The sequence below is a fragment of the Macrosteles quadrilineatus genome, unplaced genomic scaffold (genome assembly GCF_028750875.1).
Source record: "Macrosteles quadrilineatus isolate MER2022 unplaced genomic scaffold, UCM_ALF_1.0 Scaffold_3__2_contigs__length_128488019, whole genome shotgun sequence".
Lineage (NCBI taxonomy): Eukaryota > Metazoa > Arthropoda > Insecta > Hemiptera > Cicadellidae > Macrosteles > Macrosteles quadrilineatus.
In genome coordinates this window covers 35,090,598-35,335,541 of record NW_026542596.1, presented here as the reverse complement: position 1 = coordinate 35,335,541, position 244,944 = coordinate 35,090,598, and the positions used below count along the sequence as shown (strand labels likewise).

The 244,944-nt window shown below is 34.2% G+C and overlaps 2 protein-coding genes across 5 annotated transcripts; both read left to right on the top strand.

Moving 5' to 3' along the window:
* The first annotated feature begins 1,667 nt into the window (after nucleotides 1-1,667).
* On the top strand, nucleotides 1,668-21,497 carry LOC128990017 (low-density lipoprotein receptor-related protein 5-like). The gene is made up of 8 exons (XM_054412229.1): nucleotides 1,668-1,748; nucleotides 3,619-3,778; nucleotides 5,398-5,540; nucleotides 6,449-6,623; nucleotides 12,546-12,773; nucleotides 16,072-16,444; nucleotides 17,175-17,337; nucleotides 20,871-21,497. Exons 1-8 carry the CDS (start codon nucleotides 1,673-1,675, stop codon nucleotides 21,308-21,310), a joined length of 1,758 nt encoding a protein of 585 aa, XP_054268204.1. The 5' UTR covers nucleotides 1,668-1,672; the 3' UTR covers nucleotides 21,311-21,497.
* Nucleotides 21,498-33,859: 12,362 nt separating this feature from the next.
* On the top strand, nucleotides 33,860-141,310 carry LOC128988518 (histone demethylase UTY-like). Of its 4 annotated transcripts, none has more exons than XM_054409883.1 (25): nucleotides 33,860-34,054; nucleotides 38,831-38,897; nucleotides 39,569-39,761; nucleotides 43,837-43,945; nucleotides 108,393-108,568; nucleotides 111,983-112,111; nucleotides 113,553-113,778; nucleotides 114,099-114,199; nucleotides 115,087-115,403; nucleotides 115,966-116,070; nucleotides 116,396-116,545; nucleotides 117,017-117,313; nucleotides 118,122-118,317; nucleotides 120,386-120,508; nucleotides 121,478-121,634; nucleotides 122,600-122,829; nucleotides 123,324-123,532; nucleotides 124,476-124,595; nucleotides 127,246-127,452; nucleotides 129,526-129,662; nucleotides 130,239-130,357; nucleotides 131,191-131,401; nucleotides 132,086-132,212; nucleotides 133,882-134,052; nucleotides 138,645-141,310. In XM_054409883.1, exons 1-25 carry the CDS (start codon nucleotides 33,987-33,989, stop codon nucleotides 138,666-138,668), a joined length of 3,969 nt encoding a protein of 1,322 aa, XP_054265858.1. In that variant the 5' UTR covers nucleotides 33,860-33,986; the 3' UTR covers nucleotides 138,669-141,310. The 4 variants fall into 4 exon arrangements, with proteins under 4 accessions (XP_054265858.1, XP_054265859.1, XP_054265857.1 ...); XM_054409884.1 differs by having other exon boundaries at nucleotides 115,963-116,070; nucleotides 118,125-118,317; XM_054409882.1 differs by having other exon boundaries at nucleotides 115,963-116,070.
* Nucleotides 141,311-244,944: the final 103,634 nt, after the last annotated feature.

The window sequence follows — 244,944 nt, the reverse complement described above, 5'->3', positions numbered from 1 at the left end:
AATTTTTTTCCGGGGGGGAACCGGACCCCCCTCCTTTGCTGGGGGGTATTCCAGGCCCCCCGGTGACCCCCCCCCCAAAATATATGTCTAGGACCGCCCTTGGTGGAAGGTAGTCTGCAAAACGTTTGATGGTGTTGAACGTGGACTTGCAGTGCCTGCCAGGCACTTCCCAACCACCGGCGCCCCTGGCCATATGCCCATCAGTCTGCCCGTTTATAAAAGCGGGCCTGGTGATGCGACAAAGACAGATGTGTTGTTTTTAATTGTTTCAAACATGAACAGCTGGTCCTACTAGAGAAGGTTATAAACACTTTGGAGAACCAGTTAGTTGTGAGTTCTGAATATGATGACCTGAAATTCCAGTTGATACTTCATACGTAATTTAGAAATCTACTTTGCTGATTCATAATTATGAATCATGACCAGCACCAGCACTTATTCCAAACAACAAGGTTTCTAAAGTACTTAAAACAGAGTTTTCAGGAAAAAAAGTTTAAAAAAACCTTTAACAAAGACCCTGTACATCAAAATTTGGACGGACACATATTATAAACAGGGTGTCCCACGAGAGGTGTCTCAAATTGATAACAAAAACGGCTTAACCTACAAGGATGAAATAAAATTATTTTCTATTAAATCGACCCCAACAAGGTATAACATAAAAATATTTTTAACATTTTTCCGATACATGGTGTGCCAAAAACTGAGCGTCACTAGTTCGAATCTTGGAATTTTCAAACGTAAACATAATATGTCATGTTATACACCATTGTAAAGGTATGTAATAGACAAACATTTTGGCGAAAACAGAAATTAATTATCTTTTTCCGTTTCAAATTAATGGCAGTTTTTTTTTGAAAAAATCAATATTTTTTTAATACTCTGTGTTTCCTATACGGTACCAATGCACTTAGCCCTTCTCCGGTTGAATTGTCTTACTCGTCATGAAATTAGCTTTACTGTGATATACTACAAGTAACGGTTTTTCAAAATAATAAAAATAAAAATAAATGATTTTTGAAAATGTTTAAATGCCCATTGTTCAAAATGTTCAAATGGCAACATATGTGAAGCGGCACATCATGTTATAGGTTTTTTTAATTCTTGACAACATTGTAATTTACACTTACTTGTATCTCTTTTGGTTTTTGGGTAAATAACAAAAAACCTAATTTTCCTATATCAAATGCGTGTTATTTGGGTTTAACCCTAAATTAAATGAGACCTTTAGTGTTAAACCTGGTTAAACTCAATTAACTGTAGCATGGGGATGGATTGTTTAGACAATCCATCCCCATAGAACAACTCATCTTTCTTATACTTTCTTTCTTATTAAATGGCGACCATACAAAGTAGGTATTTTAAGCCAAGTATGAATGGAGATAAGTGTAGGATGAGTGGTGCGATCTTGTAGTCTAGTTAGTGACTAAGGCCGACATTCCTTAGACACAGCTGTTAATTAATAGCCAATACAGCTAATTGCAACTAAGGGACCTACAGTTTATAGTGGAATCCAAACCACATTTTCCCTTGGTATATTCGAATTGGTCTAATTATCAGGATAGCAGCAGCAGCATCAAAGAGTATCACATTACAGTTTAGTCAGCTATTATTAATCTACCGGAAAGAGATAAGGATGGGAAAGGATGTACAGTGATAATCTATGAATCACATGAAGGGAAAGAAGGATTCAATAATGATGCTGTATCTTCTTGCAATATCTGTGCTAATTCTATTGCCAAAAGCAGGTATGTTCTCTCATGTATTAATTACAATTTAAGAGTTTATAATTAATTGAGACTTGCATATTTTTCTTTAGCCATTAGCCAAATTTTGTAGAGTAAATTAAATTATTTGAAAAAAATGCACCGTTCGTATAGTGCAATCACAAAATAATGTCCCACTTGCTTTTGAGACGCAATTAACAAGAATGTAAAGACATTTCATGAATGGTTTAACTGATACCGGTACAGAGTGGTTTTATGTTATTTTATTAACATTCCAAAAGTAAATAATAATATAAGTAAACAAAAATGTAAACAAACAACTAATGTCAATTGCATTGATCAGCTGTTGTTCACTAAATTAATCGAATATCGTTAACTTCTAAAACGTGTAATGCGTAGCCCTTTGGAAATCGGCCTCTGGGGCAGAGCCCTAAGAGAATTTGTTCATACCAATACTTTTCGGCAAATCTACACACTCTGAGCTTCGTTTTGATGTGCCTTATGCCTATAATTTTATTTCGTTAATGGCCTTAACCATTTACATAAAATTTTATTGTATCACTTTAATAATATAATAGATTTCACATCAACTATTACAGTAATTAAAACTAAATATAACTTAAGACGGTGGCACACAGTATAAGTAAATGGCCCATTCTATTTTGTTTTTCCTTTTATTAAGTTGGCTGTAGCTATGGTCCATGTAGATGGGATGTCCACTTTAGTATATGAACTTCAATGGCGTAACCATGGATAAAACATACTCCCTTAGTAGATTTGTCATCCTTATGGATCAGCTGATGACAATTTTTTGTTCCGTCCGGTGCCGCTAGGACCGAGTTTTTGTTGTTTCAGCTATTTAAAATCTCGTTAAACCAAATAAAAAAAATCTTCCACTAGTTATATAACCAAACAGTAAAGCACAAATCATGCAATATGAACCCTAAATTAATATAAATAAAATTTTGTTGACACAAGTGATCAGTGTCACCGACATGAACTAGACACACAAAAAACGAGCTTCAAATAGTACAGTGGGATGAGAAGTCTACTTATGTTGGTTAGTGAATGGCATAACTCAACAAAAACTGCTTATAAAGCTATATCCTACCTTATGTATGTTACAGCTTAAGTAAAATTTTAGAACTATACTTTGTTTGTTGTTAGGTATCTGGTGGACTAGTGTAATCTGTGAATCTAAGAACATTTTAGTAAAAAACACAGTTTATTACATCTTCTCATTTTTCTTTTAACTGAGTAAACTCATACTGTAACGCATATACAGATTTTATGTATGTATTTGTAATAACTGACTTTATTAGGCCAGTGCTCTCAATGTCCATGTGATAAAGGATGTTGTCTATCAAACCTGATGCTGTTTGAATAGGGAATAAATCAGACCTGTAAAAGGATATATTATAGTGAAAATTCAATCCGACAAATTTAAATTAGATTTCAAAGCTTAGTCTAGAGTTTTGCTGTGATGGAGGTATTTATTTTACATTTACAGTACGAGCAAAATTAAGGAAAGATCCCCTTTAAGGCCAACAGTGGAAACAATCTTTCATAAAATTTCTGTAATAACTGCAAAATATAAATTTTAAAATTTTAAATGACGTTTTGGTGAAAACCCCTTTCACAATATGGGTACTGTTTTGGAAGTAACTGGTGAAAGATTTCAATTTCAACAACTCACAATTGCTAAAAACTAAATTTTGTAGTATCAAATCTGACTGATTGACTTCTTATCGTAGGAGTAAGATTTACCAATATTTAAATATATGTGTGGAGTAAAATGTTTTGAAATATTATGGAAAACCAGGAAATGTTAATTTCTCAATACTGTATCACTGCTGAGACAGTTCATGGAAAATTATTGTATATTTTTCAGTTTCATGCGTAGGATCACAGAACTTCACTCACTCAGGATGTTTTTCCTCAACATTTTCCCTGCACAGTAAATACAACTCAGTCATAAAACCTGTGACTTGGGAGATTTGTATGCAGCTCTGCGCACACAAAGTGACAATTTACGCAGGAGTTCAGGCGAGGTAGTATATCTTTTACATGTGGAACTGTGGAGTATAGAAAATGTTTGTCATCTGCAATACATAACTACAATACTGTAATTTGTACACACTAATAGTAGTGTTATTTTCTTGAAAATACAGTATAAAAATTAAAATTCATTAAATATGCGGCTTTTGAACATGGATTATATGTTTGTATAAAAATCATTTTGCAAAATTGCGTTTTGCGAAACTTACATTTCACTTTGAAAGGGGCCTCAAATGCTCGTGCTTGGAAAATATCACCCAAAGCATGGTGTGGCCAGTACAGTACCTACAATAATAGTCAATGGATAGCCATTTATTCAGTCTTTAAACAATACAGTATTGTTATTGACATTGTCATTATTATTGTAAAAAGATATAAGATGCAATCAGCTGTTGCACTATTTATTGCTTACAACCTGGCTTGTCAATAATTGGACACTGTTTATGTTTATTGTTACTTTTTAACACATTCACCACACACAGTTCATTATACGCACACATTCATTGTACGGTACGGTTAAAACCGTATAATGTGAATAAAATACCGATACAGCATAAAGCAGTAAGGCTTTGCTTATAACTGGACGGGGAAAACTGTACTATAGTGTGAAAGGAGTGAAAGATATAATATATAACTCAAGTTATATATTATATCTTTCACTCATCTTTCACATGATCATGTGATTTTGTGTGTGTTTTAATCCAAATATGAGTGAAGGATGTGTGTAATGGAGTGAGATGTAGCCTTGTTACAGACTATGTACCTACCGTTTTTCTTAAAATGTCTTTTAAACCAGTACAAATTCGTAGGTGTTCTTGGTTAATTAATCAATAGTCTTTTAGTTTTAATTCCCATTTATTGAATTATTCCTCTCTGGTAGTTGAACCCTAAAAACAAAAGATATTTTTAATTGCCTGAAGGGCCAAAGTAAATTCTTACATGAAGCTGAAAATTATTAAATAAAAAGACCACTGCCTGCCTGCACCCTCCGTACTCACAACAATGAATAAAATAATATTGTAAAAATTAAAGCTGAAACTTACCCACAAAGGGGACTATGTGCACTAAGCAATTTCACATGATACAACATTACTACACTGACCAAATGAGACCGAGCCACGTGGTCCGACCCCTTTTATAAGCTCGGTTGTGACGTAGGCACTCTGACTATCTTTTCATAGGATTGAACCATGAACAGCCAATCAGAGAGCACACGGTGGTTGCAGGCTTACATCACGTTTTGACAAAACTAATAAGTTTACTGCTTTACTAAATGACAAAATTTTAAAATATAAATTTCATAAAATTGTTACAAGCTGTTTCACTAGCCAGGACCATTATTTATTGTTCTATCCTATGATAAAATAACTTTCAAATGTGGATAAAATATTCTTAGAAGTTCTTAGTTAGAAGAGCCTCGAAGGGTTATATTATCTGTGCTCGAACATAAAGAGTGCTACGAGTACTATAACATATTGTATTTTATCTTATTTCTCAATATTATAACAATTGTTTTTGCTGCAGTCTGCAGATTTGCTGCGACGGTAGTATTTTTTATGGTTATTTGTTAAAAATAAAATAATCTTAAACCTACCTTATTATTTTGTTCCAGAAAGAATACTTGTTTCTGTGGTAATGACATAAGGAAGCACTCGACTGTCGAGGACAATTCCTTCTGCTATCCTTGTACAGAGGACAACACTCGTTGGTGTGGAGGAAATGACACCTTGTCACTATATCAAATCCTACCTGAAGGTATGTGTAAATGAAGTCTGGGACGGGTGGCGTCGTCCTGTAATCCAGCTACTAGGAGGTCACGAATTGTGGATATTTATAGGTATGCACTTTGGATGCGATACTCCCTGGTGTGGATTAACGTCCGCACAGGTGAGTACTACGACTATCCGCAGTACTATCCTGATAATTAGACCAATTCGTATATACCAAGGAAAAAAAGTGGTTCGGATTCCACTATAAACTGTAGGTCCCTTAGTCGCCATTAGCTGTATGGGCTATTAATTAACAGCTGTATCTAAGGAATATGTCGGCCTTAGTCACTAACAAGACTACAAGATCGCGCCACTCATCATACACTCATCTCCATTCATACTTGGCTTAAAATACCTACTTTGTATGGTCGCCATTTCAAAGAAAAGTATTAAAAAAAGTCTCTTTTACAACAACACTCTTTATTTTGAATCAATTATTTCACTTCTGTACAAAACAAAGGAAGCTATATTATCCAAGCTTTTTATATACCTTTTTTATTTTTATATACCTTTGTTGTTGTTGCCTGTGTTCTTGAGGGGGTATGATGTTTGTCGCCCTAAGCATTTTGCCACCTTCAGGGGTCTTCTTAATTTATCTTTTTATTTATAAAATGTTTAAAACAAGGCGCTCACTAGCATCATGCTCACGTTGATCGGACACAGCAATGGACAAGTTAGTGGCGGACCGCAATACTAGTAACCACACCCTTCACCACATGGCCCAAAAATGTTTCTTCAAAACTTTCTTGTTTTAGTTGTTTTCTCAAAGCTTGAGCTGGTGTCAAAAGAGTCACTTTATTAGACCCTAGTATTGCATGAGATGTGGTTATATATTTTATATTTCACTTATTTTGCATGGAATTCAAATCATAGCTAACTGAAAAACATTTACAGAAACCGAACCACTAGTTTTGGTGGTTGCAGCTGAAAATGGGTTGAAGATGATTGTTCAAGAAGGTCCTGGGAAATCTAATACCGTTTGGCAGCTTACTAAAATGAATACTGGCCTTGTCGATTATGATTACAAAAAACAAGAGATATACTTTGTGTCTAAGAACAATATCTTAAAGTAAGTAGAAACGAAAGCCATTTATAAATTTAAAATCTATTAGTACACTACACAAAACTTTGTAAAAGTCCCTTTGGGCTAATGCCCCAGTGTCTTTTAAAGTTCCAATGTTATCCTTATGAAGAACATATTATTTGTTTACATTATGATCAGCTGTATAATTTAATTATATATTAGTTGCAATTTAAGGAAACGTGTGCTACAAACATTTACTGACTTGGTTGAAATGAAATATTTTGGCTACTATTTGAATTTGGGTTGGCGTAAATATTAATACCCCGCCGCAGCAAACCTGCCGACTAAGCGAATTTCCATTTTGTTTGAATTGATTTTCCATGAAATCTATTTAGGATAACATTAGGTTTAACTATTACCTAGGTTTGCTGCTACAAGGAAACTAATAAAGTTTTTTTTTGTAAATTATTAATAGCTTAGTATAAAACGAAGAAATTTGCCACGTTTGAACAAAATATCCATAAGCAAGCAAACTACAACATTTTACAATATTCTTCATAAGAACAACATGGGGATTTAACTTTTTTTTGGAATTTTCTCCGTTACCAATAACCGTAAAAATACTTTGATATACTAAATTAGTTGTTTTTTAAGCTCTTTAAAAAGATGTAGAGAAAAATTGGGAAATTTTGTGTTTTGTGGGTCAAAAATTAGAAAATCAAGTTTTCCCCATAAAACCCGCCATGGTCCAAACATGCTGGTTCGTGAACTCATTCAAGTTTATCCCACCTTACACCTTTAAAACAAATTTCATCAAAATCGAATAAAAATTACTCAATTTATCGTGTTCAACATACACATACACATATATACACATAACATAACTTATATATACATATAACAATTTATAGTTGTTAATTATAACCTCTGGGGACATCAAAATTAAAAAGTAAATCGGTCCCAGGCCTAGGACTTACCTTGCCACATACCATTGTAATAGCTACTTCCCTATAGGGAAATCTGCTAAAGATGTCTGGAGAAAAGTCAAAATTCTAGAAAAACTTACCAGTTTCCTATGATGACAAGGGTTTGTTCCACAACTCGGTTCATAAAGAGAGAATCATGTCTAGCTGGTAAACCAACAAGGAGGATTTGTGGACCAGACACACTTTTTAGGAAGGAATCTAGCTTTTGTTTCAAATCTGTTACAGCGCCCTTTAACGTGAAAATTGTTTGTGCCTGCTATAATAACAACTAGTGTACATGTTGCTCGAAATCGAGCAATTGCAAAGAAGTATAGTAGTGATTTAAAAAAGAATAAGTCATAATTTTCCATGAGTTTAAAAGACTCAACTCATAGATTACTTACCTAACAGTTCCATATAGTCAACATTTCTTGTAAATATTTTATCATTTTTCAAAAGCTGATCTGGTTTTTTAGTGTATTCATAAATCTTTCCCACTTATAGCCGCATTGGGTTGTCCATGTTGATCTTTGTCAATGATAATGTAGTCTGCATGGTACTACCATATAGTCAATAGTACTACCCGTTGTCGCCAGTACGTTTACGAATTTCAGTAATTTTTTATAGTGATAACCTTTTAGCGAATTTCCCTATAGGGAAGTAGCTATTACCGTAGGTGGCACGGTAAGACCTAGACCCGGGACCGATTTACTTTTTCATTTTGATGTCCCCAGAGGCCAAAAACACCATTCGTTCAAATTTTTATATATATATATATATAGACTTATATATATATATATATACGTCCGTGAACGCGATAACTTGAGTAATTTTTGTCCGATTTTGATGAAATTTGGTTTAAAGGTGTAAAGCGGGATAAACTTGAATGAGTTCGCGAACCAGCACGATCGGACCATGGGAACGGGGCTTTACGGGGGGTTTTATGGGGTAAAAATTGGGTTTTCTCACTTTTGACCCTCAAAACACAAAATTTCCCGATTTCTCTTTAGACCTTTTTAAAGAGCTTAAAAAATCAAATAATTTAGTATATAAAAGTATTTTTGTTCAATTATTAGTAACGGAGAAAATTAAAAAAATTGTAAATTTAAAATTCCCATGTTATTCTTATGGAGAATATTGTCAAATGTTGTAGTTTGCTTGTTTATGGATATATTTTGATCAAACTTGGCAAATTTATTTATTTTGTACTAGCTATCAATATTTTACTCAAAAACACACTTTATTAGTTTCCTTGTAGCAGCAAACCTAGGTACTCGTTAAACCTATAATGTTATTAAAATATATTTAACTGAAAATCAATTCAGACAAATGGAAATTTGCTTAGTCGGCAGGTTTGCTGCGGCGGGGGTATTGTTTACATTACTTAAGAACTGCCTGATTTTCTGCATTTAACCTCTCTGTTACAATTTTATTTGCTTCAATTGGCATTAATTTGGCTAGTTACTGTTATAACGTAATAAAGTTATATCTACCTGAAAAAATGCAGAATTGAAAGGCCTAATGTTGTTCAGATGGTTTTTTGTTTCCCTTAAATGTGAAATAATGCAAATCCTTCAGTGAAAGTTTTATTAAAGTTTCTTGGATGTAGTCATATTATTTTAAAATCACTTTACTTTTATGAAAACATATATTTAGTGTCCTTGCCGAGCCAGTTTAATTCAGCCTTAAAGTGTTTTCCTTTGCCAATCATCATAAAGTTAAGTTGTTTCCTACAAAATAGTAGCACTTGGGCTAACATCCTTGTTCATTATTTTGGGGAATCTTAGGTAGGTGTTCTTCATTATATAGGATGATAACGATAGTAAATGGTTTTTTAAAATCTCTATTTCTTTTAGTTGGTGGCTTTCTATAACTTTCCTATGTTTCCATGGTTAAAAAATCGGTTCTTTCAATGATTGCTCATGAAATACAGTACAATGTCAAATTCATTTTTCTCAATTTGGTAAAATATTACAAATTGCCTAGGCTTTCTCGATTTTTTACATTGTAATATGTACGAATGTAAATTAAAGTAGTAAATATTTCATTTCAACCAAATCATAATCAGTAGGTTGTGACGCATAGCGGCACGCTATATTTTTTTATAGTGTGTGCGGTTTGCGAAGCCGGGCTGCATGTTCATCTCGTTGCCTGCCGCGACTGCATCAATGCTCTATCCCCACCTTTCCTAGTCTTGTCCTCCTTCTTCGACAACCGGCTTCTACACAGGAAACCTCTCCGAAAAGTCCAGGACTTCTCTTCGATGTTTGGGATAAGTTATCATAGTTAGTTAATATGTAGAAATTAAGTAGGGAAAATGTCTGGCTAAGTCAGGTAACTAGCGGGGAGCCCTTCTGGCTCACCCGACTATGGAAATGTAGGAATTGACAACTTAGTTCGAAACATGAATACTAATCCACATGTTCCCAGAATGTAACTTAATAGTTTAAATCAATTCATACTTATTTCTCATTCAGTATTCAATTACATATCACTCATTTGCTCATCAATAATTAGTAAGTAATTACCCAAGTTCAGTTCATAGTGGAAGGATAGGTTTATATTTAAATAGTTAGTTCCATTAGTTCAAATCAAAGCTGGCTAGGCAAATGTTCTGATCTGGGTAAAAGGTCTCCGTCCCTCTGGTCCCCAGCAATCTTCCTAATTGTATTGGTAGCAGATTCAGCACGCTGAAATTAAGTTGGGTCCAGACACACCTTTCCCTAACCTATTAGCATTACCCTGTTTATTCCCTTCTGATTACCCGAATTTCCCTCCTCCATCCCATACCTTAACCCCGCACCCCCTCACCAAACAGCCCCCCGCTACAAGGGTCTGACTTAGGGGAGGTACGATTGAGGCATTAGTTCAAAATTCCTCCGCGAACAGCGCTGTATAGTAGAGAGCATTTTGGCAATAAAGGTTTACTAATTGCAAAAATAGTTCTGTTCATAAAATAAAACTATAAATGCCTCAAATTCAATTTTATAATTTTTTAGCGAATTTCCCATATAGGGATTAAGCTATTACCGTAGTACTCATGGTAAGACCTGGACGCGGGACCGATTTTTTTTTTCATTTTGAGGTCCCTAGAGGCCAAAAACACCATCCGTTCAAATTCATATATATATATATATATATGTGTCCGTCAGCACGATAACTCGAGCAAAAATGATCCGATTTTGATGAAATTTGGTACAAACGTGTAAACGTACGTTTATTCGAACGAGTTCGCGATCCAGCATGATCGGACCATGGGAACGGGGGTTTACGGGGGGTTTTATGGGGTAAAAATAGGTTTTTCCCATTTTTGACCCAAAAAACATAAAATTTAGCAATTTCTTTCCAAACCATTTTGTAGAGCTTAAAAAAACAAATTTAGTATATTGAAGCGTTATTATGCGCCTAATGGTTACGGAGAAAATTCCAAAAAATTGTAAATTTAAAATTCCCATGTTATTCTTATGGAGAATAAGTAATCTTTTGTAGTTTGCTTGTTTGTGAACATATTTTGATCAAATTTGGAAAATGTTTTTATTTCTTACTAACTATTCACATTTTACAAAAAATAACAGTTTTACCCTCCCTGATGCAGCAAACCTAAGTACTTGTTAAACTAATTCTATTTAAATCAAGAATAAATGTTATATTTTTAAGTAGACATTTCAGTGTAAATCCAATCAGTCAAATGGAAATTCGCTTAGTCTGCAGGTTTGCTGAGGCGGGGGTATTTTATTATAAAATATTACTATCATAACCTAACCGAACTAACCAAACTTGCTGATAATGAAATAATATAAAAAAGTTTATTAATAGAAAAAATAATTCTGTTCATTAAATAAAACTAGAAATTGCTCAATTAAAATTTTATAATGACTTAATAATAAAATTAAACTGTCATAACCGAACCAAACCAACCAAACTTGCTGATAATGAAAAAAGCTTAGTAAAACAGTTAGTGTAGTGTTACCAGCGGGATTCGAACCCGGGACTCTCAGCATATCAGCACGGCACGCTAACCACTAGACCACCGAGGCCGATGGCTGCAAACCTAATGGTGTTCCCTCAGCTAATGAGAATCCCACAGCTGTCATCGTAAGCTCATCTATACCTCCCCTGAGTAAATACCTAATCAGTGAATGCACCCATTTGTTGAATTGAGAAATAAATAACAGCAATTAAATTATACAGCTGATCAAAATGTAAACAATTATGTTCTTCTTAAGGATAACATGGAAACTTTCAAAGCCACTAGGGCAGAGCCCAAGGGACTTTTTCAAAAATGTAAGGCCAGCTTGCAAATCTACCCAACACGCTCTTTCCAATGAGACGTCAATGGATAAAATCGGTTAAGAAATGGCGGAGGAGTTCAACTGACAAAGTTTCATGTAGCGTATTAATTATATAGATAACATTTTCACTACCTATGCTTGTCACAGCTTGCTGTCTACCTAGAAAATAGATTTTAATACATAGATTACCAAAGTTGAATGGACTTCAAAGATTCTGTAGTAATGGACTGATACAACTCGTTTTCCATGTACAGGCTTTGCCTACGTGGGGACCATCCGTATGTAATTAAAATCTTTGTAACATTTTATTTTTTTTTTAATAAATTATTTTTGATCTTTGACTATATTTTTGATGTGGGTGTAAATTACTGATCATATTAATCTTAATAGTTATAACATTATATTTAGGATGGCCAGCAATCATTCAAACTTGAATGACTTGTGTCTTGGGGTTGTTTGCAAGGGGGTTTCTTTCATTTCCTTTATAAGGGAACATAAGTTCAGCGTTGTGATCAGCCTCCCTTTCTTAACCTCATTTACTAAAATAAATGAGAACACCCCTTTTTAATAAAAGAAATGAAAATTTTTGCTCCTATATCAAAGACATAAGAAGGAGCCTCTGAGCTAGGAGCAAGTTTAGACTCAATCCTTTATATGTCACTGAATTGTATGAATATATTTGGTGGATTAATCATAAGTTAAATTTGCAGGTCAACCTATATACCTTCATCAATGACATACATTCATGCAATCACAGTAGTTGAAACAGAATGTGATAGTGTCACTGATCTAACATTTAACTGGATGGGAAACACACTCAGATGGTCTTGTGAAAGTGAATCAAATGTTTCGGAATGTAATCTTGATGGGTCTAATAAGCAAACAAGACTCTATAATGCTCATCACATTACTCACTATTATTTTGAACCATTGTTAAGGTGAGTGGATTCATATTGGGTTTGATAAGTGTACGGGGTGTTTATAAAAAACATTACAAGTTAAACAACAATAAAACCTTTACTTTTCCACTTATAAAAATCAAAGTCATCATTTCAATTTTTGGTACATAATAAGGAGTTGACGTAACTTCGATGTGTTTTCCCTTATTTGGACGCCAAATAATCAAGTGTTGTATGGGTTGCTAGCCTAGGGGTTAGCGTTCCTGATTTCGGTGCTGGAGGGACAGGTTCGACTCCCGCGCATCCACAAATCTTAAATAGGTTTGGACAGCTTTCCCTTAAAAGCGTTTGGACTCACATATAACTAACTTAGACATCGATAAAAAATGCCAAACTGGTGTAGAAAAAAACAAAAAAGTCTAAATTTCAGTTTGGACCAAACACAACCTAAAATTAAAAAATATAATTCAGCAGACGCTCTCCTGATTCTTTCTTTGAGTTCTTCTTTGGTGTTTACTTTACTTGTATAGAGGTGAACCTCAACAAAGCTCCACACAAAAAACACGGTTAAGTCAGACAACATTTGGCTCGGTGCACCGAAATTTCCCCGCATACTACCTCGACCAAAAGGGTTCGCTAATCCCCTAACCGAAACTCCCCCGCGAGGATGGCAGGTACCTGAGCCCACCAGGTTCGTCATACCGCGTAATGACTCAGGAATGCCACCCTCCAAACCCCCCCTTCCTAGCACCAATGATGCAAGGTGTCTTGTCAATTGGTCAACTACATAACAAATAGTGTACTATGTACAAACTACTTTACCCCTAAATATGTATTTCAGCTTTGCTTAGGTTTTCTAACTGAGTAGTACTCCGTGATTATGTGCGTTCGTTTTATTGCTTAGTTAAGTACTGTAGTTCGTTCAGTAAAGTTAGCTAGGTTTTTTGTGAGCAAGAACAAGTAAATTTGGTGAAAGACAATTATGTTTTTTTTTATTCTTGAGGGGTTTTGAAGAGTGGAGAAGAAAAGTGCCGTTGTAGCCAAAAGAATTGTAAGGTAAAGCCCTTGGATTCTGGGAAACTCTTTTCCCGAGAAAAAGGACAACATTATGTTGCTAGAGGTAATCGTTTCTCATTTAATATGTTCAGAAATTATGAACTACCTAACAACTAAATATTAGTTGGTGCACCCAAACTCAAGAAAAACATTATACAATTTTTTTAAACAAGTTACAATGTTTTAAGAAGTTAAATAGCTTGTTGTAATGGGTATTACAGTCCAAATACCTTGTATTAGTTAAGAGGGATGTGTTGCTTAAAATCCGGTATTTCTGAATTTTTTTGGACTTGTTCGGGATATTGGCCCAATTAATAAGCCAGGTTTGTGACCGCGTGCGACGACCGCAACCTTATCTTAAGTCAAAACAATCGCAAAATTTATGACTTGCTGACTTCTGTAATTCTTTGATGATTTATTTTGAAGACGTTGTTTCATTCTAAGTAAAATTTTTCTTGTACAAAAATATTTTTAGTTTATATCGAATCTTGCCTATTGGGTCTGATGACGATTGGAGTGTCCAATTGAAATCGATCACCACTTACCATCTTTTTTGTATATTTACCGTATTGTGAGTAACAGTATTTATAAGCGTAAATATATGTTTTAAGTTTTATAAGTTAATAAATGTAAAGTCTTGAAAATTAAATTAAATTTATAAATAAAATCCTCTATTGAGTAACCTATAACAATCCTGATGGTTTCCAACCTTAATGTTATGATTGTCACTTTACAAGTTCTTTTGAGGTAATTTTAATTTGTGTTCCTTAAAGGACCACACAATGAAAAAAGGTGGTCGTGGTCTTAACTCTTATACCATGTTAATAAGTTCTTCCCTAATAACAGGGAACAGGAGTAATAACAGGGGAATCCGATTATAAATTGGAGTTAAAGAGTTAATATCTTTTCGCAAGCAGACGCATATTTTCTAGTTCCACTAGTTTACTTGTTCCATCGCAGATATAAAATGTCTTTACAAAAACCATACAGTAACAGATTTTTAAAATTTATAAATATGCTTTTAAAGGTAATTTTATGACGAATGCATCAGTAGTATTTTTGTTATAAAATGTTAATGTCTCCCGTTGTTAGAAAAGCGCCGAAACCCTGTATGTTTTCATTCAACCCGCTGAAAAGTTAAGTTGAAGCTGCATAAATAATTTTAAATCAACACACATAAACGGAGAAATAATTTTTTTTTAAAATGATGTACAGTAACTTGTATATTTCTAAGTCTACTGGTTACTTTGTAATAAAAGCTTAAACTCGAGTACAGTATCTATATCTTTCTTTTTGACTCGACAGTAGACACTCTCTCCTGAGAGATGTATGAAGGGTTTTGGGAGAATCTCCACGTTCTACAATGACAACAAAAACTCTCTCCCCGTCATTGCCTCCCCTTGTATTCCTGGAAGGACAGCGGGGGAATATCGGTGCGCCGCTGGGGTGGGATTACGGGTAGAGGCGGAGTTTCGGTGTCTACCTGGGTTTTGCGGGGGAGTTTCGGTGCAACCCATTTGGCTTGGTTTCAATGAATCACTCTAAACACTGCACTTCAATACGAGTTTCCATTGAGATTTTAACGAGATTCATAAATTCAAGCAACAACATAAGCCAATTAGCTGATAAAACTGCTACAGATTTAAACTTTTTAGCTCTCTTTCATAAGGTGTTTTTAGAAAACTGTTATTTCACGGGAAGAGGATGGTAAAGTTGTAAAGTTTTTTTATAAACACCCTGTATATCTAGCCTATATTGGGACAGAAAATATCTATTATATAATTAAAGTTATACAGTCAAATTTGTGGCCATCAAAGGCAGGGATCCTCCCCAGGACTTCTCATAGAGCCAATTAGTTTGTTATCCTCAGGGGGTTTATAAACTGAATCAATTTTTTTTAAGAAGAAGAAAAAGAACAAGGAAAATAAAATATAGTATTTGTGCGAAATCGCTCAGGTCCCCAAATTTCACACTAATCTAAAAAATTTGGAGTGAAAAATAATTTCATCAATATACTATAGGTACAGTTTTATGAATGTAGCAAGTTCTAGAAAACAAATGAGATCCGCAGCCTTATAAGGAAATTACACTTTTCTGTTGTATGATTACTCATGTACAAATTATGAAAAAGATTGATTTGATTTGATTTATAGTCTACATCTAGATTAATCAGTTTAATTATTTTAAAATAGGTACTAATAATTTGAAAACGTAGGTTCCACAAGTAGCTCGACTAAAAGCTATATAACATTAATCGGTAAACTTTCAATGTAATTTCCAGGTTTCAAATTTATTTAGTAGATGGAGGTAAACTTGGAAAATGCAAGGAAAAATGTACATCGGATGAGTTGTCTAAATACCACTTTAAAACTGTTGTGGAACTGAGTGTGGATGTTCAACAGGAAACTATTTATGTGATTGGTTCATTCACCCGAGATGACGTAAACAATTTCTTAGTTAGTTGTAATTACGATTTCTCGACCTTCAAAGTTCTATACAGTGGACCAGAACTTGCCAAGCCACGCGGATTAAGCACTGTCAATGGGTTGATTGTATGGAGCAACCAAGAAAATGAAAATTATACAATTTACAAAGGACACGTGTCACCCAAAGGTGGAATAGACAAATTGGCTGCAATCTTTACTGATACTCAGGTAATGTTTTCTGACATCTGTATTGGAATTGGAATAACCAAATCACACAAATCGTGGTTTATTATCAATTTCATTAATACTTTAATACTTTACTTTTAATACTTTTTGATGAAATGGCGACCATACAACATTGTTTTTGTGACAAATTTAATCTACATAAAAGTTCAGTTGAAAGTGAGTAAAAACCATAATTAATTATCCAAACAAAGTTGACCCCTGGTACAGATCAAATGTGTTGGTGTATGTATTGATACCAAGCTTCAGTACCTATTAACTTTGTTATCTCCAAGTATACTTCTCATCATATTGTAATACAGTATTTGAATACATATTTTAATGTCCGCTAACGATAGAATAAGTTGGTATGGTATCTTATTGTTTCTAAATCATCTGAATTATTCTGATACATCTAATGAGGAAATTTTATTGTTTTCTAACCCCCTAAGAAATGTACAGGTGGACAAGCATTCTTTTACAAATTTATTGCAGTAATTGCTATTTGGTTACAATGATATAAAAGATACATTGGAAATTGAAGTTTTTCCAGCATTGTGTCCACTTCACAGTTTGCCATTGCAACCTATATTGCAGTTGAAAATATTTTGATTTAATACTCATGGAATTTTATCAGGTCTCAGGTCAAAGAAGAGCCTTAAAATTTTGGAAGTAACTAGAAATAGAAAAAGTAAAATAACGATTCTATAAAGTAAAAGAATATTATTTTTTTCAGAAAATCAATGACTTGAAAATATTTTCACAAGAAGCTCACAGTGCAGGAACAGAATACTCTTGTCGGCAGCTGAACTGTTCTCACAGCTGCAGAGTTGTAACCAGTCTACTGGTAGAATGTCCGTCAAACATGACTCTAGCTGGGGATGGAACAACTTGTACAGGTAGGCTAGGGCCACACTTGGCGACTTTGACGCGCGTGACTTTGTCGCGACGACAAAGTCACTAGGGGTGGCCACAATAGGCGACAATTTCAACCTTTCAGTTTACTTTTTACCATACCAGTAAAAATAGAGTTTCGAGATGTTATATTGTACTTTTAAAATCGTGTCATTGATTATGGAAATAAATAAGGATCCATGACTGTTTATGTATGTTTTTGGATGATCTTAGAATAAATTGACGTTTTTTACTATTATTTGTAGTATCATACAATTCAAGCGAATCTTACAAATTGTATCATATAGTTAAAGTATTTTCGTACGTGCACCGGTGCCTCTTTATATTTCGTACTAGGTCACGAAATAGTTTTTAACCATTTACCTGCATCAAAGGTATACAATTTTTACTAAATAAAAGTGTTAAATTGTGTTTCTAAAACCAATGTGGACGTCTAAATCGTCAGATCACTGTTTAATGCTTGATGTTGCAATCTCTTGTATATCTAAATACCCCCGCCGCAAAAAACCTACAGACTAAGCGAATTTACATTTGTTTGGCTAGATTTCCACTAAAATATTCACCTAAACTTGTCGGATTTATTTCCAACTTATATAAGATGAATTTAAATGTATGCTTAGGTTTGTTGGTACAGATAAGGTAACCTAATAAGGTGTGCTTGTTAATTAAAATTTTGATAGCTTAGTACGAAATTAACAATATTAATATGTTATTAAGATATATCTATAAACAAGCAAACTACAACAGTTTATTCTCCATAAAAACGGGCATTATAAGTTTACAATTGTTTAAATTATCTCCGTAACCGCTAGGCTTACAACAACGCTTAAAAGGACAAAAGTATTTATTTTTTTTAGCTAACAAAACAGTTTGGAAGGGCATTGTAAATTTATGTTTTAGGGTCAAAAATAAGAAAGAACTAATGTTATACCCCACTAAAGCCCCGAAAACCCCCATTCTCATAGTCTGATCATTCTAATTTACGAGCCCGTTTGAATTAACGTTGGTTTAAAAATTTGTACCAAATACCATTAAAATCTTATAAATTTTGCTTAAGTTATCGCCCTAATGGTCACATAGACCTATATAAATATAAAATATATACACTGCATATATATATAGATACATATGTACTTATATATATGAATTTTAACGGTGGGAGTTTTTGCCTCTGAGGACCTCAAAACGAAAAATAAGTCGGTCCCGGGCTTAGGTCCTACCATGCAAACCGTAATAATTTATTCTCTATTTGGAAAATTCCCTAAAGGATGAGAAACCACAGGTATGGAGTGAATTACCTGAAACATCATTGTTTATGGATGGCGTTTTTGATATTGTAACTTTTTGTAGTATTTTTTATGTGCATAGCTTTGGCTGACATTGAACGCACGACATTTGAAAAATACACGAGGTTTTGGTTTCCTGTTATACCAGACGAGTAAAATCTCATATATGCTACAGGACACATGTAAATATGCCAACACCTATTTTGTCGATGAAAATATTTGTATTTTAAAAGCATATTTTCCATGCCAGTCCAAAACTAAATAATATAGATATGAAAATAGAGAAGCAAAGGGGGTGTGAGCGAGCGACTTGTCGCCTAGTATGGCCGGTGCCATAAGATAACATGGGGAGCGTATTTGTCGCCACGACCGAAAAACGCTCCCGGTCGCGTTTATTTTTCTGTCGCCGGTGGTCGCTGGTCGCGAGTTGCTTAGTGTGGCCGCCTCCATTTAATTTAATGCTACGCACTTTCATTCATTGACGCTGCGACTTTGTCGCCGCGTCAAAGTCGCCAAGTGTGGCCCTAGCCGTAGACGAAGAGTTGTAACGAGTCTGCTAGAATGTATAATGATCTGTTAAACACAGTACCAGATTTAAGGTACTTGCGGCCCTCCCTAGGCCAAATTACTTAAGTGGCCACCAACTCTGTGGTGGAAATGCCCTGCAGTAGCAGTAAAATCGGGAAAATCTCCTATGAACAAGGGTATATAATCATTGTCAGCCGCGATCACGGATGAAATCGTAGACATCTCCCGTAAATCAAGGCAATGCCATCATAGACACTCGCGACCGCAGTGGAATCGTGAACATTTCCTGTGGACCACAATCACATATCAATCATCATTGTCTACCACGACCAAGGAGAAATCGTGAACAATTACCCTAATCAAGGGAATACGGTCACCAACACCCGCGACTGTGGCTAAATCGTGTACATCTCCCACGGGCCGCAATCACGGGGACATCATTTTCGACACCTGCAGTAGTGGCAAACTGATAGAAAAAAAGATTTTAATTTGTTGTTCCAAAAAAAATGTTTTGTTCTTAAAAAAGTTTTTTTTAAATCCTCTGTGGTCCCCTCTTGCTTGTAGTGGTAAATCCAGAGTTGTAACCAGTCTGGGGGTAGAATGTAGTTATCCGTCAAACATGATCATAGCTGAGAACAGAACAACATGTACAGGTAGCTGCAGAGTTGTAACCAGTCTACTGGTAGAATGTAATAATTTTGTCTGTCAAACATGACTATAATTTAGCTGGTGAAGGAACAACTTGTACAGGTAGCTGCAGAGTTGTTACCAGTCTGCTGGTAGAATTGTAGTTGATCCGCTCTATGAAAACTGTACCATTACCAGGTACTGTTTTTAATCAATAATTTAAATAAATGATCAGAGGAAAGCTGACTTGGATTTCAAAGAAAAGTATAAGTATAAGTATAAGTATTGCCGTGTTCTGCTTCTGCACCTCACAAAACTCAGAGTGATAAATAGTAGGACCATAGACTAACCAACACAAGTAGACTTCTCATCCCATTGTAAATTTTGAAGCACGTTTTTCGTGTCTAGTTCATGTACGTGACACAAAGGCGCTAGTGTCGATGAAACTTTGTTTCCATTATTTTAGGGTTAATTTCTTGATTTGTGCTTTACTGTTTGGTTATATAACTAGGGGACAAGTTATTGTTTATGATTAGATCGTATTATTTGTTCAAACGAGGTTTTAAATGGCTGTAATAACGGGAAACAAATTGTAAACAAAACACAACCTCTACATAAACCGTACATGAACTAACAATAAAATTGTCTTCAGCTGTTCCATAAGGATGAAAAATCTACTAAGGGAGTATGTTTTATCTATGGTAGGACATTACAGCTATACACAGCTGTTTTTAGTCATCTTTCATTTTGCTAACTCATACCAAACAGTCATCTGAAGTTATTTTAGTAATAGAAGATTAACTGATGATTCCATTCTAAATGTTGTCAAACACAATACCAGTACGGTACCAAACTGAGAAAATATCAAATTAATCAAAAGCTGGAATCACACCATATTCTTAACCTAAAACACTAAACTCAGTTTGGAAAACCTTGGAATTTGCAAACTTACTCTATAGTTGACTACTATTTGCACACATATTTTTAACTGTTGTCATTTGCATACAATCAGTAGTAGTTTGTATTGCTTCAACCAAATTGTTTCTAGCAGTATAGTAATATTTTTTGTTTTCTAGCTATTGTAACCACTTCTGCGCCAACAACAGATTCGATGTCAGAAACGTCAACTTCTGAAATGATGTCTGTATTCAGCTCTACTGATGTTTCTGTGACAGATACTGAGGAAGGATTTTCCGATCATTCATTTTGGACAGGGATTTCTGATGTTTTATTTAACAAAACCACATCAAGAATCGTTCCAACTCCGACGGAAATTACACCCACAACCATTCCAACTTCAACAATAATCACATCCACAACCATTCCAATTCAAACCATTCATCTGCAGTCTAATCACCACCTTCTCATATTTATATTGACAGTCATACTCTTTATTCTGATCCTAATGGTAGCTTTACAAATTCTACTTACTGTCCGTACACAAAGAACAAACAATGCATTAAGGACTTATGTAATTCACAAAACTCACTCTGAGTCTATTGAGTTAGTGAGTTAGTGAGTTACCGGTATCTTTTTACTTCCTTTCATAAATAAGTATTATTTCTCTTATAATCTATTCCACACAGTTATAATATATTAATTAATTTGTATCTTATCACCAAGCCATTATAAAGACTACAAGAAATTATGGTGAATTTATGTTAAATCCACATTTGAAATACAAGTAATTTTTATATTAAGTAAAACAGGTAAAATAAATTTTGTTTCAGAACAACTGTGTTTAGTAATTTTCCCTCTGATCTGTTTATTCCCTTTGGATTGATAACTGATAATGATAATGTGATTGTGTCTAGTTGGTGCAAGCATAATCTTTCTGTTTATTCCATTGTCCCACATGTCCATTGTTGTGTTCTGTATTCTGTCCCACAAAGAGGTTTATATGTTTGATTTTATATTACTAATCCATAGGGATGGACGAGATTGGATTTTTAGTTTGAGACGGGATTTCCCTTCTCATGCATAACGGGAAATTCACGTTCCACATTTTAACCTGATTTTTTAAACAATTTTAAATATCTACTGATTTATGACAGACTGGTTAAATTCAAAAATTATAATAATTGACAGAAATATTTAAAATCTTTTAGTTCAAAACATTAATAAAAACATCATTATAAAAAAAAATATTAATGAGGCCTAACTTATTAAAAATAACTCTTCGTCATAGGAAACATGGAGATTTTAGTTAGTATAGTTCAACTTTGAAAAATACCAAATTTATAAGTCTAAAACAACAGTATTACTAGTTAAAGTATCAAATAACAATTTTTTGTCTTGTGTTATTTTTAGAATAATTTTGGAGTGACTTATTTTGGCTATGTTTACAGTAGTAAAACATGTCTCACACTGCTAACACTAACAAAACTTCTCATCATTTGCTATGTCAAAAAAATTATAAAACAATTGAAGCAATATTTCCATGTAAAGAATTAAATAAAAACACCTTCGCAAAGGAAACGCAACATCACGGCGCTCATGTAAATTGCGGGTATTGCATTGACTTTCTGCAGGGGTTTTATATTTCAATTATTTTTAAATAATTTTTTTTTATCTCGTCTTGAAAAAATCTCGACCAAAATAGAATCTCGTCTTCTAGAACGAGATTTAAAATTTCCCGGTTTTTGAGACCCGTCTATCCCTATACTAATCCATTTATGTAGGGTGAGAGTACCAGTAAATGGTCGTTTAAGTTTGGGTTTCCACATGTCTGACATTGTTAAAAACATGCTATTTAGCATACAGTATAGCGAATGGTTTAAAACTTTTGTCGGTATTCTTCTGTACTTATTTGACCTAATAAGGTACACATTTTTACCAAATTTGAAGTATCTTGAGTTATTAAATAATTTATATCAAACTTATACAGACTGTATGATAAATGTTCCAGAGAGTTCCGGGGCACCGTTATAGATTCCTGACATAAAAAAATGTATTTTAGCCAAAGAAAGATGGATACTCTGTATTAAGATAATACACCTAAAATGTTTGTGTACATTAGGAATACTTGTTAAAATCCCTTAAATATAATATTAAGGGGAACTTTAAGAATTTAAATTTAACATTTAGCAACTAAACCTGAGTGTGTTGCTAGCTAAGTTATGGATCGGACAATGTAGTTTAAATTCAGCACGATACAAATGGAAGGAAATCAATTCAGAGATCCAAATACTACCAGTACTGCCAGTATGCAGGGTTCTGTCCTGGGGTCATTTTCATTAATCCTATTCACAAATGATTTCTCCAGATTCATTGGAAACAAAGAAATAAAAATGATCACATATGCAGATGAAACGATCCTTTTACTATCAAATAAGTCACCACAATCACTACATGCGGATATACTATCATCAACTGAAAAGACACTCCATCATTAGTTCAAAATGATTTGGCTATAAATCCTTGTAAAACAACACAGATCAAATTTTAGCAGAAAACGGGATCAAATTCATAAAACTCATTCCTATTGCACCTTTTGTGATTTTCACTATAAAATATCATAGTTACTCCCTAATGGGAGAAATTATGTGTCAGATTGATGATATGGTTTATTATACAGTATTTGATATTGAAGTGAATTGTAATTTAAATCAAAGTAAAAAAGTTTAATTGTTTCAAAATTAGGTTAAAAGTTTAGTTTCTTCTATGAACTTAAATTGAGGGGAAAGAATGCTAATGATACAAAGACTGCAAATATACTCAGAAAAGGCCAAGATTTGTTGTAAATACTGTTTTTTGAACCCAAGAGTTCTTATTTTTAAGTTTTCAGATCTAAAAATCCTGTTTGAAGAGTTAAATGTAAACAGCTTATTTGTAGATATTGCTAGGCTAGACACAAGGCTTGGACGACTTAAAGTTGTATTTAAATTTTAAACTCAATGGAAATACCCGAAGTTAAAGAGTCATGCAATAAGTATGTAAAGGATGGTAAAAGAGATGTCAAGTAAGCTGGGTAATAGTGATTGATGTTAGCCTTAAAGAAAAGTTAATTAGAAGAATTAGTGAAACACATAGAGGTGAAAAACTTAGATGAAGTGTTTGATTTGAATGTTTTGACTACGAAAACCTGAAATACCAAACCCAGTTCAGTGAAACTAGGGAGAGTGTGGCTATAGTAGAATAGAAGTAGATAACTCTAAATTTTGTAAGTTGCCTAATCCTGTCGAGAGACACCTTGAGGAAACTTTATGATTATATCTAAAACTATTGAAAGTATTTTTAGAACACATATATTGATGTTTGGTGACCAAACTGAAAATCAAACTAAAGCATGATGATGAATAATGATTGAAGTAATTTATTTCCATCATAAATTCTATTGTTTTAATTAACTGTAATGAAACTATATAATCAAGAAAATTGAGATAGGATTACTAAAGTTTTGTAACATGTGAAATAGCCTATGTAGCTACTAGCATCATTGAATAGCATTGACTATAAATTCTTAAGGATTTATAGTCAATGCTACTAGCTAAACATGCTTTTCCAATGTGTCACTTTTGGTTTCTACTTACTTACATTTCGACAACGACTTTTCCTACTACTAGGAAGTAAAACTACAAACATCCAAACCCCCAGATTTGTGCGTTTTTTGTCACATTTCCTCCGAATGTTTGTTAGATATATATGTACCGATTATCGTTTAGAGATAACGTAATCTTTTAAATAAGAAACCTTTGTTTGGATAAAGGTGGTTTCTTCAAACTGTCATTAATATCTTAACATTAAAAGTTGCTTACAAATAATAATATTAATGGGAAATAACTTTGATTTTCGAAAACTTAATAAAAATTAAAACAAGGGAGATTAATAACTTTGGAACTGCACCACATCAAGTGAAAGTTTTTTTGAACAAACCATAGTGAGTTTTTTGTGGCATGTATATATTTATTTATTTTTATATTTGCCAACGGATTAACACCTATAATACAGTTTGATTAGAAGGACAGTTTGAATTTGTCGTAAGTACTATAGTTCTTTTCTTAAATGTAAACGTTGGTTTTTGGTACTGCTACTTTTCCTTAAAACCAGTGGTAGCAGTTAAGAACCATTTTTACGTACAAACACATGACTATTTACAACTATAGTTATCGTTAGTGCTGCACCTTATTTCTTATTAAATTTAATTGATGTCTTACTGTATATTTTTTTTGTGTTTTCTGTCTGGTATCCAAAATATTAGTTTATGCTATGAAAATGATAAAACATCAGTGAAAGATTTTTTTAGCAAACCATAATGAATTTTTAAAGCTTGGCGTTGTTAACGTATTAATGTTTTGTGGACTGTGTATTTATTTACTTATTTATAAATAAGACTGGGACGGGTGGCGTCGTCCTGTAATCCAGCTACTAGGAGGTCACAAATTGTGGTTATTTATAGGCATGCACTGTGGATGCGATACTCCCTGGCGTGGATTAACGTCCGCACAGGTGAGTACTACGACTATCCGCAGTACTATCCTGATAATTAGACCGATTCGTCAAGGAAAAAAAGTGGTTCGGATTCCACTATAAACTGTAGGTCCCTTAGTCGCCATAAGCTGTATGGGCTATTAATTAACAGCTGTGTCTAAGGAATGTCGGCCATAGTCACTAACAAGACTACAAGACGCCACTCATCCTACACTCATCTCCATTCATACTTGGCTTAAAATAAATACTTTGTATGGTCGCCATTTCAAAGGAAAGTATAAAGTAAAGTATAAAGTATATATTTGCCAACGGATTTACACCAATTTTACAGTTTGATTAGGCCTAAAACGATTATGATAAAATTTTATAACACTACTAGCTGACCCGGCGAACTTCGTATCGCCTAAGTTATAGGTTTCCCCTATGACAGACCGATGGAAAGAAAGTACCGTTACGTTTACTTTTCAAGATGATCTCGTTCGCATCGCTCAATCACGTCCTGGTTGAAGTTCGTTCGCTACGCTCACTCACCTTTGGGTTGGAGCTCGTTCGCTACGCTCACTCACCTTTTGGTTGCAAATTAGCTGTTGTCATAAATGTAAAAGAAATAATAGTGCTGCACCCTGTTGGTAATCCTTGTAACTTTAATGCTATTGAACATCATAGAACAGAACCAACTTGTTTAATTGAAACAGCTGTTAAGATTCATTAATTCCATTTCTCATAAGGTTAACATGGGAAACTCCAGAGCCACTGGGGCTAAGCCCTTTTAAGAATTTCGAAACGGGAAATAGTTTACTTCCGATTCGCATACCTACAGAATTTACACACCAAATTTCATAATGATCGGTGAAGTCGTTCCGGAGGAGTTTGCAGACAAACACTGTGACACGAGAATTTTATATATTAGATCAAAACTTTTAAATAATTATTTTGCTTGTAATTTGCTTTGGTTAAAGCGTAGCAAATCCCCCAATTCAATTCAGTATTTGTGTGTGTATGTCTGTTGGTAACGCATTAATGTCCTTATTCCTCAGTGTTTCGTGGAAAAGACAAGAGCACCTTTGTTAATGAAAATTTCAACACGAATAAAGTGTGCAGTAGTGAGGTTGAGGTAGTATTTTAATTACTTTTAACCCGTGTGAAAAAGTAACTTTCAATTACAGGCCTACCTGGCCTACCTTAGGCCGGACCCACACGAGGCGGATCCGCGTGGTCCGACAACACATTGAATCAAATCAGAGTGGCCACACAGGGCGATACTGATACTATGATCGCGCGATCATAAGCCGCACGACGATGTCCCGGCCACACGGAGCGGATGAACCGCTTCCGGTTGAGGTTTCCCATCCTACGTACTGTAAGATTAGAACATGGTTTAATTCACTCGTTCTCGTTGTAGGCATGGACGAAACACTTTATGTTAGTTTTTGCATTAGAAGCGTGTGTTGAGCTAGAGCCTAAGGATAACCGAAATCATTGGGTTCATAACTGATAAACCTTTTACGAGCACATGCGAAACCATAGTTTTTTTGGTTACTATCGCATGTAGCACTATAGCATCGTTTGACGAGCTACTTCAATTGCTTTTACTGCATAAAACTAAGGAAGATACACTCATAAGAAATTTACAACATGAAATACAACATGAGTAATCCCACAGACATGGTTTCTATTTCTAACAAGTTCTATTAATTTGTCTGTATCGAACATTTTACACCTATAATAGCCCAGGCACTTTAGGTAAAAAAATAGAACAAATTAATAACTAGCTGATTTTTGGTGTGGTGTTAGTATGTCATTAGGTAAGTATTTTCTGAAAATTCCCCTCACTTCCTCCGCTTGCTTCACCCAGTAAAGGGCTACAAAGGGCCTAAGTGACGTAAATATACAAAAATATTTATTGAGTGACACCAATGTCACCGATTTTAGTGGTTTTAGTCTTAAATCATTCAGAATGAAAGTGGTCATGCTAAAGAATTGCCACAACAATAATTCATAGCACTTTAAGGCGTTTTATTTGATATATTTTATTTTTTGTAAAAAAAATAAAACTTGCATCATTTGTAAGATATGTAATATTGGACTTTCTTTACCTTAGTTTTTTTAATCTTATATACAACTAAAACTCACATATCAACAAATAAAAAAATACCTAAGATAAGTTAATACTTTTTCCTGCACATTTCAGAAAAGTACGGATCAGTTTCTTGGTGTGCATTTCAACCCGTCCAAAATAAAGCATATTCTTTACCTACATATAATCTTTCTTGTAACTACAATCCCGCATCAACATCTTCATCATCCTACAGAGATGTGGGAGGTCCATTGGCGCAGCCTCCAAAGCAGCGGCTACACATGGCAGAACAAGTTGAGTTTAGATGCCTCTTCTCTTGATAAACAATCTGTCGATGGATGAACAGATGAGTCATATACTAATTTTCTAATGTCTTCCCTAATAATCTGGGCAGCCTCTTCAACTATTTTCTTGAGCTTGGTATCCAAATCCGTCATTCTATCAGCGTTCCATGACCCCCGTAATAGTTTGTGAGAAGTATCACTCAACGTTACAACTGTTACATTTCCCCTTCCCGCCTAAGTCGAAAATGTAATTTCTCCCCAAAATGCTCGGACAGCTTCCTAACTAAGTATTATGAACTGTAAATTTCCTTTCCTGGTAAAAATTCTTCAATTTTTTTCTAATAGCTCAGTGATGCTAAACTGGGATTCGTAACAACATAATGTAACAACATAATTTTAAAAATGCATCTCTTGTAGTGACGTCTTCCGGTCTACCTACACCTTTTTCTGGTGGTTTTCTAAAAAATGTTGAATAACAGTCACGGCAATACTTTGCTTGGGTGGCTACTAAGTCTCCAACACTGGCTATTCGGGATAAAATCAACTCACCCCATCCATCTTTACGTTCTATAGCAGGTTTCTTGACGGAGTTAAATATTGGTGGGGTACGCACTTCATGCACAACCTTTCTATATTTTTTTAGGAGTTTTGTACTGGCACAGTTCAAGGCATCTTTGCCACAAAACAAACAGTGAACTTTAATGTCAAACACCGAATCGATGCTTGGACGAGAGAGAGAGAGACGACTAGGGCCCTCCTCTGTGTCCGAACAGGACGAATCAGATGACTGACGCTGCGACGCAATTAGCTGCAGCAATGGACGATGGTCGTGTATACTACGTTTGACACTTTTCATGGACCTTTAAGGATGTTTTACCTTACTAAATATGTCGAACGTTGTTACCACGCTCTTCACTGGCATGTAAAAGAGCAGGAATACCTCTTGAAGTGAGGAATACCTCGGGTGACGACATTTTGTCAGGTTCCCTGCTTCGAGAAGGCTCTCTCCACACAAGATGCAGCTTCCATGACACCAAGCGAAAAATGTGTAGCTTCAAAACTGTATTTTAATTCAAGTCCATTTATTATGAAGTTTGTGTGAAAAATAGACTTAAGTGATGATCCACGCCCTTTTCCACTTGTCAACAATCACAACACCTAATATAAAGCAAAATTGTTCTATTACTTATTCACATCACATATTGTAAATGAACAATTGTACCACAAGTCTTCTAAAACAACTTCAAACATAATTATGTTTTTAGCGAATTTCCCCTATAGAGAATTAGCTATTACCGTAGTACTCATGGTAAGCAAAAAATGGGCAAAAATTGGTTTTTCCCATTTTTTACCTTAAAAACTTAAAATTTTGCATTTTCTTTCCAAAACATTTTGTAGAGCTTAAAATAACAAATAATTTAGTATATTGAAGCGTTATTATGCGCCTAATGGTTATGAAGAAAATTCCAAAAAACTGTAAATTTAAAATTTGTATGTTATTCTTATGGAGAATAAGTAAACTGTTGTAGTTTGCTTGTTTATGATCATATTTTGATCAAATTTAGAAAATGGATTCATTTCATACTAAACTATTAACATTTTACAAAAAAAAACACCTTTTTACCCTCCCTGATGCAGCAAACCTAAGTACCATGTTATTTAAATAAGGAATAATTGTGATATTTTTAAGGAGACATTTTAGTGTAAATCCAAATCAGGGAAATTGAAATTTGCTTAGTCTGCAGGTTTGCTTCGGCGGGGGTATTTTATGTATAAAGCTGTCTACGTACATAATAACATGTGTGAAAGCATTGTTGGGCAAACATTTTTTTTCAGAGCTGCCACCCCAAAATATCTAAACTTAAATTTCTCAACACCCTGTAGTTTTTATGATTAATTTTTTCGTATCCATGGATATGAGGGTTTTTAATATTATTATTTACCAGCATTCTTTATGTGAGTTTATATATTAATTAGAACATTTTAAGTTAATAAATGAGAAATTAAATAGTAAAAAATGCGCGAAGGATTCATACACTGCGGTTTGGTGCTCTTAACTTTACATCTATATTTTGGTCTAACTATGCCCATCCAAAAACACACTAATGATTTTTATAATTGTTTCCTTGATTTTAAAATTTTCTTGAATATATTTTAGGACAAATAACAAATAATAATAAGTTGGGGTAGTAGCTGTCAAAAACTGAAATTCTCAGCAAAAACGCGTTATATAACCTAAAATTGACTATAAAAATTAAAATATATAAAATAAAACACCCTAAAGTGCTATGAATTATTGTTGCGATGATTATTTAGCATGGCTACTTTCACTCTGAATGATTTAAGACTAAAACCACTAAAATTGGTGACATTGGTGTCACTCAATAAATATTTTTGTATATTTACGTCACTTAGACCCTTTGTAGCCCTTTACTGAGTGAAGCAAGCGGAGGAAGTGAGGGGAACTTTCAGAAAATACTTACCTAATGACATACTAACACCACACCAAAAATCAGCTAGTTATTAATTTGTTCTATTTTAGGGCATTATTTTTTCTAAAATTCCTGGGCTATAAACCGAAACGCACAAGTACAAACTAAAAAAAAAAAAAAAACAACCAGAAATGCTTGAAAATGAGCTCCAACCGCGCGGACAATCCGTATCGTGTGGCCACTTATTAAAAAATTTACAAATATTAACAAATTTCAAAACTTAACAATAAAGGTAACAAGAAAGACCATAAAATATTAATAAATATGAAAAAGTAATGCACAGAAGTGTGGGGTGTCGTGGGGGTAGTAAGTGGGGGGGACGTATATTATACAGGGTGAGTTTTAAATGAGTTCCCCCACTACTTTATTCTACATTTCTCAAGATATCAACTCCGGACCTTATCAGATTATTGTAGAGTACAGTAGTAAGTACTACATTTTGACTGGGTATACATTTGTGGCCGCCATCTTGGATCCGCCATATTGGATACAATTAACGTTTTTTTTCATAATTAAAGGTAGGGCTGTGACCCATTATTTTAAACAAAAATTTTACGCTGATTACAATGCCACAATTAGTTTAAAAAAAATCTTGATCCGTTCTAAAGTTATGAGGACTTTTTATAACTTTATTTTTAGTCCATTTTAACATTGTGCATCTACAAACTAAGACCATAATCTCAAAATAGTGCTAGATAACGATAAGTATACACCAAAATTCATTGTCGACCTATTTTCACTTGGTTATGACGAATGTAATGTTTTCGGCCGCCATTTTTAAATGTGATCATTTAATTTAAATATGAAGGCGGTGTTGTGACCTATGATTTTGAACTACTTTTTTTATACTGAACTCAATGCCGCAATCCGTTTATTTTATGGTTATAAAGCTTTCTTGATGAAATATTAATATTCTCTTATTTAAAATTTCAATATTTTAAAAATCAAAGATGCAAATGAAAAACGGATTGCGGCATTAAGTTCCGCATAAAAAAGTAGCTCGAAATTATGGGTCACAAAACCACCTTCATATTTAAATTAATTCATCTCATTTCAAAATGGCGGATCCAAGATGGCGGCCGAAAAAATTACATCCGTCATAATTAAGTGAAAATAGGTCGACAATGAATGGTGGTGTATACTTATCGTTATCTAGCACTATTTTGAGATTATGGTCTTAGTTTGTAAATGCACAATGTTAAAATGGGCTAAAAAAAGTTATAAAAAGTTCTCATAACTTTAGAACGGATCAAGATTTTTAAAAACTATTTGCGACATTGTAATCAGCGTAAAATTCTTGTTTAAAATAATGGGTCACAACCCTACCTTTACATTTGAAAAACAAACTTTGTATCCAATATGGCGGATCCAAGATGGCGGTAAAAAATGTATACCCAGTCAAAATGAAGTACTTACAAGTAAGTACTGACTTACAATGATCTGATGTAGTCCGAAATGATATCTTATGAAATGTAGAAAATAGTAGGGGGGGAACTCATTTAAAACTCAACCTGTATACAGGCGGGTGTTTCACGAGAGGTGTCTCAAATTGATTACGGCAAAACGGCTTAACGTACAAGGATGAAATAAAATTATTTCCCGCTAAATCGACCCAAGGAATAACGTAAAAATATTTTTAACTTTTTCCCAATATAGGGTGTGCCAAAAACTGAGGGTCACTAGTTCGAATTTCGGAATTTTCAAATGTAAACATATGTCATGTCATACATCGTTTTAAAGGTATTTGATAGACAAACATTTTGGCGAAAACAAAAATTAAATATCTTTTTCCGTTTCAAAATGGCGGCACTTTTTTTGAAAAAAATCTATAGTTTTTTAATACTTTGTGTTTCCTATACCAATGCATTTACCGCTTCTCTGGTTAGATTTTCTTACTCGTTATGAAATTAGCTTTACTTTGATATGCTACAAGCAACGGTTATTTAAAATAATAAAAATTCAAAAAAGATTTATTGTTGAAAATTTGCGAATGCTCATTGTTCAAAATTTTGAAATAGCAACATATGCCAAGTGGCACATCATTTTATAGGTTTTTAAATTCCTAACAAATTTGTAATTTACACTTGCCTTGTATCTCTTTTAGTTTTTGTTTAAATAACAAAAAACCTAATTTTCCTATATCAAATGCATGTTATTTTGGTTTGACGTGGTTTAACACTTAATGAAATGGAGCCTTTAGTGTTAAACCCAAATAACATGCATTTGATATAGGAAAATTAGGTTTTTTGTTATTTAAACAAAAACTAAAAGAGATACAAGGCAAGTGTAAATTACAAATTTGTTAGGAATTTAAAAACTTATAAAATGATGTGCCACTAGGCATATGTTGCTATTTCAAAATTTTGAACAATGAGCATTCGCAAATTTGCAAAAATAATTTTTTTTTTAAATTTTTATCATTTTAAATAACCGTTGCTTGTAGCATATCAAAGTAAAGCTAATTTCATAACGAGTAAGAAAATCTAACCGGAGAAGCAAGTGTTTTTAAAATGCATTGTTATAGGAAACACAAAGTATTAAAAAACTATAGATTTTTTTAAAAAAAACTACCGCCATTTTGAAACGGAAAAAGATATTTAATTTCTATTTTCGCCAAAATGTTTGTCTATCAAATACCTTTAAAACGATGTAAAACATGACATATGTTTACATTTGAAAATTCCAAAATTCGAACTAGCGACCCTCAGTTTTTGGCACACCCTGTATTGGGAAAAAGTTAAAAATATTTTTACGTTCCTTGGGGTCGATTTAGCGGGAAATAATTTTATTTCATCCTTTTTACGTTAAGCCTTTTTTCCGTAATCAATTTGAGACACCTCTCGTGAAACTTCCTGTATATAAGGAAGGATTGTAATTAATATAGGAATATTCCATTATTTATTAAGTGTGGTTTGTTTGTGAAGATTTAAACAAAATAAAATTTTGTGTTCATAAATGAAAAATAGTTATAGATTATGTTTTATGAAACAAATTAGAAGCATCCTTTTTTAATCATGGTCAATGGTTAGTTTTATGAATAAAAATTAAAGAAAAATATAAATTTAAGTTGTAATATGAAAAGTGCATTAAAAAAGGAAACAAAAGTTAATACTATTTCTACTAAGTATTATTGTTGATTTTCACTACCTACGTTAAATACATTAAATAGGAATTTAAACACGCCTGAGTTGCCTAGTTTTTTTGTTTTTTTTTAAATAATAGGAAATCATAGATTTTTATTATTTTTCTGGATATATTATATTTTTTTATATATTATATTCATGGAATTAATTCCATGATACAAATTTAAAAGGAAGTTACATAGAACATCAGAGAACAGAGGACACTGGAGAGCTAACTCAAGAAAGTTTTTGGAAAGTTTTTAACTTCCTTAAATTTTCTTGACATACTTCTTTCATCGTGTAAAAGCACTTTTAGGAAATTTGAAAAATATTAGAAATTTTCAAATATTGTGTGGGTGTTCTATCTTTTGTCCCGATAACTAATTAAAATGCTTTATGCTTGAACTCTAAAAGGTCATTCATACTCTTATTTGTGGAAGTATGGCTGGGTTTCTGGAAAGTACAAATGGCTTATTTGTAATATAAGACTATTATTAAATTACTTTTTATTGTTTTAAGGCTAGAAATTAGTTAGGAATTACGTAGTTAACTTAAAACTCTAAAAATAGCTTATTAAAACTTAATTTAACTAAGCAGCTACATAAATATTCTTTCCAGAATCCCAGAGAGAACGTGTCTAAACTGCTGATGATAGCTGATATGGCTGCTGTCTGTCGTCTAGCCATAGAAATGTCAGTTTGGATTTGTTGAAGTTTTTGTTGTGTTTACTATTGTGTTTTGTTGTGAGTGAATATTATTTGTGATGGTTTAGTGAATTGTGTATAAAATGGCTCAAGAAACTGACGAAATTAATTTAACGCCCCAAGAACTGCAAGTTTTATCGGAACTTGACAGGTACGGAGAAATGGCTACTTAAGTTAAGTTTACTTTTTTTTACTAAGGCACTTAAATTGTGATGTTATTACCTTACATAGTGATATTTTGATCTTTATTTTATGATATTGATGTATATAAAACACGGATTCCCTTCCCTCTATTTATTTAGTTTGTATCAAATTCGAGGGGGCGTAACCTCCACGGTGTTGTCTGCTTGTCCTAATAGGTTAGGTGTGAAAAGAAACTTTTAACTTAGGATTATTTTAAAAACCTCATCGCGAATGGGTGTAATTATTTCACCTTAAGTCATACCACTTTACTTACCGTGCTTATATTGCAAGTTCAACCCAGATGGGATCCTAAGAATAAAAATTAGGTCATCATCTCTCTGTAACCTACTTCTTATGGGTACCGTATCTTCATAAGACATAGGCCCTACTTAATCATGGGTTAGGTCAATTAATTAGTTAACAGTTAACTTATGACATCCACCCAATTTGGACATCGAAAATGTAATAATACAAATGCTTAAGCTTACAAGTGTTAAATTTGGAACCAAGATAGGCTAAGTTAAGTTAGGCAAAGTTATTAAACTTGAAACGGCCTGATTAAAAAAAACAAAGCAACTGTGCCTAAACAAACCAAACCTAAGTTGGCAAAATGTGTATCAAAATGAACCTTAGATTGGGTAGGTAAGTTAGTATAAAAAACTGTAGGGCCTAACTTAACTTAAACTTAGGCCTAATTAGTTTCAAGTTTAACATAGGCCTAAATAAATTGTAATAAGTTAGGTTACCTAAGTTAACATACCTTAACATGTTTAAATTAGTGGTAAGTGAAATGTTAGGTAACACTTGGTTCCTCTAGGCTATTTTATAACGGCAACTTAGGCCCTAACTTACAGTAGACCCCCTCTTAACCGACCTCGTATTAACCGATAATCGGGTTATCCGCCTTCGATCGTGAAATAATTCAGTTTGTTTTAACCGACCTTGCTTTGAGAGCAGTTCGGTTTAACCGCCGCTTTCTAGGAATCTCGGCATTTCCGCTCCCACGCTGGGCGATGAGAACTGAACCATACGCTTATCTCTACAGGATATGACTAAGAATAGGTTATTTTGTATTGATCACAAAAAATATAGGCTAGCATAGCCTATTGTCAGTTTGTCATCATCGTTCGTTATCGTAGCTCGAGCACATCTGATCTGATATGTTATCTGTGCGGCAAATTTATAACATCATAAAGTGCGTTATGATTTTGAGAACTGATTATCTTATCGCTAGAGTAAACAAACAACGCAACTTGTAGGGAGGGCAGGGTAGGGGGGTTAACAACTCCAAGGTCAAGATAGTTTTTGTGTCTCGCTCAAGCCTACAGTGAGGGTTTATAAATAAACATCCTGTTCCTTTGTAACAAAATGGTTGCTTGTATCTTTAATTTCGACAAGAGGTTCTGTAGGCTACTGTATTACGATGGATTTGGAAAGCATCAATTAATACATTACAGTACTAAACTTATTAAAATAGAAATTTTATTGACTGTTTCCTTGTTGCCTAGTACTATAATATATTCCACTGAAAGTAGGCCTATTAGACTTAACCGTGTTTTGTGTTTATTTGTGACTTTTTAGTTTATTTTATAAATAATGCAAGTATGACTTAAAAATATTGATTATATAATTCCAAATGAATAGCAATTCATTATGTTATGATTTTAGGGATTGCCCGTTTTAACCGACCTTTTGAGTTATCCGACGTAGGTCCGGTCCCATTAGGGTCGGTTAAGAGGGGATCTACTGTACCTACTGATTGACAAAATTTCAAAATTTAATCACTAGGCCTAGCCCTCATAATTAATTAGTTCTGTGAAATTGGGTTCGGATCATAGTACTTGCCACTACTTTATTATCGGTGTATTGTACCGGCTCAACCATTGCTTTGCTGGGTACGTTCCACGCACAGGCCCCTGTGGTGGATAGGCAGATGCTTGGTAAAAGAGGCCGCTAACCTCTTAAACACTCGAGGGGCGCTTGTGGAGTCCAGCTCCAACTAAATATTAATAATTTAGCCTTGAAGGGTCCACGATAATAATTAGGGTAAGTAAGAACCACGAATAGGCCTACTAGTGGTAAGACCATTGCACTTAAAAAACAAATAATTTAATATAGGTATCAGAGTGTTTTTGTGCGGTTTTTGGTTACAGAGAAAATTGAATAAATTCTAGCCTAAATTTAAATTTCCCATGTTATTCTTATGGAGAATGAGTAAACTGTTGTAGTTTGCTTGTTTGTATAGGTATATATTTATCAAACTTGGCAAATGTATTTATTTTATACTAAGCTTTTCATATTTGACTAAAACACACTTTATTAACCTCCCTGTAGCAGCAAACCTAGGCACCTCGTTAAACCTTATGTTTAAAATTTACCTAATTTAAAATCAAACACTGGTAAATGGAATTTCGCTTAGTCTGCAGGTTTGCTGTGGCAGGGGTATTTCTTCATTGAATCAGTTAACCAAATCACAATACTGACAAATTACTTAAGCAGTAGGCCTATAATAGCTTCATCAGAATGACTCATCTTCAAAAGTCATTCAAGTGCAATTATCTTTACAGTACATTTGCATTGACATTCTGCTTCAACTTTTAAATAATAACTACATATTTAATTTGATAACTCTTACTTAAATGTTAATATCGTTTGAGTACGGTAACTTAGTTCCATTTAACCAAACAAAACATTTTTGAACTCACAAAAGGATTATTTTGCTTAGGCCTACCGTAGTCTTTTAGCATCAAACTAACTTAGGTACAATTTTATATTTCTTGTGTTCACCACCAACACCACCAATAGAGTTTTCACTTTTTTTATTTTTATTGGCTATAGCCTACTTACTATTACTTGGCAAGTAGAAAAAACCTTTAAAGTAGCCTATGACATCATTTAAAATCTTTGTTCAAATTCAATTTTTGGTACTTCAGTATTAAACGGAGGCCACATTTTGTCAGCGCGCTGCGGCGGTTATGTTAGGTTGGGTTATCGTAAATATTATGTGTGTAGGACTTTCCTCGCTTCGTTATGAATCGAACGATACTTTCTATTATGATAACCCAACCTAACATAACCGCCGCAGCGCGCTGACAAAATGTGGCCTCCGTTTAATACTGAAGTACCCAATTTTTTTCTAGAAAACAAGTGTATCAGTAATAGGTACCTACTTAAAAGAAAAGTGAGCTGAGGGTCTCCAATGTATTTTTTTATGATGGAACCTGTCTCCCGACCCTCCATCTACTTGGGGACTAGCCAATGGTTTGAGGTCCAGGCCATTTCTAGGTAGAAAGAGGAACAAGAGGCAGATTTCTACCCAGACTGTATTTATCACGTTTGCTGCGGATTACTATAATAATTATTTTAAGCTCAGAACTCGGCGGGGAACGTTGCTATTGTCACCCTGCGTTTAGTGCCGGTTTCGTACATCATTTTGGTGCAGTTCATTTAAAGGTTTTTTTGTGTTTTTTTATGGTCTATCCGAGTACTAAACCCCTGCTTTTTCCCTCTGTTTGGCAATACTGAGGGTCTGTTAGGAATTTTGTTTAGTGCTGCTATCTTTTTGGTCCAAGTTGTAAAACTATGTCCACGACTGTAACTCGATACATGTTATAATATGCCTCTCCTATTCGATGAAACTAAATTTAATCATTTTTGCGCATTCATCCACGCAGCACATTCACTGTTCCTGCACCAGGCCAGGCGGCGGTTGGCCATCACGCAAACGCAGCGAACATGTTAACACGGCACAAACCTATTGTGAAATTTTCTGGAAAATTATGGTTGCGGATCAAATTTTGTTGATCAGCCACTGCAGGTTTTAAATTTCCTATTCTTTGCAACAAGCTGTAGTCAGTCAACATTTAGGGATTAATTATTAATTTATATTTTTGATAATTTTTCAACGAAACTTGATTGTCTGGGTAACCAAGTGGGGTTAAATAGTGTTTGCTTCCAACTGTGAAGGTCCCAAAGCAACATAACACAGTCACAGAGTGTTTCAGAATCCAGACACCATTTGTCATTGGGCTCAATAAATATTATATATTGGGTATCAATTAATAATGCCAATATCTAACAAAAGGTCGACGTAAGATAGTAACACGACCAGCGTTTGGACTGTTCCCTTTATAAAAAAATTTAAGTTTATGTCTTGTGAAGTTGGTGGTCCTCTTCTCTGTCACAGACATACGCAATGATTAAATCTACTCCAAATGACTCCCAAGAACCTTGAGTTGGATAACTATAATACAGTAGAACCTCTTTAATCCAAACTAATTGGGACCGGGGGTAGTTCGGACTATTGAATAGTTCGGATTACAGAACATATTGTTGTTTTTACATAACAATTGCTAGGGAAAAGTGAAAAATGCTTTATAAAGTAAAATACATTGTTTATTTAATACATTAGGAAACAGGGTATAAACAGTACTTTACATTACAATAGAAACAATTACAATATGTATAGGCCTACCAATAAATACAGTATCCAATAAAGAACTACTGTACTGTATATAGAGTACAGCAATGAGGCGTTCGGATTAGTGGACGTTCGGATTACGAGGGTTCGGATTAAAGAGGTTCCACTGTAATTAGGTTGGCCGTATTTTCTTTTTTCTTAATTTTTTTTTGTAAATTCTGTACTGTATATCTTTCCTGTATGCAAAAATAATTCATCCGGGTAAGTCAAATCATAAAGTCAAAGTAGATTTGTAATAATCCATATTGTTTTCTTTTGTTCCAGTCGGCAGTTTGGATTTCTCAAACTAAACTCGCCTGAACAGAGCAAGAAGAAAGAGCTGGTTGTAAAGGTAATATATAGTATATTTTTTTATTAATCAGCGTATCAACTACCTACTGTTTATAAATCTGGGAAAAATAACCTTTTCACTTGCAATTTTGAAACTATAAAGTAGTGGTTTATTTTATTAATGAAACATGTCTGGTTTGTCTGTGTTTAGTAAAGGCTACCTAGAACATGCTAAGTCAACATTTTTTTTAAAGGTAGCAACCTCACATTTAAATATAGGACTGGAGTATACAGTATGTAACAGAGGCTATGGACATTTTAGAGCTTGAATCAGTCCAAAGTATATAAAGTAATTTTAAACTCAGTGTGCTTTTACTGAATTCAAATCGCCTTTAGATACTTGGACAGATTCAAATTATGTGAGTGCAACCTTTTGTCTACGATTGTTAAAAGGGAATTTTTATTTATTTGTCGAAGGTTAACTGGTGTGGAGAACTATTCAAGCCAATTTATAATTTCATTTAAAAAATTGTGGTGTATTTTTTCTTTACACTAAGTTACATATTTTAAAACAAATATGCTTACACAATTTTTTGTAACGTAAGCTATGTGAATGGTAGAGTCTAATTCCTCCACATTTCTCATTTTCTTTGTTCACCTGTGATGCTATTCAACGCTAACCAGTGAAGTAAGCAAACTACTCTTTGGTCAGTAAAACTGTAATTTTTGTAGGCAGTGAAATATCTGGAACGGATGCTTGTACAAGCCCAGGAAGAGAAAGAGAGGAACAAAACGCAAAAGAAAGATGAATCGGCCAATAAAGCAACGGAGAGCTCTGAATCTGACATCAAAGAGATCAGCATCGATCCTAAAACGTACTGCAAGCTCGGTCACTTCCATCTTCTGCTTGAGGACTACTCTAAAGGTACTTAACCTAGCTAATTATTACAGGTTCACTACACTAGACAAGGAATTAGACGGAACAGACAGGAATAGTAAAGGTAACAAAAAGGACAAATTCTGGCATTAGGGCTACCCTAGATGACACATAGAAAGGAAACTGCAATTTCTTATAGGAGTATATATACAGCTTAAGTGCATATATACTTAAGTAAGCAAGCTTAAGTGCTTGAGTAATTCCAGACTGAGCTTATATTGTATTTGACCATACAGTTCCGGTCTGTGTCATTTCCGTTTCTTTCCTGCCAAGTGTAGTCCAAGCGCTTCAACCTCAGCGATAGGAGTCAAGACACGAAACGCCACATAAGAAAATGTTGGTTGGATGCTCTTTTGAGAATTTACAAGATTCGTAGTTTTGTAGCAAGGCATGTTGTTTTCCCACACCTTTTCCTGTGTAGTGTAGCAGTTTTTGTTTGATAACAAAATAAGCATCCATGAAACAATCAAACAAACACATTTTCAAACAGCTAGTTTATACTTTGGTGTAAATTAAACAAAAAGATGTTAATTGCATTGAAAAGCTGTTTATTATTGATTAAATATATAATGTTAACTTTGAAAACATGTAAGAGAAGCTCTTAGACAATCTGCCCGTGAGGCAGACCCCTTAGGGAATTTTTTCATACCAATAATTTTTGGCAAACCTGCACACTGTAAGCTTTAGTGTGATGTGATGTTACATATGCCTATATTATTATTTAGCTAGTAACCTGTAAGCCATGACTACAAATTTGGCTTTGTCATTTTAATAATGTAGTAGATTGTTCTCGAACTAAACAACTCATACTTGAGTATTTGTAAAAACTCTACTAATAACTCATACACCCCTAACACCCCTAATTCCTTGTAACGGATAAGTAGCAAAATGGTGAAATAAATCCAGAGCGCGCTAATCATAAAACCAACAACTGATCGTTTTTTGAGGTTTTAGATTGCATCGAATGAGCAGATATAACTGTCAGAACCAAAAGTAGTTTAATGTCTTCATAGTTTGTAAAAACTCTTTGCATTTTCATAAAAGCTAAAATTTCTGATAGTTGAATGAGCAATAATTGAAATAGTTAGTAAAAGATAAGATTACATGTGAGAAATGCTGTTAATCATTTCTGTTTTGTTTGAATCTATTGTTGTAAAATAAATTTGCTTCAACTATATACAAAATAGATATGACCAACTACGTAACTATGTTTATTATAACTCGCCTTCCATTTTGTCTTATGTTTATTTAACATTCCACTGAGAATTTTTAGGGAGTTCCTATTAAGTTCTTGTCTGAAAAAAAAATTAATTTCCGTCACAAATTTGTATCTTTTAGGGTACATATTTTATGTTATTGTTATTTTAGCCATCCATGTTTTATTTTTGTTTTTCAGAATGGGAATTTTTTGTCAAATAATTTCTTGGTGAAAGTATATTTTTTAAGGAATCAATTATTAAAAGTTTAGAGTTATTGGGATTTTCGACCATAAAAGTTAAACAGACAAGTTAGTGGTTTAGTTGTGCCTATAGTTTTGGACAGATGTGATGAACCCAGGAGGATTTGTGTACTAGCCTGGGTATTGTACATCGGCGCGGCCACCGCCGGTCCTTTATTGCTGCCGGTTGATTGAGTTCACCCTAAATGGGACTAGAGAGGCCATTAACAACAAATAATTGTCCTTGTTATTATACATAGAAATGAAACAAATATTGTTTTTAGCTAAAAATACCTCTTTAAATACCAAATCGATCAACTTTAACATATTTTATAAGCGTACTTGTTATGATATCACGTCACAATACAACTTAAATACTATTTACAAGAATAAAATCATGATAATGAGTAGGCCTGACAGCCGTTGTTTGATTTAATTTCCCCTTTAGTTGGTACATTTTTCAATATTGTTAGAATAATCACAGAGATATAAGGTACAAAGGAAACATTCAATGGCACACTTAAGTGGTGTCTAGCACTACTGGTGTCTTAAAGCAAAGACCAACACCGCCCCCTCGCCACTATGTACTACAACGCTCACGGTGGGGGGACCCTTGCCCTTTTCGATAGGTATTTCCACACAGTGCTTGCCACTCGGAACACTTCCTTGCTCATCATAAGTAAATTTCCGACACAACATACTAAGGCTGAAAGCACACGGTCGTCCCTTAAGCGAGTTTCCTCTGTACCTTACTTCTCTGTGGAATAATTGGGATGTAATTATTGTTTAAAATTGAAAATTGGAAAGTTCCCTATTGTAAATTAATGTTACAAGTAAACGAATAAAATATGGAAACGTCAAGTGATTGGCATGAAATTTAGTATCAAATTATCGAGAATTTTTGAACTACAATATCACACTTTTTTTATTAGTGTTTATAATATTAATATTAAAGACAATTGTTGTGATTGGGCTCTCTCATCCCTCTTGGTGTAAACTTAGTCGAGCAGCAGTAATAAAGTACTGGCTAGTGCATCGGTGAACAATTCACGGCTTAGGACACACACCCAACTATTTGTTCACCAAAGCCTGTTCACAAATGTAGTTTCGATCACCTCGGATAAGCAATATTGTTAGCAATTTGCGGTATCTAGGCTATAACAAACCCACATCACCACAAACCCCAAAATATGTAGGGTTCAAATGACAACAAGGGAATTACCATTAATTCTGTCATAAAACCTGTGCTGAACTTACTAACTCTTAAATCTAAAAGATGTTAAATACACGGTGAATCTTTTATTGCTCTTCAAAAACCACTATTCCACTTTCAAATGTGTATTCCAGCCAATATATAAGAGTGGCATTATACAGTAACATCAAAGAGGGAGTGTGACCCAATTAGCCATTATCAGTTGCTGATAAGCCTGATGCCCAGTATGCTCCTAGTATGGCCTGAATTGATACTGTTGCTTACCAGAATCCAACAGAACACTGCTACCACTGATACTAAACATTTAGCAAGTTTTTAAACTCTCAAGAGGAAAATCAGATTTTTATTTTAACCTATGATTGTTAGATAATTTTACCAACAGTGCAATAGGAATTTACACACAGTGCTGGCCGCTCGGGCACTTTCTTGCTCATCACAAGTAAATTTCCCGCTCAAATATTTTGTTAAAGAGGTTGGTGGCCTTATTTAACCTTGCATTCGCCCGTCCACATAGACTAACTGCCCGTGCGGGATTGTTTCTTAGCAAAGTAAGGGGTGAGCCGGTACAGTACAAAGGTAAACTGTACTGATAAAATATTTGTGGCAGTGACCTGGATCCGAACCCACAACATCGCTGCCTTGGGCCGGTGACACTACCGACTGAGGCACCGACTCACTAACATACCAGAGCCGAGTGTTTCTTTTAATCCAAATCAATATTTTTTGTTAATTCTATCGCATTTCACTCTAAGAGAAACAGCAAACAGATGGATGTAAAAAACTCTTTACTCAAAGAATTCCCAAATGAAAAGATTTGCAAAATCCCAAGAACTAACAATATGGACCAAGTAATGTTCCTTAAGTCAATGATCTGTTATCACAAAAATATCCTACTGAAGATCAGTTTTAATGTAACTTACATATTTTCACCTTGTCTTGGAAATATTTAGTCTTTTGCGGTTGATTATAGTCTATCAGTTATAATTTATTACGTTATCACATTAAAACTGTGTTGAACAGCATTGAAACAGCAGGCAAACAAAAAAAAGATTTGCGTAACTTAGGTAAGATGATTAGAGTTTCACCCTGCCCTCCCAACAGTGAAGGAAGACCCTTGTGCCCTGCGTGATAGGAATTTCCATACAGTGCTCGCTGTTCGGTCTCTTCCTGCTTGTCACGAGTACATTTCCACTCCAACATACCAGAGCTTCGTGCAGGCAACTGAAGGCTTGTGTATGGTGGTTTTAATTTTGGATTTTGGCTAGTTTTCCTACTGAAAGATTCTTAAACATTACTCTTTGTACCTTCCAAATATTTTTTAATGTTTTTGTCATGTAAAATACACATCAAACAGTTAAATGTGTAAGTGTCATGTAAAATACAATTAACAACAAGAAACTGGTCTGTTTCAGCGATGTCTGCGTATCAGAAGTTTTTCAACCTGAAGCCAGACTATTGGAAAGACGCAAACTTCCTTTATGGACAGGGACTGGTGTACTTTCACTTCAATGCATTCCAATGGTAAGTTTTCAAACATTTTATTTTTTAATATTTTTCCCTTGGATATGAATTTTGATTTAAGTGTTGAACTGATTTTACTTCAGTTTTTGACTACGTTGACAAGAGTGATTGTCAACATAGAGGTGGGAAATGAACTGGCTTGAGTAGTGGTGAATAAATCTCTTTACAATGAGTCCGGCTCAAGCTTGAGTTCACCTAACTAGAAAACTAAAAATGATCTCTTTTGCGAAGTGGGCTTTATCTCTACTCGAGAACTCCCTGCTCTAAACCCACCAGTGGGGGCTGGTCCATAAGGAGTCTGGTACCGATTCCTCCCATTTTCAAGTAAAAAATAAAAATAATAATAATAAAATAAATATTTCCTACATTTGAATGTGTCAAGTAAACGTCAGCAAGGTCAATATAGGATGGGTGATAATGGACGCAACATGCAACAGGTAGTAGTCCTATGCGGTTACTCAGTGGATATCAGTCCAAACTCCCATATAAACCACATGGAAAAATTTGACTAATCACTGCGCTGCATCAGGATCTAATGCCACATTTGGCGTTTGGGACTCCATCCAAATAGTAGTTCTAACTATTGCCACAATGAGCGCTGCGGTCTGTTGACTAACAACGTAAACACGACGCAATATTACTACTGTCATCAAATAAGTGAATACAGTATCTAGTGATTCGTAGAGGTTATGTTTATCGTGCTGCTGGTATTTGATGTGTCAATTAATTTACTATTGTTTCTCTAGAAAGTAGAAGTGTTGTTTAATGATGATAATGAACTATGAATTCTGTTAAAAATATCTCTGCAAAGTATGGGAGTGGTGTGGAGATTTATGAATAAAGAGACAATGATGGCAATTATGTACATTTAGTTTATATAAAAAAATAGGGACCTAAAGCAACGTTTAAATATCACTCAATATATAACTTTTAACCAAGACCCTCCCCTGGGATCAGTAATCTCCCAGTGGTTCAAGAATGGTCATTTTTATGCCCCTCCAAAAGGCTGGAGGTGCCCTGGGTGCCATGATGTCATTGCAATCTGCATGACAAGCTTCTGTTATGATGGGTTGAATTGATGTTGGCGTACCTTTTTTTCATAATCCAAAAATTCTTGTTTCTCAACCAGATAACAACTGAATTAACCTCAAACTGTTGTTTTGGTGTTGCTTAATGAATAGTGATAGTGATGTAGGTCTGGTGTGTGTGTAAATCATTAACTAATTGTAACTTTCATTGAATGGGTTTCACATCCAGTTCAGTTAAATGTATGCCATACATTTCCAGTTAGTTAATATTGTACAAATAGGCCACAATAGGTTCTCAGGATGCCGGTAAACTGTCTGGGTAGCTGAGTGGTTATAGTGCTCCCCTGGTAATCAAAAGGTCGCCGGTTCAATCCTGAGAAAAGTCAAGTAGCTTTTTGATGGTTCGAAACTGGACCCAGCTGTTCCTGATCATTGGGCGTTAAATAAACTAGCTGTTACCCACGGGCTTCACCCCAAGTATTAATAAAACTATTGATTGGTTAAGTTAACCTGAAATAAACAAAACACTGTAAAAGAAACAAATAATCACACCTGATTATAATAAGGCAATAAATTGAAAGAATAACAAAGAAATAAGTACAGCTGAGGTATTTTTAAAATTAGGTATATGAAAAGTTCCCTTTAGAAAGGAATTACGACCTTAAAGGGAATTACAACCTATAATGGATAGTTTTACGCAAGGTTTCTCGTCATGACGAACAATTTAAGTATATGGTTTATGGGGGTGTGACTTGTAGTTTTCTCAAAAGATCATGGGTACTTTTGGCTTTATATATAGACTAGCTGTGTGCCCGTTCTACGCACGGGGATCTTATCATAGTCAGTGAAATAAAACCTTCTTATATAAAGCACAGCAGTTGGTTTGCATACTTTCAGATATGCTGACAAAACTATTCCTTCGCAAATACAGTACCTATCTGACAGTTTCAAGCCAAAACTAATGCTTCGCAATTAAATGTCACCCGGATCTTGTTGATCCATATGTTATATCCAATGATTAAACTAAATAAATGGTATCAGCATTCTGACACATACTTTCTCCCATAAGTTTGTCAACAACCTTTATCATGTGTAAGCGGTGAGAGTAAATATACTGAAATGGGATTTGTACAATTTTGTTCAGAATTTAAAGGACTATAACATAATGGTTAAAAGTATTTAAGGTACTACCTCAACCTCTTAATTAAACACTTTATTCGGGTTGACATTTTCATTATCAAGGCGCTCTTGTCCTTTCCGTGAAACATTGAGAAACAAGGACATTAATGCGTTACCATCATACATACACACAAAAATACCGAACTTAATTAGGGAATCTGCTACGCTTTAAGCATAAAAAAGTACATATAAAATTAGTACTTGAAATCTTTGTTAATGCCATAAAATTTGATCATAACAATTTATATTTGCTTGGACCGGAGATGACTCGAAATTCTGTCAAAATGCTATCTGAATTGGTTTGCTACGGTATATGAAATGAAGAACAGTAGGCCTACTATAGACGATTTAGATTGGTAATTTGTAATAAAAATTACCAAAATAGGCCACGAACTATTGATACATAAACAACGTTCAAAGTGTTTGAACAATTCATGATGGTTTGCTGAATAAATGTTTTACTAAAATCTATATATATAATTCCGTAAGTCAAATTTTTGTAAAGAAATTGTGAGTGACTGGATGGCCGTAGAAGGATGGGAGGGGTCTTATTTTAAAGGTCTTGACGTGAATTTTGAGGGAAAACTATTCATTTTTCTTATTTTTTTATTCAAAATTAGATACAACGTAAAATATTCTCCATAAGAATAGCATTAGAAGTCATTTACTGCTGATTTCTGTTTACTTCAATACAGCTGATCGTGCTATATCTTGAAACCAGTGATCAATACACGCATTTGGTTTACTTTTAGCCAGTCAACTATGAAATGTATACTATAATAAAACTGAAATCTTGAAGATTAATCGGAAAAATGTCTGCATTCTTTGTTTATATTTAAATCATATACTCAAGTTTCATTTTTTCATGCTTTTACGTTATTTTCATGTTAAAGGAATAAACGACATAGAATAAATATTCTGTATAAATAATCAAAGAGTCAAAATTAAATCCAACTTCTGTTTTGTTTTTATTTTTAAATCATATGTTCAAGTTTATTTTAAATGATGTTGTTTTCTTTATATTTCTACACATTTTAAGGTTAAGGTTGTGTTAATATATAAAACTAAAATAACCTATAAATGTTATTGGTTCTAAAATGGTGTATTTGCATTCCTTCGTAAGTAAATATTTTTTTAGTGCAGTGAATATACAATGTAGAGTAATCATATTCGATCATACTTTTATAAAATCACCAGGGATTCAAGATGTTTTGGTATGTAGGCTGCTGGATATAGGTATATTCTTTTCATTTTTAATATAAACGCCAGGGGAATACCACAAAGGCGGGGAACTGTTCATAGGAATGACAGTGTGCGTAGAAGAGCAAGAGTAGATAATGACGAACTTAATCAAGATATGTTACCACCCCTTTTTAGGAGACCCATGGTAGACGAGAGAAATGTAAATATTCATGATGCAGGATTACTGGACCAAGAGTGCATTCAATGTAGTGCTCTTCATTTTAGAGAAGAACTAACGAATAATTATTTTATGACATGTTGCCATAACGGACTTATTAACCTTCCTCAGCCAAAAACTAATGTAGAACTTAAAAATTTGTTTGAAGAGAGCCCACAACTGTATAAATTCATTCGACAATACAACAGTGCGATGGCTTTTTTTTCTTTTTCAGCCAGTAAGAAATATATTCCAGGAAAAGGACCATACTGTTTCAAAATTCAAGGACAGATTTATCGTTCAATATCAGATTTGCTGCCTCCACATGATGAAGACCCCGTGTATGGCCAATTGTACATTATTGACACATCAACAGCAACAGAAATTCGTCAAAGGCGTCGAGAAAATAGTGACTTAAAACCTGAAATATTGTCAAAACTAGCTGAAATTCTATTAGAAAATCCATATGCACAAGTTTACAAAAGAGCTTCGGAAGAAATGGTTGTACAAGGTGACAGTGAATTAGAACTTAGGTTTGTAGACAGGATAAATATAGATCGTCGTAGGTATAATAAGCCTACTGCAGATGAAATTGCAGGCGTCTTCAATTCATCTGAAGGCGAACCTCCAATTAATTTCTAAAATTCCAAACAGGGAAGCTTTTATTTATCCTCATTAACCACAAGACCAAAGCTACCTTAGTAAACCAGTATTTATTCACAAACAATGATATGTTTGCTGCCTTTTATGTTAAACCACTGGAGTGATTCAAATTATTTATTGAAAATGACATCAACAAAAGCAAACAAAGAAGAACAACAAACTGGTTTTTACACAAAAGATATGGTGCACAGGGATGCCTATTCTGACACATAGATAATGTTATTCTGAGTTTGTTTAAATACCGGAATTGCAATATGTTGTTTTACATTTGAGCTTTTCAGGGACTTATGTCCCTACAAGCCACTAGTGCGTTATAGTTTTCTTAGCATAACATTTTGGAATCCAGACAGTAAAAGCAAAAATTATACAGTTAAGACATCAATTAAATTGAATAGGCCTACGCCTGTAATAAATAAGGTGCAACACCAACGATAACTAATTTGTAAATTACTGTGATGTGTTGGTACGTAAAAATGATTCTTGCTGCTACTAAAGGTTAAAAGGAAAAGAACCAGTACCGTACCAAAAACCAAAGTTTACAGTTAAGAACTGACAGCCGACCAATTATATGCGTTAATCAAGGTTATTGATCTCTTGGTTTTGGATTTTCTCGTAAAAAGTTATCGGCAATCAAAGTTAATTCCCATTAATTGCTTTATTTGTACACAACTCTTAATGTAAACTTATCGGTGTCAGTTTGAAAAAAAAAAAAACAACCTTAGACAATTAACATAACTTTCTGTTATTTAATAGATTACGTATTCTCTAAACAATGGTTGCTGGTATATATATTAACATTATAAGGAAATGTGACAAAAATCACACAACGTTGGGTTTTTGGACGTTTGTAATTTTATTTCTTAAGTACCTGGGTAGGCCGTGTATTCTATGGAAAAGTACCGGTATCATGGATCGTTGTCGAAAGGGTTGTTATAAATAATTGGGTAAGCATACGTACCACACGTACCCAAGAGAAGGGCTATGGGCCTATTGGCTGTATGGTCCAGCGATTGCATCACACGGTGAGTAGGAACTATTGACTTTATATAGTCAATGGTAGGAACAAAAAGTGACACATTGGAAAATCGAGTTCAGCATCATCCGTAAACCTCTGTTACAATCACCCACTGCAGTTGTAATTTTTTGCTTTACACTTTACACAACCGCCATTGAAGAGCCGTCAATGAGTGGAACATTGTTTCTAAGCTATTGGCGACGGTCATTAGTAAATTTAAGTTTCCCAGCCGTATACAACACTGATTCAATCTTGATTCAATGTCTTCTTTCTGGTTATCAAAACTCCAAAACAATTTTATACACATATTTCTGGTTCCTGACCTGGATGATGCCTAGTTATTTAATTTACGGTTACACTATATTATTCCACTTGCGATTAATTAAATCCTTTATGTAATAAAAACGTTTTTAATCTCACTTGGATGGGATTTGCCTTCAAAACGTGATCGGAAATGGTTGTGGTATTTGTAAACAACATTTGTAAACATTTCAGTGACAGCTAGAAAAAATAATCTTGATCCGAACAGCTGTTCGTTGTTTCATAGATGATTATGTGATACAAATTGGAAGAAAACTTGACAAAAATCGCACAAAACTGCATTTTTGAACGTCCGTAATTTTAATTACAAAGTAGTGAGACCATATTTTAATGGCTAAAGACACTCTCGCCAATCCAGTGAATACATTAAAATGACTTGGGTCTTGATAGGTACTCTCGTTTTCCTGGAGAAGATTGCGTAAAATGCCATCTTGAGTGTGTCAGACAGACAGACAGACAGAAATTTAGATGAGATCTGTTATGTACATCTTGAGTATTTCTACAATCTTTGAGTCGAATATTTTAAAGTCATCAGAAATTATGACTGTTATTAGTTTTAAAATAACGCCTGTAATACTTAAATAAATAAATATAGGATGGAGAGGACACAGCTAACTCACCTGATGAAAGGTTGCAGACGAGTCAAAGAACACATAAAATCACACACATAATATACTTAAATATTTCGCCTCTTTCAGAGGCTTGCAATTGCTCGAATTTGAACAACACTAGTAAATAATAATATATGTTTATAAATGCAATTTATATTAGCTGTTTTGGCTATTTGGCTTTCTAGTCGTTATTACCTTGGGCATTTTCCTTGAATATTAGAGTTCCAGAAATTCACCAAATTGTAATAAATAAGAACATTATGCTAATTTTATTTTTTTTAATAAACCTTTACAGTAATAATGCATGTTTGGCGAATCACAAGGGTACAAGGAACTAGCCTAGAGAATTGTAGAAATTAAAGCAATACAAACAAGTGATTCAGTCAGGAAAACAACTGCTACGACCACATGTGGTTTGTTTACAAGGCGTATGATTGTTTACTCTCTATTCACATACACTAGATGCTTGAAAATGTCTGCTCTTAGATAGCACTGTTAAAAGCTAGCTCTTACAGTTAATTTGTTATATTTGTAAACCACTACAAATACCGCAGTTAGTTTTTAATTTAGTTAACACTTTTTTTTTTGTTATCTTAAATCTTCAACTGTTAAAACTTATTCATTTACAAATGTCAGTTAATCCATGTCAATTCCGTAAGTTAAGCATATATGCCAGTAGTTTATCTTATGATCTCATTATTATGGGCAGCTGCCCCTGTGAATGATGCTATCTGACAAAATGTAGACGTTCACTAGTATCAAGAGCAGGCCTTGAATTGTTCCCTTACAAAACATGTGAACAATTCCATTAGCATTGGAAAGTCCTTATTTTGGGGGGATAAAATATCTTTTTAAGGATCACTACCCATCAAGGATACCCATGCACATTAAAGCCATGCTTTTCTGCGGCTTTTAGGTGCTACGCTGACACAATGAATGTAGCACGTCTCAGCTACAATGGCGTGGCCAAATAGTATAAAAGCTCTCATTCCAATACAGCTACTAATCCAAACATCGTATCGCCGAGCTACTGAGTATAAAAAGGGGTCTTAAGATTTTCTTTGACAATCTAAGGCTAAGCTCACACAGGCAATTTTTCAATCGACCAATTTTAATATCAGCCGATTTAAAATCACCTTTTGTTTATGTCTAGTTGCACGCTTGTGCAACATTTTAGTTGAGGAATGGATTTTGTTGACTGTTGTGTTGTGGTTTAAAAAACACATTTAATGTAAAATACAACAGACTTAATCGAATTAACTTGTGTTTGTACTTTTCTACTTGGAGAAAGGAACAAAAGATTAGTTAATCAAAATACCCCCGCCGCAGCAAGCCTGCAGACTAAGCAAATTTCCATTTACCTGATTGGATTTTCAATTAAATCTATATAAATAACATTTATGTTAAACAAGTACCTAGGTTTTCTGCTACAGGGAGGATAATCAAATGTGGTTTTTGGTCAAATATTAATAGTTTAGTATAAAATAAATAAATTTGCCAAGTTTGATAAAAAAATATGCATAAACAAGTTCTTAACAAGCCACCTAAGGTAATAGCTACTTCCCTATAGGGAAATTTGCTAAAAATGAAGAAATTCAAATAACACTTAGTTGTTATAAAAAAAAAGATTAGTAAGCACTAAGCAGACCTAATAAACACATATTATCTTATCTTACTAATATTGTAAATGTGAAAGTTACTGTGTGTTTGTTTGTTTGAACTACTGGTCGGATTGAGCTGAAATTTGGTATGATGATAGCTTACGTTCCCGATTAAACATATAAAACATGGAATTTAATAACATATAAACATACTCTTATCTCAAAGATCCTTTTGGGCTCCGCCCCAGTAGCTCTGGAGATTCCCATGTTAACCTTATCAGTATGCATATTTAAAAATGAATTAAAGAATTTTGCCAGCTGTTTCAAGCAGTTACTCAAGTTGGTTCTATGATATTCAATATCATTAAAAAGTTATAAGGTTTGCCAACAGGGTGCAGCACTATTGATTTTGTTCATTTATGACAACAGCTAAATAATTTGAACCAAGCAACAACAAAAAGCTGCGATACACAATAAGAACTGTCAAGTAGGATTTTTACAGTTAAGTTTATCTATTTGTTTTTATATTGTGCGAATATTCAATAATTTACTTTTTTTGTTTAGGTGTAGTGGTAGAACATTATGGCTATGGTAGATGTGTTATACTATAGCATACCTTAAATTAAAAGTCCGCCCCAGGCTCCACACCAACAGAGGCCCCGAAATCAGGGCCATATTCCCCTAACGGAGGACACAGCGATTGCCGAGGACCTCGGCCTGGGAAGGGGCCTCACTTGGGGTCTCAAAAGAATTTTTTTTTCTCCTGGGAAAAAAATGTTGCCGATAATCTGTTAGAATTAGGGGGTACAACTTTCTAAGTCTAACTTGCATTCCTACTATCGCTTGAAAGCTTCTGTAAAGATTGCGTGATTGAAAATTTCAACTTCCAGCAATCGCGGGTGACGGTAATCAGGTCTCGCAACCGCAAAAGATGTTCACGATTGCTCCAAGAGACCACAGAGACGTTCATGATTTCACTGGGATATTGGGAGACAAATATGATGTCCTTGCAAAAAAGTTGTTCAGGATTTTGCCTCAATTTTAATAGAGGGTAGGCCTAATGGTGGTGCAAGATGTTCTTTATTTCCCCGTGGACGTAGACTACGTTCACGATCCCTATACGATCGTGGAAGGTTGCCTACGATTTTACCTTCACCACGATTGAAGGGGACTCGACTACAAATTTGTCGTGCAATGACGATTTCTTTATTTTCTATTCAGTTTCGCATTCAAGATTTCGCCAGGAGGCGTAGAAAATACCCCCGTGACCGCAAAAGATGTTCACTATTCTACCGTTGATCTCGGAAGATAACCACTGACGACCGTGGGGGACGAAGATGATGACCAACACGGAAGACGCTCATGATTTCGTCGTTACCGAGGACAATGTCATTCAATTTTTCTGCGATTGCATTAGTGGTTTGGTTAAATCATAGTACAAAATATCTATAATATTAAAACGAGACAGTGTTTTTTTATTTCACGATTCTGAATCAACCACTCGACGGATTTTCATGATTTTTGTGTTGAAAGAAAGATCATTTTGAGAACTAGGGAATGTCGAAGCCATAATTTTAGTTTAGGGTCCCAGTTTTTTAGAAATTAAGTTTTAATTTTTAAAAAGTCAAGCAGCCGACGCTAAGATTCTAAACTAGCTTTTGGCATAAAATAATTTGCTTAACATAACAGCTGTAAACATTCAGCTTTTGTGTCACAAATTCAGCATTTGGATAAAAATGTAAAGACATACTTAGGGTTGACTAATTTATACTATGTGTAATGCTAATCATTGATACGTTCAATTCTTCTGTAAGAGGATGACAGAATAATTATATTTAATTAAATATACACATTAAAATACTAGGATGTTCAAATAATTTTTTAAAGCAGTCTTTGTAATCTTCGAATTGTTTTAGAGTAATATAATTTGTTTTAACTAACAGCTGGTTAAATATTAACTATGGAACTATGAGGTTATTTTATTTACTCTTATTTTGTCATTGGTTATAGGAAATAAGTAAGATTAGTAGAGATAGTTAGACCTCAGTTTAAAATACTTTCGACCAAAATTAATTAAACCACAGTACAAATCGAGGCTCTGTACACGAGTCTTAATAAAGAAGGATAAATGCAAATTATTTTACTGCTCCACTTTTCAAGGAAAGATTAGAAAAATAACAATGTGTACATGTTTTTATTCTTCATGGTAGCTTTTTGTTTACAATTAATGTTTGTCTGCTTTAACTTTGTTTGGATTAGGCCCGGAAATATTGATCTCATAAAAGGAAGATCAAGAATAATCGGGAATCACGATTTTAAATTACCACCACAACCTCAGCCGGGTTTTATACAAAGATAAACAGATGGATGACATAAATACAACACAACGTCAACTTGACCTAGAATACTGCAATTAGACAAACCATCCTTTTATGAAATCGTGCTCAGTTGTGGTTACGTTTTTGGGTGACTCAGCGCCCCCAAACGTGAAAATATCTATTTTATTTCAACTATGAATATATTGTAGTTTAAATTAACTAATATGGGAAATTACGATGTACATTTATTCAATGAGGATGGGTAATAATCAAGGATAAAACTGATAACGGTATGGATAATAAACATTGACAACTACGTCATTAGCGTTACTAGCGTGTTTACTTTTTATATTCCTGCTACATGTGACCAGTTTTTTTTTTAGAAATGAATGTTATTTGAACCAAACAGCTGTTTCAAAACAAACTGTTATTGTTTTTACTTTTCTTTGTTTACACTTATTTATTTAGCAATTAATGCAGTGAAATTGATATAAAGGATAGGTGTGACGATTAGTTTTGATGTTAGGACACCAAAGTTAAGTTATGTGTACTGTGTATTTTATTGGATATTATCGTTTTATTTTAGGTCGTTTCATTCAGACCTACTGGAAATTGTGTTTAGTAGTTGTATTGTGGTGATAATAATTATGGAAAAGGCAGGTATGCTATTGAAGGTGGTATCGTTGACAAGGTCTATACACTTCTCAATTGTTACTGTAGGCTACTTATAATCGGTGTGCGTCTGTGCGAATCGGCTGCAAATCTCACTTCAACGCTTTTCACATAGTAAAAATTGCAGAATTGCTGTTTTATTGTAAAATTATCGGATTTAAAATGCATATCGTATAGGTCTATGATGGAATAAAAACACATTTGGTCACACAACATTTGTTTACAAGATGACTTTTCACATTAAAACTGCAAGAAACTTTGTCTTTATATGTGTAAACTAGCTGATATGAATTGTACACGGTTTTAACTGACTACTGAATTCCCGTACGTAGGACGGGCTAACACCTCGTAATGTATAATATACAGATAATACAATAACAGGCCTACTGTATTTTATACAAAGATATTATATTCTAAATTTAAAAAATGATTTAAAGGAGTGACAATAAAAAACCTTTTTTGTGTTACTTCTTAGAGTGCTCGTGCGCCATATGAATCACCAACTCATAAAAACGTAAAAAAATTTACAGCTTAAAGGAAGATTTAATTTAGCATATTTTTCCTTAAATAAAAAAAAAATGTAAATAACTAATTTAATATAGGTAGTTGAAGTAGCCTACATGAACCTATAAGCTCATTTAATCAGTGATACAAAATACATTTTTTTAATATATATGTGAAATAATAAGTACCATAGTAGGCCTACCCTAAACATAAAATGATCTTAAACAGGGTACTATGGTATTTTCACGTGTGTATATATATATTTATATATATATATGTGTGTATGTATGTGTATATGTATGTAAAAGAGGCCCCCTCATCTACGCCGCCCCAAGCACCCAACTATGACAGTATGCCACTGTCTACAGTTGGTATTAAGTTGTCGTTTTCTCTATAGAAAGTACTTATTTCAATGAAATTGAAGAACCTCTAGCCGATTATTCAGTCGACTGTGTGCGGGGATAGGTAACCACCTGTATGTTACAGATGGCCGGCCGACTATTGTCTCGCCTTACAAATTTGGGACATGCCAAAGATATTTAAATCGACACGATCCTGGATCGACGGTGTGCGGGCTTCCATCCCCATCTATGATGCATAGATGAGCCGACGAAATAGTTGCTTTGAAATAATCGCCTGTGTGCGCTAGTTTACCTACCTTAACTAGTATATAGCTTGTAATTGTTTCATTGTTTACTGATAGGGATTCATAGAGTACTTATATTCTATCTTTTTCTTATTCTTTGATGATACTTTTTTCCAGATCCTGTTGTTTCCATCCTTCTCCTTGTTCCCTCCTGTTCCTGACAACTCTTCTGAATCGTTTGCCATCAAATCTGAAGGTCGCTGGTTTGATTCCAAGCAAGATCATTTCTGGACCCAGATGCCAATCGTCTTTGTGCTTTAAATTAGTAATACTATCTAACAAAAGGTCATTGTTCGATAGTAACATGACTAGGATTTTTATTGTGCCCTTACAAAAATGGTTTAAAAAATACTAATAGTTTAATTACGCAAATTTAAACTAATAAATTTGCTTGCAACTGAAATAATAAATGCATATTTTTAGCTAATGTGTAAATTCAATTCAATTCAATTTTTATTTATTCAGAAAAAGAAACATTACATATTATTTTTTACATCAAACACTCTGAAATTAGATCCCTGCGAAGCAAAGCTTGTGTGCAGGGACCGAGTCACAAACATCAAGTGTCAAAACTAACGTTCAGTGTCACCAACATGAACTATACATGAAAAAACTTTTGAATTAACAATGTGATAAGAAGTCAATTTGAGTTATATTTAATCTATGGTGATTCTGAATCTAGGTTATATTTCCAAAGAACATAGAGCAATATTGCGGCCAACTATACCGATCCTTAGGTCTGAGGAGAAAATTACAGCATTAATGGTGCTTTGGAGGGTATTGAACTTTTCTAAAACCTATTGTGAACTGAGATTAATATTTTTTTGTTAAATTTAAAGATCCATTAAAAATTAAAGATAGATGGATTCATAGTTTTTTTTTAATATTCTACGAAATGTATTATGTATTTTAACTTGATCCTGCAGATTGCTGTAAACTAATCAAAAGATTAGTTAGTAACTTTTGTTTTGTGAGGTGAGAGTGGTAACAGTGTCTAGCATGCATGCGCCCCTAATCACTCCGATCAGTAGCGCCGAGCCAGCATAGTGGCAGTGCAGTGGCAATACGATGCGTACCGCCATTGACTATATAGCCACAACGTCAATGGTACCGCTCGGGTGCTCGTCAACATCCCTACAGACTACCTGTATAACCAATGTTGTAACGAAATTGATGTGTAATTCTGGAAAATAGTTTACATTTTCTAACAATTATTTCTTCCTATGAACCCAGAGTTTTTTTTTATCTATTTACTTTTATTTTTAGATATTAAAAAACATTCCTCTCGGCCGTGCGCCCTTTGGGAGCTTGCGCCCTATTGGGAAATCCGGCCCTGCACCCAAATATTTGAAAGTTGTCACAAACTCGATCGGCTCACATGCTACACATGCTACAACCCCGTCCCTGTGCATTCTTAATTGTAGATTTTGAGGGTCACTATTTGCCCGTAAAGAAATAACCATATACCTACTTAGTTTTAGAGGAATTGGTTAGCATATTCTGATCAAATAAGTTTATTTCAAAGATTTATCTGAGTAAAAGTGTTGTCATGACAAAAACCTGTTTTAAATCTACACTCAGTTGAACCTTAGTACACCCACTAGATAAAAAGGAGTTTAAATCGCTCATAGCACCATGTTTAACTGGTTAACCTTGGACGAGAGGAGAGGTGCTCTGAGGGGTCAGTGACCGAATACACGTGCGTTGCCATGACAACGACGCCAGCGCTGGTAGTTCATATACTCACCGATAGAATGCGGACAAGTCGTAGTTCAATCAGCTGTTCTGCGCTAGCGTTGGTCGCGTTGGTAGTTGCCGCGCTCGCCGCCAGAATGCACTGTTTCTACACCGCAGTTGACAGACAATCCGATAGGTGTCGCGCGCTGCTCAACAATGTGTATTGTTTCGTTCGGATTGGTCACTCGGCTACAGACAGACAACGTTTATTGGGAATCCCGACCCGAGTAGGCAAAATTACGGGTCGAAAACCGGTCCACGACTGAGGATGGACAGGTCGGGGCTATTGTGAGGGAATTGTGAAGTTTCCGTTGCAGACCCCCATACTACGACTGGGCTAGTGGGCTATAAAATATAACGTCCTTACCTGCCTCTCATCGTAAATAGTTTGTTAGCAACGAATTTTAAATCTTACAACGTACTGTTTTTTAGGTTAGGTCACAACAGCAACGTGTATGTGTGTAAAATCAATTATAATACCTGTGAATTTGACCACTGAAACTACAATTAATTTTAGAGCAATTTGGGCTATTGAGCATGTCTGCCGTTTCACCTACCAAACGTTTGTTTTTGTTACCGTGTCAATATAGTTTTTGAGTAAACATACGGTATAACCTTAGTTCCTAAGAATTTCACTGTTTTTCGTTGTGTTAAAATAAAGTAGTAAATCGTAACCATTCATATGCAACGTTGTAAACTAAACGGTGAATATATCCTACTAATATTATAAACTAGCTGGCCCGACAGACGTCGTCCTGTCCTATTGTGGTTTTATGTCACATGCTCGTTCATTTTCAAGATGAGCTCGTTCGCATGGCTCAATCACGTCCTGGTTGAAGTTCGTTCGCTACGCTCACTCACCTTTAGGTTGGAGCTCGTTCGCTGCGCTCACTTGCCTTCAGGTTAGCTCATTCGCTACGCTAACTCGTCTCCATGTTGAAGTTCGTTCGCTACGCTCACTCACCTTTTGGTTGCAAATTAGCTGTTCTCATAAATTAAAAATAAATATAGTGCTGCACCCTGTTGGTAAACCTATTAACTTTTTAATGCTATTGAACATCACAGAATCAAATTGTTTAGTTGCACCAGCTGTTAAGATTCTTTAATTCCATTTAAATATGAGTACTCATAAGGTTAACATGGGAAACTCCAGAGCCACTGGGGCGGAGCCCTATTGACGGATCTGCACCAAACTTCACACAAACCATCCTTGAATAATACTTAATAATGCCTGGAAGTTTCATTACAATCTGTCAAGCGGTTTTGGAGTCCATAAAGGACAAACATACAAATATACAAACATACAAATATACAAACATACATTGGATTTTATATATATAGATGAGAAAGTTTGGATGTATGGATGTATGTTTGTGACAAGTGAACGCGAAAAATACTGGTCGGATCGGGCTGAAATTTGGCATGATGATAGCTCACATTCCCAATTAACATACAGTATAGGCATATTCTTATTTCACAAATCCTTTCGGGCTCCGCCCCAGTGGCTCTGGAGTTTCCCATGTTAACCTTATGAGAAATGGAATTATTGAATTAACAACTGTTTCAATTAAACAAGGTGGTTCTGTTCTATGATGTTCAATAGCATTAAAGTTACAAGGATTACCAACAGGGTGCAGCACTATTATTTCTTTTACATTTATGACAACAGCTAATTTGCAACCAAAAGGTGAGTGAGCGTAGCGAACGAGCTCAAACATAAAGGTGAGTGAGCGTAGCGAACAAACTTCAACCAGGACGTGATTGAACCATGCGAACGAGATAATCTTGAAAATTAAGAAGTTAAACGGGGCAAAGCCCGCGGTTTACAGCTAGTTTAGAGAATCATTATATTTCGTTTGTCTTTGTGTAGGCAACATAATTATTTTTAAATTATTTTCGAGGTGACTTCTATACAGGATATACCGCAATACAGTATGTAAAGGTAGCCCATTGATGTATATAGTCAAGCAAATTTGATATATGTACGTTATTCTATCTAGCCGGTAAAGGTATAAGTATAGCCTGTGAGGGTGGTTAGCAGTGTTATTGTGTTATTTTGACTATTTAAAAGTGAAGTACTCAGTATAAGTATAGCCTGTGAGGGTGGTTAGCAGTGTTATTGTGTTATTTTGAATATTTAAAAGTGAAGTACTCAGTATAAGTATACAGTAGCCTGTGAGGGTGGTTAGCAGTGTTATTGTGTTATTTTGACTATTTAAAAGTTAAGTACTCAGTATAAGTATACAGTAGCCTGTGAGGGTGGTTAGCAGTGTTATTGTGTAATTTTGACTATTTAAAAGTGAAGTATTCAGTATAAGTATAGCATATGAGGGTGGTTAGCAGTGTTATTGTGTTATTTGGTATTTTGCCCTTTGCGTGACTCGAGTTGGAGTACTACTTTGATGAAGTCTTCAGTGTGGCATATTACACCCCATCACATCGACATGAAACATTTTACATTATACAGCTTTGTACCACTCGCCATGTACTTCTACTATACTTACCCTCATCCTATTCAGCCTTTGTTACTGCAGCTATATGCTAAACTGGAAGAGAAACATTTTGTATAAGTTAACTCAAAGACCTCAAGTACAGTGTTAACGATTTGTGAGAGTTGAGAAGCTCATTTGTCAATTTTCGTTCAAATAAATTCCGACGCTAGATATCGGGATGTTTTAGTATCCAAAGCCAAAGATAAGTAATTAAAATAGGCAAATTATTTCTGCCATTTACATAGAATAACATACATAACATTATATAAAGTGTCATATATATTTCCCCCAAAACACTGAGACTGAGACTCCAAAAAAGGAAACGATAATAATTTGTTAAGTTGATCCAAATGACGATCAGCACCAAATAATTGTCACATCACACCAGCGCTCCCTGCGGTTTATGCTGAAACTACAGCTGTGGGTGTGTTACTCTATGGTAATTGGCTGTCAGAACTGATTAATTATTCCATGTTTCTCGCCTCTATGCGCTTTGTAGTGACGTTTGCAGCGTGGATTCACTAATTAATCAAACTTGGCTTTACGTTTCAACAGATTAGTTTGCGTTTAGTTTGAATCGTGCAACTTTCTCATGATTTATAAAAAACTATTAACATTTCTTTGGAGCAAAAGAAAGAATCAAGATTTGCTCATCTATTTTGCAAACGATTGAATTATGCCTGTTTGAGGTTCCCAACTCAAACGGCAAGGGCATTAAAATAGCTATTTACCTTACAAGTGTAGTAAGAGCGTTTTTACATCACGCATGTGAATGTTGTGCAACGAGCGGAAGCGAGTTGCATAATTTACCTAAGTGATGTAAACACGCTCTTGCGTATCGTGTAACGTACAAGATTTTACCTGACCCGACAATATACAGGAGGTTACGAACAATTTTTTTCATTATCCATTTCACTCATCTTCTAACAATAACGTTCATTTACATACAAAAGCTAGGTTAGGAAAATTCTTCAAAACATAACGATAAAATTGAAGCGCACAGCTGATTTCTAGCGTTGAACGTCGTTGGCTCCACAGAGTTATATTTTTTAAGTTAATCACTCAATGTTATTTAAATGGGTTTCATTACATCACCGAGTGAGTTTGTTTAAACTTTACATTACTCGAGAAGTAAAGAAGTTGTATACATCACGCTTGGGATAGGGAAATTTAACATGGCGGGTTAGGTAAAATAAATTAAGATTTTATAAAGAAGTTTTTATGAAAAGACATATTACTATGTTAGAAAGACACGCATAGCTAAAATAAAGGTCATTTTTGAAATCCTTGTGGTTTTGTATGAGATTCTACTTCTTTCATCGTAAAAGTTAATATTTTTAACGAAGACAAAAACTTAATAAATATTAAAATCCTTATTTCTATATTGCGGAGTTTGACGAAAGTGTAAAATATCACTAAAAACTTCCTCTTCAAATGAGCTTTAAAATTATGTATAATAACCTTTAATTGCCGTCACATTGCATAGTGAAATTCTATGCGCCATTGTGAAAATGTTCTAATGTTTGGGTACTCTCAAGCTTAAACGTTTCTACATCACTCTTCAACCAAAGTTGTAAAAGACATTCGACCATTTAATCACCAATCAATACCACACTGAACTACGACAGGTTGTAAACTCTTCAAAATCCGTTGTCACACCTGGCCGCGTTTTCATTCAAAAACAACAATGGTCCTAAACAACACCCTTGTAGAACCCCGTAGCTGCACAATTCTACCTGAAAGGCCGCAAAGATAGAGGGAATTTCGCCTAATGTATCCAGTGTTTGTATGAGGGGGTGGGAGGGGGATGGCCTACGTGCGGAACTGACTGAGGCCTTTATTGATTGTACGCAGCCTACCAGACCCAAAGGGAGTAGAGTACTTCTGATAAGGCTGGCCCAATTGTTTCATTTCATGCGAGTACTAATTTTCCGCATTCCCGCTCATTCATATTTCAACCTGTTAGTGACACTTTTCCCCACACGATACGATTAAAGGTATTTGCATAAGGGTAATTTTGTGCTAAGGGCGTGATTTGTATGTGGTTCAACGGTGTGATTCTAATGTTTCGGGAAGTATGAATTATTCCGAATTACTTTTAAAATTTTGGAAAATGTCCAGCAACCTTTTGAGGCCCTCTCATAACGTTTAATGGCAAATTATTACTGTTTATTTACAAGTTGTAAGTTCGTTGTGGCAAATTACACTGTTTTAGTTGAACAACAACTCAAACGGTTGTTCAGTTATTTTAGTTTCAAAAGAAGTAATAAAGGGTAAAAACAGTTGGAATGAGCTATGTGAATTAATAATATGTGTGTAACGTTGGGTCAGAAGAGTTTTTAATTACTTGTCAAATTAACAACGGAAATTTTCGAACAGAATTTGAATCTTTTAGACACTATTGTGATTTGCGTACTCGTTTAGTTACACACATTTTTCAACCTCTGCAATCGTTTGAAATACCAATTTTAACTTGATTATAAAATGTTTGTTTATTTAGCTTTGAGGAGCCGCAGTCCCAATAATTATGGTTTCTTAATTTTGTTGAAATTTGAAAAAAATTCCGAACCAGTAAATTAGTAATTTTTGTTGTGTATTCTGTCACTACACCACAAAGAAGTTATTACTTCTCTGTGACTACACGGGCTATTTCTGGGCACACAACACACAGACTTTTAAATGTTACTGTACATTTTCATTGTATTGGCGTAAGTTTAAATTTGAAAACTTGATGATTTCTCATTTCAAATAGGTAGTCGATTACTTGACGATGAGCTTGTGACAAGGTTATTGTGCATGTTCCGAGAAACCTTGAAAGCTTCAAGTATTGCAGTATTATCACTCACTGGATAGACAATACAATACAATGCCAGTAGGCGGTATTGCATGGCAGTCGCCCACCGTCGCCGCCTATACTGTATTTATATACTGCAGTATACTATAGCATATACTGTATATTGCAGTATGTTTTGTACACTCTAGCTATCCACTAATCAGAACTACGGAAAATAATGGCACAGATGGTTATTTACCTAGGTACAAAGTACAAACAACATACAGAAAAAGTGAACTAGTTTTGTTGTAAATGTTTAATGCAGTTCATACTTCTTTTCATTAAACTTTACGTGGACCTCCTAGTGGTGCAATTTTTACAATCACTACTGATCAATTAAGTACATAGAAAATTGACTCGACGAGGAATCACAAGAAAAATATCACTGGAAATGGAAATAAATCATCAATTCCGTTTGGGAATCTTTTTTGTGAAACCATAATCCTTTACTCTAATACAAGCAATGTTTGCTTGTATGTATGTATGTATGCTTGCTTGCTTGCTTGCTTGCTTGTACCAAGATCTCGAAAATGGCTCCGACGATTTTCTTCAAATGTTGTAATAAATAGTTTATTTTTGGCCTAAAAACGAGTTTACTGCAGTTAGAACTGCCAACAAAAATCTAATTACATAGAAAAATTGAACTGAAAGTCACATTTTTTTAACATTAGTCTTATGGGTTGCTAGGTAACCATGTTGGTTGAATTAAATAACAAGGAAAAAGTAAACAAAAGACTTGTAAGTTGTAACATATGTATTCATAAAGGCATCTACCCACAGTATACTAGAAATTACAAAATACAGTACAAAAGGAAAAACATCACTTGTTACTATTGAGCAATGATTATACTGAAGCTTACTCGATACATTGTAGTAAAGGCTAACTTAGCAGTGCGGAGTGTGAAATCTGTTATGACGATTAGATTAAGGTAGATTTCCCATCCTTATGGAACAGCTGAAGCCAATTTTATTGTTAGTTGTTTCTGTCCGGTTTTCTGTGGATGTCGTGCTTTGTTTACAATTTGTTTCTTGTTATTTCAGTAATTTAAAACCTCGTTTAACCAAATAATACTATTTAATCATAAACAATAACTCGTTCACTATATTACCGTACTATATTACTATCGTTGGCTATATAACCAAACAGTCAGACACAAATAATGAGAAACTAACCCTAAAATAATAGAAACAAATTGAAAACAAAACACGACATCTACAGAAAACTAGACAGAACTAACAATAAAAGTGGCTTCAGCTGTTCCATAAGGATAGTAAGGTATCTGCAATCCTAAAATGCTATGGAAAGGTAAGGAAACAGGTCCGCAACGTAGGAAGTGGTGAAGGAAGTAGTCAATGCGAGCTATCCTGAGTGCGGGAACTGTTTATGATGATTAGATTAAAATATCTGCAGTTCTAAAATGCTATGGGAAGGTAAGGAGACAGGTCCGTGACGTAGGAAGTGGTAAAGGTGAGCTGTCCGGAGTATGACGATTTATGACGATTAGATTAAGGTATATACAATCCTAAAATGTTATGGGAAGGGAGGGAAACAGAGGTCCGCAACGTAGGAAGTGGTGAGGGAAATAGTAAGGTGAGCGGTCCGGAGTGTGGCAACTGTTTACGACAATTAGATTAAGGTATATACAATCCTAAAATGCTATGGAAAGGGAGGGAAACAGAGGTCCACGACGTAGGAAGTGGTGAAGGAAGTAGTAAAGGTGAGTAGTCCGGAGTGTGGGAACTGTTTATGACGATTAGATTAAGGTATCTACAATCTTAAAATGCTATGGGAACGGGAAGGGAGGAAAACAGATCTGAGACGTAGGAAGTGGTGAAGGAAGTAAGTCAAGGCGAGCAGTCCGGTGTGTGGGAACTGTTTATGAGGATTAGATTAAGGTATCTGCAATCTTAAAATGCAATGGGAAGGGAGGGAAACAGGTCCGCGACGTAGGAAGAGGTGAATGAAGTAGTAAAGGCGAGCAGTGTTGAGTCTGGGAACTGGAAACCAATTGTAACAGTTAGATTTATGTATCTGAAATTGAAATACTGAAATGCTATGAGAGGGGATGGAAAAATGTCCAAGACATAGGAAATGGTGAAAGAAGTATTAAATACATTTTAGCAGTGCGGAAATGTGTGTGGCAATTAGATTAATGTATTTAAAATACTAAAATGCTACGGAAAGAGATGACAACAGGTCCACGACGTAGGAAGTAGTAAAGTTTAGAATCGCAGAGTGTGGGAACCGTTTGTGGCAGTTAGATTAATGTATCTGTAATACTTAAATGCTATGAGAAGGGAAGGAAATGGTGAAGGAAGTAGTAAAGGGGGAATCGCAGAGTGGGGGAATTATTTTCCCCGAGCAAAGCTCGGTCCCCAGGTACTTGATGTTTATTTGATATTTGAGTTAAAATGTGGATCACGCCGATTACGTCAATCAGCTGAGTAGCTTTAAAGTGCTCGCCTAGTAAAAAGTCGCCGGTTCGATCCTGATGAAATTAATAACCTTTTTGAAGATTCAAAACCAGACCCAGCTGTCCTTGATGTTTGTACTTTTGATTAACTGCCTTGCCTAAAGAAACCGCTGATCTTAGTCAGTTTACACAGATAATCTCACTCCATTCATCTTGAACATGTTCAGCTTTTAACCTGCTTATCTTTGGGACTTTGTTGTATCAATAATAATGACAATGATAATACGATGGTTTGGATATGGATTTGTAGAAAATCTAACTGGCTTTTGATATTCTGTCTTGACGAAAAAGCTGTAAGTTTACCAAACGAATTGATTTACACTGACACTCTTTCGTCTGACCTACACACTTATGATTAGAAGTGTGCAAAGCAAAGCTGACAAACCAGGGTACGTTGCGAAAATGTGAACGATGAACGACTAGGTTCAACTGTCTCTCAGCTGTCTATTAGCCGAGATTACTTAGAAGCCCAATAATCAAGCGCAATTGTAAACATTTCAGAAAGCTTCTGACATTTCTCAGGATCGAACCGTCAACCTTCTGAGCACATGGTTCGAAACCGGACCCAGCTGTTCCTGATCATTGGGATTTAGATAAATGGTTCTGGCCAATGAAACTGATCGTAGTCTGTTAACTAGCAACGCAGATCATCTCACAAAATTCTACACTCATCCTTCACTCATACCTTAGGTGGCGTCCCCATCTATGATAAGACTCGGCACCCAGATATAGTGTGTTCCAGTTGGTTCCACAACAGACAAGGCAACAATTAACAATAACTCATTCAATAGCCTGTGGTTCCACCGATCGTTGGTTCCACCATCGGCCTTCCTTCGACGTAAACGGTTTGGCAAGTTTGTCGCAAGTGCTGATAACAGAGTAGGCCACTCAGTGACCGGAAACGGATGTTGCAACGCCGGTGTCACCTCTCACTACTTCCGGTTACCTAGGGATAGTCTTTCCATGATACTAGGTGACGATTCGCCAGATCTGTCCTGGATAGTCAGAAAGAGTCACTTGGAGACACATTTAGGATAAATTATCACACAACGTTACGACTTTCAAATAAATATCTCTACAGCGTGTTCAAGGGAAATTTGATTTTAATTTAGACAATATAGGACTATAATAAAATTTGATGCAAATGAAATTAATATGTTTGTGATTGTCATTGCAGTAGTTTTAATTCTAAATTGATCGCAAACCTAACCAGTGCATAAGCACTACGTTCATTGCACTTTTTGGAGCCCACAACCATTGCATAAAAAGCATTCATTTTATTTGCACTTTTTGGGAACCAACAACCAGTGCATTCAAAGCATCACTACATGCACTTCACTTTTTAGGAGCCAACAACCAGTTTATTCAGAGCATCACTACATGAATTTAACTTGTTATGAGCCAACAACTAGTGCATTCAAAGCATCACTACATGCATTTCACTTTTTAGGAGCCAACGACCAGTGCATTCAAAGCATCACTACATGAATTTCACTTGTTATGAGCCAACGACCAGTGCATTCAAAGCATCACTACATGCATTTCACTTTTTAGGAGCCAACAACCAGTGCATTCAAAGCATCACTACATGCATTTCACTTTTTGGGAACCAACAACCAGTGCATTCAAAGCATCACTACATGCACTTCACTTTTTAGGAGCCAACAACCAGTTTATTCAGAGCATCACTACATGAATTTAACTTGTTATGAGCCAACAACTAGTGCATTCAAAGCATCACTACATGCATTTCACTTTTTAGGAGCCAACGACCAGTGCATTCAAAGCATCACTACATGCATTTCACTTTTTAGGAGCCAACGACCAGTGCATTCAAAGCATCACTACATGCATTTCACTTTTTAGGAGCCAACAACCAGTGCATTCAAAGCATCACTAGATGCATTTCACTTTTTAGGAGCCAACAACCAGTGCATTCAAAGCATCACTAGATGCATTTCACTTTTTAGGAGCCAACGACCAGTGCATTTAAAGCATCACTACATGCATTTCACTTTTTGGGAGCTAACAACCAGTGCATTCAAAGCATCACTAGATGCATTTCACTTTTTAGGAGCCAACGACCAGTGCATTCAAAGCATCACTAGATGCATTTCACTTTTTAGGAGCCAACAACCAGTGCATTTAAAGCATCACTACATGCATTTCACTTTTTGGGAGCTAACAACCAGTGCATTCAAAGCATCACTACATGCATTTCACTTTTTAGGAGCCAACAAGCAGTGCATTCAGAGCATTACTACACGCATTTCACTTTTTAGGAGCCAACAACCAGTGCATTCGAAAACTATTTCAAGGGATTGAAACGATTTTATCCATGCCAATTAAATAACTACCTCGAAGAACATTGGTTTTAGCTGACGTACCCCACAATTTCTTTAGTGTAATCGCTTTGTTCTCAGACTAAGTTCAGGATCATCCCTTGGAGCCAGTGGTAGTCTGTCTCCTCTCACTTCCGGCAGAGGGCGAACTGTTTCCGGTAGGCCCGACACCGGAAGTGGAGCCGGGGGTTGACCGAGATCCAATTTCGTTTTGTTTGATTTTTCAATACCTGCGCTACAGACGTGAATATGATTTGTCAATAGATCTACCCCCCCCCCCCCCCCCCCCCGATCTGCCCGCTTTGACGTCTCGACTTCTTGTACATTGTCATAACTCTGAAGGGTCGCCTCTTTTGGTCTTTTCATGTCAAACGTCTGTTTTGTATAGTTTGGATTCCGTTTGATTTAGACTTTCTGCAGATTTGTATGAGTTTAACTTTCTTTTTTTGTGTTTTCAGACTATCAGTAGTACGAAACTGTGCCTGCGATTAAAGGTTTCATGATACAATTAATTGCAATCTATTGGTACTGTATAGTATTTACTCTTATATAAATATGTATTCTGAGCTACATTTTTTATGGGTTATTGAATTGTGCAATTTATTACATAAAAAAATAATGAATTGCATCAACACAATAAGTATTTTTTTTATGGAAAAGCTGTGTGCTTATGCTTGAGTTAAACTTTCTTTTTTTGTATTTTCAGACTACAGTATTCAGTAGTACGAAACTGTGCCTGCGATTAAAGGTTTCATGATACAATTAATTGCAATCTATTGGTACTGTATAGTATTTACTCTTATATAAATATGTATTCTGAGCTACATTTTTTATGGGTTATTGAATTGTGCAATTTATTACATAAAAAAATAATGAATTGCATCAACACAATAAGTATTTTTTTTTATGGAAAAGCTGTGTGCTTATGCTTGTAAAGTTCAATAATGAAGTTTTGTGCATATTTATTTGCATATTTTTAGCTGCACATTCGCATCCAAGAACAATGTTGTGCATAAAAATGACGTTAAATTTCCAGACAAACATTTTACAAACATGCCATATTAATTGTGAACGCACGTCAGGATTTTACATGTAGCCAGCTTGATACAACAAAACGTGAAGCCCACAGTGGTAACTTGCGGAAACATGTTATTATAAGCCACAAAATTAGCCATGCAGTCGGCTCCACAATAATTGTAAGCCAATTTGCAGCAGTGGTCATAGACTTGGAATGCGATAGGCCCCTGTGGCTGCTTCGTACGTTGAACCACAACCACTATAGCACATACACTTGTGGGATGGACGGCGAATCGTTTATGTAGTCTGTATGATAGACCCTGTCTCCTGACACGACCCCCTGTCTACCTGGACTATCACCATCCCGGGCCAGTCCCAGGTAGACAGGGTCCATCATACAGATTGTAATTGTCTAGGTAACCGAGTCTCTAACCTTGGATTTTTTCAAATATAAAAAAAAATATTTGAATTTCTATCTACCCTATATATACCTCATCTAACAGTCCTACCAAGTAAATGCCATTGCGATTTCTGTAAACACTTAGCACAGTGTCAATGACCATTTACATTCAAACGGTACAGACCGTTACCGCTGTCTGAGTAGTGAGTGTTGTTCCAAAGTTTTGGTGCAATGTCTGTGTTTGTCTATTTATAACTCCCACTGTCCGCGCACTTCAAATTTCTCCGTGCAACAATTTATTTCTGTGTTGGCGCGACGACGCGGCGCGGTCACTGATTCCTTCTGCAAGGCTACGTGCTTCTGGCTGCAGTTCTTTGTTTTCTGTGGCTGAAACCCGTGAATTTACCAGTACCTGACCACTGCAACATTATTAATTTTGAGAATCTTTTTGATCGTTTAATTTTTGTAAATATTTCGGGATATTTCATTACATTCGGTTTTTTTTTACTTTCTCCAATACTCCCCTTATGAATTGTGTATGTTATTATTATGTCATAACTATGTATCGTGTTAGTGTGTTAGTGTCTATCATTAGTATATTATGGAGAAGGTATTTCTTTCCACACCATTTTGGAGTTTGAGTTTTAGGTGGAAATATTCGCTTTGGTCCTCTTCAATAAAAATAGTTGTTTTCGAAGTGATGTCTTTGTGGTTGTGTGTACAGAGCTACAGACTACGCCTGTGGTTCGAATTTGATAAAATTTGGTTTGTGGGTACTACATTGGTACTACCATAGAAAAAAATAAACACCATACAACATGGTGTTTATTTATTCTTTTGTACCACCATGGGGAACTCATCTCAAATGGGATGAGTTCCCATCTCAAATGGGATGAGGTCAACTATATAGACAAGTTATTCCCTTTTCTGTGGTATTACTTCATAGTATCTCAAAAGTGTTTTATCATTTTTGTTAACATTTTGTATTAAAAAACGGCTCGAAGAGTTTGGTTAAAATTTTGTTCTCATTATCCTTTTAAGTGTAAACAAAATTGTACACCCCCCCCAGCTTAAAAAAGTGTTGGTACCCCTATCTTACTGCAAATGTTTTTGGAAACATTTCCCATTTACCCATTAAATGGGTTTCGACCATGTTTCGACAAGCTAGGGAGAAAGTATGTGTCAGATTGCTGATACCTTTGAGTTCTACTTATCTCCGTGTATATAGTTTTGACTGATTGCTCTCTCTGTTGCAGGTAAGGCGAGGGTTATCCGACCAATGATGCGGTAAGTTAACTGATATCAGTGTTGATTGTTGATCCAGTCATTGAGTGAGCGTGTAGCCTGTCTTTACTATCTGGAGTGATTCGCAGTTTGTGTCGTAAGGTTGGCAGTAGTTTGGTGATAGACTGATAACATAAAAGTGTCGATAACAGCTGTCAGCTCTACACTCGGTTTCATGTGACATTGCAGCAGTAAGTTAACTGATATGTTCAGTTAACACTGTTCATTGAGTGAGCGTGTAGCCTGTCTTTACTATATGGAGTGATTCGCAGTTTGTGTTGTAAGGTTGGCAGTAGGTCGGTGATAGACCGATAACAGAAAAGTGTTGATAACAGCTGTCAGCTCTACACTCGGTTTCTTGTGACATTGCGGCAGTAAGTTAACTGATATCAATGTTCTGTTCATTGAGTGAGCGTGTAGCCATTGACTATATTATATCATTTACGAATCTTTCATACAGTAGGCCTAGTTTGAAAATATTGCAAAACACGCATGAGTTAATGTATATTTAAGAAACTAATCAAATAAAAATAGTATTTTCTTTTAATTGCCCCCTTTTAATTATGTAACAAAGTGCGGTAGATCAATTTCCTTATTTCCATTAATTCCAGTTACATCAAAGGTGAGTGAGTTTCATTTCCAGGTTAGCAAACCTCATCTCCTCCCAATATCGCTTTTTTGCTTCATTCCTGGTTTTTATCTCGGATTATGACTCGGAATTCTTCAAAATACGACTTAATCAAGAGCTTTATTCATCTTATAAGTGGAAATGTAACCGTAGGAAATGCTATGTATAGTTTTAAAAGTTATCACCCCCTTAAACAATCAATTGTGAGTAATTCGTTCGGGTCCCCATATTCACAGCTATAAAAATACTGGTACGTAATTTTTACTTTGTTTTGTACGAAATTATCTCATTTATGTTTTATGTAAAGAGGTACAGTTGTAACTTGAGCAGTATTTTTGTAAAGTATAAACCCCTTTTTTGAAATCGGGTGAAAAAAGAGAACTAAAACAGGTACTTATTACAATCATAATGAGAGGGAATACATGCTGTATTGCATTGATATGCATGTATATTTTTCATCTTAAAAAAGCAATTTCTTTCATCTATAGTATCTATGAATTCAGTAGACATAGTCAATGATTTTTGTTAGTAGGTGGCGTATTTTAATGCAACATAATTGCATTTATTGTTCTCAAAATGTTCCGTTTTTTCAGCATCGTTCATCTAGTTTGAATAATTTACTCAGTTATTGCATTGTATATCGTTTAGCCTATTAAACATAAACACAGTCAGGCAATCCAATTGTCAAACGAGAATTAATCGACCAGACTTGCCACACAATAAAATAGTGCAGCATAGATTTACTAGACCAGATGATAAAATCTGCTCGCGCAACTACGCTAGACCAGCTCTAGTCAGCTGTTGGGAAACAAATTTTATCATTGTTTATCAGCTGGGCTGGGCTATTACAAGCACTAAATCAGCTGTGATATAACCTTGCAGCGCAGTGCTACCACTAGCGAAACAGCTGTGACGTCATGCACACTGACCTGCGCAACAATGCCACTTTTACCGCGCGTGCAGAAGATTGCATTGTTGCATTTCCTTCCTGTGAAGGTGACATTTCCGTGGGGAACGGTGCAGTTAGATTAAGATTATAATTCAACACGAACCTTGATTTGGTTAGCTCTAAAATTTGTTTTTAATTAATTTTATCGGGTTTAGGCTTTAGGAGTTTCATTTCGAGGTTATAAGGTCTCATTTTATGCATCTTATAAAATGTATAGCTGAAAATTAAATTGTAAATAGACTGTTAATTGGTGTCACAATATTTACACTTGTTACTTAATATTAGCGTTAAGAATAAGAATGTATTTATTTTCTTGAAAGGAATATTACAAAACAATACAAATGATAAAACTATAACATAGATACTGTTGTATTTTGATTCGTAAAAGAAATAAAATAGATTCACTTTCTGCAAAATAATTACACTTTAAAATCATTCAAGCTATTACATATAAACTAAAAACAATATAAAATCAATTCAAATCCGCATGTAAGAAATTTAACAACAGTTCTTCCAAGAAAACTTAGGGCCTCCAAGAAAGGCATAGCCTGTGCAACGATATAAACAACTAATTTACATCGTTATTATTACAACGTAGATATTTAGATCGTTGAACCTGTGTGTAGGTTCCTTATCTAGACTGACAACGGAATGCGTGGGATAGTTAAGCTTAATATTACTGACCCACTTATTGATACATTAAAAACATAATTTTCTCAGTTCACAATTACTGATTCATGTACATTAGTTCTAAACTACCACAAAGACAACGTAATATCATGAAACTACAGAATTAATTATTTATACAAGGATTTTTATTAAACATTCAAAATTATCACCTGTCAAAAGCCAAGTCTTAAGTTTCTTTGAAAATAAACCTAAAGTTTTACAATTAACAATATTTTCTGGTAATTTACAAAACAATCTCTGCACCTACAAAACAGTAGTCTAATTATTAAGGAAAAAGGTTAAATTAGGCCTAGGCTCAACTGCACGCTCTTTTTTCCATAATATTTCCATATACATACATAATATCTATACACCTAATCATCAATCATTAATCATTAATGACTTGTGTAATGCAACGTTGCATGGGAAGATTACCTCCTTCGCTGATGATACTAGCCTGTGTTATGTCCGGGATAGCTCAACTGACTTAACACGAAATAACTTCAGATCTTAAAGCTCTTCAATGGCGGTTCTCCAAAAATTACATATTGCTTAGTCCAGAAAAAACAAAATTTATAAAATTTTCATTGAGAAATGAAATGCCATTTGATGCATTAATGTAAATTAAGAATAAGGTAGCACCGAAGACCGAGCCCTGGGGCACCCCACTAGTAATGCAACCCAATTCACTCAAGGTGTCATTAATTTTGATAATTTCTTTTCTGTTTTCCAAATAGCTTTCAAACAATTTTAATACATTCCCTCTTGCCCCACTGTAAAACAGGTTTTCCAAAAGAATAACACTTATTGTTATACAGCGTTATCACGAATTTATTTAAATAATAACGATACAACTGTAAAATACTTGCTTTCATCTCTGTCTACAATCAAAGAGCTGTACATATACCCCAAAATAAGGAAATCATGTCGAATTGGGCGCACTAAACGTTACCAACAGGAAACATCGAAAAAAAATTCACGTGTATGGCTATTTTAAAATTTAAAAAATTCAAAGCTATAAACAATTTACAGCTGATCTTAACGGGGTTTTCTGATGCTATCTAATGTCGAATGGTACAATAATTACAATCACACCTTTTGTACCATTAAGCTGTAAATGTACAGCTGATCGTCAATTTTATAGATACGATATTTCTTGGTTGACTGATTGTAGTAATTAATTCTCCGTTATTCTATTCAGCCGTTTATTCTACGTAGTAATTAATATATCAGTTTTCCAGCCCACTGAAGTCGACTATGTCATTAGCTTTGGCACCGTTATACTACAGAAACAGTTAAGAATTGTTTTTATGTTCCTGACTAAAAGGAACATACAAGTTAAAGTTCCTAAAGTGAAAAGGAAATATTAAGAGTTCTACTGTATTTGTTATTGTTATAGTGTCCACTCAAATGATATTAAAAGTAACATTTTCGGATCCGTATACTAAATTTGACCAACTTAAAACCATTCAAGTAGTCTACAAAAATATTAATACCCCCGCCGCAGCAAACCTGCCGACTAAGCGAATTTCCATTTGTCTGAATTGATTTTCAGTTAAATATATTTTAATAGCATTAGGTTTAACGAGTACCTAGGTTTGCTGCTACAAGGAAACTAATAAAGTGTGTTTTTGAGTAAAATATTGATAGCTTAGTACAAAATAAATAAATTTGCCAATTTTGATCAAAATATATCCATAAACAAGCAAACTACAACATTTGACAATATTCTCCATAAGAATAACATGGGAATTTAAAATTTAAAATTTTTTAAATTTTCTCCGTTACTAATAATTGAACAAAAATACTTTTATATACTAAATTATTTGTTTTTTTAAGCTCTTTAAAAAGGTCTAAAGAGAAATCGGGAAATTTTGTGTTTTGAGGGTCAAAAGTGAGAAAACCCAATTTTTACCCCATAAAACCCCCCGTAAAGCCCCGTTCCCATGGTCCGATCGTGCTGGTTCGCGAACTCATTCAAGTTTATCCCGCTTTACACCTTTAAACCAAATTTCATCAAAATCGGACAAAAATTACTCAAGTTATCGCGTTCACGGACGTATATATATATATATATAAGTCTCTCTCTCTATATATATATATATATACATATATAAAAATTTGAACGAATGGTGTTTTTGGCCTCTGGGGACATCAAAATGAAAAAGTAAATCGGTCCCGGGTCTAGGTCTTACCGTGCCACCTACGGTAATACCCCTATAGGGAAATTCGCTAAAATTCAAATGGTTTAGCCGTATGATGGTCGTAATTAGTTACTTAACTTTCGCACTGTTCAAAACATGGTTGACAATTTTGTTTGTGTAGCTACCTTCCATTAATAATATATTCAATAGCACAAAGGGCTCTTTTCCCATATGAGGAGGCGACCAAATGCTACAGAAAAAGGTAAAGATAATTTCACCATCATGTTCAAGAACTGTGTTTTTAAGAGAAAGAAAACAAACACAACTAAACACTCAAATTTAAAGTGTGAAACATAAATATAAAAGCACTAAGCGAAATTAGAGTTAAATCATGATAAAAAATGAACAAAAACATACCGTTGTTATACATAAAAATGTTCCTTTGGTACTGTACGGCATATGATAAAACAAATAGCAAAGATATAATTTCCAAAAGAATAACATTGGAACTCTTGGGGCGCAAACCTTTGGTTAAAGCATTAGGAAAACTCTTTGGCTTTCCTATTTGTAACCGGATTAATGAGTATACCAAATTTCAGCCTTCTGGCAGTTCTAGCTAGTCAACAAGAGAATTGGTGATGAATGAGTCAGTGAGTCATTGAGGGCTTTCACTTTTATAAGATGAATGAAGTTACTGTACATGTCTATCTTCAAAGAAGCTACTGTATTCAAGCAAATCTTAAGTATTTCCTAGACTGAGGTATTTGAAAAGGCATTCTACCGAAATATGCCACTCCCTTGTTTTTGGTTAGGAAAATGTAGACAAGGTGTTTGAGAATTCAAGAGAAATAAAACTTGTCCTGATTAATCTTGAAAACGAAAACCTGGAATTGGTAAAAACGAGATGTTTATAATAACATTGCGAGAAATTAAATGGACACATTTTTTATACAAAGACCGAATGGCTGGTTCTTTTATAGACATTTGCCTATTGAATACAACCTTAACCCCACTTCACTGTTCCTATGTACGCCCAGTCGGTTCGAATTATCACTGGGGGAGGAAATAGTCTGAAGGGTTCCTACAAGATTTTGTTTCCAAGACACCCCCTCCCCCCCGGGACTGAAATTTCTCCCCCATGAAGGGCTGTTGTAAAAGCATCTGGAGTAAGCTCTAAATACCTTCGCCCCTTCAATGGCTTCACCGTTTCCATTTTCCTCCCTTTCTTGCCTCTAATCGACCCCTTTGTTGTTTTATTAACAAGTTTACACCTGTGAGGTGTATTTTTCCCGTTTCGTAGCGCGATTTCGTATTGGTTTGGTGCTAGAGTTTTCACTAGTTGCGACCTCTTTGGGTTTCCACCATACGTTTTGTGTTTTGAAATACATTTTTTCACTCGAGTGTACACAGTGAAGAACTTGATTAATTAATTTTAAATAACCACCCTACCGCAGATATATTTGTGTATTTTATTTAGAAACAACAGTTTGTAAGATGATTTTAGTTAGAAATACTAGGCTTATATTTATTGTAGGCCTACTGTATTTTGCATTTTTGCGTACCTTAAATATAATGGAATATTTAGAGGGCCGCCACTGTTAAAATTTGCCCTATGCAAATAAATGTAAAAGTAACATAACCTAACCAATCATAACCCAACCTAACCTAACTTAACCTAAATTAGCATGGCCTAACCCAACCAAGCATAGTATAACCCAACCTGACTTGACGTAACGTAACTAGCTTTAAGTGGCGACCTGCCTCCTTAACATGGGATAGGAAAATATCTTTTACTCATTGATGGGTGGTTTACAGTAGACAATACAATGCCGAATCAATTATTCAACGCGATCTAAATCATATTTCACTCTATTTTACTATTTTGAATCTAAAGTTTAAACCAAGCTTATGCTACTCTTTACACCCCTTATACCCCTTCCACATCAACCCCTACATCGCACATCGCCCAATCAATGTCGGACAATGGGTCATTACGTCATCGCCATTCACTCGCTGCGCTCGGCCGCGTTTCATTTAAATGGCTTTGTTTTCATTTGCATCTCATCATTGGCTGCCCTTAAAGGGCTGCTTGTTGAATTAGCACTCGAAACTCGAAGGGTATCAATAGTGGAGGGGTTGTACTTCCTGTGTTTCTGTTTCAAAAGGAAATCATTGTAGTGATTTTAAAAGAAATTAGGTTTTTAAAAAGAATACCTTGAATCTACATTACGTCGTGAAAATGTCGAAAATGTCACTAGCCTGTGTCTTGCTTGTGTGTGGTATATAGGTTAAAATCTTTTACACTGGTTATGTAAAAAATAAGTATTAAGACAGGCAAGGGGTGCAAGGAAGAAGTAGATGAGATGTTTATCAACAAAACCTCAGCATGAAATAAATCTAAAAAAAAACAAGGGGTGATAGTAAGACCATAGTTTAAATCTTGATGTTGATACTGTATACAAATTAATTTTGACAGTGAAATAAAAACTATTATGGAACTAGCATTACATTTGTTAAATAGTTTATAACGACTAGACCAATTTACTTAAAAACTAGCGTTTGGCATTCTTCCAACTACCATATACATATTGCATTGTAACTAGCTGATAGAAATAATAATGATAGAAATAGCATTGTAACATAATAGAAATAGAAGAAAGAAATTGAAATTAACTTTAAAAAGAAAAGTAACGTCTACAGTAGGTTAAGTATGTTAAGATTGTTCCTTAACAAATCAATGACCCACTTATTTGCTATGCAGTTTGGTCGTGTCACACAGTTAGCACGCGTTGATGTTGACGATTATTTCAGGAATATGAATCACATTTCATGTGGAGAAGTAAGACTTGGGGGTATAACCACGCTTTTGTCACTTGTTTCATTATGTAGTAATTGTTTTGTTCGGGATTACTGAATAGTTATGATGTTAGGCGAATCCGTAGTACAGACGGATATTTAAGTTAAGAAATTATTTCTTTGGGTTGTTAGAGTTAAACAATTATAATTAATAGTATAAGGACAGTACGGTACGTGATATACTTACGGGAAGTAAAAAATAAGTCATATTACAATTGAAACATGAATTTACACTGATTACTCACAAGGGTGTAAATACATATATGTATGAAAGATGATAGTGGTGATAGATATCCATTGGACACCCCTAATATCATCAGAGTTAAATTAAATTCACTTTATTTTACAATATTGTGAGTGAAATATGTTCAGTAATTATATTAGTTCATCCATGGTCTTTATTTAATCTAATCCAATCATTTTTCAATCGTCTGGCCAGCCTAGTGGCTGCAGTGCTCGCCTTCAAATCTGAAGGTCGCTGGTTCGATTCCAAGCGAGATGCTACTTGTCATTGGGCTATCAGATGGTTGTTAACAACAGGTCAACACACGAACATATTCAGGTCGCGCGTGCACTGTGCAGTGGTGCAGCTCAGCTAATGTTTGTGTAAATGTTTGTGTAAATGTCCATAATGTTTGCTATGACTATGACTGACAGCGACAGGAAGAGACGTGATATGATAGGCACTCGGCGGAGCTGATGTTTTCAGGACGGCACGCGGTTGGAGGGGTGGTGCCCTCCCCCCTCCACAGCAATGGACTCGTCCGTTCCCCCTTACCACTTACCATCCCCAGTTAGACAAAGGAGGTCCGTTGGTGCGAGAGGACGTTGCTCGTTGTGCCGGTCGTGGATGTGAGGAGTGTTTTATTTATTTGGATGTTTTTCATTTCGTGTGTAGTTCTGTGCGCCAGTGCCATTTAAAGTTTAAATACATGTGCTACGTCAGCCTGAAGTTATCTAGTCGTTTGATCTCCTTATCGGTGAGTTATAACAAGCCTAAACTTAATAAGCTCAGTAATTTGTGATTTTTAATTTTTTTTAGACTATTGGGAGCTGTGCATTAATTGGGCCACTTTTGGTTAAATTTGTGAGCTTTAAAAGTTTGAAAATCTAAAATGTTAATTTATTTAGTGTGTTTGGGATTTATGTAAATACAACAATGAGAAAAATTAAATTACCATGGACAAATAGATAGGGTACCTACTGGTAACTTATTTGAAAATTTGTATTATCTTCAACCTAACCTGTTCTATTGTCTCAAGATCCATACCCTGAACACACATTGGGGCAGATTTTTGTTATTGAAAATATACAACAATAGTTAAACGTTATTTTATATAACCTTTGATACTTAACAAAGGAAGCATTTATGAAAGGAGCTTATAACTGCCATAGCGTACATACTTTACTGCCATAGAAAACACCTACAGTAGTAGGCTACAATTAAAATTCCTGCAAGAGTCCAACAATCGTAAACTAATGAAATAGGCATACTTTATTGTCTAGTCTACATTGCATTACAAAGGTAAACAACTGAATAATGTAGCCTATAACATTATTCAATCCACCAAAAACGATATTCGAGAACCTATTCTAAAAACACTACTAAGTAAAATGCTGTCTACAAGAGTTATTCATAGAAGATGGCACGTGTCGAAGGTGTCCGGATGTACACAAACTAAACAATTAATCAACACGTCTGCGTCTGCTACATTTCTCCGCCACTGCCACTGCCATCAATATAAGTTAGTTATTCATGGACTGATGAAGTATTCACGGCGTTGTTGGCCACTGCCGACTGTATCGTCGTTTCCGAGTAATGTAAACAAATAGTGGCATTGCACTTTCTTTGTCTAGCGGTACGGTGTCTTCAGGTCGTTGCACCGCAGTGGAGATGCACTCGCTCCGACGCGACGTCTGTGCTTGTTTTGGTAGCTTGTGTGGTTTGTCTAGTTTTGGATCGGCCTTTCATAATAATCTAGATTTTGAAGTATTTTCTGATACTGTATATGTTAACTCGTAATGTAAAAATTATTTTGGTGTTAATATTTACGTGATGTATTCACGCCTTCGACCTTTTTAATTGTGTATAAGGGGACGGTCCAAACCCTGGTGTTGTTAAGCTATTCAGCGAATTAAAAATTAACTTATTACCTACACGTGGCTGTAGTTGTAGGCCCTAGGTAATGCCGTTGTGGCGTATTGAAACAATTATATTGGCCCAACAGTACTGAAGTTACGACGAGCAAGAAATTAAGGTTTCATATAGGCCTACCTTTATTGGCTTTGTTAAACTAAGTTAAACACCAAACACATTCGGTAGTCTCTTCAAGGAATGCTTCTTCAGATTGGGGGGGACGAGATAAAAAAAAATAATAGATTTTCAGTTAAAACTAATTTTCGATATCCTAAACTGTCAAGATGAACGTGCAGTATAGTCAAGTTGCTCAATAGAGGTAACCGTACAAGCAGTTCTTACATAAATAGTCAAACGCTTTCTCCTTTCTACTTTTAGTCGTTGGCACTTCATTCATTGGGTCTTTTTCAGAAGATGGCTTTTTAAACTGTGGAGTAACCAATGTTTAGGTTAGGTTAGTTCATAGCTTGTTTTTATTTACCTACTGGAGGAGAAGAAGATAGGTCATCACAAAAACTAAAAAAATCACTTGACCTAAACTGAGGTTTGTCCACAGTTCATAGTGGCAGCCCTGTTCTGAACGACCCCGTACGATCTATGTAGGCCTACGACGAGTACCTTGTGATATATTCACATTAGATCAATGTTGATGTTACGTGCCTAATGTCAGCATTGACAGCGTTATCTCTAGCACGACCTTGGCTATGAATAGTCTGCCTTGACCTCGCCACCAACTTACGTTAACTTCCGGCCTGAGTCAGGGCTTGTAGCCTAATGAGTTTCAGTCGAGTGTGTGGTAAGTGCTATAGCCTACTTGAATATCTTTTGCAAGTGGAATGACTCTACGACCTCTTGATGTGATGAGTTGAGTATGTTGTTGATTACATGGCGATTTGTATTAGGATAGCTCAACGTCTACATGGAACGTTATGTTGCCCAAGATTCTTACATATAGCAATTAAAGAGGGTTTTATGCTCAAACGAATCTCGTCGAAAGTTCGTTCCATAGAATGGATTATCTTGGGAAGTTCTATAGAATGGTATTCCATCAAACACTTCTCTCTTGACATTTCAAAGAAACGTAATACAGTAATGAACAAAACCAAGGAATGTCTGAAGAAGGGATTGTTCTTTCTCAAATTAAGCATCTTGAATATTATCTTGGGCATGAGGAGAATAATTTATTTCCTCCCTCCAAAATCAATAAGGTTTCTTCAACACGATAAACCATGTTATCCAAGAAAAACATCAGGTATTCACTCATTCTTTTCTTCCTGCCACATGTTCTTTTTTACCTGCTAACTAATCCCTCTCCCACATTGTGAGCCTTCTGCATGTTGGCCACGTTGAATGGACCCATGGACCGGCAGATGCAGGTGCTGGCCTTTTGTGCCTTGTCCTTGTTTCCACAATTCGGGACCGCCATTTTGGATTGACAACAAAAGGTGGGCTCTACTTTCACTGCCAAGGTCGAATGGACCAAACGTCTAGCGGGGGAATGACCGCGTCGTCGCGTCTTCTCTCTCTCTCTGTCTTTCCACTCCCACCGATCCCTAGATAATGACCCCCTAATCACCACATGGCTGTAGTTTGTGGCGTCTGATCCCTGCCCCTGCCTCCCAGGTGGCTTGCGGTCTTCTTCGCTCTCTTCCTCTTTTTTTTACAGAAAATGTGGTAACGTCATTGTACAGTTAGATTTCTCATTTATTTGTTCATCCATCAGAGATCAGGATGTAAATGTTGTTTCTAGGAATAAGGTGCAAGATAAATGTTTAAGTTTGAGTGATGGTACCTTAGCTGTAGCTATAGACACTGTGGACTGGAACATCCTTGCGTAAGTTGTACATTTTAGTGTGAGTTATGTTATTCTAATTAGGGTAGTGCCAAATTATTGATATCGGAGATGTTCCTTGCTAGGTTACTGCAGCAGATTCATTAGCCATAGCCAGTTGGACGCTCAGTGATCAATCTTCTATCTGAATGAATCCCTTGATCTCTTTACAGGTTCAAGGATTGAAGATCAGCGATTTCCTTAAATGCCCCTTCTTTCCTCGTTCGTAGAGGTACGCCATGCCACTTGTTCCACGGTATGTGGTTGGCTAGTGGGAGTGACCAGTCTATGATCTCAAGCCTGTGTTTATCAACCGATGGAATGCTGCCCCGAGCCAAGCCAGCACGCCATACCTGATATTGCCACAGTAACTTGCAATGCATCATGTTGCGTGTGCAAGAATTGCAGTCTTGTTTGTGTGTGGCTTTCGTGAGTAATCGCCGTCTGAATTACATTTTTGATAGATCACGTAGTTTGTCAACCTAAATAGTATTCTGTGTCGGTGAATTTGAAGTTTCAAAGTTTTCGACTCATAATTTCATTGGATGCAGACAATAACACCGTGCAGTCTGGGTTTAACGTCCCGGATATAAATAGAACGCCACTTTTAATCAACAAAACAACCCTCGACCTGGATTTGCGAGTGCGCGCATGCGCGTGCGGCAGCGTCAGCTGTGGCGGCCATGTTGCACCGGTCCCGCGGCACGTCAGCCACCCAGTGTTGCCACTACACACTGCAATGTTGCCAACTTGCTATCTCTCCCCATTGTTGCGTTATCAGTCTTTGTTGCTGTGTGCATGACTCATGCAACAGCTGATAAAGTAATTGGCCCGCTGCCAACCCGTTATGATAGCTTCCGCTGGTTTATAGGTTGTTAACTTGGCGTTTAATCGAGATGCTGCTTGCCTTGAGATTTGTTTGAGGCGTTGACGAAGATTGTGGTATTTTGCATATTGTAATTTTAATTTAAAGTACGGTTTATTTCACTGTAAAAACCCCATTATTACATTAACTATACCTCTCTACACATTTACTACTACAGGCATAATTAGTTTTTGGCATGTTGTGCATACAAAATTCATATTTGATTGTATATACCGAATTGTGTCGCAAACCAAAGATACCCTACGATTGTGTTCAGCGCCGGAGTGGATGGAGAGTATTTAATTATTTTTCATAACATTGCCATTATTGACTCACATCTGCTCTTATTGGGCACTGTTGTCCAGTGTTCTGTATGCATATGTCAATAATTGTTCTATATGCATATGAATCACCTTACATCAGTCAAATATTCAAATTATATTTAAAGATATAAAATGTCAGCGAAATTCCGTCCATATTTTCGACTGTTGCTAGAGGGATGGTGGGCACGGCCACATGGCAGGCCGGGGCCGGTCTAGGGGTAGAGCAGCAGGTGTTAGCTAGAGTAGACAACACATGGCGAGGGTTCTGGTGTTCTGATTGATCCACGACCCTTCTCTTGTCTACAAGCAGCAAGCACACTGCCAAGCCTCCTACGAATGTGTAGTGTGTACTCAGCCAAACTATGAGAAAACTATACCATTGCACAAAGATGGTGGCCAAAATATTTCAACACTAAATTTATTTATTTTTTACATTCTCTGCATTGGTGGTCAGTAGAAACACAGACAAGGGAAACAAAGTTTATTTCCTTAGTCAATGGTAGAAAGTAGCTACGTTTGTATATACATTGAGATTAATATCATCGAACACAATTTCTCTCATATTGTGTTAGGCCTAAATTATTTTAGCAACTCATCTTGCATGAAATGAAACATACAGTCTTTGTGTATTATAACAATCTAATGTAATCACATGATACACCATGACGGGCATGGAAAATCCACTTATCACACGGGATACGTAGAAAATATACTTGTCGCACGAGATGATCATAGGAAATCCACATAACACAATAGATGATCAAAGAAAATCCACGTGTAATCACTTGATGATCATATAGAAAATCCACTTGTCGCACGGGATGATCATATAGAAAATCCACATGTCACCCTAGATGATAATAGAAAATCCATCTATAACACTTGATGGTCATATAGAAAACCCACTCGTCGCACGAGATGATCATATAGAACATATACTTGCCGCACGAGATGATCATAGAAAACCCACTTATCGCTCTTGATGGGCCAAGAAAAATCCCCTATAGCGCCGTGCTATAGTGATTATTTCTATTTCTAACATTTCTCCATTATTTACAAATAACACGTGGAACGGTTGAATTCCCCAGTTAGTTTCTCCGATACAACCAACAGTTGTGTATTTGGGGCGCCACATCAGACAGATAAGTGCTTGAAAGGTAAACATTCGACAAACTATAAACACGTTGGATAGCGTGTCTCTCACCACTGCTTGAAAATTCATTATGTAGTGTGGCCAGGCTATTTGGTTCAATCAAACGTGGACACGTGTAAAATCGTAATGAGCCATAGCATATAGGGTGGAAGTATTTACTTCGTACAGTATTGCCATAGAGTTTACCAGCTGCTCGCAGCGATGGTATCTTTGTCACTAGGCACGACGTGACAGTTTAGTCGTTGTCGCCAAGGTCTACATTGCAAGGCCATGCGGCGATCCACCTCTGTCTCTATGTTATATCCTCTTACTTTCGCTCCATGAAGCCCACGTGTGGATTGAAAGAGAGACTACTGCAATTATACTCATCAGAGTCTGTTTTGCTATTTTAATTTTTGTGCACGAATGTCTACCGATGACACTCCAACGGCAAATTACAACTGAGTAATAAGAATCGATCCTTCAAATATAACAGCTCTCGGATTTGGAGGGCTTTATGTTTCCATATTCTTTCTGTGGGACCTACTCCTACATCCAGTCAATTGCTCATATACGCAAGCACACAATAATTAATTACAGTATCAGATAACTCAATAATTTATCATTTACTCGTTTTTGACAATCGCACCTCATTGGTAATAAAAACAAATGTGTCTAAAACTCCCCATGAAATCGGAGTTCCTACATTTCTGGAACCGCTTGTCTTCTCTAGTTCGTGGAAGATTTACCACCAAAGTGTAATTTCCGTGACTAATTCAAGACACACATTTACAGCTCATTCAGTCCCACGTTTATTGTAGTTCTCAGATGTTTTTGTACCATCGTCCAGTCTAACAGCCTTTTATGGCCCGTCTTGTAAATTAAGTCTCTTTCTACGCCTAGTTGGCATCATTGTCTTTTCCTCCACGCCTGTCCAAATATTGGTCCTATTCTTCTTCCATCCGGCTGTTTGACAGGAACGAATCTAGGCTACGTGTTGGCAGTTCTGGTGTCCTCACAACAAGCAGGATTTAAAATAGGGTATAGGCCTACTCTTAACGAATCTCTACAAGATCATATATTAACTTTTTTTATTTAATGGCTAAAACAACAATTTCTCTATCCAAGAATAATGATACCTACTTTAAATGCCCTATTACTCTGTTACTTACCACACATCGAAATATGATGAGACTTAATCGTATCTTAGATTAATTAAAGGTCTGTATCAGTAAATGAAATATGTCTGATTAAAAAAATATTCAGCTTTCTTCAAATTATTGTTCTCATTGAAATCATAATGAAGGTAAGTAATACAAAAAACATTTGTGTAAACAATATCCGATTTTTACATAATTTTTTAGTCAAATTGCTATTTTACATGCATTGCATACCGAAGGAATGTTGTGTGATCCCTTGGTATTTGCCAATGTATTTTACGGAGTGGATAACTGAACGTGTTCACCAATTGGTCAATAGGAAATCTCAATTCATTGGATTCCGAAATGGCCACTGACAATATTTTATTCACGTGAACAATAAACACTCCCGGAATAAACAAAGTCTCGCTGTTTAAGATTAATCAAAACTTCCAAGTAGCTTTTGAAAGGAGCTTGGAAGGAGAAGTTTGGCAACGCCGCACCCCTAGCAGGGTGAGGGTGTTGTGCGAGAGAGAGCGGAGGGTGGTTCTCCATCTTTGTCGCACCCACTGTCACCTAAATACATCACTCACGCCCCTGTATATAAACTGTTATAAACTTGGCGAGGCTACATGTCATGACAGTAAGCTGAGCTCTTTTATTTTCCGGCTGAAACACCCATTGGGATTGTTAATGGTTAAAAGCACCGACTGCTCTGTTGCGGTTAATTTATTCTACTGTTACAACGTTATGTCTTTGGCACGGTTGGCAAAGCTGATTTAAGAATTATTGTTGGTTCGCAAAGTAATTTATTGGTGGATTCATTGGTTTTTGTAATGATTTATCGCATTTTACACGTGAAGAATTTTAACTTACGACGATTTAGTAATAGATTTTGAGGTAATTTGGTTAAAGTGTTGCGTATCAATTGTAAAAAGAACCTCACGAAAAGCAAAGAACTCATCTGTTGATTAATAACTTTAATATTTTTCAATGAAATGGCGACCATACAAAGTAGGTAGTTTAAGCCAAGTATGAATGGAGATGAGTGTAGGATCGTTTAGTAATGGCCTTGAAATAGCTATTAGAAAGAGTGAAAAATGGAGACACCATAGATTACATTATCGTCTAAGTCACATAATGAAAACTGAAGAACTATCTGATCTGTAGTAAAGCTACAGTATCTGGTTACACTTTTAACACTCATCTTTCACACATATTTTCCTGAAACACGCTCCCTGGTGTTCCGATTTTGTATGCAATCTAATCCAGGATTAATTGCGTTAAGTTAAGTATCATTAGTTTAACTGAAATGAAGAACCAATCCCAGAATTGTGAGTGGTCCACATAGTCGAGCGGTCCAGTTGCTGGGCCAAGACTTGGGTTCAGTTTTTGTGCCATTGTCTGGCTGGCCCTATCGACTTACGCTCCAGTTTTTTGTGCGTTTCTTGTATTATTTGGTGGAGACGCGAGACGTGGTGTCGGTGGCCGACCTTGCCTGGTCCAGGTGGTAGTTCAGAGAAGTAGAGAGAACTACCTTGTGGTAGCACAGAGAAGTAGAGCTATACTTTCCGATGGTAGCTACTTCACCGTGCAACTTACTTACTGGGTGAATACGTAGAATAATCAATGAACGATCATTATAGCCATTATTTTGAGAGAACGAAAAATAAAGTGCGTATTCCAAACTGGATATGAGTGCAAGGTGAGTATAGAATGGAGTGAAATGATCTGAATAGATGTGTTACAATGATCAGCTGTGTCTGTAGTCGGGGCCATTTAAAGTCCCAATGATCAAGGACAGCTGGGCCAGGTTTTTATACATCAAAAGGATACTGACTCTCCAGATCGAGTCGGTGACCTTTTCAAAGATTTTGTAGGCGAGCACTTCTACTACTCGAAAACTAAATTTTTTATACTGTGCAGGTGAAATAGCGTTGTGATTAAGAAAAATTGGGGAAACATAGGCCTAAAGATTTTGTTGATTCGTGCAATATTGTCGATAAACCCTTCGTTTTGTGGGTTACTTGTTGATCTGGTGTAAAAAGTGCAAGGGTTCATTTAATAAAAACTGTTTCATTTTTAATCACTGACTTAAGGGAATTGTATAGTGTTTAATTTGTTTAAGTATCTGAAAGCTTATATTGTTCGTACTCCAATACAATGTTGCCTGTTTGGCCCTTAACTCATCCCATTTTGTTCAATTCTCTTGTTATGTTGTTTAGGTTTATTGCGGACATTTTCCATCACGATGGTAAAAAACAATACACTGTAAAAACGGTAAAAACAATGGTGTGTGTGAATTGTTTTTTTACCATCATGATGGAAAATGTCCGCAATAAACCTTTGAACAACATTCACTCACCATCACCAACAATGAATTTCAAACAAAGAACTCATATTATGGCCTTGAATATTTAGTTAGTAGTACCCCTACTGAACTTCAAAGCTACTAAAAGTTCCTCGTACTTCCCAAAACTATTGCCATTCGTTCGTGCATACAACATCTCCAAAGCATCACAATCCTGAAGTATGTAATTCTCGTATCGCGATGTGTAGGCAGTAGCAGGTTCGCGCAGGTCGGGGTCGCTGTTTCTTCTTTGTCACAGTCACCGGCACCGACGTGACACCGATGGACCTGTTATTGTGAAACCGGTTACGCGGCCGTTGCTCCCAGCCACTACGTCTACGGCGTAAATAAACATCTCTCGCTCAAAATCGACTCGGTCATTTCCCCGCTGTGATAATGTTTGGGTGTGAACAGGTTGGCGAGCTTGGTGCTAGTGTTGATAACAAAGCGTCCTTAATCGAAGTTGTGTACGAATATATTTGACTTGTCGTAGACTTTTTGGAAATTCAAGGTGTTCTGGAATCCACTTTCCTCTAATCGATTAAAAGAGTAGGTTAAAGGAGCTTCTGTGCAATATTTATGTCTGCACGTTTGTTGCTGCTATACCATGGCAATAGACCGAAGTGTACACACCAACGCCACAGCATTGTATTACAGAAGGTTATGCTAAAGGTTGTATTGAGAACTATATATGTAACCAACGATTACAGGGGAAGTTAAACTCCAACCTCTAGTTTTCTCATAGTTATATTCTTGGATTCCTTGGTTTACAGTCTGATAGCCTGTTATCTACTCTAGACGTAGGCTAGACAGTGTTTACATGATTACAGTCCATATGGTTCTCACGTACACCATATGGCTCCGTCCTCCCCTGAGCCTTGAACTAGGAATTGTAAAACCCAGGGTCGTAGGGAATAAGATAAGGGCTGTGCCACTTCCGCTCTAACAGTGGTTCCAGTTAATCGCTTTTTTTAAACCTTGATGTCCAGCGAAAAATTCAGACTGTCGCGACATAACTGCATGTATTTTAGTTTTTTTTTTTGTTGGTAGAAAAGTGACAAAAATTGAAAGTATACGAAAGCCAATAGACGGTTCTCTAAAACGCCATTTGTAAACGAGGTAGAAAACAGTTTCTTCCATTGATTAATACCTCTAAATTCTCATCGTATTTTGTAAACCTACCTCCTTCTAAACTTGATTTTAGAATCCAAAGAACGTCATCAAGGAATCATCTTTGAGGGCAAACCTAGTAATTTTAATGTGTCGTTGATACAACCAACACTACGAAATTGTAGTTTATCCGCGTTCCGTTCACTAATGTATTATTATGCTGAGACTTGTGAATTTTGAAGACATACAAATTTGAGTTTACTGTACACTTTTGTAGACGTCAGACAGTGTGGCAGATTACAGATGCCTAAAATAATGTTAAAACCATTTATTAGTACACCCAAACCTAGCATATAAATAATACTTTATGGAACACCCAAAAAGGCATTTCGGTGGCAATCCTGTCATTTACGTGGAAAACGTGATTTTCATTATGAAATATCCAATTTTCCGTGGTTGGTGTTCTCCTACAATGGAAATAAAAGATGAGATTGAAAAAAAAATCAAAGATACGCTGTGCAAATATATGTTTATATCCGTTAACTTTGCACCCCAGTAATTATGTGTCGTTGGAAAACGCGTTTTTCAGTACATCGCCCATTTTCCATGGTCTGTGTTCTCCGAGATAGAAAGAACTGAATGTTCGAAATTCTGTAAAGAACTAAATTAAAATTCACTGTTCCCTGGGTGATTGTAGGCATGTTTAGACAGATAATGTAAACACTGAGAGAAGGTACATCCTGCGGTGCGTACACGCTACACGCAGCCATCGATATCACTGTTGCCATGGTAACGGTGGCACGTGCCCCTCCCCTACAACCCCTCCCCCCTCCTCAGCTACTTCCCTGTCACATTCAAGGTCGCACCGTCGCACTTCCGTCTGCCGGCGTTGATGAGTCTGGGCTGTTGCGTTCTGACACTTTCTTACTTGTCAGATGGTTTATGAGACCCCAGAGAATTTTGTGACGTCGTGTAACTGGGAAATGGTTTTGTGAGAGTGTTTGCGAACTAATAAATTAAAAACGATATAGCCCCTACGCATCGTTTATAGAACAATTTTTGTATCGCCACAAGAGAAATAAACGGTATCTAATGAGCAATCTGACACATATTTTCTCTTATTGGCATGTCAACAACGTATTTATGGACAAGTGATGCGATTAATTTTGATATTTTACAGGGAAAATCACCAAGGCTGCAATTAATTTTGTACCATAATCTTAACATCATTGGGGGTTGTACAATTATATGAATTGAAAGAGCCACAACATACTAATTGATCAAAAAATCAAAATCGATCTTCCTTTTTTGGGAAAATTAAGATTTTCCGTTGTTTTGTGAGTTTTATGGGGAAATCACCATTCAAATCAGTATAAATAATCCTTTATATAATATGGGTCAGCCTTCACATACCAAATTTCATCAAAATCGAACCGCATGTGTAGTCAGCTCTGCACATAAGGCCTACACACACATAACTACGAGACCCATTTTGGGGGTTTGGGGGCCATAGACGGACATTTCCATCCAAAACTCGTCTGTCTACTATAAGGGGAGAAAGTACAAATAACAGAAATACACAGAGTAATAAGGTAGAACGTTCACTTAAACAAAATCGTTCTACCAATTTTTGTAAAAAGCAGATTTTTCCGTTATATAGGTTAATCATATTTAAGAATCAAAATTTTAACAAAAAACAATAGTAAAAGGTATTTTGATGCTGCAAGTTTACAGTCTTTTATAAGTGAAAGTACTGTATTATCAGAGTCCTTACTTAGAATGATATATACTCTACCTAGATTGAATAAATAAAAAATAAGCGTCGTTAGATAAGTTCCATTTGGGCTTATACAGTCCACGTTTAAAAACTCAAAGCAACTTATGTTAGCATGGCCATTTGAAATGAATTATTCCTCACTTTAGTTGTTCGATACTTTGTAATTACTTGATTTTAAAATCAGCCAGAACTGAAGGATTTCACTTTGACTCGATATGGTTTATGCACGTTTATGTATCATCGACATTCACTTACATGCAGTTGGTTATTCCAAATCTCATTTCCCTTTAAGTTGCTAGGCACGAGCCTGGGATTGTTTTTCACATTACTTCAGGCTAGATCTAAGGGTTGCATTATCACTTAGACAAAATCCATTGGTGATTTGGTGGGATCTGAACCCGGGACCAAAGTCCCGCGCTTAGACCAGCTCGCTCCCCAAGTAGCATTTAAAGTAATCTATTTTTAATATACGATTATTCTATTTCACACTTATATTCTCGGATTACAAGTCATGTAACGGTCATAGAGAAAGTAGGACATTGGCTAATCTCAACAGCGATCACACTATGGCCAAGGGTTGGTTTGTGGGAGGTCTACAAGGCTGCTTAACCCTTACAGTTACCGTATCAAACCAAAAGAAAGCACTTTCATTTAAATGCTAACCCTACACACTAGTATTTCAAGAAAAACGAACACTTTAGTTTCAATAAAGAAATGAATGGTGTCTCCAGAGATATTCAAGCCGGCAGCTGTCTATGAAATATTCATAACTGGGCCGTGAGGTGTGGCAACACTGTACTAGGGGTGGTTCCCCCCACTTGGTAGGGGCGGTGTTTTCATCTCTCAGAGTTCGTTGGGCCGGAGCTAACTCCCCAAATGGTTTGATTTGATCTGCAATTCTCTTTAAATTGTTTCTTTTCAGCATTAACTGCACCTGAGCAGTTTTCGCTTTGTGATAACCCCGTGACTTAAGTTTTTATGGATTGTTTTGGTTTGCGTAGTTGGTTTGTTTGTTCAGTGTATTGATTTCTTACAGTGACATAAGATTGTTACTGGTAACATCGTTTACTAGATCGGTTCTAAGCTATCCTGGAGTAGGGTGACAGTAATTGTTGTTCAAAAATAGTATGTCTTTTGTGACTTACAGTGTTAAAGTACATAGAAAACAAGCAAAGTCTCTCATTTTTGTATCCAATCTAAAGCCTACTGTAATTTATCGGCTGAAAAACGACACTCCTCATTGCGATGTTTAGTCATCCTAAATCTCCTTACAGTAGTGATATTAGTCCAGATTCTAGAATCTAGATAATCTAAGAAGGAAAAAGTGTTGGAACTTTAAATTAAAGTTATTTTGCGATACATTAGATCAAAGAATTGTACAATAGACATGTTAATCAGTACTGTTTCAACAGTATTGTTTTACCTAGTTAATTGAAGTGGAAATAAAAAAATATATATATACCACAACTGTTAACCTTCTTCTCTACAGTGACTTTGTAAAAATAGGGTGACTTTATAGTAGTATGTTTTCTGTGCTTTATCTCAGAAATGCTTCATGTTGGTAACATTGTGACACGTACAGTGCAGTTTTTTGTTCGCATGTTGGCATCAGTGAGCGCATCGGCCCTGGCCTAGCATTGGCCTAGTTGTAGTTGCATTTCCCCCTCTTGCTGCATCTAGCTTTCCTATTGCGTCATCCATGTTGCAGGGCTGGCGTAATCCTTGCTGGAAAACCTTGTGGGTTATTTTATGGTTATGACGTAAAAAATGAACAGTTGGTGGTTTAATTAACCATTATCTTGAACACTGTATCATTATTACCTTAAAAACTGATAATGGTTTGTTTCGTGGTTGCTTTTCGATTATTCTTGTAAGATTTTTTTAATACCATTTTTTGAGTTTTTTATGTAACTTGTGGTTGGAATTGCATGAACCTTAACTATTTAAAAAAAATATTTAGTAATCGTGTCCTGTTGGACCTCAACAACGATTTTTAATTATGGGTTCCTTCATAGAAAACACGGAATTTAGAACAGAAACGATTTTGATAATTCACATAAATAAAGGACGTTACTGAACAGAGTCTTACGTATAGACTAACCAACACAAGGAGACTTCTCATCGTGTTGTAAATTTTAAAGCTCGTTTTTCGTGTCTAGTTCAAGTCCGGTGATACTGATCGCTAGTGTCGACAACATTTTGTTTATATTATTTTAGGGGTTATTTATTGATTTATGTTTTACTGTTTGGCTATATAACTAGGGCCGATTTGTTGTTTATGATTAGCTGTTTGTATATGTTATAATGAGGTTTAAATTTACTGAAATAACTAGACACAAATCATACGAAATGTAATACAGTTTTCCATTACATCGGTTCCAATGTTGCAATGTAGGTTGTGCATTCCACAAATGTGCATTTCATGATGAACAAATATTAAACACCTGTTTGTTCCATCGGTGTAGTTAGTCATGACGGGTTGTTAATCCAAACTGAAAACTTATCATTTGAATCATTATTATTCCTAGCATTATAAGTTGAGATGGGGACGCCACCTAGGTGTGTATTTTAACCCGAATATGACGAGCGATGGTGTAGGATGGAGTGAGCTGATGATCTGTGTGACTAAGATCAGCTGTTTCATTAGCCAGGATAATTTATTTATTTATAGCCCAAGGATCTGGGGTAGCTGGGTCCAGTTGCGAATCATCAAAAAGCTTCTAACTTTTCTCAAAATCGATCCGGCGACCTATTACCGATCAGTCTACCTATTAACCTATTATATTATTATCTGCACAAGTCAAATGTACTCTCAACTTTTTTGGTCATATCCATCCGCCAAAATAAGCATGCCAACGAGATGGAGATGTATCTATCTATTCAAAACATCGTCATATCCAAAATTACTGTCTACATAATGACACTGCCTAGAGTCTAGGGGTCATGAACTGGCCAATTTAGAATCATTTTCTAGCCGGAAATTGCTTTGTAATCTGTTGGAGGAATTCGGCGTTTCCCTTGAGAGAAGGATTAGGGAATCCCCACGGGATCAAGGGCTTATGCTAAATCAGATGTGTTGGAATATATTGCAAAGATCTTAAGTGAATGGAAATGTTTTGAAATACGTTTTTTAATAATTGACTGATGTGATTATGCACTATATTTTCACTGGGACAATTGGTTGGCAGATTAAATTATTAAAGATCCTGGCAAAGATTAGTTAATTCGATTTCCCATCTTATGTTTAGAGCAACCCTGATGGTCAACTTCTGTGTCTCATTTATAGTATTAATTGGTTACCACAATAAATTTACTTCCACAATTCGGACACTTTCCACAATACACACCTTTGCCCGCCCATAAAAACCCTTGGCCAATCCTCAGGTTGACTCCGGTCGTGGGACAGGTTCCATCATATATTTAATATTAGTTTAAATCCTAGCATACATACTATGTCAATTCAAAATCGGAAAACGAGAATTTCCCAGTCAAACACCCTTAGCGTTGTCACAGGATTTCACTACTTCCATGGCCAAGCGTGTCCTGGGTTTAGACTGAGGATGCTACGTTGGCGGTCCTGTGCTGGTAGATAACCATCAGGATCCCCTGTATTGATCACGCGTCACATGACAATGGGTGACGTCATCATTGGTCACGCACGCACGCCCACGCTCGCTCGCAAGGTCTACACTTATACAATGCACCGTCATTGTAGGTTTATACCTAGCGACAAGCATAGGGTCTGTGTGTACTGTTGCAGGACTACAGTATACTCTGTATGAAGGGACCTGTCCCTTGGCCCTCCTCTATCTTGGGGCTGGCCCATTGGCTAATCAGGTAGACCGACCAGAAGACAGGTTCCGTCATACAGACTATAGAAGGCTATACCCTAGGTAACGTGGACATGGTGTGAACAATTTGAATGTGGACATGTAGAATCTCTACACCCTCATGTCCTCTTCCCGTTGCAAAGCACGGGTACAACAGCTAGTAGTCAAAAGAGCATTTATAACCTTAGAACACTTAGCATAATATTCTAAAATAGTCTCATACAAGTTCCACTGACTTATTCTGCTAATTAGTTGCTTTAAACGATAAACTATCCGGGAAATTGTTATCTAATCGACATTTACGTCATTTAACAAGAACGACACATTTAAAAAGATTAAATTCAAATGTCCACGTAGACATTGTTATTGGTTGGTAGAAAGAGAAGGGGAGATGGGGACGTCATAACATGATAAGTGGGACAAGGCCAAAACTGCAACTGGCCAAAAATAGCGCGCGATCATCGGTAAACGGTGCATTGTGTACAAACATAACTACTCACGCTGGGGAGTCCTTGTGCATAACTAAAGAAAATATCGTGTTGATTTCTAAACAAATTACCTTTTGAAGCTGGTTAAGAACGGCTCAAGCTGAAGGGAGAATATTAAAAGACTATGATAGGTGCCATTGGAAGTGTTTGTGAAAGCATGTTGTTGAGCTGGTAACAATTTTAGGGGTGGGCTGTTACTTGTGAATAAGAATGAATGAGAAAAGGAATTGATTTATTTTTAATGGGAATAGAGGTTTTACACATTATTTTTGGAGGAAATATTAACATTTGTGATAAAAAATATATTGCCTGCAAGTTGTTTTATTCAAACAAATCGAAAGCATCCTGGTCGTCTTCTGTTGGATTTGCGCAAAGACATACAGGGTGTCCGGTCATAAGTGTTAAATAAAATTTTGCATTAAACTACATGGTAATGGTGACAGAATGTCGCAAATTTGAGGTTCCCAACTTCAACCGTTAGAGAATAACAAATAAATTATGATTTTTCAAAAATTATTGTAGTTGTTATGAAAAAGGTTATTTTACTCTGTTTAAAATGCACTTACCGTCAACTTCAATGACATTTTCAGAATCCTCACAAAATTTTAAATAAATATAACACATAATCGTTGGGGTACGTAAAAATATTCTATTTAAAATTCTTCGTTAAACAAATTATTTTTATATCGACGAAAATGTAAATAACATACAGCAATTTATTTCTCGGTTGTTGAGTTCCGGCGAGGTTATCAAATATGACTAAAAACTTCCTTATTTAAAGGGCTTTACAATGGCGTATAATAGTTTTTACCGAATTTCAAATTTCCTAATGTAATTCGATCATTATTGTGAAAAAAACATGGTAGGGCAAAGAAAATCTATTATGAAGAATAATACATTTAAGTGTAGGCAACAAATAATTTGTATTTCTTTCTCGCATGCAACGCTTTGTTTATAACTACCCAGCTAAGAAAAGAAACATAGTAGTAAAATGTGTTTGTGATAAAGTTACGGTTATCGTATAATTTTCATATAAGATTTAAATTATCTCCCGGAATTTCTATTTTGTTGAATGGATTTAGTCAATAGATTCGGGTATTTTACTGATAACAATACTTTATCCAAGCGATAAGAAAACAAAGCGAACCAGTAGTCATATTTTAAAACGATCTATCAGTCACATGTGGACAGTAATCGGTCAACTATGTCTTTTTCGATTCGGGAGTATGTTGAAATGCATTTTATTTATGGTTTGTGTAACGGCAATGCGTCGGCTGCTCAGAGAGAGTACCAGAATCGGTATCCTGATCGCACCACCCCCAGTACTCAGGTGTTTACTAGAGTGCATCAACGTTTGCTGGAAACAGGATCGGTTGAGAAGAAGAAGAAAGAAGTAGGACCTGTGCATGATGTTGCAGCTGAAGAATTCAGAGAGTTATGGATAATCCTACTACTAGTGTTAGGCAGCTTGCCCTTGAAACTAGTATGTCCCGGTGGAAAGTACATAAAGTGTTGAAGGACAATAACTTCCATCCGTATCATTTTACAAAGGTCCAAGGATTGGAGCCTCGTGACTTCGAATCCAGAAAGGAGTTCTGCCGCTGGCTTCTTCAACGTGATATTGTTGAATATCACTTCCTTAAAAAAATACTATGGACTGACGAATCCCGTTTTACCAGAGAAGGTGTGATAAATATTCACAATATGCATCTTTGGAATAATGAAAATCCAAAAGCCTCCAGAGAAGCTTCTTTTCAAAAAAGGTTTGGGATCAACGTGTGGGCAGGTGTGATTGGAGATCGGTTGATTGGTCCTCATATCTTCGAAGGAAATCTGAACGGTGATTTATATCTAGATTTTCTTCAGCACTCTCGACCTCAGTTGTTGGATGAAATTGATCCTCAACAAAGAGCTGAAATCATATTTCAGCAGGATGGTGCTCCACCACATTTTACTGAAAGCGTTCGGTTGTGGCTATCCCAAAACTACCCGACATGGATTGGACGTGGAGGAAGTGTGACATGGCCTCCTCGATCTCCAGACTTGAGCCCGTTAGATTTTTTTGTTTGGGGTTACATGAAAAGTCTAGTTTACTCAACTGTTGTAAACTCTGAAGTTGAGTTACGGGAGAGAATCTTTGAGGCTGCTGGGAAAGTAAGGGAAAAATTGACGTATGAGGTCACAGTTGGCGCAATCCGCAAAAGAGCTAGGGCCTGCTTGCGGGAAAACGGTGGGCACTTTACACCCAAACTGTGATTTGTGCTTCGGACAAAGTGTGTCATTGATTTGTTTAATGAAATGGGTTAACTATCATTTCATATTTAAATTGTAGTGTGTATTATGTTTTTTACTAATGTGTTGTGTTTTTTAATTACAAATTTTCCAAAGTCTAAAAAAAAAACTCTTTAGTTTGATGGAAGTGTAGTCTGGTCAATCATAAATTATACATACCCTCATCATCAGTGGTCAGCTCATAAAATAGTAAGTAAAATTTTATTATTTTTTACAATATCTGTTTTGGCTTGACCGTGATTTTTCACAATAGTGCGTAAAATTCACCATGGATTTGACAGTAGGTAAATGTTGTTATACATCATTGTAAAGCCCTTTAAATAAGGAAGTTTTTAGTCATATTTGATAACCTCGCCGGAACTCAACAACCGAGAAATAAATTGCTGTATGTTATTTACATTTTCGTCGATATAAAAATAATTTGTTTAACGAAGAATTTTAAATAGAATATTTTTACGTACCCCAACGATTATGTGTTATATTTACTTAAAATTTTGTGAGGATTCTGAAAATGACATTGAAACTGACAGTAAGTGCATTTTTAACAGAGTAATATAACCTTTTTCATAACAACTACAATAATTTTTGAAAAATCTTAATTTATTTGTTATTCTCTAACTGTTGAAGTTGGGAACCTCAAATTTGCGACATTCTGTCACCATTACCATGTAGTTTAATCCAAAATTTTATTTAACACTTATGACCGGACACCCTGTATAAATAGCTGTGTGAATAGTTATCGCGATCGCATAGTAGCGGAAAGGCCGCCGGTTCAATCCTGAGCAAAGTGAGTAGCTTTACGGTCGAAAATGGACCCAGCTGTCCAACATCGGGCTTTTGGTTTGCTGTAGTTGTCATCTGCAGAAATCACATTTTTCACATTGGACCACACAAGCGAAGAACAGCAGTTCCCTTCACCGCACGCAACGGAGATTCTCGCATGTGGTTGCGTGACCGTGGTCATATCTACAGGACGAGCGGAGCACGGGACATCCAAGATGGCGGCGTAGGCCAGGTCAGGTCTGTCAGCCCTTTAACTCTACCCCTTCACCCATTATTTAAATCCCCCGGACGGGTCACCAAGTGGAAGGGTGCGTCCCTCGCAAATCTACTGTACAGTGTGCAGCCGGTGCTGGAAATCGCGCTCAAAGGGCAATTGGATTGTGAGGGATTGTGTCGCTTCGAACACGTTGCTTGTTGAATCTGTAGCTGAGCTGTAATAAATTCGATCCTGCCAGAAAGTTGTTGGTTTGACACTGGACCCAGCTGTCCTTTTTTGGAAGTTAATTATTGTTTCTGGCTAACAACTTAGACGATAACATCTACACAATGCATTTGAGGCGTCGAGAGGCCAAGGGAGATATTTGACTTTTTAAAAAATGTTGTCATGGTAACGGGTTTTGTTAAAAAAGGGTGGAATTTCAACAAATAATTCACTTATATCCCTTGGCCTCCAAACTAAACACCTAAGAGCTGGAAGCCAAGGGGTATAAGTGAATTTATTTTTATTTTTATTTTATTTTTTATGACTATGAAAAAATACAATGACATTTTTTAAAAAGTCACATATCTCCCTTGGCCTCTCGACGCCTCATTTCCCTTTATTATACACTCGTCCGGTATTTATATACGCCCAGTTGTATTTCAATCCCATTCATAGTATAGTAATTACAACAGTAGTGTGAACATTTAATTAATAACGTGGATGAAAGATCTTCAAAACCCTGGATACAAGTTTATCATCAATTAATTAATGGTGGCACTTTATTTTGTCGAAGTTGAATATGTTATTAGCCTGCAACAATTATGCTAGATCAAAATTAACGCAACACAAGTGCTGTCCCAGTCTTGTCTAGAATTTCAGATCGTCTAAAGTTAAATTTTCACTCAACCGTCATTTTTAGTGGTATCTAAAAGCATTAAAACGTTATGTACAAGCAATTTAATCATTTAAATGATTATAAATGCTTGCCCAACTTTAAATTATCCGACCTTTGCGACCTTGATACACTAAAGTCAACATTCAAAATAGTTAAGCATTTTAGTTTCTTCAACCTCTTGGTCTATTTATAGGATTTTCAAACAATCGATGTCAAATATCAATAGATACTCATGGCGTCAGTCTGACGGTCTGTAATTCACTCAGACAATTTTAAAGGTCCTTACTTTATTGTTTCAACACTAAGGTTTACCTGGGTTTTCAAATTAGTTTCCTCGAAAAGCAAGTCGTGCTTGTAACATGACGTCATTTCGAGATTGTTGGAGATCCCTGAAGGAGGCCAATTAGTGAGGAACCCGCGACAGTCCACTTCTAGTAGTGTCTTGTCTGTCGTCCGGTGTGTCACGTGAGTTTGCATTTATTAAAATACTGTAACTTGAACTATAAATTAAACTTAAGTTTTATGTGTAACGCGATTACCTGTATAGTCTGTGTGATGGGACCTGCACTAGTGTCAGGTAGATGGAAAGTAAGGAGACAGGGTTTGTCACACAGACTATAGAAACATGTTTTAGCCGAAGCGAAAGCTGTCTTCGTAATGAAGATAACCTTTACAAAATCTATTACTTAAGTTTGATGTGTTATCGATAGCGCGATTGATTACCTCTATAGTCGTTTGATGGAACCTGTCTCCAGTCAATTAAGCCCTGGACTAGTCCCAGGTAAACGGAAAGTAAGGAGACAGGTTCTATCACACGGACCATAGAAACATTTTAAGCGAGAGCTGTCTCAGTGACGAAGATAACCTTCACACAATCTATTATATTTCTGCACCACAATGTAGTGCAATAGAATATTACTTTCACTTTTATCAAGGAACTAGTGATATTGTAGTAATTTATCGTACATCTATAAATTGTGTTTATTTAGGGAATAATTTAGCTTGGATACGAACAAGTTTGAACATTTTATATGTTTACGTCAAATATTAAACTCGCGGACAAACAAGTTTTGACATAACATTCATTATCTAATCATCGAATCTACTTCCTTTAACGTTTTGTAGTTTCCTGACCGATATTTCGTATCTTTCCATTCTTATCATAGAGACGTCACCTGGTTAAATGCTCATAAGAACGATTCATTATGAATAGTTAACGGCTCGATATACCAGGGTGCATTCTATTATCCATAGGCCTACATAATACACCTTTGAATGTGATTTGGTGTGTACTTGTAATCGAAACTTGGAACACAATTGGATTCACAGTGTAAGTTGATATATTACGTCATCTACCGATCTACCATCAAAACTCCACGTCCACCCTCTGAACTACTACATAGCTTTAACTGGGAAAATGTTCTCAACACATAAGTAATTTACTTCGCTTTGATAGATAATGACCTATCGTCCTTTTAGTATTAAGTACAGTATGTGGGACTCCGACCGACTAAATCATGGCATTTCATAGATTAATGTAGTTGGTGATTTGCGAGATTTTTATTCGGGCTTGCTTTAAGTGTAGATGTCCCGTATTTGGTGTGCGGCATACCTCCGTAAGTAATTACTCCGAAAGCCACTACCCCTTTTAGGTCACTACTCCTAAAGTCTCTATTCCTTAAGTCAATACTCCTAAAGTCGCTACTCCCTACAGTGCGTTCAAACAGCCGTGGCACCTGACGGATTAGGAGACCTCATGGAAACCTATAAGTCGCTACCGGTACCCCTGAAGTCATAACCCCCAAAGTCGCTACTACGAAATAATGCAGCTCTAAAGGCACTTTCTCGATGGAATTCGATTAATGTACTGCTCCGAAAATATCATTCTTGTATACCTAGAAGTTTTGTTTTTCAGAGCACTGCCTTGATCACTCAAATCACTCTACCACCCCAATCACTTTCCAATTTATCGCAGTCCTACAACATGTGACGCCACTAACTTCATGTTCCCAATTTGCCCCGCACTGGAGGTGTATGCAGGTGTCCTGGCCAGCTGTTGATCTCACCTGCATACCACCTGTACTCCTGTACATTGTACACACCTGCCACTGTAATGCATGGCTTTGACGTTTGACGCATGTTTAATTATGGTCCACCCTGGCCTGGATTCGGATAAGCATAATGTATGGTGTGTTCTAGTTTCATTAGAGATGTAGCAGATGTGCTTTGTATTTTTTAGTGGAAAGTATATTTGAATTGGTAATGGATGAAAATGCTGTTTTGGTTTTGACAAATGTTTATGTCGCTTTGGTCAGGTAGGCGGTTACATAAGTGTAATTTGAATCCTAGCTACTTGGTATACAACAGGGGCTTAATAGTAGGGACACCTACTGGTCCTTTGTATGTTATAGTCATAGATCTAGTTAAGTGAACAAGAAAAACACAGCACACAATCAAAAACAATAATTAATACTGCTGAAGGTAATTTCTGCAAAACAAATCGCAGTAAATATACGAATAAACTATACTTTTTTAATGCTAAGTCATGCCTTGGGATTGCAATCCATGCGTTTTCGAATTATTTTGGCGATTTGAGTTCGAGTTGGCCTATCATTAAATAGAGAGTGGCGGCAAAGACTATAGAATTGTGGTGTGGGAATTCGTCAAAGAACTTAAATTGGGTACAGTAGTCCAAAGAACAGTGCATAATGTACATAAAGTTTTAGTTCAAAACATATTAATGGGGTTTTCCATATAGTTGTATGGCAACTAAATATGCAGTAAATTTTGTCCTAAAACTGTTGATTACACTGAACTGTTTCACGTGTACAGTATAATTTTCCATATCATTCTAGGATTGGTTCATCTCAGCAAAACTATTCGCTCGTTTTGATCAACGTGCATGCACACTTGTAGGCATACTATAACAGTAGGCATATACATAACCAATCAAATCAGCCAATGGCAGCCAAACATCGCAGTAGATTGATGTTCGACAAGTTGTAAAATACAAACAGCTGTTGCATAATTGCTGCGATAACAGCTGATATATTCGACGACACGTAACAGCTGTTTACGTCACAACCATATGTGATAAGTACACGTGTGAACTTGAACGTAGTGCACAAGTGTTAGTTGTTAAATTCACGTGTGGAGTACAACTGCTGTTTATTCTGTAGCGACAGTTGTAGCCTGAAGGTATGTAATTTTTATCAACCTGTTGAATAGTTCTTTTTAACGCTCCTCTTGTGGCCTGGTACACGTATTTTGGTGGTAGGTTCATAAATCAAAATCGTCATTTAGGCCTCGTTTGAATATTACAGTAATAAATAACAATCGCTCGCAGACGATATTGCAATTATGAAATACTGTATTTACATTTATTATATTTACTAGTAGAGGTAGTTGAAGTTATAAACTTCCTAGATAGGAAATCGTTTTGCAGAAACTTTTAAAGCTCTACCGATTGCAAAAGCAACGTTATGCGGTTTGGTTTATAAACATAATTTGTTTGCTTCATTGAGAAACCCATTCACATTACTGAAGTCCGGTCCAAACACTTCGATAAGATTTTACGATTTGTTTAAACGCTACTTATTAATGTAATTTTTTCTTGTTACAAATCCCACAGTCCTTCAAACTTAGCTATCACATGTAGGCCCTAGTTAACGTTTGTATACTCTGCTGGCAACTTGTCGTTGCTTCCCATTTTACGATGCAAGTCTTAGCAATTTTAGCAGCCGTAGCAATTTTAGAAATCTTAGAAATCTTAGCAAGATATTCCGTTGTAGATTGACATTTTTGTCGTAACAATTTGTTTGTTGAAATTTTGCCGGACCCCTTATCTTGACACCTAGGAGCATTGACTCATCCTATGCTTTTCGTTTCGCTTCTACTGTATTCAATACTGTATTACAAATTATAACGCAAGTCACAGCAGTTTTTAATAGCCTACAAATAACGTTGGGCCGTCGCTATATCGCATATGTGGGGAGCGAGCTGGTGATTTAGAGCGCGGGTATTCGGTACCCGAGGTCCCGGGATCGATTCCCGCCAATCACCAATAATGTTTTTTTATCTATGTGATAGTGCAGCCCCTCTAGGACTAGCCTGGTAAGTAACCCAGTTCCGGACTATAGTGTGATTGCTGACGGAAAGCGGCTGGCTGAAGGGTCGACTCTACTCACACACACGCAGGCCTCACACACACAGACGCAAGGGATTAGGACGGACGTGGGACGGACCATTGTCCTGCCGCGCGAGTCATCACTGGCTCCCGGAAATTAAACTATCAATTTTTTAATTTTACGTTTGTTATAAAATCTGGTGACGCTTTTGACTTCAGCTCAAAATGCTTAGTAAAATGATACCAAACAATATATATTTTGCTTACAAAGTGTAAAAGCTACGAATATTTTAACACGCTTTTATTAGCTAGCTACTTGTCATAATCATTTCGTGTTTGGACTCATTTTTTATTGAATTAAACAACAAATTTATTAACACTAACCATTTTACTGTATATCTAACATCAAACGAATTGCAATTTTGAGGTATCATACAACAGATGTTAAGTGAATAGGGGATCGGGGCTTTCAGGCAATTAGGACGGTGGTGAGTGTGCGTGCGTGAGTCGGGTCCCTCGCAGGTAGGTCTGAACTCCAGCCGCACTCCGGTAAAAATCAGACTATAGAACTAGCTTCCTGGGATGTCACGACCATTCCCTCGGACAGAGGAGCCATACCATGCCGGGAGAAGCGCGAAAGTAAACCCGTTGGACCGTCGTGTCGGCGCGGCGCACGCAGGTGGCTTTGTCAGGTGGCGTTTCCGGTCACATTGGCAACCATCGAGTAACATTCTTTGTTAGCCTACTCTGTGTCAATCGCAAGCTGCACCTACACCTGCAGGTCGGTACGCGAGGCGAAGCTTCATGTTCAACATGACACGTCGATTCTGCTGACCTCTGAACATATCGCGTGAGACTTGTAGATTTGAAACAGTGTTTGCACCTTCGAGAACAATGCTGTATAATTTTAGCATAATGGCGTGAGGTGGATTAATTAACAGCAATGTGAAGGTAGTTTGATTTTTAAATGCTTTACAATCTCAGATCAAGTGTGTTTTGTACGAGTCAATGGTGTTGGAATTGTGCATTGTCCACGTTTTTACCTTACATTTTGAAAATTAAACCGTATAGCTATTGGAATTTCGGATTTTCAAGTTGATCAATTGTCGAAAATCTCATTAGTTAGTGGAGTATAAAATTTACCGAACAAAATATGCCAAAATTTGGGAAAATTTATATTTTCCACTGATTTATTCGTTGAATATCATTGGATTTCCTATGTGTGTAATGGTAACCCTTCAACATATTGTATTTTTGGTGCTTCAGGTAACTTAGTCCAGTATTGCCAAACTGGCTGACTGAGGTTTTGGAGGACACTATGCCGTTATGGCTACCTCATTACCTTCAGAGCTGCGGAACACGTGTTTCGAGGAAACTCATATAAAATCAGAATTACACATTGTCTACGTTAACCCAACCCGACAATTTGAAAGTTGGACTGTTTAGTTGTTGGAATTTAAGATTTTGAGGTAAAAAAGTGGCTTAAGTCTAATAATTTGATAGTGGAGTTTAAAATTTACCGATACAAATACGTCATATGAAAATGTATCGTGTACAGATTGCTTCGTTGAATATTACGTACAAGTGTAGCGTAGCTGTAAAACATTTACATTGTAAGGTTTTCGCAATTTTCTTCGGAATTGATCAGTGCCACTACTTCTAAATAGGTACTTTGATTGATTGTATAAAATCACAACGACATGTTCCCACGTTGTACAGCTCGCCGCGTGCACAGTGTATAACGTGTTGTGTACACTGTACAATATTGACAGCCCGTGTTGCCGTGTTGTGCCGCAGTCTCACATAGATAACTCCCAGATACATTGCCGTCCGGTTTCCGGATCCGCCTTCATGTTAACATGGTTGCCAACCTACAACTAGAGGTACAACTATCGATCATGCATTAATACATCACTTAGCGTACAATTGCATCTATACCCGACGCAAGCCAGAAATTTTGATAAAAAATGGTTTTGTAATTATTGGTTTACATGTAATATTGAGTTATAATGAAACTTGTAGTCTTGTAGTCTATAAGGGTTGGTCCTGGGGTTCTAACTGTCTTGGCAAAACCAGCTGATCTTGAGTAACTAAACGACCTTTTTATCTATTCAAAACTCATACTACAAAAGTTTACTCTATAGTATGTGGTGTAATGCACAGCCACACGGCAAGTTTGATGCATGGCGCCATCAAAGTAGATATGGTATGTACGTGGTGTGTAGTTACATGGTTACCGCTGATTTATGTTTATGACATTAGCATGTGGCTGGAGGGTGAGTTCAGTCTCCTCCCTTCCCACCCACCCCATCATAAGCAAGTGGTGACAGATGCACCGTAATGTGCGTGATCAATAATTATTTCCTTGTGCGATAATTTCACACTTGTATACGCACCACACGCACCGACTATAGTCGTTGTTTCTTCAATATTTGTACCTTTTTAAGATTTGTAGGAGGAGGATCCTAACCCCCTTGAAAGTTAAGACAGTTTTAGGATCAATATGAACCTGATTAGCCTACCTACAGTGTGTTGATGTATATTTCTAATTTTTAGACGCCAACTTTTTAATCAGTACTCAGGACGTGTAAACTAAAAGGGAACATTTGTGTAAACTAAAGCATCTTTTATACTACATGAATTAGTCGTAGTATCTACCTAAAATTAAATATACCATTTTGCGAATGCATCTTTAGTTGTGTTCTTTTTAAATAAAATAATTGGCTACATCAGGTATATACAGATATGATGTAGTCCTATAATATCAAAAGCCAATTTAAAACTAACAGATTTTATACGATAGTTTGAATTGACGTATTTTAATACTAACAATTACTTTGAACCTTTGAACATACGCAAGAATTTTATTGACTTAGCACGATAATTTGTCAAATGCACCATAATTTTACACAATCCCATAATTTCGCTTCGTAAATAACTGTGGTAACACTGTTTCTACCCCTCCTACATCTCCGTTAATGTTTCCCGTCTCGTCAAAACCATTTCTTATCCCAGGTCGAAGTTCTACCCCCCGAACACAACACAATCAACTCAGAAACTTTTAAATTGACTCCATTTATCAGTTTATTGTCTGTTTTGGTTCCATTGTTATTCTTTCTTTGTTTCCTTTTTGATTAGCCTGATCGAGTTTGTCTGTAGGCAGTTTTTCTGGGAATTTCTTTTGATAGTATTTGTACGTTTGTAAAATTACTGTAGTGTATTGAGTGTATGTATAAAATGAAATATTTGACATATGTTGACGACCTACTCAAATTCTGTTATGAATATGCTTTTATAAAAAAAAACTTCTGATGTTCTGCCCTATTACGTATTGTAATTCTAGAAAAAAATCTAAAATTAGCGATAATGGTTCAAAACAGTTTTTAAAGATTTCATAGTATCGCTTGTCTATTTTACATTTTTAGTTGAGTGGGATTTTAAAACTCGAGTAATCCGAAACGTGGAATCGCTTCGCACCTGAATAAGAAAAACTGTAAGTAGTTTCCGGTTTCAAAATGGAGCAGGCAAAACAATAATATATTCATCCAAAAGTTAATCTCCGTGAAGACCAATCAATATAAGCATCAAATGAACGAAAACTGATTAACTGTTTGAAGAATCGCCAAGCTACTAAAAGCATGGAAAAGAAATATGGTGGCATTTAATCTTTAAATGACAACAATGAAACAGCGAAACAGCTGATTGCAAGCTGACTGGCCCGAGGTGCAAGTACAAGTGAAGGTCGTTCGCCAAAACCTCGGCGGTGAATGAGCGCCGCGTCAAAAGATAGGAATGCGCGTCGGTCGTTGCACCTAAGGGGGGAGAGGGGGGGGGACGACGTCACTTCCTGCACGACTACGTCACCGTCATTACCGTGTCATTATATCCATTATCCACCATGTCGAGATGGTACCGTACTGTCGGAGATGCTTTGTTGATGGTGCCAGCGGTACTGTCAGTGTAGTTGTAGCCTACAAGACAAATGTAGCCTACATTAACATTCTTTCACAAAAAAACTAGTATTTTTGTTATCTTTTATTATTTTTCTTTAATACTGTACCAGTTTCGATTGTTCTCCAGCATGTACATAGAGATTTGAACGGTTTATGTCAACTTCTGTTAATGATAATGATAAAAGATGCTACAGTAGAACCTCAATAACAAGACTCTCTTGGGGAAATAATACTTACAGTATTATGAAAGTTGGCTTCTTATCGAGGTTAGCAATGACATATTGTGATTAGAGATAAAATGAATTCTAGGGTTGAATTAAAATGAATTCTTTGGGATTTTAGAACTACACTTGATATAGAAGTCCAACTCTTTCCTTTGTAAAAAATAAAGCAGTACATGCCAACATTGAATTAGATAATACAATTTGCTGTCTATTAAAACTGGATTCAACAATAAAAGTTTGACTCGCTAAGAATTTTTTTTTATAGGTCCACAAGCAAAAGTAAAATTCGTCCACGATGAAGTATCAGAGAATCTAATAACACGATTCTATGATTTTGGCAAAGTTTAAGACTTCTCCCAGATTATTGATAACGACATTTGTTTGGTTTGATGTTAATTTCATCTCTATGTTCTCTGGAGTGTCTCCCTATGGAAGTAGTGTTTCAGTATCACTTATAGAAGGGGTCATTGAAAGGGTTATTTCTGTTTTCTATACTGTGTGTACTATGTGTTCAAACCATCGTTCAATATTTTTTCTCTGCTTCACGGTTCAAGTTTCCAAGTAGACAGAACCAGTCGTACCAACCTCACCGTGTCGTATTGTTGTATGCCTTGGTACGCCGGAGCCGGAAGTTGGCATCACTTCTTCCTCTCTCCTAGCTTACTACGGTTCCTGGAATTGTTACGCACGATGGCCAATATAATTTTACTCATCTCTTCGTGGAATTTTCTCCCGCCGAATTTGCCCATTGATTACTCACAAGTCGCAAATCACGTTTTGTTGAGTCAGTAGTCAGTTTGTAGCGTGAAGTCGTAGTGTTCAGTTGTGTTTACTGCTCAGCACGGTACTGTATGTTGTTGGTTTATACGTTTTAGTCTTGATTTTTGAAATTGTGATCAATTGGTCAATATATATGATTTACAGAAAGTAATAGGCTATATCATAGCACACTAAATTTAGCGTTCCTTGATTTTCTGAGGTCCATTAACCATTTTTATTTTTAAAACCTCCTAATAAATATCTCTTGAAACACCTAACTCCATTCTTGTTGTCTTGTTGAACATTACACCAGCTCCAACTCCCTACTTCTGATTCCTATAAGTTTGTAGTCTGCATTGGTAAGTTGTGTATTTGGTGTTCAAAAATATATTTAGTAATTAAAACCTTCTGATTATGACTTGACATAACCTATATGCAATATGTTGCAGGGCTATCAAAGCGTTCCAGCAAGTGTTATACGTAGAGCCGAGCTACTCCCGAGCCAATGAGGTCCATCTTCGTCTTGGGTTGATGTTCAAAGTCAACAATGACTGGGAATCTGCATTGAAACACCTTCAACTATCACTCATAGATACTAGCCCTTCTACCTTCTCTAAACTTGAGAGTAAGTGTAGTTATAGTCTGTATGATGGAGCCTGTCTCCTTACCCTTCGTCTATCCTGGACCTGGCATAGGCCTTAAACTTTTGGCCAGTTCCCAGGTAGACAGTGTAGGTCGATTGTCAAAGGTAGATCTTTTACATGTAAAATATTGCTAAAGTGAAATGTTAATTCCATAGTCATAAAACGACCACAGAGAAAAAAGGTACAGTGAAAACTTGCTTATGGGACGACTGTGCACTTTCAGCTCTAGTATGTTATGCTGAAAATATACTTGCGACTAGCTCGAGGGTTAAGCACTGTGCGGAAATCCTACAACGGTCATGGTGGTATATGATGGTGAGGGCCGTTTTTACATTCGCCCTAGACATTAGCACTAGTGCTAGACACCACTTAAGGCTGTGGTTTCCTAGACGCGTAATAGATGCGCTGCGTGTGCGCATCTAAGACGCAGCACACTTGTCTTGTGGAGTTTCGTGTAAGCGGTTCCAAGGCTGCGTATCTAATGCGCGCGCATCTAATACGCGCGCACCAATAGCTGCGTATTTGGCCGACTGCTTTCAGAGCAGTCAAATCTGAGTTACGCTGCGTTTTAGACGTGTCTTGTGCAATGAATTCGGAAGTAAATGTAAACAACGACGGAAAACTGATTGAATTTGTCTCTTCTAACGACATATTATGGAAGTACTTTGTTCATACAATTAAAATGTTATAGTATTATATTTCATATCATTCGTTATGTAGTGTTAATTTCCCCATAATGTGTAATTTTAATATTCAATTCCTTTGTTACATGTTCCCTACAATTAATTAGTTTATCCTCACATTTTTTCTTATTGTTGTTATTAGTAAATAAACCTAATGTTGACAAATATTCTTTTCAAGTCAGCACAACACCAACTCCCAAATATAAGAGCCCCCATAATTATTTTAAGAACTCCTGAACATCTTAGTAATAAGCCGATACTGTATTAATTACTAGTATTGTACCCAAACTTCTTACGGGGTTGGCGTATAAGTATAAAATGCTTATTGCAGTTATACTTGTAAAAGGTATTTTCATCGATTCGGTAAATCCCGAATAGGTAAATATAATAACAGTAAAAGCAAAGTTGGGCAGGGTAAATTAAGATTTATTGTGTTTGCTTTTTTAACACTACAGTTAAAAGATCCACGAGGGCCACGTACAGTTCCTAATCATGTACTTTTTACTGCTTACGCTTCTTCAAAGCTTTTAATACCAAAATATCCATTTCATTATCTAAATCATCGTATAACATCATAGTAGCCACTAGTTACCTCTCCCGTGAAACTTAAGTTAAGCACCAACTGTGTGTATTGTACGCAGTCTAGGAAACCACTCACGGCAGCTGCGTTTTGGGACCTGGATAAAAGACGCAGCGCATCTAAACCGCTGCGCATCTATTACGCGTCTAGGAAACCACAGCCTAAGTGTAGCATTGAATGTTTCCTCTGTACCTTACTTTCTCTATGGAGTGCAAGGCCGAGTGCCATTTGCCTAAACACTTTGACGAGGGTCATTTTACAGCTTGTGGCTTGGAATGTGGTGAGTGCCGGCCAGGTATCAGGGACAGGTTCCACGGTGCGGCGGGTGGAAAGATCGACCAGGGGGCATGAGCAAAATTTGTTTTAGGGATGAAATGAATCTGTTATAACCTACCAACCTAACCTAACTTGCAAGCTGATTATGAAAAAAATGAATGAAGGCTTACTATTAGAATCAAAATTTATTAATTTTCAATCGATATTAGAGTAACCCAGTTAAGAAACTGTACCCGTTCTCCGTTACATTCCATCAATCTCTAATAATACAACCGGAGTTGAATGATTAGAGATCGATGTTACATCCTGCCCACTACACCCCCTTCCACTATTACCCCTCCCCTGAATCACTCTTACACTCTGGGGAGTCAAATGGCACTTGGGCCTATCTGACGGTTTTGACAGTTTATAATCCCCACGGCAAAAAATAGAACGGTACTCTCTCCGTTTCCCTCCTCTATGTGATACAACTTTGGATAAGATGTACATACTTAACTCCGTTTACAAAATTTAGGTGGTTTGAGACAAGGCCCCACTAGGAAAAACGGGCCATGCTGCAGGATCCATGACGTCACACTAGTGGATGGATTTCATTGATAAATTCATTGCCATTGCCATTCTCATATGTTTTAGATCAATAAACAAGCTGGCTGTTTGTAAGATTTTTATTGTAAGAGTTTAGTACAACGATCTATCACTGTGACGTAGTGTTGCGCTGCCCGTGCTGCAGCATGGCCTGTTTTTCTAGTGGGGCCTTGTTTGAGGGGAAGTTCCCCCACAATCTTTTTTTTGTTTGCTTAATATATATTGTTTAGCTATTATTTTAAAGGTAGGTTCAAGTGGAGAGGATAAATTTCATCCCCGAAAACTGTCTAAATGTTGTGAACAGAGTATAGTTGTATAAGTTAGTTGTCATAGGTTGATTTGCCATAAACATAGTAAGTCAATACCATTGACATTTTAAGTTTTAAAAGTGCTCGCCTAGTGAAAAAAAATTCGCCTTGGTGAGTCGGAGGCTCAGTTGGTAGTGTCACGGACATCGGGCCCAAGGCAGTGATGTTGTGGGTTCGGATCCAGGTTACTGCTACAAACATTTTTCAGTACATTTTACCTTTGTACTGTACCGCCTCACCCCTTGCTTTGCTGGATATGTTCCACGCACAGATCTGTAGTCTATGTGGACGGGCAAATGCAAGGTTAAAAGAGTCCGCCAAACTCTTAAAAAAAGTTTGGTGGTTCGATCCTGAGTTTGGATACAACCTTATTGAGAATCATGACAAGTGAGCGTAGGAAAAAAGCTTTAGGCAAAAACAACTTAGCTTTCAAGATAAATAACATTTTTTTGAATACAGTTCCGTACTGTACTTTGAGTAGTTAGCGAATATCACAAGCTTGGAATGTTCCGTCTTTATGCAAAGTTTTTAAAACAGAATTACTGATCAGATTACCTTTTAAATCATTGTTAACCAAAACGGTGTATTTTGACCCCAAAAAGTATTTTATACAGTTGTAAACTTAACTTCTTAAATCCTAATGGTTTCGAGTCTCAGCCAAGAGATGCACTTTAATATGACAATATAGTAGCCTATTTTAAACTGTTACTATTTAACATGTAATAAATAATGGCTTGACTTTAAATACCGGTAAGTTATACTGTCAAAGTGATACCCAGTAGTCTGTAAGTTACTGCAGTTTTTGTTTTCGCCTACAGTCTAACTAGGGATCACTTGGACAGTATAAGGTATTTAAACCATTATTACTATACCAGTGATCCGGAGGCTATTAACATGAAGTATTTAACATGGTTTATCTTTTCACCAAACATTTTGTTCTAATAGTACAATCTGATGTTACAGTAAAATTCCACATCGCTCATCTGTATGAAGTGCAGGGAAAGTACAAGGCAGCCAAGGATAACTACGAGCAACTTCTCAAAGACAAGGACCTCCCTACCCATCTCAAGGCAGACATTTGTAGACAGCTAGGTGGGTAAACTGATATGTTATGATGGTAATTTGTGTAACTAGTGTGCGAAGTGGTACTTTGCGTTCACGTTACACATTATATTTTTCCTACAGTTACTATAAAGCTTATAAATAACTAGTCTTTCAAGCACTATACAACACGTTTTTAGGTTTGGTTAAATCTAAGTGCTGAACGAAATGGGAATCGCTGCACCAGCTGATCGTAGTCGTAGTATGTTTAAGTGTTGCCAACTTATTTTTAAGCGTACACGTATTACGTGCCTAATAAAAGCATAATGTTTTGTGTTGTTTGGTTGGAATGGGCTACTGGAGTGTGACGGTAAAAGTAACTGAATGCAGCAATTTTCTACTTTGCCTGCTAAAATCAGTGCAATTTTGCCAGGTAACTGTAGGAAAATACAATTTGTGGTAAAAGTATTCTATAAGCTTTGGCTACACAAGATAGGAAGTTAACGGCATGACAAAGAAACAGATTCTGATGAATGCTTTCTGAGTTATCAAATAATTGCTGCTACACCAGGCAAGAAACAACACACAGAAAAACAACATGACGTACTACAAAACATGCCACATCTTAAAAGAGCATTCAATCACATTTTCTTGTCATGTCGTTTCGTTTTGCCGTATGTCCTGTCCTGTCCTTTGGGCAGCACTTGGCAGGGAAGAAAACGGAAAGGACATGGACAGTGACTTTCTGGTCGGATGCAATGTGTGGTCAGTCGAGGAAGCTTCGGCTGCTCACACACGCACACTCCCAAAAGAAATTGTTCATGACAGTTTCCGTTCTGTGTCCCATGTAGTGCAGTTCTAGCCCTAGAATTTGTGTCTTTTCGTTTCCTTTTCCTAACGGGTTCCTTTCCTATGTAGAGTAGCATTAAACTTATATTCATCTTAAACTGAGCCAAATACTGTGAGTTTTCATAAGATATTTTATATTTCAAAGTTAGCTGCTGTTAATTGAATCCATTTTTGTAAAAGTGAAATTCATATTTTAATGTCCTTTTGGATCTTTTTTTAATGTATGCGTAATATTAAGACCTTTTTATTCTTAGTCACTTGCTATTTTGGAGCTACAGGATGCAGAAGAACAGAGAAAGCCATTTTTCCAAGATGTAACACACTATAGCTCCTAAACGAGTAGCTTTAGAGAAAAGGTGTGCAGAATGAAGAAATGTTCGGATTCCATTTCATCCTAAAACAATCATAAAATACAAGATGTTCCATTAGACATTTTTAAGTTAGCCACCATACTGAAAATTGGTGGCCATTTTGAAAAAGGTCCAATCTAAACCATCCAATAGATAACAATGATACCAAACGGATACCAACAGATACCATTGGTGGCACAGTTAAGTAGTTCAACCTATATTTCCAATAGGTATATATGAATGTTAAGTATTACAGGATATATGTGTATTCTAATGAATACTTACTCTTCCAGGATGGATGTACCACTGTGTTGAGACCCTAGGAGAGAAGAGCACCAGAGAGAGTCTAGCTATCCATTGCCTGCAGAGGTCTATAGAGGCCGATCCCAAGAGTGGCCAGTCCCTGTATCTGCTCGGCCGCTGTTACGCCAGCGTCGGTAAAGTCCACGACGCCTTCATCGCTTACCGCAACTCTGTTGAGAAATCTGAAGGAAATGCCGACACTTGGTGTAGTATCGGGTAAGTCTTTTTGGCCTCTTTAGACAAAATAGGCTTAACAAATTTGTATTTTATTTTGGGTCAACATTGGTTAAAATCGTAATGGGTTTGAGAGTTGCCTTCTTTTGATACTCAAACATATGTCTACTGGTTGTGTTAGTAAATTTGACTTGTAACACACAACATTTAAAAACCTAGGTCCTAGAGTTCAGATCACAGTGTGACTGTATAAATCAATAAAAACAATTATCAAAGACAAATAGAATTCAACTACCAAAACTATTTCTACAATGAGCTGATAAACGTTTTATTGGCTAACATTTGTTTGTGTGTCTCTGCAGGGTTCTCTATCAACAGCAGAACCAGCCTATGGACGCTCTACAGGCCTACATCTGTGCTGTCCAGTTAGATAAGAGCCATTCAGCTGCCTGGACCAATCTAGGTAACTACATCATCCCTTTACTATACTCCGTTCACAAAATTAAAGGCGATTTCAGGTCAAGAAATCTATCCCCTCCACTTAAGCCTTCCTTTTAAATTAATAGCTAACAGCTGATGTTTGCCAAAATATAAATCAGATGTGCCTTATTGAAATAAGAAGTGTAAAAAAGTAGTGTGTGAACTTCCTCACAAACTGTCTAAATTTTGTGAATGTAGTATGGTTCATAAACTAACAAAATAATGACAGCAAAATTTACCAGGTTTTCTCACTGATTTTGGGGTACTAAAGTAAATTTAGGCCCTACCATCACATGGACCAGCTGTTGCAAAATTTTCTATTAAAAAAGGAAGTAAATAAAAGTTGCAATAATTTACAATAAGTCCTACTAACAGTTTGGTTTGGTTCAAACGTTGGTGTATTCAACAGAAATCAACAATTTACATCATCATGCTCTGTCGGTGGTTCTATTCAATTAAAATTTGTATCCCAAAACTAGTCACAACTTTAACTAGAGAATGTAATCTTAAGTTCTATACATATAATCTTAGGTTTAATTAAGTTTGGTTAGTAAGTAATCTGGTAAGTAGGTTAATCTAATATATCCTTACCTGATAATAGTGGTATGGCGTTATTGCGTACAACAAATTCTTCATCGTAACTAATATCACATTCTGGTCCTGAATAAATTAATGACTTAATAAGCTATAACGTTTTCTTAACTTGTAAACTATATCTTAGTATTATTGCCATTTTCAAATTAAGGAACAAAAAACTTACTTGCATAGTTAATCGTCTAAGCAATGAAATAGATTAGGCCTTGGTTTTACTATGATTTCTACTGCAACAATTTCAATGACGAGAGATACATCAAAATTATGTTTCAACAGGAATCCTATACGAGAGTTGTAACCAGCCCAGAGATGCTTACGCGTGTTACGTGAACGCCACTCGTGGGGGAGACAGCGTGAACAACAACGTGCCGTCCGTGTCGCCGCGCACCGCACACTTGCCAATGAACCCTAACCTCAGCCAGAGGATCAAGTTCCTACAGACACATCTGGGAAACGCTCCGATGCCAAGCATCACCAGCAAACGGAGGCAGTTGCCGTCGATCGAGGAAGCATGGAACCTACCTATCTCTGCGGAGATGTCGTCGCGACAACAACAACAACAGAGCAACCAGCCGAGAAACGGGCATCAGAAGGTAAATAACACATAACGTTTTACTAATATTGGTAGTAGTCACAATAAATTTAAACAGCTTATAAATTTAGGATTGTGTTAAGAATGTAACCATCTAAACATCTTTTGAGGATTGCATCAATTTCCGTATTTATGTCGTACATCAAACCAAAAGAAAAGAAAAGAAAAAACTATACGATTCAATTTCTAGTGTCGTATGTTTTAGTTGATTACCATAGGTTGAATACATAGACTGCAATATACAATTTACTTCACTGGCTTTATTTGCATTGTATTCACTGTGCTTCAGTAAACTTTTTCATACCGATTTTACTTGGATAAGGACTTCCTTCTTATGTAAGGATCCGATGTGTCGTGATGTGTAAAAGGTTTTTTAACCTTAATGCAAAATGTATGTGGTCTCTTTTAGGTTTGAATTCATGTTCATTTAGGTCTAACGGCTCTCACTTTTTAAATAGAAAAAGCACCACTAAGAAGCATTGTATGCCGACTTGAAGCTTAGTTTAGTAATATAACAAATGGTTTTTTGTACACATTGTAAGTGTCCTGTTTTCCTCTAGCAGAGTCAGATGTTGACCCCCACCAATGGCCACCATCAAGTGTCGCCTCAAGGTCCTCCTCCCCCCTACCCCAACCAGCAACAGGTTGCCGCTCCTAAGAGGTTTAAGGTATGTACATACTCAATTCAAATTGTAGTATGTGGTTTGTTTTATGTGATCTTGATTCAATTTAATAAAATATAACTACTTAGCCCTTGGTGTAAAACTGCTCAATTCATCATGCTATACATATTTCAAACTTGTTTTCTTTCATAATTAGCAGAGTTTGTAGAGATGACATGGATTACAGAAGAGTAAAGTACAGATGAAACACTCAGTAGCTTCCATTAATCAGCTGATCAGTACCAGTTGGTCACACAGCTTTGTTTGGATATAGTTTCCTCATGCTTATCTGCAATGTACCTCCAAGTAATGTGGTGTGTTGTTGTTGCAGACGGAACCCCAAGAGGTGCCTGGCAGAGTGCCTCCCCATACTACACCTAGCCCTGCACCCACCCCTGCTCCTGCCTATCTGAACCAGCAACAGCTTCACATGCTGCAGATGCTGCAACAGAATGCAGCCAACCTCAACCCTCAACAACAGGTACAAATACATTCCATTACTATGGAAAATGTATTTGAGTGTCCTGATGCAAATTTGTAATAACATAAACAAATCAATTATCAATCATTGAGATGGAGATGCCACTTTGTATTCCAAATATGAGCAATGGATGAGTGTGGAATGAAATAATTACAATGATGGCCCAAAAGTCCGTTCTTTTTGAAAGTAAACATGTTTGTATAATTATTTGAATGGAACTGTTCAACCATATGTCAATGTTGTTAGTATAGGATTCGGGCAAGTGACATCATGTGTTTAAAGGTTTATGATCCCTAATTTTCTAATAATCGTGGCTTTTCCCATTCAGGTAAGCCTATCATCTTAAAAAAAAACCTTGCCACCCCCATCCCCATCCTTGTGCTCTACTTTACATACAAAGTTTTCATATCTACCATAACTGAGTGGAATATCTTCAGTCGCAGCAGCTAATACAACATGTATGTTACGCAGCAAGTACTTCAGACTCTGCAGCACCAGTTCCGTCTTATGCAGCAGCACCAGATGAGACTACAGCAGCAGAGAGCGGCGCAGGCTAGACTACAACAGCCTGGCGCAGCGCCAGGAACGTTTCAACAATCCGTTATCAAGTCTTACCCTCACCAGCAAGGCACAGTCGCACCACAGACTCTCAGTACAGACAATGTGGTGGGAGGTTACATGGCAGCCACCCCCTCCTCCCCAGGGCTGTACAAGGCTGCGACTCCGGGCCAGTACCAGTACCATCCCCCTGGTACACCCTATGCACAGGTAGGCTACAAAACATGAAGTGAAGAGTCATGCTAGTTTTTTTTAGGAGTCTGAGCGTGTCTTAGTCAAGTGTGGTAAGTCTAAGTCAAGTGTAGTGTTTTAGTTGGCTGGCAGTGAATTTTTAACTTGATTTATCTAATTAGCCATTTATCTAATAACTTTTTAACATTGATCTAATTAGTTTTTTTTTTGTGAATGAACGTTGATAGTACCACGGACTGTTAGATCAAGGTAGTGTTTAATGTTTAATGTTGTAGTACATCAGTCGCTGATGAATGTTTGAGCCTACATTTCAAAGCGTAGGCCTATAGGTTCATCATCAATTATTCATTGTATCAATATACAAAAATGTCAACACTGAACACAAACATTTTTATTTATATTTATCATGGAAACATAATTTTGACATGTCTACCTGACAAATACAAAATGATTGTATCCATACCGGATGATGAAACTATACTAGGATTCAAAATATACATATTCGACAGTCGTCAATAATTGTATAATGTAAAAACATAAAAGTTCAAGAACCGAGATTATTCCATTAACAGTTTAGGAGGCAATCAATTCTACTTTTTAGGGAAATTTGCTATGTTAACAGGCTTACCTGAATAGATCAGAGTCCAAAATCTGGCACAAGAAATACAAATAAAATCAATATCACCGACAGTATTTTCAACCAAGGAATGTTTGTGTTTCTTCTTTAAGTGGATTGTTTAATAATTCTGTTAAGCCTGCTAGCCTGACAATTGTAAACACCCAACTCCTTCTTTATGTCACGTGTTCTAACCTGTGCATGTTTCAGCAGCAGTTGTCGTCACCGAGTGTGCCTGTCGCCAAGACTCCCACACCAGACCTCGTAAGTGACCAGGAGCTGCAGGCGTTGTTGTCACAGAAGGACATAGCTACATCCTTGGCTGAGGATCTACTCAAACACTTTGAGTCATCCGGACCTTCGGAGGAACCGGTGGACAGCAAGGAGCAAGTGCAAACCTCTTCAGGTTAGTAATAGTCGCATTGGTTTCAAAGTACCATCATTTTTGGTTATGTTTAATGTTTTGTGGAGTTTCCATGTTAAGATTTTTTTCCATACTGTACAGCTGATCTTAGTCAGTAACAAAGTTACACAGATCATCTTACAACATGTTACAATCATCCTACACTCTTGGGTTGAAATATGCAATTAGATGTTGTCCCCATCTCAATTGATAATGATAATGATACAAGTCTTCTTGGTTCTTAGATCAAAAGAATATTGAACAAAACATCCAACTATAGTAAATCCATTGACTTTGGGGTATATCCTATCAATATTACCAGCTGTTTACAATGTTTTATCATAAATGGGTGTGTTGCTATCCTAGCGGTTAGCGTCTCGGACTTAGATGCGGGAGGGACGGGTTCAATCCCCGGCACATCCACAAAACTTTAATGGGTTTGAACCGCTTTCCCTTAAAAGTGTTTGACTTCATTACAAAAATGTCACTGGCTTAGATACGAGAAAAAAAGGAAAAAAAACATACTCCCTTAATAGATTTCTCATCCTTATGGAACAGCTGAAGACAATTTACGGTTTATGTAGAGGTCGTGTTTTGTTTACAATTTGTTTCTCGTTATTACAGTAATTTAAAACCTCGTTTAACCAAATAATACGATCTATTCATAAACAATAACTTGTCCCCTAGTTATGTAACCAAACAGTAAAGCACAAATCAAGAAATTAACCCTAAAATAATAGAAACAAAATTTCGTCGACACTAGTGCCCAGTGTCACCCACCGAAAAACGTGCTTCACAATTTACAATGGGATGAGAAGTCTACTTGTGTTGGTTAGTCTATGGTTTTATTCAACTCATGATTTAATTAGTCACTCACAGAATGCACTTCTGTCAAAATATGATATTCTCCTTAATTTTTTTGTGCTACGATATTCAACATTTAAAATATGCTATTGTTAATGATCAGTTTTCCTTTCAGTTAGTCTTTGGTAAAGTCGGCGTATATGACAGGAAACAAAAGTTTATTGACATTTGCGTTGGATCAATCCAATGTTTTTTTTTTAATTCTAAAGGTTTTCAATTCTAGTTCTATAAATTTTACACACTATTCATTTTAGACAAGTCTCTGGTACTATGTTTTTAAGGAATAATGTCAGCTCACTTTTGTGTTTTGTGATGTAAATTGGCAAAACATGGTTATTTATATCCACCCTAAGTATTACTCATCTATAAAAAACCAGGACACTATGACAGGAAGTAAGGTTGTTATCTCTTGTCTCTTAGATAAAGATATCTCTGATCTACCAAATGTGTCCTAAATTACCTTAGTGTTCAGGTTTAGGTTAGTTATAACTTACATTCACATTGTGATTCAATTTATGTGTCCAATTGATAACCATTTCTTTCAGATTACTTATTTCAAAAAATATTTTTAAAACTTTATCTCAGTTTTCAAAAGTTAGTCATATGTGAAAGTAGTCAGATGGGAATTTATTTGTTGCTTTTGATTTTATGATTCAGGTTTGACTTTGTTTACATTACTTATTTTGAAGTAGAGTTATAATTTCCTGAAGGTATGTTTATTTTTGTTAAGGGAAATTATGAAATTTAATGTAAAAAATGTATTGAGAGTGTCTCGGTTTTTCATTAAAAGAATGATGTCCAATTATAAAATACTTTCATGGTTAATCTTTATACAAATGGGACAACTTGAGCAATGTTGAGTTTATAAACTAACAGGGAAATATTTCTAAATGCATAACTCAATAACTCGGTTATACAGCCAATTTGGAGAATATACATTGTATTAGCCAAGTCAACACTATATCTAATTAAACTATTGACTATCATGTTGATTGAGATACGAAGTAAAATTCATTGGTACTATATATCAGAAGAAATTATTATCAAATTACATTGTAGAAGCAGTTATCCGTGAGAAATAACTAATAACTTTGAGTATCTGGTAGACCAGCTCACTCCCCGCCTCTTGTTAAAAAATAACAAAAATACCCTAGTTTTTACGAGTAAATTGTGTTCCAATGATTTTAATGTTTTTGTTCTGTTTCAGACCAACAGACGCTAAGCTCTGGTCCGTTTTCTCCGTCCAACCTGCCGCAACCCGCAGAGTCACCAAAGCCTAAACCAACGCCTTCCCCCACCCTCGCCTCCAGCCCTGCTCGACCACCCTCTGGTAAGTCAATGGATCTGTTGGAAACTACCATTTCGTTCCTTACATTAGATTTTTTGTTTTAAAGAAGCTATTTTATCAACCTGTGGTCCATATAGGATGAGAGTTTATATGGTAGGCATATAACCGATTAAGATTTTATGGAGTCTTATGGTATAAATATGGGATTGTAAACTTGGGATTGACATATTCTGAAGTCGACTTGATGATCATAATTCTAACCATAAAGTTTTTGGAAAACAAGAACACGTTGTGTGGGTCACAATGTAACAAAGTATCGAACTTAGTGAAATAGTAGTCATAAATAGGATCAAAACAAATTGTACAATAATAATAAAGGGTCGAATACCGTACTAAAAGATTTGTTCCACTGTTCTTTTTAAAATTCCTCAAATTTTAAATCAGCAAAGTTGAAGTTGTTTTTGAGTGATGGGGTGGTTAATAGTTATTTGTGCAACTAGTGAGAAAAGTGAGCAATTGACTCACTCGAGAGAAATCCTTACTCACGAGCCGTAGGCGAGTGAGGAATGGTTTCTCGAGTGAGGCAATTGTACTTTGAACTCGAGTTGCACATTATACTTTTCCTACAGTTACCATAAAACAAATAAATTTGTGAAGAAACATAACCTATTTTTACACAGAAGTGAACTTTTAATATAACATTTAATGTGAAGTGACAAATACAACAGTACAACATCTGACCAGCTGATTTACAGCCAGTGCTGCCAACGTATTTTGCACGCATACGACGTTGCCTGCATGTTACGCGCTCACTATTTCGTGCCTTCACGTTGCAAATCTGGAGTGAGACAAAGTAATTAGAGTGAGACAATGTTAACATTGTCTCACTGATGAGCGAATTGGCCACTTTTCTTTCTCAAATCAGTGAGAGAACATGTACATTGTTAGGTAACTGTAGGAAAAAAGATTTGTTTGTAGTAATATTGATTTTCATCGAGTGTTTTGTTACAGTAAGCTCAGTCAAGTCGGAATCACAATCCCAAGATCGTCTGAAGTCTCCGTCTCCTGCTATCAAGGAAGAGGATCGTCTTCCTTCACTCGTTGACTCTCAGTCGGACGTGGAGTTCTCTATTGATATGGATGCAAAGACTGTGATGGAAGTGTGCAAGTGAGTGCAAACGTTCAACCATAGATCAAACACTCCCTTAATAGATTTTTCATCCTTATGGGAAAAAAATCTAGCTGAAGCCAATTTTATTGTTTGTTCTGTCTGGTGCCGCTAGGGTCGTGTTTTTGTTTACAATTTGTTTCTTATTATTTCAGATATTTAAAACCTCGTTTAACCAAATAAAACTATCTAGTCATAAACAATAACTCGTACCATATGTAACCAAAGAGTTAAGCAAAAATAAAAAATATCCCCACATAATTTTTTTTCGACACTAGTGATCAGTGTCACCAACATGAATTCAAAACAACAATCAAGCTTCAAACTTTACAATGGGATGAGAAGTCTAGGCCTACTTGTGTTGGATATTGGTTAGTCTTTGGTTCAACGTAGGTTCTACTCAACTTATAATGCAGTGATGGTCTATTTTGATTAGGTTTGGTTAAGTTGCATCAACCTGATCTAAAATATTAATTGCTTCTTTAGTGGGAATGAACCACAGCACTCACACAGTTTACAATAAACCCGTGTGCAATAGATCACAGTTTGGACACAAATCTAATACAATTAAAACTGATATTTCTGTCCCTGACTTCATTTGCCTAAACATTGTGGACAACAATGGCTACTGAATGTCAAGCAACCCCTCTCTCCACTACTCTGAGAAAGGGAAGGTCGGCCGTGTAAACATTTCAGTAGGTCAAAACGTCGAGAGGTTAAGCCGATAGCTGGACTATGGCGTCTTTCCAAGATCACAATACTTGCCTAGAGTCTTACATTGTATTTACTAAAGTTACAGATAAATGAAATATTAACTAGCTTACCTTAGAGTACTTTAATCACGGTTTTTATGTGTTTTTCTGTGAGTACTAAGACCTACCTAAACCTTTTCTAAGGTAAGCTAAGTTGCTGTCTGTTAAAAATTCACAATCTTCCCCTAGACTGATTGATTATTGCCTTGACAGAGGGAAGGGTCTGCATGGCCTGACCAACTGCAGTATACTGAGTGACCGAGGAGCGCCGCCCCAGCCACCCGACCCGCCTACCACCCGGCTCACCCGGGAACAGCTGTTGCCGCCCACACCCTCCGTGTTCCTGGAGAACAAGAAGGACGCATTCAGCCCTCAGCTGCAGGAGTTCTGCCTCAAACATCCGATTGCGGTCGTTCGAGGATTGGCAGCAGCACTCAAGCTGGGTTTGTGCTCATTTTTGTAGTAGAGTTAAAATGTTTTTTGTATTAAGTAGTTGTCGCCGCATAAAGGAAAGTTCTTTAGGGTAATCATAAATAAATTAAATTTCCTCATTTTATTCTCAAATTAACGTTCACCCCGTATCTTCAAACAAGATTCCACCGCACATACCATACATTTTTGGTCTTTGGACCACAACACTTCAAATTAAATTATACACTTCCATTCACCAATGTTTTGTCCTGGATCTAGAGAACTATTCTCAGGTTAACTTGACTTCCACACAGTTGACTTATAAAGTTAATTGTTTTGAGGGTAAATTTTATACATTGACTACAGAATGTAAGTAATCCTGAAGATGGTACTAAATATCAATGTTTTTTTGTTTACAAACATACACTTCACTAACAAGTGAAGACTGCAAATTTATTTTACCACCTACATTTGTCTAACAAATACTGATTTGACTCACATTTCTAATACTTCATTTGTTTCACAGACTTGGGTCTGTTCTCGACCAAGACGCTGGTTGAGGCCAACCCTGACCACACTATTGAGGTTAGGACGCAAGTGCAGCAGACTTCAGATGAGAACTGGGACCCGCAGTACCCAGGCAAGCGAGTATGGGCTTGCATTAGCCATCGTAGCCACACCAGCATAGCCAAATACGCTCAATATCAAGCCTCCAGCTTCCAGGATAGTCTCAAGGTAAATATTATCACTATAGCACAGAGAAGTAAGGTACAGAGGAAACATTCAATGGTAAGTGGTGTCTAGCACTAGTGCTGGTGTCTAGGGCAAAGTCCCACACCGTCCCTATAGCCCTCATGTACTATAACGCTATGTGCCGTCTGCAATAGGAATTTCCACACAGTGCTCATCGTTGCTCTTCCTTGCTCGTCACAAGTATATTTCTGGCACAACATACTAGAGCTTAAAGCACATGGTCGTCTCATAAACGTGTTTCTTCTATACCTTACTTCTCTGTGACCAAACCAGGGAAGTGGATATATTGCTTGCTGGTTTGATTCTGAAAAAATCTGAATTATTAGTTGTTTGAAACTGGACATAGCTGTCCTTGATCGTCAAGATATTAAATGGTCCTGTCAAAAGAAACAGCTGGTCTTCACCAATGAACGCAAACACTAAGTAAGCAGTAAGATGGATCAGTGGCATATTGTATGTTCTTAAACCGAATTTGTAACTAACGGGAGCTGTAATAGCCGAATTCTAACTTTGTATTTTGTTTTCATCTTTTCCCTACTAATTATAAAGTTCCTTCACATAGCCACAGAAAACATACTACTATAACCCAGAATGCCAACCGCATGGTAAAAAGCATTAAGTATTTTGAGAGAGCTTTGCCTGTCAATTCGTAGGCAGCGCCACCAGCGTTGCTATGCTGAGTGCATGGCAACACTGGTGGCGCTGCCTACGAATTGACAGGCAAAGATCTCTCAAAACACTTAATGCTTTTTACCATGCGGTTGGCATTCTGGGTTATAGTAGTATGTTTTCTGTGACATATCTCAGTTTCAAATTAAAACTTAATGGTACTATCTATTATAAGGTTGAGGGTAGACCTTCAGAAGTTTGTACCGTGGACACAAACAAATCTTTAGATAATCCATTGTCGATCTATGTTGTGCAGGAAGAACGAGAAAGAGCCGCAGGTATTCACAACCCTTCCGCCAACAACAGCAACAACAACCTGTCGGACTCGGACAGCAAAGACTCGACGGGCACAGTGCGGCGGAAAAAAGGGCTCTTGGTAAGTCTCTGTCTCAGTGCGGAACGGGATATCACGTCAGTGCGGATTGTGTAGAACAGCGTAGAAATAGGCCAAAGTCACTGTAAACTCTGTGTAAAACGGAATCAAATAAGACCAGAACAAACTTTAATAGGATAAACATTTTTAAGTTAAAAATATAAAGTAGTAAAGGTTTTGATACTGGATAGAACTAAAGACATTCTATACGTTAAAATGGTTGACAATTTGAGAATGAAAATAAACATTGAATAGAGCCACTGACAGGTTTGTTTGTCAAAAACTGTGCTCTTATTCCACCATAAAAATAACAATAATAAAGTCTGATCACAATAAAATTCCAATAATATTCTCCAGATACTGTTACAAATAGCTTTTGTTTAAAAGTAAAACAGTTTTAGACTTAAGTTGACTACATTTTTCTTTGGCCTATTTGTAGCGGGTTTTACTGTTTATTTTGCATGAGAATATTTGCATTTGGATACGTTTACCTGCTAAACTATCTAAAAAGACTATATTCTCTTAGATTAACATTTCGTCCAGATGTTTAGTTTACTATAGCTACTCAAAAACTCTAAAAGTGATAGAAATAACATTAACATTGTGTACGGTTTCAAACTATTCATCATGGATTTTCTCAAAAGTGATTTGCCAGTTTAGTTTTTTTAAACTATGAAAATAGTTGTTATGATTTTAGTGTATTTGTTTACAATGCTGTAATATGTAATGTCTGTTTAGTAGTCGGAGCCAATGAACTTCATCTTTTATAATAATTAGTTTGACCGACAACACGATAACACATTCAATATGACATAAAGCCTAAATGTGACTTCAACTGATTTTTGCCTAAAACAATTAAGTGACGAACAACTAAAGGTTTAAATGAAAACAGTAACCAAACCATCGATCTAGCGAAAAGTTGTTAAATCACCGACAAACGTCAAACAAAATTTGATTACCTGTCACATTTAAATAGAATCAATATTGAAAACATACGCTCATGTACATTTCGAGTGATATTTCAGCAAATATCATGTTCTCTGCCAATACATTTCAATAATATTTTTATAGAAATAAAATATTTCCGCTATAAAAATGTAAAAAATAATGTTTAAGTAAAATTAAATCTGACCTTAAATGATTTTCTGTAACCTCAACAAAATTTACAGCCATAAGAGAAAATATTCTTTGTGCGTAATTTATAGTTTTCCACTACATTAATGAAATCATACTGAATATTGTTTTTTTTTATATAACGTTGGCTGGATAAAATAGTCCTATATTTTATTAATTCAGAATATTAGTACCAACTTCAGGCTGCAGTCTAAAATACCCGATATACTGCATTTTACAAACCTAGCTTTTCACTTCAAAGAACAAAAAGTCAAGCTTGATCATTGGAAGATATAATGAGTTGCTATTGAATATCAATGTAGATTTCGACTCCCAAAGGAAAGATAAAAGGCAGAATTTTAGAAGTTGGAGAATTATAAAAAAAAAACAAAAAATAAAGCTCTAACTACAGCAGCATTTGACATTCAAAGTATTAAAATAGGACATCACAGAAATCAGGACCCATTAGGAAATGCATTTTCTTTAACGAAGAGAAGATATATTTAATACCCTATGTCACAATGATTTCAAATGCAAACAGCGTACAAATCTATAACATGCAGTACCAATTATTCATCAGGGGCAATTGTTTGGTAAAAGCTTGGACTGAAAATAAAATAATATACTGCATCCAAAGAAATTTTGAACCGGACATATCGGTTGTGTCTTCTATCTGAAATATAAAACAACAAAACATAGAAATCAACATACAATAAAGCTCAAACCAAGTATTAAATTACAAGATTTTACTCTTAAAAGGCAACAAGGAATCACAACTGAAAAGTAAACAACCAAACACGTGAGTTCAGGAGTCTGCAAATAACAACAACAAGAATTGAAGGAGTCAAAACAAAATGCTTGTGAAGAAAATTGAAATGAAAGGGAATCCCTGGATTTCGGTTGTATGTTTTCAAAACACATCAAGAGTAAGTAACGAGGGCAATGCATAATCTGTTTCACAGTGGATCCCAGCGAGACGATCGGAGTACTGTGAGTAGTTTGTCACTAGCGGAAACTTAATACATGCTTTATACTAGGTTTACTGTATACTAAAATCAAAATAAGAGATGGCTTACCTTCATCATAGTCAAAATAATGTACAGAATAATTACTTAATTCTCTTTTTTATTTTTCTATATTTTATTTTACCATGTACCAGTGGTTTGTTTATTGCAGTGTGTCCTTAGTAATTTTTGATTTGATCTGGACACATAAACTGCTTTGTAACAAAGATATAATTATGTCCATTCTTTGCTTTTTGCTCAAATTTACCATATCAACTCTAAACCCTGTTGTGACAGTGTTGTCGCAAATCAATCAATCAAATTATCTATCTAACATCTACCAGTCGTTAAACAGCATAACAACTAGCCAACATTAAATGTCAACTTCAACTAGGCTCATTATTCACTCTCAGGGCAAAAAATACCTTCAGAACATTGATGAAAGTCGGCCTTCTTTTTGATAGATTAATGCCAAACACATTTTCTCCAAATGTGTTTAAAATTTTCACACACTAATAGATCTCTAACTGTTACAGGGTCTTGGTGGACTGAAGGCTCCTCCTGGTTCAAAGATGTTGCGGTTTGGCACCAACGTGGACCTATCAGACGAGCGCAAGTGGCGACAACAGCTACAGGAACTGACGAAGCTGCCGGCTTTCGCGCGGGTGGTATCGGCTGGCAACATGTTGAGTCACGTCGGTCATGTCATACTCGGCATGAACACTGTGCAGCTATACATGAAGGTATGTTTCCTATCACACAGTAATAAATAAGTTTTATGTTTTGGAGGAATCTGATTTTCCCAGGTGATTTATGTGTACAAATTATTTAGTTGATGAATTGAATCATTAACTGTTAGTTCTGTATGCTTCTGTTTTTCTCTTTCCATTTTAAATTGGTTGTTTGACTTAAGAGTGCATACTCAATGTAACATTTAGATCAAGAATCGCTGGATGATTTATGTTTTTTATTCACCTCTGCCTTCCTTACAAAATAATTGATTGCAAAGCTAACCTAATGTTCTGTACGAGTAGCGCGATTCTGATGACTGACTACTAAGCGAACACAAGTATTTCTTTTAATTCTTGCAAGCAGAGAACCGTAACAATCACATTCAATTTTATGCCCCTTTCACTTTTAACATTTTTTAAATTTCCCTCAATATTAATCACCTCTCCTCTCTTTTCCTTAATCTATTTTTACCTTGTTTAAATTTTTGTTTGAATCAATTTTATTAACCATAGTAGCTTGGTGGTTGGGTCATAAGCTTCTTTGTGATAAGATAGATACCGACCTTCTGCACCCTCTCAATCACTACTGTCACCAAAGGCTAAACAATCATTTATATTAAAACGTGACTGGGTTTTTTATTTCACGATTCTGAAACAACCACTTGACGGATTTTCATGATTTTTGTGTTGAAAGAAAGATAATTTTGAGAACTAGGGAATGTCGAACTGAAGCCATAATTTTAGTTTAGGCTTTCAGTGTTTTAGAAATTAAGTTTTAAATTTTAAAAAGTCTAGCAGCCGACGCTAACATTCTACTCTAGCTTTTGGTATAATACCGCTGTAAACATTCAGCGTTTTCGACACAAATTCAGGATTTGGATGAAAATGAAATGACATACGTATAATTGACTTATTTATAGGTACTATGTGCAATGCTTCTTTAAAATATTTAGTTTTCCTACAGTTACCTAACAATGTACATGTTCTCTCACTGATTTGAGAAAGCAAAGTGGCCAATTCGCTCACCAGTGAGACAATGTTAACATTGTCTTACTCTAATTACTTTGTCTCACTCCAGATTTGCAACGGGAAGGCACGAAATAGTGAGCGCGTAACATGCAGACAAGGTCGTATGCGCGCTAAATACGTTGGCAGCACTGGCTGTAAATCAGCTGGCCAGCTGTTGTACTGTTGTATCATTAAATGTCATATTAAAAGTTCACTTCTGTGTAAAAATATGTTACGTTTCTTTACCAATTTATTTGTTTTATGGTAACTGTAGGAAAATATAATGTGCAACTCGAGTGCAAAGTGCAATTGCCTAACTCGAGATACCATTCCTCACTCGCCTACGGCTCGTGAGTAAATATTTCTCTCGAGTGAGTCAACTGCTCACATTGCTCACTAGTTGCACAAATATCTATTGTTTTAGTGCAATATAATTTGTTATAACTAACAGCTGGTTAAATAAAATAATATTCTATAGAACTATGAGGTTAGTTTATTTACTCTTTGATTTTGTAATTGATTTTAGGAAATAAGTAAGATTCTATAACCATTGCTGTATACAAATCGAAGCTCTTGAATCTTCAAAAGAAAGATTTTGAACATTTTTTTACTAGACTTTTTGTGGAAAGGTTTGGAAAATAACAATGAAAACATGTTTTAATTCATCTTGGCAGCTTTTTCTTTACTATAAATTTTGAATTGCTTAAACTATGCTTGAATGAGTAATAGACACGCTATATACAGTTTTAATGGACTACTCTATTCCCGTACGTAGGACAGGCCAACAGCTCGTTTTACTTATTATGTAACAGTACTTTGCCATCTTAAAATCAACGCACAGATAAATCAATCATCATGAGTTCATCATGAATCAATGATAAAAGTCAGTTTATTAATTAGATGAAAAAGTTTATAAAGTTTATAATATTTTCCCCAGAATCAAGTTAAACCATAAAGATTCTACTTTTTAATTGCGAATATACCTAAAAAACTTACTGATTATAAACCGAGTCAGTTATTTCTACAACTATTCTATTCCTCATGGCTGTCGGTTCTAAGCGAGTTTTGTCTCGTCAGGTGCCTGGTAGCAGAACTCCCGGACATCAGGAGAACAACAACTTCTGTTCCATCAACATCAATATCGGCCCCGGAGACTGTGAGTGGTTCGCCGTTCCAGACGCTTACTGGGGCGTCGTCTACAACCTCTGTGAAAGGTACCTCATCTCATGATAAAGTAGCAACTTTCTGTAAACATTAGTGCTAAAAGCTGATGGAGCAGAGTTTATATTTAGTTTAAGATTACAGTATCTTGGAATTGAATAATTTCTTATGGAAATGATTCTCTAGTAAACAATCTCAGTAATTTAACACACTACTAAGTTAATTCTGAAAGCATTGTCCTCTTGAAAAATGATTTGCTGTTAAAAAATAAGAAATTAGTCTAAAACTACAAATAAATTAGAAAATATAGCACAGCTCTTATCGTAGGATTAAAAAGTTAATATTAGCATAGCCTACTCATAACATAATATACATTCTCATTTAAAAGGTTGTACCGTCATATGTGATATAAAATAGGTGTCTGATGTAATTCTGTGATAGTTAAAACCAAACCAAAAGGGTTTTTATCGGATTAGTCATTCCATTAAATGAAAATGTTGTTTGTACAGGATAATTTGGTAGGCAGAGTTGGTTTTGTAATGCCACTCAAGTATTTTGATCACTTTTGTGGTCGCTGACTCTCGGACTATGGCTGTCGGTTTTCACTTTATATATTTTTGTTTTCACAGAAACAACCTGAACTACCTACACGGCTCGTGGTGGCCGGCCTTAGAAGACTTGTACGAGGAGAATGTTCCAGTCTACCGCTTCCTCCAGCGGCCGGGGGATCTGGTGTGGGTAAACTCTGGTAAGTGACTTTACACTCATGAACATTTAGGCTGATAAAATCATTATTTCACATTGTGTGTTTTATTTTCTGTAAAAAAAAGTTTGTTGTTAATCATACAACAGACGTAAGGCTTACTTACATACATAAGTCATACTTAAATGCAATCTTTGACTATTTATCTACACGTTCCATTCCCATGCTAAATGTTGTAAATTAATTTTAAAAGACACATGTAAGCATATTCCTTGTCATAGGAATTGTCTGTAACACGTTTAAAGGGCAGTTGAGCCTTGATTATCCAATCTAAAATTAATAGAGGTTTTCCATTGTCAAACTTATTGAAGGTTTTGAGTTTGTCTTCCATCGAAACCATTGACTTTTTCTGTTTTGAAGCTGTCATCTTGGAGCTTCTTTAAATGACATCTGAAAATAGACCTTTACTGTAAAAAGCTGCAAGATGAAAGTCCACTAAGCCACAGATATCTTTTTTTTCACGACCAAAGATTATAGGGAGGTTTGGTTTGCTGCTATGAGTTGACACGGTTTATCATCAGTCAGGGTCATTCAGTGTGTTGAAACAATCAGAAATTTCATATGCAGAGCCTAAACCCTGGCTTGTATCTAGTGGGCACAGTTTTGGGAGGCCTAAAGGGGTTATATCTTAACTCAACAAATCTGATACGATGTAGTCATACCCCACAATTTCACAGTACCCAATTATCTGCTAAGGTTTAGTAACACAAAATGTTCAGTGGCCAAATGTATAACCAAGACTCAATTTAGCTTTCTCAACACCAATTTGAATGTGTCTATCTAGAACCTGATGATATTAAAATGTTTTTGTGTGGCAGGTTGCGTGCACTGGGTGCAGGCTGTGGGTTGGTGCAACAACATCGCGTGGAACGTTGGTCCGCTGACAGCCCGTCAGTACCATCTGGCCATCGAGCGATACGAATGGAACAAACTGCAGAGTTACAAGAGTATTGTTCCCATGATACATCTGTCGTGGAATCTCGCTCGCAACATCAAGGTGTCGGACCCGAAGCTCTTTGAGCTCATCAAGTGAGTAGTGTTTGTTTGTAATAAATTTGCTTGGAAAAAAAGGTTTTTTGATTGTAAAGTACTCTTAGTTGTTAAGATTAGTAAATAAAGATAGTTTTGTGTTTAATTCGAGATTAATGTGTGCAGCTGAGGAATTTAATACAGTACAAAAAATTATAGGGTGTCCAGCCGACTTACATGGTTTTGTATGGGGCCAAGGAATTTAGAATTATTATTTAGCCTTATTGAAATTTATGTATATCTATTATAAAGATCTCTATCTCTATTTTAAACAAGAGGTGGTGTCTGTCTGTCTGTATGATATAGACTCAAAAACTACTGAACCGATTGGGCTCAAATTGCACACAAATAAAGCTACAGCTCCGAGGATATAATTTTTAATATTTTCTTGACACAAATTAGCAATGGTTTAGTGAGTCGGTGGCTCAATCGGTAGCGTCGCGGACTTCGGGCCCAAGGCAGCGATGTCGTGGGTTCGGATCCTGGTCACTGCCGATAACATTTTATCAGTACAGTTCACCTTTGTACTGTACCGGCTCACTCCTTGCTTTGCTGTTAACGATCCAAGCACGGGCGCTTAGTCTATGTGGACAGGCAAATGCAAGGTTAAAAAAAAAAGAAAAAGAAAAGAATTCCTTAGTTTGACGATACCTCTCTTAACAATCATAACTTCCATGTTAACAGACACTGCCTGCTGCGCACACTTCGCCACTGCGCCATGATCCTGGAGTACGTTAAGTCTCGTGGTGTTGAGGTCAGATTCCACGGCCGAGGCAAGAACGAGGCGTCCCACTACTGCGGCCAGTGCGAGGTTAGTATCCAAAGTCGTACACTATCATTTATGATCCATTAATTTCGTAATAGTCCAAGCAGACATAGAAATTCCTTTTGAAATCTATTAATCTGGTCTCATATAATAACAGCACTTTCAAGATTCTCTGTTGTTTTATGTTTTATCAAACAGCTTTGAAATACATTAAATAAAGAATTTGGTAATTATGATAGTAGTTGTGGTTTTGAATGCAATTGACAGCTTTACAATTCTTATAAGATTTTTCTCATTTAATACTTGATTTTGTAGATTTTTAATGTATTTGGTTCTGGTCCAACCAATGTTATGGTTTGCTTAAGTAAAAAAATCAATTTCATTGTAAAATCACCAGTAGGGTGGCTATTGAATTATTCCTCTATCAGGTTTAGGTGGGAAGTAGTACGGTAAGAGAGAAAAGCTTACTTAAGTTTATTGTCAAATCACAATTTCATGTCCAAGAAAATAATTTTTAAATGTAAAAATTTTCCAGATTTTTCAGTTATTATCTAATACGAATGGATATATATATATCTAACGTTACTGGGTTTTTTATGCTCAATATTTATTTACATTAAAATAATATTTTATTCAATCCTACTGAACAAACAACCATAACAACATGCAACTACCTAAATATTTTTATCAATTATAATACATTTCGGTGGATATTTTTAAATCCGATATCTATTCCCGCAGATAAATATATTTCTAGAATAATTATAATTTAAAGATTTCATAAGTGTAAAAGTGTTTACTCCATGGATGAAAGAAATAATAGTCTTCACTTCCTCTTTGTCTAAAGCAAACAACAAAATTGTTGCTCGTAAAATGTAAACAAAAAAAGAAGAAGAAGGTAGCTCTTAATGTTATTCTTATGGGGGAAAATTAAAATGTTTTTTTTAGGATTGTATAATTATTACCATAGATAAAACATACTCCCTTAGTAGATTTCTCATCCTTATGGAACAGCTGAAGACAATTTTATTGTTAGTTCATGTACGGTTTATGTAGAGGTCGTGTTTTGTTTACAATTTGTTTCCCGTTATTACAGCCATTTAAAACCTCGTTTAACCAAATAATACAATCTAATCATAAAAAATAACTTGTACCCTAGTTATATAACCAAACAGTAAAGCACAAATCAAGAAATTAACCCTAAAATAATGGAAACAAAGTTTCATCGACACTAGTGCCTTTGTGTCACGTACATGAACTAGACATGAAAAACGTGCTTCAAAATTTACAATGGGATGAGAAGTCTACTTGTGTTGGTTAGTCTATGTTATTACTGAACAAATAATCTCCAATGACGAACTTAACCAAGATAATATGATAAAGAACCTTTGTGCAAAACATCAAGTTGATATACTTAGTCATTCTCGAGTTTTTGAATTTACAAGAGATGCTTTTCGTACCAGTATAAGAATTCACTTCGTTCATTCAATTAGAATCATGGTCTAGTAAATAAACTTATTATATATTCTGTATGGTTTTGTCTGCGTTCCTTGTGATCTCAGACATTAATGCCAATGAAACAGGTTCAATCCTTGGCGTTTCACAACAATTCCACAACATTCTAAACAGTTTACCACTTTTCTTTTCCTACATTGTAAATTACACTCACAAAATAAAAGGTTTAGCTCTATTGCATCATCATGTTATGTTTCAGGTGGAGGTGTTCAACATACTGTTTATCCGAGAGCAAGAGAAGCGGCACGTAGTCCACTGTCTGGATTGCAGCCGCAAGCAAGCTCCCAACCTGGAGGGCTTTGTGTGTCTGGAGGAATATCGGATGTCGGAGTTGATGCAAGTCTACGACAACTTTGTCCTACACCCTGTTGTAAGTAGAGAAACTAAGAAACTAACAAAATACAATTGTCTTAAAAAATGTTAAAATCAAATATAGGCGCGGAAGAAGGTCAATGTTCGGATCATTTTTGCTACCACACTCTTGAACAGATGGTGGGTTTTGGGATTGGCACTTCTAATAATCTCTATGAAGGCTTTGAAGTTTGCTTAACTTCAATGACGTCCACCAACTACTTGATGAACGTTGCAGTGAAAAACTTAAGATTTTTTCCCCACCTTGTTCAATGACAACAGTCAAGCAAGGCAACTGCACTAGTTCAAAAGCTTTCCATAAGTCTTAATCAGTCTTTATGTTCAGTCTAAAAAGTCTTAATCTTAAACAAACAATCTTAATAGTCTTCTGATGATATAATAAGGTTATTTTTTTCTGGTGTCTGTCTTTCACACAATTTTTTTTTTGCTGAAATAAAATTTCAAAAATTGAAAGGAAATAACTGTTTATGAATTATTAGATATGTGATAAATAGGATTGAGGATATTAGGAAAAAATAAGATCAGAGTTTAAAATGGTTCAGGTTATAATATTGATTCCAGTGATAAGGCTACAATCTCTTGTGTGGCTACAACCCTCCAACTGGCAATGGGTGAACTCTGTAAAGGCAAGGCATTTTTGGCGATTTGCGGTAAAATTATTTTAAATTCATATAAACTAAACCAACAGAGCAAACCTATTGAACCGTGTACTTGAATTTTGAAAATGGCAACAGAACAATATTTAGATCAGTATGTATTGGCATTAGGTAAAAAAATATAAACATTTTGGTTTATGAATTTTGAAATGTTGAAAGTACAACTTTGCTGCATGAACCAAAAATTCTTTATGTGAAATTCAAGATTTAAAATATGTTATTTCCCTACATGGAAATGTAAAAATATTTCAATTACCATTTTGTTGTAGTAAGTTATGACCTGAAAACAAAAAAATGGCAACTTTCACGATTTTGTGCTACAAATTTCAATAGGGGTGTGCGAAGCAGCAAGAAATTTTCGATTCGAAGCAACGATTCGATTCAAAAGATTTTCGATTCGATTCGATGCAACTCGATTCGAAGCAATACGGTATTTTTCTATTCATAATTGTCAATTGAGTGGATTAACAATAATTAAAATTTACCACATTTGTGTAATGCAAATTTTTGTTGATGTGGTATTAGGCCTATTCATACTTAACATATGAATTTTAGGTGAAAAAATATTTATTTTCAATCATAGGGATTAGAATAACCTGTGAGCTGGTTTACTTGCCTATTTCATAATTTTTACTTGGAATTGGCTCAATAGCAAGAAAGAAGAAAATATTTTTTTTTATCAAGACATTAATTCTCATTTTAATAACTGTTTAAATAACTAAATAGGTACCGTCAGCTAAATTACAACAAATTTGAATGGAACTTATTATAAAAGACCATTAAGAAATAAATTTAGCCTACATATCCTGTGGACCTGCTTCAGGACTGCAAGCAAGAAGAAAATAAAAATAATATGTTTCCACCATGCAATATGTATCATTCATTCCCTGCCTCCTAACCTCCTTAGTATAATAACCTCACACTTAGCCTACATTATTTGTTACATCATCATAAATAAAGAATTATCTATTATTGGCATCAGTTAGTAGGCCTACAGCTTTACATAGGCATTATTTTTTATAGGACCTAAAAAAGTCCTAAAAGTGTACTAAGCAACATGACAAGTGGAGAACTCATTGAAGAAAAGATATTGTGTAAACTAATTTAGGCCCTACTATAAAACTAAAAAACAGTAAATAACACACAAACATTGTTTATGGTATAATTATTAAGGACTGTAAAAAATGCATATCATGTCATACAGTAGTATAGACCTACTGCAAGAGATTAAAATCCTAAAACAACTGATTTTGATAGCTAATGAATGAAATAAAAATCCATAAAATAAAGCCAAACAAAATCACAATTAATTAGGTACCCGAAAAGTAACTCTTAAATAATATATAGTAGATTAAAATAATATTAAATCAAGAGATAAGAAAGTTAAATGCTAACTTCTAATGCCCTTGGCAACACAGGTCAATGTTTTTAAACTACCCTCAATGTTTTTGGAACAGCAGGGTCTTTTTCTCTGAAGGAAGGGTAGTAGTATGTCAACAAAAACAATGAATCACTCTCCCCAGCCAAGCCCAGGCAACGATGTGTGCATTCAAGGTCATAGACCCTACCCCTCCCCTCTTACACCACCCGGTTGCTACCCAGTTGCTTCAATTGCTGACAAAATGCAAGTGATGAAACAAGGAAGTAGAGACAAAAAAATATATTTCTTTATTCAAAAACAAAACTGTTACAGATCATTTTCAAAGAAATTAATTCATTGTAATTTGTGAGTTGTAAATATTGTATTGGATCTTAGAAATATATTTTTTTAACCCCATCTAACCAAGATACAGATCTGTTCACTATATCAGATATTTATTTTGTTTATAATTTATTATGTAAAATACTAAAATATATTTTAAATTAGGTATGGAATAAATAATAAATGATTAAACTAGTATGTCTGGATAAATAGTCTATTCTTTTGACTTTGTTTTCTTTGCACTGTTAGTGTTGCGTAACAGCTTTTGTCTTGTCAATCTTGTCAGTAGACGACTAGACTAGCTCTGGCTAGTGGCAGTGCGGCAATTGCTCCTGTTGTGTCTTTATTCGTGAGCCAACTTACTAATCTTTAATTCTCATTTGAACATTTTAATTCCTCTGTAATAATAGATATAATAATATAAGAGTGTTTCTTTGGAAATAAATTATTCTTTTTTTTCTAACAAAAATACCAAATGTATCAGTCTATAACATTAATCTTACTAGTTAAGTATTAAGTAACAACTTTTCAGACTTATTTTTAAAATCATTTTGGATCTTGTTTTGGCTAAGTTTACAGTAGTAAAATATTTTTCACACTGCTTACATCAAGACAAAAAACAAAACCTCTCATCATTTGCAATGTCAAAACAAAAAAATATAAAACAATTAAAGCTATATTTAATGCAAAGAATGTATTAAATAAGAACGCCTTCGTAAAGGAAACGCAACAGCAACGCGCTCCTGTATTGCGGGTATTGCGTTGACTTTCTGCAGGCGTTTTTCGTATATGGATACTGACTCCCTCATGAATCGAATCGTTTTTTGACCACCACTGAATCGAATCGCGATTCGATGCATCGAATTGAATCAAATCGAAATTTCGATGCATTTTCGATGCATCGCACACCCCTAAATTTCAAACATCATTCAATGGAAAATGATCATTACTATAAATTTTTATGATTTAAAAACCCAAATACCAACTATAGAAAATAAAAGGTAAATTTATTCCTCTACCTATATATATATATATATATAGTTATGAAGGCAAATATAAATAAATAAATATTTTATAGTGTTTTATATAAAATGCGGCACCACCTTTTCCATGTGGCGATCAAATTGTTTCTTCGCTGAGACGAAATGTTTCAAAAACGGGCTAAATGTAATGTTCCAAACCTCAAATCTAGTAAGTCTATACTGAAGGAACAGTTTACAAACTAAATATGTACAAATTTACAACTAATAAATATGATTCAAAGTGATAAAGTCATAGTCAAACCCGCTATATTCGTTGATGGTAAACAATCAATCAATAAAGTTCTCAAAAACCGGCTAAAAATAGTGTCTCAAGTTCCTAAAGTAATGTCACATTTCAGTCAAGACACAATAAATAATAATATCCAAACTAAACATTTAAAAATTTACAGCTTATAATCATGATGTTAACTTATACCTACCTAAAGTAAAATCACACCAAAACTTGACTTGTTAGTTGTTGGTCAACAGAGATTGAGGTTGAAGTTAGTAAGTCAGACAAATATTCACGAAAAGTAACAGCTGATAACGTCTCCACCAGTGGTGCAATCTGAAACAATTAAATACCACAATGCACTGAATTTCATGAATTTTTGAATGAGATACATTATCATATGAATAATTATATATTTCAGTGAATAAAATGTGTTCACTTATATATTTCAATCGGTCTGCCACTTCACGAACACGTAAAAATTGATTGATTTGTTTTTGTTGTTGTGAGATCATATGTAATTATATCAAAATTATTTTTGTACTATATAGGACATTTATTCCTTATTGCAGTGGTACCACCTGTTTCTTTGTAGAAAAAAATACCACTTGTTATGATTTTTTTAAACATACCGTGTTTGGCAGTTTTGTGACGTCTTACATCGTGCAACTGACTGCTCGAAATTTTCATTCACTTTAGTGCTCAATTACAGTGATCCCTTTGTGAGATAAAGTACATACCGTGTAACAAGTGCAAGTTTAGAATCCTATATTTCTAACAGTATAAAAATTATTCCATTTTACAATTGTCATTAACCATTAATTTGGAGTTAACCAAAACCTTGCGAAACGCGAGTATTATAGTCGCTGCCACTACAGAAACCACCTATAGTCGCGCTGCCAGTTGGAGGGTTAATGTTAACATTTAAATATTAATGTTATACCCGTTCATAATCTACTGTTTTTGTTGTTTTTATAGAGCCCCAGTGGTGCGATGGTATGACAGGACACCAACCGCTGCTGGTAGACAGAGCAACGCTTGTGATACTCCTTCCTCATCTACTGTTGTTGTTGTTCCGTTCTCAATATTTATTTTGTTTGAAAGTCGTGTGTGTGTGGTGGACTGGATTTATTCCGAAGCTTTCCTAACTAGTGTGTAAGCGCTTTGGTCCTATCATTGTTAATAAATTTAGCGTCTATCAAAGTTGACGGCTGATTGATGAAGATCAGTATTCTAAACAATCTTAATAGTTAGTCTAGTGAGGCAGATTATTTGATCTCAGTTTAGGTGTGTACATAATCGTATTTATTTGAACTGTCGGCACGAAAGCTACAGTTTCAATGACCCGATCATAGTTTTAATTGCTCCGATGGAAGTTTTACTTGTATATTTAGATTACTAATCAAAAAATCTCGGCTAAGAATTATGTGAAGTGTGTTCTCGACTTCTGTTTATTTTGTAATTCTATAACAGATATTTACTGTAGTGCAAATCCATTGGATCTTCAAGATCCGGGGCTATATGACTTCTTTCTGAATATTTCATACAGATGTATATTTTATTATTTAGTTAAAATGACAAACATGGTACAAAAGAAATATTGTAGTGTTAAGCTACTTAAAATATACAATTTTTCTGTCCTAATGGATTTTGGTAGTCAATTTTAGTGTTGCTCAAATTTCACTACAGCGTGATTGATTAATTGTTAAATAATGATCTATATGAACTATTATCAAATAATGTATTCCGTACGTTTAAAACTTTGTTAAGTCTACTTTTGTGATTTATTTATTCATAATACAATTGCACCATCATTTCTCAACATGTTAGTCTGTGTATCTTTGTTAATGTATGGTTTTGTCAAACAAAACTTAAACATGTTGGTGTTTTAAAAGTAATGAAGACTGATAGTTTCGGTTTAGTGATATTTGATCCACTGCCACATTTAGACACTGCCCATCAAGTGTGATTATTTACCTGTATTTGACAAGTTCAACTTTGGTCAAAACTGTTGTGTTATTTCCTTCTTTTATGATTTCATAGACACGTTTAAGAATTGTCAGTGTTCAAAGTAATTGTTTGGTTGAAAACTATTAGCTGTTTTCTTGTGGAAATTGTAAAAAAGCAATAACTTTGTTTTGGTGTGAGCAATGTTCAAATTTATAGATTGTTTACAATTCATTCCTATTCTATTTGAATTATATTTTTAACATTTTAAACATTTATTTGTTATTTGTTCAATTATATGTTTTATAACATATTTTTAGCAGAAATATTTAGGTAAAACCTAAACCCATTTGAAATAGTTTTTAATCTTTATTTTTATGGTTAATTTCCTTTTTTGATAGCTTATTTTATGAAGCGTAGAAGCTTTTTATTTTTTAATGCAGAGGCATATGTTTATTTTGAAGTAATTAAATTGCGTGTACACTTCATCTCAGGATACAAAAGCTGCCTACATTGTAACTGAGCACAATTGTTACTGTCGGATTATTTTTAATAAGAAACTTGTGTTTTGAACTAAAATAATTGTGATTATGATATAAGTATGTATCGAGGAGTAACAGTTGTGCTCAAATGTTTAATCCAGCTGTGCAGATTTATTACTTAGTGTTAATTTCAAGAGACGATTAGCAATTACTGTGTGTTTTATAAGCAGTGCCTCTATATCTGCGCAGCAATCAGGAACCAGTGTCTTGCGATTAGTCGCTACATGTCTCCACATTACTGCCATTAGATGTGTTCAGTTCTCGTTGCCAATTAGATGTTCAGTATTCGTCACTAGTATTAATTTTGTTACTCAATCTTCAGTTCTGTTTCACTTTTGATGGCAGATTTTCTACGCAATACAAACCACCTTACCTTACAGTATTGAGACTTGAGTGTTGTATACAATAGCTAGTGTATCTGTTTATAGCTGCCTATAAGCACCAAGTTTGTGGTTCGAAATACCAGAATTAAGATTCGTATTGAATGGTCGAGTTAATGGAATTGATACTACGTCCTTGAGTGAAACTCACCATCACTAGTATACAATTTCCTTTAGCCTTTCAAAACAAATTTGTACATATGCGATATCCTAGCGAGTAGTTTTTACTCACGCGTTGTTGATATATTGTCATTTTAATTTTTTATACCCGTCTGATAATTTCTGATAGATTCTTTCAGGCGACTTTTTGTGGTTGGATATTTCTCAAACCGTATTAAAGCTTTAAAATAGTTTAGGTGTTGTTGATGATTTATAGTTTTATTTATTTACAATTTTTCACTCGTGTAAAAATTCTCACTCGATAACAATCTGTATCCATATCAAAGAAGAAAATTATTTTTGAGTCCCGACAAAGGCTCGAGTACCGATCTCAAACGAACTGCGTTCTTCTTTCTGTATAGTTTTACTGCCAGACGATATATTTTGTATTGCGATCGCAGTAGGAGTAATGATTATTTATTGTATCGAGAGAGGAGGTGCCTGCATGAGGTATTACGAAGACAGCCAGTTCACTGCCAATGTAACTGTAAAGGCACTGTGTCGATACCAATGGTACAGATGTCTTATAGATTATTGTAAATACATTTAATTAATTATTATATTCGACACTGATTGAAAATATTGTAATTAGTAAAATAAATTCAGTGTTCTAAGTAAATACAAAATCTCTTTGTATAATTGATCCTTTACCCATGCATGATATTGGTAAAACTATCTTAATATAATTTTTATTTTATTTAACCCACTCTCTAAATAAGTTCTATATCAGTACAAAATATAAACTTCGAAAAGTTTGAGTTTTTTCTTGACATTTTTTATTTGAGTTTTCATTTGAGCACCAGAATGTGTATTAGCCTACAGTAAAAAATACATTTAAACAACTTTTTACACGTATGTGTTGTTTTATTTTTAATTTATCTATAGTTTTCATTATTTGTTGCAAAGGATATTACATTTTAATGTATTGCAAACAAATGTGTAAGGTACCTGCTAGCTGCTAGGTATATTACATTTTTATAAATACCGTTAGAACAAGAACAAATCATAACACCGTACATTATGGCTGTTTTCAGACCTAAAATATTAAATAAAATTAGTTAGAACAAGAACAAATCATTACACCGTACATTATAGCTGTTTTCAGACCTAAAATATTAAATAAAATTAGTTTATGTAAAATACAGCATATTATTCTAACAGGTTTACCTATTAAATCACCTTTACATTGCCTAATTAAAATTAGTGTGCATGTAATATGCGTTATATTGTGTACCGTATATTCTCCTACAATCATACTGGGGGCCCCATTGGCAAATTTGCCCGGGGCCTCTGAAGTCCTAAGTCCGGCCCTGATCGCCGCCACTGAAAAGAAGCCACTGAAAAGAAGCTAGTTTAATATTTAAACGTTACTTTTACTGATTAAAAATATTTAAATTCATTATCATTTTTAAAAAGATATTTGTTAATAGGGCCTACAACTACAAGATAATAATTTATTATCTTATTAAAATTTATTAAAACAATACTTAATGAAGGTATCTCCTATGATGATGGGTTACAACGATAAATTAACTTTTAATACATAACTCTGAAAAAAAACGAAGATTAACACAAGCTCAGCTGGGAATCTCTCTCTATATTATCTATCTACAAGATTATCTCGCATTGTTTATCTAGTTAGAAGACTGATCTCACTTGTTTTTAGTAGCTATGTAAGAATGTCTTATTTTGCCTTTTTTTTTTGTATTTATCGCCATGGCTTGATTATATAATAGCTAGGTATATATAGTCAATGATAATAGTAATATATAATATAATATATAGATAATAGGCTTAGTTATATATAATCCCCTGCGTTGTGGACATCCTCTTGAAATTTAAGTAGGTATTTTGTGCCAAAAATCATCATATAGCAGATTTGAAATACGTGACAAGCTTGAACATTACAAAAGATGGCTTTACTAAAATTATTTATTTCTTTTTAGAGCGTTTGAAGTCAGTTTTTTTTTTTACAAAAATTAATTATTAAATGCAGAATTTTTATTTCAGATTTTTTAACTCTGTAGTAATGCAAATTTATTCAGGCCCACAATGATTTTCAATAACTTTAGACGACAGGGTCGTGTACAAAATGTTGCGCAAATAGCACCAATATGTGAGCACAATAAAATGATGTTATATAATTTGTTTTACACATATTCTAGACTGTATTTCTATAATATCATGGAAATTATATGTTTATTTTTTAACGCCTCAAACACCACGAGCAATGCTCTGTCCCCTGATACTTTGTATTTAATTGATGTAGGACTGTAAATACATCAGGATTAATTCAGTTTTATTCTACAGTTTTGTGATGCCTACAATAATATTTTTGCCAATCCCCAAAGAGAAATTATTTTCTATAGTTCGGCCGCTTAGAAAACGACCTGCGCGCTAATGCTAAACCAATGCTGGAGGAGGTTGCTTTCTAAGCGGCCGAACTAATCACAAGTAAGTATGTTAAGCGGGAGTTGGGTCAGCTGATTCTGATTGTTGGTCTTAATGTTAAATGTTAAAAGGTCAATAGTGCTTTACTGTTAATTGAATGGCCTCTGAATGTAACATAGAATGTGTTTCCACTTGAATTTCTTTCATTTGGAAAATTGTAATGAACTCCGTTGTAACAATTGTGATAAAAGATTGACGGTAGAATATAAATTTGTATTTGCCATTGACATTATACATGTATAAGCAACAGTCAAGAATTGAACTAGTAAAAGGTCATAAATCATATGAGCCTACAAAAAACATAAGCTCACAAGCTAAAATACAATAATTGTATTTTAGCTTGTGAGAAAATAAAAATAAAATTATTTTCTTCTCAAAAACTCCGAGAGAAAAAAAAGGGATTTTTAAAAAGCCAATTATAAAACTTGTTTAAAAACATAGAGTGAGATGGATATGATTGAACAATTTTACTGAGTCTGTTATATATATTTTCTGTGACATCACTGTGTGGCATTTTAGAGTCAAATTTAATCTGAAGAAAACTTCTTTTAATATTTAAATTGTTTCTTGTATTGTGACTTTGGATTTCGTTATATATTGTTTGAAAGGGTAATTTTTTAAGGCTGTAAGTCATGATATCATATATGTACAAAGTAATAACGGTTTGGAATTCAAGTTTAATAAAAAGAGGTTTACAATGAGTATCAGGATGTTCATTACATATAATTCTATCTAACAATATTTTTCTGATTCAGTAAAACAACATGAATTCCTGAACTGCATCCCCAAAATATCAAGCCATAGCATAAATACTTTGAAAAAAGGCAAAATAAGACCCCCTTAGGAACTGATTTATCTATGATAAGGCATTCTTACATTAGCTACTGTCAACAAGTGGTCAAGTCATCTAACTACAGTAGATAAACAATGTGAGATAATCTTGTAGTATAGATAATCTAAGGGAGATTCTCAGCTGAGCTGGTTGTCAATGTGCATGCCTAGGAATTTCACAATTTGTTGTTTATTATGATTGAAATACCTGATCTGTGGGTCTTAAAATGAAATTTTTTTTTTAGTTTTATTTGTTGTTCAGAAGAAAACTATTTGACTGAAACCATGCTGAGGCATCGCTTATTGCAGTTTGGGTCATTTGTTGTAATTCATCTATTGTCCTGCTCTTTGAAAAGAAAGTTGTATAATCTGCATATAAAATAGATTTAGGAGGTTTTCAAATGCTACTTGAAAGATCATTGATAGAAATTTAAAACATGAGTAGTCACAGTACTGAGATAAGATTTTTTAGGAACTGAAGAATGGTATCCCCGAAGCCATACTGTTGAAGTTTCACTAAAAGATCCTGGTGATCACACAGAAAGCATTGCTCAGGTCACAATGAGAGGCCCAAGCAAAGGCTCTTGATTCAAAGGCATCAAACTAAAATGTCAATGGCATCTAAAGTTAATCTACCGGTACCACTTTGAAAACCAAATTGTGAAGTAGTAAAAAGATTGTTATTGTATTCAAGAAACTCATTTGTTCAAAAACTACTATTTGAATTACTTTAGAAAGAATTGGTACTATCTTTGACTATCCAATAGTCAATGGTACCTTTGAAATTGGCCTGTAGCTTTCGGGTTCGTCTCTTTCTCCTTTATTGAAAATGGGATGGATGGGGGATAGTTTTAATTGTTCTGGGAATCGTCCATCAGATAAAAGACTATTAATTACCATAGTTAAAGGGTTAAAGGTATAGCTAATAGGGTTTATAGTTTTTAGTTAAAGTTAAAGGGATAGCAGGGATTTTTTTCTTGAGAATATTATTTGACAAGTTGTAACAGTCCAAAGAATTCGAGTTTTTCAAAATTTTTTGTAGCATCAATGATATTTTTTTATATTTTGCTGGAACAGTCTGAATATTATTCACAAAATGCTTTGGGGAAAGATTAGGGTCGCCTATGTTCAGTTCAACTTGTTGGTCTGAACTGATTCAACAAAATATGCATAAAATTGTAATGTTATAAAATACAGAAGGCAATCAATAATAAAGTGATTTTAAATTTTGCAAACACTTCAATCTCTCAAAATCTATCTATTCTGTCTTTAATGAATTTTTATTTTCAATCTTGGATCTTTTATACTGCCACCAGAAAAACTATATACATTTTTTTTAAACATTATATAGCTGCCCGATTGTGTGAGAAATGATAGTAAAGGAAAATGACAAGGAAAAGAAAATGTTTTTTATTTTCAGAAGAGTTGGTTCTGAAATAAAATTGGTCCCTAAGGTATTGATAGCCAAAAACACATAAAAATATACTGTCGTTCAGGGACTGACCTTCCTACAAGTTCTAGATTGTGATCCTACTCCTTCCAAGAGATATTCTCTTGTAGAAAATATCTGATATCTCAGTACTTATATAGATATATTGAAGATGCAAAAGACGACCAAGGAATAAGGAAAAAGGCAAAAGGAAGTTAAAATGTGGTTAAAACTTATCCAAACATAAGTGAAATTAATTTCACAAAATATGTTTACCGGTATGATATATCAGAATGTTTCCTTATAATTGACAGATTTATTCCCTATTATATACGTTTAAGAAACATGAGGGTACTTTAGGTTTTGCAGCTACAGGGAAAGTAGTAAAGTATATTTTTGTGCTAAATATCAAAAGACTAGTATAAAATATATAAATTTGACAAATTTAATCGAAATCTATACTTATGAAATACAAATACCACTCACTCACTGATCACTATATCTAAAAAAAAAAAAAAAAAAAAACTACTAGCCATAACAACTCAGGAATTGGCATGGAGGTTCCAATCAACCTCTAGCTGCAATAAGAACTGTTTTCAATAAATTCCATCAGGGCTCTGCCCCAGTGGCTTTTAAAGTTCCCATGTTATCCTTATGGAGAAAAGATTTGTTAACATTTGAACACATGAATACTTTTGAATCTTTTTATACTTTAACCCTTCGGGTGCCAGAAATTTATTTTGGTACTTTCCAAAAAGTGCCAGAGTTTTTTTGTCTGAAAAGTGCCAGGCTTTCTGTGGGGGCGAAGCGTAGTGCGCATGAATAAAAATCGGTAAAAGTATAAATTTTCATCCCAAAAGTGCCATGGAACGATATATCGTGCCTCGATCGTATGAGAAATTGATTGAAATCATCGTTGTTTTATAATAACAACTGAGTCAACCGATATGCCCGTTAAAACTCACATGAACAAAAGTCGCGCCGGCCCGATTTATCGTTGTTGTGTATTTTTCGGTAAGACTACCGGCAACATCGTTGTGAAGTATTTTAAAACGTTTTTATTAGCTCGCTTTCTTGTCCGGTACAAATTGTGCAATCAATTTTATACTAACTTCCCGATGAGCTAGAGACTTGAAACTTGAAACATAGCTCACAAATGGATGACAATGCAATATTATATCATTTAATTTTCATATTTCCCTTGGGCTACACCCCAAGGGCTTCCAAATTTTCTATGTTTACATTTGAAAGAATGTAAATACATCAATTAATTTAAGTCAGCTGTAAATACTTAAATTTGACAGTTCGAAGAGCAGAGGTTAAGAGGTACAGGTTATGCTCCCAAGAGATTCTTTATACAAACATTTCAAAATAAAAATAAACAATCTGATTGCAGATATAAAGGTGTTTGTTAATAATGTAAATAATTGTTATTTATTTAGTTTTCTATAAAGTAAACAATAAATTAAATAGATTGATATATTTATAGTAAGTAGGTAGGTAGGTTGAGGATTCCATCTAATACATTATTATATGAAAAGAAACTCAAATAAACCTTAGATTTCCCACATGCCTCTGTCTTAATCTGATATAGATGCTTGAAATAGATTTAACATCCACACGCATTAAAAACTAAAAAGTAGAAAATAATTTATATATAAAAAACTTTTTTAAAACAAAGCGTTTTTAAACGCACAAAAAAGTAAAAAATAATTTATAAATATGTTGAGAGTATAAATACTTGTAAGATTTAAAACTGAAAACGTTGGGTGCTTGCAATTGATAATAATACGTTAGTTCAATAGGTGTAGGTAATTGTAAATTATCTATTGCATGCACCCCACGTTTTTCGTTTTAAATCTTACAAGTACTTATACTCTCCACATATTTATAAATTAAAATTATTTTTAACTTTTTAGTGTGTTTAAAAACGTTTTGTTTTAAAAAAGTTTTTTATTTATAAATTATTTTAGATGTATTGTGCAAAAGCTTAAAGACCAGGGATTGATCCGATCCCTTGCAAACACCTTTTTATTAATAGAAGAATAAGCACAAAAAGTACAGTTTTATTACCATTGATTAATTTATACTGTTCTCTGGTTCGTTACGATATGTCAGTTATGTTTAAAATAAAAGGTTATTTGTTTATTTTTATCCTTATACATTTATGTATTACAATTAAGAAAAAAAACGCCTAATTTCCTGAAGCAGTGTTTGGGTAAACGTGATGTATTTATTTCTCACCTGGCAACAATAAATCTCCAAAGAATGTTTCCAAACCCAATTCACTTTGGTTCATATTTACGGTGTGTCAGCCTGTATGGGTTTTATCTGCGGCTAAATATATTGCTTATGGAATAGCTTAGTGTCATATAGTGCACGCTTTGTGTAGGTGATAAATTTCAGAATATTGGTGAAAAATGTTAAAAATACTTCCTTTTGAATAACCTTATTCACTGAAATCATACTCTTCAGTAAAAACTTACAAAAATCCACATTCACTTTTAGCAAAGCCCGCGGGTTACAGCTAGTATAATATAAATAAATATTTGTGCGTGTGTCGGTTAGCACGACCGCACGACATACTCGAGTAAAAATTATCCAAATTTGATGAAATTTAGTACCTACGTGTAAACCTACATTTATCGAACGAGTTCCCGTACCAATATGTTCGGAATATAGTAACGTGATTTTATATGAGGTAGGGCAGGAGTCAAAAACTGTACAATTTCTTTCTGGATGGTTTTGTGGAGAAAACAAATAATATAATAGCTTATGTTGAATCGTTGTATACACCCTATGGTTAGGAACAGGGAAAATTAAAAAAAAACTGTAAATTAACGATTTCCGTGCTATTTTGATGGAGAATAAGTAAACTGTAGTTGGTTTGTTTGTTTATGAAAATAATTTGATATAACTTGGAAAATGTATTTATTTCATAATAAACAAGTATGAACTACACTAATAACATCAAATAATGCTGTTGACATACACTAGCTCATAAATTTGTAGCATGCGGGTTGGATTTATATTTCTCACTTACCTGTGGCTTTTGATCTTCGAGCAAAGTTTGTAAACGATTAGACTCCATTGTCTAATCCAACAAAGTAACTGACTTTGTTTTATCGTTAGTGTTTTGTTGGGTAATTGCCAATTTAGCTGAATTTCTCAGAAAAATACATCTTTTATTTTACTTAAAACTTTTAATGATTATATTACCTTTTAACGTTGTGGAAAGATGTTCTACAAACTGGTTTAGGACCTGATGTAATAAAGGCTTGTTGCTTTTTCATGTAGTATACAACTTGTTCCCCTCTTTTGGGTTCTTAACCAAATATTATATATATATATTTGATGATACATTTTCTCAAATTTATTAAATTACATTTTGCTTTGCAATTTTATAAATTACTTCCCGGTACCTTTGACTATTAATACAACCGGTACCTAAAATTAACCTAATTAAGTTATTTTATTGATTTTTGTTATTTGCATCTGAATTGTAAGGAAATCGCCTAAAATACCACAACTAATGTTCACAAAACCTTCTACCAGTTAATGCCAAAGATAATTCCTTAAAGATGTACTTCCTTAACACGTAACCGTAGGAAATATTTACTCATTTCAGTATATATATGAAATGCTGAACACGTATAATCTATGGAAAGTTTACTCTTGTTTGCTTTTTAGCACATCTCCTGGGAAAGAGCAAAACAAAGTTTTTACTGTTGAACTCGCACGTTGAACATAGAATACCAAACACGCCTTTGTCCCGCATAGTTTGTAAATTATATTTTATAGAAACGGGTTTCCATGTAGTGAAATAGTTGTTTTCCTGTTATTCATGGTACAGTGGCAACCCTCTTTGTGACTAGATCCAAAGATTGAGAAAACAATCTATAAAGTTAGACAGTCTTATCATAAATCGGCTGCACATAAAATAATGAACTGTTTTGCTGAAAATAATACCACAAACTGATAAATTTTGTTTTTATTCACATTTTTTAATTTATAAAATAGACTACCTAATTTATACATAAATAAATAGCCTAGCCTACATATCTCTTTACCATCCCATAGAACTTGAGACAAAATAGCGTAGCTATTAAACCGGTGACATTGTAAATAAAATGGCATTGTAACGAACATCAGTATATAAAAAAGCAGTCTTAAAAAGTCATTACTCAAATTAATTTAAATAAAAAAAGAATATTGATCTCAAATCTGCAGTATATATCTTTACATAAATTTACAATGAAATATGGATAATGCTGTAAATGGAATAAATAGATAATTTGTATCCTTAAAAAAATCTTCTTCAGTACCTATAAGACAAAAGCTGCTAAAAATTTGGAAAAATGCTTCTAAAAGCTGTTGAATGAATATCCTATTTTAAATTGTTAATAGCCTTAACAAGGTTTTTTTACATGTTTTAGAGGGTAGTTTTTACTAATTTTAGATGGTTATTTGGATACCAGAAATCACTTTTGAACCTAGTATTGTACATTTTTGGTCAACACTTAAAAGGCCTTTTATAAGTATAACATGATTATTAATCTACATTTTCAGAAATTAACTACGTACCTCTTAACTATGCGTATTCACTTTTGGGTGTAGACATAAACTTTAATACATTTACAAAAGAATAAAATAAACTAGTTAAAGAAAGAACATTTGATTCCTAATGACATCTCAATACTCACATAAAAAACCACAAAAAATAACATAAACCATATGCTTTTGCACATAAAATATTAACATAGATAAAAGCAGTAGACACTGTCTACTCCTTTTTATCTATACTATTACGGTAACACTATAGATAAAACATACTCCCTTAGTCTATGGTAACACATAACTGAACTATATAAAGTTTGGTGGTAAAACTGTGTCTTTGCTTACAAAAAGATACCTATTGATAAATTTGTCTGCATCATCAGTTTAGAAGGTTCGGAGGGAGTTTGGGAAGGGAGGTTTAAATTATGGTCCCAAAGGGATGGTTTGGGACTGACTAGCTTATAGGCTTTGCTAGCCCCAAATGTACCAACAGTATTTGTTGCAAACCAAAAATATGGTTGTACAGTAAGCCTACAGAAATTTATTCAATAGACGTTGCATTAAAAACTAAAGAAAAAATAACTAAATAATATAGCCTACTATAGGTCTAATAAACATAGCTTATGACTTAATATATACATGCTGAATTGTTCTATTCGTATAGTCTTTCAAATATCAATCTCACCATAATATAATAATATTATATTATATTAATTTATTAAATATATTTGTATATCTTTTAATGAAGGGAATAAAACATAAATTAATAACTCTTAGGAAACAATATACAGGGTGAATCAGACCACCCACGGACAACGGCCCAACAAGCATTAGAAACGACCTTTTTAATTGAAAATCCGCCATCTAAAATTTGTTTAGTGGGTTACAATTTTAAAATGTTACTTTGAGCACTTTTATTTCAATGTTGGGATCATTAGGTACAAATATATGTCCGAAAAGTAATTTAAAACATTAAAAACACGTCGAAAATGCAAGACATTTTACAAATTTTAGAAGTAAGGCATTTTTTTTTTAAGGTTAAGGAGTGCGATTTTCGGAAAACACCCAATAGCGTCCTGTAAAATATGTAATTCCTGACCATAAACATTCTTTCAAATCTTTGCAAGCTCTTGCTAATTTTGAGAATAGCTGTTTAAAACAGTTTTTCTCACAAAAGAGGGAGATTAAGGGGATTTTTTTGGGGGTTATAATTTGAAAATGTATTTTTTTGGACTTTCTGGGTGGTTTGGGGCCGAGGCGGACCTCCACAAAATATTTCAGATCCCTGGCTATTCTAGAAGTGGGTAAACATTTGTATACCTGATCAGTGAGTCAGTGAGTCACACATCATATACACAAGCTGCTGTATATACCGTTAAAGTATATGCACGAGTGGTCTGTTTCACCCTGTATACAAATTTAAATACAGTACATACGAACAATGTACTTAAAGGAGTCTCCTAAAACTACAAACAAAGGCACCTTTTAAATGTCACACAATGTTATAAGTACTCTATGTATACTCTCTACTGCCTGCCATTTGAAGATAAAACCATATGTTTTTTTCATTGTTATGATCTATTTATATTACTTGTTAATCAGTTCTTAAACAAACTATGTTAATAAACCATCTATTGCATTTAATCTCTTTAATTGAGTAAAATCTTATCAATCTTACAAACTATTACTAACAGACCATGTCCAAAATTCAACTATAAAACTATACAATAAGCATTGCCAATTTACACACATTTAAAGTTCTGCGAGTTTCCATGAAGTGCGTAGTTTAATTTTAATAGTGTCATGTTTTTCTATCTTTCTTATAATTATTATTATGGTTTTAATGGTAATCGGGTTAGGAATAAAAATAGGATAAAATTAGTGATCTAGTTTTAAAACTAACTCATTGAAGAAACCGTGTTATTAGTCAAAATACATAAACGTAATAGTTATAAAATTTACATGGCAGTGATATGCTGTACCTAAATTTAAAATACAGTTTATAATAAAAACTGTACAGTAATTGTAAATAATAAATTAACTGCAACAAAAGATTAACACAACAGTATAAATACTATCTATATATTTAATACACAGTTGTAACACTGTTTTCTCAGTCATTACTGGACCGATCTACAAGATTTATGTCTCAAATTAAAGGGGATAGTGTGTAGATTTGCCGAACGTCCTTAGAATTTACGTTTTTTCTAAGGGCTACGACCTACAGCCCTTTAAAGGTCGAGTCAATACAATTCTTATTGAAGAATATAATACACAGTTTATAAATTATTCGTCAGCTGTTTAATGTTTGTCAGACATTTGTTATTATTTTTATAACCTCACTTTCAGTATGCAATTATTAAACTTGGAGTGTCTGTTTATAAACACACAATTTTGATAAAAGGAAAGTGTATTTGTTAACTTATTTTTGAAATGTTTTAGTTTTCCTGCAAAGTGATCTGAAGGAAAGTGGTAATTGAGTTTAAGTTTGAGTATGGAATGTGAAATAATACCCATAGTGGGGAACGGAAACTTATTGTTTTGATCAATATAATTTATTCTCTACGGCCAACAGAATAATCATGGGGAAATCCGCTTGCAAGTTGTACATACAATTGCTAATGAGTGGGAAACATACAAACATTTTATAGTAGGTGACGAATCTTACTCAAGATCAGTGTTAGACGTTCAGTGGTACCAAACTTTACCTTCTCGAGATGGCGAGTACGCTGGGATACGTGGAACTACAATATATCAGTGAATTTTTTTTTTCAAGTACACAGGGAAGTTGCTTGAAAACTGTGACTTACCATTCGGTTCTGGCGAAGAAGTATGTGACTTGATGTTTAATGGCAATGTTGAATCGGGTCATTATAGTGTTATAAAACTTTATCATTAACCCCAGGGTGTGAAAAGTACAAAAAGAAAAAGAAAAGGTAATCATTAACGGGGTGTAAAGAGACATACCGAACGAAAAAAAAATGTAGAGAACCATCGAACTAAAAAGGTAAAGAGCAGTGTTGGTGTTAAATGTGCTCTGGAAGTCCCTACAAAAAATACCAACTCTTTTGAATTGGGGTCGTTAGATTGGATTTGTCACTACTTCAAATCTACGAATTTCGAGTCAGAACAGACTAACTGGGACACAAAAATGTTTTAGTTTTCCTGCAAAGTGATCTGAAGGAAAGTGGTAATTGAGTTTAAGTTTAAGTATGGAATGTGAAATTATACCCATAGTAGGGGACGGAAACTTATTGTTTTGATCAATATAATTTATTCTCTATAGCCACCAGAACAATCATAGGGAAATCCGCTTGCAAGTTGTACAGATAATTTGCTAATGATTGGTAAACATACAAACATTTTATCGCAAGTGATTAATCTTACTCAAGATCAGTGTTCGACCTACAAATTTTACCTTCTCGAGATGGTGAGTACGCTGGGATATTTGGAACTACAATTTATCAGTGAACTATACCCTAACTATATTTTTTCGAGTAGACCTACACAGGGAATTTGCTTGAGAAACTGTGACTTACGATTTCGGTTCTGGCGAAGAAGTATCTGACTTGATGTTTAATGGCAATGTTGACTCGGGTCATTATAGCGTTATAAAACTTTATCATTAACCCCAGGGTGTGAAAAGTACAAAAAGAAAAAGAAAAGGTAATCATTAACCGGGCGTAAAGAGACATACAGAACGAAAAAAACATGTAGAGAACCATTGAACTAAAAAGGTAAAGAGCAGTGATGGAGTTAAATGTGCTCTGGAAGTCCCTTCTAAAAAATACCAATTTTTTTATTGGGGTCGTTAGATTGGATTTGTCAGTACTGCAAATCTATGAATTTTGAGTCAGAACAGACTAACTGGGACACAAATATTTTTTCCTCATATTGTCACAAGGGGAAGGTAAAATGAACTCCTTATCAACATTGTGAGTTTATGGAAAATCTTATCAACAGCGACTATAGAAAAAGTATTAAGGGTCAAAAGAGACAACAAACTATTTGAGTAAAATATAATACAAATCTGCATTTGAAATGAAATGAATGAAATGAATGAAATGGATGAAATGGATGAAATGGATGAAATGGATGAAATGGATGAAATGGGTGAAGTGGATGAAGTGGATGAAGTGGATGAAATGGATTAAATGAATGAAATGAAAATCCTTCTTTATTGAGGCGAACTTAGGACCTTTCTTACAGTTAACCCCTAACAAACTAACAATACTGATAAACATTAACAAAATAAAACAATAATTATTGAAATAAACAAATAGGTGTTGGCTGAACTGGCCAGTTCTAAGTATTTTTTGAATCAACATCTTTCTGGTAGTGGTATAGTCTACATAGTTTAATATCCACGACTCCTTTTCCATCAAATTGGACCGTTAATACCCTCTAACATTGAACAAAGTATGCCCAACTTTATATATACGACGTAAACACAGCTTTTACTCACAGTATGGGTCAAAGATTCGTGAAATGTGACCCACTGCTGATGCGTGATTTACATGTAGGCTAAGTGACTATCTCTATTCCATACAACAAATGTAATGAAAAAAACGACGAATATAGGAATATACTTGAGCAAATTATCTAAATAGCATAAATAGCTGCTTATTAGGTTATCAGCATTGTCCAGTTCGTATACTATTTATTTTTCAAATGAAAGTTGAATTAATATAAAACATTCATTTGGTTAAAATAATATATCGGTTTGATTAACATAAAATAGTTTATACAGGCAAACTATAAGTTCTATTTCATGTAAAAAATTAAACAACCCCTAAATAAAATAAAAAGATATACAGTAATTGTTAATTATTATTTCTTTTATTGCTGACAATATTCCCGTGGCGGAGCACGGGTGGTTAACTAGTAACTTTATAATCTTTCTTAATTAAAAACGGCTGTTTTTAGTGCAGTATGACGAAAATCTTATTTAATCGTCAATAGCTGTATGTACTCGATAAATTGTAGGAATAATCAACTATCGTTAATAGCTTTTACTAGTAGTATCCTGGATAACCTAAATTATAAAAACTTAAAAACTTATGTGAATTGGTCATTGTAAATACATACGAATCTTTCATACATTACTATTAAGACGGTATGAGTATGGATCTGATGTAAAAGATGACAAAGAAGTCAACAGTAGTAGGCCCTACCAAGATCCCCCATTGGCAAAATCAAATAATTGGTTGGCTTTGACGAAACCAATACTCCATAACAATATTTGAATATGTTTTACCTGGTAGAAATAAAGGGAGCTTAGAATGATTTTCAAACTTTCAATATTAAAAATTGAAAAGTGGTGTATTTTTTAATAAATTCGTGTATAATCCAAATAATAATTACAGCATGAGGAACAATATACGGCGAATTTATAATTTCAATTGGAATATCTTAAGTTATTGCCCAATAAGGGTGTAGTTGTAATGTATAAAGTTTTTATTTAAATCTTGAAAAATAAAAGTGGCACAATAACACAACAAACCAAGTTGTAATTGATTACATATTTTACCTAGGACTATTTTTCAACTAGCCGTTTCATTTCAGTTCTTAGAATTGAAATGATTCACTTAACAGCATTTATTACTAAACGACACGAGTAACGGCCAATGAGGTTCAAGGATTAGTGTAATAGCTATTTACCTTACAAGTGTAGTAAGAGCGTTTTTACATCACGCAGGTGAATGTAACACTCTCACTGATGTAAACACGCTCTTGCGTAACGTGTAACGTACAAGATTTTACCTGACCCGACAATATACAGGAGGTTACGAACAATATTTTTCATTATCCATTTCACTCATCTTCTAACAGTAACGTTCATTTACAAACAAAAGCTAGGTTAGGAAAATTCTTCAAAACATAACAATAAAATTCAAGCGCACAGCTGATTTCTAGCGTTGAACGTCGTTGGCTCCATAGAGGTTTTTTTTTTAAGTTAAGCACTCAATGTTATCTAAATGGGTTTCATTACATCACCGAGTGAGTTTTTTTTCAACTTTACATCACTCGAGAAGTAACGAAGTTATATACATCACGCTTGGGATAGGGAAGTTTAACATGGCGGGTTAGGTAAAAGAAGTAAAATTGTAATACTTGGGAACTTGGAACGTCTTCTTATCAGCTGTTAAGAACAATTTAATTGATTAAACAATGAGTGAATGGTTGGGACAATAAGTCGTTGCATCACAATCAGTGGCCATAAGAGGTTATTACCGAAATCATCACGTCTCTTTGAAACTCTTTGAAACTATGAGTAGTGTTTTTAGTAATTAATTAAGAAACAGTCGAAGGTAAAGTAGCAATTTGCTTAGTTAGTTTTATCGACACTCGTAGAAGGTTTAAGGTACGAGCCTTCGTTGCGTAAAATACTATAACGTTTAGTCAGTTTCTTATATAAATATTCTATACCTATGTAATTTACAGTAATTCTACATAATTGTTGTGTATTGATACAATATTTTGTGGAAGATGAGGTGGTTTAAATAAATGAAAAACCCATACTTACCTAAATTATCATGTTAAATTATTTAGGAATGGTGTTAAAAAATTTGTTAACTAACTCTTATTTTTCTTTTATAAGTTTGTTAATTAACAAAGATTTAAACTATCACACACCATGACAATTAAGATAAAACCTCTAATTTGACTGTAATATTAATCGTAATTTAGTTATAAGTAGTAATTACAGTGCAGCATTTAAAATGTAATTATCTGAACATGGGCACTTTGATTGGTCAGAATTTGCAATTGGTTCTCTCTCTGCGAACTTTTACATAGTTTTAATTAAACTGAGGTTATTTACCTTATAAAAAAAGGGAATAATAAAGGGTAAATGCCACGGTGTATACATTTAACAACTAACATTGATATTAGGCCTATGGTTTTGTCAGACAATAGATCTCTTTGTAAAATTGCACAACATTACGGAAACACAATTCAATGCAAAAACGAAAATACAACTTTAAAATTGTTATTTTAGAAACATAGATTTATACGACAATGGATAAATATAAATCAGTTTTCATTATTGTAATACGTCCAAGGGTTCCTTTCCCGTAATATTTTACTATTATGCACATTTGTTTGATGCACATTTTGTTTTAGAGTTTGATCAAAATCGTCGAATCTAATTCACTTAATTACTCAGTATTTAATCCATTCCATAAAACTGAAATTACTTAGGCTATGAAAGCTTTAGGCTTATTCATCTTATAGGCTATGAAAAAACTGAACACTAATCTATTGGCTATTGATACTGTCTATCTGTACTAACAAAGACAAATTAAACTAAATAGTCTTTAATACTGCTTTTAGTATTTAAAATATAAAATAAATTTACAATTTTGTATTTGTCAATGCATCTTCTACTAGCTTCTCATAACATTTTTGCATTCACAGATAAGCATCAAAATCCTGGACAAACTTCCGAATGACATCAAAAACCAATTCCAACTTGGCCAAAAATGTGGTCTCCAATGCCACACTCTATAAACGATTTCATAAACAACCGGATAAGTTACCTAAATTCTGGGAAATGCCACTAACAAGTTCAAGGACTTGTGTAATGAAAACAAGAAAACACTTTATTTAAATTAAAATACTTTTCTACTGGCGAAATCTAAATAATAACATGGAATGATTTTTACAAACATTAGGCACATGAGTGCATTTTGTCGACTACAATACGAATCATTATTACCATTATCTATGAGAGTATGAACTAGTATTCTTGCCATCATGTCAGGCTACAGTATGGTTGAAAATGACAAAATACAGAGTTTTTACAGCTGGTCCACATTTGTCGCGTTTCCCACCTCATTTGCGCTCCAAACTGACTGCTCTCTCGCCAGTGGTTTATTGCATTGCTGAAGCTTTATTTAATCAATTTCAAAGAGGCATTTCAAATGTTTAGCCTGGGGGTATTCAAAAATTAGTTTCTGTAAGATTTGAAAATAAGATTACGTGTGGTGCGAGGTCGCAACCACATTCCCCGATCGTTCAGACATCTCAACAAACTGAGATAAAGAAATTAATCTTTCCATTCCAAAACACATTTTTTTATGTTTTAATATAAATGTATTTAATATTATTATTTAATTTATTTTAGTGTATGTATAAATCGCATATAAATGCACTCCTTTAAAAATAGTTAGTGCACGTACAGTTCTGTAATATCATGTTAAAATGTCCAACATGAGGCACAATTGCATTTTAAAATTGTGTGTAATTTTCATAATTGATGTTTTCTTTAAGTGAATACAAGTTTTGTTGAAAGAAACCAACATTTTACTGGAAACTAATAGTTGTAGGCAATGCAGTAGTCGGGATAAGTTTACTGGAAACAGCTTGTCCAGCAATTGTTAAAGTGTTTACAGCGAACCCGCTGCTAAGTGCCAAGAGCCAAGTTCGCAAATAACATTCTCCAAGTTACGATGCGAAGGCGTCATTCTTTGTTTCCACATTTCTTCCCAAGCGAAGAACACTTAACCTAGTTTTAATGCCAAGAATGTTACACGACCAAGTTGTCTCAAGTTATTTGCGAATAGTGTGACTAAGATATTCACAAATTAATTTGACATTCGTTATCTTACAAGCTATGTTTGCACTTTAAGGGTAAATTCGTTTAGATTTCTAATTGTAGTGGAGAGTGCTAAATACATAAGATTTGTTCGTCATACTGCAGCAAAAACAACTGTTTTAATATATGCGTTGCGGGGTATAAAATTGCCCTTTTACTTCCTAAGTAGTAAATAGTAGATTTCATTACTAGGACCGAAAGTGAAATTTTCCGGCGCGCGCGCTCGAGTTTCATGTGTGAGGCAAAGCCGAACACTGGAAAACCAAATTTTAAGTACAAGGCAAAGCCAAGCAAGTGAGAAGTATTTTCACGTACGAGGCAAAGCCAAGGACGGGAATTATGGAGAAAGTGCTGAAAATCACTTTCGCTACGAGTTATGAACGATACTTTTCATCACGGAAATGTAAAAATGATTCATCTCACCTCATTATTTATTTATTTTTCGTATTCATCAACGTAACTTTATATTATTTGTTAGACCACATGTTTTAAACATTGTTAGTCATAAGAGATACATTTTTTTGTATTATCGACAAAAAACCGGACATAACCAAAATCTTGAAAATTTGTTTAAAAACTTCAATCCCTGGGGGAGAGTTTCAAGAACCTGGGTGGAGGATAAAAGTTAGTAAACGCAACGGGAAAAGTTTGATGTTCAGTAATGATAATGAACCAGGACAAAGTTGGTTTCCAACGCTACCGTTCACGTCATGAGCGTTCTAAGAACATTTGGACTGTGATCTGATTATGATCATATTCTTATAATTTAAACCTCATATTATCTGTGTAAGTAATAATTTTTTGAATAAATCTGATAAAACATTATCATTTCCATTTTATTGTGTAACACTACTTTATTAGTGTCTACTGATGTAGTAAAATACAGAGGTGAAACGCATTAGCACACAAAAGTTGCAAAACAGAATATTATTTTAACACTAGCACATAAAGTGAACCATTTCTCGAATAAACTGCCAAATAGTCAATAAAACTTACCTAAAGCTATAAACACTAAACGCGTAAAACAATATAACACATAGGCAATAATGTCGAGGATACATCGCAGAATATACATCTTCAAGCTTTGCTCTGCACTTACATATCACATATCAGATATCAAAGTTTTCCATTTTCAATCGATGTTTTAAACGTATTATGAAATTTGTCTCTCTTTCGAATTCGAACAACGTTATCGGGTTTCAACGTTTAATACTTTTTGTTTACACATTTCAGCAGCTTTCTATCACATAAGAGAAACATCGTTAAATTCTATAATTTAAACAGTTAAAATAAAATAAATATTCTAAGCCTTACTAAACTATAATATTGTGTGTATGTAAATATAAGATTGAACCTTAAGAATCTATTCTATACAAGAAGTCCTCGAAAATTCTATCCCTAATTGCACTTGTGACCCCTTCAGGTCCAATAAGGGGGATGTTTTGTTCTCAGTAAGGGTAAAGGAAATTTACGACAAGGGGAAGTCTGGCTTGTCTCTTCTATATAAATGGTTATGGGAAGGGGACTTCCTATCTTATAATTACATGGGGCAAGATCGCTGAAAAGCTAATTTTTAATTCATGTAGCGTTCAACGAAACAGTGTTTTGAAACCGCTGAACGTGAAAAATATACAGTAGACCATAGCACGAAATGCAAAGCTATACATTTATAAGTTTATAGATAAAATGTTTTATCATGAACTACTATTTCGAAAGTACATATTTTATCATAATGACCCTACTTGGATTCATATTTATTTAAATATATGTTTTAAGGCTTTCATAACTTAATTACACACAGTTGCCTTAATTAAGGGACTTAAATTTCGGCCTCATTATGCGTAAAATAAATAACTTTCAACTATCGAAGTATGAAAAATAGCACAATTTAATTAGCTGTATGCATTTTTGATAATGTATTTTACTCCAACTAGTAAATTTTTCAACTAAATATTTATTTTAAGAACAGTAAGTTATGTTTACGATTTCATAAAATTTTTACATCGTTTCATAATTATTAATACACTTTTATACTATCTTATGAAATGGCGACCATACAAAGTAGGTATTTTAAGCCAAGTATGAATGGAGATGAATGTAGGATGAGTGGCGCGATCTTGTAGTATTGTTAGTGACTAATAGGCCGACATATTCCTAGACACAGCTGTTAATTAATAGCCCATACAGCTAATAGCAACCAAGGGACCTACAGTTTATAGTGGAATCCGAACCACATTTTCACCTTGGTATTAACGAATTGGTCTAATTATCGGGATGGTACTGCGGATAGTCGTAGTACTCACTAGTGTGGACGTTAATCCACTTCAGGGAGTATCGCATACACAGTGCATGCCTATAAATATCCACAATCATTCATAACCATTATAGATGCAAATAACTTTTTATAATGTTTTGAATTTGCTCAGGTATTCCATAAAAGATATTTTCTATATTTTTTGACCAATTATCTCATATATTTAGCTCTCGGCACTAACGTATATATGCTTAAACAAACAGATTCCCCTCAAAATACATTTGATGTATCAAATTTCGATATGATACTTGATTTAATACATGTGCCCTGTGGCAACCGATACAAGTATGCAATCAGTCCAACAATAGTATAATACAAGCCTGGATTCAAAGCACAATAGATATTCCAGTGTTAAACCAATGGTGCATATCATTATCATAAACCCGGCACAATCCAGGTAAACCGTCCCATTAAAATAAGTAATTGAATCGATAACGCATAATTTATTATTTCCCTGTTGTATTTTACTGCTGATCACTTTATTTATAGCAAGTTTTGAATACTGAACTCGAATAGTGAGATTGCTTGTAAATATATGATCGAAATACGTGGATTTTAGATTCTTGGGACAAAGAATAAATAAATGGCGAAACACTGAACCATGGTATGTATTTATTTATGAAAACAAATGAATTTGTTAATAGAAAATACTTGATACTTAGTACGAAACTAGTAAACTAGTAAAGTTTTTCGCTATGATATATTTCAATTCTTCCAACAATAATGTTGTTTATATGTATATCTTTAGCTGTGATATATATTAGTTTGTGATTGCAGATATATTTGGTTATGACGAAATGCAAATTTGGTTTTATCTGCATACCAACCAACTCAAATGCGTACAATTCTAATCAATAAATCATTTAATCTACTTGAAAACATGATATTTACCTTCTATACTTAGGTAGTTAGAAAACTACAGCTTTTCTATGAAAAGAAATAGACGACAAATTTGTTTGGTACGCCAAAAATATTAGTGTAACTATGTCTTCCACAACGAGTTACAGTTGCGCAAGTGTACGCTTATAATTTAGCACCCTGCAACTTTAAAAACAGTGTACATTTTAAATATAACTAGAGGTCGTCCAGTGGTCGAAAACTCGACTAAAACATGTACAGTACACAATTCTCTATTTTCACCCCACGCTGTAATTAAAACATGTGATTGAAATTTCTTCCATTTGTTTTGATTTTCTGTTTATATTTCGTTGTTATTTCGTCACCAGCATGGCTACAAATAAGGCCCATGTTGTTTTTTAAATTTTGAATTGATCTTTTGTGCTTATTTTAGACTCATTTTAATTTATAAAGGGATTCTGCACATCTACAGGAAAATATCATTCAAACAATATGCGTAGATTTTCCCTACGATGCATAGGAACTGATAAAAAAGGTTTTCAATAAACATGCTTGCCTATTAATATATAGGATAGTAACAACCACGATTACTAGAAAAATACGTAACAACAACATTTATCATTTATTTATAATTGTTTCTCGAAAGTCTGCAAAAGATTATGTATAACATTGTAACTAATTTAATTCAAATCATTTAGATAACTTTTACTTTTATACAATTTTTATTTCAACTACGAATACGATGGTATGATAAGAAAACGAAACACCATGCATTATTCTTGAACTTTTAAATACCTTAATCTTATATAACCTGATAACAAGTTTTCATTACAAAGTTAAATATTGTTCAAGACAACTTAACGATAACTGGTACTAATTAACAAAGTTGTACAATTTCTCGCATGAACAATTCAGATTGAGATTGCAAGTTGTATTCATCTGGCTGTTTAAACAGAGTCAAGTTGACCTCTGTGTTTCTATGACTACACTCGGGAAACTAAGACCATTCAACTGTATTGTACCGCCTCAGGCCCCTTACAATACCAAACCGAGGCAAAAAATGCATTTTGCTTCATTAACAAATGTATCATCTATAAGAGATCCAGTCACAGATTGTGCTAGTCTAAAATTTTATTTTCTACCCTATTTGTTTTAGTGAGATAGTTGACGGAACATAAAAGCTTAGATTTTATTCTATCAGTTTGACTTGGTGAAAAAGCCCGCATATGCGATGTAAATCTGTAATTAGCATCAGGGCAATCTGTTTTAGCTCAAATAAACAACTTCCATAAAAAAACTGGTGAAAATTTTAACATGGGGATGGTAAACATGTACCTATATTAAAGCATACTTCTACTGATTAAACCCTCCCCTCTTTTGGTTTATCTTCTTTTTTGATCAGCTAAAAATAAAACCTCAGTAGGATTCAGTCAAGTTATAATAAACTGTTAACTTTCAATTTAAAATAGGTGTACTAACCACACTCTATAAATCAGTTTGGATACATGTTTGAAAGTACCTTAAAAATAGGATCACTGTAATTTCTCATATTTAGGCGAGTAGTTAGATAAATATGAACATAGAGCTTTTTTCACTTAACCCAAGACTCGAGGAAAGATGTGAAAGTCGGGCGAACTCTAATGAGAGCGTTCCTATTCAGTTTGTGTCTAAACATCTTGCTTTAAAAACTGAACAAGAAAAGTCACACCCACTTTGTTTCCATGAAAACGTCGAGTAGTTCAAAAGAGCTTGAATTTAATATGATCCTATCTTCAAAATCTCTTATGGGGCTCTTTGCATAGTTTAGCCACGCGTAATAACTTGTTTCAATTCTGTTCTACTTGTTTTTTTTTTACAAAGACTAATATAAGATGTATGTATTTGTATGCACAACATTCATAAATTATATTTTCATCTCAACTGTAATTATTGTTTTTGGCAATTCATTTACTTGCAATTTAATTTTTTTAACATATCATTCCAATGATATATTAATCTATCCGTTAGCAAGCAAAACTAAGCATATATAAATAATTGCAGAGGAATTTTACACTTAGTTTATGCACCTTTAGACATTTGGAAGAATGATGAAATAGACCAACAATGGATAATATACAACTTGTCGGTTTCTCTCTTCAGCTTAGCTCTATTTTTAAAATCAATGAGGTTTTTACATTTTTTTTTAAACGTTTGATTTGAGGAAAGCTGTTTTTGTATGGTAGTTTTTAAAATGAACGTTTACTTGTGATGTTGTATTTGTAATCTACATTCACCACACAAACTAAAAAGGCAAATAGAGATATTCTTATATAGGCTATTAATAAGCAACATGACATTTATAACAAGCAAATTTACTTGATCTTTTTGACAAATTCTTATAAAATACAAAATTTGTCATAAAAAATAATAATGTCTGAGTTCAACCACTCATACAGTGTGTTCCGTAACTCTGGACAAATTTATATAGCGTTATTGCTTAGGTCAAGACGAACACATTTCACCATAGGAACATGGGTCTGTGGTCTAGTTTACCGTCTGTTTGTATTCATGTTTTTTTACAAAGAAACTAATAACTCCTCGACGGTTTCAGATACTGAGTTGATATTTTACAAAAAATGTTTATCTTATCAAGACCTATTTTCGTTAAAAATTCTACTAAAAAATCATAAACCGTATCAAAATGCCGGCCATTTAAAATATTTGATGCAAAATTTTACGAAAACCGTAAAAATTTTACGAAAACCCTAAAATTTACAAAAAAATTGCAAGGGACAATGAAAATTAGTAACTTTTATGCAGTTTTCAATGATACCTTATTTGTTAAGAACTGATAAATAATAACAGAGAAATGTGCTCTTTTCGTAATGCGTGACCACTTTTCTCCATTTAAACAATGCTAATACTCCTTTTACGCCACACTACATTATTTTGACGAACTTCCCACGCAAGGATTTAGTCCAGAAAACAGCTGTTTTCCGCCAGCTTATTCAAATGGGGTTTCATTGCGTACTACTGTACTGTAATGAGTTTTACGCCACACTACATTATTTTGACGAACTTCCCACGCAAGGATTTAGTCCAGAAAACAGCTGTTTGCCGCCAGCTTATTCAAATGGGGTTTCATTGCGTAATACTGTTCTGCAATGAGTTTTACCGGACACCAATCAGCTGATTATACTGTATTTGCGTGGCAATGATTGGTTATAAACAAAAACATAACCTCTCTTAGAGGTTATGACTGGTGATGTTTAGTCCTTTAGTTGGTTGAAATATATAAGGATTCGTACAAATTAAGTAGTATGGCGTAAACTATCGTACGTAACTCGTCCAAAATGTGTGTACCGGACTCGTATGGTAATCCCGTACTCGACTTCGTCTCGCACGGGAACGACCACACTCGTCCGGTAAACACTTATTTTCAGGACTAGTAACGTAATATACTATTACATTGTCTAAATATCTCTACAAACATCTGTTATACGACAATCAGGAGTTTACATAACAGCTGATTAAATAATTTGTGTTTGTTTATATAATGTTGTTTATATAGTTGTTTGTACATTACTGCAAGTCTTTACTAGTTGCTTACGATTCTTTGAACCTAGTTAATTATTTATTACTAGTGGCCTATAGGGGCCATAGCCCCCAATTTAGACTACAATAAAAAAAACCATATATAAAATGACAAATATTCGAAATAGGCCTATGTTTTTAAAATTATCAATTTTATGTTACTTAAAATTAACAGTGTTTTTTGTTTTATATCTTGGTTTTCCTTCCGTTGGAGTCGTATATTAAATGCTTCTGATGTGTCAATGAAATACAATTGTAAAATAATGATTAAATCAATAACACAACATTTTAAGAAATGGAAACGTGCACACGGTTTGGCCTGAGCCCGGAGAACGACGAATCAGAGCTGAAATCATACAGCCAAACATTGCACATCTTTTCTAGTTTAAAATTGAAGTTTTGTTTTGTAATCTTACGAATTCTGTTATAGTTTCCATTTTGAGAACCACATGTAAAGGTCAAAATTATTATTAATTATTATTAAGGCAACTCCCCATTTCACGGTAGTAAGTCAGAAATATATCTATGAATTTGTCCCTGATTTTTAAGACAGTAAGGCCCATTTCCCGGAATCTCTTTTTGTGTAGCGGAAAGCAACGCAAAAGCCATTGCACTGTTGTATTGTCTTATGTTTTTTATTAAGTTCGAATCATGTAAAAAAGGTTCTTTTAGTTCGTCATTTACTTGTGGTTGTGGCATGTCCATTGTGGCAACATGCGTTGAAATGTCCATGTATGGCCTCCTCTGCGAAGTGAAATGCGTCACAATGCATGCAAGTGCTGTTAAGAGGACCTAGATTGTGAGTAACAACACTCAACTCATTTTCCAGCGGTCTACTAAATACAGGTTGTAAAACAGCTTCTGGATTTCTTTCACAGTTAGGCCCTACATGACATTCTCTTTCAGCATTTCTTAAATCTGTTGAATTCCTGGACACTCATCCACGTCTTGCAGGTCTTCCCCTACCCTGTCTAGTTACTCCACTCATTATAAAAACGGAAAACAAAAAAAAAATAAACAAATAAAATTAATTTTGAAAAATTATTTACCAACATTGTCTTTCGGAATAAATGTCAACATTGCAAATAAATAAGTAACAGCTGATAGACTGCAGGTGTTTTTCAGTCCCCATGCATTTCTTATGGTGGATATTTTTCGAATCATGTAAAAACAGTTCTTTTAGTTCGTCATTTACTTGTGGTTGTGGCATGTCCATTGTGGCAACATGCGTTGAAATGTCCATTTGTGGCCTGCTCTGTGAACTGAAATGCGCCACGATGCATGCAAGTGCTGTTAAGAGGACCTAGATTGTGAGAAACAACACTCAACTCATTTTCCAGCGTTCTTTTAAAGACAGGTTGTAAAACAGCTTCTGGATTTCTTTCACAGTTAGGCCCTACATGACATTCTCTTTCGGCATTTCTTAAATCTGTTGAATTCCTGGACACTCTTCTAAGTCTTGCAGGTCTTCCCCTACCCTGTCTAATTACTTCACTCATTATAAAAACGGAAAAAATTAAACAAATACAATTAGTTTTAAAACATTATTTACCAACGTTGACTTTCGGAATAAATATAAACATTGCAAATAAATAACTAACAGCTGATAGAATGCAGACGTTTTTCAGTCCCCATGCATTTTTTATGGCGGATATTTTACGTTATATCTCGTTTTCTGGTTACATTATGGAAATTCTGCTATTTTTCCCGAGTCCCTGGGGTCAAGACCTTTAATTCAAGACCTCTCCCACTTTTCTGCGACTTACCAGACGAATACAATTTTCTGGTAAAAATTTGTTCTTACAGAATTATATATATAGATTATTATTTAAACACATCAAAGGGGTACTGTGATATAGTCTACTTTTTTGGAATGGCTCGTGTCAGCGCAAGAGGAGCGGCGAGATTGTATGCAGAACACTATCCGAACAGGCAATGTCCTATATAACCATAACATTCGGTGTTCAGCCAACAATACTTTTATAAATAACAAAAACAAATGATTCAATCTGCTGTCATGTTTCAAAACTCCTGATCGACGTATAACTGATGATTGTAAAGATATTTAGACAATGTAAGAGTATTTATTGTTTAAAAGGAGAAAAGTGGCCATGCATTACGGAAAAATAGTTATTTGTGCAACTAGTGAGAAAAGTGAGCAATTGACTCACTCGAGAATGGCTCGTGAGGAATGGTTTCTCGAGTGAGGCAATTGTACTTTGAACTCGAGTTGCACATTATACTTTTCCTACAGTTACCATAAAACCATAATTTGTTACCATAATTTATGAAGAAACATAACCTATTTTTGCACAGAAGTGAACTTTTATTATAACATTTAATGTGAAGTGACAAATACAACAGTACAACAGCTGACCAGCTGATTTACAGCCAGTGCTGCCAACGTATTTCGCGCGCATACGACGTTGCCTGCATGTTACGTGCTCACTATTTCGTGCCTTCACGTTGCAAATCTGGAGTGAGACAAAGTAATTAGAGTGAGACAATGTTAACATTGTCTCACTGATGAGCGAATTGGCCACTTTGCTTTCTTAAATCAGTGAGAGAACATGTACATTGTTAGGTAACTGTAGGAAAAACACATTTTTCTGTTATTATTTATCAGTTCTTGACAAATAAGGTATTATTAAAAACTAAATGAAATTTACTGACTATTGTCTCTTGCAATTTTTTTTAAATTTAACGGTTTTTGTGAAATTTGGCATCCAATATTTTAAATGGCCGCCATTTTGAAACGGTTATGATTTTTAGTCGAATTTTAATCGAAAATAGGTCATAATAACATAAACATTTTTGCATAGTCTCAACGCTGTATCTCAAACCATTTATGAGTTATTAATTTGTTTGTAAAAAACACATAAATACAGACAGACGGTAAACTAGGCACCACAGACCCATTTTCCTAAGGTGAAATGTGTTTGTCTTTACCTAAGCAATAACGATATACATCCTACACTAAACGATTCAGATATACATGTTATTATCATTGTTATTGTTATTCTTAATCATTCTATTTGTTATTGTTATTCATAATCATCCTGCATTGTTATTGTTATTGTTATGTCATAGTATTATAGCTATTATTGTTGATTGATTGTATTGATATAATTGATGATGAAATGTTGTTTTGTTGTATAGTTTCTAAGTCAGTCTTGAAGTTTATATAATCTTTATTTATAATCTTAACTGATTGTTATTATTGTAAATGGTATTGCCGTGGAAAATAAAAATAAATAAATAAAATTATACAGATTTGTCTAGGGAGTTACGGGACACCCTGTATATCCACTTAAAATAAAAACATCGAAAATTTTACGTACCGTTTTGATCAATATAATAACTTACACACTTCATATACCATGGTATATCTCTTCTCGTATGTAACGTCACTGGACTGAAAAGCCTTGGTGCAAACCGCTGATGACATAAGTTTAACGGTATAATGTATAGGAGTATTGGCATTGTACGCATGGAGGTGTAGCTCTAGGTTATACCATTGCATGTATTTGCTATTTAAGGGAATGTGCGTACTAAATTTTTATTTCCAGCGAGGAAAATCCAAATAGAATATGTAATACAATATGATAGTATATACATAGAGTCAAGCTACCAAAGATGTGAAATAAAAAAGATATAACTGCATTTCGGTCGTTTAGTTGTAAAACATGACATTCAAAGTCCGATTTGTTGTGACAGGTTTCAGGAATGGAGACATGTGTTTACAGATGTTTTGAATTGATATGCAAACCAAATAAAACAAATACTTCAATCAATTTAACTTTTTCCAGATTTCGTTTTATTTAAAAATAGTGAGAAATTAATATATCTTGTTTATTTTCTACTTTGTAAAAAAAATATTTTTGAATACAGTTCGGATTGTTGCATGACTCAACTAAATAACAAGGTAGAAATATTCAGGAATGCTATGCCAATGTATAATTTCATCTTTGAACTAATTACCTACAACCACTGATAGACATCCCATCTATATGTACGGGCTGTAGCATTTTTTTTATTAAAAAAAAACGTAGTTGTGTAAGCCAGTCACAAAATGCGCTAGTGTCTATAATTATATTTTATGCCTTATTCCCAGGTTAATTGTTTGTTGTTGAGGTCGTTTTTGCTCACCAGGTTGATGGTCATAACAGCTGCTATAACTAATTCCCTAAATATGACTTGGTAAAAAGGTTTGTGTATATGACAGAATTTAGTAACTTAGATCGGCGCAATCCGTAGGTGGGTCAAATCAACTACGACGATTTTGAAAAAGAATCTGGCTACAAATTTAACATGGGGATGGAATGTCTAGTTGTATTAGTAGTCAAAGCTTTAACTTAGAATATTTTGCAGTCTGTTGGAACAAACGTAACCTGCTTTTTAAATTGAATAATAAATGCTAAATGAATGTTCAAATCTTTCCGACACTACTGCAATACCCTGGAATGTGTTTACTCATTTTAGTGTATCCTGTGGTGTTATTGTTACTATGTATGAAATTCTTGAATGTACAGTGGTTGCTAGTTTACGAGGGGATATGTTTAATCAATGGAGTAACACAGACCACGTACCAGGTGTGTGATTGTGGAGGGACAATTAACAGCCGTGTTGGACACAGGGGAGGTCGTACAGTAATACAATAGTTTGGGATATTGTGGCAAATAATTGTAGTCAGCTGTAAACAAACTATGGTTTACATTGAGTTTAATTTGGTTTAATCTAATAAAAACATCCATAAAACAAACAAATTTCATCCCCGAAATCTTTAAGGTCAATAAAATAATCATAAATATTTTAAATGAAAGACTTGAGTTTCTAAGTTAAAAAATATGATAGAAATAATATTTCTTTTTTTAGATGTATGCTTATTGTTATTTTAAGGATACATGTGAGCATGATACAATGTTTCTTGAAGCAATGTACCTACCGTAGTTCTAGTTTCAGGATATTTCAATTATTAATTTCCTCCATCTTATAAATCTAAATAACGACTAGGGTGGTACCATGCACTGTTAATTTAGAACAGCTGGTTTACAAATTAAGATACCGTACCATTTCTTTATAGCTGCAGAGAAAAACACTGTATTACACATAAGCATAGTAATTCATTACCGTGAACCAAATGTACCTTACCATTAATTTTGGATACTGCAAGTGAACAATAATTACAGGCTTAGACCCTGTAAATAGACATTTAATTTAATTTATAATCATTGCTTAGAAGCCCACATTGTCGGTTAACTGTAGGTAAAAACATTTTAACACGATCATAGTCGTTTTACATTTCAATTTAGACCGGTAAAACAAGATAGTATATTCGTACGTGTAACGTTATTTTCTAAGACCTGTGAAATGAAACTGTGCTTGTAAAGAAATATGAGAATGATTTGAGACTGAAAACTGCACCACAAATGTAACAATCACTCAGTGTCTTTGAGATGTGGAGTTGTTTGTAACTAACTGTCTGTTGCAGTGATAAATTATTGACTCAAGCTGGAGTCTGCATGAGTTGTGACAGTTTACCAACTCCAGGTATGTGGCCAGTTCTACAGCATTCATAATAAAAAAAAAAAAACACACAGTTTTTATGGATATTACACACATCTACCAAAACCGTCTACCATCTACCGTGGGGTCTGTTATTATTATTTTATGGATTTGTTTTTTAGTAATCAATGCGTTTTGAAAGTCATATGCATATGCATGGTATAAGTGTATAACATAAACTAAAATCTTTTACTAAAGCAATCAACTAAAAAAGATGATTACATTTGACTTGATATTTTAGATTTTACTGATCCGACTGATATTGACGAGTCTAAGAGTTGTGATATTTGATATATTATATACTAACAGCTTAATAATTAACCACAACCAATCTGGTTGAAAACAAATAATCTTCCAATAAAAAATATACTAATGTAAAAACTAAAACATGTCTCGAAAAACTGATTACAGATTTGTAAGAAAATACTAACTGTTTGGTAATTTCTATCTTTTAAATTATGGTTCACTGAAAGACAAATCTATACATAATTAATTTACAAAATATTTAAACTATATTTTCATTATAAACTAACCTCTATTTATTGATACCGTGAGAGAGGACACCAGCTGTTAACTAAGTTGTTCTTGTTCTTCCTTCCGCTCCAACAGTTTCCGTTCACCTACATTTCCCTTTGGTTTCAAACTTATTCTATGCATCAAAACATTTATTGTTTCGTAAATACCTAATTCAGTACCATTTTACATGCACTAATACAACGGATAAGTATTTTTGGTTTATTCAGAGAAGGCAGTTGCTTGGAGTCATTTACAGTAGCTTAACAAAATTGTTAAACATTTTATCCTTAAAATATTTAGCAAATAATATTGGATAACTAAATACGGTTAAGTTACAAACGCAACCGATTGGGGAACCGATGGCACTAGGTGACCAATGGTGTAAACCACATACAAGTTATTGTTCTCATTGGACAGCAACAACCGCAGCAGCAACTATAGCATCAGCAACAACAATCAGCAACAACAACACAGAATATATCACAAGAATACCTGAATCCAAAAAATGTTAATAATAAATTCTGATCTTGTGTTTACGGCAACTATCTCAGGTAATGCAATTTCTCATGCACTGATGATGATTTATCAGTCATTTGTCCTAGCCTGAAATCAAATTACCGTCAATTCTTCCAAAATCTAGTTTTCTTTCCCTCTCAATCCGACGTTAAAACAAGGTTACGGAGACCTAAACCAATGATGAGAGCAAGCTTCTGCAATTACATTCTGATTCGTTGGGTTTATTAGGTACATTAAGTGAATTAACTTGTATATCTTCATCTGAGGAATGTTTATATTTACGACAAAAATGGTATTGAAAGCAAAACCAATCTGGTACCTATAACTGGTACTTTTCCGTCTGGTCGTTTTAAAATCCAGGGCTTAAATATTACTACAAAATGTTCAAGGTTCTAAAAATTTCCTTTCAAGAGAAAGATTGTATTTTTTTGCAATTTTAAACCCTAAAATAATAAATACCCCCGCCACAGCAAACCTGCAGATTAAGTGAATTTCCATTTACCGGTTGGATTTCTACTCAAATATTCATTGTCAGATTTGTTTCCTATTTAAATAACATTTTAGTAAGTACTTAGGTTTTCTGCTACAGGGAAGGTAGCAGAGGTAGCTTAGTATGAAATAATCAAAATTGCCAAATTTAGTTAAAAAATATCCATAAAGAAGCAAACTACAATAGTTTTTTTATTCTCCATATGAATAACGTCGGAATTTTTAATTTACAATTTTTTTGAATTATCTTCGTAACCGTTAGGCATGCAACAATGCTTTAATATACAAAAATATTTATTTTTTTAAGCACTACAAAATGGTTTGGGAAGAAATTGTAAAATTTTGTGTTTTTAGTGTAAAAAGTGGGAAAACCCAATTTTACCCCATAACCCCCCATTCCCATTCATGCTGGTTTGCGAACTCGTTCGAGTAAACGTAGATTTAAACGTTTGTACCAAATTTAATCAAATTTTATCGGATTATTTTTGCTTGAGTTATCGCGCTAACGGAATCTGTCTAACATGTGACATACGTGTGAATTTGAACGGATGGTGTTTTTGACCTCTGGGGACCTCAAAACTAAAAAGTAAATCAATCACGGGTCTATGTCTTACCATGAGACCAACGATAATAGCTTATTCCCTATATGGGAAATTGGTTAAAACAGCTAAAGAAATAAAGAAATTATGCTTACTGATTAATTATGTTTTACTGAACTCCTGTGAAGTTAATAAGGCTAAAACAAATTTATTAGAATAAAATGTAATTTGCAAGAAATATTTATTTTAATAACACAAAACATTAGCTTTATTAGTTAGGATTGCAATGAAAAAGTCACAATGACAAGCAGTTAATTAGCCATAAACACGAGGCCTACGGCTGTTCTGACTGTGTTCAATTACACGTTACTATGTTTTGTCTTGTCCAATTTACTTTCTGTGAAATAACAATGGATTCATCATTGTACTGACGCAATAAACAACAAATTATTGTATAATATGCCTGACGATTAAATTTGTTCTTAAACAATAGTTATCCTTAATATGTATTTTTAAAATCTAAAAACAAAATACGTTCTCAAAAAAATTTGCAGCATCACATTAACACAAATAAAGTTAACATTTTTCATGAACCACTTATTAATAAATTAAACATAGCTCAAACGTCTATTAGTTTGTGGTGAATCCAAAAAATTAAGACGTCATTAAACTTGCCAAAACATCCAGGCCAAAACACAAACTCTAAGCTATGTAATGGAAGTTTGTCTTTCTTATTCCATCTTAAAATAAGCTCAAGACAAACATTCTCTCAGGAATCAAACAATAAATGCACGATTGCGTTTATTCTTCAACATCCCGATCTTTTCCATACGTTAAGGGATTCTGGCCACCAAAGGGTTTATTTATGACGAGGTGATAATTAGACTACAAAATTAGTCTAACCTAACCTGACTAAGAAACTGGGCTGATAAAAGTATCACAAGATGGCAGCAATGTTTAATAACAAACCACTTCTAGGTTTAGTGTAATCAGTATTCCAAGATGGCCGCTGCGTGTCATGCTTATCAGGTCACGTGTTACCTGTGAGACGTGCTCGCTGTCAGCTGATAGAGGGTGAACGCGTGTGTTGCCGCGTAAACACTTTTGGAGGGAACGGAGGGTAACTTTCTCAACAAGCCTGTAGTGACAGTGAATGGGTTTCAGGGTTATCTTGTATACTGCTGCATAGCCTACATAAAAATTATGATTCATTCACATTAAAATTAGTGACAAAGTTGATTTTTTAATTTTGTCAAGACTCCTACGGTATTAGACATTAAATACTGTTTTGGTTCAAGAACATTTTCGATCAAGGAATTCAAACCACTATAATGCTTTGGTAAAATTTATTGAAATAATCAAGACTATAAGAAATGTGAAATATCTAATTATAAATTATGATTGCATCAGGACTTTTGTTAACTTGACATATGTAAGATGTGTGTATGTGTAGGATAAATACAAGGAAACAATGGGGTTCGGATTCCGCTATAAACTGTTATAGGTCTCTTATATTAGTTGCCATTAGCTGTATGGGCTATTAATTAACATCTGTGTCTTTAATAGTCTTGGATAGCTACTTTTTATTAATAATAAGACAACAGTTAGTATAAAAAATATACTGAAAACGATTTTATCGAGTCTCATTTACTATTTTTATGGGGAGATAACAGGTCGCAAATCACCCTACTGTCATCATTTTATTTACGTGGTATTTATATAAAGATGGTATATTATTTGAATTGTGTAATTTCTTACTAAAGAAAATCCTTAATTTGTATGGTTAAAAAATACGTTAGAAATTAATCAATATAAAATATTTTACACAGTTTTATGAAGTCCCTAGTCTTTACTCGGGGTTTTATTTATTCATTTATGATGATTTGAGGACGACATTTACCAACTTTTAAACTATTGACTAAATTTTATAAATCAGCGAAATTAGAAAATGGTTTAAATCCTTCCTTATACTGCCTGACTTATTATCTTTGTTGTTCAATTCAATATTTTATTCCATTCAGCTCGATATTGTTTGTCAGATCAAAGATATTTATAAATTGTTTTGTAAAACAATTGAAAAGTATCTTTAATGTAAATAAATATCGAACTGTATGGAATAAAATGTTGAATTGAACAACAAACATACAACAAAGAACTATTCTTTAAGGATCAACATATTTTATTCTGTAACCTCAATGTAACTAAATATATCGTATTTAAATACTTTGCTACGTATAATCAAATACAACCAAAGAGACATACCATAAAGGTATGCCAAACTATCCACCCTAAAGTTTATAATTTGTTTCCAGTTCCAGCCAGGGTACGATCACGCTGAGGAGGCTTAACTAAGAGCAATTTGGCAGTCTGCTGCCAGCTTGTTAATTTTCAATTAGATAACAAATTTAGCTTGTTTGCAATTAACGTAAGATTAAATTAAAAAATTTAAATTTTGGAACTTGGTCAATGTTAGGCTATTTTTTAATATAAGTTTTTAAACACCAAAAACGCAAGTTAGAAAAATAATTAATAAATAGATTAGCAAAGGACCTGACTATGGACGGTGCAAATTATAATTTGCATCATTTTAAATAAATATTAGAAACGTTGCATATTCTGTCATATCACTTAAGTCTTGCATTAAATTCCTGGTTATACTGGAATAATATAGTAACAAATAAATATCCATGATTAATAAAATAATCAGAAAACATAGGTTTGATCTTATATTTTTACTCCTTTGTTTTTATCTTGGAAAGCTTCTTATTTGTTGCTGGCCATCGTTTGTGCTTATGAAAAGAGTTAAAATATTTTATTTGCAAAGACTTACTTACTGTTTGGAATGTATTTTCACAATTTGTTTAATTTTCAATGCAAATTGACAAACATTAGAGTGTAATTAGTCACGAATGTCATAAAATCTATTCAAATGTAATTTTTGATTAAAAAAAAACTTCAACAACACCCATATTAATGGAAAAATCATTCTGTAGTTAATACTCGTACATTAACTACGGAAATTAGTCTGAATTGATTTCGAGGAACTAAAAGGATGCATAAATATCATTATAAAAATTGTCAGTAGATTTAAAAGCTAATAGGAAAGTAAATATTTTCTTAATAGTTCTATCCAACAAATGACTCGCTGACTATTTCACCTTGTTCAAAAAAATCTACGGTTACACATTTTCACAGAATAGAAAACAATAATTATGTATTTGCATTCTTATTTGCTAACAACTGTGTCCATTTAAATTAATATATATTAAAGTAAATTTAAAGTAAGCTTAAATCAAGCGCAAGCGTCTTACAAGATCCATCCAAGAACGTGGAAGGAATACCATAGTAAAGGATCAAGTGTGGATAAGTCAAGCCTAGGGACAGGAACATAGGAAGTGTTTTAACCTTATTCTTAACGATGCTTTCTTTTCCACAACGCATTTTATAAAGCATTCCAAAAAAGTTATGCAAGCAAGTTATGTGTTAGGTATAAATATGTTACCAAAATCGTTTATAGAAATTCAATTACAACAATACTGCTTTGGGCCCTAATTACAAATACAGTGTGAAATGGTTCAATACTGATTCTAGTTTTGTCAGACGACCAAAGTTTCAAACCTAAAGGTTTATTTGTCAACTACGTGGTAATAGCTTAAATATAACTGAGATTTAATATGTTAGTTGAATGACAAAAATCCAGATCAATTGACAGTAAAACATATATGATGTGTAACAGACATTTACTAATTTTTAACTATACAAACTTGATACAGAGGCTAACAATGTTTAAAATAAAGTCTAAAAATAGTAAAAAGACACTTTTGATGCTTGTTAAGTAACGAGTGTTTGATTGGCCCACGAAAGCCCATTGTTACAACAGTTAATAAGGTATAAAACAATACATGGTTTTAAGTTTTTGTTTTAGAAATTAATCTAATCTTAAAAATTTAATAGCTCCAGCTAGTTCAATAAATAAAAGTTAGCTCTAACTGCGAAGAGAACATTAAGGTTTTCGATGTAATCTCTGTTGGTTTTTTTATATCTTTTTGACTAGATAAAAGAACCTGAGCTAAACAGTCAAGGGAGTTTAGTTAGAATATATATAATATATATTAAATAAAATAAATATTAAAATACTATGTATTTAATCAGTAATGCTTCAGTTCTTAATTTTTCCCATATTTTTTATGGCGAGAACGTAAGACAACCGTTTTTATCTTTGTTTAAACTGTTAAAAACTATATTTTAAAACAGCTGTAATACGATTAGAGAGACTTCGAAAAAGGCGTGCAAAATACGTTTTGTAAAGTCTATTGAAATATTGAAGCTCGAATGTAATATATTTAAATGTTAAAGACTTTGGGCAATTATTAAAAAAATAAGGCATATATTTTTCACCCCACTATGTCTGGTAATGAAACGTTTCCTAGTTTAAAAATCAGGGATAAACAGTAATCTTTTAACGTAAATTTCGAAAAGTTTTTTTTAACATTTGCCTAGCAACAGTGTGAGTAATTTGACAAATCTAGTAAGTTATTAAATTACCTTCAGATCTAATCCATAAAATCATTCATTCATCCCTCTACCCATTCATCTCTCCATTCATTCATTCATTAATTCAGTCGGTATCGTCTATTCTCCCTACACTGAAGGTGGTGGTGTGACATTAATTCGTAATCAACTCTATAGTCTGCCACTAATACATGATCTATATGCCAGTCCATTCCCTTAGTCCATTATATTACTCCATTACAGTAGTATTGCCTGTTCTCCCCTACACCAAAATTGAGGGTGATTCCGTCTTTGCCCTGTTACTAATCCACGATCTATATGCCAGTTGAAATCCACATTGTTAAAACAAATTTTCTTAAGGGAATAAGTGTGCAAATTAATTAATTCATCATTTACTTATAAACAAACTACCGTTTTAAATTATTTTCAGATAAGAGCTGCAGATCATTTTAGCTACAATAACAGGGATATGCCCGGACCTAAATAATTATTTAAACCAGTTTTTGATAAACATCTAACTTATATTCTTTCCGGACAAATACGCTATCCTTTGAACATGCTTATTGTAATTAACTGCTTATAATGTTTAACTCATAAAAACTTAAAACAACATGTTTTTCAAATCTGCATAAAATAACAAAATAAAGGAGGGATCTACAGTCCTTTCTAAATTTGGTTTCTAGTGAGTTTGACGTCATAATCAGGTTACCGGGACTCAAATCAATTACGTTAGTGAATTACTGAAATTACCTCTTGGCTCAGAGTTTTAAAAGCTAGTAAGGCTGTGGCTTACAACAATGTAACAGGTTATCAACTACTATTATATGTACAAGAATAGATATTATATTGTGTTTTGTTTTAAATGAATTAATAATGTCAAAGATTTGTGATTTTAAATACATAAATTATTATAGTAAAGTTTTCTAAATCGTGGTAACTTAATCTCAACTAAATTTACTATTCCCGAAACTAAAATAAAGTAGTAAGATCCATTATGAGTAAACTTTAAGGTATACACTCCTTGATTGAAATGTAGTATACATTAACAGTCATAATACACAGCAATTATTATGTAGTAGACTTTGACTATGTTCAAGTAACAAACATATGTTTCTGTATATGTTATCCTTATGGAGAAATACGAAACTTTAAAGGGCGCCAGGGCCTCACTCTCTAATTATTTCCCTAAAAAAAAAGTTTCCTGCACAACTTCACGTTACGCTCTTTCCAATGACTCCAAAACATGTTAATCGGTTCAGTAGTTTCGGAGGAGTAATTGTCACAAAAAACCTGCTTGCGTATTAAATAAATAATAATAGATTATTGTAATGTTTGTCAGAAAATAAATATAAAACAAACCTAGTTTGAGTCAAACATTCAAAAGAGATACAAGACCTCTGCAGCCTGTGCGAGCTATAAGCCGTTAAATATGTGCATACTTATACACGACCCTTATCGTACACAATACTAGGGGGCATTGTAAAAGTTCTAACTGTTCATATTTATATTCGACACCAATAAAAAACATCTTTTAATGTTAAATTAATGTTGATGATAGTTGATTAAATTAAAGGATTTCTTGTTTGGAATTACGATCACATTTCATAATCTCATATTTAATAATGGTTTTTATTTATACAGCGAATAGTAATCAGTTTCTGTCAACAATGAAGTACAACACAACACTGGCTCCATCAAACCTTGTTGCCTGCTGTCAATATCAGATTTCACCGACATAAACACTGTTTATATTTACCTAATCGTTTTCCAGTGTTTGGATATTAATGTTCCTTTTTTTAAGTTTAATTTTATCGCTACTGTAATTTTCCCTTTTCTACTATAAAACAAATACACTGTTGTAGTTTTACAATAAAGTAGTTAATTCAACGTCCTTTCTTGATATGACTTTAAGTATTATCGAATCAAGCATATGCGGATTTTTGGTCTTTAGTTCTTATATTTATAACGATTTTGTAACTGTGTACACAAAAATTTGTTTAAATAAATAAGAAATTATTGTAATATTATTTAAATAACATAGTGTGAATTGAAAATGTTTACTAATAATATAAAATAAAAAATCTATTCTTTGGAATAAACAAAAGTTTACTGGAAAAAAAACCGTATCCGAATTTTGCATATTTTCCGTCATGATATGAGAAAAATATCAAAACAGTTTTTAAACGATGTAAATAGTGTTTTTGGATCCACAAAAAGTCAAGTTACCTATATACCATAAACGTATTTAAGTGGGGATAATGAAGAAAGGAAAACTGAAAAAAAGACTGCGTTGACGAAATTATCCAACCAAATTACCCTAATACGGTTTTAACGACATTATAACTAATCTACAGCACTTAGGGTCACTTCGCTTTTCTTGTCTCTGGCAATTATGTAGATCACTTCGTCTAAACCAGACACAAACTCAAGTACTCGTGTATCGTAACTTGTCTGGTAACTGTAAATAATACCATTGACGATTCTATGGTACCTAAAACACTAATTGTTAACAAAACGGTTTAGAATACTATTACGAATAATCAAAACTCAAACAAATAAGTGCTCCTATGTCTAGGTCTTATCCATAGCTTATTCCCTATACATATTATGTTTATTTTCATATTTTGTAACTTAAAAGTTGAGTGTGAGAGCAAAGGCTATTCTTGAAAATATGTTTTACGAATCCAAAATGTATTTAAAAAAGGGAATGGATGAAGTTTCTATTACTGTGTTCTGAAATGAAAGGCCAAGTGAAGGTTTACATTGGACTTACTTCAGCAAGTTGTAAAAACTTTTACGGTTTGGGCAAATCGATCCTTTGGGTCCTTTGTAGAACACGGACCTTTATCTACGAAGTTAGTGAATTTCATATAGTTTCTTGTAGAGGAAGAGGGTTTATTAAAACCCATTCAGAAATAAATGAGTTAAGACAATTTGTTTTATTATTAATTTAATTATCATTATGATTATATTACCAAATAAGATGGGACCGCCACCAAAGTATTACAACCCAAATATGAGTGAAGGATGGATGTGGAATGAAGTGTGATGATCCGTGTAGCTTTGTTACTGACTAAGATCAGCTGTTTCATTAGTCAGGATAATTATTTTAAGACCAATAATCAGGAACAGCTTGGTCTAATTTCCATCAAAAATCTACACACTTTTTTCAGGATCAAACCGACGACCTGAGGCCTTTTTCATAATAAATAATCAAGTAACCTAACGCATTTTACCTTGCATGAAATGGGGTAGTAGGTTTCTTTTTTTATGTTGTTTGTAATAGTACCGAGATGCTAAATCAAAATTTTCGACCTCGGTGACCTTCCGGATCACCTGCAAAAAGCCTAAAAATCGGTGGAATTTCGCACTATTTATACGTTTGTCCGATTTTGACCCTGAAGCATCACTGTTTCATATTCTTAGTACAAACATAACAATTGCAAAACCTTTGGTTTTATATACTGTAAGATACATAAAAGGAGCTTTAAACAAGTTACTTACATTGGGTATTGACATAGAGCCGAAGGTTTGAGCTGCAAAAGGAGATAAGAAATTTACCTACTCTTCTCACTCCGACATCCCCATTTATTTTGGATACCCTCTCCCGTAAAATATATTCTTTCCATTGAAAATATTCTCGTGTGTATGAGTTCTCATCTTACTTCTTCTAAAGTATAATAATAAAGTTTAGAAAGCACGCACATTTTATATTACACTGAAAGAGTTCTAATATACTTATCGAGAATCTAGTAGTTGTTTGCTTTATTAATTGTTATCACGAAGATTTTTGCATTCATATAATATAATTTATTTTAAGTTGTTTTTACCTTAACAAAATTAAAGGTAGTAAAATAACGTCATGGCTTACGGAAGATAAATATTTTAAACTAAATATTTTAATTGAATTAGCTCACATACATATATCTAATAAAAAATTATATTATCTGAACATATTATTCAAGTGTATTACGTTCAGAAGACGTTTGGGAAAACATGCCACTTCTGATAACTTGAAATTATTTAATTCATTAATTAAGTAATCTAATTATTTAACCTCTGATTTAACTTTTGCTACTTTATTGATAACCTTTGAATTTATAAAAGTATACAAATACTATATACTATATACTATATACGTAGTTTATTGAGAGAAATGGAAGGTAAATTAAACCCATCATTGTCTTTTATAAATTTCATTTATAATTAATAGTATTTGTTTGATTTCATAAAAATATAACAACCAGTTGGATCTTGAAAATTACCATAGGAAATGTTTATGTAAAATAAATTTCAATTAGAAACTTAATTGTCTGAGAAGTTCAAACATTTCCTCTGAAACAAAGTAGGTGTGAGTTTCCTTGTTCTTTTTAAGCATTGAGAGAACGGGAGCCTTGCTGAATACGAACGTGCTCATTAGTAAAGTATCAACTTTTAAACTCTGCCTCTGTGTTGTTAATTAAATTCAATACACTAATGTTTAGTTTTATATACAGCATTCTAGAATTTAAAAACAGTTAATGAATCTTTTTATGGTCATTGTACCATATCTTTAAAATAATTGAGTATCAGTTACTATTCACTTGCACAGTTTAGAATATTATTGAACAGTATTGCACAGTATAGGATGTTATTAGAATATATTGGCACCCAACGCGTTATTGCTTAGTTAATTTAATAACTCTTCTTGAATTACAATAATTTAATTTGTATTGTACTTTTTAAGTAGGTAATATATTAATTTTGTGGGGACGAATTCTATTTCAGCCCAAAATTAACCAATTAGAAATAAATTTTAACAATGCGAAACAAAGCCATAATATATCTTCTGAAATGGAAACATAATGCAAATCATCTCCCTAATCGCTGTTGGGGGACTGAATGGATTTGCTATTTCCGTAGTAGTATTTAATGTATAATGCTGGTCATTATTTAATCAGATTACTATATAATAGCGTAAAGCGATTGTGACTATGTTTTCAAAATAAATGTTGTGTTATAAAAATCAAATAGACCCTAAGATTCATTCTTTCACAACTTTGTATTACTATGCATTTATTTATATTTTATTATTTTAAGTATATTGTTCTATGAAGAGAATATTGAGAATATTTTTTAAGAATATTGTTCTTCTGACTTAGAGGCTATCTTTTTCATATAAGTTCCAGCTATTTTCCTAGCATGACTTTTAGGAATTTTTCATTTTGATATTAATTCTTTCGCAAAGTTAACAGGAATAGTTTCACCCCTCTCATAAGTCTACTTTGGAAACTAATGTAGAAAATAGTTAGTTATGGTAGTGAGGGACATCATCGACACATACCGTTATGGAAATTGTCTAATCTAGGTCTTCAAAACTAGGACAATCTAGATCTAGGTTTTATAGAATGTCAAACTGTAGAGGCCCCGAAGATGGTTAGCTGCTAAGCATCCAAAACGTCGGCCTATAGTCTCTTAAAGACGTCATCACCTAAAGACCTAGATCTGACAATCTGCCGTGATCGTGGAAGCCTATAATATAGACTACGGACTGAACATACTTGCATTAATGATTTTGTGAAGAGAGTCAAATGTTTATATTCATTAAAGTAGTTTTAGCTTTAAGTTGGATTTGAAATACTTCAAGGTGACCAGATGTCACTTTAGTATGGTTTAAATATGTTTCCTTTTCTAATACAATACAAATACATAACTCAACCCATTTTGATCCAGCCCAATTATAAACTTTAACTTCATTAACGACTTAAGAAACTCGTTCACCATATCATACATAAATATATTGCAGTTTACCATCAGAATAATTACCAAATTGTTGTTACCCTGTAAATATTTTGTAATTGTAAAAAAATTGAAATTGCTGTTGTTTACTAAAAGATCAAAATTTAAGTTGCTGTCATTTTAGCGAATTCGACTGTAGGGAAGTAGCTTTTACCATACTTTTTACCAGACCTGGGTCCGGGAAAAATTTAATTTTTAATTTGTATATATATTATATATATACTAGCTGTAACCCGCGGGCTTTGCCCCGTTTAACTTCTTAATTTTCAAGATGATCTCGTTCGCATGGCTCAATCACGTCCTGGTTGAAGTTCGTTCGCTACGCTCACTCACCTTTAGGTTGGAGCTCGTTCGCTGCGCTCACTTGCCTTCAGGTTAGCTCGTTCGCTACGCTCACTTGCCTTCAGGTTAGCTCGTTCACTACGCTAACCCGCCTCCTGGTTGAAGTTCGTTCGCTATGCTCACTCACCTTTTGGTTGCAAATTGGCTCTTGTCAATTGTCATAAATGTAAAAGAAATAATAGTGCTGCACCCTCTTGGTAACCCTTGTAACTCTAATGCTATTGAACATAATATAACAGAACCAACTTGTTTAATTGAAACAGCTGTTAAGATTCATTAATTCCATTTCTCATAAGGTTAACATGGGAAACTCCAGAGCCACTGGGGTGGAGCCGATTGGACGGATCACGAAATTAATGGTTTATAAACCTATTCCATGAAATTCTACACGTATGTACCAAGTTTCGTGGCAATCGGTTCAGCGGTGTCTGAGTTTATCACTGCCAAACAAATATATATATACATACAAACATCTTCTTTTATACTTATAGATTGAACGCGATAACTTGAGTAATATTGGTCCGATTTTGATTAAATTTGGCTCAAGGGGGAAGGCAGCATAAACTTGAATGAGTCAGTGAACCAGCATGATTGGACCATGGGAACGGTTTCACGGGGGGGTTTTTGGGGCAAAAATTGGTGTTCTAATTTACATTTTTGACTCTCCAAACAAACAATTTCCCAATATAACTCGATACAATTTTAAAGAGCTTAAAAACCAACAATTTAGTATATTGAAGAAGTTTTACGGTTATTGGTCACGGGAAAAATTAAAAATCTTAAATTGAAAATTACCACGCTATTCTTATGGAGAATAAGTAAACTGTTGTAGTTTTTCTTGTATATGGATATTTTTTGATCAAACTTAGGAGAGTAACTTATTTTATACTAAGCTATTGATGTTCTACTAAAAATCCCATTTTATTACCACCCCCACCCCCCCTGTAGCAGAAAACCTAGGTTCTTGTTAAATATAATGTTTTGTAAATAGATTTAATTGAAAATCCAATCGGGCAAATGGAAATTTGCTTTGTCTACAGGTTTGCTGCGGCTTGGGTATTATATTATTTCAACCATTTTATTCTTCTCAGAATGAAGGGGTTAAAAATACATTTTCCCAATACTGAACTCATTAAAACGAAGCATTCATCCAAGATCAAGCATCAATTGGAAGTTGGAACTCCCATTTCCTTAACTAACCTTGAATACGCTTAAACGAGTTCTGATGACGTATTCGCTTCGGCAGAATTTCTAAATGAACAATTAAAAATTTAATGGATTGGAATAAGGAGAGCAAGTTTGGTTTTTGTAAGCTCCTTCCAATAATATATAACTGGTTGTCATAATAAAATATACCCTCCAGAAGCCAAATATCCCATTGTTTAAAAATGTTTTTCTATAATAAACATTTGCAGGATTTCTTGACTTAATTTGAATTTAAATTCTAAATGGTAAACCTTCTTCAAAATGTTATTGTCAAATGACTATGTTTAGTACCTATATGTTATCCTCAGTATTTTTTAAATGTTAACATGTTTTCTAAGAACTTAATTAAGTTAATTTTAACAAATGAATGTCCGTATTTTAAAAATAAATACCAATATAGTAAATACAAAAATTATATTGTTCTAACATACATCTGAAGGAAAATTCACGCGTAAATTAGAAATAACATTCCCTCGCTTTACAACCTCTATTGTTGTTATTGGCAACTACTTTTACAAGGTAATGTGACTTAATACTTTTTTTCGTATTGTTATTTCTAATAAGCTTTTGTTTGCCTCTTGATATTTATTTTAATTAGGTACAGAAGAGTATTTATAATTAGTGCTGTTTTGTAATGATACATTTAGCGTTGTCAAAAGTAGAATTTACTGAATTTTATTTAAAAAAATGCATTTAAGTAAGTGAATCCATATGAGATATATTTTATCATTTTGTTTTAAGTTACACGTATGAAAAAGGTGTATCGCTAAGAAACTAATCCTGTGTACACATTTAGTATATCGCAAATTCTAGTAAATATTCCAACAATGATTGTTATTTTTATCAGAAGACAATTTGAAAGAGTTTATTTATAAAGAAAGAATTTATAAGGTTGACGTAGGGAACGAAGTTTCTAAGGTTATTCCAAAATATTTTTTCACCTCCATTCCCGTATTTTGAGGTTAAATAATGTTGATGGATATCCATTCTTGCTTTAAAATACTTTTAGTGTTACGGTGTCTTTCATTGGCAATTTGCGATATAAAGTATGTGTAATTTATATTATTTAATTTCTTTAGAGAAATCAAATTAATAACTCAGTCAAATAAGACACAATCTATTGAAATAACATTTTGTTACCCTGCATAGTATATTAAAAAAAAATGTGTTTTGACAGAAACAGTGTTTCATGTAAGTGCTTATCAAAGAACCATTGGGCAATGACTATAAGGAAGATGATTTAAGGAGTTGTGTTTTCCTTCACACAATCTTTTACGATTGCAAGACCTGAATGAAATCTTACAAGCTATACCCATCCAAACTAAGGATGCCTTCAGTTACTTCCCAAGACAGTCGTACAAAGTTACAATAACCAAGGGAGCGCTACAAACAGATCGACGTAGTTACTGGATCTCCTTACTAGTTATCAAGTTACATCAATGCTAGTATTTACTGTTCATGTTCTCACTGTACTAAGGTACAAAATTGTATGACACTTGCGGATATAACAGCAATTGAAATCTAGGTCAAGAAGTGGCATTGATTTGAAAAGGTTAATGAGCATAAAGAGGTTATTAACAAAAAGCTCATGATTGTAAAAATAACCTGTCATTGGGTGTTGATAGAACAACCGTTTCGTGAAAATATTAGCTTAGCGTAAGTTAGTTGACCTACACATCAAATGTTTAAATACATTTTTATTATGTTTTAAATTATGTAAGCCAATTTCACGAATGTTTGTCCTTAAGAACCTCAAGGGCTATTAGCATCAAGTGGCGGAATAAACCTGTATTTTTAAGCCCAGTAAAGTTCACCCAGAGATAAAAACAACAATTATGTAAATACAAGTTTACCATTTAAAAGTAACAGTTCGTGAGAATATATTTTCTGGTTCTAAAAGATTTGTTTGAAAATATTTCAAACACCTTTTTAATGTTCAATTATTGTTCACTTTGCCAAAAAGAGTTTTTACATAAACTTAGCTCTCGTATGATTTTACATTTTGGCATTTTAGTTTTTAATATAAATTCATAATTCAAGTTCATATCTGGATAAATCAGATACAGTTCATGTTACTAAGTTGAGTGTGCAACTATTACTAAAACTATCAGCCTAGTAATATATGATGATTTTGCAACACATGTTTAACACAGATTTTTATCCATTGATGTTTAAATAAAGAAGGAAAACTCCATGCAGTTTGCAGAACTGTGAAAACACTTGAGATGTGATCAATCTCCCAGAATGCATTTGTAATCCAGCGAGGGACAGAGTTGGAAGATATTCATGTATTATTTACAGGGAGATTCAACATTGTCCAGAACCACATTTTCTAAGATATCGAGTACAAAAGTTCTCCCACTCCTTTGGTTGGTGGTTCCACGTTCAATTCAACCTTAAAAATTTACTACAACAGAATCATTAACTTGTTTTTTGCAGAAATGTACCGTAACGTGTCTTCGAGTGATAGTGTTGTACTTGGTTATTATTCCTAAGGGCTTAGTCGCTTGATGGTTAAAAACCAGGCTAATAGTTTTTCCATAGTTGTGATTTTAGCTGATGATCTTTCAGATAACAGCTGACCACAAACCACGAATAAAGCTGTAATTGTATGCATTATTCGGCAACGAGCACCCTTTTGTCGTTGAATTACTAATACTGCAAACGATTCTTAAATGTATGTGAGGAGAAAATAAGAATGATTTTGAGATTTTAAGTCTTATGTGAAAAAGGTGATTGAAAATGTATTTACGATTTGAGAAATTGGTATCATGCTGGGGGGTAAACTTCGATATGGTGGACTGTATAAAAAATGAGGGATGTGAGATATATTATGTTAAGATCAGCTTTAGAGACACACTGTGAGCACAAAATAATAAACTTTTAAATAGGAAGAAATGTGATTTGGTACCTTCCTTTTTACTGAAGTGATGTCTAGTAGACCGTTGACGTTGACGCACTTGATGTTTGCTGGCCAGCTTTCGCGTACGCGACCGGTAGTTGCACCAAGAACAGTTTGAATACAGTTTTTAACTATTCCGTTCACTTTTTTGTTAGGTGTGTCACAAATAAATACATAAGATAAACATACGATAATATATAAGTTCAATTTATATGCCACCAATAGAGTAGGGGAATATTATAATAAAAAACTAGGGAAAATGGCGAGAACATGATGCCGGGTTGAAGAGTACGTGGGGAATGGGGGAAATTGCCAGACATCACGTGACAGGGCAAGGGTCAGAACAAAATATGAATGAAGTCTGGATTCACCTGGTTGCGTAGATGCTTGAATACGGAACATGCCGCCCGCCTTGAACCATACATGGTTCAACAGAGATTCATAAATTGATTCATTGACTCATAAATGGGCACAAGTAATACAATGTAGATATATATACACAATAGATAATGATGACACACCTAATTATAAGATATGATATATATGACAATTATAAATATAAACATGAAATAGGACATTAAATAGAAATATTTTGTGATTAGGGGAGCGGGTACACCATGGTAGCAGGGCGACAGAAGATTCCTCTCGAAGTCTTGATGGAGACAACTCGAACGATGCCATCTGCTCCAGGTGATGTCTTCACAATGCGACCAAGAGGCCAGAGAAGTGGTGGTGTTTTTGGGTCATGGATAATGACTAAATCGCCTACTTCAAGATTCTTGTTTGGCTTTATCCACTTTTTCCTTTGTTGAAGCTGGTGCAAATACTCTTGGTGCCACCTTCTCCAGAAGCGCTGATGTAGAGCCTGAACTGTTTGCCAATGCTTTAGTCGATTGTCAGGAATATCGGATACATTTACTTCAGGTACTGCGACAAGAGATGTCCCGATGAGAAAATGACCTGGGGTGAGTGCTGTGATGTCAGATGGATCTGCTGATAGAGCTGTTAGTGGACGAGAGTTCAATACTGCTTCCACCTGCGTGACAAGGGCTATCAGCTCCATTAGTGTTAGGATTTGATCTCCAATTACTCTCTTGAGATGGTACTTTGAGCTCTTTATGGCACTCTCCCAAAGGCCTCCTTGGTGAGGCGCGGCTGGTGGTTGGAAATGAAAATTAATTGAATGATCGAGGGCGAAGTTAGTGAGAGCATCTTGAGTATTCCTTTCATCAATGAAATTCTGGAAGGTCTTATTCAGTTGCTTGGAGGCACCAACATAGTTCGTTCCACAATCAGAGTATAGGTGAGCACAAAGTCCACGACGAGAAACAAATCTTTTAAGAGCAGCAATGAATGAGTCCACTGAGAGATCAGTTACAACTTCCAAGTGCACCGCTTTTGTGGTAAAGCAAACAAATAGGCAGAGGTATGACTTAAGCTTTTGAGAATTCCTAGTGGTGTGTACTTTCACTTCAAAGTGACCGCTATAATCCATGCCAGTATGATAGAATGGTCTTACAGGCCGTAGTCGAGTTTCGGGTAAGTCTCCCATAAGTGGAGGTTGATTTGTAGGTTTCAACTTAAAACATCTTTGACATTTAAAGATTACAGATCTGATTACACTACGAGCAGATAATATCCATACTTCTTGAGTGAGGATCGATTGCAGCAACTGAGGGCCTGCGTGTAAATATTTGAGATGATAGTGCATGACCAACAGTTTTACAACATTATGAGATTTAGGTAACAGGATTGGGTATTTGGCATCTTGAGTAAGGTTCGAATGTTTCAACCTACCGCCTACTCTTACCAAACCGTTATCGTCAATGTAAGGTGATAACCGAGCCAGTCTTAAGCTGCACTGAGTGCCCTTTTTAACCGACTTCCCCACTACCAACAAAAGGAGGAGGTTCTCAATTTGTTTGTGGCGATGTTTTTTTTTTTCTATGTATGTTCACCAATTTCTCTGTGATTTGTTACCGATCAGTGTGGTTCCACCACCAAAATAACCAGGAGAGTTTCTATTTGGTACCTTATATATTATGTTTAAGTATAATATTTGTTTCGGTGAAAAATTCTGAAAACCTTAAATATTCATTATTTATTTTGTTTACATTTATTTATTTATTTATTTATTTATTTATCGTTTCAACGGCTGACGCCAATACATAGATGATTAGATTGAGATACAATTTAAGGAACTAACAAGAAGCAAATGTTATACAATTCAGAACAGTAACAAGCTACGAGATAACAATAAATACAACAATAAAAACAAAAACAACAATAAATAGCAACAATAAATACAAGTTGACAAACAGGCGAAATTCACAATAATGATTTACTAATTTGAGAAAATTATGTGATATAACATTTGAGTGCAAAAACAGAACAATAATAATGCATGAACAAACCAAGCAAAGAACAACCCAAACATATCAGAAAATGTGAGAAGAATACTGCCATACAATTAAACAAAACCAGAAGGGGCAGTAGAAGAATTTGCATAAACAGAGAGGCACAGGCACAAAACACAGAAAGATCTTCACTTCACCACTTCGAAATCACCACACATTTCTTGAAGGTAGCCAGCGACATATTAAAGAGGTCAATATCATCAGGTAGAGCATTTACGAGACGTTGGGCTCTAGGCAGTGGGCTGAAGAGATGGTAGTTGGTGCTGAGATGCTCACGAGAGAAGAGATCCTTGGATCTTGAAGATCTACCTGCCCTGAAGTTCAGAAGTTTGAGAAGTCCGGGACAGTCGATGAAGCCATTGACCAGTTTGTAAATGAGCAAGATGTCCTGGATCTCACGTCTGGACTCCAATGGAAGGATTTGAAGGGCCTTGGAGATTTCTTGGATGGGTACCTCTCTGTAGTTGTAGCCCAACCTCACACCGACCACTCTCAAGAAGTGATTAACAACCATTTGAAGTTCGGTCTTGAGATAGTCCTGGTGAGGTGACCAAACACAACAGCCAAACTCTAGGTGTGGCAATACGAAGGCCAGGAACAGGGTTTTGAGTAGAGTAACGTCTTGGAAATATTTGGAGCTTCGAAGAACAAAACCCAGGGCTTGAAGGGCTTTTCTGCAACTAGAGGTAATGTGACGTTCCCATGACAGGGAGGAGGTTAAGGTCACACCTAAATCCCTCACTTCATTAACCCTTGCAAGATTAGATTGACCCAGGCTATATACGAACTGAGACTGAGACTTCTTCTTACTAAACGATATGGCTACACACTTTTTAATGTTGTGATCCTTTTTAATTTGTGCAGATTGTTTACATTTTTGCAGAGAAGGCAATAAATAATAATAACATTCCTACAGCTGTTAGTTGAAACCATTTAAATGAAGCTACAGACAATTCTTCATGAAACAGTTGCTTCATATTGATCAATAAACTATTTCTTGCCATGGAGCCTAAATGAATTACATTGAGAAAAATGCATTTTGTTTTGGTTACTATAAAAAATGTATTTTAACGTTTGACCTGATTTGTGTATACAGTCATTCTGTTTTTATTAGTATTGAATATTCTGACTTACAAAAACATATATGTTTCAGTGAATAGCTGTATGATATTGACAAATAAAGGTGTATTGTGAAAACCAAAGCATTCGTAAAACAGGTCTAAATATAAATTAAATGCAATTATTCCTTACACGACCTAAGAAGTGTGACAGTGCATAATCATCAATTGTCTTAAAAGTGTTAAATATTTTAATTACTAAACATGCATTTGCAGATGTGGAATGTTTATTGATATTCTCTACCCAGTTACTATATCATATCAATACTATTATGCCTGCTTCGGAAAGTCCTAGAGGAAGATGATTTGCAATTTCGACTAGGCTATATCTTGATCAAACAAAACCACCTACATGGCTTGCACCACTTTTAGCTGAACCAATCTTTCATATACATATTTCATTTGCAGATGTGGAATGTTTATTAATATTCTCTACCCAGTTACTACAACATATCAATACTATTATGCCTGCTTCGGAAAGTCCTAGAGGAAGATGATTTGCAATTTCGACTAGGCTATATCTTGATCAAACAAAACCACCTACATGGCTTGCACCACTTTTAGCTGAACCAATCTTTCATATACATATTTCATTTGCAGATGTGGAATGTTTATTAATATTCTCTACCCAGTTACTACAACATATCAATACTATTATGCCCACTTCGGAAAGTCCTAGAGGAAGATGATTTGCAATTTCGACTAGGCTATATCTTGAGCAAACAAAACCCCCTACATGACTTACACCACTTTTAGCTGAACCAATCTTTCATATAATATTTTCCAAAGGTACTATACGTGTTAACGACCAATTTTCCACTTTTGAGAGATTTTTTAGTGCTGGTGGCTGAGGAATAACTTTCATATTGTTCCAAAAGGCTTGAGACGTTACTGTATTTCTTTTTATAATGTAGAAAAACACCGATTGCAGGAAACGATGATGTCTGGCATTTCAACGTATCTAGAAAAGACAATTAGTTTTTCATTAGGCCTAATGTAATGGACGACTCTTTCTTTCTAAAGGAATATCTAAAAATGTTTATTTTCATACCCATTGATTATGTAACCTGAACAGGTGACTCAAGCAGTTTTAAAATAATGATTGTTCTGTGGAACTTTTGATTGTTTCAAACAGTTTTGCTTATCAAAAAACCTCAAGTAATTAATATATAAAAAATTATACAGTCACTAAAAATCATGAAATAATTTATTTTTGTAAAAAAATACAACCGACTTCAAACGCTCTAAAAAGAATGAAATAATTTCAATTAAGTAAACTTTTGTATTAGGCAAGCTCACGTATTTCAAGTCGGCGCGGCTCAAACTGCAAACATGATTGAAATTAAATATTGTGTGTGTATTTTGAAAATCAATAAATTGTAGCTGGATAACATAAACATATAAAAAACATACTGAACTGTTTTGTTTATATATTAAAGGAAATATTTTCTTGTATTTTATGTTTACTTCAGAAAAAAAGCATTATGAAAATAACACACACAAATGTTCTATATGAATAGGAAAATAATTAAGTTTGATATTATGATAGGGAAAAGAAGCTAGTTTAGTATTAAAACGTTACTTTTCCAAGTTAGAAACATTTAAATGCGTTATAATCTTTTAAAAGATACTCGTTAATACCACGATAATGCCGATCTCTGATTACGGTAATAAAATAACACTTAACGCATAACTATGAAAAAGACATGCAGATTAACACCTTTATTTATAGATAGTCACCTGCAATATGGACACCCTCTTTCAATTTTGTATCAAAAATCATCATAGAGCCGCGCCGACTTAAAATACGTGAGCTTGCCTAATACAAAAGTTTACTTAATTGAAATTATTTCATTCTTTTTAGAGCGTTTGAAGTCGGTTGTATTTTTTTACAAAAATAAATTATTCAGAGCTGTGATGTCATCCTTGAAAGATGAAATTTGAATGAGTTTGAAGAGATTCATTTTAGCAGAAGAGATCTCTTTATAACTAAGTTGTCCAGCTAGTCGGGCGTTGCCACGAAGATAATGGATGAATCGTAGAACATAAGCAGTGACATTTACAAGTTTTCTAAAGCATGAGAATTTTTCAAGTAAATCAAATCTGTCATTTTCTAACTTTTCAACGTTAACTAGGACATTCAAGGGATTTGGTTTGACTTCAAGAGTGTCTTGATCAGTGATTAAACTGAATTCGGGCTTTGGCCAAAGATCTGATGACAAGTATAACCATTCAGATCCCTTCCACCACAATTGGTGGCTTAAGAGTTGAGATGGGGAGAGTCCTCGGGTTGCACAATCTGCTGGGTTGTCTAGGGACTTGACGTAATGCCATGATTCAGGAGAGATTAATTCTTGTAGTTCTGAGACACGGTTGGCCACATAGACTTTTAAGCGATAGGGGTGAGTGCGTATCCATGTAAGAACAATGGTAGAGTCACACCAAGCATACATCGAGTCAATCTTAATGTGGGACGAAAGAAAATTTGAACAGTATTGCAGGAGCTTTCCAAGTAGGTGAGCACCGCACAGTTCGAGACGAGGCAGAGATACTCTTTTTAGAGGGGCGACTTTAGATTTGGCCATTATCAGATTAATTTTAACATCATTCGATAAGTTGATCACACGGAGGTAGACTACTGCAGCATATCCTCACAGCACTACTGCAGGAGCAACAGTATATTGTATATATATATATATATGTTTATAGTGTTTTATAAGTTTACTCTTTTTTTTGACGCAGTCTATCCAACTTTTGTTGGTCAAAGATGAAGGAATCAAGTATTCAAGTATTCAAGTATCCTTTCTCCGAAGCATCGCTGAAACCATGAAGTTCTGCAAGCTTATGAGTTGAGGTAAAGATGTAACGTGGGATCCTTAGGTTTTGGATCACGGGTAGTTCTTCTAAAAAGGAAATCCATTTTGTTCTTATCTCATCTTGAATTGGATCATCCCATTTTAGACCTGTGGTCCAAAGATATTGAATGAGTGTTTTAGCCCAAAATATTACAGGTGTGAGAAATCCTGGGAGATCATAGAGTTTAGCGATTGTTGAGAGAATCATTCTCTTGGTTAGCAAGTGGCCTACTTCAACATTCTTTACTTTGTATGAGAGCATGTCTGTCTCTGGGGTCCATCTTAAACCCAATACACTGCAGAAGGCCTCACTACCATCAGTCAACTCCACTGGTGATTCTTTGTGTTCGACTGGAATCTGATCCAAGAGTTGGGGTGCATTACTGATCCACTTACGGAGTTCAAAACCGCCTTTAGACAGCAATGTTTTCAGTTCATTTTGAGCTGACATAGCTTTATCGAGATCTTCAGCTCCAGCTATAATATCATCATAGAAGATAGACTTGGTCAAGATATCAGAAGCTTGTGGGTATGGTTGACCTTCGTCCAAAACTAGCTGGTGCAAGGTTTTGATTGCAATAAAAGGGGAACAATTAAGCCCATATGTAACTGTATTGAGTTTGTACGTTTGGAGTGGATCATCTGGACTAGCGCGTCAGTATATCATTTGATAACTTTTGTCCTTATCAGAAACCAAGATCTGACGATACATTTGACGTATGTCACAGGTGAATACAATTTTATGACATCTAAAATACAATAAAACATCACTGATATCATTTTGAAGTTTGGGACCAGGCATGAGAATGTCGTTCAATGATATGCCATTAGTAGTTTTAGCGCTGCCGTCAAAAACAACACGTATTTTTGAATTCGGGGGATTCTCCTTGAAGACACCGTGGTGAGGCAAATAATAGTATTCAGAGGTAGGAGGTTCTTTACAAATAGTCATATGACCTGATTCAATGTAGTCATCCATAAATTCAGAATAGAGCCTTTGTAACTCGGGTTGATTAGAGAATTTCCTTTCCATCGAGCTAAGTCTCAATTGTGCTTTGGTACAAGATTCACCAAGAGGGGAATGATTTGGTTTCTTGGGCAGCTCGATTATGAAACGACCTGAGTCATCACGTCTATGGGTGTTTTCAAAATGTTGTAAACAGAGGGTATCTTCCTCAGTCTGAGCCTTGATCCGTATTGGGGGTTCTTCTAGCGTCCAGAATTTTTGAAGTGAATTATGAAGATCCAAATCATGAGTTGTCAAGAGTGAGATGGGAAATGTGTTTGATGAGTTTCCTGCTACAGAGGCTACAGGAGCGAGGCCCATCACAACAAAACCAAAAATGGTTCCAAGAGCTTGAGGTAAATTTTGTCCTAATCTATGCTGTTCGCCTGTGAGGGTTAGGGCAAATAAGTCTGCACCGATAAGTAAATCTATCTCTCCAGGCTGATCGAAACAGGGATCGGCTAGGATAAAATGTTTCAAAGATTCCTTAACCTGGTGTGAAACTGGTATCTGAGGCAGGGGTGATGTGATACTACTCAAAACCATACAAGGATGGTTTTTAGCCAAAGGATTTCCATTGATCGCAGACATGTTGACATGTACGATACCTCTAGAATTAATAACTGCACCAGAGATTCCTTTTATTTCATCATGGAGTCGAGTACGTGGGGCGTTGATGAGTTGAATAGCTTTCTCTGATATAAGGGTAAGTTGGGCAGCGGAGTCGAGCACAGCACGGAGTACAGTATGTTGACCATGTTGTGAAGAGACATGAACTAAACATGTACCAAGAAGGATTGTGGTTTTAGTTGGATTGAGTTGACTAGACAATCCTACAAAAGCGTTAACGTTTGTAGAAGCAGTAGGATTAATAGTTGTTGTATTCTTTGAAGATGAATTAGGTGTGTAGGTCTTATTTTGAGGAGACAGCTTAGTTTGATAGCTTGACTGTGACTGAAGTGAACTACGTGTGGGCTCATGCAATAGAGTATGGTGATGTTTGGAGCAAATCTGACACACTTTACTTGAGGGGCAGTTGAAAGTGTTATGAAGATAACCGAGGCAGTTTGTACAAATCCTATTCTTGCGAATAAACTCAGATCTTTCACTCACACTTCTAGCTAGGAAATTTTGACACTTGTATATGTTGTGATCTGCAGCTTGACAAAATCTACAAGAGTTGGTTGTGGCGACAAGAGCAGTTTTTGTATGGTTGGTGAAATGTGGCTTATTTTCACGTGTAAACTTATTAGGCCTTAGAAGAATGTGCTGAAGATGGCTTTATGAAGCCGAAACAGCTGTACACTAAGTACAAAAACTGGATTGCTTCAAGACGGTAAGTCTTATATATTATAATACGTCTCTTGTTTTCATAGCGATCCTTGAGAAGTCGAAGGGCTACCACATAGTTTTCATGAGTAATATTAAGACTCTTAACCAAGTCTAAGGGCTCACCACTCAGGGCACTAAGCAAATACTGAAACTTATTCACTGGGGAGACAGAATTATTCGCATTGACAGAGGCTTCAAAAATATTATAGAAACTAACCCACTCTTCATAGTTACCACTAAATTTAGGCAACTCAAATTTAGGCAGGCGCAATGAAGCTGGAGGTGGAGTAGGTGTTACAACAGGTTCAACTGGCAAAAGAACTTTAATGTCACTTATAAGGGCTACATACAAGTCAGAAAGTTCATCATGCATTGAAAATGATTCCTCCTCATCACAATCAGAAGCAGGGTCATCAGTCACAACTCTATTAAATAAAGTTTTAAAGTCAGTAAATAGATCTCTGACCTCCTCATTATAAACGCTGTATATTAGCAGGAGTCAATTCTTGACCTTCAGTTCGAGGAAGTTGGTTTGACAAATATTTATTTATTTTCTGAAACCTGTTTTTAACAAGTTTTGCTTTTCTTTGTAGGGTAGTGAATCTCATCATGAACAAACAAATTAAATAACACACAACAAGAATAGATGAGTTTTCATAAAATAGCCCAAAATCTTAAATTAATAATGATCTCATAAATCTAGGCCTACTGAAGTGCATAAATCAATTTGCAATTCAACTTCAATAGTAAAGTGAAGTCAATTATCAATTTGTTATTATCACCAATAATCTCTGTTGACAATAATATTTACAATAATGAATAAAGAGAGCATAGCAATAACAATAATTACCAGTTTTCTCCAGTTCATGACCCTTTTCAATTAGTATTTGATTAAATAAATAATGTCTTCATTTTTCAACAACATAAACAAACTTGCAGGTTATGTTGATATGTTTCAATTCAATATCGGGTTATATTTAAACAAACAGCTGATGTAGATGAACAGAGTTTTAAAGAGTTGAGTTTTCAGTTTAATAGCAGACAGGTGATTGGTTCGTCCTCAGTTCCACCGTTTCACTAATCTTGTAGGTTATTGGTTGCCATGTAGCGCAGAGCGATCTGTTGGCGAAGTTGAGAACTACCAACTACCAAGAAGGTGTATCGCAAAGGACAGAACGTTGTTGCAAAATGGCGGACAATGGGATAGAATATTTCAGGGAAATAACTACTAACTTTGCAGTTTTATTTATACACCCAAATAATAAGGCTGAATTGATTGTGAGACCTTATTATTTAAAAGGATTTTATGGATGAGATGTGAATAAATATTTAATCCTGAAAAATGTTCTAAGCTTGATTTATTTCAAGACAAACTAGGTAGGCCTAACTTGACGTGATTTAGGTGGCAGTGACAAAATTGAACATGAAAATAATTGTCTGGTATGAAACAGGAATGGACATTAAAATTGTTCGTAATAATGTTTCACAAGACAAAATATTACCAGTTAGGGATGTGACACTGATCATAAACATTCATTTGAGAAATAAATTATTGTACTGTATAAATTATATTTTAATTGGCAAATGTAGTCCGGGTTCGTGTAGTCCTATTCCGCCCGAGTTTTATTTCGCCCGGAGCCTAATTACTCCCAATTCGCCCGCGGTCCCAGATTAACCCCTATAATCCTCAGCTCTACCTGCGCCAGGAGTCCTATTCCATCCACGGTGGCGAAGCCCCGCCTCCTAGGGCCCCACCCACCCCCAACTATGTAAAAGCCCTCCCCTACCCATCACCCCGTTATCCACCTCCGACTACACGGCTATTTAAGCTTAAAATATTTATTTGACAAACCAGACAAACCAAGCGAATTTCCTTTATACTAGTAGTACGCTTATTCTGCGCGTAACGGGATGAGTGTAATAAATTAACCAAAGTCATTGGTAATGTACGTAATGGATTTCCAACAGTTATCGATAGGAGGTAAATCCATCGGTTCATGTACACACGTCTTTTGATTAAATGAAGCCTATTTCCTTATTTGTTATGACGCCTATAATAAACAAAACTAAGCCAAACTTAACTAATCTAACTTAACCTAATTGCCTCAGCTCGGTGTAGTCTTCTTAAAAATATCGTATGGCTTATAATGATATACTGTATAACACATACTAAAGATAGCGCTATAATATCACCTAAAAATGATCAAAAATCCAATATATTTTTATCTAACTAATGGATCTAAATGCCATAAACGGTTCCCACACTCCGCACTGCTTGCCTTTACCACTTCCATTGCCACTACCTACGTGGGGACCTGTTTCCCTCCCTTCCCTCAGCATTTTAGTATTGCATGTACATTAATCTAACTAACACAAACTGTTCCCACACTCAGAACTTCTCGCTTTTACCACTTCCTTCCCCACTTCCTACGACGTGAACCTGTTTTCCTCCCTTCCCATAGCCTTTTAGTATTGCAGATGCATTGATCTAACTGCCACCAACGATTCCCACACTAATACTGTAATGTAAAACTACTTAGTTCTAAATACGGTATCTATATTTATAAAAGAGGAAGTTTGTATATACAGGGTGGCTGAAAAGTAACTTGCACCCCCCCTTAACTTTTAAACCATTTGGAATATTTGAAATCGGTTTGCGGCAACCTTCTTAGATATGAGGGGGTACAATAGTTATGGTCAATTTTGAAAATTTTGCCCTTAGGGGTGGCGGGGGTAGGGGGTAGCTCAAAATTTTCAAATGACAAGTATAGTTGAGTTTGGTATAATTTTACAGGTCTTGGCGAAACATAAACATTGACATAAAGAAAACCAAAATCGGCTGACTAATAACAAAATGTCGCCCTAAAACGTTTCAAATCCAAATAACCATGAGGGTGGCAAAAATATTAACTTGCAACCTCTTTAACTTTTTAACTATTTCAGATATTTGATATCGGTTTACGGCAACTTGTTTGGAAATGAAGTGCTACAAAAATTATGGTCAGTTTTGAAAATTTTGCCCTTAGGGGTAGCGTGGGTAAGGGGCAGCTCAAAATTTTCAAACAGCAAGTATAGTCGAGTTTGGTATCGTTTTACAGGCCTTGACGAAACATAACAAATAACATAAAGAAAATAGAAATCGGACCATTAATAACAAAATGGCAGCTAAATATGATTGAGGCAATGGTTATTTAAATTAATTTTGAACTGCCATTTTGTTATTAATGGTCCGATTTCTATTTTCTTTATGTTAATTGTTATGTTTCGTCAAGACCTACAAAATGATATCAAACTCGACTATACTTGCTATTTGAAAATTTTGAGCAACCCCCTACCCCCGCTACCCATAAGGGCAAAATTTTCAAAACTGACCATAATTATTTTAGCCTTTTATATCCAAACAAGTTGCTGCAAACCGATTTCAAATATCTGAAATAGTTAAAAAGTTAAAGAGGGTGCAAGTTAATATTTTTCCACCCTCATGGTTATTTGGATTTGAAACGTTTTAGGGCGCCATTTTGTTATTAGTGAGCCGATTTTGGTTTTCTTTATGTCAATGTTTATGTTTCGCCAAGTAAAATGATACCAAACTCAACTATACTTGTCATTTGAAAATGTTTAGCTACCCCCTACCCCCGCCAACCATAAGGGCAAAATTTTCAAAATTGGCCATAACTATTGTACCCCCTCATATCTAAGTAGGTTGCCGCAAACCGATTTCAAATATCTCAAATGGTTGAAAAGTTAAGTGGGGGTGCAAGTTACTTTTCAGCCACCCTGTACAGATTGTAATGAAACTTTCAGGCATTATTAAGCATTATTCAAGGGTGGTTTATGTTAAGTTTGGTGCAGATCCGTCAAAAGGGCTCCGCCCAGTGGCTCTAGTTACCTTATGAGTACTCATATTTAAATGGAATTAAAGAATCTTAACAGCTGTGTAAACCAAACAATTTGATTCTGTGATGATCGATAGCATCAATAGATTACAAAATGTACCAACAGGGTGCAGCACTATTAATTGTCTAAATTTATGACAACAGTTGTTGCTAATTTCAACCAAGCAGCTGTGATACAAAATTAACTGTCACAGTAAGATTGTTTACAGTTAGTTATGTTTGTCTTTAATTTAATAAATAATTTTTGATAGTGTGTGAATAAGGAGCTATTATTAAGTTCGTAAATAATTAACTTCACTAACATCATTAACATCATTGACTTTCTTTTTTCCAAAATGTTTATAGAAACCTATTGAATTTGTATGGTTTATTTCCCACAAAATAATGTATGGGAAATAAAAGTAACCAGTTAATATTTTAAGTTAATACTTTAGTGGATTACTAAAAGTTTATCTACATACAGCAGATCTATGGAATAATAATATTCTCTTAAGCGTTCTCTTCCTGTTGCGAAGCACAGGTATGGTGGCTAGTATGCATATATATATTTGTAATGTAAAGTTGATTTTTAATACTGAACATAAACTGTATATAACTGCCATCTAATATTGTGAATTTCAATTTACTAACAAAACAAAGACAATAAAGACAACAAAGACAACAAAGACATAGTGAAAAAGGCTGCGCTGGTAAAAGCGACCAGAATACACAGTAGTACCCTATTTGTTATTGCACATAAAAATTATACTGGATCTAGCAGCCATGGATGCTCAATCAGTGTCTTGCAGGGCAGATCATTTCGAGAAAGCCAGAGGCCTTTCCAAGACAACCTCCGTTATACGATTTACTACACCACCAGATCACTTCACCAGATTTATTCTCCCGTTTTTTATAATAGCCATACCCGTTGTAAATAAGACTAAGCGCACCTCTATTAGCAGTTGTGTACTCCATCGCGATGTGTAACAGTCAACGGCACATATGGAAATGAGATTTAGCTCTCATCTCCCCAAAAAGAAGCATACCGATGACGAATCCTTAATGACCACCCTCTCTTGGAAAAATGCGAAACCCTGCTATTTCTCCCCTGTTATTTCTCACGGACAACGCTTGGACATTCCAAGTAAACATCCCTCGCGCTTCATCCACATCCTGTCTGGTTATTAATAAGAAAATATTGTCGTAGGTAAAGTAGTGTATGCAACTCGCGTAAAAAGAGTAAACGACACTATCTTAACGCATTCCTTGCATAAACTACTATATTACATTGTATATGAAAAGTAAAAAAAGATAGTCTAATAACACTTAAAACTTTTGTGCTCTCATACTGTTATCTCATCAGACGATAAATTTACATAAAAGATAGCAAATGGTGATCGAGTTCGATTCGACACTCCAATCATCATCAAACCCAATAGGTGAATTATTTACATTGCATAATAAAGAAAACTCAAAGGTGTGCAGTTGGGTATTTAACACTAGAAGCCGCTAACTAGTGGCCTTTGTTTGGCCATGTCTTGGATTGCAGTGTTATAATATGTTTCTGTTTGCCGTTAAACGCAATATTTTTAATAATTAAATTGCTTATTTGCACATTTTGGATAGGGAGACAAACATACAGTAACTAACAGCACATAGGTAGCAAATTTTATTAATCTGTTATGTCGTAAACATGTATCAATATCACTGTTGAAGCGTTTCAACGCAAAGGAAAGTTCCAGATTATAAAGATTTAACATATCTTTACAACGGCTACATCAATAAGGGCACATGCCCCTTTATAGTTTAATGCTTAAAACTTCGTGTTTAAACTTTACATTAATATAAAGGAAATTCGCTTGGTTTGTCTGGTTTGTCAAATAAATATTTTAAGCTTAAATAGCCGTGTAGTCGGAGGTGGATAACGGGGTGATGGGTAGGGGAGGGCTTTTACATAGTTGGGGGTGGGTGGGGTCCTAGGAGGCGGGGCTTCGCCACCGTGGATGGAATAGGACTCCTGGCGCAGGTAGAGCAGAGGATTATAGGGGTTAATCTGGGACCGCGGGGGAATTGGGAGTAATTAGGCTCCGGGCGAAATAAAACTCGGGCGGAATAGGACATAACCGTCCGGGTTGACAGGACCAGCGAATGGGGGGTAAACTTCGATATGGTGGACTGTATAAAAAATGAGGGATGTGAGATATATTATGTTAAGATCAGCTTTAGAGACACACTGTGAGCACAAAATAATAAACTTTTAAATAGGAAGAAATGTGATTTGGTACCTTCCTTTTTACTGAAGTGATGTCTAGTAGACCGTTGACGTTGACGCACTTGATGTTTGCTGGCCAGCTTTCGCGTACGCGACCGGTAGTTGCACCAAGAACAGTTTGAATACAGTTTTTAACTATTCCGTTCACTTTTTTGTTAGGTGTGTCACAAATAAATACATAAGATAAACATACGATAATATATAAGTTCAATTTATATGCCACCAATAGAGTAGGGGAATATTATAATAAAAAACTAGGGAAAATGGCGAGAACATGATGCCGGGTTGAAGAGTACGTGGGGAATGGGGGAAATTGCCAGACATCACGTGACAGGGCAAGGGTCAGAACAAAATATGAATGAAGTCTGGATTCACCTGGTTGCGTAGATGCTTGAATACGGAACACATGCTTTAAATATATTCAAGGTTTAAACATTAAAATAGCCTTTATTTATTTTCTCCAGGTAGCGAGGGGTTCAGCCTTATTGACTTTACAGCCCTACTCATATTGTACCGAGGGGGGGGGATTTCCATTTGTTCAAGTTTCCGTAAAACTGACTTTCCAATATGCAAACTTTCCAAACGATTGTTACTTTAAATATACCGGTAACAGTCATAATGTAAAATTTTGTAAATTATGACGTTATTAAGGATAACGTTAAACGTTATTAAAAGATGAAAATTGTATAAAACTGTGGAATTTTATTGGTTCAATGTTTGTCTGTTTGAAGTTTAATCACGCATTAACTACTGGTCGGATTGGGCTGAAATTCGGTATGATGATAGCTCACATTCCTGATTAACATAATAGACATATTCTTATCTCAAAAATCTTTTCGGGCTCCACCCCAGACGCTCTGGAGTTTCACGTGTTAACGTTAGTATTATTAGTATTCATATTTAAAAGGAATTAAAGAATTAAGTCAGCTGCTTTACCAACTACAACCACACAAGTTGGTTCTATGAGATTCAAAATCATTAAAAAGTTACCATCAGGTTTACCATCAGGGTGCAACACCATAAATTTGTTTTGCATTTTTTATGACAACAACTAATTTGAACGAAGCAGCAACAAAAAGCACAATGATAACTACTGTCAAAGTAGGATTGTTTAAAGTTTAGTTGATGTTCTTAATATATAATTTTTTTTTAATTTTTGATAATTTACTTTTTTTGCTTAGGTGTACTGGTAGAGAGCATTATGGCTATTGTAGACGTGTTATACTATAGCATATCGTAAATTAAAAGAACTAAATTTTCTCAAACCCTGTCCTCTTCCATCGCAAAAGCAAAGCACGAGTATAATTGCAATAAGCATTTCTACGCCAACTCCGTACGAAGGTCAGGTATTCTGCTAGTTAGTACATAATAACCAATCAGTTTAATTAAAAATTGCCTTGATCTCAAAAGTGTTTATTAACAGTTGAAAATACGAAATATATTTAAAAATTAGTATTTTGTACGGCTGAAACTAAATAATCCGAAAAATATTCCGTCTATAGCTCTCGACTTTCACTTCGTTCATTGGAAACTTAAGGGAAAATTTATTTGTTTCTCAAGACGTGTTTCCCCTCCACTTTGCTTTCTCCAGAGTCCCATTAATGCTCAACTCGCAGCGAGATTTGGCTTTAGAATGTTTTGACTTCGAGTATAGTTTTATTATAATACGAATTATATATACTTGCTTGATATTATTGATATTATAAATGTTTTGCAAAAGTTGAATGTAGGGATGTTTCTTGCTAACTAATACAACGGCTGAAAGGAATCGGACAAAATTTGGCACTTACATAGATTATGATTTTGAAAGTTAATGAGGGTCATTGCCCGTTTTCATATAATATAGAGTTAAGTAAAATTTTAAGCTAGAAGTTGATTGATGAATTAGAGATATGGAATTAAAAATGGCACCATATGAATAGGGAAGTAATATTAATTTGACGGGACTTAATCAAATGTCCTCAACGTTAAAGTTACTATTATCAGTTAATAGAAGTACTTTATTAATTTGTATCCTTAGCAAAAATAAGAGAACTTACAATGTTCAATTTTAATTTGTTACATTTTAATGATAATTTTTTGAAGTTCTATATTTTATTTAACAGCTTAAAAAAGGCCTCTAAGTACTTACTGAGCTTTTTAAAGTAGATTTAGGAACTTCATTTCTATATGTCATAAAAACACACTTTTGCAAAGAGCGGATCCAGTATAAAATGATTTATCTAAACGGGTTACAATTAACTACCATAGAAGAAATGTAGAAGGTGGAACAATACTTTTCCTACAGTTACCTAACAATGTACATGTTCTCTCACTGATTTGAGAAAGCAAAGTGGCCAATTCGCTCATCAGTGAGACAATGTTAACATTGTCTCACTCTAATTACTTTGTCTCACTCCAGATTTGCAACGTGAAGGCACGAAATAGTGAGCGCGTAACATGCAGTCAACGTCGTATGCGCGCGAAATACGTTGGCAGCACTGGCTGTAAATCAGCTGGTCAGCTGTTGTACTGTTGTATTTGTCACTTCGCATTAAATGTTATGTTAAAAGTTCACTTCTGTGTAAAAATAGGTTATGTTTCTTCACCAATTTATTTGTTTTATGGTAACTGTAGGAAAAGTATAATGTGCAACTCGAGTTCAAAGTACAATTGCCTCACTCGAGAAACCATTCCTCACTCGCCTACGGCTCGTGAGTAAGGATTTCTCTCGAGTGAGTCAATTGCTCACTTTTCTCACTAGTTGCACAAATAACTATTTATTTTATATTCAAATTATCGTCTTTTATAATTACTGTTAATGTACTCTTTTACTCAATATAATGATTGTTTACTTTAGTTTATTATTTAGGACACTATATTTTTTAGGTATTTTCTTCTAAAGTTTCCTGTTCTTATAATACTAGAACATACATGACTTTATAAAAATTACAATATTTATTAAGATTTAAATCTTAAAATATTGATTATTAACTGACACTAATCTTTTGGCTAACAGTTTTTTTTTCAGGAAGCTGCTAAATATAAAATGATAATTTTAATACAAATCGCAGTTCTTATTACTGGTATCCTTACACTCCTGTAGTTTTTTCACGATTCAGACATAAAGTGTAAGTTCACTTTAACCTTTATTGAGCTCAATGAATTGGCTTATTTTCTCGGTTCATCTTCGAGAATGCAATGTACCATATCGAGTGCAATATTCAAAGGGGAAACCGAGTAAAGGTTCAGGTACAGAATACTTATGTACAGAATATCAGGTCGAGGTACAGTTCCACAACGAATGTTTCGAAATATAATTGAAATTACGAAGAAAACTATGTAATAGTAATAACTTGAGGTCGCCCATTGGTCGAAAACTCGATCAAAAATATGTAATGTTCAGACTTCTCTATTTTCACCCCACACTGTAAATGAAACATGTGATTGGAGTTTCTTATATTTGTTTTGATTTTCTGTTTATATTTCATTGTGTTTCCGTCACCAACGTTTAAAGCTATAAGGCTTATGTATTTTGTAAATTTAATTAAATTTCTTATGTTTATTCTTGAGACTATTTTAATTTATTTTAAGGGATTCTACACATCTACAGGAAAATATCACGTAATTAACTAATTACATGCGCCCAACGTTTTTCATTTTCAATCTTACAAGTATTTTCATAGCTACGACATATTTACAATCACAAATTGTCTACACAATCTGTATGTGGAGAGAATAAACTATTTAATAGTTATTAGTGCGACTAAAAACGTGTTATTTTAAACAGTATTTTGATTTATTGATTATTTTCAACATTTTAGTCTTTAATGTGTAAATATGATAAATCTATTTGAATCATCTATGACATGTGGAAATATTTAATGTTAGAAATACTTTAGAAATTTCCTATAAAATTTGTTTGGCACAATTTATAATTATATTTTGTATAACTTTTCATGGAATTTATAATTATGTTTTTGTATAAGACTACTAAAAAAACAGCTAAACATAAATATTCACAGTAATAAAAAATATAGAAAACAATCCTAGCCCATGTAAAAGGTTTTGCAACAAAAGATTCTGACTTTGCATTGCTAAAAGTGTTGAATGTTGCTTCAGTTTAAGTCTTATGTCTGAGCCGACTAATGCGTGATGTAAATTTCAGAATGCATAAAATATCGTTTGACTTGTCAAATCCTTTATCCGCCGTGAGTTCTTTTATCAAGTGCGAGGTTTTGGGTGGGCTTTTAATAAACATAGCGTTAATCCTTAGTACATGGGCCAACACTAGTAACTCGCACATATCAGGCGAAAATAACGACAAAACATTACAGTGATATTTTAACAAATTGAAGTAGTAACGAAAGAGTTTCTAGATGTATTGATATTTTTTTCAACAGCACCAATACAATATGTGGCATTTCTCAAATCTTTTTATCGTTTATAATCCAATTTCATATACTATCAGTAGGAAAAGTAACAAAATGGCAGTTACATTAGTTGGTTTGGATTGGACGATTGGAATCCATAGCTTTGGAGATTATAACGGATATTAAGTCCGAGTTTGCTTCTTGATTGCAATCTCCTGCAGAATATATTTGAACAAAGTTGATTGAATTAGTTAAGCTTAATAGACTTCCTTCGTCGAGATGTGAAACGCTATTATGTGGGGACGGGATTGGTTCAATGATCACTACTTATACTATCCTTCTTTAACCAGGATATCTTGCTGCTGTGGCTAGATTACTAGAGGTTAAAATATAAAGTGACATGCTTTAAACCAACGTTTTAATGCCTCCTGCCTTGTTATTTATATCTTTTAGGGCTATATTTAGATGTATTACTTATGTCGTTAATTCATTAGACCTATCATATTGTTATAAAATTTAATTAAAATAATAACCAGTTATATACAAGTAAAAGAATATAATAATTTTATATTTTATCATACGAAATTGCTTATTTGGGGCATTATTTGGGACAATATGTAGGGGTACAATGTAGGAATGTATGAAATAAAATTGTATAATATATATACACAACACTAATTTAATTTGAGTTTAATATCTTATCAGCAAAATAAATAACCAAAAGATTAAACCTTATGTGTAGGTTAGGGGGTTTGTAGGGTGGGGTTTTAAGTATTGTATTAAAAAGCTATCATTTAACATAATCATAATCAGGAATCATAATAAAAAAACAAACAAAAGTCCAATATTAATTTCAGTGACAGTCAATTGTGAGGAATAAACTAATATTAAATCTTCATGCCGCTCTATTGTGTGTAAAACGCGATTTATCTGAACTGCTAACAAATGCAAATTGGGGTTTTCACAGCCTTCATTATTTAGACCAGAATACAACTCTGGAAGACGTTCAGGCTAAAACTGCGCCTTTTGTTGCGTTGCCTTAAAGCATTGGCAACTTAGTGTCCTGTTAGTAAAAATGCTTTATGTAAAACAATAGTTATCGTCACAATTAACAGTTAATCTTTTGTCACAATGTTAACAAATTGTGTAAAATTCTGATTTAATATTTAACAAACAATTAAAATCTGTATGCCATACCAATGTTTCACATTGAAAACAGTATTTTATATGGCTGTCGTGGAAATCTGAATCACCAATGATACGACAAATTTTACTAGGACATAAAAAAAATACAAAATCATATTCCCTGCGTTAAAATTGTGGTTTAACTGAAAAGGTTGATGACTATTATCATCCATAACTTTCTATCATTCGATAAATATATAAACCTTGTATTACGATCTCATCATACAAGCTCCATAAGAAATGAACTTATGCTCAGAGTTTATAACTCTCTTAGTCAGTTTTGTATGGAACATCAAGAATATTGAGTGTAATTACTTTAACACACTGAGCAAAATTTATAGCAATTTTGCATTATTATTTTACCATTAATAGTTTTTTTTACCGGTACTTAAACTATTTAATTAAACTGGAATGCTATTTTATTCATCGTAATATAACAAGTAAACATTTATGGAAGTCACTGCAGATAAAGTCGCACGATGTTTTATGAATATGAATCTAGCAGCGCGCATTAGGCGATTCGATTGTAAGATTTAAACTAATGCTATATTTAACAGATTCATTTCCACATTTTTTACATGTTAAAGTACGTTTTATATGTTATTGGATAAAGTAACTTAAATAAGAGCGGGGAACAGAATACTGAAAGCAAAAAGGTAAAATACAGATTGTTTGTAAAATGTACACTCACGTAGAAATTCAGATTTATAGCTGGTACCAACAACAATGGAAAAATAAACAACGTTATTCTTAAATTGAATCCCTTCATAATGTTTCCTACCTTGTTGAAGTTCGTACATAATAACAGATCAGTTTCACTTTAAAATTGCCCGTATTTCAAAAGTGTTTATTAAACATTTAATATACGAATTAAATAAACAAACATATAAAATATGAATTTTGTATGGCTAAAAATAATGAATGTAAAAAATATTCCATCTATATGTCTCGAATTTCACTTTGTTCGTTGAAACTTAAGAGAAAATTTATTTGTTTCTCAAGACGCGTTTCCCCTCCAATTTGCAAAAGCTCTCTCCAAAGCCCCATTAATACTTAACTACTAGCGAGTATATTAGAATATTTGAGATTTAGAATATTTCGACGTTGAGTGTAGTTTTATTTTAATACGAACAATATAAAGGGTTCATGAAAAGTCTAGAGACCACCATTAATGGGTTACACCAGGAAAACCAAACTCTTGCACACCTCTTTTCAGTATAAAAGTACACATTTTTGTTGGCATCCCACTTTCGTCCGAAAACCCAAAATTGCTTATTTTGGGGCACCTCAAAAACTTTTAAAGTAAAGCCCTACTACGTGGCACATAATTCTAAAGAAAATTGTAGTTTAAAAGAATATCAGTGAAAACATAAGGTCCCTATCTCACAACCCAATACAAAATGGCGGCAGTGTTTAGGTTTCATCATCCTCTGCGATACCACTACATGTTGGGTTGTACCTGGAAAGTTAATTACATCAAATCACAGTTCTTAAAACTCGTATCCTTACATTCCTGTAGTTATTTCACTATTCGGACATAAAGTGTAGGTTAAATTTAACCTTTACTAGAGTTTATCCAGTGGTCGAAAACTCGACCAAAAATATGTAATATACAGACTTCTATATTTTCATCCCACACTGTAAATTAAATATGTGATTAGAATTTCTTCCATTTGTTTTGATTTTCTGTTTATATTTCGTTGTTATTTCTTTATCAGAATGGCAACCTATAAGGTCCATGTTGATTTTTTTATAAAATTTTAAATAAATTTGTTGTGCTCATTTTTTAGCCTATTCTAACGTAAAATTTCCAACAATATGCGTAGATTTTCCCTGTGATGTACACGCGCTAGAAAAAAGGTTTTAAGGAAACATGCTTGCCTATTAATATATAGATTTACTTCAATGAATTGGCTTTTTTTCACAGCTGGGGATTTCCACGTCTTACACTTCCACAACGATTGTTTCAAAAGATCCATACCAACTGAAAAAAATCACTTAGCCTACTTAATATTATTGTGAAATCTTGGTCTTCGAGTGATGACTGCTATTTGAAATAGTGAAACTAAAGACCGAGGATTCGAATGCGTAGCAGCTATCCATTTCCGGGGCAACTACTATGCAACTCAAACAGCTTGAAGTAGTTGAACCTCGGCCTTTAGTTTCACTATTTCAACTAGCGGTCATCACCCGAAGACCAAGATTTGACAACCTGACCATGGTGGCCTATAATTTAGATTATTCATCACTAGGTCATTATTAACCATGGTTTGGGGTCATCTAATACTCATGTGAAGTACGAATAATTTATATGTGTACGATTAAATTGTTTTGATAAAATTTTTAAAATTTTGGAGCAAACCAAGCGGTTTGCTTTTACTAAACACCACAAATGACATACCTGTATTAGACAAGTGTATTATACCGGTGTAGTGGATATTTTTAGATATACCGGTATTAGACATGGTGAAAACAATATCAACTAGATAGATTCTTTCTAATTACTAAGAAAAATCCTTAAAATGTCAGTAAAATGTTTACAACAACTGTAAAAGTATGCACGAAAAGCCTGAAAATAAATATTATAGTTTTAACACTATTGCAAATTTATAGTAGCCTTAAAAGGAAATTGAAGGTCCGTGAAGTTGGCGTACCCATATTAGCGTATCCACTTTTGATCATACCATTCGTTAGTTCATCGTTAGTTCTCGATAGTTCCCAAACTTTTCGTTAGTTCTCAAAAAATAAAAAAGTTATACCCGATAATAAGTGGGTACGCTAACTTCACACTTCCGGGTTCTAGCGTGCGCCGTTTTCTGATAAGAAATGTTTACATCTATATATCAATCGTTAGTTCTTCGTTAGTTCTCGATAGTTCTCCAATATTTACGTTAGTTCTCAAAAAATAAAAAAGTTACGAGGCATACAAAGTGGGTACGCTAACTTCACAACTATACAATTTCCAGCGGGCACCGTTTTCTGACTATAAATGCTTATATCTATACACCAATCGTTAGTTCTTCGTTAGTTCTCGATAGTTCTCCAACATTTACGTTAGCTCTCAAAAAATTAAAAAGTTACGAAGCATATAAAGTGGGTACGCCAACTTCACAATAATTATAGAATTTCCAGCGGGCACAGTTTTCTTAATAAAAATGCTTATATCTACGATATACCAATCGTTAGTAATTCGTTAGTTCTCGATAGTTCTCCAATATTTACGTTAGTTCTCAAAAAATAACAAAAATTACGAGGCATACAAAGTAAGTACGCTGACTTCAAAATTATAAAATTTCCAGCGGGCACCGTTTTCTGACTAAAAACGCTTATATCTATATCAGTATCAGTATCAGTATCAGTATCAGTATCAGTATCAGTATCAGTATCAGTATCAGTATCAGTATCAGTATCAGTATCAGATTCAGTATCAGTAAATTAAGTATCAGTATCAGAATCAAGATCAGTATCAGTATCAGTATCAGTATCAGTATCAGTATCAGTATCAGTATCAGTATCAGTATCAGTATCAGTATCGGTATCAGTATCAGTTTCAGTATAAGTATCAGTATCAGTATCAGTATCAGTATGAGTATGAGTATGAGTATCAGTATCAGTATCAGTATCAGTATCAGTATCATCATCAGTATCAGTATCAGTATCAGTATCACTATAAGTATCATTATCATCAGTAACAGTATCAGTATCAGTATTATCAGTTTCAGTATCATCAATATCAGTATCTTCAATATTATTATCAGTATCAGTATCAGTATTAGTATCAGTATCAGTATCAGATTCAGTATCAGTATATAAAGTATCAGTATCAGTATCAAGATCAGTATCAGTATCAGTATCAGTATCAGTATCAGTATCATTATCATCAGTAACAGTATCAGTATCAGTATTATCAGTTTCATTATCATCAATTTTTAGTATCTTCAATATTATTATCAGTATCAGTATCAGTATTAGTATCAGTATCAGTATCAGTATCAGTATCGGTATCGGTATCAGTATCAGTATCAGTATCAGTATCATCAGTAACAGTATCAGTATCAGTATCAGTATCAGTATCAGTATGAGAATCGGTAAGAGTATCAGTATCAGTATCAGTATCAGTATCAGTATTATCAGTTTCAGTATCATCAATATCAGTATTTTCAGTATCAGTATCTTCAATATTATTATCAGTATCAGTATCAGTATTAGTATCAGTATCAGTATCAGATTCAGTATCAGTATATTAGCTGGTACCAACATACAAATACTTCACACAACGAGTAAGTATTATACAGTAGTATCAGTATCAGTATCAGTATCAGTATCAGTATAAGTATCAGTATGTATAAGTATCATCATCAGTATCAGTATCAATATCAGTATCACTATAAGTATCAGTATCATCAGTAACAGTATCAGTATTATTAGTATCAGTTTCAGTATCAGTATCAGTATCAGTTTCAGTATCCGTATTAGTATCAGCAGTAGTTTTAGTGATCAGTACAGTATCAGTATTATAAGTATCAGTATCAGTATCAAGATCAGTATCAGTATCAGTATCGGTATCAGTATCAGTTTTAGTATCAGTATCAGTATCGGTATCAGTATCAGTTTCAGTATCAGTATCAGTATCAGTATAAGTATCAGTATGTATAAGTATCATCATCAGTATCAGGATCAGTATCAGTATCAGTTTTAGTATCAGTATCACTATAAGTATCTGTATCATCAGTAACAGTATCAGTATCAGTATTATCAGTTTCAGTATCATCAATATCAGTATCATCAGTATCAGTATCTTCAATATTATTATCAGTATGAGTATCAGTATCAGTATCAGTATCAGTATATTAAGTATCAGTATCAAGATCAGTATCAGTATCAGTATCAGTATCGGTATCAGTATCAGTTTCAGTATCAGTATCAGTATCAGTATTAGAATCAGTATCATCAGTAACAGTATCAGTATTAGTATCAGTATCAGTATCGGTATCAGTATCAGTTTCAGTATCAGTATCAGTATCAGTATCAGTATCATCAGTAACAGTATCAGTATCAGTATCAGTATCAGTATCAGGATCAGTATCAGTATCAGTATCAGTATCAGTATCAGTATCAGTATCAGTATCAGTATCAGTATCAGTATCAGTATCAGTATCAGTATCAGTATCAGTATTAGTATCAGAATCAGTATCATTAGTAACAGTATCAGTATCAGTATCAGTATTTCGGTATCTGATACTGATACTGTTACTGATACCGATACTGATACTGATACTGATAATGATACTGTATCAGTAACAGTATCATTATCAGTATCAGTATCGGTATCGGTATCAGTATCAGTTTCAGTATCAGTATCAGTATCGGTATCAGTATCAGTTTCAGTATCAGTATCAGTATCAGTATCAGTATCATCAGTAACAGTATCAGTATCAGTATCAGTATCAGTATCAGGATCAGTATCAGTATCAGTATCAGTATCAGTATCAGTATCAGTATCAGTATCAGTATCAGTATCAGTATCAGTATTAGTATCAGTATCAGTATGAGTATCAGTATCAAAAATATCAGTATTAGTATCAGTATCAGTATATTAAGTATCAGTATCAGTATTAATATCAGTATCAGTATCAGTATCAGTATCTGTATCTGTATCAGTATCAGTATTAGTATCAATATCAGTATCAGTATCAGTATCATCAGTAACAGTATCAGTATCAGTTTCAGTAACAGTATTAGTATCAGTATCAGTATCAGTATTAGTATCAGTATCAGTATTAGTTTTAGTATCAATATCAGTATCAGTATCAGTATAAGTAACAATATTAGTATCAGTATTATCAGTTGCAGTATAATCAGTATCAGTATTAGTAACAGTATCAGTATTAGTATCAGTATCAGTATCAGTATCAGTATCAGTATCAGTATCAGTATCGGTATCAGTATCAGTTTCAGTATCAGTATCAGTATGAGTATGAGTATCAGTATCAGTATCAGTATCAGTATCAGAATCAGTATCAGTATCAGTATCAGTATCAGTATAAGTATCAGTAAGTATAAGTATCATCATCAGTATCAGTATCAGTATCAGTATCATCAGTTACAGTATCAGTATCAGTATTATCAGTTTCAGTATCATCAGTATCAGTACCTATCTTTAATATTATTATCAGTATCAGTATCAGTATTAGTATCAGTATCAGATTCAGTATCAGTATATTAAGTATCAGTATCAGTATCAAGATCAGTATCAGTATCAGTATCAGTATCAGTATCAGTATCAGTATCAGTATCAGTATCGGTATCGGTATCAGTATCAGTTTCAGTATCAGTATCAGTATCAGTATTATTAGTAACAGTATCAGTATCAGTATCAGTATGAGTATCAGTATCATCAGTAACAGTATCAGTATCAGTATCAGTATCGGTATCGGTATCAGTATCAGTTTCAGTATCAGTATCAGTATCAGTATCAGTATCAGTATGAGTATCAGTATGAGTATCAGAATCAGTATCAGTATAAGTATCAGTATGTATAAGTATCATCATTTGTATCAGTATCAGTATCAGTATCAGTATTAGTATCAGTATCAGTATCAGTATTATCATTTTCAGTATCATCAATATCAGTATTTTCAGTATCAGTATCTTCAATATTATTATCAGTATCAGTATCAGTATCAGTATCAGATTCAGTATCAGTATATTAAGTATCAGTATCAATATCAAGATCAGTATCAGTATCAGTATCAGTATCAGTATCAGTATCAGTATCAGTATCAGTATCAGTATCAGTATCAGTATCAGTATCGGTATCAGTATCAGTTTCAGTATCAGTATCAGTATCAGTATCAGTATCAGTATAAATATCAGTATGTATAAGTATCATCATCAGTATCAGGATCAGTATCAGTATCAGTTTTAGTATCAGTATCACTATAAGTATCAGTATCATCAGTAACAGTATCAGTATCAGTATCATCAGTATCAGTATCTTCAATATTATTATCAGTATCAGTATCAGTATCAGATTCAGAATCAGTATATTAAGTATCAGTATCAAGATCAGTATCAGTATCAGTATCAGTATCAGTATCAGTATCAGTATCAGTATCAGATTCAGTATCGGTATCAGTATCGGTATCAGTATCAGTTTCAGTATCAGTATCAGTATCAGTATCAGTATCATCAGTAACAGTATCAGTATCAGTATTAGTATCAGGATCAGTATCAGTATCAGTATCAGTATCAGTATTAGTATCAGTATCAGTATCAGTATCAGTATTAGTATCAGTATCATCAGTATCAGTATCAGTAACAGTATCAGTATCAGTATTAGTATCAGAATCAGTATCATCAGTAACAGTATCAGTATCAGTATCAGTATTTCGGTATCTGATACTGATACTGTTACTGATACCGATACTGATACTGATACTGATAATGATACTGTATCAGTAACAGTATCATTATCAGTATCAGTATGAGTATCAGTATCAAACATATCAGTATTAGTATCAGTATCAGTATATTAAGTATCAGTATCTGTATCAGTATTAATATCAGTATCAGTATCAGTATCTGTATCTGTATCAGTATCAGTATTAGTATCAGTATCAGTATCAGTATCATCAGTAACAGTATCATTATCAGTTTCAATAACAGTATTAGTATCAGTATCAGTATCAGTATTAGTATCAGTATCAGTATCGGTATTAGTTTTAGTATCAATATCAGTATCTGTATCAGTATCAGTATAAGTAACAATATTAGTATCAGTATTATCAGTTGCAGTATAATCAGTATCAGTATCAGTATCAGTATCAGTATCAGTATCAGTATCATCATTATTATCAGTATCAGTACTAATATCAGTATCAGTATCAGTATTAGTATAAGTATCAGTATCAGTATCAGTATCATCAGTATCAGTATTAGTATCAGTATCAGTCTCTGTATCAGTTTCAGAATCATTATCAGTATCAGTATCAGTATCAGAATCAGAATCAGTATCAGTATCAGTATCAGTATCAGTATCAGTTTCAGTATCAGTATCAGTATCAGTAACAGTATCAGTATCAGTATCAGTATCAGTATCAGTATCGTCAGTAACAGTATCAGTATCAGTATCAGTATCAGGATCAGTATCAGTATCAGTTTCAGTATCAGTATCAGTATCAGTATCAGTATCAGTTTCAGTATCAGTATCAGTATCAGTAACAGTATCAGTATCAGTATCAGTATCAGTATCAGTATCAGTATCAGTATCAGTATCGTCAGTAACAGTATCAGTATCAGTATCAGGATCAGTATCAGTATCAGTTTCAGTATCAGTATCAGTATCAGTATCAGTATCAGTATCAGTATCAGTATCAGTATCAGTATCAGTATCAGTATCAGTATCGGTATCGGTATCAGTATCAGTATCAGTATCAGTATCATCAGTAACAGTATCAGTATCAGTATCAGTATCAGTATCAGTATCAGTATGAGTATCGGTATGAGTATCAGTATCAGTATCAGTATAAGTATCAGTATTATAAGTATCATCATTTGTATCAGTATCAGTATCAGTATCAGTATCAGTATCAGTATCAGTATTAGTATCAGTATCTGTATCAGTATCAGTATCAGTTTCAGTATCAGTATCAGTATCAGTAACAGTATCAGTATCAGTATCAGTATTAGTATCAGTATCAGTATCAGTATCGTCAGTAACAGTATCAGTATCAGTATCAGTATCAGGATCAGTATCAGTATCAGTTTCAGTATCAGTATCAGTATCAGTATCAGTATCAGTATCAGTATCAGTAACAGTATCAGTATCAGTATCAGTATCAGTATCAGTATCAGTATCAGTATCAGTATCGTCAGTAACAGTATCAGTATCAGTATCAGTATCAGGATCAGTATCAGTATCAGTTTCAGTATCAGTATCAGTATCAGTATCAGTATCAGTATCAGTATCAGTATCAGTATCAGTATCAAACATATCAGTATTAGTATCAGTATCAGTATATTAAGTATCAGTATCTGTATCAGTATTAATATCAGTATCAGTATCAGTATCTGTATCTGTATCAGTATCAGTATTAGTATCAGTATCAGTATCAGTATCATCAGTAACAGTATCATTATCAGTTTCAATAACAGTATTAGTATCAGTATCAGTATCAGTATTAGTATCAGTATCAGTATCGGTATTAGTTTTAGTATCAATATCAGTATCTGTATCAGTATCAGTATAAGTAACAATATCAGTATCAGTATCAGAATCAGAATCAGTATCAGTATCAGTATCAGTATCAGTATCAGTATCAGTTTCAGTATCAGTATCAGTATCAGTAACAGTATCAGTATCAGTATCAGTATCAGTATCAGTATCAGTATCAGTATCGTCAGTAACAGTATCAGTATCAGTATCAGTATCAGTATCAGGATCAGTATCAGTATCAGTTTCAGTATCAGTATCAGTATCAGTATCAGTTTCAGTATCAGTATCAGTATCAGTATCAGTATCAGTATCAGTATCAGTATCAGTTTCAGTATCAGTATCAGTATCAGTAACAGTATCAGTATCAGTATCAGTATCAGTATCAGTATCAGTATCGTCAGTAACAGTATCAGTATCAGTATCAGTATCAGGATCAGTATCAGTATCAGTTTCAGTATCAGTATCAGTATCAGTATCAGTATCAGTATCAGTATCAGTATCAGTATCAGTATCAGTATCAGTATCAGTATCGGTATCGGTATCAGTATCAGTATCAGTATCAGTATCATCAGTAACAGTATCAGTATCAGTATCAGTATCAGTATCAGTATCAGTATGAGTATCGGTATGAGTATCAGTATCAGTATCAGTATAAGTATCAGTATTATAAGTATCATCATTTGTATCAGTATCAGTATCAGTATCAGTATCAGTATCAGTATTAGTATCAGTATCTGTATCAGTATCAGTATCAGTATCAGTTTCAGTATCAGTATCAGTATCAGTAACAGTATCAGTATCAGTATCAGTATTAGTATCAGTATCAGTATCAGTATCTTCAGTAACAGTATCAGTATCAGTATCAGTATCAGGATCAGTATCAGTATCAGTTTCAGTATCAGTATCAGTATCAGTATCAGTAACAGTATCAGTATCAGTATCAGTATCAGTATCAATATCAGTATCAGTATCAGTATCAGTATCAGGATCAGTATCAGTATCAGTTTCAGTATCAGTATCAGTATCAGTATCAGTATCAGTATCAGTATCAGTATCAGTATCAGTATCAGTATCGGTATCGGTATCAGTATCAGTATCAGTATCAGTATCATCAGTAACAGTATCAGTATCAGTATCAGTATCAGTATGAGTATCGGTATGAGTATCAGTATCAGTATCAGTATAAGTATCAGTATTATAAGTATCATCATTTGTATCAGTATCAGTATCAGTATCAGTATCAGTATCAGTATTAGTATCAGTATCTGTATCAGTATCAGTATCAGTATTATCAGTTTCAGTATCATCAATATCAGTATTTTCAGTATCATTATCTTCAATATTATTATCAGTATCAGTATCAGTATTAGTATCAGTATCAGTATCAGATTCAGTATCAGTATATTAGCTGGTACCAACATACAAATACTTCACACAACGAGTAAGTATTATACAGTAGTATCAGTATCAGTATCAGTATCAGTATAAGTATCAGTATGTATAAGTATCATCATCAGTATCAGTATCAGTATCAGTATCACTATAAGTATCAGTATCATCAGTAACAGTATCAGTATTATTAGTATCAGTTTCAGTATCAGTATCAGTATCAGTTTCAGTATCCGTATTAGTATCAGCAGTAGTTTTAGTGATCAGTACAGTATCAGTATTATAAGTATCAGTATCAGTATCAAGATCAGTATCAGTATCAGTATCGGTATCAGTATCAGTTTTAGTATCAGTATCAGTATCGGTATCAGTATCAGTTTCAGTATCAGTATCAGTATCAGTATAAGTATCAGTATGTATAAGTATCATCATCAGTATCAGGATCAGTATCAGTATCAGTTTTAGTATCAGTATCACTATAAGTATCTGTATCATCAGTAACAGTATCAGTATCAGTATTATCAGTTTCAGTATCATCAATATCAGTATCATCAGTATCAGTATCTTCAATATTATTATCAGTATGAGTATCAGTATCAGTATCAGTATCAGTATATTAAGTATCAGTATCAAGATCAGTATCAGTATCAGTATCAGTATCGGTATCAGTATCAGTTTCAGTATCAGTATCAGTATCAGTATTAGAATCAGTATCATCAGTAACAGTATCAGTATCAGTATCAGTATCAGTATCGGTATCAGTATCAGTTTCAGTATCAGTATCAGTATCAGTATCAGTATCATCAGTAACAGTATCAGTATCAGTATCAGTATCAGTATCAGGATCAGTATCAGTATCAGTATCAGTATCAGTATCAGTATCAGTATCAGTATCAGTATCAGTATCAGTATCAGTATTTCGGTATCTGATACTGATACTGTTACTGATACCGATACTGATACTGATACTGATAATGATACTGTATCAGTAACAGTATCATTATCAGTATCAGTATCAGTATCAGTATTAGTATCAGTATCAGTATGAGTATCAGTATCAAAAATATCAGTATTAGTATCAGTATCAGTATATTAAGTATCAGTATCAGTATTAATATCAGTATCAGTATCAGTATCAGTATCTGTATCTGTATCAGTATCAGTATTAGTATCAATATCAGTATCAGTATCAGTATCATCAGTAACAGTATCAGTATCAGTTTCAGTAACAGTATTAGTATCAGTATCAGTATCAGTATTAGTATCAGTATCAGTATTAGTTTTAGTATCAATATCAGTATCAGTATCAGTATAAGTAACAATATTAGTATCAGTATTATCAGTTGCAGTATAATCAGTATCAGTATTAGTAACAGTATCAGTATTAGTATCAGTATCAGTATCAGTATCAGTATCAGTATCAGTATCAGTATCGGTATCAGTATCAGTTTCAGTATCAGTATCAGTATGAGTATGAGTATCAGTATCAGTATCAGTATCAGTATCAGAATCAGTATCAGTATCAGTATCAGTATCAGTATAAGTATCAGTAAGTATAAGTATCATCATCAGTATCAGTATCATCAGTTACAGTATCAGTATCAGTATTATCAGTTTCAGTATCATCAGTATCAGTACCTATCTTTAATATTATTATCAGTATCAGTATCAGTATTAGTATCAGTATCAGTATCAGATTCAGTATCAGTATATTAAGTATCAGTATCAGTATCAAGATCAGTATCAGTATCAGTATCAGTATCAGTATCAGTATCAGTATCAGTATCAGTATCAGTATCGGTATCGGTATCAGTATCAGTTTCAGTATCAGTATCAGTATCAGTATTATTAGTAACAGTATCAGTATCAGTATCAGTATGAGTAACAGTATCATCAGTAACAGTATCAGTATCAGTATCAGTATCGGTATCGGTATCAGTATCAGTTTCAGTATCAGTATCAGTATCAGTATCAGTATGAGTTTCAGTATGAGTATCAGAATCAGTATCAGTATAAGTATCAGTATGTATAAGTATCATCATTTGTATCAGTATCAGTATCAGTATCAGTATTAGTATCAGTATCAGTATCAGTATTATCATTTTCAGTATCATCAATATCAGTATTTTCAGTATCAGTATCTTCAATATTATTATCAGTATCAGTATCAGTATCAGTATCAGATTCAGTATCAGTATATTAAGTATCAGTATCAGTATCAAGATCAGTATCAGTATCAGTATCAGTATCAGTATCAGTATCAGTATCAGTATCAGTATCAGTATCGGTATCAGTATCAGTTTCAGTATCAGTATCAGTATCAGTATCAGTATCAGTATAAATATCAGTATGTATAAGTATCATCATCAGTATCAGGATCAGTATCAGTATCAGTTTTAGTATCAGTATCACTATAAGTATCAGTATCATCAGTAACAGTATCAGTATCAGTATTATCAGTTTCAGTATCATGAATATCAGTATTATCAGTATCAGTATCTTCAATATTATTATCAGTATCAGTATCAGTATCAGATTCAGAATCAGTATATTAAGTATCAGTATCAAGATCAGTATCAGTATCAGTATCAGTATCAGTATCAGTATCAGATTCAGTATCGGTATCAGTATCGGTATCAGTATCAGTTTCAGTATCAGTATCAGTATCAGTATCAGTATCATCAGTAACAGTATCAGTATCAGTATTAGTATCAGGATCAGTATCAGTATCAGTATCAGTATCAGTATCAGTATCAGTATCAGTATTAGTATCAGTATCATCAGTATCAGTATCAGTAACAGTATCAGTATCAGTATTAGTATCAGAATCAGTATCATCAGTAACAGTATCAGTATCAGTATCAGTATTTCGGTATCTGATACTGATACTGTTACTGATACCGATACTGATACTGATACTGATAATGATACTGTATCAGTAACAGTATCATTATCAGTATCAGTATGAGTATCAGTATCAAACATATCAGTATTAGTATCAGTATCAGTATATTAAGTATCAGTATCTGTATCAGTATTAATATCAGTATCAGTATCAGTATCTGTATCTGTATCAGTATCAGTATTAGTATCAGTATCAGTATCAGTATCATCAGTAACAGTATCATTATCAGTTTCAATAACAGTATTAGTATCAGTATCAGTATCAGTATTAGTATCAGTATCAGTATCGGTATTAGTTTTAGTATCAATATCAGTATCTGTATCAGTATCAGTATAAGTAACAATATTAGTATCAGTATTATCAGTTGCAGTATAATCAGTATCAGTATCAGTATCAGTATCAGTATCAGTATCAGTATCATCATTATTATCAGTATCAGTATTAATATCAGTATCAGTATCAGTATTAGTATAAGTATCAGTATCAGTATCAGTATCAGTATCAGTATCATCAGTATCAGTATTAGTATCAGTATCAGTCTCTGTATCAGTTTCAGAATCATTATCAGTATCAGTATCAGTATCAGAATCAGAATCAGTATCAGTATCAGTATCAGTATCAGAATCAGTTTCAGTATCAGTATCAGTATCAGTAACAGTATCAGTATCAGTATCAGTATCAGTATCAGTATCAGTATCAGTATCGTCAGTAACAGTATCAGTATCAGTATCAGTATCAGGATCAGTATCAGTATCAGTTTCAGTATCAGTATCAGTATCAGTATCAGTATCAGTATCAGTTTCAGTATCAGTATCAGTATCAGTAACAGTATCAGTATCAGTATCAGTATCAGTATCAGTATCAGTATCAGTATCGTCAGTAACAGTATCAGTATCAGAATCAGTATCAGGATCAGTATCAGTATCAGTTTCAGTATCAGTATCAGTATCAGTATCAGTATCAGTATCAGTATCAGTATCAGTATCAGTATCAGTATCAGTATCAGTATCAGTATCAGTATCAGTATCAGTATCAGTATCAGTATCAGTATCGGTATCGGTATCAGTATCAGTATCAGTATCAGTATCATCAGTAACAGTATCAGTATCAGTATCAGTATCAGTATCAGTATCAGTATGAGTATCGGTATGAGTATCAGTATCAGTATCAGTATAAGTATCAGTATTATAAGTATCATCATTTGTATCAGTATCAGTATCAGTATCAGTATCAGTATCAGTATCAGTATTAGTATCAGTATCTGTATCAGTATCAGTATCAGTATCAGTTTCAGTATCAGTATCAGTATCAGTAACAGTATCAGTATCAGTATCAGTATTAGTATCAGTATCAGTATCAGTATCGTCAGTAACAGTATCAGTATCAGTATCAGTATCAGGATCAGTATCAGTATCAGTTTCAGTATCAGTATCAGTATCAGTATCAGTATCAGTATCAGTATCAGTAACAGTATCAGTATCAGTATCAGTATCAGTATCAGTATCAGTATCAGTATCAGTATCAGTATCGTCAGTAACAGTATCAGTATCAGTATCAGTATCAGGATCAGTATCAGTATCAGTTTCAGTATCAGTATCAGTATCAGTATCAGTATCAGTATCAGTATCAGTATCAGTATCAAACATATCAGTATTAGTATCAGTATCAGTATATTAAGTATCAGTATCTGTATCAGTATTAATATCAGTATCAGTATCAGTATCTGTATCTGTATCAGTATCAGTATTAGTATCAGTATCAGTATCAGTATCAGTATCAGTATCAGTATCAGTATCGTCAGTAACAGTATCAGTATCAGTATCAGGATCAGTATCAGTTTCAGTATCAGTATCAGTATCAGTATCAGTATCAGTATCAGTATCAGTATCAGTTTCAGTATCAGTATCAGTATCAGTAACAGTATCAGTATCAGTATCAGTATCAGTATCAGTATCAGTATCAGTATCAGTATCGTCAGTAACAGTATCAGTATCAGTATCAGTATCAGGATCAGTATCAGTATCAGTTTCAGTATCAGTATCAGTATCAGTATCAGTATCAGTATCAGTATCAGTATCAGTATCAGTATCAGTATCAGTATCAGTATCGGTATCGGTATCAGTATCAGTATCAGTATCAGTATCATCAGTAACAGTATCAGTATCAGTATCAGTATCAGTATCAGTATCAGTATGAGTATCGGTATGAGTATCAGTATCAGTATCAGTATAAGTATCAGTATTATAAGTATCATCATTTGTATCAGTATCAGTATCAGTATCAGTATCAGTATCAGTATCAGTATTAGTATCAGTATCTGTATCAGTATCAGTATCAGTATCAGTTTCAGTATCAGTATCAGTATCAGTAACAGTATCAGTATCAGTATCAGTATTAGTATCAGTATCAGTATCAGTATCGTCAGTAACAGTATCAGTATCAGTATCAGTATCAGGATCAGTATCAGTATCAGTTTCAGTATCAGTATCAGTATCAGTATCAGTATCAGTATCAGTATCAGTAACAGTATCAGTATCAGTATCAGTATCAGTATCAGTATCAGTATCGTCAGTAACAGTATCAGTATCAGTATCAGTATCAGGATCAGTATCAGTATCAGTTTCAGTATCAGTATCAGTATCAGTATCAGTATCAGTATCAGTATCAGTATCAGTATCAGTATCAGTATCAGTATCAGTATCAGTATCAGTATCAGTATCAGTATCAGTATCAGTATCAGTATCAGTATCGGTATCGGTATCAGTATCAGTATCAGTATCAGTATCATCAGTAACAGTATCAGTATCAGTATCAGTATCAGTATCAGTATGAGTATCGGTATGAGTATCAGTATCAGTATCAGTATAAGTATCAGTATTATAAGTATCATCATTTGTATCAGTATCAGTATCAGTATCAGTATCAGTATCAGTATTAGTATCAGTATCTGTATCAGTATCAGTATCAGTATTATCAGTTTCAGTATCATCAATATCAGTATTTTCAGTATCATTATCTTCAATATTATTATCAGTATCAGTATCAGTATTAGTATCAGTATCAGTATCAGATTCAGTATCAGTATATTAGCTGGTACCAACATACAAATACTTCACACAACGAGTAAGTATTATACAGTAGTATCAGTATCAGTATAAGTATCAGTATAAGTATCAGTATGTATAAGTATCATCATCAGTATCAGTATCAGTATCAGTATCACTATAAGTATCAGTATCATCAGTAACAGTATCAGTATTATTAGTATCAGTTTCAGTATCAGTATCAGTATCAGTTTCAGTATCCGTATCAGCAGTAGTTTTAGTGATCAGTACAGTATCAGTATTATAAGTATCAGTATCAGTATCAAGATCAGTATCAGTATCAGTATCGGTATCAGTATCAGTTTTAGTATCAGTATCAGTATCGGTATCAGTATCAGTTTCAGTATCAGTATCAGTATCAGTATCAGTATCAGTATCAGTATCAGTATAAGTATCAGTATGTATAAGTATCATCATCAGTATCAGGATCAGTATCAGTATCAGTTTTAGTATCAGTATCACTATAAGTATCAGTATCATCAGTAACAGTATCAGTATCAGTATTATCAGTTTCAGTATCATCAATATCAGTATCATCAGTATCAGTATCTTCAATATTATTATCAGTATCAGTATCAGTATCAGTATATTAAGTATCAGTATCAAGATCAGTATCAGTATCAGTATCGGTATCAGTATCAGTTTCAGTATCAGTATCAGTATCAGTATTAGTATCAGTATCATCAGTAACAGTATCAGTATCAGTATCAGTATCAGTATCAGTATCGGTATCAGTATCAGTTTCAGTATCAGTATCAGTATCAGTATCAGTATCATCAGTAACAGTATCAGTATCAGTATCAGTATCAGTATCAGTATCAGTATCAGTATCAGTATCAGTATCAGTATTAGTATCAGAATCAGTATCATTAGTAACAGTATCAGTATCAGTATTTCGGTATCTGATACTGATACTGTTACTGATACCGATACTGATACTGATACTGATAATGATACTGTATCAGTAACAGTATCATTTTTAGTATCAGTATCAGTATCAGTATTAGTATCAGTATCAGTATGAGTATCAGTATCAAAAATATCAGTATTAGTATCAGTATCAGTATATTAAGTATCAGTATCAGTATTAATATCAGTATCAGTATCAGTATCTGTATCTGTATCAGTATCAGTATTAGTTTCAGTAACAGTATTAGTATCAGTATCAGTATCAGTATTAGTATTAGTATCAGTATCAGTATCAGTATCTGTATCTGTATCAGTATCAGTATTAGTTTCAGTAACAGTATTAGTATCAGTATCAGTATCAGTATTAGTATTAGTATCAGTATCAGTATTAGTTTTAGTATCAATATCAGTATCAGTATCAGTATAAGTAACAATATTAGTATCAGTATTATCAGTTGCAGTATAATCAGTATCAGTATTAGTAACAGTATCAGTATTAGTATCAGTATCAGTATCAGTATCAGTATCAGTATCAGTATCAGTATCAGTATCGGTATCAGTATCAGTTTCAGTATCAGTATCAGTATGAGTATGAGTATGAGTATCAGTATCAGTATCAGTATCAGAATCAGTATCAGTATCAGTATCAGTATAAGTATCAGTAAGTATAAGTATCATCATCAGTATCAGTATCAGTATCAGTATCATCAGTTACAGTATCAGTATCAGTATTATCAGTTTCAGTATCATCAGTATCAGTACCTATCTTTAATATTATTATCAGTATCAGTATTAGTATCAGTATCAGTATCAGATTCAGTATCAGTATATTAAGTATCAGTATCAGAATCAAGATCAGTATCAGTATCAGTACCAGTATCAGTATCAGTATCAGTATCAGTATCAGTATAAGTATCACTATAAGTATCAGTATCATCAGTAACAGTATCAGTATCAGTATTATCAGTTTCAGTATCATCAATATCAGTATCATCAGTATCAGTATCTTCAATATTATTATCAGTATCAGTATCAGTATTAGTATCAGTATCAGTATCAGATTCAGTATCAGTATATTAAGTATCAGTATCAGTATCAAGATCAGTATCAGTATCAGTATCAGTATCAGTATCAGTATCAGTATCACTATAAGTATCAGTATCATCAGTAACAGTATCAGTATCAGTATTATCAGTTTCAGTATCATCAATATCAGTATCATCAGTATCAGTATCTTCAATATTATTATCAGTATCAGTTTCAGTATCAGTATCAGTATCAGTATTATCAGTATCAGTATCAGTATCAGTATCAGTATGAGTATCAGTATCATCAGTAACAGTATCAGTATCAGTATCAGTATCGGTATCGGTATCAGTATCAGTATCAGTATCAGTATGAGTATCAGTATGAGTATCAGTATCAGTATCAGTATCAGTATCAGTATCAGTATCAGTATAAGTATCAGTATGTATAAGTATCATCATTTGTATCAGTATCAGTATCAGTATCAGTATTAGTATCAGTATCAGTATCAGTATTATCATTTTCAGTATCATCAATATCAGTATTTTCAGTATCAGTATCTTCAATATTATTATCAGTATCATTATCAGTATCAGATTCAGTATCAGTATATTAAGTATCAGTATCAGTATCAAGATCAGTATCAGTATCAGTATCAGTATCAGTATCAGTATCAGTATCGGTATCAGTATCAGTTTCAGTATCAGTATCAATATCAGTATCAGTATCAGTATCAGTATCAGTATAAATATCAGTATGTATAAGTATCATCATCAGTATCAGGATCAGTATCAGTATCAGTTTTAGTATCAGTATCACTATAAGTATCAGTATCATCAGTAACAGTATCAGTATCAGTATTATCAGTTTCAGTATCATAAATATCAGTATCATCAGTATCAGTATCTTCAATATTATTATCAGTATCAGTATCAGTATCAGTATCAGTATCAGATTCAGTATCAGTATATTAAGTATCAGTATCAAGATCAGTATCAGTATCAGTATCAGTATCAGTATCAGTGTCAGTATTAGTATCAGTATCAGTATCAGATTCAGTATCGGTATCAGTATCGGTATCAGTATCAGTTTCAGTATCAGTATCGGTATCAGTATCATCAGTAACAGTATCAGTATCAGTATTAGTATCAGGATCAGTATCAGTATCAGTATCAGTATCAGTATTAGTATCAGTATCAGTATCAGTATCAGTATTAGTATCTGTATCATCAGTATCAGTATCAGTAACAGTATCAGTATCAGTATTAGTATCAGAATCAGTATCATCAGTAACAGTATCAGTATCAGTATCAGTATTTCGGTATCTGATACTGATACTGTTACTGATACCGATACTGATACTGATACTGATAATGATACTGTATCAGTAACAGTATCATTATCAGTATCAGTATGAGTATCAGTATCAAACATATCAGTATTAGTATCAGTATCAGTATATTAAGTATCAGTATCTGTATCAGTATTAATATCAGTATCAGTATCAGTATCAGTATCTGTATCAGTATCAGTATTAGTATCAGTATCAGTATCAGTATCATCAGTAACAGTATCAGTATCAGTTTCAATAACAGTATTAGTATCAGTATCAGTATCAGTATTAGTATCAGTATCAGTATCGGTATTAGTTTTAGTATCAATATCAGTATCTGTATCAGTATCAGTATAAGTAACAATATTAGTATCAGTATTATCAGTTGCAGTATAATCAGTATCAGTATCAGTATCAGTATCAGTATCAGTATCAGTATCAGTATCAGTATCAGTATTATTATCAGTATTAGTATCAGTATCAGTATTAGTATTAGTATCAGTATCAGTATTAATATCAGTATCAGTATCAGTATTAGTATAAGTATCAGTATCAGTATCAGTATCAGTATCATCAGTATCAGTATTAGTATCAGTATCAGTCTCTGTATCAGTTTCAGAATCATTATCAGTATCAGTATCAGTATCAGAATCAGAATCAGTATCAGTATCAGTATCAGTATCAGTATCAGTATCAGTTTCAGTATCAGTATCAGTATCAGTAACAGTATCAGTATCAGTATCAGTATCAGTATCAGTATCAGTATCAGTATCGTCAGTAACAGTATCAGTATCAGTATCAGTATCAGGATCAGTATCAGTATCAGTTTCAGTATCAGTATCAGTATCAGTATCAGTATCAGTATCAGGATCAGTATCAGTATCAGTATCAGTATCAGTATCAGTATCAGTATCAGTATCAGTATTATCAGTATCAGTATCAGTAACAGTATCAGTATCAGTATCAGTATTAGTATTAGAATCAGTATCATCAGTAACAGTATCAGTATTAGTATTTAGGTATCTGATACTGATACTGTTACTGATACCGATACTGATACTGATACTGATAATGATACTGTATCAGTAACAGTATCATTATCAGTATCAGTATCAGTATGAGTATGAGTATCAAAAATATCAGTATTAATATCAGTATCAGTATCAGCATCTGTATCTGTATCAGTATCAGTATTAGTATCAGTATCAGTATCAGTTTCAGTAACAGTATCAGTATCAGTATCAGTAATAGTATCAGTATCAGTATTCAGTATTAGTTTTAGTATCAATATCAGTATCAGTATAAGTAACAATATTAGTATCAGTATTATCAGTTGCAGTATAATCAGTATCAGTATCATCAGTATCAGTATAAGTATCAGTAACAGTATCAGTATCAGTATCATCAGTATTAGTATCAGTATCAGTATCAGTATCAGTATTAGTATTACTATCAGTATCAGTATTTATATCAGTATCAGTATCAGTATCAGTATTAGTATCAGTATCAGTATTAGTATTAGTATCAGTATCAGTATCAGTATCAGTATCAGTATCAGTATCAGTATCAGTATCAGTATCATCAGTATCAGTATTAGTATCAGTATCAGTCTCTGTATCAGTTTCAGAATCATTATCAGTATCAGTATCAGTATTAGTATTACTATCAGTATCAGTATTAATATCAGTATCAGTATCAGTATTAGTATCAGTATCAGTATCAGTATCAGTATCAGTATCAGTATCAGTATCATCAGTATCAGTATTAGTATCAGTATCAGTCTCTGTATCAGTCTCTGTATCAGTCTCTGTATCAGTTTCAGAATCATTATCAGTATCAGTATCAGTATCAGAATCAGAATCAGTATCAGTATCAACGTTATCAGTTTTAGTATTATCAATATCAGTATCATCATTATCAGTTACATCAGTATCAGTTTCAGTATGAGTATCAGTATTATAAGTATCATCATTTGTATCAGTATCAGTATCAGTATCAGTATCAGTATCAGTATCAGTATTAGTATCAGTATCTGTATCAGTATCAGTATCAGTATTAATATCAGTATCAGTATCAGCATCTGTATCTGTATCAGTATCAGTATCAGTATCAGTATCAGTATCAGTATCAGTATCAGTATCAGTATTAGTATCAGTATCTGTATCAGTATCAGTATCAGTATCAGTTTCAGTATCAGTATCAGTATCAGTAACAGTATCAGTATCAGTATCAGTATTAGTATCAGTATCAGTATCAGTATCGTCAGTAACAGTATCAGTATCAGTATCAGTATCAGGATCAGTATCAGTATCAGTTTCAGTATCAGTATCAGTATCAGTATCAGTATCAGTATCAGTATCAGTAACAGTATCAGTATCAGTATCAGTATCAGTATCAGTATCAGTATCAGTATCAGTATCGTCAGTAACAGTATCAGTATCAGTATCAGTATCAGGATCAGTATCAGTATCAGTTTCAGTATCAGTATCAGTATCAGTATCAGTATCAGTATCAGTATCAGTATCAGTATCAGTATCAGTATCAGTATCAGTATCAGTATCAGTATCAGTATCAGTATCAGTATCAGTATCAGTATCAGTATCGGTATCGGTATCAGTATCAGTATCAGTATCAGTATCATCAGTAACAGTATCAGTATCAGTATCAGTATCAGTATCAGTATGAGTATCGGTATGAGTATCAGTATCAGTATCAGTATAAGTATCAGTATTATAAGTATCATCATTTGTATCAGTATCAGTATCAGTATCAGTATCAGTATCAGTATTAGTATCAGTATCTGTATCAGTATCAGTATCAGTATTATCAGTTTCAGTATCATCAATATCAGTATTTTCAGTATCATTATCTTCAATATTATTATCAGTATCAGTATCAGTATTAGTATCAGTATCAGTATCAGATTCAGTATCAGTATATTAGCTGGTACCAACATACAAATACTTCACACAACGAGTAAGTATTATACAGTAGTATCAGTATCAGTATAAGTATCAGTATAAGTATCAGTATGTATAAGTATCATCATCAGTATCAGTATCAGTATCAGTATCACTATAAGTATCAGTATCATCAGTAACAGTATCAGTATTATTAGTATCAGTTTCAGTATCAGTATCAGTATCAGTTTCAGTATCCGTATCAGCAGTAGTTTTAGTGATCAGTACAGTATCAGTATTATAAGTATCAGTATCAGTATCAAGATCAGTATCAGTATCAGTATCGGTATCAGTATCAGTTTTAGTATCAGTATCAGTATCGGTATCAGTATCAGTTTCAGTATCAGTATCAGTATCAGTATCAGTATCAGTATCAGTATCAGTATAAGTATCAGTATGTATAAGTATCATCATCAGTATCAGGATCAGTATCAGTATCAGTTTTAGTATCAGTATCACTATAAGTATCAGTATCATCAGTAACAGTATCAGTATCAGTATTATCAGTTTCAGTATCATCAATATCAGTATCATCAGTATCAGTATCTTCAATATTATTATCAGTATCAGTATCAGTATCAGTATATTAAGTATCAGTATCAAGATCAGTATCAGTATCAGTATCGGTATCAGTATCAGTTTCAGTATCAGTATCAGTATCAGTATTAGTATCAGTATCATCAGTAACAGTATCAGTATCAGTATCAGTATCAGTATCAGTATCGGTATCAGTATCAGTTTCAGTATCAGTATCAGTATCAGTATCAGTATCATCAGTAACAGTATCAGTATCAGTATCAGTATCAGTATCAGTATCAGTATCAGTATCAGTATCAGTATCAGTATTAGTATCAGAATCAGTATCATTAGTAACAGTATCAGTATCAGTATTTCGGTATCTGATACTGATACTGTTACTGATACCGATACTGATACTGATACTGATAATGATACTGTATCAGTAACAGTATCATTTTTAGTATCAGTATCAGTATCAGTATTAGTATCAGTATCAGTATGAGTATCAGTATCAAAAATATCAGTATTAGTATCAGTATCAGTATATTAAGTATCAGTATCAGTATTAATATCAGTATCAGTATCAGTATCTGTATCTGTATCAGTATCAGTATTAGTATAAGTATCAGTATCAGTATCATCAGTAACAGTATCAGTATCAGTTTCAGTAACAGTATTAGTATCAGTATCAGTATCAGTATTAGTATCAGTATCAGTATTAGTTTTAGTATCAATATCAGTATCAGTATCAGTATAAGTAACAATATTAGTATCAGTATTATCAGTTGCAGTATAATCAGTATCAGTATTAGTAACAGTATCAGTATTAGTATCAGTATCAGTATCAGTATCAGTATCAGTATCAGTATCAGTATCAGTATCGGTATCAGTATCAGTTTCAGTATCAGTATCAGTATGAGTATGAGTATGAGTATCAGTATCAGTATCAGTATCAGAATCAGTATCAGTATCAGTATCAGTATAAGTATCAGTAAGTATAAGTATCATCATCAGTATCAGTATCAGTATCAGTATCATCAGTTACAGTATCAGTATCAGTATTATCAGTTTCAGTATCATCAGTATCAGTACCTATCTTTAATATTATTATCAGTATCAGTATTAGTATCAGTATCAGTATCAGATTCAGTATCAGTATATTAAGTATCAGTATCAGAATCAAGATCAGTATCAGTATCAGTACCAGTATCAGTATCAGTATCAGTATCAGTATCAGTATAAGTATCACTATAAGTATCAGTATCATCAGTAACAGTATCAGTATCAGTATTATCAGTTTCAGTATCATCAATATCAGTATCATCAGTATCAGTATCTTCAATATTATTATCAGTATCAGTATCAGTATTAGTATCAGTATCAGTATCAGATTCAGTATCAGTATATTAAGTATCAGTATCAGTATCAAGATCAGTATCAGTATCAGTATCAGTATCAGTATCAGTATCAGTATCAGTATCAGTATCACTATAAGTATCAGTATCATCAGTAACAGTATCAGTATCAGTATTATCAGTTTCAGTATCATCAATATCAGTATCATCAGTATCAGTATCTTCAATATTATTATCAGTATCAGTTTCAGTATCAGTATCAGTATCAGTATTATCAGTATCAGTATCAGTATCAGTATCAGTATGAGTATCAGTATCATCAGTAACAGTATCAGTATCAGTATCAGTATCGGTATCGGTATCAGTATCAGTATCAGTATCAGTATGAGTATCAGTATGAGTATCAGTATCAGTATCAGTATCAGTATCAGTATCAGTATAAGTATCAGTATGTATAAGTATCATCATTTGTATCAGTATCAGTATCAGTATCAGTATTAGTATCAGTATCAGTATCAGTATTATCATTTTCAGTATCATCAATATCAGTATTTTCAGTATCAGTATCTTCAATATTATTATCAGTATCATTATCAGTATCAGATTCAGTATCAGTATATTAAGTATCAGTATCAGTATCAAGATCAGTATCAGTATCAGTATCAGTATCAGTATCAGTATCAGTATCGGTATCAGTATCAGTTTCAGTATCAGTATCAGTATCAGTATCAGTATCAGTATAAATATCAGTATGTATAAGTATCATCATCAGTATCAGGATCAGTATCAGTATCAGTTTTAGTATCAGTATCACTATAAGTATCAGTATCATCAGTAACAGTATCAGTATCAGTATTATCAGTTTCAGTATCATAAATATCAGTATCATCAGTATCAGTATCTTCAATATTATTATCAGTATCAGTATCAGTATCAGTATCAGTATCAGATTCAGTATCAGTATATTAAGTATCAGTATCAAGATCAGTATCAGTATCAGTATCAGTATCAGTATCAGTATCAGTATTAGTATCAGTATCAGTATCAGATTCAGTATCGGTATCAGTATCGGTATCAGTATCAGTTTCAGTATCAGTATCGGTATTAGTATCATCAGTAACAGTATCAGTATCAGTATTAGTATCAGGATCAGTATCAGTATCAGTATCAGTATCAGTATTAGTATCAGTATCAGTATCAGTATCAGTATTAGTATCTGTATCATCAGTATCAGTATCAGTAACAGTATCAGTATCAGTATTAGTATCAGAATCAGTATCATCAGTAACAGTATCAGTATCAGTATCAGTATTTCGGTATCTGATACTGATACTGTTACTGATACCGATACTGATACTGATACTGATAATGATACTGTATCAGTAACAGTATCATTATCAGTATCAGTATGAGTATCAGTATCAAACATATCAGTATTAGTATCAGTATCAGTATATTAAGTATCAGTATCTGTATCAGTATTAATATCAGTATCAGTATCAGTATCAGTATCTGTATCAGTATCAGTATTAGTATCAGTATCAGTATCAGTATCATCAGTAACAGTATCAGTATCAGTTTCAATAACAGTATTAGTATCAGTATCAGTATCAGTATTAGTATCAGTATCAGTATCGGTATTAGTTTTAGTATCAATATCAGTATCTGTATCAGTATCAGTATAAGTAACAATATTAGTATCAGTATTATCAGTTGCAGTATAATCAGTATCAGTATCAGTATCAGTATCAGTATCAGTATCAGTATCAGTATCAGTATCAGTATTATTATCAGTATTAGTATCAGTATCAGTATTAGTATTAGTATCAGTATCAGTATTAATATCAGTATCAGTATCAGTATTAGTATAAGTATCAGTATCAGTATCAGTATCAGTATCATCAGTATCAGTATTAGTATCAGTATCAGTCTCTGTATCAGTTTCAGAATCATTATCAGTATCAGTCTCAGTATCAGAATCAGAATCAGTATCAGTATCAGTATCAGTATCAGTATCAGTATCAGTTTCAGTATCAGTATCAGTATCAGTAACAGTATCAGTATCAGTATCAGTATCAGTATCAGTATCAGTATCAGTATCGTCAGTAACAGTATCAGTATCAGTATCAGTATCAGGATCAGTATCAGTATCAGTTTCAGTATCAGTATCAGTATCAGTATCAGTATCAGTATCAGGATCAGTATCAGTATCAGTATCAGTATCAGTATCAGTATCAGTATCAGTATTAGTATCAGTATTATCAGTATCAGTATCAGTAACAGTATCAGTATCAGTATCAGTATTAGTATTAGAATCAGTATCATCAGTAACAGTATCAGTATTAGTATTTAGGTATCTGATACTGATACTGTTACTGATACCGATACTGATACTGATACTGATAATGATACTGTATCAGTAACAGTATCATTATCAGTATCAGTATCAGTATGAGTATGAGTATCAAAAATATCAGTATTAATATCAGTTTCAGTATCAGCATCTGTATCTGTATCAGTATCAGTATTAGTATCAGTATCAGTATCAGTTTCAGTAACAGTATCAGTATCAGTATCAGTAATAGTATCAGTATCAGTATTCAGTATTAGTTTTAGTATCAATATCAGTATCAGTATAAGTAACAATATTAGTATCAGTATTATCAGTTGCAGTATAATCAGTATCAGTATCATCAGTATCAGTATAAGTATCAGTAACAGTATCAGTATCAGTATCATCAGTATTAGTATCAGTATCAGTATCAGTATCAGTATCAGTATTAGTATTACTATCAGTATCAGTATTTATATCAGTATCAGTATCAGTATCAGTATTAGTATCAGTATCAGTATTAGTATTAGTATCAGTATCAGTATCAGTATCAGTATCAGTATCAGTATCAGTATCAGTATCATCAGTATCAGTATTAGTATCAGTATCAGTCTCTGTATCAGTTTCAGAATCATTATCAGTATCAGTATCAGTATTAGTATTACTATCAGTATCAGTATTAATATCAGTATCAGTATCAGTATTAGTATCAGTATCAGTATCAGTATCAGTATCAGTATCAGTATCAGTATCATCAGTATCAGTATTAGTATCAGTATCAGTCTCTGTATCAGTCTCTGTATCAGTCTCTGTATCAGTTTCAGAATCATTATCAGTATCAGTATCAGTATCAGAATCAGAATCAGTATCAGTATCAACGTTATCAGTTTTAGTATTATCAATATCAGTATCATCATTATCAGTTACATCAGTATCAGTTTCAGTATGAGTATCAGTATTATAAGTATCATCATTTGTATCAGTATCAGTATCAGTATCAGTATCAGTATCAGTATCAGTATTAGTATCAGTATCTGTATCAGTATCAGTATCAGTATTAATATCAGTATCAGTATCAGCATCTGTATCTGTATCAGTATCAGTATCAGGATCAGTATCAGTATCAGTTTCAGTATCAGTATCAGTATCAGTATCAGTATCAGTATCAGTATCAGTATCAGTATCAGTATCAGTATCAGTATCAGTATCAGTATCAGTATCGGTATCGGTATCAGTATCAGTATCAGTATCAGTATCATCAGTAACAGTATCAGTATCAGTATCAGTATCAGTATCAGTATGAGTATCGGTATGAGTATCAGTATCAGTATCAGTATAAGTATCAGTATTATAAGTATCATCATTTGTATTAGTATCAGTATCAGTATCAGTATAAGTATCAGTATTATAAGTATCATCATTTGTATTAGTATCAGTATCAGTATCAGTATCAGTATCAGTATTAGTATCAGTATCTGTATCAGTATCAGTATCAGTATTATCAGTTTCAGTATCATCAATATCAGTATTTTCAGTATCATTATCTTCAATATTATTATCAGTATCAGTATCAGTATTAGTATCAGTATCAGTATCAGATTCAGTATCAGTATATTAGCTGGTACCAACATACAAATACTTCACACAACGAGTAAGTATTATACAGTAGTATCAGTATCAGTATCAGTATCAGTATAAGTATCAGTATGTATAAGTATCATCATCAGTATCAGTATCAGTGTCAGTATCACTATAAGTATCAGTATCATCAGTAACAGTATCAGTATTATTAGTATCAGTTTCAGTATCAGTATCAGTATCAGTTTCAGTATCCGTATTAGTATCAGCAGTAGTTTTAGTGATCAGTACAGTATCAGTATTATAAGTATCAGTATCAGTATCAAGATCAGTATCAGTATCAGTATCGGTATCAGTATCAGTTTTAGTATCAGTATCAGTATCGGTATCAGTATCAGTTTCAGTATCAGTATCAGTATCAGTATCAGTATCAGTATCAGTATAAGTATCAGTATGTATAAGTATCATCATCAGTATCAGGATCAGTATCAGTATCAGTTTTAGTATCAGTATCACTATAAGTATCAGTATCATCAGTAACAGTATCAGTATCAGTATTATCAGTTTCAGTATCATCAATATCAGTATCATCAGTATCAGTATCTTCAATATTATTATCAGTATCAGTATCAGTATCAGTATATTAAGTATCAGTATCAAGATCAGTATCAGTATCAGTATCGGTATCAGTATCAGTTTCAGTATCAGTATCAGTATCAGTATCAGTATTAGTATCAGTATCATCAGTAACAGTATCAGTATCAGTATCAGTATCGGTATCAGTATCAGTTTCAGTTTCAGTATCAGTATCAGTATCAGTATCAGTATCATCAGTAACAGTATCAGTATCAGTATCAGTATCAGTATCAGTATCAGTATCAGTATCAGTATCAGTATCAGTATCAGTATCAGTATTAGTATCAGAATCAGTATCATTAGTAACAGTATCAGTATCAGTATTTCGGTATCTGATACTGATACTGTTACTGATACCGATACTGATACTGATACTGATAATGATACTGTATCAGTAACAGTATCATTATCAGTATCAGTATCAGTATCAGTATTAGTATCAGTATCAGTATGAGTATCAGTATCAAAAATATCAGTATTAGTATCAGTATCAGTATATTAAGTATCAGTATCAGTATTAATATCAGTATCAGTATCAGTATCTGTATCTGTATCAGTATCAGTATTAGTATCAGTATCAGTATCAGTATCATCAGTAACAGTATCAGTATCAGTTTCAGTAACAGTATTAGTATCAGTATCAGTATCAGTATTAGTATCAGTATCAGTATTAGTTTTAGTATCAATATCAGTATCAGTATCAGTATAAGTAACAATATTAGTATCAGTATTATCAGTTGCAGTATAATCAGTATCAGTATTAGTAACAGTATCAGTATTAGTATCAGTATCAGTATCAGTATCAGTATCAGTATCAGTATCAGTATCAGTATCAGTATCGGTATCAGTATCAGTTTCAGTATCAGTATCAGTATGAGTATGAGTATGAGTATCAGTATCAGTATCAGTATCAGAATCAGTATCAGTATCAGTATCAGTATCAGTATAAGTATCAGTAAGTATAAGTATCATCATCAGTATCAGTATCAGTATCTGTATCATCAGTTACAGTATCAGTATCAGTATTATCAGTTTCAGTATCATCAGTATCAGTACCTATCTTTAATATTATTATCAGTATCAGTATCAGTATTAGTATCAGTATCAGTATCAGATTCAGTATCAGTATATTAAGTATCAGTATCAGAATCAAGATCAGTATCAGTATCAGTACCAGTATCAGTATCAGTATCAGTATCAGTATCAGTATAAGTATCACTATAAGTATCAGTATCATCAGTAACAGTATCAGTATCAGTATTATCAGTTTCAGTATCATCAATATCAGTATCATCAGTATCAGTATCTTCAATATTATTATCAGTATCAGTATCAGTATTAGTATCAGTATCAGTATCAGATTCAGTATCAGTATATTAAGTATCAGTATCAGTATCAAGATCAGTATCAGTATCAGTATCAGTATCAGTATCAGTATCAGTATCAGTATCACTATAAGTATCAGTATCATCAGTAACAGTATCAGTATCAGTATTATCAGTTTCAGTATCATCAATATCAGTATCATCAGTATCAGTATCTTTAATATTATTATCAGTATCAGTTTCAGTATCAGTATCAGTATCAGTATTATCAGTATCAGTATCAGTATCAGTATCAGTATGAGTATCAGTATCATCAGTAACAGTATCAGTATCAGTATCAGTATCGGTATCGGTATCAGTATCAGTATCAGTATCAGTATCAGTATCAGTATCAGTTTCAGTATCAGTATAAGTATCAGTATGTATAAGTATCATCATTTGTATCAGTATCAGTATCAGTATTAGTATCAGTATCAGTATCAGTATTATCATTTTCAGTATCATCAATATCAGTATTTTCAGTATCAGTATCTTCAATATTATTATCAGTATCATTATCAGTATCAGATTCAGTATCAGTATATTAAGTATCAGTATCAGTATCAGTATCAGTATCAGTATCAGTATCAGTATCAGTATCAGTATCAGTATCGGTATCAGTATCAGTTTCAGTATCAGTATCAATATCAGTATCAGTATCAGTATAAATATCAGTATGTATAAGTATCATCATCAGTATCAGGATCAGTATCAGTATCAGTTTTAGTATCAGTATCACTATAAGTATCAGTATCATCAGTAACAGTATCAGTATCAGTATTATCAGTTTCAGTATCATAAATATCAGTATCATCAGTATCAGTATCTTCAATATTATTATCAGTATCAGTATCAGTATCAGTATCAGTATCAGATTCAGTATCAGTATATTAAGTATCAGTATCAAGATCAGTATCAGTATCAGTATCAGTATCAGTATCAGATTCAGTATCAGTATATTAAGTATCAGTATCAAGATCAGTATCAGTATCAGTATCAGTATCAGTATCAGTATCAGTATCAGTATTAGTATCAGTATCAGTATCAGATTCAGTATCGGTATCAGTATCGGTATCAGTATCAGTTTCAGTATCAGTATCGGTATCAGTATCATCAGTAACAGTATCAGTATCAGTATTAGTATCAAGATCAGTATCAGTATCAGTATCAGTATCAGTATTATTATCAGTATCAGTATCAGTATCAGTATTAGTATCAGTATCATCAGTATCAGTATCAGTAACAGTATCAGTATCAGTATTAATATCAGTATCAGTATCAGTATCAGTATCTGTATCTGTATCAGTATCAGTATTAGTATCAATATCAGTATCAGTATCAGTATCATCAGTAACAGTATCAGTATCAGTTTCAGTAACAGTATTAGTATCAGTATCAGTATCAGTATTAGTATCAGTATCAGTATTAGTTTTAGTATCAATATCAGTATCAGTATCAGTATAAGTAACAATATTTGTATCAGTATTATCAGTTGCAGTATAATCAGTATCAGTATTAGTAACAGTATCAGTATTAGTATCAGTATCAGTATCAGTATCAGTATCAGTATCAGTATCAGTATCGGTATCAGTATCAGTTTCAGTATCAGTATCAGTATGAGTATGAGTATCAGTATCAGTATCAGTATCAGTATCAGAATCAGTATCAGTATCAGTATCAGTATCAGTATAAGTATCAGTAAGTATAAGTATCATCATCAGTATCAGTATCATCAGTTACAGTATCAGTATCAGTATTATCAGTTTCAGTATCATCAGTATCAGTACCTATCTTTAATATTATTATCAGTATCAGTATCAGTATTAGTATCAGTATCAGTATCAGATTCAGTATCAGTATATTAAGTATCAGTATCAGTATCAAGATCAGTATCAGTATCAGTATCAGTATCAGTATCAGTATCAGTATCAGTATCAGTATCGGTATCGGTATCAGTATCAGTTTCAGTATCAGTATCAGTATCAGTATTATTAGTAACAGTATCAGTATCAGTATCAGTATGAGTAACAGTATCATCAGTAACAGTATCAGTATCAGTATCAGTATCGGTATCGGTATCAGTATCAGTTTCAGTATCAGTATCAGTATCAGTATCAGTATGAGTTTCAGTATGAGTATCAGAATCAGTATCAGTATAAGTATCAGTATGTATAAGTATCATCATTTGTATCAGTATCAGTATCAGTATCAGTATTAGTATCAGTATCAGTATCAGTATTATCATTTTCAGTATCATCAATATCAGTATTTTCAGTATCAGTATCTTCAATATTATTATCAGTATCAGTATCAGTATCAGTATCAGATTCAGTATCAGTATATTAAGTATCAGTATCAGTATCAAGATCAGTATCAGTATCAGTATCAGTATCAGTATCAGTATCAGTATCAGTATCAGTATCAGTATCGGTATCAGTATCAGTTTCAGTATCAGTATCAGTATCAGTATCAGTATCAGTATAAATATCAGTATGTATAAGTATCATCATCAGTATCAGGATCAGTATCAGTATCAGTTTTAGTATCAGTATCACTATAAGTATCAGTATCATCAGTAACAGTATCAGTATCAGTATTATCAGTTTCAGTATCATGAATATCAGTATCATCAGTATCAGTATCTTCAATATTATTATCAGTATCAGTATCAGTATCAGATTCAGAATCAGTATATTAAGTATCAGTATCAAGATCAGTATCAGTATCAGTATCAGTATCAGTATCAGATTCAGTATCGGTATCAGTATCGGTATCAGTATCAGTTTCAGTATCAGTATCAGTATCAGTATCAGTATCATCAGTAACAGTATCAGTATCAGTATTAGTATCAGGATCAGTATCAGTATCAGTATCAGTATCAGTATTAGTATCAGTATCAGTATCAGTATCAGTATTAGTATCAGTATCATCAGTATCAGTATCAGTAACAGTATCAGTATCAGTATTAGTATCAGAATCAGTATCATCAGTAACAGTATCAGTATCAGTATCAGTATTTCGGTATCTGATACTGATACTGTTACTGATACCGATACTGATACTGATACTGATAATGATACTGTATCAGTAACAGTATCATTATCAGTATCAGTATGAGTATCAGTATCAAACATATCAGTATTAGTATCAGTATCAGTATATTAAGTATCAGTATCTGTATCAGTATTAATATCAGTATCAGTATCAGTATCTGTATCTGTATCAGTATCAGTATTAGTATCAGTATCAGTATCAGTATCATCAGTAACAGTATCATTATCAGTTTCAATAACAGTATTAGTATCAGTATCAGTATCAGTATTAGTATCAGTATCAGTATCGGTATTAGTTTTAGTATCAATATCAGTATCTGTATCAGTATTAGTATAAGTAACAATATTAGTATCAGTATTATCAGTTGCAGTATAATCAGTATCAGTATCAGTATCAGTATCAGTATCAGTATCAGTATCATCATTATTATCAGTAACAGTATTAATATCAGTATCAGTATCAGTATTAGTATAAGTATCAGTATCAGTATCAGTATCAGTATCATCAGTATCAGTATTAGTATCAGTATCAGTCTCTGTATCAGTTTCAGAATCATTATCAGTATCAGTATCAGTATCAGAATCAGAATCAGTATCAGTATCAGTATCAGTATCAGTATCAGTATCAGTTTCAGTATCAGTATCAGTATCAGTAACAGTATCAGTATCAGTATCAGTATCAGTATCAGTTTCAGTATCAGTATCAGTATCAGTATCAGTATCAGTATCAGTATCAGTATCAGTATCAGTATCAGTATCAGTATCAGTATCAAACATATCAGTATTAGTATCAGTATCAGTATATTAAGTATCAGTATCTGTATCAGTATTAATATCAGTATCAGTATCAGTATCTGTATCAGTATCAGTATCAGTATCAGTATCAGTATCAAACATATCAGTATTAGTATCAGTATCAGTATATTAAGTATCAGTATCTGTATCAGTATTAATATCAGTATCAGTATCAGTATCTGTATCTGTATCAGTATCAGTATTAGTATCAGTATCAGTATCGGTATTAGTTTTAGTATCAATATCAGTATCTGTATCAGTATCAGTATAAGTAACAATATTAGTATCAGTATTATCAGTTGCAGTATAATCAGTATCAGTATCAGTATCAGTATCAGTATCATCATTATTATCAGTATCAGTATTAATATCAGTATCAGTATCAGTATTAGTATAAGTATCAGTATCAGTATCAGTATCAGTATCATCAGTATCAGTATTAGTATCAGTATCAGTCTCTGTATCAGTTTCAGAATCATTATCAGTATCAGTATCAGTATCAGAATCAGAATCAGTATCAGTATCAGTATCAGTATCAGTATCAGTTTCAGTATCAGTATCAGTATCAGTAACAGTATCAGTATCAGTATCAGTATCAGTATCAGTATCGTCAGTAACAGTATCAGTATCAGTATCAGTATCAGGATCAGTATCAGTATCAGTTTCAGTATCAGTATCAGTATCAGTATCAGTATCAGTATCAGTATCAGTATCAGTTTCAGTATCAGTATCAGTATCAGTAACAGTATCAGTATCAGTATCAGTATCAGTATCAGTATCAGTATCAGTATCGTCAGTAACAGTATCAGTATCAGTATCAGTATCAGGATCAGTATCAGTATCAGTATCAGTATCAGTATCAGTATCAGTATCAGTATCAGTATCAGTATCAGTATCAGTATCAGTATCAGTATCAGTATCAGTATCAGTATCAGTATCAGTATCAGTATCGGTATCGGTATCAGTATCAGTATCAGTATCAGTATCATCAGTAACAGTATCAGTATCAGTATCAGTATCAGTATCAGTATCAGTATCAGTATGAGTATCGGTATGAGTATCAGTATCAGTATCAGTATAAGTATCAGTATTATAAGTATCATCATTTGTATCAGTATCAGTATCAGTATCAGTATCAGTATCAGTATCAGTATTAGTATCAGTATCTGTATCAGTATCAGTATCAGTATCAGTATCAGTTTCAGTATCAGTATCAGTATCAGTAACAGTATCAGTATCAGTATCAGTATTAGTATCAGTATCAGTATCAGTATCGTCAGTAACAGTATCAGTATCAGTATCAGTATCAGGATCAGTATCAGTATCAGTTTCAGTATCAGTATCAGTATCAGTATCAGTATCAGTATCAGTATCAGTATCAGTATCAGGATCAGTATCAGTATCAGTTTCAGTATCAGTATCAGTATCAGTATCAGTATCAGTATCAGTATCAGTATCAGTTTCAGTATCAGTATCAGTATCAGTATCAGTATCAGTATCAGTGTCAGTATCAGTATCAGTATCAGTATCAGTATCAGTATCAGTATCAGTATCGGTATCGGTATCAGTATCAGTATCAGTATCAGTATCATCAGTAACAGTATCAGTATCAGTATCAGTATCAGTATCAGTATGAGTATCGGTATGAGTATCAGTATCAGTATCAGTATCAGTATCAGTATAAGTATCAGTATTATAAGTATCATCATTTGTATCAGTATCAGTATCAGTATCAGTATCAGTATCAGTATTAGTATCAGTATCTGTATCAGTATCAGTATCAGTATTATCAGTTTCAGTATCATCAATATCAGTATTTTCAGTATCATTATCTTCAATATTATTATCAGTATCAGTATCAGTATTAGTATCAGTATCAGTATCAGATTCAGTATCAGTATATTAGCTGGTACCAACATACAAATACTTCACACAACGAGTAAGTATTATACAGTAGTATCAGTATCAGTATAAGTATCAGTATAAGTATCAGTATGTATAAGTATCATCATCAGTATCAGTATCAGTATCAGTATCACTATAAGTATCAGTATCATCAGTAACAGTATCAGTATTATTAGTATCAGTTTCAGTATCAGTATCAGTATCAGTTTCAGTATCCGTATTAGTATCAGCAGTAGTTTTAGTGATCAGTACAGTATCAGTATTATAAGTATCAGTATCAGTATCAAGATCAGTATCAGTATCAGTATCGGTATCAGTATCAGTTTTAGTATCAGTATCAGTATCGGTATCAGTATCAGTATCAGTATAAGTATCAGTATGTATAAGTATCATCATCAGTATCAGGATCAGTATCAGTATCAGTTTTAGTATCAGTATCACTATAAGTATCAGTATCATCAGTAACAGTATCAGTATCAGT

Bases quoted from the DNA above. Each gene is read 5' to 3' on its own strand.
- LOC128988518 (XM_054409882.1), top strand. From the start codon at position 33,987: ATGGCTCAAGAAACTGACGAAATTAATTTAACGCCCCAAGAACTGCAA. The intron at 34,055-38,830 runs GTACGGAGAAAT...CTTTTGTTCCAG, and splicing joins GTTTTATCGGAACTTGACAG to TCGGCAGTTTGGATTTCTCA. The intron at 39,762-43,836 runs GTACTTAACCTA...GGTCTGTTTCAG, and splicing joins GCTTGAGGACTACTCTAAAG to CGATGTCTGCGTATCAGAAG.
- LOC128990017 (XM_054412229.1), top strand. From the start codon at position 1,673: ATGAAGGGAAAGAAGGATTCAATAATGATGCTGTATCTTCTTGCAATA. The intron at 5,541-6,448 runs GTATGTGTAAAT...AAACATTTACAG, and splicing joins ATATCAAATCCTACCTGAAG to AAACCGAACCACTAGTTTTG. The intron at 17,338-20,870 runs GTAGGCTAGGGC...TTTGTTTTCTAG, and splicing joins GGATGGAACAACTTGTACAG to CTATTGTAACCACTTCTGCG.